Source organism: Cetorhinus maximus, chromosome 10, assembly GCF_964194155.1.
Source record: "Cetorhinus maximus chromosome 10, sCetMax3.hap1.1, whole genome shotgun sequence".
In the NCBI taxonomy this organism is placed as follows: Eukaryota; Metazoa; Chordata; class Chondrichthyes; order Lamniformes; family Cetorhinidae; genus Cetorhinus; species Cetorhinus maximus.
In genome coordinates this window covers 61,728,510-62,016,867 of record NC_135888.1, presented here as the reverse complement: position 1 = coordinate 62,016,867, position 288,358 = coordinate 61,728,510, and the positions used below count along the sequence as shown (strand labels likewise).

Sequence of the window (288,358 nt, the reverse complement as noted above, 5' to 3'; positions counted from 1 at the left end):
TGTTTCCACAGCTTTAAGGTCCTCAGGAAGAATGGGTTAGACCAGCAGGAGACCAAACAGTGTGTCATAATCTCACTACACTGAAGTCATGCCATCTTGAGATAATGATGGGAGCTCTTCTCCTTGAGCCAGGGATTTCCTGGGAACTGCGCTCACTCCGCCAACATAGCTTTGCTGGAAATTTCCAGCTGTGACTTTAAACTATGCAACAATTGTTTTCCAACTAACTGGCTTGCTAGTCAACTTTAGAGGGCATTAATTGTGCTGAGATTGTTCTGAGATTTTTCTTGCATTATTTTACAGATGATTTCTACTACTTAGCTGGTCACTTTCTGGGCTGACACTCTAGTGCATTACTGGTGGGAGTGCTACAGTGCCAAGCAGGGACCTAGGAGCGAGTGTAATAAAATGTGCTGAATGGATGGATGACCAACACTAGTTGGGCATTACTGTGAGTGAGACGCTTGATGTTGCATTAAGATGATGGCAAGTGTCAGTTGTGGATGAACAGATGGGGATCTGAGGAAGTGTATAGACAGGTCTGGGTGCACCTGGATGTGAGGAGTAATGCGCAGGAGTGAGCTTGACAAAGCAGAGAGTGGGGTGATGCATAACAGGATGTAGGTGAATGTGCCAGTATATTCAGCTTTCCTGCCCTGAATAGGCCATTAAACTGCTTTCAGCACTGAATCAGGAGCTTAGCATTACACCTCTGCTGCTGACTGCCTGAGTGATCTCCAGCCTCACTTTGTGTTTGCAATGGCAGGTTTCTTCCGCCTATTGGTGGTTGGGGGTATCTCCCTGCAGGCCCTTACAGACCACAGTACCAGATCCAGGGAGATATCAGTTCATTTGACAAGTTTGGGCTTCATTTGGATAGTTACTTCTTTAGTCCCCTGCCCCCACCCACATCCACAATCCATCAACTGTGATCTCTGCAGTGTCCCTTTAAATGTGCACTTGAAATTGATTCATATGGGTCGTTATCAAGCCTGCTCAAGCTAATTGATCAGGACCCTGTGGAAGTCCTGTGCTGTAATCGCCTGAGAAGTTCAAACATCAGATGGCCTGAAACCTGCTACCTGGGAATGCCTCTGACCCTGAGCTCAGGGTGGAGACTTGGGTCAGATAAGCGGGACTTAGCTGCATACTTACCCTGGAAATGTTAGATGGTTTAATACCTGGTCTAACTCAGTGATTAGCCAGCTTAACTAAACTGAGCACCACAACCAACCCCTTAATCACTCCTCCAAGCTGATCTGACTAACCCCCGACAACCCGGCTGTCCCCCTCCCACCCCCCCAAATACCTGACCACCTTCTGTGACCTGACCCAAGACCACCCAACTGGTCTCCTCCCGATCACCCTGACTAACCCCTCCCAACCATCCGATAATTCCCCGAGCCTGCTACTACACAGGCCAACAAACTAACCCTCTACAGGCACACATGCAGACGGAGGGCCCAAACACATACAAATACAGATTTCAAGTGAGGAAAGACAGGTTGATCAAATCAGAGTCCATAAGTAAAAGGAGTAGTTAGTGTACAGTTAGTGTCTCAGTGTCTCAGTTGGTCAGACGCTCTGCACTCTGGTTCTGGTGTTTCAAATTAAAGTGTGGCCAATTAACCTGATTGTTGCTCTGAGACAGTGTTGTTGAGCAGAATTTCTGTTTTAAAATGTTTCTGTTTGCTGTAGGTACGCCTCTGGTTGGTCCGCAAACAGGGTTCAAAGTTTGCTAGGAAGGGTGGAGAGAGAGCTCCACAGCTACAGCTGCTTGTCCTCAGTTCATCAGCATCTCAGCTGAATCGCTGCAAACATGTCTTTTTTAACATAAGAAAGAGATTTGATAGTCATGTGATTTGATCTCTCCAATGTCGGAGGGGGGATTCCAAATAAGGTTGTTGTTCATGTATTCCAAATGGTAGATTGATTAGCTCATGTCCACAAAGTTACCTTAGCAATTGTCCCTTGGCCTAAGTGATTAGATTTAATGTCCCATCTCCAACAGTTGAATGTGAGGGTTGAGCGCTCGGAAACAAAGCCAGCGTGGAGCCAACCCACTCCACACCAGCCAGCCCCCCACCATAATGTGGGGTTAAATTGGGGCAGTGTGGGATTTCTGTCCCTCACTAGGCAGGATGTCCCACCCTCGAGAGCTGTCAGCCAATCCGATTAACCAGCAGCTCACTCAGTCCCGGGAGTGCCAAGAGTGCATTAGTGGGTGCTGCCAGGACTGCAACCTGTCCCAAGAAGAAGGCCCAGGGATCCCAGAGGGAGGTAAGTTCAGGGTCTTGAGCAGGGAAGGTTTGGGCAATATAGGGAGGGGCGGTGGTTGGGCGTGATGTGTTTTATAGGGTGGGCAGGTAGGAAGAAAGGGTGGGTACTATCTTGGGGGCCTGAAAGCTTCTGAGATCTCTGCGCTCCTCCGCTTCTGGCCTTTTGCACAACTTGGTTTTTATGTTGCACTGTTGACGGCCATACCTGCAGCTGTCAATACACTAAGCTCTGGAATTCCCTCTCTAAACTGCTCCAAATCTCTATCTCCCTCTCCTCCTAAAAGACACTCCTTAAAGCCTATCTTTTTAGCTAAAGTTTTGGTCACCTGTCCTATTATCTCCTAATATGGCTTGGTGCCAACTTTTATTTGATGACACTCCTGTGAATTGCCTTGGGGCATTTTGCTAGACTAAAGGCACTATATAAATGTAAGTAGTTGCTGGTGAAAACACCAGCTCAGGAATGGGCATCTGATGTCCAGTAAATGGCTGAGTTGCAGGATCTACTGAGCCATTTATTGAGCATAGGTGAGCAGGGGCAAAGGGCAGAGGGGGAGAAGCACAGATTATTGGTCTCCGGAGGGGAGAGCTCACATCTTATCTGTGCTGCAGAGAGTAGTTGTGGGCATTCAGGCACCATCCTCTAAAAGAAGACTGACAAATGGTACCAACTATTGCTTTGTGGATTGGATGGTCTCCTTCACCACCATGTTGGACAGTGTAGAGGGATCTACTTCTAACTTGTGTAGAGTTCTCATGGACAGGTTAGATGAAGATTATAACTCCCTCCACATTGCTGCAATTCCTACTACACTTGAATGATAGAAACTTACAGAAGGGAAGGGGGCCATTTGGCTCATTTTGCCTTTGTTGACTCTTAAGAAGAACCATCAAATTAGCCCCCACTTCCCCCTTTTATCCCCATAACCTTACAAATTTCTCCCTTTCGAGTACACATCCCATTCACTATTGAAACTTACTGTTGAATCTGCTTCCACACCCCTTTTAAGCAATGAATTCCAAATCACAACAACATGCTGCTTAAAAAATTCTCATCTTCCCTCTGGTTCCTTTGCCAATTACCTTAAATCTTGTGTCCTCTGGATTATGATTCTCCAGCCAGTGAAAACAGTTTCTCCCTATCAAAGCCCTTCATAATGTTAAGCACCTCTCAAATTTCCACTTAACCTTTCCTGCTGTAAGGAGAACAATTCCAACACCTCTTATCCATTCCACATAACTGAAGACCCACATCCCTTGTATGGTTCTGGGAGATTTCCTCTGTACCATCTCTAAGGATTCACCTCATGTGAAGATTTCTTTTGTTTCCTTCACCAGGTCTTTATGTCAATCATGGAAGTTGATTGGAGGGAGGGGGTAAATTAGCAACTTGTAGTGATTGACCAAATTTATTCATAACCATATAGCCAAACGAGAGAGGAAACTTGTATTCCTTTAGTCAGGACTGGATTTGACCCTAACTGCTGGAAATGGAAAGGCAAAAATTTTAACCAGCACACTTAATTCCTCCAGAACAAACCTTGGGTTCTGATTTGAGCACAGAATGGTGTTGGGAAGCCTCACCTCCGTTGTTGTGGATTGTATTGCAAATAGAACATGATTGCAGCTGAGTAATTTATTGTCCTTTTTTAAAGACTTGATTGTCGGAAGACATTTAAATTCTCTGCAAGCCCTTTGTACGATGAAAAGGGCTCATTGCAGCTGCAAGAAACATCATTGTACAGAGGCCCTCAGCTGCTTTGACTTGTGTTTTTGCACTGCTGCTGTACAGTTCTTGGCCAATTACCTTCCAAAGAACTGGCAAAGGCTCAATAGTTTATTGCTACACATAACAGTGGATGGCATGTGCCACCCAATTGATGCTGTATAGCTGCTCTTTAAGAATGGCATTGGAAGAGATAGGTTCTCAGATTTTCCCATGCCGTCATTGCTAAGGAGTCAAACCTCTGGGAGAGAAGTAGGAGTGGAAAATTCCATCGACAAATACCATTTATTGAATCTTGGTGGCAACTGAGAATGTTAAGTCCCTGCCAGAACTGGGGACATTATAAGAGTACAAGGACCATTTTCACTGGCCAGGATTTTCTGGCCCTGCCCGCCACCGGGACCACCCGGTCCTGTTGAGAGTCAATGGATTTTTGGCTGACCCACTGCATCCCATTCAGCAGGTCCTTCCACCGCAGGGCTGGAAAATCCCAGCCACTGAGTGGACATTGCCGAGTGTAGGAGCAGAAATCCTGCCTGGTGCCATCACTAAACAAACGGTATTGCATGAACTGCCCATTATAGATGCGTTGTCCTTGGATTTCCAAAATGCCTTTGATAAGGTGCCACATTAAAGGTTTCTATGCAAAACAAGAGCTCATGGTGCAGGGGTTTACATATTATCATGGAGAGAGGATTGGTTGGCTAACAGGAAGCAGAGAGTAGGGATAAATGGGTCATTTTCAGGTTGGCATGCGATAACCATTGGAGCGCCACAAGGGTCAGTGCTGGGGTCCAACTATTTACAACCCATATAAGTGACTTGGATGAAAGGACTGAATGAATGGTTGCTAAATTTGCGATATCACAATGATAGGCAGGAAAGTAAATTATGAGGAGGGCATAAAGAGTTTACAAAGGGATTTAGATAAAGTGAGTGGGCAAGAAATTGGCAGATGGAGTATAACGTGGGAAAACGTGAACTCGTCCACTTTGACAGGAAGAATAGAAAAGCAGCATATTATTTAAATAGAGAAAGATTGCAAAACTCGGCAGCCCAGGGGACCTAGGAGCCCTGGTACGTGAATCATAAAATGTTAGTATGTAGGTACAGCAAGTGATTAGGGTGGCAAAAGGAATGTTGTTATTTATTACAAGGGGAATGGAATATAAAAGTTGGGAAGTTTTGCTACAATTTTATAGGGCATTGGTGAGTCCACATTTGGAGTACTGCGTACAGTTTTGGTCTCCTTACTTGAGAAAGGATATTATTGGCATTAGAAGCAGTTTAGAGAAGGTTCACTCAACTGACTCCTGGGCTGAAGGGGTTATCTTATGAGGAAAGGTTGGACAGGTTGGGCCTGAATCCATTGGAATTTAGAAGAATGAGAGGTGACCTTACTGAAATATATAGTATCCTGATAGGGTGGTTGCTGAGAGGATGTTTCCCCTTGTGGGAGAGACTAGAACCATGGGGTAGAGTTTAAAAATAAAGGGTCTCCCATTAAAGATGGCGATGAGGGGAAATTTTTTCTCTCAAGGGTTGTTGGTCTGTAGAATTCTTTTCCCCCGAGAGCAGTGGAGGCAGGGTCATTGGATATTTTTAAGGCTGAGTTAGATCGATTCTTGATTGACATGGGAGTCAAAGGGTATAGGGGCTAGGCAGGAAAGTAGAGTCAAATCAGCCATGATCTTATCAAATGGTAGAGCAGATTGAGATTTTATTAATTATTCAAATAATCAACATGCCGTTCCTACCTGTCTGCTACTGGAAAATGTGGTTAGAATAGTTAGGTGCTTGTTTGACCGGGGCAGACTCGATGGGCCGAAGAGCCTTTTTCTGTGCTGTAGACCTCTATGACTCTATAACTCTATGAGCAGGCACGAGGGGCCGAATGGCCTACTCCTGCTCCTAATTCGCATGTATGTTTGTATACCTCCAGTTTGGCGTTCAGTTCCATTGAAGTCAACAGAATTGAATATTGAGTGAGAATTAAATGGGTGGTTAACTTAATGTAGGCATTTTGTGTTACTGGCCAAAATGCATTTTTACCCCACAGCATAGTTCGGAGCAAAAGACAACCCTGCCTAAATATACAACCACCTGTATTCCAGTTGTGGTCAACTATATTCTGGGACGTTTGTGGGATTTGCACCACATTTTTTCAAGTAAATGGAAATAAGTGGAAACCAGAGATTGTCAGGGCGTGTTGACTCAGAAAGTTGTAGATTCACATCTCATCTCAGAGATTTGAGCACATTGGGCAGAATTTTACATTCGGCGTGCAGGGGTGGGCCCGGCATGCCAGAGCGTAAAATGACGCGCGATATTTCATTTGGCGGGCACGCCACCGATAATTGAAAGGCCTATTAAGGCCATTAGCGAACTAATTAATTTCAAATTTGCACTGCCTGTCCAACTTAACGGTTGGCGGGCAGGCGAAAAGGCCAAGCGGCCTTTACGTTTTTAGGAAACCTCATCCACAAGCGGGATGAGGTTTCCTAAAGCTTTAACAAATTAAATAAAAACTTTCTGTGAAAAATGAAAACATGTCCCATCTCATGTGGCACAGTCAGACGAAGGGACATATTTCCTAAATTTTTACTGCATTTATTTATTTTTTTAAACAATTGCTTCAATCTCCCTGGGGCAGCTCCTCGCATGCGCAAACTGCATGCTAGGCCTGCGCACTAGACTCCCCCCCTGCCCGCACAGGTAACGCTCAGCGCTAACGCTCGTGTTCCATGCTGGGCAGGCCTTAATTGGCCCGCCCACATGAAATCGCAGTGTGGAGCCAATTGCGAGTGGCGTCGGCTCTGTGACCGCTCCCGCCAAGCCCGCCAAACCAATCAAAAACCCTGGCCATAATCTAGGCTGAAACTTCATTGCAGTCTTGTGGGTGTGCTGCACCATCAGATGTACTGTCTTTCAGATGAGGCATTAAACTGAGGTGGACATGGAAGATCCCACAGCACTATCTTAAAGAAGAGGAGGGGATTCTCCAAGGCACCCCAACCAATCATCATCCCTCAAACAACATTACTAATGAACAGATTATCTGCCCATTTATCTCATTATTCTTTATGGGACCTTGCTGGATGCAACTTGGCTGCTGGGTTTCCTACATTACAACAGTGGCTACACTTTGTGAAGTGCATTGCTGACTGTAAAGCAGTTTTGGACATCCAAAGTTTGTGACTGCCACTTCAGAAATACAAGTTCTTTCTTTATGTCGCACAAGGATATGTGCAGGACAGTTTGTCAGCACCCTTCCACTGTCCAAAAAAACCCCCGTGTGTTCAATACCACGTTGCCTGTGATGAGTCCTCAATTAGAATTAACAGAAAACAGGAGTGAGTAATAAAAGCCCATTAGCAAGTAAGGAAGTTGGACAGACAATTGCAGGGGGCTCCCCTAACCCATGTACTCAAAAACCCTGTTGACCTCTAGGGGATTTTTTTTTATATTTAGCATTTTCAGCTGTATTCTATTTTTAAGCTGCTTTATGTTGCCTGCGTCACATTTTTTTGAATTCATTCTTGAGATGTGAGCATCACTGGCAAGGCCAGCATTTATTGCCAATCCCTAATTGCCCTTGAATTGACTGAGTGGCTTGCTTGGCCATTCCAGAAGACAGACAACCACATTGCTGTGGACCTGGAGTCACATGTAGGCCAGACCAGGTAAAGGTGGCAGATCTCCTCTCCTGGTGGGTATTAGTGAACCAGGTTGTCTTTTTTTAATATGACAAGCCAGTTGTTTTATAATCATTATAGCATTTTATTCCTGATTTATTAATTAATTGAATTTAAATTCCTCCCAGCTTCAGTGGTGAGGTTTCAACTCGTACCACCAGAATATTAGTCCAGGCCTCTGGATTACTAGTCCAGTAACATTACCACTGTGTTACCATCCCCAGCATTTTAAGGTGCTCCCTCCCTACATATTTGCAAATAGATAAATATTGTCAGGGAAAGGCAAGCTTCTTAAGTTAAAGGAAAACTCTGGAATTGACATTTTATTCAGGAGTTTTAAACTTTTTATTTTGCCCATTCAAATAAAAACAGTCCCCTCCTAGCAGTGGAAGGACTGAAAGTTTGTGGAGCCTCAGCCCTCAGATTACATATCTTAAACCATAGGGATTTCAGGCCAACCAAAAAGTGGATGAAATTAGATTTGAAGGGTTTAATATGTTGACAAAGTGGTTAATGTAAAGAAAATAATAAGAAAGTATGACACCTCGAAACATAGAAATATTTATGGCACAGAAGGAGGCCATTTGGCCTGTTGTGTCTGTGCTGGCTGAAAAAGAAGCTATCCAGCCTAATCCCACTGTCCAGCTCTTGGTCCACAGCCTTGTAGGTTACAGTAATATAAATGAATATCTGTAATAATTATGGTTTTATTTAGTGTGTAATGTACCTTTAAGAATAGTACTTGTTCAAAAAGATTACATGATCTGTAGTAACCAATAGTAGAGTAGCACAGGCTATCTCAGCAGTCAGTGTAGGGATAGAGTTGGAGTTGAAAGCGCATGTGTAGTTGCTGCTAAGTATATTGTAAATAAACTTAATGTTTCCACCCAAGAAGTGTCTGCAGATCAACTCTATTACTAACAGTACAATTCGCGCACCCTACAACAAACTGGCGATGAGGATAAAACAGGATTGAACAGAAGAAATCAAGTTAGAAAGAAACCGGCGCTGTACCTCACCAAGTGATTGTAAGTAGCAATCTCCAATAGAATTGAAGAAGTTATCCTTTCTCAAAATGTCACAATTTTGGAAAATTGATCCTGTTGAATCAGCCACAGATGATCGGCCTCAATACATAGAACACCTCATGTTCCTTTTTCAAGTGAACGAGAGTTTGGGGATAGAGAAGAGGCAAGCAATCCTCTTGAGTAATTGTGGGAGCAAAACCTACGGCTTGATTCAAGTTTGATGGCACCCAGTGCCCCAGATTCAAAGAATTTTGATGAATTGGCGGACGTCATGAAGGCTCATTTTCAACCCCAGTCCTTAGTCATGATGCAGAGGTTCAGGTTTAATTCATTAAATAGAGCCCCGGATGGGGCAATTACATGCTATGTGGCAAATATGAGTTTGGTACAACTCTGAACGACATGCTCAGAGATCATTTAGTGTGTGGGGTGAAAGAGGACACTATTCAGAAAAGATTATTGGCTGGAGTGAATCTAGATTTTAAGAAGGCACTGGAGACAGCGCTGGCCATGGAAAGCGCAGTAAGAGATTCAAAAGCAATACAGGGTGTGCGAAATGGCACCGTCCTCTACATCGGGCGGGAAACCTCAAGCAAAAGTGGCACAAAAAAGCGAGACTCTGCTGAGAAGCGGGAAACAGCCCCCACTAGCCGAAGAATAAAGCAGGCTTGTAAACAAGAGAATTAGCCCAATGAAATTTACAATGTAGAAGAGCCTGAAAAAGTAAATCCTGACATTTACTCATTAATAAATCTAAAAGTTGAAAAGACAGAACCAATATTTGTCACAGTGAAAGTAAATGGTAGACCTGTTAAAATGCAAGTGGACATGGGAGATTCCACTACAGTAATTGGTGAACATACCTTCAGATATTTGAATAATGGTGAACATCAATTAAGGTTAGAACAAACAGCTGCCAATCTAAAAACATTTAGGGGCAAAGGCATTCAAGTGAAAGGCATAAGCAGGGTAATTGTCTATTATGGAAGCTAATCAACAGTGCTGCCCTTGATGGTGGTAGCAGGGGAAAGGCCAAGTCTCCTGGGGTGAAATTGGTTAAAGGAGATGAAGTTAGAATGGTCTGAAATTTTCCAGTTGAGAGCAAGTGGGCTACCAGAGCTACTTAGAAAGTATGCCACCGTCTTCCAGGACGAACTGAAGGAAACCCAGGGCCTGCAGGCCAAGATTTATGTGGACCCAGAAGCAACCCCTCGCTTCATGAAGGCTAGACCATTGCCATATGCCCTAAGAGAAAAAGTTGACACTGAGCTGAACAGACTAGAGAAACTGGGTGTTATACAACCTGTTCAGTTTTCAGAGTGGGCACACCCATAGTCCCCGTCCTTAAACCCAACCAAAGCGTCCGAATTAGTGGGGGCTACAAATTGACAGTTAATAATGTAACCAAGCTGGATAGGCACCCCATTCCAAAAATTGAAGACCTGTATGCCAAGCTGGCAGGAGGGACATCATACACGAAGCTTGACATGAGTCATGCTTATCAACAACTAGAATTGGATAATGCCTCCTGGGAATTTGTTACAATTAATACCCACAAAGTGTTGTATTAATTGCCTTTTGGTGTCTCCTCAGCTTGTGCCATCTTTCAGAGAATAATGGAAAGCTTACTGCAGGGACTGCCCCAGGTTGTAGTCTATTTAGATGATGCATTGGTGACAGAATTAACTGAAAAAGAGCATTTGGCAAACTTAGAGAAATCTTAAGACATTTCTTGCAAGCTGGAGTGCATCTAAGAAAGGAAGAGTGCAGATTCCAAGCGAGGGAGGGAATCTATTTGGGTCACTGGGTAGATTCACACAGCCTCCACCCAGTTGAGGAGAAACTGAGAGCCATAAGAGAGGCACCTGCGCCAAAGAATGCCTCAGAGCTCAAATCATTCCTAGAAATGATCAACTATTATGGGCGGTTCTTACCCAATTTGTCTACAGTGCTGGCCGCTCTGCATTCTCTACTCAAAAAGAACCAATGTTGGTTCTGGGAGGTGCCCCAGAATTAAGCTTTCATAAAGGTGAAACAATTGTTGCACTCGTCCAATCTATTAGTGCGTTATGACCAGATGAAAGAATTGGTGCTGACGTGTGATGCATCTCCCTATGGAATGGGAGCAGTGCTATCTCATCGGATGGATGATGGCACGGAACAGCTAATAGATATGTATCAAGGACACACACCACAGTGGAAAAGGGATAATCACAGATAGAAAAAGGCCTGTCCATCATCTTTGGTGTCAAGAAATTTTATCAGTACGTACATGGCCATCATTTTACAATGGCTTCAGACCACAAGCCACTGCTAGGATTATTTAGTGAGGACAAGGCTATACCACCCATAGCCTCAGCAAGAATACAATGATGGACCTTAATTCTGGCAGCATACGAATTGGCTTTTGTACATAGGCCTGGCAATCAAATCGCAAATGCCGATGCCCTTAGTCATTTGCCTTTACAAGAAAATGATGAGCACGTTCCATTTCCACAAGAAGTTGTGTTACTTTTAAATTTCTTAGATTCCTCACTGGTACGTGCTTGACAGATCAGCGACTGGACAAGTCGGGACCCAATCCTATCTCAAGTACGATAATAAATGTTACATGTTTGGTCACAGGAGCCCGTATTTGATTAAATGAAACCATACTTCAACAGAAGACATGAAATAACCAGCCAGGATGGCATCTTATTCTGGGCAGCATGAGTGATAGTTCCTCCAAAGGAAAGGGAGCCACTTTTAATTGAACTACACAGTGCCCATCCAGGAATTTCCCAAATGAAGACCATAGCAAGCAGCTATCTATGGTGGCCTGGGATGGATGGCAAAATAGAGAGTATGGTAAAGAATTGTGTGCAATGTCAGCAACTGCAAACATTGCCAGTGACAGCTGCATTACACCCACGGGAGTGGCCAGGTACCCTGGGTGCAGTTACACATTGACTACATTGGACCAATCCTGGGAACAATGTTTCTGCTCATTGTCGATGCCCATTCAAAATGGTTGGATGTATAAGAGGTGAAGTCACCAACGTCAGCCGCTACAATTGGGAAATTAAGTCAGAGTTTTGCCATTCATGGACTGCCAGAAGTAGTCATTTCTGATAAAGGCACTGCATTTACGGGTGCTGAGTTTCACTGGTTTATCAGCCTCAACAGTATCACTCACGTGAAAATCGCACTATATCACCCTTCCTCAAACGGACTGGCTGAAAGGGCTGTTCAAATGTTCAAGACAGACATGAGAAAGCTAACTGGGGATTCCTTGGCAACCAAGCTAGCACGCTTTCTTTTTCATTACAGGATTGCCCCTCTGTTGGATCCAGTGCCCTTGGTCCTTTTCTAAAGTTTTACACAAATACTTTCTCTCCTACATTAAATGCTCTGTCCCGACTGAGATAGCCCTGTCCAATTTTATGACTTCCCTGACTCCTTTCCACCTTCCCCCTCCAAGTTTGGCATAATTAGGCTCAGTCTCGATCGGAGATGGCACAACTCCGCACGTGTGACACCTGTCGTCCTATAATGGTGGTTCTAAAATGGAAAAGAAAACATGCTAATTTAGTCACTATAAAATCTCCAGATAATTTCTTCATATCAGATTTGAAAGTCTGAACTGTTCTCTTGGTGAGTCCGTTTGAAGAAGGGTGGTATGGCAATGTTTTGACTTGAACAACGCCTTTGAGGCTTGTAAATCGGTGAAATTCAGCACTCGTGAATACAGTTCCATTGTTCAATACGAGCACTTCAGGTAGTCCATTGACTGTGAAACTTTGTTACAGCTTGTCTATTGTAGTGGAAGATGTGGGCGACCACACTTCATATATGTCCGGCCATTTTGAACGAGTGTCTACGGTAAGTAGAAACATTGTTCCCATAAAAGATCCCATATAGCTGTACCCATGGCCTTCCTGGCCACTCCCAGGGGTGTAACGGAGTTGTAGCAGGTAATTTTTGTACTTGCTGACACTGCATACAACTTCTCACTAAATTTTCTTTTTCTCCATCCATTCCCAGCCACCACATATAGCTATGTGCTATTGCCTTCATTTTGGAAATTCCGGGATGTGCACTGTGAAGTTCAGATAACAATGGCTTTCATCATTTTGGAGGAACAATCACTCCTGGTCCCCACAACAAAATACTTTCTTGGCTGGTTATCTTGCATCTTCTCCGGAAATACAGTTTCATTTCACCAGACTCCTGTTTTTGTGACCAACCATGAAGAACTTGAGTTCTCACTTTGGATAAGACTGGGCCTCAGTTTGTCCAATCTTTCATTGGTTTAGCGCATATTGGTGATGAGTCTAGCAAGTTCAATCTAGACTCATTACTCATTGAATTGAGGAATCGGAAGGAATTGGAACATCCTTATCTTTTACCTGCAAGGGTAAACGACTGAGTGCATCTGCGTTTGCAATTTGATTTCCAGGTCTATGAATGAAAGTATACTCATACTCTGCCAGGATCAACGCCCATCTTTGTACTCTTGCTGAGGTTATAGGGGGTATAGCCTTGTCTTCACCGAATAATCCTAATAATGGCTTGTGGTCCATTATGACAGTGAAGTGACAACTATGTACATATTGATGAAACTTCCTAATACCGAAAATGATTCCAGGCCTTCTTTTTCTATTTGAGAGTAAGCTTTTTCTGCTGAATTGAGTGTTCTCGATACATATCCTACAGGTCGTTCTGATCCATCATCCATTCAATGGGAAAGCACTGTTCCCACTCCATAGGGATATGTGTCACACGTTAATATCAACTCTTTTTTGGGTCAAAATGTACTAGAAGTGTAGATGATTGTAACAGCTGTTTCACTAGCATGAAAGCTTCTTCCTGTGGTGTTTGCCAAGACCATCTCTGGTTTTTCTTGAGTAGGTAATAAAGGGGTGCCAGTTCTGTCAGCAAATTAGGCAAGAAGCGTCCATAGTAATTGATCATCCCTAAGAATGATTTCAGTTCGGATGTATTCTTTGGCGCTTCTCTAATGGCTTCCACTTTTTCTTCAACTGGATGTAGGCCTTGTGAATCTACCTTGTGACCTAGGGAAGTTACCTCTTTCACTTGGAATGTGCACTTTTCCTTTCTCATTTTCACTCCGACTTGCAAAAAACATTTCAAAACTTCTTCCAAGTTCATCAAATGTTTCCGTTCATTGAGTCCAGTCACGAGAATGTCATCCAAGTAAACCACAATTTGGGGCAGTCCCTGTAGTAAACTTACCATGGTTCTTTGGAATATGGCACAAGCAGAAGATGCACCAAATGGTAAAAGGGTGTATTGGTACAATCCCTTACACGTATTTATGATAACAAATTTCTGGGATGCCTTCTCTAATTCTAATTGCTGGTAGGCATGACTCAAATCTAACTTCGTGTAGGCCTTTCCACCTGTCAGTTTAGCATATAAATCTTCAATTTTAGGTGTGGGGTGTTTATCTAATTTTGTCACTTTATTAACTGTTAATTTATAGTCCCCACATATTTGAATGCTTTGGTCAGGTTTGAGAACAGGTACAATTGGTGCTGCCCACTCTGAAAATTGCACTGCTTGTATCACTCCTAGTTTTTCTAATTTGTCCAGTTCAGAGTCAACCTTTTCCTGCATTACATAAGCCTTGCCTTCATGAATCTTGGTGTTGCCTCTGGATCTGCATGAATTTTTGGTTGTAGGCCCTCAATTTTTCCAAGTTCTTCCTTGGAAACTGAGGGATATTTTTGTAGCAGCTGTGATAACCCATTAGTTCTCAGTTGGAAGATTTCAGTCCATTCCAATTTAATTTATTTCAGCCAGTTTCATCCGAGGAGACTAGGTCCCTCGCCTGCTACTACGATCAAGGATGATCTCACTGATTGACCTCCATAATTTACTGAGACTTTGCATACACCCTTGACTTGTTTGTTGTTAATTTGGCATCAGTTTCTTTCAAATTTAACTTACATTCTCCATGTTTCAGGTATTTAAAAGTATGGTCAGCAATCACCCTAGTGGCTGCACCAGTATTCACCTCCATTCTGAGAGGCTTCTCATTCACTCTCATGCTTAGATAGGTAGGTTCTATTCTTGCTACCTTTAAATTATACAACAAATAGATATCAACATCTATTACTTCAGACTTTTCAACACTGCTAATCTCGTTGGGTTTTTGCTTTAGTCTGAAAGTCTGCCTGATTCTGTCTTTACAATGTTTCATGAGGTGTCCAATTCGATCTTTTTAAACTGTAATTCATTACAAGGTTGTCTGCTTCCACCTCTGTTACCATTATGCCATGTTTTTGCTGCTACGTTATCTCTTTTAATTTGTCTGCTAGCGGTGGCTGCTTCCCGCTTCTGAGTAAAGTTTTGCACTTTTGTGCTCTTCTTGGCCGAGGCTCCCCACCCATCATGGAGGACGGCGCCATTTTGCACTCCTTGCATGGCTCCGGAGTGTTGCACTGCACCTTCCATTGCCAGCGCAATTTCCAATTCCTTCTGAAAATCTAGATTTGTTTTAACCAGTAATCTCTTCCGAGTCGCGTTTTCGTTTATAGTCACTGTTGTAATGTAAGCAATGGAAAAAAGCTAATTTGCACACAGTATGTTTCCACAAACAGCCATGTTATAATGACCAGATAATCTGTTCTTTTTAGTGGTGTTGATTGAGGGATAAATATTGACCAGGACAAGGGGGAAGTGATGAAATGTCCTGGTTTCAAAAGGGTATGAAATCAGGTGTATTATCCAGGGAAAAGGAACAGCAAGAATTTGGGTTGCATGCCCTTTTAGATTCCAGAGAGCAAATGTCATGAGCCAATCAGTAGAGCCAAACAGTTAATGGATTAAAAATACAGATGAATATTCAAAAGTGTTCAGAGACATATTTGGTTCAATTAAAGACCTGTACAGACACCTAAGAGCAATTGCTTGACTTTGTGTAGTTACACAATTTTGTTCTAGATGAGAAGTTATAAAAGTAAAAGGAAGAGCTTATACAAATGCAAAGAACAGTGAAGATTTGTGAACTGGGAGCTTTTTTTTTGCATGCTGGGAGAGTTATAAAGAACAGCAGAGGGATACAAATAAATTTGTTAGAACCTCAAAAACAGAATATGAGAAAAACATGCAAGGGATATTGAGGGCAATGCTTTGTTTTAATAAATATTAACCATTGGTTAATGTTGTAACTTCCTTTGTGAAAAATGCTGATAAACTGGGAACAACTTCAACCATAATAACTACAGATTTTGCAAAGGTGTTTGACAGGGTTAATCATGCAGTTGTGGCTAAGATCTTGACAAAGTTAAACATATGTGAGATTCTTGTCTAATAGATTGCTGACTTCCTCACTGACTGCACTCAGTGTGTCAGATACCATGGCTGTCGATCTGAAAGTGCTCAATTAACAGCAGGCATGCCTCAGGGCACTTGGTTAGGGCTAATTCTTTTCCTAACCCTCATTCATGATGCTCTTTCTTCTTCTGGCCTCAAATACTGGGAGTACATGGACAATATGGAAGTTAAGGAGTCTCCACCTTAGGGTGCAATCAGTGAGGTTGAGGAAACTCTTGATGTCCTCAGTGAATGGTGTGGGGAAAAGAATATGCGTTAAATGCTACTAAATGTAATGGCATGTGAGTAGACTTTCGTAGACATGAGCGCATATTGCCTGACAAAAAGTTAGACAATTACATTCTGCCCTTGAGAATCCTGGGTATGCACATTCAAACTGGCTTGAGGTGGGATGGCCAAGTGGACAGTATGCTTAAAAAACAAATAAATAGATAAAAGCAAAATGCTGCAGATGTTGGAAATCTGAAATGAATTTGAGGAAGAGTCAAACAGACTCGAAATGTTAACTCTGTTTCTCTCTCCACAGATGCTGCCATAAATAAATAGATGCTCATTCTCAGATCCCTCATCTCAGTCAGGCTTCCTGTCCATGACCTGATGTTCATTGACATTGGCTATATTGGTCCGTGGTCAAATATGCCAAGCCTGTCTGACACCCTGGCTTCACACATGTACAAACCGCCCAGATCAAAAGAGTACAGAAGTGAGCTCTGAGACTGATCGTAGGCTCAGCACCTTTCATGTCACAAAGCTTGAAACTCCACAAACAAGAAGAGTTAACATTTGTAATAAAGTCGGAAAACCCTTATGCAACCTGTCCAATTTCAGAACTGGTAGCGATTATCACACCTAGAACAATCAAGGCAACTCAGAGGTTTGACTAAATTCAACTCTCTAAGATGTAGGATGGAAAGTTATCAATTTGTAGTCCTATTCCTTATATGGCTCAGGTCCTCAATGAAATACTTAAATGATGATGTAATTTTGATATAACTTTAAGTCAACATAACCTTTCCTTTAATATCCCATCCATCATTTTCCTGTTACCTGCTGAATTTGTCTATTTTGGCGATTGCTGGATATTTGCACCTTTTTAATCTGATTACTAAGTCCTGAACTTCCCTGGGGTGGCAATCAAAGTCAGATGCTGCAGGGTCGGTAGGAGTTAGCACTGCACAGTTCTTGTGGAGATGAAGTCCCGTCTTCACATTGAGGATACCCTCCATCGTGTTGTGTGGCACTACCACCGTGCTAAATGGGATAGATTTCAAACAGACCCAGCAACTCAAGATTGGGCAACCATGAGGCACTGTGGGCTCTCAGCAGCAGCAGAATTGTACTCGAACACAATCTGTAACCTCATAGCCCAATATATCCCCCACTCTACCATTACCATCAAGCCAGGGGATCATCCCTGGTTCAAGGAAGAGCGCAGGAGGACATGCCAGGAGCAGCACCAGGCAGACCTAACAATGAGGTGTCAACCTGGTGAAGCTATAACACAGGACTACTTGCATGTCAGACAGCATAAGCAACAAGAGATAGACAGAGCTAAGCAATACCACAACCAACCGATCAGGTCTAAGCTCTGCAGTCCTGCCACATCCAGTCGTGAATGGTGATGAACAATTAAACAACTCACTGGAGGAGGAAGACTCCACAAATATCCCCATCCTCAATGATGGGGGAGCCCAGAATATCAGTGCAAAAGATAAGGTTGAAGCATTTGCTACAATCTTCAGCAGAAGTGCCGAGTGGATGATCCACCTCGGCCTCCTCCGGAGGTCCCCAGAATCACAGATGCCAGTCTTCATCCAATTCAATTCACTCCACGTGATACCAAGAAATGGCTGAAGACACTGGATATTGCAAAGGCTGTGGGCCCTGACAATATTCTAGCAATAGTACTGAAGACTTCAGTACTGTGCTCCAGAACTTGCCAAGCCGCTAGTCAAGCTGTTCCAGTACAGCTACAACACTGGTGTCCACCCGGCTATGTGGAAAATTGCCCAGGTTTGTCCTTTACACAAAAAGCAAGAAAAATCGAACACGGCCTATTACCGCCCATCAGTCTACTCTCGATCATCAGTAAAGTGATGGAAGGGGTCATCAACAATATTATCAAACAGCATTTGCTTAGCAATAAACTGCTCACTGAAGCTCAGTTTGAGTTCCGCCAGGGCCACTCAGCTTCTGAACTCATTACAGCCTTGGTTCAAATATGGACAAAAGAGCTGAATTGCAGAGGTGAGGTGAAAGTGACTGCGCTTGACATCAAGGCTGTCCTTGATTTGACTGAGTGTGGCATCAAGGAGCCCTCGCAAAACTGGAATCAATTGGGATCAGTGGGGAAACTCATCACAGGCTGGAATGATACCTAGCACAAAGGAAGATGGTTGTGTTTGTTGGAGGATAGTCATTTCAGTTCCAGGACACCACTGCAGAAGTTCCTCAGGGTAGTGTCCTAGGCCCAACCATCTTCAGCTGTTTCATCAATGACCTTCCTTCCATCATAAGGTCAGAAGTGGGGATGTTCGATGTTGGTTGCACAATGTTCAGCACCATTCATGACTTCTCAGATACTGAAGCAGTCCATGTCCAAATGCAGCAAGACATGGACAACATCCAGGCTTGGGCTGACAGGTGGCAAGTAACATTCATACCACACAAGTGTCAGGTACTGACCATTTCCATCAAGAGAGAATCTAACCATCATCCCTTGACATTCAATGGCATTATCAGTGCTGAATTCCCCACTATCAACACCTTGGGGGGGCTACCATTGACTAGTAACTGAACTGGACTAGCCATACAAATACTGTGGCTACAAGAGCAGGTCAGAGGCTAGGAATCCTGCAACGAGTAACTCACTGACTCCCCAAAGCCTGTCCACCATCTACAAGGCACAGGTCAGGAGTGTGATGAAATACTCTCCACTTGCCTGGATGATTCCAACAGCACTCAAAAAGCTTGACACCTTACCCAAGCAGCAGGGATGAGGTCATTCATCCTCTTTCTGCACTGATGGCTGACCTCTTGTGTGCAGCATTGGCACTGACCACCTCTGCCACCGCCTCCCAAGTCGGAGTGGTGAGATTGATGGGCCTCCTGACTGCACTGAGAAGTGTGCATGGTGATGTACTTTAAATATGGCACTCTGTGTGAGGAGGTGTGGTGGTCATATCACCAGCGAGATGGCGCATTTCCTGCCGCAGCATAATTAATGAGACCGGAATGGACAATACGGTGTGGGAATCTGCCATTGCAGCCGGCAGGTAAAAATGCCCCTTTTCTTGCCCGCTACCAAACTTAGTGCAACTCTGGGACGATTCTGCCAGACAGGTCCAGCCACTTTCAGAAGCCAGGAAGAAGGTAGGTTTGTAAGGTAAGTGGGTAGGATTTGGTTGGGGGGGGGTGGGGTCAGGTGGTCAGTGACAGGGGTTGGTTGGTCAGTGGAGGGGGTATCAGTCATGGGGGGGTTCGGTTGGTCACAGGGGTCGGTGGGGACAGGGTTGGTGCAAGGTTTGGTTTACTCGGGGGGTGTTGGTTGGTCATGGGGTGGAGTCGAGGGGGTTTTCGATCGGGGTTGGGGGTTATTTGGTCATAAGGTTCAGTTATGGAGTGGGGTTTGCGTGGTCAGTAGGGGGCTCAGGAATACTCCCCACATGTCTGGTTGAGTGCTCCCATACACTCAAGAAGCTTGACACTGTCCAGGACAAAGCAGCCCATTTGATTGGCACCCCATCCACCACCGATGCACAGTAGCAGCAGTGTGTACCACCTACAAGATGCACTGCAGGATTTCACCAAAGCTCATTAGACAACACTTGCCAAATCCACGACTGCTAGCATCTAGAAGGACAAGGGTAGCAGATAGATGGGAACACCACCACCTGGAAGTTCCCCTCCAAGATACTCACCATGCTGGCTTGGAAATATATCGCCGTTCCTTCACTGTCACTGGATCAAAATCCTGGAACTCCCTCCCTAACAGCACTGTGGGTGTACCTACACTACATGGACCGCAACGGTTTAAGAAGGCAGCTCACCACCACATTGTCAAGGGCAACTAGGGATGGGCAATAAATGCTGCCCCAGCTAGCATAGACCACATCCCGTGAATGATTAAAGAAAAGGTGGTCAGGGGTCTTATGGTGGGGTTGGGGAGGTGGGGGGAGTCCCATGGGTGTTCGAGGGTGTAGTAGTAGGGTCTGGTACATACAGGTTTAATGTGGGACTGAGGACAGTACCACCCACACAGTGATGTAAGAAGGCACATGACCAAGAACCAGGGTCAGTCTGGAGATGGACAGAGTTGGGTAAAGACTTTGGATAGAGTTAGCTCCATACCTGTAACCTCTACTATAAATATGTACATAGCTGTGAGTTGTTAATAAAGACTTGCTGTTAATATGCTCAAGTTTACGAAACCTACATCAAGGTGTCCGGATTCTTCATGGTGGCAACCTTAGGATCAAAACCCTCATTTTCACAAGAATGCTGAGAAACTAAGAAAGGGGACACCTTCAATGGACCCTGCCCTGAACCTAACTCCCAACTGAAGTTACAGATGCTGAGAAAACTCACCAGAGAGAAAGAAAATAAAGAAGAAGAGAAAGAAAAAGCTCCAGAGACAGAAGAGCCTGGAAGCAAACAAGAATGTTTTACTCAAGCAGGAGACTCCATCACATCCTCCTTGGAAGTCCAGCTTCCGCAAGCAGCATATTTAAATTCCTGTCCAGCTAACCCTGAGGAATGCCTTTTAAGTAATTCAGTCAGAAGCGCAGTTTGAAAGCAATCCGTCGCTAAACTCCATCCCAGACTCCGAGTCTCAAAACATGGCTCCTGTGTCTGGCAAATCAAAATCATTAATAATTAAGTTTGTCCGCTCTGGGTACATCACAACTGTCCAAGTTCAGAAGCATCAAGCCCATGGTTCTTTTCCAAGAGTCCTGACTCATAACACGATACTGCTGAACAAATTAAGTCGGCAGCCAGCTGACATATGTTGCCATTGCGGCCCCTTCTTCTTCAGACAGACACACGCCACCACCATTTTGAAAAGCCTGCCAAAAACCCGCAAGCGTGGAAAGGTCCTTTGTTCAGCAGTAACCGACGATGCCATCTTAGAAGCCTGTAATCTCTTAAAGCTATACGCAAGCTTTTTAAATTAAAATCATCAAAAATGGATTGCAATACCACACTTCCAGCTCCACTGGGATTCATCCCTGGCCCAGAGCAGTCACACAATTGGAATCTTTGGAGGAGAAGATTTTTAAGATACAGCATTGCTGCAGGCCTCAATAAAAAATCTGAGGCAGAACAAGTTAATACACTTCTTTACTTGACTGGGCCAATAGCAGACGACATCATTGCACAACATTAAGCTATTGATGAATCGGCTGCCAAATTTAATGATGTTTTGAAATCCTTCGATGTCTATTTCAACTTGAGAGCCAACAAAATATTGGAGAGAGCTAACTTTAATAAGAGAGTGCAGCTCCTTGGGGAACCTGTCAATTCCGTCATTAATGATCTCTGTGGGATTTCATTTGGATGTGAATATGGCAATTTACAGTTTGATCTCATCCAAGACAGAATCGTGGTGGTGCTGCAGACGATTCACTCTCTGACCTCCTATAAGCTGAAGATGACTTTAACCTCGACAAGGTTACCAGTTAGCTGGACTGTCTGAACTACGTGAACAACACAGGGCCATCCTAAAGGGGGAGAACACTTCATGGGGCAGAAACCAACCCTCAGTCCACCATTTTAGGTCACAAAAATGCAGGGACTACCCAAGTCAAGGGAAGCAGCCCCTGAACTGCCCAGCAGTGTGACCTTGCCAGCGCTGCGGTGCGAAGCGCCCTCACAGGAAAGATCGGTGTCCTGCAGGCACTGCCCAATGCTTTGACTGCAACTGACAGGCACACTTTGGTAAGCTTTGTAAGTCAAGACCCCAGCACCACACAGACATCCCAAAGGTCATCCACGAGGTCGAGATCAAAAACTCTGAAGACATACAACCAGGCTTCTTGGGGTCATCAGAGAATGCGGCTCTTCATTTTGGAATGCTGACATCCTCGTAAATGGTCATCTAACCAATTACAAATTAGATTCAGGTACCAGCATGATAATCCTGTCAGATGAGGAACCGTGGCCTTTGGGTTCGAAAGACAAGGCACTCCACTCCGTGCGGAGCAAGGGGAGTCTAACTCCCAGTCATCAGCATGATCCTGGAACCACTGAGGTATGGTGACAACAAATCTTTGAGCTGGTGTATGTCACCTGCAACCAGCCTTTCTGTCTTCTGAGCAGAGATGTCTGCGTAGCCCTCAATCTTATCCAGCTGGCAGAAGATGTCAAGGCTACCACAGTCGTTAGTCGGCCAGAACAGCACAGTCCTGATTCCTCAAACACTAAAGAGAAATCAGACTTTGATTTCACCTGCAATCTCTCTTCTCCTTTTGTGGAGCAGGTTTGTCCAACATCATTTCAGATCCTGAGAAGACCCCAATGGTTAGACCAACCTGCTGCATACAAGATTACTATTATGACACAGCTGATGGTAAATGTTGAGTTGATCAAATCCCAGAGGGAAACTTGAAACAACAGCCATAGCCAATTTTTTGCAATTTGTATATTTCGAGATGCGGCTTTGAATTCAGTTATAATAAGACACTGAGTCTCAAGAGGTTTATATAAAACTAAATGAAACATTTATTAATTTAAAAATTGTAAGCACATTCTTGTGTCTACAGATTACTACGATAATAACTTCTAAAAAATCCCTAATTAACCTGACTCTCAGTTACATCTCCATCAAGGCAGCAGTAAAACACATGGGTTTAAACAGGCCCCTGGCAAAGCGCACTCTAGGCAGTCACATTCAAAATGAGTTTCTTTCAGCTCTGGGTCCTTGCAGACAGCTACTTGAGGCTTACAGGCTGGAGGCTTTAGATCTTAGAACCCCTTCCCTTTTACCAACAGCCTTCTCTTCCCTTATACATATTTTCCTATTTAAATGCAAATTTTCATTGTATCGCTAGGTTTTTCAAACTTTACCTCTTCTAACAATAAAACCCTTTCACAAAACCAATTTTGTTAGTAAGCTTTGGAAAAAGTAGACACATTGTTTGGCTTCTTCTGGCTAGGTTTAATAATTCACCCATTCTTTTGAATAGTTACTTTAAAAATGCAAATTGCCCCATTTTCACTTCATCTGGTGATGACCCTAAGTTTACATAATTACCATTTCAAACCTACTTCTCTTCTATGCATCAAAGCCTCTGGGTCAGCTGGCTTTAATCCAATTAAGGCACACACGGAGACACAGACACCACACGAACTCTATTTTAAAATAATTTCCAATAACATTATAGATATTATATCTTCTTGACATCATCATTTCACCTCCGGTGGAAGTGGTACCAGAGAAGGATCAATATTCTGATAAGCCTCTACCTTCAACTAAGATGATGATACAGTCAGTAGACACACAACCATTGTGCACACATGGCAACTTCCAGCCAGTGTGCCAAAACCACAAGGGATGCTGGAACCTGGTAGCAGTTGTGTACCATCAACAACAAAACGTAGAGGTGAGCATGCTATTCAATCTTCTCCTTGCCACAGGAATGCCCTTCCTCAGACTCAGAGAGCTTCCAGACAGCCTAAATGGAAAAGAAAGAAGAAAAAGCATCGCCAAGTAGATGAATACCATTTTCACCCACCCTGCAAGAAATGATCGAGTATAATAACCATACATTGTCAAGCCAGTCAAACCAACAGGGCATGGTTTAACATCAAGCAATGGAAGAAACAGATGAAACCAGACCCAAATGCCGGCCCAACCTTCAAGCCAACAACAAGAACAGGAAACACCCGAGCCTACCAGTCTCCCAACAGAACGGTGAATGAGATGTGGTAGGGTTATACGACCTCCAGACTGCCTGAACCTCTAAAGCCAAGGACTTCAAGAGGGAACATAGGGTAGTGAGAATGTTGTTAACGTTGTTAATGTTAATATTTTAATAACCTTAGAATAGTATTAAGGACCGGGATTTTCCGGCCCCGTCACAGGCAGGACCCTCTGCAAAGCGAGGCGGCGTCTCAGCCAGAAGTCCATCAACTTGCGGCGGGACCAGAAGATCCTGGCCATGGGCGGGTGTGGAAAATCCAATAAAGTTAATGCACAAGACTTATAACAATGTAATACTTGGAAGTAAACTAAAGTAACTCTATTTCCATGGGATAAAGACTCAGCAAAGTGTAGTACTCGGGTCTAATACATAAAGGGTTAATGTGGGACTGAGTAAAGTACCAACCACACAGTGATGTAAGAAGACACATGACCCAGAGCCAGGGTCAGTTTAGAGATGGGCAGAGATGGGTAAAAACCTATACTAGAATCAACTCCATACCTGTACCTTCTACTGTAAATATAGACATAGTTATGAGTTGTTAATAAAGACTTGCTGTTAATATACTCAAGGCTACAAAGCCTACTTCATGGTGTCCGAAGCAGGATTCTTCGGGGGAGGTGGGGTGGGGTCAGTACTATATTTACACAGGAGTTAGGAGTGGTTTTAATTCTTCTAACTTTTCCTGGGTAACTATTCTGGTAAGCCAGTCAGAACCATCTGAAGTTTGCGGTTTATTTTATACTTTCGGATGGTTCCAATTGCAGGGCAATTGCCAAATGGGACAATTTCAAACTTGCTGAGCAATTGCCATGCAATCCTTATCTAGGGGCTTCTGGGAGGGGCTCCCCAGTGCATCTTTGGGGTACCCCCCAGTTACACCCCGGATCTTGGAAGTTACCGGCTTATATATGGACTATTTTGGTGTAAGCTGCACTGCAATTTCAGCGTTCAGGCTGTGAACCTGCTACTTGAATAAAACACTATTATAGTCATCCAGTGTATAGCATGACCAAAATGTGCACTGCAAATATCTCATTAAATGTGGCTCCCAAATTCAATGTTCCATTAGCATCGGTCAACTTAAGCTTAGTTATTGTTTATTTGATGTCTGTTAGATCTTTGGAGCACTGTTGTATAACTATTGTTATGATCCCAGCTGAGGTTACCCCTGGACAAGCCTGATCCCAGAGTGGAACCCAGCTTGATAGATCCTGACCTTTAATTTGTTTGTTTAGATATGTGGAGGGGTTACTGAACAGAGTTACTGGAGTCAGCGAATGAACTTTTAACAAAAGCATAAAACAGTTATTAAACAAGAAAAGATGAACTATATTACAATACTTCTTCACCTGCAACAATACCTTTGCAGATACACATATATATATATATTTGTAAGGATAACACAAGTTGCAGAAGCTATCTTATACTCTAATGTACACTAAGTACAGTCCATGTAAACCAACTAGCAACCTGTGGTCAGACATGGGCGCAATCGGTAGGCCCGAGAACGGCTGGGAAAAGGCCTGCTGCCCGCGAACGACCCCCGAATGCAATTTCACGCTGGCGGGCCAATTAACGGCCAGCCAGTGTGAAGCACGCGCTGATATGATTAGCACTGCCTGGATTGAGGGGGTGGGGGTAGGGAGTGGGAGGAGGGCGAGCGCTGAAGACAGCGTGGGCGTGGGGGAGAGCTCACAGAAAGCTCCCTGAAGACAGAGAGCTGTCTCGGGGAGCTGAAGACTTCAAAAGTATCAAATAAAGATTTTTAAATCCGGTAAAAATGTCCACGCAACACAAGCAGTCACTTGAGCATAGACATTATAAAAATTCCGTGCATAGATTTTTAAATATTTAATCATGGAAACCTCATCCTGCCCTTGGATGGGGTTTCCTGAAAAATGCAAAGGCTGCCTGGCCGATTTGCCCACATGCCAACCATAATGTTGGGCATGTAGCGAAAAATCCCAGTTAATTGCCGTCAATGGGCTTAATAGCCCTCTTAACTGTCTGCGGGCATGCTTCCAGGATTAGTGTGTGCCCGCCGACTGAAATATCATGTGAGTGCGCGATGACGTCGGACGCTCACCCGATGTCATCGCACACTACCTTACGCTCCAGTGTGTCAGGCGCGTGCCCGCAAGCCGAGCGAAAAAGTCTGCCCCAAATGACAGGTGCAGCCTCAACCAGATGCTATAAATCTCTCATCAACATCCCCCCAGACACTTGTCACACCGTACCAACCAGCCTTACTGAACTCAGTCTTTCACATGAGGGTTTCCAATCTCCACTCTCAAAGAACTCACTTTGGAATCTTCTCCAAAACTGATGCTTTCTCCCAGATACCTTCTACAAGGGTTCACCTCCAGGGTTTCGAATTCTCCTTCCAATGTTCCTCTTCCCTGGGTCACCACATGTATTCAAGCTGTCTTCCACACACACTCTCACCAACTCAGCCGTCAACAGTACACCACTGCTTCACATGCCCATAGCAAAGAGTTACAGACCTTCAGTTGTCTCTTCGGACATTCTGACTTTTCAAACCTTTATCTCTTTAAGCTTGAAGCTTTAAACTTGAAGCTTGGAGCCTTTCTCTTACCCCTTCCTCTTAACTTCACCTAACAGGACCTTTTTCCATGTTCCTGTCCTTCCTTTGACTAGGAGGTCTGCTTAGGACTTTCTCCTGTTCCACTCCCCTGGATATGGGGCCTTTCCTTTAGCTTGGGACTGGCCATCTGTCCCCTTTGATTTAGTCTCTCCAGGCAGATACTTTCAAAACCAACTGAACTCAGTTTCCAAATCATACTGCTGTTTCTAATTTCTCCTGTGTGATAGGGCCTGCCTCTCTCGACCCCAGTTTCTCTACCATTGTTTATTTAACTTACCTGCAACAGTTGTAAAACTCTCATTAGAAATGCAGGTACCTTTTAAAGTGAAACTAAAGCTCCATTTGACCTTTTCTTAACACATGCATACAGAAATACAAATCAAGCTTAAACTTTAAAGCTAAACTCATTCCTAACACCCACAAATACAAAGATAACTTGCCTAAACTATCTCTATTTCCTAACATTATTGGGAAACAAGGATCAGGCTAGTGCTTTTCCCTCTAGAAGAGAGATGTTGTAAAAGTGACCTGATAGAGGTCTTTACAATTTTGAAAGTGTTTGATTGTCTAGACATAGGGAAGATAGGCTAAATGTTCACTTTGGGGAGAGAGAAAAACAAGAGCTGGGACTGGTTCTGGATCCTGAATCCACGTATGGTGGAGAAGAGAAGTCATTGACCATAACATTTGACTGGTATGCTCTCTTAATCCACATGGAGACAAGTTCCCTGTCCAATTTAGGGTGGTGGATGGCTCTCAAAGCTGGAGGGCCAATCAGAGGCCTCCCAACTTTGGAGGAGCAACCAGCTGCAGTGCAACATTTTTAGTTATGAGGATACTCTCAGCCACATTTTAACAACTTTAAGTAAAAGATACAAAAAGCAGCCAAGCTACCACTGTAGAAAATGGGGTGGGGTGGTGATGGGGGTTTTGGGGGAGCCCTTCTAAGGCTAACCTTTGGCTGCACCCTCAACAAGCCAGGAAGGGAAAGCATGTAGGCCTTCCTGAAGCACTGGCACATCGGCCTGCCATTGGGTGCCACCTAGAGGCAGTTGATCTGCCTCTCCCACATTGCATGGGGAAACTGGAGGCCAGCTGGAAAACCCCAGTCAACCTTTCTTAATCCCTGCTTAACAAGGCTCCAAGTGAGCCTAATTGCCTGTCTGCCTCATAGCCGAGGCTGGGATTGGGGCTGGTAAGGCAGCTGGCCTCCATTCCCGACATCAGAGGTGCCCAAAAATTCAGCTCATTCTCATGACTATTATCTTTGTTTTGCCAATGGAGATACACACAGGCTGTTTAAGTGCTCTGCTTTATCATTAGAACATCCACATACTGTACTTACAGCAGAATCCAACTCTAAGGGCCATGAAGATAAAATAGTCACTAATAAACCTAATAAGGAATCCAGGAACATTTTTTCAGAAAGGGTTTATGAAAGGGAATATGGAATGTACACCACACGGAGCAGGTGAGGTGAATAGCACGGATACATTTAACAAGAAGCTAGATCAGTACATGAGGGAGAAAGGAATAGAAATAAATGCTAGTAGGGTGAGATGAATTGTGAGGAAGTTAGTGCGGAACATAAACACCACCTGTTTGGTTAAAGGGCCTGTTTCTGTGCTGTAAATTCTATGCAATGCAATTTTATGACGTGTGGCGTGGTGTTAACTATTAATAAGTGGTTTAAAATTCAAATCAACACAAAACAAAAAGAGCGTCATTCTTGTTTCCAAGAAGTAGGTGGGAGGAAGGCCATGTATTTTGAGAATTCACTTGTGGCAGGGTAACAGCTCCCTCTATCTTTACTGTAACATTCTCATTACTATTGCCTTTGTTTCATCAATGGAGATTCACACTTTTTAAGTGCTCTGTTTTATGGTCAGCAACATCCACATACTGTACATTCCTCTCTCTCCCATGTTGAGGCAAACAGTTAAAATGGAGGTTTCAGAAACCAAATTAAACTGGTTCAATATCAACATTAAAATAACAGAGAAAAGAATTTCAGGCGGTATGGTAATGTCACACAAAACCATGGCTTGAATTTTACGGATGGCAGGGCCTTGCTTCCTGCCACCCGAAGAGTCACCAGGTAACACATCCCCACCAACGCTGAGTGCCCCGCAGCTATTTCATGCTCGAATGTGCGTTAATTGACTTCAGGCAGGACTTCCGCCCCTTACTCGGGAGGAAGTCACGCCTAGGAGAGCTGCTGGCCAATCTGACTGGCCGGCAGCTCTCCAGCCCCTGTGGCAACAAGATCTGCAGTGGACAGAAGAGCAAGTGCATGAGGATGCCTGAGACTAAGTCTGGGAACCGCAGGCCCAGGTAAGTTGGGGAGGGTAGGGAAGGCCTGGGGTGAGGGGTGGTCCGAAGAAGGGATCGGCGTCTTGGGAGAGAGGCTGAGTGGGAGGAGAAAGTGCCGGAGGCAGCAAGGTTCGAAGGCCACCATTCTTAATGGGGAAGGGGCTGCCCAACTTCAGAAGGGGGCGCTGATGGAGGCGCTGCCATCCACTCTTCCCACCCGGAATCTAAGTCTGTTGTTTTTCGGGCTTCCGCTACTTTAAGTTTCCCACCAGCCTTAAAATTGAGGCTGAGCAGGAAATGGCCCTTAATTGGTCAATTATTGGCCACGTAAGTGCTTCAACTGGGGCAAGGGTGGTATTCCCATCTGAGGCCTTGCCTGTTCCAGCATAAAATTGGGCAATAACCCAGAGGGAATTCTGTCCCTTCAATTTCATGCTGCTCCCCGCAATCCCCCGCCCCCCCATCACTGCCCGCCTTGACCCCTGCCTAAAAACCCACCCGTGGGTGAATATAACATTCTGGCCCATTTCTTTCACTCGAATTAATCAGATAACTTTAGAAGTCTCAGTTCCTTTGATGTTAATTGTCCTTTCTTCACACTGATACAATTTCCAAATTCCCGCCCTCTTTCACCCCATCCCTAACATTCCAGTATTCCATCAGTATCAGTCTAGATTTTTGCATTCAAGCCCTGGGGTAGAACTTAAACCCAGGACCTTATGACTTAGAGATGAGAGTGCTACCAACTGACCCATGGCTGACAGTCAACCAGCTTAGATGCTGACACTAAGAGCAGTGTTGTCCAATAGGATTTTGGCACTTGCCAAACTTGTGGTGACCAGGTCACCACATTCCCCATGTGATACACAATACTAATGAAGCAACTGTGCAATCTACTGAAAATAGGTTTGAGGTTTTAAACTGTCATCACTCAAGGCCAATACATTCACTTCCAGAGCCAGGAGAATAGATTCAAAAAGGTTTTACATTCTAACTGTTCCACAAAGCAAGCTTGCTGTTTGCACTCTCAAAGGGTGGTGACAACCTGTTAACTGAAGTGTTTGGTTTTTGACAGTATGTCTCGGTTTATTTCAAGAAAACAAATTTCTTCAAGAATAAACTAAATTGTCTCTATTTTATCAGAATTGATACATTAGGTGACCCGGGAAGGGAAAAGAATCAACAAATCTCTACATGTAGGCTTCTGTGCTCTGGTTCTTGCCTTGTTTATGCCCTGTAGCCAGCCATTTCCAAGCACAGAGACCAGGTATTTAATAGATCTTTGGCTCATGGCCAACCTCTGCAATCTCTCCTTTTTACACCAATAGTACCCTATTCCTTTCAATCCTTTGTTTCAACGAATCTATTAAAATGAAAATTGAATACATTTGGGTGTTGATGCACTGCCCCAGCTTGTCAAAATTATATATTTCATCCCTCACTGGCAGCCATGCAGTGTTGTCCATCAGCTATACACCTCAACTGTTTTGCAGATGCCATTTCTGCAGTTTTCAAGCTCTTGTGGAGTATCCGCCTTTTGGATACTAAAGCCCAGTTTCTCCCCAATATTTTCTACCTCCAGTTTGAAGATAATTTTTAACAATGCACAGGAAATTCCTAGGGAAACAGCACTTCATAGAGTCAGGCAGGTAGTAAAGATGGACCTGTGACAGGAATGAGAAAACAAATGAATAGTCTAAAAGGGGTGGTAAAAATAGAATGGACAGAGATCTGGTAGCAATGGAAGCTAAGCAGCCTGAGAAACTGCCTGAGCCAACTAATATGAAATACCTACAAAAGGAAGGGTGAAGTAAAAACAGCAATGGTGATGTTAAAAAAAGAAAGAAAACTGATGGGTAGAATGCGCTTATAAATCAAAATTAAAGACATAAAATGGTCTCTTGCTCTGTGATTTAGAATGAGTGGCATCGCAAAATGAGCAAAATGCTTTCCTGTACCATGGTGCATTTACTGTAGGACACCTTGACCGACAGGAAATGTTAGAAAGGTTTCAACAAGAGGCACGGTGGCTAGGAATGTGAGTCCAAGTAGATTATTATTATTCAAACTGTTCAATGTGTGTACATCACAACCCGGGTGCGACTGAACTTGGCCAGCAGCTGGCCCTTGCACAGATCACAAATAGATTATATTGAGTCTTTTCTCCACTCCCCTGGAGGAAATTAGTGAGTATTGGTGACAGATTGCAAAATGGGCAAAAGCACTTCCAACCTCCAAAGCGACGACACAAGCTGCAGCTAAGATATGAGTGAACCATGCATTTACCAGTTGGGGGCTCCTAAACTCCATTCGTTCAGTCCAAGGAAATTATGTCACTGTTACCCAGGAAGTAAAACAAGATTCTATGCCTCCCATAATCCTAGTTCATTGGACATAGTGGAGAGAATGAATCAAATGTTAATAGCCGTGCCAAAGGAACTGATTGGGTTTATTAAACGTTTCCACTCATCTTCCCCTGAATGTGCAGGAGGGAGTGACTCAGAGAGCCCTGAGGGAATTTTTGGTTCATATATTCTATAGCACATTCACTTGAGGCAATGAGCAGGAGACTGAGACAGAAGCAGGACCTAACATCACTGTTGGCCTGCAACGGAATCTTGCAAATATACCACATAAGTAAATATACCATAATGTGAGTTGTTAGTTGCCAATTCGACGACAATACTGCACTTACATTTCTGGTTGGCAATTCCTTACAGGGAGAGGATGGACATATTTGGCAAACAAGGGGTGGAATCTTGTTGAGGCGTTGGGAGTCTTGCCTACTGACTGGAGAGTTGGTGAGAGAGCTGTGCTGTTTCTTTTCAGGGAGGCCCGCCAAACTACATATTGATCAGGCAGCGGCGAGGCCACCAGCAGGTCTTCCCCTGGAATCAAGACCCTAGTGGTGGAAGTCTTGCCTATAGGGGAGGTGATTGCAACAGGAAAATGCCTATCGGAGTCCTAGGATCGGTGAGCGACCCAGGCCACAGGTAAGTAACAGAGGGGCTGATGGACGCCACAGGGAGATGGATGCAGGGGGGCTGGCAGCAAAAGCAGAGGGGTGGCTGTCAGCTGGCCTCTGGAGGTAACAAGCTGTCTGCAAGGTCTTAGGTGTCGTGCATGCCACATGGTGACAGGCCCACAATAGGATAAGGCCTTAAGTGGTCATTAATTGGCCACTGAGGGGCCTCAATAGGCGACGGGGCAGGAAGGTTGACCATGGGCCTTCGCACTCAGAATGTAATTCTGGTGGAGGTGGGAAGGCGGAGGGGTTCCAGTACGTCACTATCCTGCCCTTTCTGCTCTCAAGTTCACCACCAGCAAGAGTCAAAGATTCTGCCCAAGGTTACAGGTTTCACCATCTTGGAATTCGGAAAGAAATGGCAGCCTTGTGGTCAATGACTATGAAGGCCTCAGCTTGGCCATTATGCCAGTAGACTTTTGCTGTTCTGATTTTAAGTTTTAATGACTCTAAGGCAGATTTCAGAAAGGAGATTATATTTGCTAGAACATGTACACGTTGCACCTTGCTGTTCCAGTAGGAATGTAGCAACAGGAGTAGGCCACTTAACATTTCAAGCCTGATCCACCATTCAATGAGCTCAAGGCTGATCTGTGAATTAACTCCAAATACCCCCAACCTTTGCGCTAAATCCCTTAATACCTTTGGATAGCAAAATCTCAGAATCTACAATTTATCGAGCATCAATTGCCATTTGATTTAAAGAAAGGCTTCAAGAAGAATTGACCGTGAGTGGTAAGTGCAAGTGAGCCAGCATTTGAAAGTCCTATGAGGCTCCTCTGTTTGATAATGGGTCAGGTTAGAAAAATGCAGCTGCAGCAAGTTTAGGAGACACCATGTCCTTTACTGTTGACGTTACTGACCAGAGCTGGAGCACCCATGGAGCCTGAAGGCAGTGTAAGCTTCAGTGAACAGTCACCATGGTTGAGGAATCTATACAGTAACAGGAAACACTCCTGGCAAAAAACTGGAATTCAGAGCACTTTCCCTGAAGCAAATAATATATTCACTGATCATTAGATCCTGACTTCCATCATCTTTCTAGAATCATAAAATGGTTACAACACAAAAGCAGGCCATTCAGCTCGCCATGTCCATGCAAGATATCTGTAACAGCAACTTGACTAGTCCCACTCCCTGCTTTATCCCTTTAGCCCAGCATTTTTTTATCTTTAGATAATTATCCAATTCCCTTTTGAAAGGCACGATTGATTCTGTCTCCACCACACTCTCAGGCAGTGCATTCTAGATCCTATCCACGTGCTGTGTAAATTAAATTTTTCCTTATGAAGCCTCTGGTTCTTTGCCGATCACTGTAAATCAGCATCCTCGGGTTCTCGATCCTTCTGTTGATGGGAAAATCTTCTCCCTTTCGACTCTGTCCAGACACCCTCATGATTTTGAACACCTCTATCAAATCTCCTCTCAGTCTTCTCTCCCATAAAGAGAACAGGCCCAGCTTCTCCAATTTAACCTCATAACTGAAGTCTTTCAACCCAGGAACCATTCGCATGAATCCTTCCTGAACGCTCTTGAATGCCTTCATGGACTTCTGAAAGTAACATGCCCAGAATTGGATACAGCAGTCCAGGTGGTGTTGAATCGGTCTTTTATAAAGGTTCACCATAACTTCCTTGCTGTTGTATACTTTTATACATCAGTGACAGTCTACAGTACAGGGCTTAGGCCTTCACCTAGGCTTGTCACAATTTTTGAAAAACTTCATTCTTGGGATGTGCTTAATCACTGGCAAAGCCCTTATTTCTTACACATCCCGAGTTGTCTTTGTGAAGATGGTTGTGCTGAGCTTCCTTCTTGATTGCTGCAGTTCAAATGGTAAAGTTACTTCCACAGTGCTATTGGAGTTCCAGGAGTTTAGTTCAATGATAAGGAAGGAACAGCAATACTGTTCCAAGTCAGGATAGCATATGACTTAGGGGGGGAGCTTGGAGGTGATAATGTACCTATGCAGCTGCTGCTCTTGTCCTTCCAGGTGGCAAAGGTTTATCAGATGCTGTCAAAAAATCTTCAGTGACTTTGCCTCAGTACATCTTGTAGATGGTGCACATTGGAGCTAGAATTCACTGGCGGTTGAGGGACTGAGTGTTTAAGGCGGTGTAGGGGCTGCCAATCAAGTATCCCTCTTTGTTCTGGGTGGAGCCAAACTTCTTGGGTATTGTTGCAGCTGCAGGCATGTGGGCAGTATATCATCAGACTTCTACTTTGTGCCTTGTAGATGGTGGATAGGCATTGGGAAATCAGGATGTGAGATACAGAATACCCAGCCTCTGACCTGCTCTATTCGTCACTGCATTGATGTGACCGCAATCACAAAACACTGCAAGTCTCATGTCTCACTTGATGACAATAAATGCAACTTAATTTCAAAGTACTGAACTGCTAAAGGTATTTGATGTCCCATTGCCATTTTTTCTCAGTATGTTACATTTTCCCTTGTTTCATTGCTTCTGGAAGGATGTTTGATGTAAGCATTCCAGACACGCAGAGTATGATCCCAGGATGCAGTGACATACTGAAAAACAAAGCATACCAGTGTTTAAAAATGAATAGGAAGGGAGATTTAATAGAAGTGTTGAAAATTACAAAGGGTTTTGATAGAGTAAAGAGGGAGAAATTGTTTCCAGTGGTGGATGGGTTAGTAACCAGATGTCACAGATTTAAGATAATTGGTAAATGAACCAAAGGAGAGATGAAGAAATTCTTTATTTTAAGCACAACCTGAGTTTATGATCTGGAATGTGCAGCTTTAAAAGGTGTTGACCTTCTAAAAGAGCTACCAAATTAATCCCACTCATTGCTCGTTTTCTATAAAGCTGCCATTTTCTTTTTCCCTTTCAACTATATATTCTGTTCCCCTTGGAAAGTTCCTATCGAATCTGCTTTCACCACCTCTTCAGGCAGTCCATTCTAGATCATAACAAAACTCACTGAGGAAAAAAAATTCTCCATATCTTCTCCTTGGCTTTCTTTTGCCAAAGATCTTAAATGTGTATCCTATGGTTACTGGCCATCCTGCCACTGGAAAATTGTTGCTCCCTATCTACTCTTTTAAATAACCCCTCCTAATTTTGAACACCTCTATCAAATTTCCCCTTAACCTTCTTGGTTCTCAGAAGACCAATCCCAACTTCTCTATTCTCATCACATAACTGAGTTCCCTCAGAACGTTTGATGAAACGGTGTAGAGGGATCTTTAATTCAGTATCTAACCGGTGCCACATGTGCCCTTGGAGTGATTGATGGAAGGGGTGTTGATAGGATAATGAAGTGGAATCTTTATTCTGTATCTAACCTGTGCTGTATCCGCCCTGGGATTGTTTGATGAGACAGTGCAGAGGGATCTTTAATTCAGTATCCAACCAGTGCTGTATATGTTCCTGGGAGTATTTGATGCGACCAGGGATGCTTGAAGTGGAAAAGTGCTCCACCTAACACTGGCACCCTTGTTGCTGAGCAGAAAATACACACAGAAAAGTCATTGAAGAGGAAAATATTGGTTTTTAAGGCTGACTTACCTGTGTTCTCTCAGGAATGTGGATGATGGAACGGATTGAATCAGTGTGCCCAATATTTCTCTGCACTTGTACAAATGATTCGGGATCGTAAACTCTGAGGAAATATTTATCAAAGAGAATTAAACAGAAAAGGAATTGTAAGTTCATCAAAAGGACTGCCTTCAGAGAGTTTGGTTCAAACTCAGTGATCTAGAAGAAAGATTTTTAACCTGAGCCCTTATGTTCACACATGACCTCAGATGAAGGCATGGCAACCAATGATGGACCACTGAAAATCAGGGATGTGCATATTTGGAGGAGCACAGATTTTGTAGGGGATAACAGAGATAGGGAGGGGCAAGGCCATGGAGGGATTTGAAAACAAGGGTGAGAATTCTAAAATTGAGACGCCCCTGGACCAGGAGCCAATGTAGGTCAGCAAGCTCAGGAGTGATGGGTGAACTGGATTCTTGATAACATAACAGCTAGCTTGTGTGCCTCTGGAAATTAGCCATTTGCGAACTGAATTTAACTTTCCAGTAATATCGTCATACAAAGTGAAGCAGAAACACTTCAACCTGATGCAGAAAAAAACCCTAAAAAATGTTAAAGGGCAGAAAACTACAGACTGGAAGAGGGGAGTGAGCTATTTCCAGAAAGGTGCCCCATGTGCCATAAGTGAAAAATTTGTCACTTAATTTTAGCAAACATTTAGCATAATTATTATATTTTATAATCACGTCAACATTTTTGCTAAAATGAACTGAGGAAAATTTGGCCATCCATTCCAAATCCCTGTTGAAAATCTGCAATCTGCCTTTTCATACTCTGCCACTTTTCTATAAGGTGATGATTCATTCTAGGGTACACTTGTACTGAAGCAGAGCTAAAAAACAGAAAGCATTCACAATACACCATGCACAATCTCAGGATGTTACAAGTCTCTTTGCAAAGCTGGTCTGGAGTGAAATGCAGTGGTTTTTGTTGAGGTTCATCCGAAGCAGCTCTATAACGCAGATTGCTCGATGTGCTGTTCCCAGGGATGCACACCGTGATAACCATCAACTGCTGCGGACCTTCAACTCTGTAAAAGACACTCTTTGGCCTGTCCGAAACTTGCTGGTCTTCCAGCGCAAAGAGCTGTGGATGACCCAATGTTGCAGACTGGCACATTGCAAGGTTCAGGGCTATGTGCTGAGGGATAACCTAAAGGTTGGGACAGCTGCTGCAAATACTCAATGGGGAAAGGCCACAGTCTAAGGCCTTCCCACCATAGTACACCGAGGGGCTGGAAACCATCTAAAACCCCTCAGGCTGTATGTTTGACATGAAATTAATATTGTAATTATATCCTGCAATTGTAAGTGTAGTGAGACCCCTCGGAGTGCCACATACTGTATCGAAAGAAACTGATCTGCTTTGCAATTTATGTCATTTCAATTTTGAACTGTTATGTAAGATGCTTCTTAAAGTTTTATGAATGAAGTGTATTTTTGGAAAAAAATGGTGCCCCAAAGCACCTTACAGTCAATGAGGTAATTTTGAAGTGCAGCCATTGTTGTAATGTTGGAAATGCAACAGCAAAATGCACAACAAGCTCCCACAAACAGCAATGTGGGGATGACCAGACAATCGGTTTATTATTTTGTAATGTCGATTGAGGGAGAAATATTGGCCAGGACACCAGGGATAACTCCCCTGGTCCTCTTCAAAATAGTGCCATGGAATTTTTATGTCCATTTTTCAGAGCAGACAGAGCCTCAGTTTAAAGTCACATACAAAAGCTGGAAAGAAAGGCCTGAATTTATGTAGCGTCTTTCACAAACTCAGGACACCCCAAAGCACTTTATAGCCAATGAAGATTTTTTTTTGAAGTACGCTGTTGTAATGTGGAAAACATGGCAGCAAATTTCTCACAGAAAGGTCACACAAAGAGCAATGAGATAAGGATCAGTTGGCCTGTTTTAACAATATTTATTGAGGGATAAATAGTGACCAGGACACCAAGGAGAACTCCCCAGTTCTTCAACATTGTACCATGGGATCTTTTACACCGCCTGAAAGAGCAGACAGGATCTCAGCTTAACATCTCATCTGAAAGCCAACATCTCCAACAGTGCAGCACTCAGCGTCAGCCTAGATTTTTGTGCATAAGTCTCTGAGGTGGGAGATTAGCACACTGCCTACTCTCTGGTATCTTGCCCAACTGGTCATTCATCCTTTATGAGCCCAGATAGTCATGGTGATCGAGCACATCACAGCTGTGCCCGTTCCACCTTCACTGACTTTCACAGTCTCCAAAGACTTCCAGTGTATGACCCCCATCACCAGCCCAGGCCAAAGGTTGAGTCTGATTCTTTACGTTGGGTCTATGAATGTACTGATTAAACCCCTTGAGAGATCATGACTATTTATTTCTAATCACAAGTCTCTGAAACAGGTAGTAAGTATAATGTGTGAATACATGAAACAGTTGAATTGAAACAACATGAGAACATATCCTGGAATAGTTGTTAATAATTGTGTGAATTCAACAAAGTCTTACCTCATGATCTCCTGAATCCCAGCTATAATGCAACCATTGACCCGATCAATGCAGAGACAATTAACTGCTCCGTGTGTGACCAGGTTCTGCTCACATTGTGTTCCATCTTCACTCTGTTAGAAACAAACGGTTACGTAACTGTTGAGAAACATTTACCTGACTTGGTGTCCTTTAGCTAACCCAGTTTTGAATACTTATCATTTCACAGGTAGCCCAGAGTGAGTTGACGTAGAGGTACTCCATGTATTGCCCACATCTGTTCATGTTGAGGTGTCAGCCCTGACTCAGTGGTAACATACTCACTCCTAAGTCAGAAAAATAGAAAGTTTGAGACTCATTCTAGAGTCTTGTGCCTATAATCCAGCCTGGCTCTCCAGTGCAGTACTGAGGGAATGCTACACTGTTGGTTGTGTCATCTTTTGGATGAAATGGTAAACTGAGCCCCTGTCAGGTGGAGGAAAAGGATATCATGGCAAGATTTGAAGAAAAGCAGGAGAGTTCTAGTTATGTTTTAACCAGTGTTGATTCCTCAACCAGCATCATTATAACAGATTATCTGTTGTTTCTTACCTTTGCTATTCATGGGACTTTGCCGTGTGCAAACTGCCTGCTGCATTTCCCTCCATTATAACTGTAACTGCGCTACTTAATTGACTGTGAAGCTCTTTGGGACATCCTGAGGTCATGAAAGGTGCTATGTAAATGTAAGCTCTTTCTTTAATTCCTATCAGACCGGCTCCTGAACTCATTACTGAGTGCAGCTTTGCACACAGTGTTCCCCGTGAGGCACTTACCCATATCCGGATACTCCCATCCTCTGATCCACTGAGCCACTTATTCAAGAGGGAATGCCACAAGATGGCAGTGATGTCGGCCTCATGACCCTGCAACACGCCAATGAGCTTCATCTCACTTGCAACGGGGCTGAAGTGGCGAATGTAGACCATCCCGTCACTCGAGGAATAGGCAAATTCATTCCTAACCAACGACAATGGATCATAGGTGAACGCTCTTTCCAACAACCAGCATGCATTTTATTCATCGCAATCAATTGAAGCAATAATCGATGACAAACAGGAGCAGATCAGGTTAGTTTGCTTTGTGATTTAGCCTTTGGTATAAATTATTTGGTGAAAGTGGACATTCACTGCAATCTGGTTCCCTTAACCTATCAAACTATTGGTTACGCTACTGAACTTGAAACTCAAGAACTGTTAACTTTATTTTTCACGATGGTTTTTGTTATCATTACTCCATTCTCCGGATCTTGGCAAGGCTGACTTCTATCTCCCATCCCTAGTTTCCTGTGAGATGATGATGTTGGTGGGCTTTCTTCTTGAACAAGGCAGAACATGTGTTGAAATGTTCCACAACTGTTACTCCTTGGCAACGGTTTGACACAAGGCTGCATTTATTTGTGTCACAACACAAGGGGGAGCATTTCCTGCACATGCACAGCCTGATTTATACACTAGGATCGGAGTTTTAAGTTTGGGTGTAGTTGGGCCAAAAAGGCAATGTAGGTCCGTGAGCACATGGCTGATGGTTAAACAGGATTTTGGACAACCTAGTTTATGGGCAGCAGGGGTCTGGATAAATTGAATTTTGTTGAAGGTGGATGGTGGGCAGCCAGCTTGGAGTGTTGTCAATTTTGGAAGCAAAAGCATAGATGATGGTTTCTGCAGAAGATAGGTGGAGGCAATGGCAGAAAAAGGTGATAAAATGGAGGTAGAAATAAGCATTCTTGCTGATGGGGAGGATAAGGGGTCAGAAACTCAGCTCAGGCTCAAAGTTTGGGAATTGTTTGGTTTAGTGCTATCACAGTGGCTCAGGAACAGGGTTTATGATAGGGACAGATGACAAGGCTTCGGTCTTCACAATATTTAGTGGAAGGAAATTTCTGCTCTTTCAATGCTGGGTGCCAGACAGTGTGACAAATCAAACACAGTGGAGGGTTGAGAGAATTATCTTTGAATCTTTGGGAATTAAAGATTAATTTGCTGTATACAAGTGAGAAAAATCATGGAAGCATAAAAATTTGTTTTTAATTTTCTTTGAATACTTTTGCTTATTACTAATAAAAGTGTTGCAGATGGGAAAATGGCTGTCAGAATCATCCAATTGGATAATGGAGTTATTTTCCACGAGCTATAAGTAGGCGGAACTCTCTGTGCGTCGATCTTGGACCTGGGTGGAGGGGGTGGGATCTGACAAAATACATCTAACCAGGATTGGCAGCTCTAGGTTTAAGGCTCATTATTGGGATATGGTAAAGATATGTCAATGAAGTGACTGATCTGGCATACAGGGGCAGAACAAAAATAATACATAGTGAACATCAGGGTAGATTTTTCAACTGTTCTGTCCGAATATGAGACTGCTTGCAATAAATCTTATGAGCTTTTGAGACAGGCATTAGCCTGTTTATTTGAGGCCTGTCATATGAACCATGTTAGCTGTTAATCATTTGTTTGCTAATAATACAGCCTTTAATTTGGAGTCCATAGCAACCAGGTCAACATTTCCTCCTATGTGCATGGTGGAAAATGGTGAAATAATGGACAGGCTTTCTTGGCTCCTGTTTCAAGTTGATTTGATTTTTGTCCTCTAAGATGTCTCAATTTCTGGTTTTTATTTTCCTGGATAAATTGAATTTATTTCATTTCCCTCTGTCATTGGATCTGTCCCCTTCATGTCTCTGTCGAATACACACTCACTCTTTGTTTCACTTTGGGAATGAGTGGGGTGGAACAGTGGACTGAATGAGTACAGAGATTTGGGATGGGGAAGGGACTGAATCAGTACAGGGGGAGGGGGGAAGGGAGGGGAGGAGAGGGGGAGGGGTAGGGGAGCGGAGAGGGGGAGGGGAGGGAAGAGGGGGAGGGGAGGGGGGAGGGGGAGGGGAGAGGGCAGGGGAGAGGTGAGGTGAGGAGGGAAGGGGAGGTGAGCATGGGGACAGGAGGGGAGGGGAGAGGACAGGAGGGGAGGGGAGAGGGGGAGGGGGACGGGAGGGGTGGGGGAGGGGGAGCAGAAGGAGGAGGGGGAGCAGGAAGGGGAGGGGGGGAACAGGAGGGGGAGGGGGAGCAGGAGGGGAGAGGGAGATGGGGAGGGGAGGAGAGGGGGAGAGATTAGGGGAGCAGAGGGGAGGGGAGAGGAGAGGAGAAAAGGGAGGGGAATGGGGCTGAATGAGTACAGGGAGAGGGGGAGGGGAGAGTATGGGGCTGAATCAGTACAGGGAGTGGGGTTTGGGGCTGAATAAGTACAGGGAGTGGGGGGCGGGATTGGGTAAAATGAGTACAGGGAGAGGCGCAGTGGATGGGGCTAAATGAGTACAGGGGGTGGGGGTGGGGTGGGGGTGGGGGTGGGCGAGGGGATGCGGATGTGGGTGGGGGTGGAGGTGGGGGAGGGGATGGGGCTGAATGAGGACAGGAAGAGGGGGAGGGGAAGGGGCTGAATGAGTACAGGGAGAGGGGGAGGGAAGGGGATGAGGCCGAATGAGCACAGGGAGAGTGGGAGGGGATAGGGCTGAATGAGTGGGGAGAGTGAGGTAGGGGGTGGGGCTGAATGATCAGAGGGATCGGGTGCTGACTAAGTACAGGGAGAGGGGTAGGGGATGGGGTTGATGGAGGACAGAGTGGGGGATGGGGATGCAGCTAATGAGCAGGCAGGGGTGATGGGGCTGAATGAATACATAGAGATGGGGAGGGGATGGGGCTGAATGAGCAGAGAGAGGGCGAGGGGATGGGGCTGGGTAAGTAGACAGAGGGCGAGGGGATGCAGCTGAATGAGTAGAGAGAGGAAGAGGAGATGGGGCTGGATGAGCACTGGGAGAGGGGTTGGGGCTGAATGAGTGCAGTGAGTGGGGAAATGGATGGGGCTGAATGATTGCGGAGAGTGGGGGAGGGGTGGGGCAGAATGAGTAGAAAGAGGGGGAAGGGAGGGGAGGGGATGGGGCTGAATCAGTGCAGGGAGTGGGGTTTGGGGCTGGGGGGAGGGGGTCAGGGAGGGGATAGGGCGGAATGAGCATGGGGAGTTGTGGAGGGGATGGGACTGAATGACAGCAGGAAGAGGGGGAGTGGATGGGGCTGAATGAGTACAGGGGCTGGGGGAAGGGAATGGAGGGGACTGAGGGAGTGGACTGGGGTGGGGGACTGGGGAAGGGGACTCGGGGTGGGGAGCAGACTGGCGGAACAGAGGGGAGGTGTCTGGGGGAGGGGATGGGGCTGAATAAGCACAGGGAGTGGGGTGGGGATGGTGCTGAATGAGTCCGGGGACTGTGGGAGGGGATGGGGCTGAATGAGTACAGGGAGTGGGGGAGGGGATGGGTCTGATGGGGAGGGGGAGGGGGGGGAGGGGAGGAGGGGGAGAGAGAGGAGTGGAGGAGGGGAGGGGAGAGGAAGGGAGGAGGGAAGGATGGAGGAGTGGGAGGGGGCAGGAAGGGAGGAGGGGAGGCGGAGGGGAAGGGGGGAGGGGGAGGGGAGAGGAGGGGAGGGGGAGGGGAGGGAAGGGGGAGGGGAGGGGTTGGGGAGGGGAGGGGAGGAGGGAGGGAAGGGGAAGGGGGAGGAGGGGGAGGGGAGGGGCCTGGGGACGATGGGGGAGGGGGAGGGGTAGGGTAAAGGGAGAGTGGGATGGGAGGGAAAGGGGAAGAGGAAGATGCCGAATCAGCAGAGGCAGAGGGTGAGGGGAATGGAGCTGAATGAGTACAGGGAGGTGGGGAGGCTATTGGGGTGAAAGAGGACAGGGAGTGAAGGAGGGAATGGGGTTGAATGAGAACAGAGTGGGGGAGTGGATGCAGCTAATGAGCAGGCTAGGGGGAATGGGACTGAATGAGAGGGAATGGAGGGAGGGATGCGTCTGAATGAGTACAGGTCGAGAGGGAGAGGATGGGGCTGAATGAGGACAGAGAGTGGGGGAAGGGATGGGAGGCAAATGGTGCTGAATGAGTTCGAGGGAATGGGACCGAATGAGCCCAGGAAGGGGAGGGGATGGGGCTGGATGAGTACAGGGAGTGGGGGAGGGGATGGTGCTGAATGAGTTGGGGGGCATGGGGCTGAATGAGTTCAAGGAGAGTGGGGGAGGGGATGGGGCTGAATGAGCACAGGGAGACCGGGGGAGGGGAAGGGGCTGAATGAGTACAGGGAGAGTGGGGGAGGGGAGGGGATGGGGCTGAATGAGCACAGGGAGAGGGAGAGGGGGAGGGGGAAGGGGCTGAATGAGCACAGGGAGACCGGGGGAGGGGAGGGGATGGGGCTGAATGAGCACAGGGAGACCAGGGGAGGGGAGGGGATGGGCTGAATTAGCACAGGGAGAGGGGGAGGGGAAGGGGCTGAATGAGCACAGGGAGAGTGGGGGAGGGGATGGGGCCGAATGAGCACAGGGAGAGTGGGAGAGGGGATGGGGCTGAATGAGCACAGGGAGACCGGGGGAGGGGAGGGGATGGGGCTGAATGAGCACAGGGAGACCAGGGGAGGGGAGGGGATGGGGCTGAATGAGCACAGGGAGACCGGGGGAGGGGAGGGGATGGGGCTGAATGAGTGGGAGAGTGAGGTAGGGGGTGGGGCTGAATGATCAGAGGGTGCTGACTAAGTACAGGGAGAGGGATAGGGGATGGGGTTGATGGAGGACAGAGTGGGGAGTGGGGATGGGGGTGAATGAGCACAGGGAGTGGGGGAGGGGATGGGTCTGATGGGGAGGGGGGGAGGGGGGGAGGGGGAGGGGGAGGAGGAGTGAGGGGTGGAGGGGAGGAGGGGTTGAGGGGATGGGAGGAGGGGGAGGGGAGAGGAAGGGGAGGGGAGGGGAGGTGAAGGGGAGGTGAAGGGGAAGGGGGATGGGGAGGGGAGGGGGAGCTGGAGGGGGAGGGGAGGGGAAGGGGAGGGGTGGGTGAGGGAGAGGGGAGGGGAGGGGGAGATGGGAGGGGGAGGGGGAGGGGGTAGGTGGGTAGGGGATGCAGCTAATGAGCAGGCAGGGGTGATGGGGCTGAATGAATACATAGAGATGGGGAGGGGATGGGGCTGAATGAGCAGAGAGAGGGCGAGGGGATGGGGCTGGGTAAGTAGAGAGAGGGCGAGGGGATGCGGCTGAATGAGTAGAGAGAGGAGGAGGAGATGGGGCTAGATGAGCACAGGGAGAGTGGGTGGGGCTGAATGAGTGCAGTGAGTGGGTGAGGGGATGGGGGTGAATGAGCACAGAGAGTGGGGAAATGGATGGGGCTGAATGATTGCGGAGAGTGGGGGAGGGGTGGGGCAGAATGAGTAGAAAGAGGGGGAAGGGAGGGGAGGGGATGGGGCTGAATCAGTGCAGGGAGTGGGGTTTGGAGCTGAGGGGTGGGGGTCAGGGAGGGGATAGGGCGGAATGAGCACGGGGAGTTGTGGAGGGGTGGGACTGAATGACAACAGGAAGAGGGGGAGTGGATGGGGCTGAATGAGTACAGGGGCTGGGGGAAGGGAATGGAGGGGACTGAGGGAGGGGACTGGGGTGGGGGACTGGGGGAGGGGATGGGGCTGAATAAGCACAGGGAGTGGGGTGGGGATGGTGCTGAATGAGTCCTGGGACTGTGGGAGGGGATGGGGCTGAATGAGTACAGGGAGTGGGGGAGGGGATGGGTCTGATGGGGAGTGGGGGGGAGAGGAGGAGGGGGAGAGGGAGGAGTGGAGGAGGAGAGGGGAGAGGAAGGGAGGAGGGGAGGAAGGAAGGATGGAGGAGTGGGGGGGGAGGAAGGGAGGAGGGGAGGCGGAGGGGATGGGGGGAAGGGGGAGGGGAGGGAAGGGGGAGGAGAGGGGATGGGGAGGGGAGGGGAGGGGGGAGGGAAGGGGAAGGGGGTGGAGGGGGAGGGGCTGGGCCTGGGGAGGATGGGGGTGGGGGAGGGGAGGGGAAGGGTAAAGGGAGAGTGAGATGGGAGGGAAAGGGGAAGAGGAAGAGGCTGAATCAGCAGAGGAAGAGTGGGAGGGGAATGGAGCTGAATGAGTACAGGGAGGTGGGGAGGTGATTGGGGTGAAAGAGGACAGGGAGTGAGGGAGGGAATGGGGTTGAATGAGAACAGAGTGGGGGAGTGGATGCAGCTAATGAGCAGGCTAGGGGGAATGGGACTGAATGAGAGGGAATGGAGGGAGGGATGCGTCTGAATGAGTACAGGTCGAGAGGGAGAGGATGGGGTTGAATGAGGACAGGGAGTGGGGGAGGGGATGGGGGGCCAATGGTGCTGAATGAGTTCGAGGGGATGGGACTGAATGAGTCCAGGGAGGGGAGGGGATGGGGCTGGATGAGTACAGGGAGTGGGGGAGGGGATGGTGCTGAATGAGCTGGGGGGCATGGGGCTGAATGAGTACTGGGAGAGTGAGGGAGGGGTGGGGATGGGGCTGAATGAGTTCAAGGAGAGTGGGGGAGGGGACGGGGCTGAATGAGCACAGGGAGAGGGGGAGGGGAAGGGGCTGAATGAGTACAGGGAGAGTGGGGGAGGGGAAGGGGCTGAATGAGTACAGGGAGAGTGGGGGAGGGGATGGGGCTGAATGAGCACAGGGAGACCGGGTGAGGGGAGGGGATGGGGCTGAATGAGCACAGGGAGAGTGGGAGGGGATAGGGCTGAATGAGTGGGGAGAGTGAGGTAGGGGGTGGGGCTGAATGATCAGAGGATGCTGACTAAGTACAGGGAGAGGGGTAGGGGATGGGGTTGATGGAGGACACAGTGGGGGATGGGGATGCAGCTAATGAGCAGGCAGGGGTGATGGGGCTGAATGAATACATAGAGATGGGGTGGGGATGGGGCTGAATGAGTAGAGAGAGGGGGAGGAGATGGAGCTGGATGAGCACAGGGAGAGGGGATGGGGCTGAATGAGTGCAGTGAGTGGGGGAGGGGATGGGGGTGAATGAGCACAGAGAGTGGGGAAATGGATGGGGCTGAATGATTGCGGAGAGTGGGGGAGGGGTGGGGCAGAATGAGTAGAAAGAGGGGGAGGGGAGTGGAGGGGAGGGGATGGGGCTGAATCAGTGCAGGGAGTGGGGTTTGGGGCTGAGGGGAGGGGGTCAGGGAGGGGAATGAGCACGGGGAGTTGTGGAGGGGATGGGGCTGAATGACGACAGGGTCTGGGGGAAGGGAAGGGAGGGGACTGAGGGAGGGGACTGGGGTGGCGGACTGGGGGAGGGGACTCGGGGAGGGGAGCAGACTGGCGGAACGGAGCGGAAGGGTCTGGGGGAGGGGATGGGGCTGAATAAGTCCGGGGACATTGGGAGGGGATGGAGCTGAATGAGTACAGAGAGTGGGGGTGGAGATGGGTCTGATAGGGAGGGGGAGTGGGAGGAGGTGGAGGAGGGGAGGGGGAGGAGGGGAGGAGGGAAGGATGGAGGAGGGGGAGGGGGGAGGGGAGGAAGGGGAGGGGTAGGGGAGGAGAGGGGGAGGGGAGGAGAGGGGGAGAGGAGGGGGGATGGGAGGGTGAGGGGAGGGGAGGGGATGGGGAGGGGAGGGGAGGGTGGAGGCGGGGGAAGGGGAGTGTGGGAGGGGAGGGGAAGGGGAAGAGGAAGAGGCTGAATCAGCAGAGGAAGAGGGGGAGGGGAATGGAGCTGAATGAGTACAGGGAGGTGGGGAGGTGATTGGGGTGAAAGAGGACAGGGAGTGAGGGAGGGAATGGGGTTGAATGAGAACAGAGTGGGGGAGTGGATGCAGCTAATGAGCAGGCTAGGGGGAATGGGACTGAATGAGAGGGAATGGAGGGAGGGATGCGTCTGAATGAGTACAGGTCGAGAGGGAGAGGATGGGGTTGAATGAGGACAGGGAGTGGGGGAGGGGATGGGGCGGAATGAGTACAGGGAGTGGGGGAGGGGATGGGGCTGAATGAGTACAGGGAGTGGGGGAGGGGATGGGGCAGAATGAGTACAGGGAGTGGGGGAGGGGATGGGACGGAATGAGTACAGGGAGTGGGGGAGGGGATGGGGCAGAATGAGTACAGGGAGTAGGGGAGGGGATGGCGCTGAATGAGTAAAGGGGGAGTGGATGGCGCTGAATGAGTACAGGGAGTGAGGGCTGTGCTGAGGCAGGGGTTGGAATCAGTGCAGGGGGAGGGGGATGGGGCTGAATTAGTAAATGGAGATGGAGGGGGATGGGGCTGAATGAGTACAGAGAGAAGGGGAGGGAATGAGGCTGAATCATTACAGGGACTGGCGGAGGGGTTGCAGTGAAAGAGTATAGGGAATAGGGGAAGGGATGAGGCTGAATGTGCACGGGGAGGGGGGATGGGGCTGAATGTGTACAGGGAGTTGGGGGTATGCTGGGGCTGAATGAGCGCAGGAGGTAAGGGTGGGGATGGGACTGAATGAGTACAGAGAGTGGGCGAGGGGATGAAGCATAATGAGTACAGGGAAGGGGCGGACGGATGCGGCTGAATCAGTACAGAGGGAGGATTTGGGGCTGAATGTGTACAGGGAGCAGGGGTGGGAATGGGGCTGAATTAGCACAGAGTTGGGGGAGGGGATTGGTTGGAATGAGTACAGAGAACGTAGGAGGGGAAGGGCTGTAATTAGTACAGGGAGAGTGGGAAGGGATGGGGCTGAATGAGTAGAGGGAGTGGGGGAGGGGATGGGTTGCATGAATACAGGGAGTGGGGGAGGGAATGGGGCAGATGAGTATGAGGAATGGGGGAGGGGATGGGGTGGATTTAGGACAGGGAGTGTGGAGCGGTTGGGCTGAATGAGTACAGAGAGTGGGGGGGGGGGCAATGGGGCAGAAAGGGTACAGGGACGGGGAGGGGATGGGCTGAATGAGCATAGGGGAGGGGATGGGGCTGAATGAGTACAGAATGTTGAGGGGATAGGGCTGAATGAGTACAGGGAGAGGGGAAGGGGGCGTGGATGAGGCTGTATGAGCACAGGGGTGGGGGGGGTGGAACTGAATGTGTACAGGGAGAGGAGGGAGGGGATGGGGCTGAATGAGCACAGAGAGTGGGGAAGGCGATGGGGCGGAAAGAGTACAGGGAGAGGGGGAGGGGCTGGGGTGGAAGGAATGGGGGAGGGGATGGGCCAGAATTAGGACAGGGAGTGTGGAGAGATGGCGGAAGGGTGAGGGGCCAAATGAATACAGTGAATGCCCTGAAGAGCTGTAATATGCAAAGTGAAAGCTCTACAAAAAACAGGAACTTGGAGAATTTTCCACATATATTTCATAAGCCTTTGCCTTCAGGGAAATGTAGAATCTTGCGCGGTTAACTTCCATGTGCTTGTGACATGTTCCTGTGTGCCTGAACAGATAACAACATCAATTAATAATGGACAGAGGGATTTCATGTACACTGTGTCTGGATATCAAGGGACAGATTATTTCAGAGTAGTCAAGAATTTTTTGCTAACCACAACTCACCGCTTTGGGCTATAGGCAAGATCTAAGATGGCGCCATCACAGGCCAGTTCTTGTACATCGCTCCTCTCACTTGGTGCAGTGTTAGAGAATGTGTTATGCAACACACCTGCTTGCAGATCCCATACACAAAGTCTCCTGTCCCAGCCCCCAGAGATCTGACAAACATCAAACAGGGGAAACAAAGACAGTAAACAGTGACATACCCTCTCATTTTTTTACTGGATTGGCAATTTATTTAAGTATGTGTGCCATTTAAAATTTTTTTTGCACGGCTGTGAATGGTTGTGATATTACTTTAAGAGAGAATATGCTAATATGTGAGTAGCCAGGATGTATACCATGTGACCAGCAGACATTGTTCAGAGGAACTTTCAGTTTAGCTAGCAGCAAACGGTGTGAAGGAGTTGCAGCTGTACTTTCCTATTAACAATAGCTGTTGGATCTTTATAGTAAATCCGTCTACAGAGCAATCCTGTACTACACCTTCAAGTAAACTGAACCCACATTTAGTTTACCAGTTCCTATGTGAGATTGGGACGTTTGTATTGAACAAACACAGAAATACAACCGGCATGGGAACTTTTGGGATGCTGTGCATTTGCATAGCTTAGAGGGAACATTGGTAAACAGTCACACCTACAACAAGGCAAACTTTTCATACAGGATTCTGTGACAACATTTCCCAGGGTAAAGAAAACACCCTCTACACTACACAATCAATAATTACACCCCCCACCCCCACCCCCGCCAACCCAGGTAGGAACAGCATTGATTTGACAGAGAGTAAACGCCACTTCACAGCATCCCATCATACACTCCCAGGACAAGTACAGCACAGAATAGATTAAGAGTAAAGCTCCCTCTACACTATGCTTTACTGTTGCGTAAAGCAAAATAAATTCACAAGGTTAAGCTAGCTATTTGAAGGCTATTGATTAAACACAGACATGGAATCTTTAATTTACATTAATCACAGACAATAGGGGAGTCCATGGGCTGGATTATATGTGGGCTCCCCGCACCTCAATGTTGGGGGCGAGCGCACCTCTGCTTGGCCAGCTCGCCCCGCTTTAATTTTTTTGGGCGTTGGCCCTTTAATTAGTATGAGACGGGACTTTTGTCCGTCTCCAGGAGGAGGTCCCACATAGAGCTGCTGGCCAATCAGAGGCCAGCGGCTCTGGGTCACGCCAGGAATGGTGGCCACTGCCGGTATTGCAGGAAGCCTGCAGGGTATAGCAAACATGAATACCCCAAATTCAGTCTGGGATCTCTCCGAGGCTGGGTTGGCAGGTCCTGGTGAAGGGGGTGGGGGGAGGGTGGAAATGGGGAGGCCAAACTGTGGGGGGGTGGCCTGCTATCGGCACTAGGAAGGAGGTACTGCCATCCCCACCACCTTTCATGGACGAGCAGCCTGCAGAGTTAAACTGCCGGACTACATGTTGGGCACAGACTTCTCCCGCTGCCCATTAAATTGGAGCGGCGGCAGGATGAAGCCTTTACTTGGACATTAATTGCCCACTCAACAGTTTCAATTAGGCTAAAAACAAAAAGCTAAAAGCTACTGCGGATGCTGGAAATCCAAAACAAAATAAAAACAGAATTACCTGGAAAAACTCAGCAAGTCTGGCAGCATCGGCGGAGAAGAAATCAGTCAACGTTTCGAGCCCTCATGACCCTTCAGCAGAACTGAAGCATAGTTTCAACAAGGGAGAAATATAAATTGGTTTAAGGTGGGTGGGGGGGAAGAGACACATTGAGGGTGTGGTGTGAGCAGATAATCAAAAGATGTCAGAGACAAAAGGGTCAAAGAGGTGTTGAAGGTGGTGGTCTTTGTCTGAGAAAAGTGCTAATTAAGAATGCAAGACAGGATATTCAAAGTACAGCTCTAGTGGGGGTGGGGTGGAAAGACTAAAGGTTTTAGTTTTAGATTTAAAAATAATGGAAATAGGTGGGGAAAGAAGAATCTATATAAATTGTTGAAAAAAAAGGCGGGTGGGGGGGGGGAAAGAAACGGGGTGGGGATGGGGGGAGGGGGGTTTAAGATCTAAAGTTGTTGAATTCAATATTCAGCCCAGAAGGCTGTAAAGTGCCTAGTCGGAAGATGAGGTGCTGTTCCTCCAGTTTGCGTTGGGCTTCACTGGAACAATACAGCAGGCCAAGGACAGACATGTGGGCAAGAGAACAGGGTGGAGTGTTAAAATGGCAAGCGACAGGGAGGTTTGGACCCCTCCCTCTGGATTCTTACCTTCTCTTGATCTTTTCATTGAGAACTGTCGGCGTGACATTAGCCGTCTCAATTTCTCTGCTCCTCTCACCCATTCTAATCTGTCTCTCTCTGAACTTACTGCACTCCGTTCTCTCAGGTCCAACCCCAACATTGTCATCAAACCCGCTGACAAGGGTGGTACTGTTGTTGTCTGGCGCATTGACCTCTACCTCGCGGAGGCTGAGCGTCAACTCGCAGACGTTTCCTCCTACCTCTCCCTGGACCATGACCCCACCACAGAACATCAAGCCATTGTTTCCAGGACTGTCACTGACCTCATCTCCTCTGGAGATCTTCCTCCCACAGCTTCCAACTTGATAGTCGCCCAACCTCGGACGGCCCGCTTCTACCTCCTACCCAAAATCCACAAACAGAACTGTCCTGGCAGACCGATCGTGTCAGCCTGTTCCTGCCCCACGGAACTCATTTCTCGTTATCTTGACTCCCTTCTCTCTCCCCTTGTCCAGTCCCTTCCCACCTACATCCGTGATTCCTCTGACACCTTACGTCACATCAACAATTTCCAGTTCCCTGGCCCCAACCGCTTCCTCTTCACCATGGATGTCCAATCCCTCTACACCTCCATCCCCCACCAGGATGGTCTGAGGGCCCTTAGCTTCTTCCTTGAACAGAGGCCCCAACAATCCCCATCCACCACTACTCTCCTCCGTTTGGCTGAACTTGTTCTCACACTGAACAATTTCTCCTTTAACTCCTCTCACTTCCTCCAAATAAAAGGTGTGGCTATGGGTACCCGCATGGGCCCCAGCTATGCCTGTCTCTTTATGGGGTATGTGGAACATTCCTTGTTCCAGTCCTACTCCGGCCCCCTCCCACAACTCTTTCTCCGGTACATCGATGATTACTTCGGTGCTGCTTCATGCTCTCGTCGGGACCTGGAAAAATTTATTAATTTTGCTTCCAATCTCCACCCCTCCATCATCTTCACATGGTCCATCTCTGACACTTCTCTTCCCTTCCTTGACCTCTCTGTCTCAATTTCTGATGATAGACTGTCCACCAATATCCATTACAAGCCTACCGACTCCCACAGCTACCTCGACTACAGCTCCTCATACCCCGCTTCCTGTAAAGACTCCATCCCATTCTCTCAGTTCCTTCGCCTCCGTCGCATCTGTTCTGATGACGCTACCTTCAAAAACAGCTCCTCTGACATGTCCTCCTTCTTCCTTAACCGAGGTTTTCCATCCACGGTCGTTGACAGGGCCCTCAACCGTGTCCGGCCCATATCCCGCGCATCCTCCCTCACGCCTTCTCCTCCTTCCCAGAAACATGATAGGGTCCCCCTTGTCCTCACTTATCACCCCACCAGCCTCCGCATTCAAAGGATCATCCTCCGCCATTTCCGCCAACTCCAGCATGATGCCACCACCAAACACATCTTCCCTTCACCCCCCTTGACGGCATTCCGTAGGGATCGTTCCCTCCTGGACACCCTGGTCCACTCCTCCATCACCCCCTACTCCTCAACCCCCACTTATGGCACCTCCCCATGCCCACGCAGAAGATGCAACACCTGCCCCTTCACTTCCTCTCTCCTCACCGTCCAAGGGCCCAAACACTCCTTTCAAGTGAAGGAGCATTTCACTTGCATTTCCCCTAACTTAGTCTACTGCATTCGTTGCTCCCAATGCGGTCTCCTCTACATTGGAGAGACCAAACGCAAACTGGGCGACCGTTTTGCGGAACACCTGCGGTCTGTCCGCAAGAAAGACCCAAACCTCCCTGTCGCTTGCCATTTTAACACTCCACCCTGTTCTCTTGCCCACATGTCTGTCCTTGGCTTGCTGCATTGTTCCAGTGAAGCCCAACGCAAACTGGAGGAACAGCACCTCATCTTCCGACTAGGCACTTTACAGCCTTCTGGGCTGAATATTGAATTCAACAACTTTAGATCTTAAACCCCCCTCCCCCCATCCCCACCCCGTTTCTTTCCCCCCCCCCACCCGCCTTTTTTTTCAACAATTTATATAGATTCTTCTTTCCCCACCTATTTCCATTATTTTTAAATCTAAAACTAAAACCTTTAGTCTTTCCACCCCACCCCCACTAGAGCTGTACTTTGAATATCCTGTCTTGCATTCTTAATTAGCACTTTTCTCAGACAAAGACCACCACCTTCAACACCTCTTTGACCCTTTTGTCTCTGACATCTTTTGATTATCTGCTCACACCACACCCTCAATGTGTCTCTTCCCCCCCACCCACCTTAAACCAATTTATATTTCTCCCTTGTTGAAACTATGCTTCAGTTCTGCTGAAGGGTCATGAGGGCTCGAAACGTTGACTGATTTCTTCTCCGCCGATGCTGCCAGACTTGCTGAGTTTTTCCAGGTAATTCTGTTTCAATTAGGCCATGGGTGGGTGGCCAATCTGATGCCTCCCCTGCTGCCTGTAGAATTGTGGCGAGGTGAGGGATGGCATGGCACCCTAATTTATGGGTCCACCAGCCTGCCTTTCCTCCTGTGGTTGGCCCATAAAATTCAGCCTCTCATCTCATTTTAGGTGCTCCCTGTAAACATTCAAAACTTGGAATGTCTCTTCCCATGGAGAGTTCCATGACACTTGTGGCATAAGGGCGTGTGAAACAGCATCATCTTGACTGGCCAGACCAGCTGGCCAACCATTGGACAATCACTGGGTCATTAACCAATCCCACATTTTCTGTGCACAAGGAAACAGAAGTGTGCTAAATAAATCAGTTAATGTGCTTCAATAAAAGCTGCAAAATCAATCGGTGATTAAAAAGAGATAGCTACGAAGGAAGATATTGCCAGCCTCAGATAGAGAGATTCTTTTGTTTAAGTCAAGCAAGATGGTTTACTCTTGTAGGGAAGTGTAATGTGTTCATTAGTTCGGCTTTATTTTACAAAGGCAAATTGTACTGATGAATTGTGAGACCACTCATAAATGTTGCTCTGTAGGTTAACTTGCTGCGTAATAAAGCAGCTAAATGACTTAGAACTAAACTAGGCCGGGATTTTCCAGCCCAGCCTGCAACTGGGATCTTCCGGACCTGCCGGGAGTCTATGGACTTTTGGCTGGCCTGCCAGATCCTCCACTCCACAGTGGGGCTGGAACAATCTTAGCCTATCCAAACTTTCCTCATAACTAAAATTCTCCAGTTCAGGCAACATCCTCTTAAATCTCCTTTATTTTATTCATTCATGGGGTGTGGGCTTCGCTGGCTAGGTCAGCGTTTATTGCCCATCTCTAGTTGCCCTGGAGAAGGTGGCGGTGAGCTGCCTTCTTGAACCACTGCAGTTCATGTGGTGTAGGTACACCCACAGTGCTGTCAGGGAGGGAGTTACAGGATTTTGACCCAGTGACATTGAAGGAACAGCGATATATTTCCAAGTCAGGATAATGAGTGACTTGGAGGGGAACTTTCAGGTGGGGGTGTTCCCATGTATCTGCTGCCCTTGTCCTTCTCGATGGTAGTGGTCATGTGTTTGGAAGGTGCTGTCCTCTCTAATCATGGCAGCCTTCCATCTCATAAGACAATGGTTTGCGCTGTGGTGGTCACCTATCAGGAGCCCCACATTGGCATGGCAGTCTCTGTTGCATTTGCTGCAGAGGAATACTGCGCTGCGAAGTTGCACAATTCGCTGGTCTCTGTTTTTCTGGGCGTCTTCTCTGCCAGCCAAGGTTTTTGTTTCTGCTTGCCTCTTCCAGACAGCCAGCCTTCAGAAGTCACGGCCGCCAGGGACTGTCTCCCAGTTGTCAGTGTCAATGTTTGCCACCTTCATATCTTGTTTGCAAGTGTTCTTTTCATGGAAGTATGATCGCCTAGGAGGAGGTTGGGACCCAGTGGCCAATTCATTGTGCAGAAAATCTTTGGCAATACAACCGCCATCCATCTGACGAACATGGATGAGCTAGTGCCCAATCACATCTTTCCAAAAGTGAAGTGAGTACTGAGTGCAGCACTCCAGCTGTGCCCTAACTAATGTTTGATATAAATCTAGCATTACCTCCCTGCTCTTATATTCTATTCCTCACCATATAAAGGTAAGCATTCCGAATGCCTTCTGGACTACCTTATCTGCATGTCCAGTGATGTTCAGTGATCTATGGACAGGCATTCCATGGTGCCTCTGTTCCTCTGCACTTCTCAATGTCCTACCATTTATTGTGTATTCCCTTGCCTTTTTAACCTTTCCCTAAAGCATTATTTTGTTACTACACCTGTCATCCTGAGATTGGCAATTTTTATGCCAAATGCTATATTAAGAGGAAGTTTTGTGCTATAGGTCCATGGGTTACTATTACTTCAACTCACTACCCTTTAGACCCTCACATACAGCAGGCAGGGAACATCTCAATCTCATCAAAGTGAGCTTGGTTATGAACCCAAGGGTTCAGTATTTAACCCACTACACCGCCCAGTCCATCCTTTTGGGGTTTCTGAGGAGCTGAATCACTGGCCGGGATTTTCCGACCCCACCATGGCTGACCCGCTGTGAGGGATGCGGCGGGCCAGCCAAATGTCCGTTGACTTTCAGTGGGACTGGAAGATTCTGGCAGTGGGCGGAGCAAGAAAATCCTGGCCTATAGTTTGTTTTCGGTCTGTTTCGCAAACGTTCCTTTGATTTTGTCAGTGGAATCGGTTTATGTTGGAGAGACTGCAAGGAGTTAACTCACCAGGTAGTCAGTGCTGTAGCCCTGACCTCTCCCAACCACAGCAACTCCTCCCACAGGCTGGACATGGTGTGACAACACCTTCTTACAGACAAACCCTACAGTAGGAAAAGACTGCAGTTAGTGTGGGAGTATGGGAGCGTGTGTAGAGGATTGTGCATCTGTATGTGCAAGCATCAGATAAAGGCTGAGGAGGATCAAACCCAGATGCCTCTAAAAACCAAATTGTTTGTGCAGAACATAACTCTGAGGGGGTGACCCATCACCCTGGGTTCCCTTTTCTGATTCCTAATGAGTAATCTCTGCTGGAATTAGGGTTGCCAACCCTCCAGGATTGGCCTGGAGTCTCCAGGAATTGAAGATTAATCACTGCTATGTGCAACCCTGGAGAAAAATAAATCACAGGAACATTGAAGAAGATAGTTTTCTTTTCATTTTCCTTGAACATTTCTCTTTACCAGGTATAAAAATATTGAAAATGGGGGAAAAGGTTTTTTGGCTGACAATCAAGCATTCAATTGGGTAATGAGTCTTTCTGCTTTCCAGTGTAGGAAGGCAGTATGTCAAAAGAATGGATGTGTTGGCTGACTAATGACTGGAGTGTAGGGGTAAGTCATGTGATAAAACCTCCAGGAATAATCACAGCTGGCAACCCTAGCTGGAATCTCAAGAGGACAGTGGTCCACAATTGTGAAGCACTCTGTGATCAAATTGCCTGCCAAAAGAATTAAAGTCTATGACTTTTAACCTTGAGAGATTCAGCTCTTTCAAGGGAGGACAGTAAGAAGTAACATGGCAATGGTGGTGAGGCACTGAGGACTGTATATTCTCCATTTTTTCTGCAGCTCAGACTGAGAAGTTTGCTCTACTTCAGGTATCATCTTATATTCAATCATATGAAAAACCCCAAATGATAAAATGATACTGATAAGAGATCAGCAGGTTAATAAAATGCTTTCTCCAAGTCCACCTACTGTACTTCATCCAGGGCCTGATTTTAGCTCTGTGTAAAGGAGTGGGTGAAAATCGGGCCCCAAATGGTCTCTGTCCTGTGCACAATTAGCACAGCAGTTGATTAGCCTCTTATGGATGCTTAATAAAATTAATAATTCGTGACATTACCTCAGCAGCACCTCCTGCTGGTTAATCATTGACAGTAGTTGTGGAAGAATACCGATTGCCTGCTCTCTTTAAAGCAGGGAGTGGCGTCTGAGGAAAAGAGACTAGGAAGAAGAAAACTCAACAGTAAATGAAGGCTTCCTTGGCGAGTCATTGCACAACAATATGGGGAAAATGGCCTTGGCTCTTACGACCAAAACACAGCAACAACAACCCACACTTAAATGGGGCCTCAAATGTCATTAAACACCCCAAAGGCCTCACAGGAGCATTATAAAACAAAATTTGACACCGAGCCACATAAAGAAATATTAAGGTAGGTGGCTGAAAGCTTGATCAATCAGACAGGTTTTAAGGAGCATACTAAAGGAACAGAAAGTGAGGCTGAGAGGCTTAGGGAGGGAATCCCTATATGCCATAGGCAAGCAGATGGAACCAAATAAATTGTAGATGAAACCAAATTTGGGGGGGTATTGTTAATTATGAGGAAGATTGTTGTAAAATACAACAAACATTGATAATGGGAAAATGAATTTCACTATAGCTAAGTGTAAGATGGTACATTTTGGTAGCAGAATAAGTGTTCAAATGGGGTAGGGGAGCAAAAGCATCTCGGGATACGGATACACAAATCACTAAAAGGAGCATTAGTGGTTAATAAGGCCATAAAAAAACAAAGGTTCGTTTTTAGAGGGGCTTAATTGCAAAGCAGATAAGTTACAGCAACCTTGAAAAGGACCTTGGTTAGAAAATGCTTGGAGTATTGTGATTTCCAGTCCCCATATTATGAAAAGATATAGAGGCACTGATTAAGATGCAAAAAAATGATTTACAAGGAAGTTATAAAAAGCTAAGAGGTTATATCTATCAGGAAAAATTGAACCCAAGATATTCTTTTCATTAGAAGGCTAAGAGGTGACCTATTAGAGGTCTTTAAGTTTATGTAAGGAGTCGATAAGGTACGTATGGAGAAGATGTTTCCATGTGTGGGGAAGACCACTGCTAGGGTCCATCAATATACAATAGTTGCCGATAAATCTATTAAGGTATTTAGGAGAAAATTCTCCTCCCAGAGAGTGGGTACAATAAGAACTTGCTACCACAAGTAGTAGTGAAGTTGAACGACATTGATGCATTTAAGAGGAAATTACGTCAAGACATGAGGTCGAAAAGGGCAGAAGTATACGTTGATAGGGTGTGACAGGAAGGCTTGTGTGGAGCATTACCACTTGCATAGACTTGTTGGGGCAAATGGCTGTTTCTGTGTTTTATATTCTGTATAGTAATGTGCCAATGATTTTAAATTCTCAGCTTTACCCAATAAGGACTTCCTTAATATGTCCTCTATCATCCAATTGTAGGAACTTCACTAATGCAATGGAATCAGCTAACTCAGCCCATAGCAGGGATTGAACCTGGAACCTTTCTATTCTACACAGCTCAGTTACTCAGTAGGTGAACTGGCTCTGTCATCAGCTAGAGCTGAAATCAATGCCTGTGATCAGCTGGCCTGAACCAACTCTGAGTAGTGGGTTGTTGGCTTGCCAACAGGTGGCATGATACTTCTGACCTGGCCAGACTCTCAATCGTTTCCCTTACCTGAAACTCGATCATTTACCGAACCATTCTCCTCTTCAGTTGTTGTGTACTGTCTGTTCATAGTCTGCTCCAACAAGACTTCAAATCTCTAGAGAAAAAAAGGCCAGAAAGAAATCCTTCTTCCAGTTGAATGAGGTGAATTTGTGACTCAAACTCTAGATAAGCGTAATCAACTTTGGCCACCTTTAATCTCTTGCAACGCCAACCCCACAGTTGAAGTGTGGAGCCGCCTGAGGAATGTTGCACCATTTCTCTGACAGGGGTTTCTTCCACTAGGAATCTGGGATTGGTATGGTTACCCTTACATTTTGTGGTAAGACAGAATAGGGATATTTTACCCTTGCTCCCCTCCCATGCTCTGGGACGAATACCCTGTTCCTGAATGGTGAATTCAAGGATGGTGCTGCAGGAGGAGGCAGCACGCAGTAGAAGCTGCAACTGTGAGTCAGGGGTTAGACTCAGGATCAGGGTCCTCAGAGTGGGGATCGGGGGAGGTCAGGGAGTAATGGAGGAATTTGATGTCCAGATCAGGGGCTTGGGTGTTGGGGAGTGGTTGGGGCTTCAGAATTGGAATTAGATGTGGGTTGGAGGCTTCAGGGTGCCTGGGGAATGCCAGCAAAAAGGATGATGTTTATGGGAAGTAATTAGCTTCTTTTTGTGTCTACAGCGTTTAAAGATGGTTTCCCTGAGTGTGCAGTGTTGGTGTTGGCTGTCTCAGAGTAAACTAAAATTGCAGCAAGGATCTGAAGCACATGTGAAAGCTCTTGTGTCCATATAAGATGGTCCTAATATTTGCTGCAGACTTGGGCATGGAACTTATTTTGTTTATTCTTAACCAATATGGTGCATACGGTGCACAAGCTTCCTGACCGCCATGTTGGATCCTGAGAAGGCCGTATCGCACCTGAAAAATGGTTGCTCTGCCCCCCAATTTAAGATTTATTCTTTGTTGGACACCAGAGCCTCCATATTAATCTTGGGCAAGAGGTGAGTGTTGGGACAGACTGGGTGAGTGACAGGCTTGCTCTGACTCGTTCACATGAGGATCTGGCCTGTTTGAGGTCCTTGGCCTCCTTCAAATGGTCCAGACCGGACTCCCTGCTGTCCTGGCCAATAATTACCCCTCAATCTACATCACTAAAACAAAAATCAGGTCATTATCGCTGATTGTGGAACTTGCTGAGCACAAAGCAGTTTCTCTGCTTTCCTATATTCTAACGCTTCAAAAAAAGTACTTAATTGGCTGTAGGTGCTGCGACACATCCTGAGGTTGTGAAAGGGGCTTGACAGGTGTTTCCTCTCTCTCTCTCTCTCGTCCCTCCGCAATGTTAGCACCAGCTGGTTAATGGGCCTCCTGCTCTTATTGCCCAGCATCCCTTCTCTTCTAATCCTCATTTCTGCTTGAAGGACATTCACCAAAGCATCAGTAAACCTGTGACCTTATACCTCAAAGCTGTTCCATCCTTGCTCATTGCTGCACTGTTTGCTCCCTGATAGAAAACATGAGCCCCTATTAATCAATGGCAGCATTTTAAGTGCTGAAGCACTGACAATTCCCTCCTTTCAACTTGTAGGAAGTCAAAAGGCAGTGTTTCTACTGCAATGAACATCCCAATTACTTAATTAGACCTGCTTTAGGAAGTTTGAGCGTGATGTGACAGGGTCAGGCAGTCGTACTCCAACACTAACCCACCAAGCAGAATAAAACCCGAACACCCAAAACTCCTAATTGGTCAGTGAAATTTTCATGATAGGAAAATGAAAATCAGAACTCAAGTCATAATAATACCAACTGCCTGCTTTTGATCTTTTAAAATGTAGCAGCCTATCTCTGCATGCTCCCTCACCCTCGTCTTATCTTGCTCTTGGGTTGTCTTTGAAGGCATCATCTTGAGGATACTAGAAAGCGAATCATCAAAGCCCCAGAGGTAAATATTTCCATCATCAGCAGCAAGCACCAACAAATCCAGTTCTTCCACAAACACAGACCTGCAATCCATAAATTCTCAGTGAGATGCCAGGCCACAATAAGCATTCACAAAGACACACAGACCATGAGGCAGCCTGTGACACTGCTCTCTTAATATGGCTGCATTTTGATTTTGACCTCATTCTGCCCCCCTTGTGTTCTAACTCACAAAAGAGACTATTTGGAAGAATCGGCTTTGCTCAGTTGGTTTTACTCTTGTTTCACAGACTCTGCATTTCTCAAATTCTGGCCTCCTGTGCACCCGCTACCGCCTTTGCTGCATTATTGATGGTCATACCCTCAGCTACCCAGGTCCTAAGCTCTAGAATTTCCTCTCTAAGCCTCTCCTCATCATTTAAAGTGTTTCTTGAAACCAACCCTCATTGAGCAAATTTTTGATCACTTGTCCTAAAATCTCTATGCGGTTCAGTGCCAATTTTTGTCTGATTACACTCCTGTGAAGGGCCTTGGGATGTTTTAATGTCAAAGGTGCTGCATAAATGAAATTGCCATGGTTCTTCAGTTAGACATTTGCCTCATTATGTACCTGGAAAAATAGTCTAGTTTGACTCCTTAGTGCAGCACTGGGGGAGTACTGCTCTTTTAGAAGTCCCGTGTTTCAAGAACAGGCATTAAATTGAGTCCTATTTCCTTGTTCAGACGAATGCAAAAGATCCCATGGCAGCTCTTCCTGGTATTCCGGTGTCATGACCCACAGTCCAAAATTAACTGGTCAATCATCACATTTGTAGTTTATGGGATCTTGCTTTGTGAAAATTGGCTGTGCAAATTTGTCCCCACTATAACACTTCAAAAATGTAAATAATCTTGGAACGTACTGAGAACAGAAGAAGTGCCATGTCAATTGTTTTCTTTCTAAGCACATCTTTCTTAGTTTTATTTTAAACAACTTGAGGGTTATACCGTCTGCTCATCTATTCTGTATTTTTGAGCTCTGGAGCTCTGTGAAGAAATTACTCCCCAGATTCTGATTTGTAGGTCAGACAAGGAAGTGACGATACGCATGTCTAGAGTTCCCACCAATTCCCCTGTCTCGCATTTGGACATAACACAAAAGTGTTTGTTTTCCAAATGAAGAGCTTGCATTTATATTGAATCTTTCACGATCCCTGGACATCTCAAGCACTTCAAAGCCAATGAAGTCCCTTTGAAAGGTAGTCACTGTTGTAACATGAGAAATGCGGCAGCCAAATTTCCACACAGCAAGATCCCAAAAACAGTAATGAAACACATAACCAAAATATCTGTTTTAGTGATGTTGGTTGATGGATACATATTGACCAGGATATAAGGGAGAAGATCCACTGCTATTTTAAATAGTATGATGGGATCTTTTACATTTAAATGGGCAGATGGGGACTCAGTTTAACACCTCATCCAATCTATGGCACCTCCAAAAGTGTAGCACTCCTTGAATGTTGCACTGAAGTGTCAGTCTACATACATAAGTCTTGGACTGAGTCTTGAACCCACAAACTTCTGACTCAAAGGCAAGAGTACTACCAACTGAGACCAAGATGACCCTTTGGAAGAGTACAGAACCCGTTTACCTGGTAAAACTAGGTGGTTGGCTGGTTTTATTGGATGCTGTGACTCCAGATGATTCCTTTTCCCCACTTTGGGCAACATCTACGAGATGATGGGCTGAATAGGCTTTTCGGCGACTGGCATTCCACGCCACTTTGATGGTGCTGTACTTGTCCATTCCTTTGGACTCTGTTTCAAACATATTGAACACTTCATGGCTGAAGGGGTGTGGGGTGGGAAGTGGAAACAAAACACCACAGCAGTTGGTTAGTCATGAAAATGCGGGTCGTATTAATGATTAACGGAATAGTGAAGAAGAATTTCAGAGTTAACCTGTAGGGTACAAGCTCAGAAAAAAAGACTCCTTCAATAAGCCATGTAAGGAACTGCTTAACATCAGGAGGCCTGGAGAATCAGTGGTCTGGTGCCAAAGGCTAGTTCTAATTAAGTACATACCTACAATTCCTAACAAAGAGTTCAGAGTGACATTGTGCCAGATTATAATGGCCCAGTAATAATTGGTCTGTGTTCTCACTCAAACTCAATCCAACAATTAGTGTTGGAAATGTGGGAATCGGGGACAGGATCATAGGAATCATGAAGTGAGAAAAGACAAAGGTTCACGCAGTTCGTATGATAATTGCATGATACAATGATAATTGAATTGCTGACTAACTATGGCAATCAATCTCTATCATTTATCTACAACAGACCTAGATATGAAGTGAGGAAAATCCCAATGGGGGAGAGCTTTGGGAACCATAGGCCCAAAGTCACCTGTTTCTCCCAAATATGCTTTGTTCAAATTACTCATAGAATATAACATTCTGGGATACAGTTTGAGAGAAATCAATGTAACTTGAATCTCAGTTGTGATGTCCTCCTCCATCATCAGGTGGCCTCACTGTCTAGACTTTCAGTTGAATGATGCCAGTTGGGTAATGTGTTTGAGGGAGTACCCCAGCAAACACCTTCAGAAGGGATAATTGGCAGAGTAAAAAGAACGTTTCAGCATGAACTCTGACCTGTACAGGAAGTAAGATGACTGTTGCCTTTCCCATTTTAGAATCGTCCCGTCACTGTGTCCACTGAAAAGGAGTATCGGCTCCTTCTGGGCTGAGGAGGAAAGGACACATGGTCTGATTAGGACAATCATTTTATTAATTTGAATTGACTTAACAGAGCAGCTCTTTTCTCAGTGGGTAAAAGTCCCACCCTGTGTGGTACTGAGCCAGTATCCCTAGAAATGCAGAGTGTGTTGGCTTCCACTGGCATTGAGGGTGTTACAACAGGAAAGAAGGAGAACAAAAATAACAACTTTTTTTTATATAGCGCATTTAAGGTAATAAAAAAATCCCAAGGCACTTTGCACGAGCATTGTAAAGTAAAATACCACATTGAGTCTTATAGGCCAGGATTTTGCCCTCGTTGGGTGGGCTCAGCGGGGGCGAGTGGGAGCGGTCGGGGAGCTGACTGCCACCCACGATTAAGGCCCGTCCAGCGTGAAACGCGTGCTGCAGCACCCAGCACTCAGCACTGCCTGTGTGGGAGGAGGGCGAGCATGAACATTCGTGCATGCACGCAGGTGCGCACAGGAAAATCTCCCTGAGGCACAGGGCTGCCTCAGGGAGATGAAGATTTTTGAAAATAAATAAGAAAGATTTTTAAAATGTTAAAAAAAAGTCCTCTCATCTGTCACATGAGCAGGAACATGTTATGAATGAAATTTAAACATTTTTATTTAATTTTTATTTGCTGTTGGAAACCTCATCCTGCCTGTGGATGAGGGTTTCCTAAAAAATCCAAAGGCCGCTTGGCTTTTTCGCCTGCCTGCCAACTGTAAATTTGGGCAGGCAGTGAAAAATTGAACTTAATTATTACTTTAATGGCCTTAATAGGCCTTTAAATTGTCGGCGTTGCTGACTCCCAAGCATGCCTGCCGACTGAAATATCGCGCGTGTATGATGACATCAGGACGCTCGCCCAACGTCATCACACGTCATTTTACGCTCGTTCAGGTTTGGCGTGTGCCCGCCCACCAAGTGGAAAATTCTGCCCATAAGGAACAGGTAGGTCAGGAGAAGTTTTGTCAAAGCTTGCTTTAAGAAGCATCTTAAAGGAGAAAAATTAGGTAGACAGGTGGAGAGGTATTGGGAGGGTATCCCAGACCTTGGGGCCTAGACAACTGAAGGCACTAATAGCTGAGTGACTAAAAATGGGAATGTACAAGGGGCCAGAGTTAGATGAACACATATCTTGTAGGGTTAAGAGGCTGGAGGAAATTACAGAGATAGGGAAGGGTGAGGCCATGGAAGGATTTGAAAACAAGAATAAGGATTTTAAAACAAAGACATTGATTGGCGATAAGCCAACGTAGGTCAGTGAGAACAGAGGTGAGGGGAACAGACTTGGTGCAAGTTAAGACATGCGCTGTAGTATTTTGGTTGATCTCAAGTTTACAGAGGGTAGAATGTGGGACACCAGCCAGGAGGATGAGCAACATTTAATTATTATTGCAACTTTCACTGTGGTGTATTGAAAACTGAACAGTGTATTTGGTCCACATAAGACTACCATACACATATACCAGCAGAGGGACTGTAGAAGGAGAATAAAATAATCAATGTTTTGCTGAATTTTACTGTCTCTTCCTAAAGAAAACCTCACAATGGCGATGAGAATGGTGAGAAATAGGAAACATTACTTTCAGATATGAAACTTCTGGAAGGTTTTTGTCTACTCTCTGCAGATAGCATTTTAATTTGGAGATTTAGGAGGGGACGCATTGATCCTATAGCCTGTTGTCAGACACACAAGAGGCACTCCAGCTTGGGATTAGCAAGAGAAAAGGCTGCACAGTGTACACACACACACTGATCTTGCCAAAGAAAACAAAAATAATCTCGGATTTTAACAGAGACGTTTCTCCCTGAAAGGAATGCGATTCCAGATCCTTGATCATGCACCCTTGACCACGAGCAACCACTACACTGCTGATCAAGATGGTGTTGCCTATGCCCAATCGATCACATTTTGTCATGTACTCAGGGCCAACAGCTGTATTCCATATTGGAACAAGTAGCTGCAACATTTTGAAGGTGCAATGGTAGACTTTCTAATTGCAGATGACAAAAATAAAAAGGCCTTACTTCTCCACTATGGAGGGGAAGAATTGGAAGATACTTTTAAGACATTTACACCTGATCAAAATGCCAATGGATCAGCCAAAAATGCACTAACAATCTATTTGACACCCAATAAAAATACAGTAAATGAAGCAAGTGAATGGTGCTAAACACTTCTCTAAACTTAACCTCAATGCCGGCTACCATCAAAATGAGCTTGCAGAAGAATCAAAGGCATTTCACGGTATTCTCCACTAACATTGGACTTCTTCAATATAACAGGCTCAACTTTGGAGTCAATTCAGTAATGGTGGTATTGGAGCAGATGGTTCAGTCTGTGGTGCAACGACTTGAAGGCCTGCTGAATATCAGTCATGGTATTCTCATCTATGGTCACACTGAAAGTGAACTCGAGACACACCTACATGCACACCTGCAGCATCTTAGAGAATGTAACCTCACCTCAAACAAAGCAAAGTACCTGTCTAATGAAAACAGAATTGAACTTGTCAGTCATGTGTTCAGTGGTGAAGGAGCATTACCTGATCCACGCAAAGTTGAAACCACTACAAACCCTACGGATCCTACAAATGTGCAGGAAGTCCAGAGTTTGTGAGGACTCATCATGTACTCCAATAACTTCCTTCCTGATCTCATTATGTCATTTATCCACCCCTTCCCCCCTACACCACACGATCTGAAAAAAAGAGTGGGAGTACGCTAAGCCACACAAGGAGTTTGTACACCAGGTCAAAGCAAGTTGCACAAATGCCTTTTTGACCCCGAGAAAACTACCCAGCTAGTCATGGTTGCAAGCCCAGTTGGCTTAGGTACAGTTCTCATGCAGAAAGAAAAAGCTGGTAACCCATCAATTGTTGTGATGGCAAGCAGATGACCAAAGCCTGTAGATCAACATTACACGCAGAGAGAGGGAGAAACACTCTCAATCACATGGGTTATCTTACACTTTCATCTCTACTTGCATGGAAGTGAGTTTGAAGTAATAACTGACTATAAAGCAGTGGTCAGCTAATCTACAAAGCAAATGAATAGAGCATTGGACACTCAAGCTACAAGAGCAGGAGTTCCATGTTGAGCACCAGCAAGACAAGCTCAACTGTGCAGACTATCTTAATTGGCATCTGTTGCCGACAGTCAGTCCTACTAGTTGTGAGGAAAACATTGCTGAACAATATCTTAAATGTAGGCCTAAATGCAGTACCAAAGTCATTAAAACTAGCGGACATCAAAACGGCAACAAAATAAGAGGAGGTGTTGCAACTCTATGGGGTGGATTTTCCTCTTGTCGGCTGGGCGCGGTGGGCAGGCCCAGGAGTGGCCATGCAATGGTCCGCTGCCTGGAATCGGGCCCCGATCGTGATTTCATGCTGGCACAGAGCTGCCTCAGAGAGCCCAAGATTTATAACATTAAAGATAAAGTTATCAAAAAAAAAGGAAAACATGTCCCCTCATGTGACTCTGTCACATGAGCAGGGACATGTTGAAAATGAGTTCTAAAACTTTTATTTTATTTTCAGTTAATATCAGAAACCTCATCCTGCCCATGGGTGGGGTTTCCTCAAAAATCCAAAGGATGCTTGGCCTTTTCACCCGTCCGCCAACCATAAGGTTGGACGGGCAGGGAAAAGCTCTATTTAATTAGTTGATTAATGGGCTTAACAGCCTCTTAATTGTAGGCGAGTGTGTTGCCGACCGAAACATTGCGTGAGTGCGCAATGATGCCGGGACGTTTGCCCGACATCATCGTGCGCTATTTCACGCTCGTGCATATTGGGTGTGTGCCCACACGCTGAGCTGAAAATCTAGCCCCATATGACGGCTATGAAATCACGAAACTGGGAAGGTGTGATCGAGAGAGCATCTGCAAACAAAATCACTCACGCACTACAAGGTTTTCACAATGTTTAAAATGAGCTCAATATTACAACCACAGCTGATCTCATGTTATGCAGCAACATCATTATCATTCTGCACTGATTGGGAGCATGTGTTGTTGATATTGTACATGAAGGTCACCAGGGAATTGTCACAACCAAACAACTCCTTTGGGAAAAAGCATGGTTCCCAGGAATTGATCGTACTAAATCAATCAGTGTTTGCCATGTCAAGCAACCATAATGTTAGATCTTCGTGATCCTCCCAAGATGTCTGAACCACCTCCAAATCCATGAATTGATTTTGAAGATTTGCCCGCTGGTGAACACATGCTTGTTTCACTGATGGCTTTGGCTGATTCCCAGTCATGGTTATGTCAACTCTGATGAAAACATCATCCCGAAGCTTCACCTGCTGATTGCTTTGTTCGAAGCCCCTCAAACGGTGAGAAGTGACAATGGACCCCTACTCAACAGCAATGGGTTTAGTAAATTCACAAACTACCTGGGCTTCACTCATCAAATAATCACAGCCTATTGTCCAAGAGATAATGGAGAAGTCAGGAGATTTATGTGTACTTTGAAAAATGTGATACGTACAGCTACAGCTGAGAGTAAGTCACAGAAACAGCTGTGTCACCTTCTTCAGAATTACAGAGTGACTCCTCACTCAGCTACTGGTAGGCCTTCAGCTACACTCATCTTTGCACGTCCTATGCATACACATCTTTCTGGACTACCTCACGGAATTAATTATCAACATATATGCGAATACAATAGAGAACAGAAGGATCAAATGAAAGTAAATGCAGAGCTAAACCACTAAAGCCAGGAGATACTGTGCGTGTGAATGGTCATGTTGGAAAGCAAACACCCTCTATGACATGCAGCCATTTGTTGTGACCAGCACTAAAGAATCAATGATCACCGCTAGGCACGGTTCACAAATCAGCACATGAAATGCATTATTCTTCAAAGCACTGAAAACACCATTCACAAGCATTGAATCTGATTCTGACATCAACATCTCAGATGCAGAACGAGTTGACTGTGACTACACCTGATGTCAGGCAATACCCTACTCCCCATGAGAGAAAATGTCCGTTAAGTGATTATGTTCCAAAGTCAACTATTTTCAGTTAGTGAACAAATCTTTCATCTCACTGTACATGACTGAGTGCATTTTGTTGTAAGTATATCTAATTAAAATTCATATGTTTTAAAATATAACTTTTAGTTTTAGGAGTTAAAAGTTTTAACTGTAGATAACTGGGGGCATCTGATTGAGAAACAGTAAAGGCAAATTAAACAAGCTTGGAGTTAAGTACACTTAAAAGGTAGCCTGTGTTTATCTCACAAGGTCAGAGTCGATAGGGAAAAAAACTTGAACAATGGGTGACCCATCTCCGGCATCTTAATGGAACAGGGAGTCTGGAGAGAGGACAATTACATCCATTAGAAATATAAATTATTAAATGGGTTACAGAATGCAACTAGAAGAATCACATTGTGCAGGGAAATGTTTGTTTTCATGGCAGGCTTCCACAAAGACAACTTTAAGGCAATCATGTGTGTCTACACCCAGAGAGATCAATCTTTATATAAAAGCAAAAAACTGTGGATGCTGGAAATCCAAAAAAAAAAAATAAAAATACCTGGAAATACTCAGCAGGTCTGACAGCATCTGCGGAGAGTAATACAGTTAACGTTTCGAGTCCGAATGACTCTTCAACAGATCAATCTTTAGGTGGCTCCTGGGAGATCAGCATTTGTCTCTCCAGCCTTGGGTGATAACATCTGTGTCATTCACCAGGACTCTATAATGAGGTCCAATCATCCATAGCCATCCTCAAGGGACACTCTGCTGACATTTTGAACACTTTCTTGAAATTTGGATTGGTCTGGAAGTTTTCAAATCAGAATCTTACAGCTCAGGGGGCCTTTTGGCCCATCCTGTTCATGCTGGCTCTTAGAAAGAGCTATCCAATTAGTCCCACTCCAATGCTCTTTCTCTGTAGACCTGTAATTTTTTTCCTGCCCAATTATATGTCAAATACCTTTTTAGCAGTTACTATTAGAAACGGAAAGATTTACAGCTTCACTTGCACTTCCCCCAATTTAGTCTACTGCATTCGCTGCTCCCAAAGCAGTCTCCTCTACATTGGAGAGACCAAACGCAGACTGGGTGGCTGCTTTGTGGAACACCTTCGGTCTGTCCGCAAGCATGACCCAGACCTCCCTGTCGCTTGCCTTTTCAACACACCACCCTGCTCTCATGCCCACATGTCCGTCCTTGGCCTGCTGCAATGTTCCAGTGAAGCTCTACGCAAACTGAAGGAACAGCACCTCATGTTCCAATTAGGCACTTTACAGCTTCCTGGACTTAATATTGAGTTCAACAACTTCAGAACATGAACTCTCTCCTCCATCCCCACCCCCTTCCCGATCCCCCCTTTTCCAATAATTTATAATTTTTAAAATATATATTTTCCCAACTATTTCTATTATTTTAAAATTTATTTCCATCCGTTGTTTTATCTCCACCTTTTAGCATATTTTGATCCCTTCCCCCACCCCACCCCCACTAGGGCTATCTGTCACTTGCTCGTCCTGCTTTCTACCCTTAATGTCACCATAAGCACATTCCTTAGCTAATATCACCACCGTCAACACCCCTTTGTCCTTTTGTCTATGACATCTTTGGCAATCTCTTCTTTGCCTCCTCCTATCACTGGCCCTCTATCCAGCTATACCTGTCCCATCCCCCTCAACCTGCTTATATTTCACCTCATTTCTATTTTCCTTAGTTCTGATGAAGAGTCATGCGGACTCGAAATGTTAACTATCTTCCTCTCATGCTGTCAGACCTGCTGAGTTTTTCCAGCTATTTTTGTTTTTGTTTCGGATTTCCAGCATCCACAGTATTTTGCTTTTATCTTAAGATTTACAGCCTATCTTGTTCATGCCAGAAAATTAAATCTTCACCCACTATACCTTCAGAAATCACATTCCAGGTGATGATAACTCTCTATGTAAAAAACAATTCTCCTCATCTCTCTCCATAGCGTTTTTGCAATGATCTTAAATCTGTGTTACTGACCCTCCCACCAGTGGAAACAGTTTCTCCTTGTTTACTCTATCAAAACCCATCATAATTTTGAATGGCTCTATTCAATCTCACCATAAACTTTTCTGCTCTAAAGAGAACAGTTACAATCTCCAGTCACTTCACAAAACTGAAATTCTTCATCACTAAATCGTAAATCTCTTCTGCACAATCCAATTAAGGCCTTGACAACCTTGCTGATGTATGACATTGTGCAGAATTGGGCAGAGTGAGGCCTAATCATTGATATATGAATATTTAGCATATGCTTTTGTATTCTACGCCTTTATTTATGAAACCAAGGATCCCCTACTGCTCTGCACTACAGTCTGACTATGGCCTCAAGGATCATAGTGCTATGTAATCTGTTCAATAACTATACCTTACAGAGCAGCCTGATCATGGAGGCCCTGGAAGAGGAAAGTTCTGAAAGACAACGGTCTGAATTTTTCAGGTGGCGGGCGGGCTTGGCAGGAGAGGGCGGGGGCAGTCCCGGAGCCTATCACCGCCCACGATCAGCTCCGTGTAGCCATTTTACATGGGCGGGCCAATTAAGGCCCGCCCAGCTTAATACGCTAGCCATAGTGCTCAGCGCTATCTGTGCGGGCGGGGGTGGGGGGGTGGAGGAAGGAGAGTCGGGGCCAGCGCATGTGTGTGAAAGAGCACTTCAATCTCCCTGAGGCACGGAGTTGGATGGACAGGCAGCTTTAACAATTCCATTAATGACTTCCTCGATGGCCTTAATAGGCCGTTTACATATCAGTGGGTGCGCAGCCGACTCTGCTGCACGCCTGCCAAACAAAACATCGCAACACAGTGCGATGACATCGGAACACATGCCTGATGTCATCGCGCGTCATTTTACGCGTTGGCGTGTTGGGCCCGCCCCTGCACACTGAAGGAAAAATCCTGCTGAATGGGTTTGAAGTTTGAAGTAAAACACTTTGCTGGCTGCAAGAGACACTTGTGCCCATTTGGTATGCGAGTCTTATCTCAAGTATTATATTCAGGCATTTATCCATCTGCATTCCACCCCCGCCCCCCCAACCCCCATTCCCACTTAAAAAGGGATGTCATCTAAGGTGTATCAATTCCTACAGCTCCTATACATGCCATCTTATCACAGTCACTTGCAAAACCTTGCCAAAAAAACAAGCGATATTTTGGATGTAAAATGTCGGCTAGGTAGAGAGGCAAATATTGTGTGATGTTGAGCAGGTTCAAAATGGATCCTGCACAATACACTTCCCTTATATTAATGGTCATGCTATTCTCTCTGCCCAATTTTCTTCCCTGCCCTCCACCTAGAGGCACTTTATGTCCAGGTGGTTGTGACAATAATCCATCCCTTAATGTCTGGTGCCTGATAACAGGGCACTTTTATAAAGGAGAGAATGGTTTAGGAAAACACCTTTAAAGTCCAGCAAGTTTGTTTGCATGTTACATACCAGCCTTTTTAACATATCTCTTAACCCCTTCCCTCACTGAGAATACATCCTATTGCAGGGACAGTGCTTTTTACAACCATAGGATGTCCTAAAGGACTTCACTGACATAGAGAAAGTTTTGGAAGTGTAGTTTGTGTTGGCATGTATACAAGGCGGCAGCTAATTTGTGTATAGCCCAGCCCCACAAACAACAATGAAGCAATGACTAGATTAGTTTTTTCCTTTGGTTCAGAGATCAATATATTGCAATGGATTATTTTAGATCCATCTGAGAGGGCAAACAGGGCCTCGATTTAATGTCTCATCTGATAGGCGGTATCTCTGACAGTGCAGCATTCGCTCAGCGCCAGCCAGCCAAGGTTATTTGCTCAAGGCTATGGAATGGGCTTAAACCCACAAACTTCAACCTCAGAGAGAATTACCATTGAGCCAAGGTTGAATTTTTCTCTCAAATTCTTTGATACTGTTCAACACCCTGGAAACTGATGCTTCATTTCCATCCCCCTCTGGAAACCCTTTTACTAAACATGGACTTTCAGTGTGAAACTTGTCAGTGAACAGAATGCGTTAGCTTCGCTGGTACTGACAGTGAACTGGAACAATCCTCTGCTCTTGACGTGCTGTACTCACTGTAAGTCAGGCACTCCACGGGCTGTCTGCTTCGTAACAGTGTGACACAGCCCATCTTGTTATACTTCCACACCGTCACGTCTCTATGCTGCCTGCTGGAACCTGCCATGGAAAGATGTGCAAAGGTTAGAAAGCCATTTTCCAGTTTCCTCCATACTCCTCTCCCCTTCAGGGTGTTGACTCATCCTGGAGTACAGTTCCACAGGAGGGGAAGGGAGCAGATAGGCATCCCACCGGTACCTCACTGAAGCAGTGATTCTTCATAAGTGTTGACCAGACAGTTAGTTCCACAGATTAATGAATCAGGGGCCAGTGCCAGATCCTGTCCTCCCCTGATAGTCATATAAGCCCACTATCTGGCAATGGCCTCCCTCAAAGACTGGGAGCTGGACCTGCTTCATTTTTCTCCTCCCAAATCCTGATGCACTGAGGCCAAGTGGAGTGAATCTGGGGCCTTTGTGATCCATACCGGTAAATAATGCATAGATAAAGAATAACCCAACTAAGACAGTAGAATGGGAAGGCAATTATTTATTAATCACACATTTTTTAATGAAGATAACCTTTAGTTTCTGGAGTAGCTTGTTAGTGTGATAGCTTGAGTCAGTGGTAGCAACACTTATACCTCTGGGGTCTAATTTTGAGTTTCACTGCAGAACTTGAGCACACAATCCAGGGTGACACTGAGGTGAGGTATCAAGGGAGTGCTTCATTGTTGGAGCCGCTGTCCTTCAGATGAAGCGTTAAACTGAGGCCCTGTCTGCCCTGTCAGCTGGATGTAAAAGATTTCATGGCACTACTTTGAAGCAGAGCATTGGAGTTTTCCCTGGTCTCTTGGTCACCATTTATCCCCTGACAAACATCAATAAAACACATTATCAGCTCACTCATTTCATTGCTGTTTGTGGGATGCTGCTGTGTGCATATCGGCTGCCATGTTTATCGACTTTACTTCAAGTATAATTCACTGGCCATGAGCCACTTTGGGACATCCCTACGATGGGAAAGGCACCATATAAATGCATGATCTTTCTTTTTTCTTAAAAGTGAGAGATATTAGTGCAGGGAAACAGAACATATTTCAGATCAGTAATATGGGGGAATTTTCCCATTGCCTGGCATTTCATTTTCATGCCCTGTTCCTGCTGCCTACCATGTTAACTGCTCACTCTGGCTTGGTGGCTATGAAAGAAAGCCAAACACAAGCCAGAGCCTCATAAATTTAGGCAGAGCAGGGTCTCAATATGCCCATGGCACCCCAGCTTCCTTTTAACTTGGGTCGGAGTGGAGGCCCATTGCAGATTTCCTGCCAGTTGATATCAGGTCAGGATTTGTTGGCAGGATGATGAAGTCCCAAAAATCTCCATGGAAATTTGTCCCTTGTGAGACCCGGAGGAGCAAAAGTGGCCTCACTGACCACATTTAGTGCAGCCTACAAGGCCCCAGGACTCTCCCCTCCCCCATTTCCTCCAGCGAGATTTTCCCAAAAGTCCTTCATTGTGATTTGTCTCCTTGTCCACAGAGCCTTGCATTGGTGTTGACCTGTAGCCTTTCGGCACTGGAACTTTCACTACTGCCCGCCAGCTCGTTGCCACTTTCCTGCCAGTTTTAGGCGGGCAGATGAGGCCCAAGTATTAAAATCCACTGTGGGGCTGAAATCTGGTCCTGTGAGTGTGTTTACTTTTCACCTGACTCCAGCCTGAAACTTGCTGGGAGTTAAGCCAGCCCTTAGTGTCAGCACCAAGTACCGCAGGCAGAGAGAGGTAGAGATTTCACCCAAATATAACTAATGTTCTAACACTACAAAAGATTCTTCTGAGAATCAGTCCCCCTGAAAATATTCAAGAAGACAGCTCTTACCCTTTTCAGAACAACAAGAAAATGCTTATTGAGCTTAAAGCGTATCTGGCAAAATCATTGGAGGAAGTTTGATGATGTATACTCCTTACCTATCACATGATTGGTCTCTGGGATACAAACTAGTTGGTGCAACGGTTGTCCAGTCTCGTGTGTTTGGAAAGTTTCGACAGATTCGGAAACCTGGAAAAGAAATATGGGATAATAATCAGGGATCAAGCTATACAAGGAACAGGCATTTTTGAACAATATGATTCTCTATCCTCATCTGTCCTGAGTACTGGCTAATTGTTTTTTTACCTTCCTTTTCTTTCTCTGGTCCTTTTTTGTCACAGTTCTCAAAGTGATCTTGTTGCCTGATGCAGGTTGTGATCCTTTGTGACATTCATTGACATATGACAAACTTATTTCATTCAAGATACCCATTGAATTGATCTTCAAACTCTCTGCTCAGCGAATCCAGTATTAATCCAGAGTTAATGGCATCTCAACTGTGTTTAATTGTATGCTGGAGGAGGGCATTGCCTGGGGTTTAACTTGAGCATATGTAGAGAGACATTAACTGAAACTGTGATGTGGTTGACTTAGGAGGTGTTAGCTTGTTATGTTTCACTGTGTAAATAAATGTAATACCGAGTAAAGGTTGACTCTAGTATCTTCCTTCAGGAGGTGGTCGCGGCCAGACGGGTCCATTCGTTCCAGGATAGACTTCCTGTTTGTGTCCCGTGCATTCACAGTCAGATCCACCGACGTCAAGCCGGTGTTCTTCTCTGACCACTGCCTCCTACTGGCGGACTGCCACTTGGAGGAAGACCTGAGGGTGGGCAGGGGGGCATGGAAGCTAAATGTGCAACTGCTGACCCCAGAGAACATTGAGGAGCTCAAGAGGGATTACAAAGGTTGGAGAACCGTGAAACCCCTCTTTGAGTCCCTGACACACTGGTGGGAAGTGATCAAGGGAAGCATCAAGAGGTTTTTCATCCTCAAAGGCACCCAGAAAGCTAGAAAGGAACAGAGGGAAATGTCCCGACTCCAGGAAAAGATGCAGAATCTGCTCCGGCTGCAGTCGATGGGGGTCGATGTCAAGGAGGAGCTCCAAGAGGTGAAGGGCCAGCAAGCCTCGCACTTTGCCTCGGAGGCCTCCAAGATCATCTTCCGTTCCAGAGTCCGCTCCGTGGAGCAGGATGAGACGTGCTCACGTTTCTTCTTCCAAAAGGTACACAGAGAGCGCTCTGTGATCAGCAGCCTGAAGGAAGAAGACGGCTCAGTAAAGTCATCACGGTCCGACATTCTGAGGATCAGCAAATCCTTTTATGCCGGACTGTATGACGTGAAGCCCACGGACAGCACGGCCTCCCAGTCCTTCCTGTCCTCTATCACGGAGGTCCTAGACCACAGTACGCGGGAGAGCCTAGACAAACCGCTAACTCCTGACGAACTGACTAAGGCCCTCGAGTCCTTCGAGAAGAGTAAAACCCCCGGAAGTGACGGCCTGCCGGCGGAGTTGTATTCGGCTCTGTGGGACTTGATCGTCCCAGACCTGCTAGAAGTGTACGAGAGTATGCTCCTGGCCGGCAGCATGTCAGAATCCATGAGGAAAGGCATCATCACCCTCATCTACAAGCACAAGGGGGAAAGGGAGGAAATTAGAAATTGGCGACCCATTTCACTGTTGAATATGGACTATAAGATTCTGTCCAAGGTCATCGCCAACCGGGTCAAATCCGCTCTGGAATTGGTGATTCACCCTGACCAGACCTGCTCTGTGCCAGGCAGGAAGATCTCTGACAGCCTGGCGCTGCTCAGGGATACGATTGCCTATGTACAGGACAGGGGTGTGGATACCTGCCTCATCAGCTTGGATCAGGAGAAGGCCTTTGACAGAATATCGCACACCTACATGGGGGATGTGCTCTCCAAAATGGGCTTTGGGGAGGGAATTCGAAATTGGATCCAACTGCTCTACACTAACATCAGTAGCGCAGTCTCAATCAATGGGTGGGAAACAGATAGCTTTCCGATTAAATCTGGAGTCAGGCAGGGCTGCCCTCTCTCGCCTGTCCTTTTTGTGTGCTGCATAGAACCCTTTGCCGAGTCCATCAGGAAGGATCCGGGCATAAGAGGAGTGACGATCCCAGGCAGTGGAGGCACTCAGGTAAAAGCCTCCCTGTACATGGACGACGTCGCCGTCTTCTGCTCGGATCCGCTGTCGGTGCGCAGACTGATGCACGTCTGCGACCAGTTCGAACTGGCCTCGGGAGCCAAGGTAAATCGTGGGAAGAGCGAGGCCATGTTCTTTGGGAACTGGGCTGACCGATCCTTTGTCCCCTTCACTGTCAGGGCTGACGGCCTGAAGGTGCTGGGGATATGGTTCGGAGGGACCGGGGCATGCGTTAGAAACTGGAAGGAGCGAGTGGCTATGGTGAAAAGGAAACTGGGCATGTGGGAGCGACGCTCCCTCTCCATTGCGGGTAAGAACCTGGTCATCAGGTGTGAGGTACTCTCGCTGTTGCTGTACGTGGCGCAGGTCTGGCCCATTCCACACTCCTGCGCGATGGCGATCACTCGAGCCATCTTCCGCTTTATCTGGAGGTCGAAAATGGATCGTGTCTGCAGGGACGCGATGTACAAGCCTCTAGATAAAGGGGGAAAAAACGTGCCCAACATCGCCCTCATACTGATGGCCACCTTTGTGTGTGGCTGCATCAAGCGGTGCGTAGACCCTCAGTACGCAAACACCAAGTGTCACTACGTGCTGAGGTTCTACCTGTCCCCGGTGTTGCGAAGGATGGGTCTGGCCACGCTGCCGCGGAACGCTCCAAGTAGTTGGACCGTGCCGTACCACCTGTCCCTGGTGGAAAAATTTATGCAGAAAAACACCTTTGACCACAAGTCCATCAGGCAGTGGTCAGCACGTAACGTCCTAGAGGCCCTGAGGGATAAGGAGAGGGTGGACCCTGTGGGATGGTTCCCCGAGCAGACTGTCAAAGTCATTTGGCAGAATGCCTCATCGCCAGAACTTTCCAACAAGCACCAAGACGTAGCTTGGCTGGTGGTGAGAAAGGCCCTCCCCGTCAGATCCTTCCTACACGCCAGGAGTCTCACCCCCTCTGCACGATGCCCTCGAGGTGGCTGTGGTGGGGAAGAGACCGTTGTTCACCTCCTTGTGGATTGTGCCTTTGCAAAGAAAGTCTGGAGAGAGATGCAGTGGTTGCTGTCGAGGTTCATCCCGAGCAGTTCTGTGACACAGGACTCTGTGCTCTACGGGCTGTTCCCAGGGACACACACCGAGACAAACATCAACTGCAGCTGGAGGATCATCAACTCGGTGAAAGAGGCGCTTTGGTCTGCCCGAAACTTGTTGGTCTTCCAGCACAAAGAGTTGTCCCCGACCGATTGTTGCGGACTGGCACAATCCAAAGTCCAGGACTACGTGCTGAGGGACGCACTAAAGCTTGGGGCAGCTGCCGCAAAGGCGCAATGGGGAAGGGTCGCTGTCTAAGACCTTTCTACCACAGCGCACCGAGAGACTGGGAACTGTTTAGAGCCCCTCGGGCTGTACAGATCAAAATGAAAGGCTGTAAATGACTGTAATATTGTTTGTACTGATGCACCTGGTGATACATTTTGTAAAAGTTTAACCTGGATTGTACCCTTGTAATGTTGTTTTTGAAATGGTTTTGAATGTGATTGAAGATTTTTTATGAATAAAGTATATTTTTACAAAAAAAAAAAAAAAATCTTCCTTCAGGAGGCTGTTCTTTGGGAACTGGGCTGACCGATCCTTTGTCCCCTTCACTGTCAGGGCTGACGGCCTGAAGGTGCTGGGGATATGGTTCGGAGGGACCGGGGCATGCGTTAGAAACTGGAAGGAGCGAGTGGCTATGGTGAAAAGGAAACTGGGCATGTGGGAGCGACGCTCCCTCTCCATTGCGGGTAAGAACCTGGTCATCAGGTGTGAGGTACTCTCGCTGTTGCTGTACGTGGCACAGGTCTGGCCCATTCCAGACTCCTGCGCGACGGCGATCACTCGAGCCATCTTCCGCTTTATCTGGAGGTCGAAAATGGATCGTGTCCGCAGGGACGCGATGTACAAGCCTCTAGATAAAGGGGGAAAAAACGTGCCCAACATCGCCCTCATACTGATGGCCACCTTTGTGTGCGGCTGCATCAAGCGGTGCGTAGACCCTCAGTACGCAAACACCAAGTGTCACTACGTGCTGAGGTTCTACCTGTCCCCGGTGTTGCGAAGGATGGGTCTGGCCACGCTGCCGCGGAACGCTCCAAGTAGTTGGACCGTGCCGTACCACCTGTCCCTGGTGGAAAAATCTATGCAGAAAAACACCTTTGACCACAAGTCCATCAGGCAGTGGTCAGCACGTAACGTCCTAGAGGCCCTGAGGGAAAAGGAGAGGGTGGACCCTGTGGGATGGTTCCCCGAGCAGACTGTCAAAGTCATTTGGCAGAATGCCTCATCGCCAGAACTTTCCAACAAGCACCAAGACGTAGCTTGGCTGGTGGTGAGAAAGGCCTTCCCCGTCAGATCCTTCCTACACGCCAGGAGGCTCACCCCCTCTGCACGTTGCCCTCGAGGTGGCTGTGGTGGGGAAGAGACCGTTGTTCACCTCCTTGTGGATTGTGCCTTTGCAAAGAAAGTCTGGAGAGAGATGCAGTGGTTGCTGTCGAGGTTCATCCCGAGCAGTTCTGTGACACAGGACTCTGTGCTCTACGGGCTGTTCCCAGGGACACACACCGAGACAAACATCGACTGCAGCTGGAGGATCATCAACTCGGTGAAAGACGCGCTTTGGTCTGCCCGAAACTTGTTGGTCTTCCAGCACAAAGAGTTGTCCCCGACCGATTGTTGCGGACTGGCACAATCCAAAGTCCAGGACTACGTGCTGAGGGACGCACTAAAGCTTGGGGCAGCTGCCGCAAAGGCGCAATGGGGAAGGGTCGCTGTCTAAGACCTTTCTACCACAGCGCACCGAGAGACTGGGAACTGTTTAGAGCCCCTCGGGCTGTACAGATCAAAATGAAAGGCTGTAAATGATTGTAATATTGTTTGTACTGATGCACCTGGTGATACATTTTGTAAAAGTTTAACCTGGATTGTACCCTTGTAATGTTGTTTTTGAAATGGTTTGGAATGTGATTGAAGATATTTTATGAATAAAGTATATTTTTACAAAAAAAAAATCTTCCTTCAGGAGGCAGCACTTTTCTCTGCCGTTGCAACGGGAAAGTGTGGTGATGGTGCATGTGTACAACCCCTTCGTCCCTGTCGCCGACGTGGTCACCTTCCTCACCAGGTACTTCGATAAGGTGGGGAGCGGCACCGAGATTCGAGACGACTTAGGGATCTGGACAGGCAAACGCCTGTTTAAGGTCACGCTAAAGACCGATGGTAAGGGAGCCATTTTCCACCCTCCTTCCAGTTTCGCTATCGGGGGAAACCGTGGCTACCTGGTCTACGCTGGGCAACCCAAGCATTGTCGCTCATGCGGCAAGGCTGGTCATGTGGCGGCCAACTGCAGCGCCTCCCTCTGCAAGATCTGCAAACAGGAAGGGCACCAGACAAAAGACTGCAAACAGGCCAAGTGCTGCAACCTGTGTGGCGAGGCAGGTCACCTCTACAGGACCTGCCCCAAACGCTGCCGTACTTACGCACAGGCAGCCAAAGCCGACCAGGGGGAAGCAGAAGAAATGTTTCGTGTCACTCCAACCACCAAGGCCCCCAGGGAGCTCAACGGGACAAAGGAGGACACAGAGAGAGACAAGGTGGAGAAAGAGATCGAGGCAACAGAGAGCCAATCAGCAGCACTACCCCCTGTACCTCCCAGTCCTCAGGACAGCGAATCAATGGAGGAGGAGGCAGCAGTGGAAAAGCAGCAGGGGGAGTGGCGGACGGTGAAGAACAAGAAAAGTAAGAGGGAGCGAAGAAGAAGCAAAGGCGTTTCCCAGAGAAGCGGCAAGAGGCGTCTCCCATCCGACACGGATGACAAGGGCAGCAGCTCTTCGGATGATGAAGTGCCAGGGTGGCACCGACAGAAGAGGCGGCAAAGCTCCAGGGCGTTGGAGGACGAGACACCTGAGCTCCAGAAAATTGGAGACAACAAGGAGACCAGCGCACCCCAACTTTGCCTGCAACCTGAGGAGGCCAGTGCACCACAGCCCCTGGAATCTGGGAGCAGTGAGGCAATCATCGCACCCCAGCTCCAGGAAGCCGGGAACAGCAACACCCCAGAGGGGGTGAGTTTTGGAGAAGCTTCTCCAGCAAAGGTCATCTCAAAACCCACTCTCTACGTGAACCTCCAGATGCCACCGGAGCAGAACACGGCCAAGGAGATCTACCTCAGCCCATCCAAAGTGAAGGAATTTGAGCTCACTACGGGTATGAAGGAGCAGACTAAAGGTCTGGGACTCTCAGAGACAGTGGGTTTGGTAGGAGAATAAATGCTTTAAAATGGGTTTAAAGATTGTATCCATAAATGTGCGTAGCATTAAATCTACTACGCGATGTGTTGCGACCTTGGACTACCTAGCCAAGGTCAAAGCTGACCTGTTGTTTCTGCAGGAGTGTGCGATACCGCACCTCAGCTCCTACAGGCAATGGTCACGATGGTGGTCCCATGGGCCATCGATCTGGTCGGGCGGAAACGACTCTCGTTCCTCCGGCCTGGGTATTCTGCTGCGGGGAGGCAACTTCACCGTCTCCGAGGTCAAGGAGGTGGTGGGCGGGCGACTCCTCGTAGCAGACGTAATGTACAAGAACGCTCCACTCCGGTTAATTAACGTGTATGGCCCGGCACAAGGGACTGAGCGGCTGGAGGTTTTTCAGCAGCTCCCACTGCTGCTGGCGACCTCCAGGCCGGTCATTCTGGGCGGGGACTTCAACTGCATCATCGATGCGGCTGGACGATCCGGCAGGGCCGGCAGCAGATTGGACACTACGTCCAGATCCCTGATGGAAACAGTTAAGGATGCCAAGCTGCACGACGTCTTCAGCAACCCTGCAGACGGAGCGCAGCGTAGATACACCTGGTCGCGGCCAGACGGGTCCATTCGTTCCAGGATAGACTTCCTGTTTGTGTCCCGTGCATTCACAGTCAGATCCACCGAGGTCAAGCCGGTGTTCTTCTCTGACCACTGCCTCCTACTGGCGGACTGCCACTTGGAGAAGGCACTGAGGGTGGGCAGGGGGGCATGGAAGCTAAATGTGCAACTGCTGACCCCAGAGAACATTGAGGAGCTCAAGAGGGATTACAAAGGTTGGAGAACCGTGAAACCCCTCTTTGAGTCCCTGACACACTGGTGGGAAGCGATCAAGGGAAGCATCAAGAGGTTTTTCATCCTCAAAGGCACCCAGAAAGCTAGAAAGGAACAGAGGGAAATGTCCCGACTCCAGAAAAAGATGCAGAATCTGCTCCGGCTGCAGTCGATGGGGGTCAATGTCAAGGAGGAGCTCCAAGAGGTGAAGGGCCAGCAAGCCTCGCACTTTGCCTCGGAGGCCTCCAAGATCATCTTCCGTTCCAGAGTCCGCTCCGTGGAGCAGGATGAGACGTGCTCACGTTTCTTCTTCCAAAAGGTACACAGAGAGCGCTCTGTGATCAGCAGCCTGAAGGAAGAAGACGGCTCAGTAAAGTCATCACGGTCCGACATTCTGAGGATCAGCAAATCCTTTTATGCCGGATTGTATGACGTGAAGCCCACGGACAGCACGGCCTCCCAGTCCTTCCTGTCCTCTATCACGGAGGTCTTAGACCACAGTACGCGGGAGAGCCTGGACAAACCGCTAACTCCTGATGAACTGACTAAGGCCCTCGAGTCCTTCGAGAAGAGTAAAACCCCCGGAAGCGACGGCTTGCCGGCGGAGTTGTATTCGGCTCTGTGGGACTTGATCGGCCCAGACCTGCTAGGAGTGTACGAGAGTATGCTCCTGGCCGGTAGTATGTCAGAATCCATGAGGAAAGGCATCATCACCCTCATCTACAAGCACAAGGGGGAAAGGGAGGAAATTAGAAATTGGCGACCCATTTCACTGTTGAATGTGGACTATAAGATTCTGTCCAAGGTCATCGCCAACCGGGTCAAATCCGCTCTGGAATTGGTGATTCACCCTGACCAGACCTGCTCTGTGCCAGGCAGGAAGATCTCTGACAGCCTGGCGCTGCTCAGGGATACGATTGCCTATGTACAGGACAGGGGTGTGGATACCTGCCTCATCAGCTTGGATCAGGAGAAGGCCTTTGACAGAATATCGCACACCTACATGGGGGATGTGCTCTCCAAAATGGGGTTTGGGGAGGGAATTCGAAATTGGATCCAACTGCTCTACACTAACATCAGTAGCGCAGTCTCAATCAATGGGTGGGAAACAGATAGCTTTCCGATTAAATCTGGAGTCAGGCAGGGCTGTCCTCTCTCGCCTGTCCTTTTCGTGTGTTGCATAGAACCCTTTGCCGAGTCCATCAGGAAGGATCCGGGCATAAGAGGAGTGACGATCCCAGGCAGTGGAGGCACTCAGGTAAAAGCCTCCCTGTACATGGACGACGTCGCCGTCTTCTGCTCGGATCCGCTGTCGGTGCGCAGACTGATGCACATCTGCGACCAGTTCGAACTGGCCTCGGGAGCCAAGGTAAATCGTGGGAAGAGCGAGGCCATGTTCTTTGGGAACTGGGCTGACCGATCCTTTGTCCCCTTCACTGTCAGGGCTGACGGCCTGAAGGTGCTGGGGATATGGTTCGGAGGGACCGGGGCATGCGTTAGAAACTGGAAGGAGCGAGTGGCTATGGTGAAAAGGAAACTGGGCATGTGGGAGCGACGCTCCCTCTCCATTGCGGGTAAGAACCTGGTCATCAGGTGTGAGGTACTCTCGCTGTTGCTGTACGTGGCGCAGGTCTGGCCCATTCCAGACTCCTGCGCGACGGCGATCACTCGAACCATCTTCCGCTTTATCTGGAGGTCGAAAATGGATCGTGTCCGCAGGGACGCGATGTACAAGCCTCTAGATAAAGGGGGAAAAAACGTGCCCAACGTCGCCCTCATACTGATGGCCACCTTTGTGTGTGGCTGCATCAAGCGGTGCGTAGACCCTTAGTACGCAAACACCAAGTGTCACTACGTGCTGAGGTTCTACCTGTCCCCGGTGTTGCGAAGGATGGGTCTGGCCACGCTGCCGCGGAACGCTCCAAGTAGTTGGACCGTGCCGTACCACCTGTCCCTGGTGGAAAAATTTATGCAGAAAAACACCTTTGACCACAAGTCCATCAGGCAGTGGTCAGCACGTAACGTCCTAGAGGCCCTGAGGGAAAAGGAGAGGGTGGACCCTGTGGGATGGTTCCCCGAGCAGACTGTCAAAGTCATTTGGCAGAATGCCTCATCGCCAGAACTTTCCAACAAGCACCAAGACGTAGCTTGGCTGGTGGTGAGAAAGGCCCTCCCCGTCAGATCCTTCCTACACGCCAGGAGGCTCACCCCCTCTGCACGTTGCCCTCGAGGTGGCTGTGGTGGGGAAGAGACCGTTGTTCACCTCCTTGTGGATTGTGCCTTTGCAAAGAAGGTCTGGAGAGAGATGCAGTGGTTGCTGTCGAGGTTCATCCCGAGCAGTTCTGTGACACAGGACTCTGTGCTCTACGGGCTGTTCCCAGGGACACACACCGAGACAAACATCAACTGCAGCTGGAGGATCATCAACTCGGTGAAAGACGTGCTTTGGTCTGCCCGAAACTTGTTGGTCTTCCAGCGCAAAGAGTTGTCCCCGACCGATTGTTGTGGACTGGCACAATCCAAAGTCCAGGACTACGTGCTGAGGGACGCACTAAAGCTTGGGGCAGCTGCCGCAAAGGCGCAATGGGGAAGGGTCGCTGTCTAAGACCTTTCTGCCACAGCGCACCGAGAGACTGGGAACTGTTTAGAGCCCCTCGGGCTGTACAGCTCACAATGAAAGGCTGTAAATGATTGTAATATTGTTTGTACTGATGCACCTGGTGATACATTTTGTAAAAGTTTAACCTGGATTGTACCCTTGTAATGGTGTTTTTGAAACGGTTTGGAATGTGATTGAAGATATTTTATGAATAAAGTATATTTTTGCAAAAAAAAATCTTCCTTCACCAACTGGCTTTCTGTATTATAACACCCAAATCATATTGTTCAAATATGCTATTCTTGATCTGGGAGAGTTTGATAGAGGGAGCTTCACTTTGAATTTAGTGTATGATGTACCTGCCCTGGGAGGGCTTGTTGGGGTAGTGTAGAAGGATCTTCAGTTTGTAACTACCTGTTCTGTACCTGCTTTGTAAGTGTTTGATGGGACTGTGTCGAGGGAGCTTAATTCTGTATGTAATCCATTTGGAGGGAGATAAGAAAAGAAGATGTGAAGTTATCTAGAATAATGGGATGGTGCCTGTGTTGGCTCCTTGGCAGAGCTTTCTAACTAATCCCACTCTCACTCTTTCTCCATAGCCTTGCAAATGTTCTCCCTTTACGTATTTATCAAAATCACTTTTCAAAATTACAATTGAATCTGCTTTGATCTGTCACCCTTTCAGACAGTAGATTCCTGACCACAACAACTTGCTGTTGAAAAAAGTTTTGTTGTATCACCTCTGGTTCATTTGCCAATCACACGTGCCCTCTGCTCACTGCTTCATCAGTCATTGGAATGATTTACCCTATCAAAACCATTCAGGATTTTGGACACATCTATCAGAATTTCTCTTAATCTTCTCTGGTTTAAGGAGAACAACACCAACTCTTTCAGTCTCTCATTGTGACTAAAGTCCTTCATCCCTGGTACCATTCCAGGAAATCTCTTCTGCACCCTTTCAAAGGCCTTGACATCCTTCCTAAAATGTGGTGCTCAGAATTGAACACAATGTTCCTGCTGAGGTCTAACATGTGTTTTATAAATGTTTAGCATAATTGCCTTGACTCTGTATGCTATGCCTCTATTAGTGAAGTCAAGGATCCCATATGCTTTTTTAAACATCCTTCTCAACACGTTCTGCCATCTTTGAAGAGTTGTGTTCATAAACAGCCTGCTGCACCAACAGAATCACAGAGTTGTTACGGTGTAGAAGGAGGCCATTCGGCCCACTGTGCCTGCACCGGCTCTCTGAGCATTTTAATTTAGTGCCAACCTCCTGCCTTTTGCCCGTACCCCTGTACATTGTTTCTATTTAAATAATTATCTAACACCGTCTTGAATGCCTCAATTGAACCCGCCTCCACTACAATTCCAGACAGTGCATTCCAAACCCTAACTACTCGCTATGTGAAAAAGATTTTTCCTCATCTCGCATTTGCTTCCTTCGCAAAATACTTTCAAACTGTGCCCTCTGGTTCCGATCCATTTATAAGTGGGAACAGTTTCTCCCCATCTACTCTGTCCCGGCCCTTCAATATTTTGAAAACTTCTATCAAGTCTCCTCTTAGCCTTCTCTCCAAGGAAAGCAGATCCAACTTCTCCAATCTTTCCTCATAACTGAAGTTTGATATCCCTGGAACCATTCTCGTAAATCTCTTCTACACTCTCTCCAATGCGTTCACATCCTTCCTATAGTATGGCACCCAGGGCTGTACACAATACTCCAGCTGAGGTCTAACCAGTGTCTTATATAAGTTCATCATAACCTCCCTTCTCTTGTACTCTAAGACCCCATTAATGAAGCCTAGAATACTGTATGCTTTAGTAACAGCTCTCTCTCTACCTGTCCTGCCACCTTTAATGACTTATGTACATATACACGCAGGTCTCTCTGTTCCTGCACACCCTTTAGAATAGTATCCTTTATTTTATACTGTGTCTCCATGTTCTTTGTACCAAAGTGTATCACCTCACACTTCTCTGCATTGAACTTCATCTGCCACCTATCTGCCCACTCCACCAATATGTCAATGTTCTTTTGAAGTTCTACACTGTCCTCCTCACAGTTTCAATTCTCCCAAGTTTTGTGTCATCCACAAACTTTGAAATTGTCCCCTGCACGCCAAGATCTAGATCATTTACATATATCAGGAAAAGCAAGGGTCCCAATACCAACCACCGGGGAACTCCACAGCAAACTTTCTTCCAGCCCGAAAAATAACCATTAACCATTACTCCCTGTTTCCTATCCCTCAACCAATTTTGTATCCATGTTGTTACTGCCCCTTTTATTCCATGATGTATAACTTTCCTCATAAGTCTATTGTGTGGCACTGTATCGAACGCCTTTTGGATGTCCATATATACCACATGAATGGCCTTGCCCTCATCAACCATCTCTGTTACCTCTTGAAAAATATCTAGCAAATTAGTTAAACACAATTTTCCTTTAACAAATCCATGTTAACTCTTCCGAATCAATCCACATTTTTCTATGTGACTATTAATTCTATCCTGAATAATTTTTTCTAGAAGTTTCCCCACCACCGAAGTTAAACTGATTGGTCTATAATTGCAAGGCAGATCTTTACAACCTTTTTTGAACAAGGGCATAATGTTTGCAATTCTCCAGTCCCCGGCACCTCCCCCGAATCCAGGGAACATTGAAAGATTATTGCCAGTACCTCTGCAATTTCCACTCTCACTTCCTTCAAAATTCTTGGATGTGTCTCATTCGGTCCCAGTGCCTTATCAACTTTAAGTACCGACAGTTTATCCAATACAACCTGCTTATCAATTTTAAACCCTTCTAGTGACTGAGTTTCCTCCTCTGTCACCATGGCCTGGGCAGCATCTGCCTCATAGTTTAAGACAGATGTAAAGTATTCATTTAACACCTCAGCCATGCCTCTTGCCTCTATGTGTAAATCCCCTTTTTGGTCCCTAGTCGGCATTACTCCTCCTTTTACCAGCCTTTTACTATTGATGTGCTTATAGAATACTTTGAGATTTCCTTTTATGTTAGCTACCAGTCTTTTTTCATAATCCCTCATTGCTACTTGCATTTGCTTCTTTACATCCCTTCTGAACCTTCTGTATTCAGCTTGGTTCTCAATTGTATTTGCGACTTGACACCTGTCGTAAGCACGCTTTTTCTTCTTTAACTTAATTTCTATCTCCTTTGTCATTAAAATTGTATCATTTAGTTGCCTCTCATCATTCTTCCTACCAAAAAGTATCACTTTGCGTTTCTCTATGTTAAACCTCGTCTCCCATGTGTGCCCATTTCACCAGTCTGTCTATGTCCTCCAGATCAACCATGATGTTACTGAATGACGGAGCAGGCTCGAGGGGCCAAGTGGCCTACTCCTGCTCCTAATTCGTATGTTCACATGTAAGTCTGTTACTACTCTTCACATTGTTTACTACTTTTTGTGTCATCTGCAAACTTTGAAATTATGCCTTGTAAACCAAAGACCAGATAATCAATATATATCAAAAAGAACAGTGGCCCTAACACCAACCCCGTGGGGAACACCACTGCATACTCTCCTCCAGACTGAGAAACAGCCGTTTATCATTGTTCTCTGTTTTCCATCCCTTAGGAAGTTTTGTATCCATACTTACACTATTCCTTTAATCTTATGGGCTTCAAGTCTATTATGCGGTATGGTTTGTCAAATACTTTTTGAAAGTCCATATACACGTTGACTGCACTAAACTCATCAGCCCTCTCTAGGGTCCCCCTTGTCCTCACTTATCACCCCACCAGCCTCCGCATTCAAAGGATCATCCTCTGCCATTTCCGCCAACTCCAGCATGATGCCACCACCAAACACATCTTCCCTTCAACCCCCTGGCGGCATTCCGCAGGGGTTGTTCCCTCCGGGACACCCTGGTCCACTCCTCCATCACCCCCTACTCCTCAACCCCCTCCCACGGCACCTTCCCATGTAACCGCAGAAGGTGCAACACCTGCCCCTTTACTTCCCCCCTCCTCACCGTCCAAGGGCCCAAACACTCCTTTCAAGTGAAGCAGCATTTCACTTGCACTTCCCTCAATTTAGTCTACTGCATTTGCAGCTCCCAATGCGGTTTCCTCTACATTGGAGAGACCAAACGCAGACTGGGTGACCGCTTTGCGGAACACCTTCAGTCTGTCTGCAAGCATGACCCAGACCTCCCTGTCGCTTGCCGTTTCAACACTCCACCTTGCTCTCATGCCCACATGTCCGTCCTTGGCCTGCTGCATTGTTCCAGTGAAGCTCAGCGCAAACTGGAGGAACAGCACCTCATCTTCCGACTAGGCACTTTATAGCCTTCTGGACTGAATAATGAGTTCAACAACTTTAGATCATGAACTCTCCCCTCCATCCCCACCCTCTTTCTGATCCCCCTTTTTCCAATAATTTATATATATTTTTCTTTTCCCAGCTATTTCCATTATTTTTATATGTATTTCCATCCATTGTTTTATCTCTACCTTTTAGCTTATTTCGATCCATTCCCCCCACCCCGCCCCCACTAGGGCTATCTGTACCTTGCTTGTCCTGCTTTCTACCCTTAATGTCCCCATTAGCACATTTCTTAGCTAATATCACCACCGTCAACACCTCTTTGCCCTTTTGTCTATGACATCTTTTGGCTATCTCCACCTCTCACTGGCCATCTATCCAGCTCTACCTGTCCAACCCCACCTTAAACCAGTTTATATTTCACTCTTTTCTATTTTTCCTTAGTTCTGTTGAAGAGTCGTACGGACTCGAAACGTTAACTGTATTCCTCTCCGCAGATGCTGTCAGACCTACTGAGTTTTTCCAGGTATTTTTGTTTTTGTTTCAGCCCTCTCTATTATTTCCTTATATACCATCTATGCCATCTCTCAGCGTCAAAAAGCACTTTGCGATGAAGCGCAAACAACATTGTTATCAGTCATTTTTGCGCACAGTCAGATGCCACGAAGAGCCGATAATATGTTTTAGATATGGGTTGAGGGATGATCATTGACCAAGAGGCTGGGGAGAATTCCTCTGTCCTTTGAATAATGACATGAGATCTTTTATGTCTACTTGAAGAGGAAGATGGGGCCTTGGTTTAATCTTTCATTTAGCGGACAGTGTCTCTGACAGTACGCCGTTCCCTCAAGGGTATCTGCCTAAATGATTTTTCCAAATCCTGGAGCAGAATCATTTGATCCACTGGTGAGGATGCTATCAAATCAGTCAATGAAAGGTGGGTTGTGAGACTTAAGGGCACGATATTTTACTTACTAGGCTACATGACAGGTAGAGGAAACTGTACCTGATATCTAAGATCTCAGAAGGGAGCAAATGTGCTAAATTCAATGTCTACCACCAGGTGGCAGGCGAGAGAAGCTTGAAAAAAATCCCAGCTTTCCCTTTCTAATTAGCCTCTTCCCCAAGGTTCCCAATGGCACCACAACTGTGATCATGGATTTATTGGAGTTAGGAAATCACAAGGAGTAAAGGAGAAACCTCCAATCCTGTGGGTGCTTGACCAGAGCACCGCCTCCTTTATCCTTTCTCTTCTTGGTGTTGTGTCCAATTTGGAGCAGCACGCTTTAGGATGGATAATAATCTTTGGATAGGCTGCAGAGTGGATTTATTGAAAGTAAAACTGTCAGAAGGGTGAGGGACTCCAGTTATGCACAAAGACCACGACTGTTCTCCTTAGAGGAATGTTCTTTGTTGACTTCAATGGCAAAAAGAAATTGGGCAGCATATAAAGACAGGAGGCTGATTCACTATCAACTGTTCTGCACTACCTTCTAAGCTGGAAGCTGGATTTCATTTCTGCATTTTCTAGCCTATTTAAAATTACAAGAGCAGGTCAGAGGCTAGGAATCCTGTGGTGAATAACTCACCTTCTGACCCTCAAAGCCTGGCAACCATCTACAAGGGATAGGTCAGGAGTGTGATGGAATACTCCCCACTTGCCTGGATGGAATGCAGCTCCTATAACACTCAAGAATCTCAACACCATCCAGAGCAAAGCATCCTGCTTGATCAGCAGCCTATCCTCACATTCAACATTCAATCCCTCTGCCACCGACGCACAGTGGCAGCAGTCTGCACAATCTACAAGACGCAATGTAGCAACTTGCCAAAGCTCCTTCAACAGCACTTTCCAAAGCTGTGACCTCTACCACCTAGAAGGACAAGGGCAACAGATGCATGGGAACACCATGGCAAGTTCCCCCTCCAAAACACACACCATCCTGACTTGGAAATATATCGCTGTTCCTTCACTGTCACTGGATCAAAATTCTGGAACTCCATCCCTAACAGCACTGTGGGTGTACCTACACCACATGGACTGCAGTGGTTCAAGAAGGCAGCTCACCATCACCTTCTCAAGGGCAATTAGGGATGGGCAACAATAGCTGGCCTAGCCAGTGACACCCATATCCCATGAAAAAAAAGAGTAGCCCACACATTCAAGCGTTATAATCGCTTTACCTCAAAGTTGCTAATAATTGTCACAGGAGAGCTGTGAACAGTGGAAGACTTCCCTTACAGACCCAATAGATAAGGGCACTGCTTAGGATGGTACTAAGCCATAAGGCTAGTGGACTCCAGGTTGTGCCATTAGGCTGGCTGTGGGGCAATTGGGCTCAAACTTCAACCTCCCTGGGCTTATTACTAGCCTCCTTGAAATGTAGGGTTTCAAATCTGGCTGCATGTATTCTTGGAGATTTCATGAATCTCCTGTCCCTGCTCAAATCCCACACTCCTGCAATTGGTGACTCGTCCTCTAGGCACCCCTCAGCTAACTGTTCCCATACCAATTGGAAAGCGACTCATTATCTGATTGACTGATTCTTGACTATCAGTGGAACAGCCTCCTCAACGCCACATTTCTGATCTTATTATAACTAATGAACTAAAGAGTTCACCGAAAATGAAAAATCTGATTTTTTTTTAATGTTCCCTATGGCTTTTCTCCCTAATTGTCCCCATGAGGTTAATCTTAAATTCTTGGTTAATCCTGGAGGGCTGACAGCCCCATTGAAATGTCATTTCAACTGCGTGGATTTTGGTTCAAATTCCATTCCAGATCTAGGCTGCCTCTACTGAGGGAATACAACACTGTTGGAGGTGTCGCCTTTTGGATGAGAGGTTAAACTGAGTCCCAGACTTCCTGTAAAAGATCCCGTGGCATTATTCCAAAGAGGAGCATGGGAAGTTCTCCCTTGTGTCTGAGTCAATATTTATCCACATCACTGAAAACAGATTGTGGGTTCTGTGGCCTTGCTCTGTCCAAATTGCCTGCTGCGGTTTACTACATAAAACTACGTCAAATTGACTATCAGACTTTTTCGGATGCTGTAAGAATATGGCAAAGTGCTATAGTAATGCAAGCTTTTTCTTTCTTCCTGAATGTGGATATTAGAGGAAGGACATATGAGGCTTGGCTGTGATGCTGCCACAGTTGAATAGCCTAGGGCCATTGAGAGAAAATTGGATGGTTCCTGATAATCCAGCAAGAGTCTGCTCCTATAGTGAAGGAGGCGGAATGGGGGATAGAAGGTAAATAAAATCAACAATGGTAGTTCCATTAGTAGGAAATTCTCAGCAAGTCGCTGAATTCTTTCAAATGGGGGGAGGGATGGATGCACTCACAATTTCTCCAGAGCTTGGATCAAAGATAGACGGAGACAGAACGCCACTGCAGATCCAGACAGAGTTCACACAGGGCACAAAGCAGAGGCTACTTATAAACCTGGCAAAGTAAGGGAGCTTCATTATCAGCTGTCCATCCTGTGACCAGACCTTCACACTTTTATCGAAGGAACCAGTCATCAGCCTGTATTGGGTTGAGAGTGAGAGCTTGTTAAAGTTGAATGCAAATGTCTATGTGGACAAACATGACAACATTGTAACGTCAGTCAATATAACATCATCTTTTTTAGCATATTCATAATCGGATGGAAATTCTCGCCTCAATCTGTCTCCTTCTTCCTCCAGCTGTTTAAATCATTCTTGGGAAATGGGTGCTGCTGACAAGGCAGGTGTTAATTGCCCGTTCCTAGTTGCCCCAAAGAAGGTGCTGGTAAGCCTTCTTAAAACTGCTGCAGTCCATGGGGTGAAGCAACTCCCATAGCTAGGGAACCCCAGGATTTTGACCCAGGGATAATGAAGTATTAAAAAGGGTTTGTTTGAGAGAGGAACTCATCCTCAGTCGATCATTGTCAGAGTCAAGTAAGTGTTGCCCACACTTCTTGATTCATTGTGTTTGATGGTAATTCCTTTACAGGATATCTTTTCCCCCCTGTACAAGCTAAGTATTGGGTATTGAACACTGATATTATGGCCTTCACCAAGATGTTAGGTGGCGCACATTGGCTTATTAATGAATGTGTGCTTCTTGCCCACCATATTGGAGGTCTAGTATGCAGTTTAGTGCCAGAAAAGCAGGCACTGCACGGCCAAGTTTCCAGGTCCAAGTGTTTTGTTTTGTAAGGCATCCCTAACAAAAACATTCAGAATCAGGAGGCACCCTCCGCCATGCTGGTCAGTGAGGCTTCGCCGCAGCCCTTACCTCGTGCTCTCGTATTCTCGGACCACCATCAGGTTTGTGATTCCCGCATCATGAGCACTGGGGTTGCAGTAGACCACCTGCAGGGTTTTGCTATTCGGATAAGAGCTGGTGTTATAGATGATGAGCTTCTTGTCATACCTGGTCAAACATGAGGGGTGGAAATGTTCATCAGTCCATGGGTGAAAATGGACATTTTATTTGAGATGATTGCCCCAGTCTTAGTGTCTCTTTCACCTTCCCCCAGTTTCTTTTTTAGCCCAATAGGGAGGGGTGGTGGAGCATAGGAACACGAGGAGGCCATTCAATCCCTCTATCCCATTCTGCTATTCAATCAGATGAGATGATCTGCACTTCACCTCCATTTACTTGTCTTTTCTCCAAATCACTCAATATCCTCACCGAACAAAAATCCATTATTATCTCAGTGTTGAAAGCTTCAACTGAAACCCAGCATCCATAGTCTTTTGGGGAGAGTGACGGATTTCCACCAGCCTTTGTGTGAAGAAATGCTTCTTCATATCAATCCTGAATGACCAAGCTGTAACTGTAAGAATATGCTTCATTGTTCCTGGCTCCCCATCACAGGAGTTCAGTTCTCTGCACTGAATCCTTTTAACATTCTCAACACTTCAAACAGATCACCCCTGGTGAAAAGATGGGATTCAAATTCTTTTTTAAATTCTTTCTTTTGACTGTGTACCCTGTATGGATGTTTAACACGTTATCTATTAACTTCCTTCATCTACTATTTGAACATCATTCACCCTAAGCAGTCCCATTTCACTCCGATTATCTCAATATATCTTTACACTTAAGCCTGCGCTATTAGTTCTGTAGTGTTTGTGGAGTAATGGGTTAATGGTTATGTTAATGAGACCATGATGATATTAATGATGTGATGGTGACATCAGGGGTCAGGTGACCAAGAAGCTCCAAGAGATCTAGGCACAGAATGGTTTGTGCGCCTGAAACCATGTACTTATGATGCCTTGTAAATTGTGTAAATAAATAGTTTTAGAAAAACTGTGTTCCCTACCTTGAGTCACTTGTAGACTAAGTTAAACCTCTCTGAAACATGGTGGCAGCACTGGAGGCCACAGTTTAAGAAACTGAGACCACAGATCAGCAACCCATGAGTGAAGAGCTGGAACAGATTGACCTCACAGCACCGAAAATCAAAAGCGGAAAGCATTGCGGTGAGGGGGCAGTGAGACACACACAATGTCAACAGCTACTGGGCAGCCAATACCACTCCCACAGCCTTTCCAACAGATCGAGAATCCACAGCAAGGACAAGGACGGGAGCTCAGGAAGAGACAGTTCAAAAAGTACCGTACGGCTTTGGGTTTACATGGGGAAATCCAGAAACACCAGGTCTGCACATTTTTATATGTGGGGACGGGGGCACAGCTGATGAGGTCCTGGGGTGGCAAGGCATCAAAGAGACCTCGACATCATACTACAAAGTTAGGGAGCCTTCTATTAGTACTTCAAAACAAGAGCTCATTCTCCATTGCTTCGTGGTCGGCAGGCTCAACAACACACTGACGAGTCTTTCGCAATCCAAAGATGATTCGACTTTACAGCTGCCGGCAGACTTGCGACAGCAGACTCGAGGTGCAACTTGGGGCAACGTCGAGGCTTGGGAACAGTCGATCCAGTATGCAGGCCCAAAGCTGGGAGCCTCACCCAATGAAAAGCATCCGGAGAAGCCTGCCAAAACTGTCAAGGGGGGAGGAGAACCCTTCCACCTATTTTAAAACGTTTTAGATGCGGCGCTAAAACACAGCACCGTCACAGAACATGCCCAGCAGGGGGAGCTAAATGCTTTCCCTGTGGCATGATGAGCATTTTAAGCGATTCTGCAGATTTAAAGCACAGTTGAAAGGAAGAAAAGGAGAGCCAGCTTTACCATTATCTGAAATACAGCCAGTGGAAAATAGGGACAGTCAGGGTGAAGAATTCCTGGGGAAGTAAAAGACCTCAATAAGCAGTTCTGGTCTATAGAGCTGGATATCAGAGGTTATCAAACAGAATGTAAGCAGAACACAAGGACTGCAGTCAAGGTCTTATCAGACAAACAGCACTGGCTTAATAATGTGGATACCCAGCCGTCAAAAATAAAGCCACAGGGGTCAGGAGGCACAGGCTTTGAAGAGAAAGGCCAGATCTCTACGACCCTTAAATATAAAGGCAAAGAAATTAATGAAGCTCTTTATATTCCGCAGGATCAGAACTTTCTCTACTCAGCAGAGCAGCATGTTGAGGCTTCGGTCTTGTACAAAGGATCGAGAGTAGGCCTAAGACTAGTATTTTAAACTTAAATAAGGGCAATTATGAGGGCATGAAAGCAGTGCTAGCTAAAGTGAACTGGCAAATGAGATTAAGGGATGGGTCAATAGCGATGCACTGGCAGACATTTAAGGTGATGTTACAGAATACACAGGATAGATACATTCCAACGAGAAAGAAAACTTCCAAGGAGCGGACCCACCATGTGCGGTTAACTGAAAAAGTTAAAAATAGTATCAAACTTAAAGAAAAAGCATATAAATACACAAAGATGGGTTGCAGGTCAGAAGATTGGACAGAATATAAAAAAACAGCAAAGAATGACTAAAAGATTAGTAAGGAGGGATAAAATTAGAATATAATAAAGAGCTAGCTAGTAATATAAAGACGGATAGTAAGAATTTCTGTAGATATTTTAAAAGGAAAAGAGTTAACAAAATTAACACTGGTCCTATAGAAAGTGAGTCTGGGGAATTAATAATGGAAAATAAGATGGCAGATGAATTGAGCACATATTGTGCATTGTTCTTCACTATAGTGGATACAAGTTACATCCCAGAAATAGCTGTAAATCAGGAACTGGAAGAGAGGGGGGGAATGCAAGAAAATTACAATCACCAGGAAAGTGGTACTGAGCAAATTGTTGGGGCTGCGGGCTGACAAATCTCTGGGTCCGGATGGGCTTCATCCTAAGGTCTTAAAAGAAGTGGCTAGTGAGGTAGTTGATGCATTGCTTTTAACTTTCCGAAATTCCCTAGATTCGGGAAGGTTCCATTAGATTGGAAAATAGCGAATGTAACACCTTTTTTAAAAGAGGGAGGGGGATAGAAAGCAGGAAACTACAGGCCAGTTAGCCTAACATCTGTCATAGGTAAAATGTTAGGAGCTAGTATTAAAGACAGCATAGCAGGGCACTTAGATAGATTCAAGGTAATCAAGCAGAGTCAACATAGTTTAGTGAAAGGGAAATCATGTTTAACCAATTTATTGGAGTTCTTTGAAGGAGTCACATGTGCTATGGATAAAGGGAAACTGGTGAATGTACTGTACTTAGATTTCCAGAAGGCATTTGATGAGGTGCCACACCAAAGGTTATTGCGGAAAATAAAAGCTCATGGTGTAAGGGATAACATATTATGGATAGAAGATTGGCTGGCTAACAGGAAACAGAGAGTAGGCATTAATGGGTCATTTCCTGATGGCAAAATGTAACAAGTGGTGTGCCACAGGGATCAGTGCTGAGACCTCAACTTTTTACAATTTATATACATGACTTGAATGAAGGGACCAAAGGTATGGTTGCTGAGTTTGCTGATGACATAAAGATAGGTAGAAAAGTAAGTTGCGAAGAGGACATAAGGAGACTGCAAAAAGATATAGATAGGTTAAGTGAGTGGGCAAAGATCTGGCAAATGGAGTATAATGTGGGAAAATGTGAAATTGCCCATCTTGGCAGGAAGAATAAAAAAGAAGCATATTATCAAAATGGTGAGAGATTGCAGAGTTCTGAGGTGCAGAAGGATTTAGGTGTCCTGGAGCATCAACTGCCAAAGGCTGGTATGTAGGTGCAGCAAGTGATTAGGAAAGATTGTTTATTGTGAGGGGAAGCAAATACAGAAGTAGGGGGGGGTTATACTTCAGTTATGCAGGGCATTGGCGAGACCACATCTTGAGTACTGTGTACAATATTGGTCTCCTTATTTAAGGAAGGATGTAAATGCGTTGGAAGCAGTTCAGAGAAGGTTTACTAGACTAATACCAGGAATAGGCGGGTTCTCTTATGAGGAAAGGTTCGACAAGTTAGGCTTGTATCCACTGGAATTTGGAAGGGTAAGAGGCGACTTGATTGAAACATATAAGATCCTGAGGGGTCTTGACCAGGGTGGATGTGAAGAGGATGTTTCCTCTTGTGGGAGAATCTAGAATTAGGGGCCATTGTTTAAAAATAAGGAGTCGCTCATTTAAGGCAGAGATGAGGAGAAATTTTTTCTCTCAGAGGGTTGTGAGTTTTTGGAACTCCCTTCCTCAAAAGGCAGTGGAAGCGGGGTGTTTGAATATTTTTAAGGCAGTGATAGATAGATTCTTGCTCAGCAAGGGGATGAAAGGTTAACAGGGGTAGGTGGGAACATAGAGCTGACGTTACAATCAGATCAGCCATGATCTTATTGAATGGCGGAGGAGGCGCGAGGGGCTGAGAGGCCGACTTCTGTTCCTCATTCTTTTGTTTGTATGTAAATAGTTTTGTAAATAGTTTAATAAAAGAATTTAACAGTTTTGAGATTATACTTGTGGGGGAGATATGGAGTAATGAATCAATGGTTATGTTAATGAGACCATGATGATATTAATGATGTAACGGTGACATCAGGGGCAAATAACCAAGAAACTCCTAGAGAGCTAGGCACAGAATAGTCTGTGTCCCTGAAACCATGTACTTACTATGATGCCTCGTAAAGAGTGTAAATAAATAACATTAGCAAAACTATCATGCCTATCTCAAGTCTCTTGTAGGCTAAGTCAACCATTCTGAAACAGTGTTATGGATAAACTTGCTCTTCCTGTACACACTTGTGCTTCTGGACAGTTTGCATCCTTCCTGAGGAATGCTCCGTGAAATTATGTACTCTACATGAATTTATAACCTAAACAGCGTTTTGGCTTAAATTAAGAGTTCCTTTTGTCATTTAATATTTGAACAAAGCTTAACTTCAAACCATAATGTGAACATAAAAACAATGACCGATTAAAGAAGACCCTCTCATTCATTCAGCTTGTCCCAAACAATACACACTCCCCCTCCTAGACAAAACCATATGATCTTCCTGGAGAGGATAAAAACCAGATAAAAATCCAGACCAACTGGGAGGAAAATCTGGGTAGTTCTTCACCGTCCACAAAGACGATGGATACTAGTCTAGGAGATCACTCTGGCCCTGATTATTCTATGCAGTGCTTCCCTTTGTAAGAGGTGATATGTGCCTCTAGCAAGAAACAGGTCCTGCTGTTGCTTGATGGAATTCAGTGGGCAAGATCTTACCTGTGTCGGGCGGGCTGGGCGGGATCGGGCGGGGGTAGGCGCGAAGCCGATCGCCGCCCGCGATCGACTGTGCGCTGCCATTTTATGTGGGTGGGCTAATTAAGGCTCAGCGCTACCTGTGCAGGTGGGGGGAGGAGGGAGAGCCCTCCTCGAAAGAGTGCAGGAGCTGCCTCAGGGAGATTAAGTTGATAGTACAAATTTTTAATAAATGATCTGAAAAATTATTTAAACATGTCCCCTCATGTGACACTGTCACATGAGCTGGGACATGTTTGTGCATTTCGCAAATTTTATTTAATTAAACCTTCAGGAAACCTCATCCTGCCCTGAGATGAGGTTTCCTGAAAAACACGAAGGCCGCTTGGGCTCTTTGCCTGCCCGCCAACCTTAAGGTTGGACAGGCAGCGCAGTTAATTAGATAAATTACTTTCTTAATTGCCTTAAAAGGACGCTGACGGCAATATTCTGGCCAGTGAATCAGTGTCTACTGCATGTCCTAGTTGTCCAATATTCAAAGAAAATTACCATCTCTGGACACGTAACCTAGATCTGGACTTGTACAACTTAAATTTGTGACTCCCCGGTCCTTCTTAACTTATTTATTTGGACAAACTGCCAGCTCAAACAACAAACAATTCCCTTCATCATTTTATAAACCTCAAACAAATCTCCCCTAAGTCTATGCTTCTCCAAAGTACAGAGTTCCAGCCCTTGTAGCATATCTTGATAAACAAGATATTTCAAACTGGAGATTAATCCAGTTGCACTCCTTTGGACCCTTTCCAAAGCCTCAAAACCTGAGCAAAGGCTGTTTGCTTTGTCTTAAAGTCAATTGGCCAATAAATACGTCTCAACACCTTAGCTCCAGCTATTTATTCATAAGTAATGCTGTGAATTCACTGGATGAAGTGTGTGTTGAATCAGTGTGAAACCATTTTATGCTAGAGGGGAGCAGCAATGTCATGGCAACACTGTTTCCACCGGCTAACAATATTCCAGCAATAGTACTGAAGACTTGTGCTCCAGAACTTGCCGTGCCCCTAGCCAAGCTGTTCCAGTACAGCTACAACACTGGCATTTGCCCAGCTATGTGGAAAATTGCCCAAGTATGACCTAAACACAAAAAGCAGGACAAATCCAACCCGATCAATTACCACTCCATCAGTCTACTTTCGATCATCGGTAAAGTGATGGAAGGGGTCATCAATACTGCTATCTAGTGTCACTTCTTAGCAATAACCTGCTGACTGACGCTTGGTTTGGGCTCCGCCAGGGCCACTCAGCTCCTGACCTCATTACAGTCTTGGTTCAAACATGGACAAAAGAGCTGAACTCCTGAGGTGAGGCGAGAGTGACTGCCCTTGACATCAAGGCAGCATTTGACTGAGTGTGGCATCAAGGAGCTCCAGCAAAACTGGAGTCAATGGAAATCAGGGGGAAAACTCTCCGCTGGTTGGAGTCATACCTAGCACAAAGGAAGATGGTTGTAGTTGTTGGAGGTCAGTCATCTCAGTTCCAGGACATCACTACAGGAGTTGAAGTGTCAGTCACGAGGGGACATAAGTTCAAGGTGAGGGGCAGGGGGTTTAGGGGGGATGTGAGGAAAAACTTTTTTACCCAGAGGGTAGTGACGGTCTGGATTGCGCTGCCTGGGAGGGTGGTGGAGGCGGGTTGCCTCACATCCTTTAAAAAGTGCCTGGATGAACACTTGGCACGTCATAACATTCAAGGCTATGGGCCAAGTGCTGGTAAATGGGATTAGGTAGGTAGGTCAGGTGTTTCTCAAGTGCCGATGGAGACTCGATGGGCCGTAGGGCCTCTTCTGCACTGTGTGATTCTGTGAGTTCCTCAGGGTAGTGTCCTAGGCCCAACCATCTTCAGCCTCTTCGTCAATGACCTTCCTTCCATCCTAAGGTCAGAAGTGGGGATGTTCACTGATGATTGCACAATGTTCAACACCATTCACGACTTCTCAGATACTGATGCAGTCCATGTCCAAATGCAGCAAGACCTGGGCAGTATCCAGACTTGGGCTGACAAGTGGTAAGTAACATTCGTCCCAGACAAATGCCAGGCAATGACCGTCTCAAACAAGGGAGAATCTAACCATCGCCCTTGACATCCAATGGCATTACCATCACTGAATCCCCCACTTTTAACATCCTGAGGGTTACCATTGACCAGAAACTGGTCAGAGGCTAGGAATCATGTGACGAGTAACTCACTTCCTGACTCCCCAAAGCCTGTCCATCATCTACAAGGCACAAATCAGGAATGTGATAGAATACTCCCCACTTACCTGGATGAGTGCAGCTCCCACAACACTCAAGAAGCTTGACATCATCTAGGACAAAGCAGCCTGCTTTGGCACCCCATCCACAAACATTCACTCCCTCCACCACCCACACACTGGCAGCAGTGGGTACCATCTACAAGCTGCATTGCAGGAACTCACCAAGTCTCCTTAGGCAGCACCTTCCAAACCCACAACCACTACCATCTAGAAGGACAAGGGCAGCAGACAGATGGGAACACTACCACCTGGAAGTTCCCCTCCAAGCCACACGCCTTCCTGACTTGGAAATTATCGCCATTCCTTCACTGTCGCTGGGTCAAAATCCTGGTACTCCCTTCCTAACAGCACTGTGGGTGTACCTACATCACATGGACTGCAGCGGTTCAAGAAGGCAGCTCACCACCACCTTCTCAAGGGCAATTAGAGATGGGGAATAAATGCTGGCCTAGCCAGCAACGCCCACATCCCATAAGTGAATAGAAGAAACAAGCTCACCTCTCCTGACTTGCATACATACTTGCATCCCAGAGTTCCCCACTTAACATCATCTTGGCAGCATCATGACTACAAGGATTGCAGCATTTCATGGTATAGGTCACCACCACGACTACCACCACTTTTTCAGGCGATGGTGAGGACAGGAAATCTTGGTCTTGTCAACGATTCCACTCCTGTCAATGCTTCGAGATTACTACATTAAATGCAAGTTGTTGTTGTCATTGAACACCCTTGAGGAGCCCTTGGTGCTTGTCCAGCTATGCTTAAGGTTTCTGAGTTTGGTAAGTGGCAATCCTCATTGTGAGGTGAGACAGCGTACTTTATACCAGATCTTTATTCAGACTCTGCTTTATACCAGGCGGTTTCTGTACATTTAGGCAGAGCAGGACTTAAAGCCTCTTCAATATAATGATGATATCATCACACAAAAGACTAATTCCCTTTACATCTCCTTGTTGCATGGGTACTTACCCAGCAGAGTATATCCGTGTGTCAAGGCAGACTACAGCCGACACAATGTCCTGATGCCTGTGATCAGCGAAGCTCTTGCCCAAATCTAACACGTGACCAGAATCCTTCTTGTCATCCAAAGCAAAGACCCTGAGCTGCTTTTTGAATCCGCAGATGAGCTGGTGCCTCCGGTGATTGATTGCCATGCAAAATATGGAAGTGTTCAACTGGAAGCAAAGGACAAAATGAACAGAGGCAGGCAGTGCATCTTAAAACTATCCATTCATTTACTGTTTGTGGGAACCGACTTTGCAAACACTGCTTTTTCCTACTAGCAATAGCGACTGCACTCCCAAAGCAATTCATTAGCTCTAGCGTCCTGGCAATATGAAAGGCGCTATAAAATATTGCAAGTTCTCTCTTTCTTTCTTAAATCAGTATATCTATTCACCAATGAAATTATTTATTACTAGGCATGCAGATGTCAGAGTAACTCTGTGGTGGCAACAATCAATATCCTGGGGGTTACCATTGACCAGAAACTGAACTGGACTAGCCATATAAATAGTGTGGCTATAAGGGCAGGTCAGAGGCTGGGAATCCTGCGATGAGTAACTCACTTCCTGACTCCCCAAAGCCTGTACATCATCTACAAGGCAGTAGTCAGGAATGTGTTGGAATGCTCTCCATTTGCCTGGATGACTGCAGCTCCCACAACACTCAAGAAGCTTGAAACCATCCAAGACAAAGCAGCCTGCTTGATTGGCACCCCATCCACAAACATTCACTCCCTCCACCACTGACGAACAGTGACAGCAGTATGTACCATTTACAAGATGCAATGCAGGAACTCACCAAGGCTCCTTCAACAGTACTTTCCAAACCCATGACTGCTACCATCTAGAAAGACAAGGGCAGCAGACACATGGGAACACCTGGAAGTTCCCCTCCAAGCCAATCACCAACCTAACTTGGAAATATATTGTAATTTCTTCACTGTCACTGAGTCAAAATCCTGGAACTTTCTCTCTAACAGCACTGTGGGTGTACCTACAGCACATGGATTGCAGTGGTTCAAGAAGGCAGCTCACCACCACCTTCTCAAGGGCAATTAGGGATGGGCAATAAATGCTGGCCTAGCCAGCGATGCCCACATCCCGTGAATGAATAAAAAAAACCCTCGCATCTAAGGCAGATGATTGTGGGTATAAGCCTGAGACTTGAGCATGTAATCCAGGCTGAAACACTGAGGGATCGTTCCACTGTTGGAGATGCCATCTGTCAGAAGTAATGTTAAACTGAGGCCCTCTCTACCCCCTCAGATGGGCATAAAAGATCCCATGGCAGTATTTGAAACTACACAGGAGAGTTTCCCCTGGTGTCCTGGCAACTTTTTAATCCCTCAACCAGTTTCACTAAAACAGATTATTTGGACATTATCACAGTGCTGCTCAGGGGAGCTTCTTCTGCTGGAGTTCTGTGCCCAAAGTCACGTCTGGCCCACAGTGCCATGATCTCCACCATGGGTAGGACAAGGCGCCAGATCCCAAATCCACCCCAGCTGGAACGGGAATCATACCCAATGCAATCCACACCAGCCATCCAGCCCATTGGCCCTCAAAGGAGTCCAAGTTGCTGTGGCAACATACATTTTTGCATGAATGTTGTAGTCTGGAGCTATGAATAGTGATGGTAGAGGCTCCAATTTGTTTCCATCACATAGCTGACCAGGTATCTCTGCCACTCTTACCACTGCCATTGATGTATGGCAAGGACTTACAAGTTGATACTCAACCTGTTTGGCCACACTGTGAACATGCATTCCTTGGCCATCAAGTCTTGGTGTGGGACTTAGAAACAGAGCTTCTGGCCCAGAGGAAGGGACGCTACCCACTGTACGACAAGACCCCCTTAGGGGAGCTTACTGTGTGCAATTTGATTGCTGCATCTCCTAAATTAAAACAGTGACTACACTTCATAAGCTCCCCCCTTATTCTTAACTATAGCGGTCTCTGGAATTTTAACTTTTCATCACTGTTCATTTGTGTCAACTTCTTGGCAATTCAGAATAAACATCATAACAACAGCATTGAAAAGATCCAAGGATGAAAATGGAAATCCGGGGATACAGCTCTTACCATAATCCGGTCAAATACAGTGGCGCCGACAGTCCACACCACAATAGTCCCATCATTCGATGCTGAGAAAAGCAGCTTGGGTTCAGCCCAGTATAGGAACTGAGTGATCATACCAGTGTGCTCAAAGACTGAAAAGCTCAGCTGTCCAGTTTCCAAATCCCACCATTTAATAACACCGTCTGAACAAAGGCAAGAGAGAAAGTGCTCATTGAAACAAAATTGCATAATTATTACATGCCATATTCAGTGTTCCTTTCCCAGGCTTTTTCCTAGGAACAGGAGTAGGCCGTTCAGCCCCTCGAGCCTGTTCCGTCATTCAAGCAGGTAATGGTTAGACTATACACCAAATCCATTTGCCCAATGTTGCACTATACCCTTTGATCCACTTCCCTTACAAAAACCTATCAACCTCAGTCTTGAAAGATCCAATTGATATCCAGCATCCACAAACTTTTAGGAAAGGGAGTTTCAGATTTCTATTACCCTTGATGTGGAAAAGTGCTTCCTGATCTTGCTCCTGAGTGGGTTAACTCTAATTTTTAATATTTTGGTCAATAGAAATAAAAATCGGAGTGATGTAAATCAGGCTGCCAACTTTCTATCATCTTTATACATGATCAAACAAGATCCACCCAATTGAGCCCACTGTTGATACAGATCCTGGGAAGAGCAATATGCAAAGGTTGAAGTAGATGAAGGTAATTGGGGTAGGACGTCCAGGGACTAGACAAGGACTGCTCTCATCCAGGAGTGCCATTGCGCTGGATGTCAATATTACATCAGATGTTGGTGGCAGTACTCTCCCCATCATTCCCATATCAGTCTCCCAGTGCTACTGTCAGAAGGCATTGTGTAGCAGACGCACATGATAAATGGATCCCAATGGATTGTTTAGGATGTTGTTCTATTTTTGTTCCTCTTTTCAATAATAATTATCTCCCGCTAACCATTTTGCTTCCTATCCCCGGATTGTTTTTTTTTTACTTGTATTAGTTTACTTTGTGCATTTGAAATAAACATCACTTAGAAAAAAAGTTACCTTGAATATATTTTCATCAATTTGAGACATCACTGCCTTGTGCCCCAGAAATTTGAACAGGGGTTTGAAATATTTCTCTTTTATATTATTTTAATCTCTTGAACGGACTTTGAATGTATTAAAAATATTTACCAAAACTGGCAGTAAATAAACTGGGATATTATTCTGCATTACAACTTAATTAAATTATAAAAAATTCTTCAGAATATACCAGTCACTGCAAGCACACAGAATTTTTGATGTTTCCATATATACATAGATTTAATTTGTATGGGATAGGGCAACTTAATAACTTTAGATGCCTTTAATTAGTTCACTCTGCCCAAAGCAGGAGGGAGTAAACGCTGGGAAAAGAAACAGTTACTACATGATAGTCTTTCCGCAAACACTGTGACTAAAGTCCTGTGCTGTAAGGAATCCACAGTCAATTGACTTTTTTTAATTGAGATGAGAGGAGATAGCATTGTTTACATTCATACCTCAATAAGTTGCTTATCTCACTCACTGACAGTCCATTGCATAATCTTTTTTAAAAAGTCCTCATGCTCTGCCCATCACAGCTTTTTGTACAGCTGTTGCTATTTTTGGGGTTGGGGGGGATGGTGTGAGGAGGGGTGGAGGGGAGCTAGTGGGTGGCATGTAAGGGGAACTTTATGATTCTCTTTCTGTCAGATTTCTACCCCTAACATTCTCCATTTTAGATCTTCATTGACTGCACTTTGCCCTTTGTGACTAGCAGAAACCACGGTTTCTTTGATAGGTCATGTTATTTCCATTCCCCTATCCTGTAGCCAATGAATCCTTCAGGGTGCTCAGTCACATCAGAATTTCTTCGTGTGTGCAGAGATAGAGGAAGAGTAGCCTTCCTGAGTGCTGTGTGCGGGTGCTAAATATGTTGGTGCCAAATTCCTCCCAAGTGCTATTTTAGGACAGGTGTGAACCAGGATTGGCTGGTTTAAGTATTCCCACCAAATCTATCCCTAACATGGACAAGACAATCAACCATTCGCTGGGATAAAGCCCAGTCTAATCCCATCCTCATCGCTCCTATACACATGTGCATTCTCTGAAATGTATCATAGAAACATAGAAAATAGAAGCAGGAGTAGGTCATTCTGCCCTGCGAGACTGTGACCCCTTGTTCTAGACCCCCCCAGCCTGAGGAAACATCATCCCTGCAACCAGTCTGTCCGCCCCTGTCAGAATTTTATATGTTTCAATGAGATCTCCTCTCATTCTTCTAAACTCCAGTGAAGCAGGCCTAGTTGACCCAATCTCTCCTCGTACCACAATCCTGCCATCCCGGCAATCAGTCTGGTGAACATTTGCTGCACTCCCTCTGAAGTAATTGTAGTTTTGATAAACATAGGACTGTAGCTTTAAGAATAATCCTGTGTTGTAAAATCACATGACCTGTGTAAACCAATGAGTTAGCAGCGCGGGGAACTTCTGGACGAGTTCGGGTTAGTTGCAAACGTGTTGCTGCTGCTGCCTTGTAAATACAATTTAATGCTTCCACTAAGAAAAGTTGCCTGGAAAATCAACTCTATAACACCCTCTCTGGCAAGTATATCCTTTCTTAGGTAAGGAGACAAAAACTGCACACAATACTCCAGGGGTGGTCTCATCAAGGCCCTGTATAGCCGCAGTAAGGCATCCTTGCTCCTGTACTCAAGTCCTCTCGCAATGAAGGCCAACATACCATTTGTATCAGCAACAGATTTCCCCAGCTTTACCTGAGGCCAACTGTCATACCTATCAGCAAACTGGCTGAGATTAATAAGAAATTCAGGCCAAAAGCAGATTAAGATAACTTCAAACTTAAGATGTGGGCGACAGCCCTACAGAATAGGCCCAGATAAAGGAAGTTCTTCAGTCTATTTGATCCCACCTTCCCAGAATGCCTCATCCATTTCTACTTTAGCCTCCACCTGTAAAGCGGGCAGACACTCAGTTTAATACCTCATCTGAAAGACCAACATCTCCGACTATGCTGCAGTGCTTCAGTTCTGTGACAGAGTGCCAGCTAAATGGCAAACTTTAGTTCTGGTGTTTGAGTTTCAGCCCACAATCTCCTATCCGGCTGAGGGAGGTTGACACTCTACTCGCCTTTCTTTTCTCTTTCTTTAATCCCATTTCCACATGGAATATTCCCTTTGATTGCTTGGCTAACCTAGGAATGTGGTGTAGCAAGGACACTACCAGGGTTCTTTGTTCTTCTCTGTGCTTTACTAAGTGACAAAATATATGAGAAATGGCGGATAGACAGCAAACAGCAGGAGAGAGAATACCCAGAAGGGAAAAAAAACAGCTCGGACCAGTATTCCTAATTCCCAGTTTTTACTGTTTTTTCATTTTCGGTAAGCAGCGGGTGAGATTAATTCCCAGCTCAATTCAAAAAAGACTTGTAATTTACTGTAAGTGGCCATATAATGTGGAATAATTGGGAATTAAAAAAATCTTAATTGTCGCCTTGACCCAGTGGATAGCACTCTTGCCACTGATTCAGAGGGTCATGGGTTCCAGCTTGAAGCTCCAGTGCAGCAGGGAGTACTGTACTCTTGGAGGTGCTGAATTCTGGATAAGATGTTAGGCCACATTTACTTGTTCAGGTTGCTGTAAGAGAGAACATGGCAGTATTCAAACAGCATGGTTGTTATCCTGGCTAATATGTCTCAAACAAAGTCATTAAAATGGATCAGCTGGTCTTTGGAACTTTGCTGTGTTCGAGCTGATTGTCAAATTTGCCTATATTACAGTAGTGACACTTCAGAGTAGCCTGAGATTGTGAACGACGCTAAATAAATGCAAGCGCTTTCTTGCCTTTACAGTAATTTGTGAGAGGAGTGATTTGAAATATTGTGACTACATCAGTAACCTGCTTCGCACTCTTACCCTCAAAGCCGGTCAGGAATTCTCTTCGAGCCAAGTGATATCCCAGAGCACTCACTGAACGTTTGTGGCAGTCTGGAACTGTCAGCTGCTTCCGCATGGACATCATGGATCAGATCTACAAAGGAACGCACAATGAGCAATCGAGAGGCAGGTGATCGGTGTGGTTTGGTTTCTAGAACAACTGCATCTTCTGCCTCAGTTTATCCTCACACAAGGCATTGCAGAGAAATCTTTTTGAAGTTACTTCATCTGTTTAGCCAAGTTCAAACACACACACACACCACACACACAGTGTACTCTGTGGAACTCATCTCACCATTCCTGCGGGCCAGACAGTGGGAAAAGTGACAGCCCCGCTTCCGCAGGGCACAGGCATAGCTGCACAGTTTAAAAACTTCCTGCTCTGCAGCCATGGAAACAAGGCACCAAGTCAGGTGATTCAAAGTCAACAACATGGGACTAACGCCAGGTTTTAATTCCTGCACTTCAACTGCATCCAGCCTTGAAGAGAACTGAGAAAGGAAAGTTTCCTTTGTAAAATATACTTTGAAATGGAGATTAATGCAACACATTCATCACAAAACATAAAATCATTTTTCAGGCTATAAACAAAAAAGCTGAGGAATCCATGTTTCGAATGAGTTATAGAATTAAAATTTTCCCTCACCACATGCAAAATGAGATATTAAAATCCAAGTTCCTCATAACTAAAAGAAAACTAAAAGAAAAATAGGTAGAAAAATATAATTTACCACATAGCCCACAGACAGAAAGGGAAAGTTCCTTGGCTCAGAACTGAACAGATTATAATCAGAATCACATTCATCCAATGGATGGTTGCAGATTCTTTTTTGATCCTATTTTCAACCTTGGTCTTCAAATCTCAAACCTTTAATTTCTCAAAGCAGATTTTTCGGTGAAGTTTGCAACTCCATCTCCACCTACCTTCTCCACCGCCTTCTACCCCACCCTGCACACCCCAACCCCAAGAAACCTATTCCCTTGAGCGCAACTTTGCGAGTTTATGGAGTTATTTCAGCAGTGTTCCTGCTAGGTTTGAAACATTGAAGTAAATATTATGAAGGAACACTGCAAAACCCACCGACCTTGGCAATCTGTACAGTAATGGAACATTTTGAAAGGGATCAAGTCTAAGACTGGTGGGAAAAAGAATGATTTACAAACAATCAGGGTGATTTGCCATGACTCAGGTTGAAGAACAATGAAAAGTAAATAATAATTTTGGTCAAAAAGTGTCAGGTACTGTGAGCATTTTCTGTTCTTGCACATTGGCCGGGATTTTCCGTGCCTATCGGCGTCGGGCGTGCTTGGTGGCGTGAGCGGACAGTATGGCGCCATGAGTTTCACGACAACGTGAAACCAGTTCGCAATCGTTCGCTCAGCCCACTGATGGTGGGCCACGTTTCTGGCCATCGGATGTCGGGAGCCTCATTATAATACATCTACACATCATTATTAGGCCAGCCCACTGGAATCGATCCCCCCCCCCACCCACTTGCTGGATCATCAGCCCACATTGGTGGGAAAGCAAGCCGACCTGTTCCACAACAGCACACAAGCGACGTGCTCCTACTGAGCTGCACTTTGCTCGGGACTTTGAGGTTTGTTTGCCTACTTTGCTTCAGTCAGCACTTGCAGTCATCAACGTCAGTCTTCACAGCACCACATCACTTTTAGGGGGGCTCATGCAGGTCTCTGCCTACCAGATCAGCCATATGTGGATGGCTTTTCAATGGCTGCAGGACTAGGGCTTGCTTGGCGAAGAGGGAGAAGTGGCCTCAGGCAAGGGAAGAGGCTGCAGGGCGAGAGCTGTACTGAGGAAGGAGAGTATCATCAGGGTGTGTGTGGGGGTGTATGTTGATCTGTGCAAGTGGCCTTAGGATGGTGAGGGCTGAGGAGGCAGTCTCCAGAGGAGATGAGGCCAAATGGACCTGTGAGTGGATGCATGAGAGACAGTGAGCAATGATGTCCCTTGAGCTGGCAGTGTGTGAGATGCCAGTGAATGTGTGATGGGCTTGAGCGTGTGAGTTTAGAGTGATAAGATGGTTGCCTTACCCTGGCAGCACGGATCCTCTATCTGAATTGAATGGCCAACCTCTTCTGTGCAGCATAAGCACTGATCACCACTGCCACCACTTCTGAAGCCTGGTTGGTCACACCACTGCCCATCCTGCAACCAGAACAGGGTTGAAGGACATCGCGACGGGCCTCCAAGGCGTCCAAAAGGCATTCCAGTGATGCGTCACTAAACCTGGGGGCTGCAGTCTTTTTGCCTTTCGTGGATATCTCCTTTGCAGTAGTCCTGGACAGGAAGCACTGAGATGTGTGTGCACACGTCTGGACTTTAACTATGGCGCCCAGCGTGATGAAGCGGTGAGGTGATGGCATGGCGGGCAAATGAGAGCCCACCTGCCATGGAAATAACATGTTTCCCGGGAATGCATAACTAATGTGGCGGGTTTGGGAACGATACGGCGTGAAAAGTCACCATTGCAGTCGGCGGGTTTACCCGTCCGCTATCGGACTTAGTGCAAATCTGGCACAATTCCACCCATTAGCTTTTGTCAAAACATTCTTTAATCTCTCCATTTTGCTTCGAATAACTTAATCTAATTTTGTTTTCCAGCAAGATACTGGAATCCCTGTAAGCATGGGAGTATTGCAGGATGAAGAGCTGTATTGAGAACCAAGGAAGGTAGAGGACTTTGACCAAATAGGGAAGAAAAAGGAAAAAAAATTCTTAACGATCACCGGACGTCCCAAAGTACTTCTTTGAAATGTAGTCAATGTTGTCATGTAAAAAACACAGCAGCCAAATTGCACACAGCAAACTCCCACCATGTGATATAGCTACAGTGTTTCAAAACCGGAAACTTTGGGACCGATAAAGGCAAAATACTGCAGATGCTGGAAATCTGAAACAAAAACAAAAAATGCTGGAAAAACTCAGCAGGCCTGGCAGCATCTGTGGAGAGAAAGACAGAGTTAACTTTTCGAGTCCATATGACTCTTCTTCAGAGCTAAAGGGAAGTAGAAATGTGGTGAAATATATACTGTTCAAGGGGAGGTGGAACAGGCGAAGCTGGTTAGAAGGCCAGCAATAGGTGGAGGCAGAGGAGAGATTGCAAAAGATGTCACAAACAAAAGGTCAAAGGAGATGCTAATGGTGATTTTAAGAGTAGAAAGCAGAATGTGATAATGGCAGGACCAGGGTAAGCACTCTGGTGAGAACAAAATGAGCAAGTGACAGATGGCCCTAGTGGGGGTGGGGTAGAGGGATGGATCATGTGAAAGTGATGGAGGGGTGGAAAACAGTACCGATTGAAGCTCTCATCTGGACCTGGAAAAATTTATCAATTTTGCTTCCAATTTCCACCCCTCCATCACCTTCACATGGTCCATCTCTGACACATCCCTTCCCTTCCTTGACCTCTCTGTCTCAATTTCAGGTTATAGACTGTCCACCAATATTCACTACAAGCCTACTAACGCCCACAGCTACCTCGACTACAGCTCCTCACACCCTGCTTCCTGTAAGGACTCCATCCCATTCTCTCAGTTCCTTCACCTCCGTCGCATCTGTTTCGATGATGCCGCTTTCCAAAACAGTGCTTCTAATATGTCTTCCTTCTTCCTTAACCAAGGTTTCCCACCCACGATAGTTGACAGGGCCCTCAACCGTGTCTGGCCCATCTCCTGTGTCCTCTTCCCTCACACCTTCCTCTCCCTCCCAGAACCATGATAGGTTCTCCCTTGTCCTCACTTTTCACCCCACCAGCCTCCGCATTCAAAGGATCATCCTCCACCATTTCTGCCAACTCCAGCATGATGCCACCACCAAACACAACTTCCCTTCACCCTCCCCCCCGTTGGCATTCCATAGGGACAATTCCATCCGGGACACCCTAGTCCACTCCTCCATCACCCCCAACACCTCAACTCCCTCCCACAGCATCTTCCCATGAAATCGCAGGAGGTGCAAAACCTGCCCCTTTACTTCTCCCCCCCCACACCTTCCAAAAACTCCTTTCAGGTGAAGCAGCGCTTCACTTGCACTTCCCTCAATTTAGTCTACTGTTTTCGCTGCTCCCAATGCGGTCTCCTCCATATTGGAGAGACCAAACACAGGCTGGGTGACCGCTTTGCGGAACACCTTCGGTCTGTTCGCAAGCATGACTTCCTGCCACTTGCCAGTTCAACACACCACCCTGCTTTCATGCCCACATGTCCATGCTTGGCCTGCTGCAATGTTCCAGTAAAGCCAACACAAACTGGAGGAACAGCACCTCATCTTCCAACTAGGCACTTAAAGCCTTCCGGACTTAACATTGAGTTCAACAACTTCAGACCATGAACTCCATCCTCACCCCTCTTTTTTGACCCCCTTTTTTTCAATATTCATTTTTATTTTTAAATTTTTATTTATTTATTTTTTCCACATTATTATTTTAAAAAATTTATTTCCATTTTCATTCATTGATTTATCCCCAGCTTTTAGCCTATTTTCGACCTTTTTTCCCACCACTGTCCCCTCCCCCTACCCCATCGCCACAAGGGCCATCTGTCACTTGCTCATGTTGTTCTTTCCAGAGTGCTTACCCTTGTCCTGCCATTAACACATTCTGCTTTCTACTCTTAATATCACCATTAGCATCTCCTTTAGCCAGTACCACCACCATTAACAGCCCTTTGACCTTTTGTTTATGACATCTTTTGCAATCTCTCCTTTGCCTCCGCGTATCATTGGCCTTCTATCCAGCTTCACCTGTTCCACCCCCTCTTAAACAGTATACATTTCACCACATTTCTACTTCCCTTTAGCTCTGAAGAAGAGTCATATGGACTCAAAATGTTAACTCTGTCTTTCTCTCCACTGATGCTGTCAGACCTGCTGAGTTTTTCCAACCTTGGGACCGAGTTTGTGCTGGATTTCTGGTATTGCCAGATTTCAGGTCTTGCAGCTTGGCCCATGGGCAGTTCAGGAGATGTCAAGGGTCGCTCGGAGTGTTGGAATAGATTGGCGCACAAGCGGTGAAGGCGATAACTTGTCAGGTGCCAACACCTCACCAATGCAGCACCTAGCCGAATTGTCTAGCTAAATTAGTTTTTTTTAAAATTTTACTCAATAAAAATTGATGCATTCTAAAAATGCCCAGTTTTCAGACAACTCTGGATTTTGGATAGTCAGATTTGAGAGAATATACCTGTAATGACCATATTATTTCTTTTTATTTGTGATGTTGATTGAAGGATAAATATTGATCAGGATACCAGGCATAATTCCCCTGCAATTCTTCAAAATAGCGCCGTGGGATCTTTTACTTCTGCCCGAGCAGGCAAATGGGGCCCCAGTTTAACATCTCATCCAAAAGAAGGCACCTCCAAGAGTGCAGCACTCCCTCAGCACTGCACTGGAGTGTCAGTGTAGATTTATCTGCTCAAGCCCTGGAGCAGGACTCGAACCCAGGACCTTGAGAATCAGAGGTAAGAGTGCTACAGTTAACACTTAAATGAAAGAAGTCCATCAAGTGAAGCAGAGTTGAAAGTGTCATCTGCCTACATGAGGGCTAGTCTTTCTTGCGACTCTGGGGCAGTCCCGGACTCCCTATTGCTGCCAATTCCTCGCCAAGCATAACATTCATACCATGGATATAGCACTCACGCAGTGTGGGTTGGACTTTGCGCAGTCCCAAATGGCTGTTAAGGCGCAAGATTACTCTGTCTCCTGCACCTTGTGATTTGGGAAGGGGGTGCGGGGGAGATGCTGGCATAGTAGTAATGTCACAGGTCTAGTAATCCAGAGACCCAGGCTAATGGCCTGGGGAAACAAAAACAGAAAATGCTGGAAAAACTCAACAGGTCTAACAGCATCTGTGGAGAGAAAAAAAAGAGTTAAAGTTTCAAGTTCATATGACTTTTCTTCAGAGCTAAAGAGAAGAAAAATGTGATGAAATTTACACTGTTTAGGTGGGGGGGTGGGGGGTGGGTGGTGGAACAGGTGAAGCTGGATAGAAGGCCAGTGATAGGTGGAGGCAAAAGAGACATTGAAAAAGATGTCATGGACAAAAGGACAAAGGGGTGTTAATGATAGTGATACTGACTGAAGGAGGTGCTGATGGTGGCATTAAGGTCAGTGAGTGGAATGTGGTAATAACAGGACAAGGGTAAGCACTCTGGAAAGAAAAACATGAACAAGTGATAGATGGCCCTAGTGGGGGTGGGGTGGGGGGAGGGAATGTTAGTGGGGGAGAAAAATCGAAAATAGGAAAAAAGGTAGGGATAAAACAAGGAATAAAAATGAAAATAAATAAAAATAAAAATAAATGGATAAAAAAATTGAAAAAAATTAAAATTAAAAAATGGGGATGAATATTGAAAAGGAAGGATAAAATAGTCAGTGAGGATGGAGGAGAGAGTTCATGGTCTGAAATTGTTGAGCTCAATATTCAGTCCGGAAGGCTGTAATGTGCCTAGTTGGAAGATGAGGTGCTGTTCCTCCAGTTTGCGTTGGCTTTACTGGAACATTGCAGCAGGCCAAGGACAGACATGTGGGCATGAGAGCAGGATGGGGTGTTAAAATGGCAAGCAAGAGAAAGGTCTGGGTCATGCTTACGGACAGACCGAAGGTGTTCCGCAAAGCGGTCACCCAGTCTGCGTTTGGTCTCTCCAATGTAGAGGAGACCGCACTGGGAGCAGCATCCGCAGCGTTTTGCTTTTATCTTATTATAATGGTCTGGGGACATTGGTTCAAATCTCACAACAGCAGCTGGGAAGGAAATCTGCCGTCCTTATCTAGTCAGGCCTACATGTGACTCTTGACCCACAGCAATGTGGCTGACTCTTCAGAGAGCAGTTAAAAGGTCAGTTCAAGGGCAATTAGGGATGGATAACAAATGTTGGCCTTGTCAGCAACGCCCACATCCCATGAAAGAAAAAAAATTCAGACTGTGCATTTATATCATATAAAAAATAATCCTGGGCTTGGCTGAATGATGTCACTCTTGCTTCTAAATCAGAAAGCTGTGAGCTTAAGACCCACTTAAATGACATGGAGCATTTAATCTAGGCTGACACTCATGTGCAATACTGAGGGAGTGCTGTAGTGTCAGAGGAGCTGACTGTCAGATAAGTTGACTTCATTGTTTTTCCCTTTACCTTTCTTTCCCTCTCTCTTTTAATTCCTATCCTCTTTTTCTTTATTTCCTTCCCTTTCTCCCTCTTTCTTCAGCTCTTTCTTTCTTTCTTGCTCTCTTTTCTTTTCTCTCTTTTTCTGTTTTTTTCCCTGTCTCTCTTTCTCACTTTCATTCTTTCTACCTTTCACCTGCTGGATTTAGGAATGTACATGGTTCTGCTTGGAGTGTTTAATGGAAGTAGTTTTGGTTGGGAACTGTACTAATTGTTTAGGTAAAATGGTATGCACCTGACCCTGTGTGCAGTAATAGGAAAAGAGGTTTATCAGCACAGTTTGTTTGCTCTGTGTGCTCTCTTCAGTACACACACCTCTTCCAATAACGTCACTGCCTTGTTTGTCCTGTGCTGTAAATGGCGATGCAGCTAATGCCGCAGTCTCCCCATCCCTCACCGCTGTCTTTCAGCATCTGTGAGACCTTCCATCGGCTCTGTCTCAGGGAAGATGCTCTTTGAGTCAACAGAAAATGCAATGCAGGTAATTGATAAAAGAATCAAATATGTGCTCTCTAGGTAGAGAATGTTACTGCTGTCATGTAAACCTGATACCTTTGAGCATATGAGCAGTTTTTGTTGTCAGCTTAGCTTAGCTGGTAGCAATTCACCGAGCTCTCAGTTAGGAGGTTGTGGAGTCAAGTCCCACTCCAGTGACTTGAGTACACAATCTAGTCTGATACTCAAGTGGAGTACTAAGGTAGTTTGATATCGTTGAATGTTCTGACTTACAGAGGAGACGTTAAACTGAGGCTTTGTCTTCTTTTTTTTTATTCTTTCATGTGGGCATCGCTGGCTAGACCAGCATTTATTTTCCATCCCTAATGGCCCTTGAGAAGGTGGTGGTGATCTGCCTTCTTGAACGCCACAGTCCATGTGGTGTAGGTACATCCACAGTGCTGTTAGGAAGGAAGTTCCAGGATTTTGATCCAGCGATACTGAAGGAACGGCGATATATTTCCAGATCAGGTTGAATCTTCTTCCTTTGTCCTTCTCGGTGGTGGTGGTAGAGGTAGTGGGTTTGGAAGGTGCTGTCTAAGGAGCCTCGGTGAGTTGCTACAGTGCAGCTTGTAGATGGTACACGTGCTGCCAATGTGTGTTGGTGGTGGAGGGAGTGAATGTTGAAGGTGGTGGATGGGGTGCCGATCAAACAGACTGCTTTGTCCTGGATGGTGTTGAGATTCCTGAGTGTTGTTCCAGCTGCACTTGTCCATGCAAGTGGAAAGTATTCCACCACACTCCTGACTTGTGCCTTATAGATGGTGGACAGGCTTTGGGGAGTCAGGAGATGAATTACTTGCCACAGGATTCCCAGCCTTTGACCTGCTTTTGTAGCCACAGTATTTATATGGCTGCTGCAGTTCAGTTTCTGGTTAATGGTAACCCCTCCGAGGATGTTGAGAGTGGTGGTAATGCCATTGAACATCAAGGGGAGATGGTTGGATTGTCTCTTATTGGAGATGGTCATCGCACCACACAAGTGCCAGGCAAATGTAATTGCCACTTGTCAGCACAAGCCTGGATATTGTCCAGGTCTTGCTGCATTTGGACATGGACTGCTTCAGTATCTGTGGAGTCACGAATGGTGCTGAACGTTGTGCAATCATCAGCGAACATCCCCACTTCTGACCTTATGATGGAAGGAAGGTCATTGATGAAGCAGCTGAAGATGGTTGGGCCTAGGACACTACCCTGAGGAACTCCTGCGGTGATGTCCTGGAACTGAGATGATTGACCTCCAACAACCACAACCATCTTCCTTTGTTCCAGGTATGACTCCAACCAGCAGAGAGCTCCCCCCAGCCCTAGATTCCCATCGACTCCAGTTTTGCTAGGGCTCCTTGATGCCACACTCAGTCAAATGTTGCCTTGATGTCAAGGGCAGTCACTCTCACCTCTGCAATTCAGCTCTTATGTTCATGTTTGGACCAAGGCTGTGATGAGGTCAGGAGCTGAGTGACCCCGGCGGAACCTGCTCTAGCGGTTAGATGGATTTAAAAGATCCCATGGCACTATTCTGAAGAACAGCAGGGAAATTATCCCAGTGTCCCAGAAATATTTATCCCCCAATCAATATCACTAAAACAGATTATCTGGCCTTTATCATATTGCTTTTGTTTTGGGAGCTTGTGGTGCACAAATTGACTGCTACATTTCCTACTTTACAACATTAACTACAATTCACGAGACTTCCTGAAGGGCATGAAAAGCAATATAGAAATACAATTCTTTTCTTACCTCCTGACAGTTAAATTCAGAGATTTGTTTGGCTAGTACCGCTTTGGTTGAATTTTATTTATTGGGTCTTTTTATCACTTTATTTGTTCAGCTGTTTAAAAAACTGTTTTGTGGTCATTTACACATCCACCACATCAGGCAGTGAACCTGCAAAGTGCACCTTATGCCCACTCAATTTTCATAATGAATAACTGATGGAGTCTATACTAGGTGGGTTACCCTCTCAGCCTGACGACTGCCCTGTCGTGAAGGTGTAAATTATTCTGCATTACCTGAGCTCCCTTGCTGGGCTCTAACAGTCAAAACAGTGCCCAGTGTGGAACTGGGTTCAGCAGACGATGGGGTACACTTTTGACCCATAGCTCTGGAAAAGACATGGCTGCCATTTTGAGATGTGGCACCATTAACATTGGGTTAAGGTGTATGCAAGGCACCAAATAGGCAGATTAAAATGAGGCCTCCCAATATATGATCACCCTGTCCACCTGTGAGGTCAACATGGATTTGGGCCAGGGTGTTTGTCCTAGTTGTGATGCTTGAGAGCCTCAGGGAGGCAGTGGTCCAGATTATTTTTGATGAGCCTCAGGGATGCAGTCATGTTCCCTTTACGAGGCCTTTATGGCTCCGTTGCCTTTGGAACGGGTCAGTTCTGAACTAGAATGACAAAGCAGGACCCCAGATTTCCATATTAAAAGGGGCCTAGCGTCTGAGACAGGCAGGTACTTTGAGCCCCTTTCAAAATGTCACTGGCCTCTTCTCCTTTGTCAATGGGGTGGGGAGGGTACTAACTCCATTTCAAGGTGTTTACTGTTCCACCAGTACCAGGTGATGAAGGGAAAATTGACTTCATCAATGTATCCGGCTACATTCCCAATCTTTGCTGAGTTAGCTCAACTGAACTGGGGAGCCACAATTGGCTTCAATCAGTGCCCTCTAGCTCAGGGAAGCTAGAAATTAGCCCAGATGAGTGTTTTAATAGAAGGTTTTCACTTGCGCAATGGATGCTGGGCTAAATTGTCCTTCAGAATTGCCCTGGCTGGAAAGCAAAAGGGACCAGCTGAAAAATCCAAGAGTTGTAGAAGCTGTAAAGAGAAACACAAAAGACAGGGAGGAATAACTCTTTCCTTATCAGCTGCTTTTATGTAATGTAAGCCGTATTTTCACTTCCTCTTCACGTTGCTCCCTTAAGACCCTCCTTAAAACCTACTGCTTTGACCATGGTTTTAGTCATACCTCCTAATACCTCTTCGTTTGTTGGCAATTTCCATTTATCATGCTCCTTTACAAAGCTCGTAAGAGAGAAAAAAAGTGCTTGATTTCTCACATGGATCATTTCCATCAGACTATGGAATGGTAATGGCATAAAAGGGAGAAATTTCCTCTAACTAAATATTGAGAATGCCAAAGCCACTGCCTTCAGTCCCTGTTACAAACTCCGTTTCATAGCTACCAATTCCATCCCTCCCCCTGAAAACGTTCTAAGGTCGAAGCAGACCATTCACAAACTTGCTATCACACTTAACTACATTTCTCCACCATCACTGAGATCGCCTATTTCCATCTTTGTTACATTGCCCAAGAGCGACCATGCCTCAACTCATCTGCTGCCGAAAGCCTTATGTTATTAATCTTTGTTACCCCTGGGCTTGGCTATTCTGGTTGTTCACGTTCTACTCTCCACAACCTTGAGGTCATCCAAAACTGTGCTGCCCATGTCATCTTACTCACACCAAATCCCATTCACCCATCACACTTGTACTCGCTGACCTACACTGGTTCCCAGTTAAGCAAGGTTTTAAAATTCCCATGCTTGTTAATCCTTCTAATTCCTTCCATATCTCCACAATCTCCTCCAGCTCCAATACCATCTAAGATATCTGTGCTCCTCGAGTTCTAGCCCCCTGAGCATCCCCAGATTTAATTGCCCGACCAGTCAGGTGCCAAAACCCTAAACTCTGAAATTTCCTCTCTAAACTGTTCCTACTGCTGTATAGAGGCTGGGATACCTGGTATCTGGTGGGATGGAGGCTGAAAGAGCCAGGATCTTGTGAAATAGGAGCCAGGAGAGCTGGAAATCAGTACAAGCAAGCCAAGAACAGTTTAATATCATAAAGAGTCGAGTATGATTAAGGAAAGAAGTGTATTTTTCTAAACAGTGGAAAATCTTTGTTACCTAATTTATGCTGTCATTTGTATACATGGCTTTAAATAAATATAGTACAATTTCTTCTAGAAATGGTTCCCTAGTTACACAGATAATGATAGGACTCAAATTAATAGTACCCTCGTTTGACGTGGAGTTTAGATGCTTGTCATAGAAACTAAACCATGTAAATATCAAATGACCTAATTGGTCTGGTTGTTAACTATACAGCATGCTTGTTGTAATTCATGTTCCTATCACAGTGAAAAACATTGCAGACTCTTTTGATAAGTCATCCAGTCTATTTAAACATGATATCATCCCTTAGCTTGCTTGCTGCACAAAGAATCATGAATATGACACATGGCCTGTTCACCCAGAGTAGGATTATCCAGTGTAAACAGCAATCTAAATAGGAACTTCCAACATCAATGTTTATAAGTAGCCCACGTCATTCACTGACTCTGTTCCTTAAATAAAAGTGACAATGCTGAGTGCGTAGGCTCAGGCTGGGGTAAGGTTTGGTGGGCACAGACAGCCCACACCCCGAATTGCCTGAGTGTCCAATCTCTATGTTAGCTTTACAATCGGGGCTGGCAGCTGTGAGTGGGCCTCAGAGTTTTGGGACAGTCCATGGCTGCCCTTTCATTGACTCGCCCTGCACCACAACTGCAGATACTGCTGGCCAATTCTATTAGCTTGCAGACCTTTCAATGGTGTCTTGTCCATCAGGGGCACCTCTCCCCTCGCCTAGTTGCTTATTCACACAAGGCCATTGGCTCTTTCTGGAGATAACCGGGTCACTTTACCACTGCCCCACACTCAGTTTTGACCAGTCACTGGTGACACCGTCTGAGAATTTTTGCAGTAATAGGTTTGAATTCCTGACCTAACTGAAAGGAGTTTGATGTGAAGAATCTTGCACATGGTGATGATTTTCTCTTATGCCAATCCCAGACTGGCCAACAATTAAGATTATTTGCAGTGAATGCAGCGCGTGGTTTGGCCAAGCTAAAGCAACAAGAAGAGTTCCAAGCCCCAGTTTTATTGAAACACCGATGGCAAAAACATTTGATAATGCCTTTAATGTAACAAAACACCCCGAGAAATTTCATCCGAGCCACATGAGGAGATATTAGGACAGGTGATAAAAATCTTGGTCAAAGAGGCAGGTTTTAAGAAACATCTTAAAGGAAGAGAGAGAGAGAGATAGAGGTGGAGGGGCAGAAGGGTTTAGGAGCCAATTCCAAAGCTTAAGGCCCAAGCAGCTGAAGGCGTGACCGCAAATGGAGGAGGAAAGGAAATTGGGAATGTGCAAGGGGCGAAAATCAGAGCCGTACAGACACCTCAGGGGTTTGTAGGGTTAGGGAAAGTTACAGAACTTAGGAAGGATGAAGCCTTGGATGGATTTAAATGCAAAGACGTGAATTTCCAAACCCTCGCTCCCAGCCACCCTCATCCTAATTATTCACTCCCAGCTACCCTCCCCTCAAACCCTCGCTCCCAGCCACATTCCCCTCAAACCCTCGCTCCCAGTCACCCTCCCCTCAAACCCTCGCTCCCAGCCACATTCCCCTCAAATCCTCGCTCCCAGCTACCCTCTGCTCAAACCCTCGCTCCCAGCCACTCTCCCCTCAAACCCTCGCTCCCAGCCACATTCCCCTCAAACCCTCGCTCCCAGTCACCTTCCCCTCAAACCCTCGCTCCCAGCCACCCTCCCCTCAAACCCTCACTCCCAGCCACCCTCCCCTCAAACCCTCACTCCCAGCCACTCTCCCCTCAAACCCTCGCTCCCAGCCACTCTCCCCTCAAACCCTCGCTCCCAGCCACCCTCCCCTCAAACCCTCGCTCCCAGCCACCCTCCCCTCAAACCCTCACTCCCAGCCACTCTCCCCTCAAACACTCGCTCCCAGCCACTCTCCCCTCAAACCCTCGCTCCCAGCCACTCTCCCCTCAAACCCTCGCTCCCAGCCACTCTCCCCTCAAACCCTCGCTCCCAGCCACTCTCCCCTCAAACCCTCGCTCCCAGCCACCCTCATCCTAATTATTCACTCACAGCAACTCTCCCCTCAAGCCCTCACACACACTCTCTCTCCCCTCAAACCCTCACTCCCAGCCACTCTCTCCTCAAACCCTCACTCACACTCTCCCCTTAAACATTCACTCACTGTCACTCTCCACTCTAACCCTCACTCACAGTTACTTTCCCTTCATCCACTCAGTCACTCTTCCCTTAGACATTCACTTGCTGTCACTCTCTTAAACCCTCACTCAAAGTAATTTTCCGCTCAAAGTCCCAAACACTGTCAGTCTTCTGTTAACCATTCACTCCCAGTCACTCTCCCCTCAAAGCCCCATTCCTTGTTACTTGCCCCTCAAACCTCCAATTACAGTTACTCACCTCCCTATACCTGCCCCCCGCCCCCCAATCCAGAAAGCACATTTTTCGCTCTCCCAACTTAATCCATGGAGGCCATTTCACTCCATCTTTCCTCTTGGGACTTCATCCTATACGCGTGCCACTCCTACGCAAACCCCCCACTTGCTGTTTGTGGAATCTGTGATCTATTGTATTTTTGAATTAGAAATGGCACTGTGAATAGACTGAGAAAAAAGACTTGCATTTATATAGTGCCTTTCATGTCCGCAGGATGTACCAAAATGCTTTACAATTAATTAAGTACTTTTGAAGTGTGGTCATTGTTGGAATGCAGGCATGGCACGGCCAATCTGCGCACAGCAAGCTTCCACAAACAGCAAATAATTCTGTTATTGCTGTCTTTAGTCTGATATGCTGTAGTCTTAGTCCTGGACTTACAGATAAGGCTGGATGCAATACTGTTAGCAAACATACTTGATCTTTTATTTAACACTGTGCTAACTATTTACAATGTACTCTCCTACATGATGCTCTACATAGAGCTCTCTCTCCCAATGTTCTGTTTTGAGTGAAAAAATGTTTCCTGATTTCACCCTTGAATGTCCTAGATATAATTATAATATTTTTCCCCCTTGTTCTTGATTCTCCAACCAAAGGAAATAATTTCTATGTATCTCTGCTACCAAATCCCTTTCTCATTTTAAATACCTCGATCAGGTCACCCCTCAAACCTTCTAAACTCAAGGAATTACAGGTCAAATTTATGCACCCTGCAAACCAGCTCCACCCCTCGGCCCAGCTCCCTGCTCCAACCCTCGGCCCAGCTCCCTGCTCCAACCCTCAGGCCTGCACCTAGCTCCACCCCTCGGTCCTGCTCCCTGCTCCAACCCTCGGCCCGGCTCCCTGCTCCAACCCTCGGCCCTGCTCCCTGCTCCAACCCTCGGCCCTGCTCCCTGCTCCAACCCTCGGCCCAGCTCCCTGCTCCAACCCTCAGGCCTGCACCTAGCTCCAACCCTCAGGGCTGCTCCTTGCTCTGCCCATCAGGCCTGCTCCCAGCTCTACCCTCCATGCCTGCTTTATGCTCCAATCCTCAGCTGGATCTGAAGAAGAGTCATACTGGACTTGAAATGTTTTCTCTGTTTCTCCCTCCTTTGAAGCCACCAGACATGCTGAGCTTTTCAAAACTTTCTGGTTTTATTTCAGATCTGCAACATTTTGCCAGTATTTTGCTTTTATTTTAGAGGTTTCCTCAGTGTTATGGGTGATTTTTATCCATTGATTAGCATCACTAAAAAAGAATATCTGGTCATTATTATTGTGGCATGCAGGGTTAATGTTAAATATGAAAATATATAGCTTACATCATCAGCGATGTATAGTGGAAAATCTGGAATCGTTTCCGGACTGTATGTGCTTTAGGTCGATGGACATTTTCAAGACCGAGAGATAGATTTTTGTTGGGTAAGGATATTAAGTGATACAACTTGCTGTTGGGTATGTCTAAGGTGCATAAATATAATTGTGGTCATGATCTAACTGAATCTTGACAGAGTATTGGGGGCTTGAATATCCTGCTCCTGTTCCTATGAATTTCATCTGCAAATATTGACAAGCAGACACTTGCCTTAAAATGCTGAGTTTTTGCATGAATTTTAAATAGTTGTCACTTATCAAGAGAATAGTCCTGGAGGAATGATGGCCTGGAATGTGAAGCCAAAATAATCAAGACCTTTTGTGCTGGCTTTTCTTCCTTTCTCCCACTATGGACAACAGGGGTCAAATTTGTGCCACCGTAGCTCCAATCAGGAAACTTCCAGTTTGAGCTGCCAAGATCATTGATTTCCCAAGGTTAAATCATCATCGTACATGAGGAGCCGTTCCCTAATTCATGGTATTGAAGTCTTTTCAATTAATTGGTCACAAATTAGGACTTTGGTTAGGGTACCAGATTTACATGCAGAAGCTAATTGCTGCAACAGTGCCATCTATTGTTCAATGGCCACACTATTTCCCTGGCATCTCTCAGAATGTACACCATTCGATCATCACACTATTCTTTGGCCTGAAGTGTTTTTCATTTTTCAAAAGCACTTTCCGCCTTATCAAATGTAGATATGTTTTCTGACAGCTGCTTGAATATTTGTTGGCCTTCTGCTCTGAGACAATGTACAAGCATTGCCTTCCTGCAGGTTGCTGCTACATCCAAACCAAAATCCATTGATCCCACAGCATGGGTGGGTCTCTGTAGTGATTGTAGGTATAACCTTTCCTACTGCCTTTAAGGGTCATGTGATTGGACTGCCGAATGAGCCCTAAGCGCGGGTAACCTTAGGGGCGGAGCTTTCTAGTCATAGACCTTGTTCAAGCATGTAGCTTCTAAACAAACTCTGTAATAATGTTCTCTGTTTCAAGTAAGAAATGTGTCCGGTACATCAAGTTAATTACTTTTGGCGATGAGGATAAATAGCCCCGACGCTACACTTCACCTTGTGAATGTGAGTACATCAGTTCTTAAGAAAAGAAAGAAAAGTATACTCACCAGTCATGCCGCTCTTCGGCAGAATCAATCCTAATTACTCGTCCATGGAAGACTGGAGCCAGTAGATAGAGCGCCTAGGCTTTTATTTTGTAGCAAATGAAATAACAGCGGAGGGGAAGCAACAATTCTTTTAAATGTCTGCGGGAACAAGACATATAACCTCACCTGCAGTCTGACAGCCTTGAATGTGCCCAGTTCTAAATCTTTTAACAAGCTGGTAGACCTCATGAAGATGCGTTTTCAGCTGAAGTCATCAGTAAATATGCAGAGATTTAAGTTTAACTCCAGAGTAAGGGTCCTGAGTGAGTCCATCACAACTTATATAGTGAAGTTGAAGCAGTTAACTGAGCACTGCAACTTCAGTCCGATTTTCAGAATGGGCAGCATCCATAGCCCATGCAACTTCGTGTTGAATTTCTTAGACTCTTCACCTGTGTGAAGCAAATTAGGAGTTGGACAAACTGGGATCCAATTTTTTGAAAAGTGTGAGACCAGGTATTGCAAGGATGGTCGAATTCACCAATGTCTGAAGAGATATGACCATTCCATACCCGTAAAATAGAGTTAAATTTTCAAGATGGAATCTTGCTGTGGGGATCAAGAGTCATCGTCCCTTCGCAAGGAAGAGAACCACACTTGACAGAGGTTCACAGCACGCATCCAGGCATTTTGAAGATGAAGATGCTTGCATGAAGATATGTCTGGTGGCCAGGTATAGACAGTGACATTGAAAGCACGGTCAACCAATGTCTTCAGTGTCATCAACAATAGAAGTTGCCTGTTTTAGCTCCACTGTATGTGGTCGACCCTGGGCTAGACTACATATAGACTATGTAGGTCCATTTTTAGGTACCATTTTTTTAGTGATCATCAATGCGCATTCTAAATGGATGGGTGTGTATGAAGTGAGATCACCTACATCATGTGTAACTATTGAAAAACTGCACCAATGTTTTAGTATACATGGCCTATCGGAAGTTATTGATTTAGATAATGGTAATGTCTTCACTAGTACAGAATTTCAGAGATTCATGAGTTTAAATGTAATTAAACATATTAAAACCGCACCATATCATCCCTCAAACGGGTTAGTAGAGAGAGCAGTGCAAACTTTCAAATCAGGAATGAAAAAGTTACCCAAAGGTACTTTAGAAACTCAACTTTCACGTTTTCACTCAATTACCATACGACTCCTCACGCAACTGCAGGCTCAACACCATCTGAATTACTGATGAAACGCCGCCTTCACACAAGGTTAAGTCCGGTGTTTCCAAACTTAGATGGGAAGGTAGAGAAGAATCAGAGTAATCAAAACTTGAATCATGATATTCATAGCAAAGCTCGAATATTTACTGTGGGAGATACAGTTTTTGTGCGGAATTTTGGAAATGGTCCTAGTCGGGTTCCTGGTATAATTGTCTCTGAAACTGGTCTCTTGTCATTCCAAGTGGAAGTGGAAGACTGCATTGTTCAAAAATATGTGGATCATCTAAGGAGTAGAGAGACATTCCAACAACCAGCTGTTCACCTGTAATTGATGTCTAACCTTTAATCCCTGTGGTGACAGGTTGACCTAGAATAGACATACCTTATGTCGTTGTTGAATTACCTAATTCTGAACTGCCACTGTCTAAGGATGTCCCTGTTGCTGCAGTTCCTGATCATGTCGATCCAGTAGGAGAATCACAAGTGGTAGAGCTACACCGCTCTAACCGAATTAGGAAGCCACCTCAGAGACTTAATCTTTAATTACAAGACCTGTGTATATGTGTACATGTTGTGGATTAAAATATTATTTGTAAAAAAGAAATATTAAAAAAAGGCTAAGGGGGGAGGAAGTGTAGTGATTGTAGGTATAACCTTTCCTACTGTCTTTAGGGTCACTTGATTGTACTGATGAATGAACCCTAAGCGCCTGTAATCTTAGGGATGGAGCTTTCAAGTCATGGACCTGATTCAAACATGTAGCTTCTAAATGAGCTCTGTAATAAAGTTACTTGTTTCAGATAAGAAACCTGTCTGGTACATCAAGTTCATTACAATCTCCCAGCGAAGAAAGGAAAAGTGTAAGAGTCAGTAGATTTAAACTTTTCTTCATCATCCTTGTTGCCACTTTATTGTATATATCATATGCCTCAGAGCAATGCAGAGATGACATTAGTTTCTATGTGTGTAACAGCTTTTATTAATAATGCTTTAAATTGTTGACTCCATGCTTCATCTATGGCATCCAGTTCTTCCTAAGTCTTTGTTTACCTTTCTCTGAGTCCACACCCAGGCTTAATCAATCAATTATAACAGACACACATACAGCACATAGAACAATTGAAGACTACAACTGCACTCATACCAGTACTTATTCACACATAACATGAGTCAGCTGTATTTCATTGATAGCATTCTCACCTCCAAGTCAGAAGGTTGTAGGTTCATAGTCTCACTCCAGAGACTTGAGTACATAATCTAGGCTGAATCCCAATGCAGTACTGAAGGAGTGCTGCACTGTCTTGGTTATCTGAGAAGCTAAACTGAAGAATGTGCCGAAGTTCTCCCGGTTGCCTTTGCCAATCTGGTTGTTATCTCTTTGTGGGATCTTGCTGTGTGCACAGTTTGGCTGCCGCATTTCCCATGCTTCATTGGCTTTAAAGCATTTTGGAATTCCCCTGAGGTTGTGAACTGCGCTACATAAATGCAAGTTTTTATTTATTTTACTGCTTCACCTCAGTCTTGCCTTTAGCTGCCTACTCACTAAAACTGCCTCCCTAAAATTTTCAGACTTTCCACTTATAGCTCCACCTTTAAAAACCTTCTCAACCCATCTTTTCAACCAATCTTTTGGTCACCTAACGCTTCCACTTGTTCCTTTTGGTTAATGTTTCCCCTTTTAGAACTGCCTTGGTGTACACTAAATTTACGATAAGGGTGCAAATTGTTGCCAGTTGCCAGCAATCTCGTGGGTCACGCACATAAATGCAGAGATAATTACTCAGCCTATACACCAGATGGCTCTGTTTGTGGGGTTAATCCATTTGGAACTGCTTAGCTAATTTGTTCACAATGATCAAATTGACGGATGTTTGTGGTCAGTAACTTTCTATATAGTTAGAGTCTGTAACATGCATGCCCAAGTCAGAATAAAGCTCCCTCAATTGATTGCATCAAACACTCCCAGATCAGAGTAAAGCTCCTTCTACAAAAAATAAAGAAATAGCACCTTTTATGACTGTGTGGTGTCCCAAAGTGCTTCACAGTCAATGAAATACCTTTGTAGTGCAGTCAATTTTGCAATATATCCTCAGAAAGATTCCTCAAACAAGAATGAGATAAATGACTACATAATTATATATTCCAAAATCAGTTAAAGTGCAGTTAGATACAGAGTAGAACTCCCACTTCACTTCCCCACTAATGTGCCTCAGTCCCAATCTCAAAATCTCAATCTCTGGACCAGAATGACCATATCCTATGCCTGCCACTCTGCAGCCTTGCTGAGTGCCAACTGGTGCCAAATTGGGAAGAGCTTTGTGTTGTGGGGCCATGGCTGCTAGGAATTGAATTGAGGCTTTGCAAATTCATTTCGCAAATGACTCCCAGACTGTGCTGGGTTAGCTGATGTCAGATTGGGTGACAGTTAGGGTTGCTACAATGGACATCAGTGCCCCTGAGCTCAGGAGGTGAATTTAAAACAAAGTAACTGTTATGTCCCTTATTATTATCCAGTCAGCTCTGGTGGGAGGTTCATGTGAGTGGAGGTAAGAAGTGACCGGGTTTATCTTGTGAACATACAAAATTGACAGGCAGAAAAAGACTAGCTGATCCATCAAACCTGTCTCACACTCATGATGGCTAGAGCATCGCCACTAGAGACTTCCCAACCACCCACTCCTGCAGCCATGGCATTCACTGGAAGAGACACTTAACAAAAAATAACTCACTACCAAAAAGGGAAACAAATATTCTGGAAATTTCCTCTTCAACTCCTTCGGTCAATTGAAACCAGTCCAGGAAATCACATGGACCAATTGTTATCTCTAAAGTCACTTAAGACACTTACAGAGAACTGTGCAGCTCAGGAATCTTCCAAAGAGATTTGGCGAACATCTCCAGTGGCCCTCATGCTGGAGGAAGCCTGGAAGAAGCAACGTTTATGGTGGCAAGTTGGAGGTGAGTGAACATTAAGCTCCATAATAGAAAATTAAATAGATTTCAGCTCTGCCTGTATCCTTTTGACAGGTAACCCTCTCAGGAGCAACCATTAGCGTTCTGATGACACACGGAGCGGGTCTGGGGTTATGGGCAGGTTTAATCTCCTTCACTTGTGTTGCCTCAGTGGACATTGATCTGTGCGCATTTGGACCACCCTCCATGTCTTATAATGAGAAAGTTTCCCAAGGGAGCTTCTTTGATGGGAAATTGTAAGCTTGCAGCCGCTCATTCATAAAGGAAGCGTTCATTACACTTCCAGGAGTGAAATTCCGGCAAGAAATTGAGTTGATATGGCCCGATGAGGCCAGGGAGTTAAAATTCTCCACGCCTCATGTCGCCAAGTTGAGAGAGCTCTTGGTATTCATCTTTAAGTGGGGTCCACCAAGAGCTCTGTACGGGCTGTAACATAGCTTCCACCTCTCTGTATTCCTTCTTGAGTAAAGGCTAACATCACATTAGCCGTTTCAATTAAAATTAGTACCTGACCATTAGCTTTTAGTGACTTCTATAAATTGATCCCTAAATCTCTCTGCTCCTCCACAGTTCCTTGGTTCTCACCATTTAGAAAGTAGTGGGCAACAACCAGATTATGCAGGTCAGTGCCAATCACAATTCTTTGCTCATTAAGACAATACGATTTATTTTATTTGAAGGTGTGGGCAGATTTAAAAGAGATTCTCTGTGACCTACATCCCTACATAGTAATACTGAAATATTGTCAGGAGTTTTTGACTATTCTTCCAGAAAAAGGATTTGGAAAAGGCATTACTTTTAATGTTGTCTGAGCATCCTTGTGGATTTAAAATTAAGATGTTGAGGTGAAAGGCGATTAATATGTTAAATATAAATTGTTGCTTGATAACATAGAACTTGAGTATTGCTGAAAAAAAGAGACATGCTGTTGAAACTTTTCATTTTTCACTCATCAGGACAGATGCAAGAATGCCAAATTTCCAATGGAGCAACGATTTATACTGCATGAGAAAAGGGTGCTCATTGGTTGGCAAGAGGAGAAGCTTCGACAGCGTGTCTCTTTTCTCATCAATAATCATAAACTGTTCTCTTTCCTGCCCATCCCCCCCACCAGAGCCCCCCGTCACTCCCAACACTAAACAATTGTTAGCTTGTCTGAGTTCTGAAAAATAAGTTCCTCACACCCCTTCTATGTGAAAGTCCTTTGATCCGCACCTGGCTGTGAAAATAAATTTAAGATAGAGCTAGGATATAGCATGGGGAAGCATTTTTGAAATAGAATTCTGTCAGGCAGTCAAAGGCTCAGAAAAAAAGACAGGAGATTGCAATGACTGGAGATACTGCCATGTGCTGTAAAATGAAATGTAGATGATTTATTCTGTTTAAGTTAAATAAGATAAATTATTGATGTGATTAAACATGGTTTGTTCATTATTTTATATTGTTCTGCAAAGACAATTACTGATCAAAATAAAGTGAATCTAAACATATGGAAGGTAAGAGGTTTAACAATTAACGGGCACATGGTCAATGTAATGTCCTTGACTCGTCTTCAAGCTGCTCAGGGGCTTGGTAAGGACATTTTCATAGTTTTTTTCATCACTGGTCCTGAATTTTTGTATGCATGTTTTGCCTCTCTCAGTAAATTACATGGTTGTGGGAGAGAAGATTGGGTTTAGTTGTGATGCTCCAGCCATTATGAATGTGGGCAGGCTTGATGGCATAACTAGTTTCTTCCTGCCCAACATTTTAATGTTTCTACATTAACTTGGTGTGAAGCAGCCTAATAACTTGCATTGAGCCATCTTCTCAAAGACAATTTGGGATGGGCAATAAATGCTGGCCTAACCAGTGTTGCTTACATCCCATGAACGAATTTTAAAAAAAGGGCCTTCATCTATCACGTGTTCATTCCAGTTGCCTTCAGAGAAACTAAGGAAATACGTGGGCAAAAGGCACAGATACCTGGTCCAAACCACAAGCTGGTATTATTATTACCCCACTGGCTCCGACTCTAGTACAAGTGTAGGCAGCATGGGCCAACTCTGACAAGAGCTAACAAGTGCCCGGGTCCTGATGGACTTCATTCGAGGGTCTTAAAAGAAGTGGCTAGTGAGATAGTTGATGTATTGATTTTAATTTTCTGAAAATCTCTAGATTCGGAGAAGGTCCCATTAGATTGGAAGATAGCAAATGTAACTCAATTATTCAAAAAGGGAGGGAGACAGAAAGCAGGAAACTACGGGCCAGTTAGCTTAACATCTGTCATAAGGCAAATGTTAGAAGCTATTATTAAAGAAGCTATAGCAGGGCATTTGGATAAGTTCAAGGTCATCAGGCAGAGTCAACATGGTTTTGTGAAAGGGAAATCATGTTTAACTAACTTATTGGAATTCTTTGAAGAAGTAACATGTGCTGTGGGTAAAGGGGAACTGGTGGATGTACTGTGCTTAGATTTCCAGAAGGCATTTGATAAAGTGCCACATCAAAGGTCATGGTGGAAAATTGTAGGGGGGGTGACATATTGGCATGGATAGAAGGTTGGCTAGCTAACAGGAAGCAGAGAGAAGGCATACATGGGTCGTTTTCAGGTTGGCAGGATGTAACGAGTGGTGTGTCACAGAGATCAGTGCTGAGACCTCAACTTTTCACAATTTATAAAATGACTTGGATGGAGGGATTGAAGGGGTGGTTGCCAAATTTGTTGATGACACAAAGATAGGTAGGAAAGTAAATTGTGAAGAGGACATAAGGAGGCTACAAAGGGATATAGATAGGTTAAGTGAGTGGGCAAAGATCTGGCAAATGGAGTATAATGTGGGCAAATGTGAAACTGTCCATTTTAGCAGGAAGAATAAAAGAGAAACATATTATCTAAATGATGGGAGATTGCAGAGCTCTGAGGTGCAGAAGGATCTGGGTGTCTTAGTGCATGAATCGCAAAAGGCTAGTATGCAGGTACAACAAGTAATTAGCAAGGCTAATAGAATGTTATCATTCATTGGGAGGAGAACTGAATACAAAAGTAAGGAGGTTAAGCTTCAGTTATACAGGGCACTAGTGAGAATACATCTAGAATACTGTGTACATATTAGTCACCTTATTTAAGGAAGGATGTAAGTGCATTGGGAGCAGTTCAGAGAAGGTTTACCAGACTGATACCTAGAACAGGCGGGTTGTCTTATGAGGAAAGGTTGGACAGGCTGGGCTTGTATCCACTCGGGTTTAGAAGAGTAAGAGCTGACTTGATTGGAACATATAAGATCCTGAGGGGTTTTGACAGGGTGGATGTGGAGAGGATGTTTCCTCTTGTGGGAGAATCTAGAACTAGGGGTCACTGTTTAAAAATAAGGGGTCACCCATTTAAAACAGCAATGAGGAGAAATTTTCTCTCTCAGAGGGTTGTGAGTCTTTGGAACTCTCTTCCTGAAAAGGCGGTGGAAGCAGGGTCTTTGAATATTTTTAAGACAGGGGTGGTTAGATTCTTGGTAAGCAAGGGGGTGAAAGGCTATCAGGGGTAGGTGGGATGCAGATCTAAGGTTACTATCAGATCAGCCATGATCTTATTAAATGGTGGAGCAGGCTGAATGGCCTACTCCTGCTCCTTGTTTGTACGTTCGTAACTCTCAGAATGGTAGACACTCAGATCACCGATGTCTATGGCAGTTCTAGATTGTGGAATCAGTTCTGTGGTTCCCTTTTTCTTGGTGAAAGGCTGGGCAGGGACTTGCCCCCAGTGGTCAGTGCCTAATCAGAGTTGGTTTGGAGCCATTTGATGCCTGGTCTTTGCTGAGTTAGCTGATCTTGGCCAACGTATTATTTATACATGTGATGATTGCTTTCAGTATCCCATGGTGTGGGGATTTGAAAACCTCTCCAGGGTCCCAGTCCTGTTTGTTACTCTGCAGGAATGGCTGTAAGTGCGATCAAACAGACAGAGGCAGGGTCACACTCACTTGTCATGCATTTCATTGCAAAACAGCCTGATGGTCTCAGCTCACAATTCACACGAGGTACCAGAGAACTAACTAGCTCCAATGCACATCACCGTAGGCCCAACTTGTTCAGAAACTGCAGTCCATTGCCCTTGTCAACTGGAAGAAACTGAGGGCGAGATTTTACCAAATCAGCATAAGTCTATCGTCACGGTGTATTTTGAGACACTGATCTGCTCAGCTGGGACATGGGATTTTTCCCATAATATTGCCAGGAGCAGGCAATTAAGAACCAGAATGTGGGGTGAGTGTGTGTGTGTGGGGGAGGGTGGGGCATAGTGGTTGCAGGTGTGGGGTGGCCATTAGGGACGACGAGCAGGCCCAGTTAGACAGCTGGCAGCTCTGCAATCTCGGCACTGCCCTCGAGGGCGGTAGCCGCTGCTGAGGCAGCAAGGAGAACATGAGGGTGCCTCAAAATGGAGGCACCCTCACAAGGGCCAGACCAGAAACTGAACTGGACTAGCCATATAAATACTGTGGCAACAAGGGCAGGTCAGAGGCTAGGAATCATGCAGAGAGTAACTCACCTCCTGACTTCCCAAAGCCTGTCCACCATCTACAAGGCACAAGTCAGGAGTGTGATGGAATACTCCCTACTTACCTGGATGAGTGCAACTCTCACAACACCGAAGAAGCTTGACACCGTCCAGGATAAAGCAGCCCGCTTGATTGGCACCCCATCCACCACCTTCAACATTCACTCCCTCCACCATCAACGTACAGTGACAGCAGCGTATACCATCTACAAGATGCACTGCAGCATCTCACCAAAGCTCTATTGACAGCACCTTCCAAACCTGTGACCTCTACCACCTTAAAGGACAAAGGCAGCCAAGGCAAGGGAACACCACCACATGCAATTTCCCCTCCAAGCCGCAAACCATCCCATCTTGGAACTGTAGCAATGTTCCTTCACTGTTTCTGGGTCAAAATCATGGAACTCCCTCCCTAACAGCACTGTGGGTGTACCTACATCACACGGGCTGCAGCGGTTCAAGAAGGCAGCTCACCACCACCTTCTCAAGGGTAATTAGGGATGGACAATAAATGCTGGCATAGCCAGCGACACCCATATCCAGGTGAATGAATGAATTTAAAAAAGGGTGAGCAATATTTCATTTTAAATGAGCCAAGCAGTCAGGCCTACAAGAATAGAGGTGAAAGCCCTTCAGCAGCAGTGTTGGGGGCAACTGACCGACCTTCACTGCTGGCCATCCCCTATGCGGGACAAAGCGCCTTTGGTCCAGTGTTCCCTACCCCCACTGGGAAGCTGCTGAGCATACGCTTCCACACAGCTGGCAGCCTCCCTACTGGGCAGGGGTCCCATCCACCGCCGCCATAACGCAGGTGGCCTGGGCAAATTGCCCTTAATTGGGTCTTTAAGTATTCAAATTGTCTGTCTACCTCGGATCAACAAGAAGCTGAGCTGCCGCTGTTCCCAGCACTGGGAAACTCCCTGGTGCGTTCGTCCTGGCAATGTCTCAACCAATCAGAGTCAACTTGCCAATCAATCAGCACTGCTTTTCTCGTGCAGTATAAATTGTTGTTCCCTTTGAAATTTGGCATTCTTGCATCTGTCCTGGTGAGTGCAAGACGAAAAGTTTTGACAGCATGTCTCTTTACAGCAATATTTGCAAATCTCTCTGGCGACAGAACTGTGTCAAGGAGCCAGTCCGACACAGCTCTTCAGCTCCATTCCTGCCACCTGGGGGCCATTAAAACTCTGCCGACGGTCAAACTGAATCAGAACTGCAGCGTCAGTTGACGATAAGGGAAGGGATTTAACTGTTTCCAGACTTAGATTGTGTGAAAGGAGAACATAACTGAACAACCCAAGAACATGTGTTGCATCACTGTTGAGTGATCCTGCCTCCCCTGGGCTACACTAGTTTTTCATCATGCAGGAGGCTGGAATATAAAACTACCCACAAGAACTGTTCAGATGCTGAGTAATTTGAGTTGAACATCTAAACAGCACAATTAAGGTCAGGTTCAATTGAATAATGGCAAAGTTTGTTATTGAGAATATCAGCAGGATGTGACTTCACCACAGACGATTGTGGGCAACAGACATAGTTTATGCATTTATTAATTCTGCTACAAAGAGTGTTGTAGCAATGAAGACTGTCAATTAAACTAATAAAAGAGGTACCACCCTTCAGTTGTTTATATATTAGAAAACTTCAAACCATTGCTAACTTTGACGTTTTTTTTGTGAATCTTAAAGGGAGGGATGTCAGCACTGAGGAAGCTCCCTCAAGTTCAAGCACACATTCTCAGCATTAAGGTTCCCAGGGCAGGTACATTGTAGGTTTAGTAAAGAGTAAAAATCCATCTACGCTGTCCCCATCAAACACTCCCAGGGCAGGTACAGTGTGGGTTAAGTTAGCGAAAGGTTCCCTCAACATTGTTCAATCAAGCCATCCATGAGCCTTCCCACCCCAGACTTAAATGGGGCAGATACAGGAAGGCAGTGGGATCCCCACCTGGCACCCTGCCACTTGATTAAGAGCACCCCCGCCTCGAAACTCGCATCAGGGATGGCATTAAATTCTGCCCATTGTTTAAGGTGTAGTTACATCTTCCAATCACAGAGCTGTCACAACTCACTTGAACCCACAATGATGTCAATTGCCTCCTTAATAGGAGCAGGTGGGGTCCAGGGCCTTCTCTCTCCCCATCCCTCGTAAAAATGGTTGAGGGGGGAAACAGAGGGATAATGTACCTCCTGGGCATATCATTTGGTGGCCATTTTTTTCTGGTTTCACCTCTTTTTGGTCCCGATCAGCTTTGTGAAAATCCAGCCCTTGGTGTCTCTTTTCTGGAAGCAAGGGTACATGCCACCACCCACCCCCCTTACCTAGTCTAGTGTATACGTGACTCCAGTCCCACACTGCATTCTTAATATGGGTGCGGCAATAAATGTGACCCAGCTAGCAACACCCACATCCAGAAAACATATTTTTTAAATTCTCATCATTCTTTTAGATGTGAAAATGGTAATTAGCAATAGTCCACAAAGGGCCAGAAGCTTCTCACTCCATTAGAGAGAGAGAATTGGTTACAAATTGCTTGAGAGGCACTACTCCACCAGGATGGGGTGAGGCAAGGAGGCAGGCCTCCATGAGCTAACACAGCTGGCACAGGGCTCAAACCCATGGCATTGCTAATATTCTACACCATACTCTAGCTATCAGAGCTAACTGACCCCCAATGGCTGTGATAAAGAGCTTGAGAATGAGCTGCTGCCCACCCTGGGGGTGCACATATTACACAGGTTATGGTAAAGTTGAAGTAGACCTCAAAACTGTGCAGCTCCTTTCCTCTTTCGGTTTTCTTTCTCTCCTACAACTCACCGACTTTCTGAAAAAGACAACCACATTTGGCATCAGCAAACCACTACTTCTATGTCTTCTCCCCTACAGTCTTGTTGTCCTGCATGACCTTGGTCCTTCTCCTGGTCCATGCAAAGATGGGAAAGCATTGAGTTATTTTGAAGTGCGCTGGTCTGACAAACTTTGCAATGGATCATAAGAACACTGAAATGTAGAAACAGGAGTTGGCCATTTAGTCCTTTGACCCTGTTCTGTCAGTCAATGGCTGATCTCTGATCTAACTTCATATACCTGCCTTTGTCTCATGTCGGTACTGTACCCTGGTCCTTGACTCTACTCGGCTGTCATTGACTGTAATGGCTATGTGCTTATATTGCCTTCAAAGTGTCTGTCTGGCAGGTCTCCTGATCCCCTGCGGATAGAGGACTGTGGTAATCTGAGGTGCAATACACCTTTAAGAGAATGTGAACAGATTGACCACATGACTGTATTACCCAATTGCTGTGTAGCGTGGGCTACGATGTTAATCAGTAGTTTAGAAAGGGTCTGGTTGGAGAAGCACACACAAGTTAGTGCTCTGTTACTTGTGTTAATAAACAGCATGTGCTTCAGCTTACATTGGTCTCTGCATCTGCAGTATCTTGTTTACCAACTCACTCACCAGAAGATAGGCGTGCAACCATGTTCACTGGACAAAGTGACCCAACAGAAGGAACATAACAACTGGTGATGAGGAAAAACACAGCCAGTCGATGACTCCAAAGAAAGTCGCGGAAATTCAACAGAAGTAAATCAGCCGTACCTTGCAAGGCGATTGTAAGTACAGCCTTCATCATAGCTGTCAGAGTTATCTCCCTCCATTTTGCCACAGTTTGGCCATATCGAACTGTTTGATCAGTCCACCGATGACTGATCACATTATATAGAACGCCCCACGTTCTTCTTTTTGGCCAATGACATATCAGGGGGGGAGAAGAGGAGAGCAATCCTCTGACCGGCATGTGGCAGTAAAACATACGGCCTAATTTGTAGTCTAACGACACCAAACGTCCCAGATTCCAAGAGCTTTGATGAGTTGGTGAATCTTGTGAAAAGCCACCCTCGGTAACAACACAGCATTTTAAATTCAATTCGAGGTGTCGCGCCCCTAGACAGACAGTAGCTTGCTATGTAGTAGCCTTAAAACAACTGACAGAGCACTGTGAGTTTGGGATGTTGATTAATGACATGCTAAGAGACTGATTAGTATGTGGGATTAATGAAGGCGCCATTCAGAAAAGGTTGTTGTCAGAAATGAATTTAGACTACAAGGCACTGGTGTTGGTGTTCGCAATGGAGAGCGCAGTCAGTGATTCAGAAGCAATCAAAGGAGCACAAAATGATGCCATTCTTCATGTCAGGAACGAAGCACTGGCTAGAAATGGCGCAAAGCGCAGGGCTCCAAGGAAAGGCAGGAAACAACCACCATTAACAGACCAGCAAAAAGCAATGGTTTAACAGAGGAAACCCACAATAATAATGGCAGAAATGAAGCCAGAAAGCCTGCAAATGAATGACAATTTAAAAGAATTGAGTGTTTCTAATGCCATCATAATGGGCACAATATGGAATAATATAAAAGACAGATTGAGACAAAATTTTAAACAAAAAGGTAGAAATCGTGAAATCCACATAATGGAGGAACCGGAAGAAACAGAGTCAGACATTTACTCACTACACAACTTGAAAATGGGTAAAACAGAGCCAATCTATATGACAGTGGAAGTCAATGGAAAACCCATCTGAATGGAGGTGGATACAGGGGCATCCATGACAGTTATAGAGGAACACACGTTCAAATATCTGAACGAAGGAGATCGCTCATTAAATCTGGAAAATTCGGATGCTAAATTAAAGATGTATACTGGTGAAGACAAACGAGTAAGAGGTATATGTAAGGTTCCAGTACAGTATGGAAGCCAGTCTGTTAATTTACCCCTGATAGTGGCAGCAGGGGGGGTCCAACTCTACTAGCTCGGAAATGGCTTAAGGAAATAAAGTTGGAGTGGACTGAGATTTTTCAACTCAGAATGAAAGATCTGCAAGAATTATTACAGTAATATGCCTCTGCATTCAGGGAAGAGGTTAGGAAGATTCAGGGGCTGCAAGCTAAGATCCATGTGGATCCTGGAGCAACCCCCAGATATTTGAAAGCATTGCCAGTCCCCTATGCATCGCGAGAAAAGATGGATATTGAGTTAGACAGGCTGGAAAGGTTGGAAGTCTTACAACCTGTACAATTTTCCAAATGGGCAGCACCCATAGTTCCAGTACTAAAGCCTTACCAGAGTGTGTGAATAATCGGGGACCACAAGTTGACCATAAACAAAGTGGCCAGACTTGACAGGCATCCCATACCGACAATTGTTGAATTGTACTCCAAGCTTGCAGGGGGAACCACATATACGAAGCTCGACATGAGCCACGCTTACCAGCAAGTTGAGCAAGAAAAAGCCTCTTGAGATTTTGTGACTATCAACACACATAGGGGGTTATACCAGTATACCAGGTTACCCTTCAGAGTCTCATTGGCTTGTGACATTTTCCAACGGACAATGGAAAATTTACCTCAAGGTCTGCCCCATGTGGTGGTTTATCTCGATGATGTCCTAGTAATAGGACTAACTGATGAAGAACAACTGGCTAACTTGGAAAGGTATTGACACATTTCTCACAAGCCAGAGTATGTTTGAAAAGAGAAAAATGTACTTTCCAAGCAAAAGAAGTGATTTACCTGGGTGATAGGGCTGGCTCGCAGGGCCTTCACCTAGTAGAAGACAAGGTGAGAGCTATTCGTGAGGTGCCAGCACTGAAAAACACCATTAGACTCAAGGCTTTCTTGGGAATGGTTAACTATTACAGCTGTTTCTCCTAAATTTGTCAACAGCACTGGCTCCATTATACTGGTTACTCAAGAGAAACCACAGGCGGACTTGGCAACAATAGGCTCCACAACAACAGACTTTCACGACAGTAAAACATTTGCCGCATTCATTGGCCCTGTTAGTACATTTCGACCCAAAGAAAGAATTCATTTTAACCTGCGATGCATTTCCTTACGGAGTAGGCGCAGTACTCTGCCCTCGGGTGGCAGATGGCTCTGAACGGCCCATTGGCTACATCTCAAGAACGCTCTGTGACAGAACAAAGATACTCACAAATAGAGAAAGAAGGCTTATCCATTGTATTTGGCGTTAAGAAGTTCCATCAATACATCCATGTTCGCCATTTCACCATCGTATCCAACCACAAGCCACTACTAGGCTTGTTTGGGGAAGATAAGGCAATACCCCCAAATTGCCTCTGCACGCATCCAAAGGTGGGCATTGGTTCCAGCTGCTTATGAATATACTTTTGTCCACCAGCTAGGAAGCCAGATTGTAAATGCCAATGCGCTGAGCCGATTACCCCTAAAGACAGCAATGTGAACATCCCAATTCCTCAGAAACTTGTCTTGCTATTAAACTTTCTGGATTCGTCACCAGTACAAATAAAAGAGTGGACAGACCGCAATCCAGTTTTGTCTCATGTAAGGGAACAAGTCTTGCAGGGATGATCTAACGACCCAAAGTCTGACGAAATGAAGCCCTATTTTAATAGGAGATATGAGCTCACCTGCCAGGTTGGCATCTTGATGTGGGAAGTGAGGGTCATTGTGCCTCTGAGAGGAAGACAGCCATTATTGACCGAATTGCATGGTGCTCATCCCGGCATCTCTAGAATAAAAATGTTGGCATGCAGCTGCTTATGGTGGCCAGAGATGGACACTAAAATCGAACATATGGTCAAGAGCTGCATACAGTGACAACAGGTATAGAAATTTCCCCCTTCTGCTCTATTGCATCCCTGGGAATGGCCAGAAAGGCCATAGGTCCGCCTCCACGTTGACTACATGGGGCCTTCTTTGGGCACAATGTTCCTCTTGATTATCAATGCTCATTCCAAATGGATGGATGTATACGAGGTGAGATCACCCACACCTGCCGCCACCATAGACAGATTGCATCAGAGTTTTGCGATACACAGTTTACCAGAGATAATAGTGTCTAATAATGGAACGGCATTCACCAGCGGGGAATCTAGAGATTTACAAGTCTCAATGATATAACATATGTCAAGACCTCGCCATACCACCCTGCATCCAATGGGTTGGCCGAGAGGGCAGTCCAGACCTTCAAAGCCAGAATGAAAAAACTGGATAGAGACTCTACAGCAACTAGATTATCACGTTTCCCACTCAGCTATAGGACTACGCCACACACGACCACCGGTATTGCCCTCACAGAGATGTCTCAGGACACTTTTGAGTCTCATCAGGCCGAATTTAAGGGGGAGAGTAGAGAGAAGTCAGGAGGTCCAAAAAAATGGACATGATTACCACAGTCATGAAAGAAACTTCGCTGTAGGAGAAGCAGTTTTTGCAAAGAACTTTGAAGATGGGCCCAAATGGCCATCAGATGAAGTCAGTGCAGTGACAGGACCCCTTTCCTATCACATATCGGTTGAAAATCAGGTAATTAGGAGACACATCGATCACCTCAGGAAAGGGAAACAGATCTACAAGAAAAGATATGCCAAGCATTCTGTTGGCGTCTACACCACATGTGGAAGGAACTCTTGCTTTGGAAGTACCTGTAGGATCCATTGAGCCTGAGAGAGTTGAAGAGGCAAACTTACGGGTTCCTACTGGGGAGCCTAGTGGACAGATAACTCCTGAGAGGGAGGCCTCAGATAAACCATCCGAAGTCGTAGAACTACGACGTTCGACACGTTTGAAGAAGTCTCCAGAGAGACTGAATTTGTAAATAGTTTATTTATGTAAATAGTTAATATATTGTAAAGGTTGTAAATTGTACTTTCAGACAAAGGGGGAGAGATGTGGTAATCTGAGATGTCACACACCTTTAGGAGAATGTCAGAAGATTGACCATGTGACTCTAAGGCCCAATTGCTGCATAGCACAGGCTACAATGTTAAGGGTCATTTAGAGTAGGGTCTGTTTGGAGAAGCACACATCATGTTAGTGCTCTGTTATCTGTGTAAATAAACAGTGTGTGCTTCATCTTATATTGGTCTCTGCATCTGCAGTATGTTGTTTACCAACTCAGTCACCAGTAGATAGGTGTGCAACCGTGTTTGCGAGCAAAACAACCCAACAGAAGGAACATAACAAGGACCTCTATCTTCCTATCAACCTCTTGCACCATGTCCATCAATGCTATGTTGGAGAAGCTTAAAGCACACATTCTGCGCTGTTGCTCCGCTATTCAGTGTTCTTCCTGCTTACTTGCCACACCTGCTGCAGTCAGAATGCACTGCCCCTTTTGAGAGGTGCAGGCTTAAACGTGCCAGTTTCACAAGCTTGTATCCTCTGCTGAATCTTGCAGCCACTCAGCTTACTTCATGCTGGCTGCACCCTACAATCATGGTAATGAGCAGGCAGCACAAAGTTTGTGGGCTAACTGCGCATCACCATCCTTGTTTTTGGAGATTATCTCTTCCCCCACTCTCCTTAGAATAACGCAATGGGATCTTTACTATCTATGGGAATGAGCAGATAGCGCCTTCGCTTAATATCTCATGTGAATGAGGTGACCTGGTCAAGTCTTAGGACAAAACTTGAAACCCAAAGCTTCCTGTTCAGGTAGATGCGTTACCCACTAAGCCACAGCTAACAACATTCTTTGCGTTGCTGGATCTCCTTAATATATGAAAGTAGGCTCTCCTCCTGACTGCTTAACATTAAAACTAACTGACATGTTTAATCACATTTTAATCGCCTTTCCCTCCCTCTGCAATTCACAGCCTACAGTACAACTCAGGCATTACTACTGTGTTGGACACTCTACAGTCACCGGTCTCAGATTGGCAGCTCAGTTCAACACTCCCACGCCAGTCATCCCATTCTAAGCCCTTGATTTTTAACTCCTCCTGTCTGATGAAAACCTGATGGCGATAGGGGGTTTAAAAATGAGGCCAGTCACTTACCCCGCATCATTCCATTTTGAGCAGGGGAACAGGGCACCAACAGGAATGCAGCATAAATACGCAGATCAGGTCCAATGTTGTCATCTGGATCTGGCTGCAATATAAATCATACGCCCATGTGGTGGAGGGATGATGACTTCCCCATCAGGTCAGATCTGCTGGAAGATTCATGTCAGGTAAATGTGAAAGACACTGTTTTAGGTTTCCTTGTGGGCCAAGGTGCTTGGGCCTCCCTTTTCATGAGCTATCCCTAAATCAGAGCCAAACCCAACCATTTCTCTGATTGCCTCCAGATTCCCAGCACCATCTTCAACTGGCTGCCTGGGAGCATTGCTACATTTGTCAAGCTGGGACCTCTTGCAGCAACATTCCCGCTCCCATCCACCGGCCAGGGAGCGGATTTGGCTATGTTTGGCCAGGAATCAGAGAAAATGTATTCAGATAAGGCCTAGTCATAAAGACACCTTGGCCTTCGTCTTCAGATTCCCCTGGGTTTGCTGCTCACTCTGGTGATCATGTGCTCTATCTGACCCCCATGCACCCACTGGTTTCATTAAAATGAGAGCCAAACATTCCATGAGAAGTTTTGTAAACATTTTAGTCAGGTAGAATATCACAGCTGTTGATGCATTGCAAGCATCCATCCCCTTTTAGCATGAAGTGAAGTAAGGGTGGCTCATTGGGTTGAGATCACTACTTCCTCCTGTGGTCTGTTGCTATGACAGTCCTTCCTGAGGAAGAGCGACAGCAGTAATCTGGGTACAAAAGAATCGTTAAAGAACAATACCGGTCGTAGTTCTGCCCCTCTCTTTCAATCGAGCCCGTTGAAACTATCCAATATTCTACATGAAAGGCATGGCAGGAATAACAACACTTGCCCTCAATGGAAAGTTGGTGAGTAGTTTTCGACATGTTAGGTGGCTTGCAGTGTATGTGTTTTTGAAGTTAGTTCATTTGTTGAATTATATGTTCTCTCATGAACACATTTCACAGAATGGGTATGCCTCTCACTGACCTTTATACACGTTTAGCTTAAATCAACTTGGGCGTTAACTTTCTTATGTTAATACAGACAATGTTGGTATGATTTGCAATAGTGGTGACAAAGTCACATAAATGAAAATGCATCTGTGTTTACTGAAAAGGTCTGGATAACTGAACAGTTTCATTTTTGGGAAAAGTGTTTGGCAAGGATAGATTTACCTAACCTTCGAAACATGATCACCACAGATCTCAAGAGTAGGGGTTGCACTGCAATTTTCATAATGGACTGATAACACATTTTTATATAATTCTTCTTCACAATACTTCAGCAAAGCATTAACATCACACAGCACAACTCAAACGTACATGAGTACAACATTCCTTCTACTTGCAAATTTAAGGAGAAAAATTGCCGAGAACACTACATGTTCTATCCCATCGACCAATCTGTTGTCTGTTATCACTGAAATCGTCCTACAACTGTTATAAAAACACAAGGTAAATGTTTGTACCTCAGGCTGATACTCTTATTGATAACATACTTGCCTACTCAGGGCATTTCACCTTTGCATGACATCTCTATAATGGTTGACTGGGTCTTGAGCCTTGGTGCAGGAGCTGGAGTCTTCAGGTCTACTTTCTGCTACATGTGAGCTGTTGTGTCATACTCTTATTACAAAATTACAATGGGAAGCTCTTTTGCAATATTGCTCACTGATGTGCAGTAGAACCTGATTTAAATTATAGGGCATATGCTGGAAAAGACAGAGACAGCATGAAAGTATTAGTGCAAAATGCAATAACGACAGTGTATCTGTCAGACATAGCTGCCCTAAGATCTCTACCAGTTTTGTTTTTGCACCTTTATTCCTCATGAATAGGTGATTTCCACTGTTAAAAGTTTTACTTTGCTCCTGTGTATTTGCCAGGGGACTAAAGTTTTCTACTGGCACTGAGGCATGAAATGTAGCATGACTAATACTCATCCAGAGGTGGGGCATCGAGAGTTTGTAGTGGCATCAAGAAGGCTGTCAGCCGCTTGTGCGGCTCCTTAACCCTTTAAACAGGATGCGGTTGGAGCTTCTGAATGAAAAGTCTCAGAGCATGTTTGCTGCTAGTGAAATAATTCGATAACTAAGAAGGTGCTTGCATATTCCCCCACCAGAGGAAATAGTTTCTCTGTACTCGATATGATCAGCCCACAACCTTCTAGAGCCAAGGGAAAACAAACCAAATTTAGGCAACTTGCTCTTGTAATTTGTGAGAATGTTCCTAGGGCAGTTGCAGTAGTGGAGAGAGACTTGAGGAGTTAGAGCTGAGAATTTTAAGGGGTGACCTGAAAGTGATATTCAGAATTGCAGTTAAGTTCAAAGCTCTAGTACATGTTGATAAATTCTCTTACATCCTGGAAAGAAAACAAGGGGCAGAATTTTACGTTCCATGGGCAGGATCGGCTGCCTGCCCGCTGCTGAGCTGGTGGGGCCCACCCGCCCATCAAGGGCAAAATTCTGCCCCTTGTGTTGAATTGATTAGCCCAGAGCAACATCACTTAGATACGCAATGCCAGTTCTCTCAGGATTTACATTCACTGCCAATAGCGGGAAAATCACATTAACACCAACGCACCCGCTATAAGCAACAGGGACTGTAATCACAGCTTTTTGTCAAGGATCAATTTTGCTGTTATTCCTCCATCTCTTGGTGAAGTCAAGGCAGTTGCTCGGATGGGTGTGTTGTCCCTGTTTTTGGAAATGCAATAGTATCACATGGCATCAGGTAGAGTTACCTTGCTTTTAGAGGTGAACAATGCCAATTTTCTGACTGCAGTGGCTTCTTATGCTTCAAATGGGTTGGGTTCAAGACACCCAAAGACCACCAATGCACCTCGGGGTCTGTCAAACTTCATCCTGATCTGGAGTAATTCCACGTCTCTGGAGACTCACAACTGGTTTCAGGGTTTGGCAGCAACAAGACTCAATTCTGGACTTCTTAGGGCCAGATTTTAACCCTGTGTAGGTGAATGGGTTTTGAGTGAATTGAAATGGGGCACTCTTGGTTTATGAAATTCACATAGTACATAACCTATTCTTTGCTGAAGCTTGACCAACATGGCTAAAAACTTATCCATGTACTCGCATGCTTCCCATGGTAAATCAAACAACACACAGTTTGGTAAGAGCAGGAGTGCTATTCCATGTGACAAATAATGAACTAATATGGTTAAACACCACAAAACCTAATTGTCATTGCGTAAATAGAATTTCAGACAAATCGCTTTAATTGTTTGGTATGGGATCTGAGTGAGGTCAACCAGAGATTAATTGCCCTTCAAATTGCAAGAACCTTGGCTAAAATATGTGCTCTTCATCCCGTTTTATTTTTGTTTATTCATTCTCAGAATGTGGGCATTACTGGCAAGACCAAGATTGGTTGACCATCTCTAGCTGTCCTGAGAAAGTTAGGTTGAACCTTCTCCATAGATCCCTGGTAGCAGGTTTTGATGCACCAAAACTTGCTGAACCACTTTAGAGGACAGCCTGCCCTATACAGTATATGTGATTCCAGTCCCACACCAACTCAGTTGGTGGAAATGAAATGGCTGTATTTCCTCATTCAACTTGATGTTGTTGTAAATTCCAGTGAGGTAATCATTTTCTGCTTGGGCTGAGGTGCCTACACATTGTCATCAAAAACAGGAATAATTAAACTTGAAATAAACCCCAGGATGACGCTACTTTTCTCATTTTGTGTTAAGCGTGGGAAATGACCATCCATATTCATTATATAGAGGGGAGTCCCAAATGTTAAAAAATTCCATCACAACAAATTAATGCGCAAGAGCCTGTACCTCTCAGTCATTGTTATCTGTGTGGTTGAGTGGGAGCATCTGACCTTTTAGTATTGGCTTCTACTCTTTGTCGATGCTCAAAGCTTTGGGAAATTTCTACACTTCTGACTGATTGAGGTTTTAACTTCTAGCTACTGTTATGACACGTTGCCCATATCACAAAGTGGAAACAAATTTCTGATTTTGTTTCTATACATGTGTTTATGTCTGTATGCATATTTATTTCTGTTTGTGTGTGTCTGAATACATGTCCACCTGTGCACATTTATGTGTCTGTGCGTGTATGTGTGTGTGTACATGCCTGTGATCGTCTCCGTAGGCATGTTGTATCTGTGCATATATATTTGCATCTTTATGTGCTCTTCTGTTTTTGTAACTGTGTGGCTGAATGGGTGTGTCTGTGTGAGTCTGTGTCTATGCATGTGTGTGTTTATTGTGTTGTTGCTGCCTCTGTGCTTGCCTGTGTCTGTGTGCAAGTCTGTGCCTTTGTGCATATGTGGGGTGGATGGTTATCAGCAATGTGTTTGGAGTAGATGCAGTATAACAACCTCAGAAGTAACCTGATCAGCTTCATTGTGAAAAAGAGAAACATTCTAATGACTGCGTATGATAACTTGCTATCAAATAAAACATTTTCTGAATATACTTTGAGAACACTCCCTGTGGTGATAAGTGCTGTACGTTGCAGGGCTATGGGCTGGGTGCAGGAAGGTGGGATTAGAAAGGGCACCTGGGTGTCCTCGGGTTGGCATGAACAAGATGGGCCGAATGTCCCCCTTCTGTGCTGTAACTTTTCTATGGTTCTATGGTACTGTGAGGACAGATACAAAAAAGTCTCTGCCATTTCTTTGTTTCCCATTTTTAATTCCCCAGTCTTATTCTCTAAATCATCAATACTTACTTCAGCTACTCTCTTCCTTTTTTATATACTTGTAGAAGTTCTTACTGTCTGTTTTTATATTTTTTGCTAGCATACACTCCTAATCTATTTCCTTGTTATTTTTCAAATCATCCTTTGCTGGTTACTAAATTTTCCCAATCTTCTGGCCTTCCATTAATGTTTGGAGTATTATAACCCTTTTCATTAAATTTGATACCACCCTTAACTTTCTTAGATAGCCACAGATGTTTCATCCCTCACGTAGAGTCTTTCTTTCTCAAAGGTGTCTATCCTTGTTGAGAATTGTGACTTATCTTCTTAACTGTCTGCTACTGCTTCTCAAACATCTTACTTGTGAATCTATTCTCCCAGGGCACTTCAGTTAACTTTGTCTTCATACCTTTGTTATTGCCTTCATTTAATTTTAAGACAGTAGTTTCAGATCCAAGTTTCTCACCTTCAAACAGAATTTGAAATGCCATCATGTTATGATCACTGTTCCCTAGAGGATCCTTGACTATTATATGATTAATTAATCCTGTCTCATTACACATTACCAGATCTAAAATGCCCTGTTCCCTGTTGGTTCCACCAATGTACTGTTCTAAGAAACTAACCCAAATACACTCTAAAATACATCTTTGCAAATTTGATTTTTTCCAATCTGTATGAAGGTGTAAGTCACTCAATTATTGTAGTAACCTTTCTTACAAGCCCCTATAATTTCTGGATTTATACGTTGTCCTACAATGTATCTACTATTAAGGAGTCTATGGACTATTTCCATCAGTAACTTCTTTTCCAGGCTATTCCTTGTCTCCACCCAAACTGATTTTACATCTTGATCTTCCCTGCCAGATTATTTCTCACTATTGTACACTGATCTCGTCTTTTATTGATTAAGCTACAACCCCGTCTTTTTTTCCTTTCTGCCAATCCTTCCAAAATATCAAGTACCCTGGAATTTTCAGCTGGTCGCCTTGCAACCACATCCCTGTAATGGCTATCAGATCAAACCTAGTCTTTTCTATTTGCAACATAAATTCATCTATCCTGTTATGAATGCTACATGCATTCAGATCAACAGCTTTTAATGCTGACTGTTGCCATTTTTCCTTACTCAGACCTGATATGCCAATTCACAATTATGTTTGTATGATCTGTCCCTTTCTGTCACATTCTGGTTATGATTATTCATATCACTGCCCTGCACTTTTGACTTGCCCTTTCTCTTTAACTTTCTAAATTTCTCCTCACCTGCGCAGCTCCCACCTCCCATGCTATTTTGCTTAAAATCCTATCTATAGCTCTAGTTATTCATTTTGCCAGAACACTGGTCCCTGCATGCTTCAAGTGAAGCCCATCCCAAAGGAACAGCCCGCTCTTTCCTCAGTTCTGGTGCGAGTGCCCCATGAATTGAAACCCATTACCCCCACAACAATCTTTGAGCCACACATTCATAGGATTACACTGGATATACAGCATTCTGCTCAACCAGTCCATGCCGTTGTTAATGTTCCACTTGAGCCTCATCCCATCTTTCCTCATCTAAATCTCTCATTAACCATCTATTCCCTTCTCCCTCAAATGCTCGTCTAGCTTCCCCTGAAATACATTTATACTATTTGCTTACCCACTCCCTGTGGCAATGAATTCCGCATTCTCACCACACTTTACGTAAAGAAATTTCTTCTGAATTCCCAATTGGATTTCTTGGTCACTACCTTATATTGATGGCCTCTAGTTATACCCTTCCCACAAGAGGAAACATTCTACCTGTTACTCTGTCGAAACCTTCCATAATTTTAAAGACCTCTATCAGGTCACCCGCAGTCTTCTTTTTTCAAGGGCAAAGAGACATAACCTATCAATCCTTTCCAGATATGTATATAACCATGCATTTCTGGTATCATCACTGCAAATCTTCTTTGCACACTCTGTAGTGCCTCAAGATTCTTTTTTGTAATAAAGTGACCAGAACTGCATATGGTGCTCCAAATGCGATGCAAGCACTGTTCCATACAGGTTTAGCATAACTTCCCTACTTTACAATTCCGTCCATTTAGAAATAAAGTCTAGTGCTTGTTTTTTTTTAATGGTCTTGCTAACCCTGGTGATTGGTGTATTTGTACTCCACGATCCCCGTGTTTCTCTATCCCACCTATAATTGCACCTTCCAGGTAATAAGTGACCTTGCTATTCTTCCTACTAAAATGTACTACCTCACATTTATCTGTGTTAAACTCAATTTGCCAATTATTTGTTCATTCTACATGTTTATTAATATCCTCCTGTAATTTGTTGCAGTTCTCCTCAGTACTGACTATCCTGCCCCCTGCACTTAGGCATCATCCCCAAATTTAGAAATTGTGTTTTAATTTCAAAGTCCAAATCGTTAATGTAAATTGTGCACAGCAGTAGTCCCAGCACTGATCCTTGTGGAACACCACTTCAATGACCCTTTACTCACACTTCTGCTTTCTTTCTTGCAGCCAACTAGCAATCCATTCTGCCAATTGTTTCTTGATAATTTAATTTCATAGTTCCTCTTTGTCTTCCTAATTGATTTCTTAATTCTCTCTTAAATTGTTTGTATTCCCCCTGATCCTGCGCTGCTCAGCTATACTTTATATGCCTCTTTCCTAACCCGCAATTGTTGCCTTTTGTTTATATTCATCCATGGAGTCTCGCTGTCCTTTAGTTTCATTCCTTAGAGCAGAATATATTTCTTTCCTGCACTCCGTTGAACAGCGTTTTAAATTTTTTAACACTGTTGTCCATTTTATTTTCCCAAGTTTTATTCTCAGCCCCTGAAAATCAGCGTTACTCCAGTCTATTAACTCAGTTTTCATCATATACATGAGCTCTATTGTCATCTTAAAGCATGTAATAGTAGGGTCACTAGATGTTCCCCTAATTTTACTTAGCTGCTCTGGTTCAATCTTCCCTTGTTGGGCATTTTAGATATTGGGTTGCAACAGAGTCTTGTTCACATTGTACGAACCCTATTCCCTTATTTTCTTAACTACCTCATCTGTCCAATTAATATCAGGGTAGTTGAAATCCCCTATGATTATTATTCTATGTTTTTTACTCAATTCCCAAATTTACTTGCATATCTCCCCCTCCACCACCCTTCCACCATTAGGTGGCCTGTAAATGGCATCAATTAGTGTGATTGATATTTTATTATTTTTTATTTCTATTATTCCGGTCAGAAATATCATCCTGTTTACTTTATAAATTATCACTTTTTAAAAAATGGACAAACAGCTAGGCTGGAAGATTCTAAGCTGTTCCAATGGACAAAGGCTACCTTATCCTGGAATGTTACTTGTATGAACATTCTAGCCAAGCCAACACAAAGGATTTGTAGACGATAAGTCTACAAGCCAACCATGGACAGAGGTAGAACTATTTGTGATTCTTAATTTCCAATGTTGTGTTAATGGCCCCGCTGTTAACTGCTCCAAAAGGCACAATCGGTTTCAACCAGGCTGAATAGCTCAACCCAAAATCACTTGTCACATGACCGAGGCTTGAGCTGTTTGAATTTCTTTAATTATACAGCTCTTGAATTTTATCTTCAGTCTCTGACCTCAGAAGAGAAGCAGAATTCCAGGCAAGCAGTCTGTTTGTCTACCAACAGGTAGCAGCAGAAAGAACTCTGTCCAGATGAAGTGCTGGCCCTCACCTACACTGTGTACTACTGGAACTTCCGTATCTGTGCCTATAAGACTCAGTCACCTCTATATGCCTTCTCCCATCATGGAAGTCCTCGCTTCTGGAAAGTCAGATCACGCTGCAACAGTTTCAGCCACTAATCTCTGAAGGAATACGCCACAGGACTTATGGTTCTGGACTCTGGACTCACATGAAACCATAACTCTTATTTTTATTGTGGTTTTGCCCTGTCCCCCTTTCTTTCCCTTATCCCTCTTGTATTGTATGAATGCAAAAGGGGCGAATGTTGCAAAACCCCTGCCCCACATTTTGTGTGTCTGTATAAAGTAAACTAACCCTCTTATTTTACCTTATCTCAAGTGTGCTGTGGGGTTATTAAAAGAGGATTGGATAACTCCAAAACTGAAGGATTGGGGAACATACACTACCACTTATAAAGGAGGAAATCATAAATCAAAAACACCTTTCTGTTTATGGACAGGTCGTGAAAGGAGAATACTGGGCTGTTCTAAATTTATCCCTTTTCGGTGTAACACTATCTATAAGGATTCTATTTTGCCTTGCTAATAGCTGCATTCCCTTTTTTCTACTGCCATTATCTTATTCCTTTTAAATATAGTGCTCCACATCCCTTTTTCGCCCTCTATATGTTCTAAAGATGTTATACCCTGCAATGTTTAATTCCCAGTCCTGATTTTTCTGTACCATGTCACAGTAATTCCTGCTATGTCTGGATCCTCCAAATGCATGATTGCTTTAAACTCTGCTGTTTATTACAGATACTGTGTCAATTGCTGTGCAGACATTTTAGCTTATTTTTTTATGGGATTTCCTCTCGCTTTTTGTTTAAACCATATTTTTGGACTCCTGCTCTATAACTCCAATAATTCTCTTGTCATCAATGTCCTCCCATACTTTATTCTTTCCAATGTTCTCCTTCCCTGCTTAGTTCTCATTTAGGCTGTTTATGTTTCTTGTAGATATCCCCCCACAACAATTACTAGTTTATGGCCTTTGCCACATCCCTATTTATCCTTTCCACTAGGACACGAGTCCCATCTCTGTTCAGGTGTACCCCATCCCATCGCTACAGCTCCTTCCTGTTCTGGAACTGGTGCCAGTGTCCAAGGAAGTAAACACTGCTCTTTCCTATTCCAGCCTTTTATCCATGAGTTAATTCTCCTGCTCTGTCTGCTCCTATGACAATTTGCATTTGGCTCAGACAATAATAGAGTTTATATCAGCAGGTCTGGCAGCATCGGCGGAGAAGAGCACAGTTGACGTTTCGAGTCCTCATGACCCTTCAACAGAACAAAGTAAAAATAGGAAAGTGGTGAAATATAAGCTGGTTTAAGGGGGGCGGTGGGGGGGGGTGGTTTGTTAGGACAAGCAGTCAGTAATAGGTGGAGATAACCAAAAGATGTCACAGACAAAAGAACAAAGAGGTGTTGAAGATGGTGATATTATCTAAAGGAATGCGCTAATTAAGAGTAGAGAGCAGGACAGGCAAGGTACAGATAGCTCTGGTGGGGGTGGGGTGAAATAATACTAAAAGGGCATAAAAGGTAGAGATAAACAATGGATGGAAATACATTTAAAAATAACAGAAATAGATGGGAAAAGAAAAATCTATATAAATTATTGGAAAAAACAAAAAGGAGGGGGAAGAAACTAAAAGGGGGTGGGGATGGAGGAGAGAATTCAAGATCTAAAATTGTTGAACTCAATATTCAGTCCAGAAGGCTGTAAAGTGCCTAGTTGGAAGATGAGGTGCTGTTCCTCCAGTTTGCGTTGAGCTTCACTGGAACAATGCAGCAAGCCAAGGACAGACATGTGGGCATGAGAGCAGGGTGGAGTGTTGAAATGGCAAGCGACAGGGAGGTCTGGGTAATGCTTGCAGACAGACCGAAGGTGTTCTGCAAAATGGTCACCCAGTCTGCATTTGGTCTCAAGTGGCTGTCCCCTGGAGGGGTTGCCCTTCTTGTGTCATGGCTTGGCACCTGTGGCATTTAAAAAAGAAAACTTTCTCTCTCTCCACTTTCAGATCAGCAGCTCCCACCTCAGCCTGTGGGTCTGCTGATCACTGAGTGCTGGAGGGCCTCCCGTTGGCCCTCCAGTCTAAGAAGTCCACCCGCCATCACTGTTTGGACAATGAGCCCGCTCCCTTCAATTGGCTTGAGTATTGTACATTGCATTGGATGTGTCTAAAACACCAGCTCCTGGCCCCTCATTAAAATTTCAGTCCCATTGTATGATTAGACGATTCTACATGAACAGAAGTGTTCAAAGACAACAACATTTTTTTAAAGTTTGATTTTTTTCTTCTGGATTTCTTGCAGCAGTGTCCTGGGGATTAATCCTTAATTCCTAGTAACTCTAGGAAAAACCTGAAGGGATAGCAATGAGGGATAACTATTAGATAGGACACCTTTGCAGTAGTGGCCGTGGGACCTTTCACATCCACCTGAGAGGCCTTGCTTTGCCATCTCATACAAAGCAGGCTCACGTCTTAAACAGAGATGTGCCTGGGCTACCCAAGTGAAGATCTCCATGGACTACTGATGGGTGAATTGATGGCAAGAAGGAGGCAGTAAACGTTTTGCTATCATTTCCAAGGTGCCAAATCTTCATTACCACTTGGCTGAAATCAGGACTTTTGTCCCTAAACCCAGTGATGACTGTAGTAAAATCTTAAACTGGCACTGTGCCAGCATGTTGAAGGGCAGCTGCATTTCCTTTGTCATCAGCCCTTTGTAGAAAGAGTGAGTGAAGGTTTGGATTTCCCTTCCCACTCCTGCAGGGAAGTCCCCTGATTAAAATATAAATAAAAATAATTTTGACTCAAGTTGGAGGTGCTTTGTGGTTTAACATAACGCCTGACTTTATTTCCATTAAAGTCAGTGGAGAATAACATCAGGTGGGGTGTAGAACAATAGTTTCCTACAGCATGGTTCAGGCTAAATGACCTCCTCCGGACTCAAAGCATCCAGCCCATAATACAATGAAATCTCTATTAAACCAGCTAGCTGCTCATGCATCTCAGTCCTGTCCAAAAGCTCGTATAATAGTGTAATGATTCTCTAAGCAGCTGTCAGCTTTGTGTTATAGCTACATAATCTAGGCAATTAGGAAATAAATTGCCTCCTCAGAACATCCTAAAGCACTTATAAAGTGAATTCCATATTTACTAGACCAATGCACAAGACAACTTGTGTACAGCAAGGTCTCCCAAGTAATAATGGGATAAATGAGCTGTCAATCCATTTTTGGGGATGTTGGCCGAGAGAAAGAGGAATGATGGCTAACACATCAGGATAGCTTGGAGTGGCTTCTGAGGAATGATACCAGGGATGAGAGATTAGAAAAACTGGGATTGTTCTCCTTGTAGCAGAGAAGGTGAAGGGGAAATCTAATAGAGGTGTTAAAAATTATGAAAGATTTTGATAGAATAAATAAGGAGAAACTGTTTTCACTGGCAGCAATGTCAGTAACCAAAGCAAACAGATTTAAACTAATTGGTTAAAGAAAAGGAGAGATGGGAAGATTTTTCCACTCAGTGACCTGGATTTCAAGGATAATGAAAGCACATTCATTGGTAAATTTCAAAAATGAATTAGATATAGTGGGTATTGTATTTCTATGTTTGCTTAATACAAATTTACCAATCTTGCACAGGACCAGTAAACTAAATGTCGGTTCATTTTATGTGAGGATGTCGTATGGGATTGTTCAGCAGACAGATTTACAACTACTGTTAACAGAAAAGTACAGCTGCAACTCCTTTACAGCACATGCTATTGGCTAAACTGAAAGTTCTTTTGAATATGTCTGCTGATCACACAGTTTACATCCTGGCTACTTGCTCATGGGCAGGATCTTCCCCCTGTCAGGGGGGTTGTGCGGGATGGGCATGAGCAGGCAGGTTCCTAATCGGCGCCCCCAGTTAGGGGTGCACCGCCATTTTAAGTGGGCGGGCCAATTAAGGCCCACCCAGCATGACGTCCGCCAGGAAGTGCTATGTGCTCCTTGTGCGGGCGGTGGGGGTGATTCCCTGAGCTGAGAGTGCGTTCTTTCATGCATGCGCGCGAAAGAGAGCATAGATCTCCCTGAGGCAAAGTGCTGCCTCAGGGAGATCGGCTCAGGTTTGAAATATTGAATAAAGGTGAGAGAAAAATTTACTGACATGTCCCCTCATGTGCCACTGTCACATGAGGTGGGACATGTCAATTTCTTTTATTTAGACATTTCATGCAAATGTTAATACCCTCATGAAACGTCATTCCGCCCGTGGATGAGGTTTCATGTTTTTTCAGAAGCCCAGCTGGGCTCCTGGCCTGCCCACCATCCTCAAGGTTGGACAGGTAGATCCATTGATTACTTCAATTACTTTATTAATGGCCTTAAGTGGCCGTTGACAGGTCGGCGGGCGCACAGCTCTGCACCCACTTACCTGAGAATGTAAATGATGTGGGGTGACGTCGGGACGCCCATGAGCATATGAAGATGCAGCCCATGAGCATATTCTGTCTGAAAGAGATATCACCAGAGGGTTTAGTAGCACACTAGTAAAGTTACTGAATTAGTAATTCAGAGGTCCAGGCTAATGTTCCGAAAACATTTAAATCCCATCACGGCAGCTGGGGGAATTTAAATTCAATTAATAAACCTGGAAAAAAATGCTAATCCCATCAAATTGATCATGAAACTACAGGATTGTCAAGAAAACCCATCTTGTTCACTAATGTCCTTCAGGGAAACCATCCTTACCTGACCTGACCTACATGTGACTCCAGGTCCACACACTGTGGCTCACTCTTAACTGCCCTCTGAAATAGTGTGACATGACACTCAGTTGTGTCAAATTGCTTCAGAATTAGCACTGCGGTGGAAAAGAAGGTGGCTCACCACCGCCTTCTAATGGGTAATAAATGTTGGCGTTGCCAGCAAAGCTCATATCCCAAGAATGATTGCCACCCTGGCAGAAGAACTATGCTGGTGTCTCAGTCAAAATTTATCCTCCAACCAACACTATGAGAACAGATCACCTAGTTGTTATCACATTGCTGTTTGCAGGACCTTTATGTATGCAAATTGGCTGCTGCATTTCTTACATCGCAAAAATAAATATACTGGTACTTCATTGACTGCTATAAGGGTTGTTTCTTTCTTTAACTGTCACAGAGATATATGAAAAAAATATGTTGTCTCTTAGTGCCATTAAGTACACAGGTTAAATGTTTGCACTCAGTAGCTTCACACCTGAGTTTACATAACTCCGGTATGAACTTTTGAAATGAAAGATTATACAACGGGTTGCCAAAGGATGAAGGAATTCCATTCAAGTGCATTAGTTATGGGTATACAGAGTGCCATTTTAAGCCAGCATCTAGAACTGGTAGAGCAATATTTAATCCACTCAGAGAAGGAGAAAGCATTATATGGTAGCCTTCTGACAGTAGTTTGACCGATATTGTTTCAATGCATCAACAGGTGAATAGACACATGGGAACCTTGATTTTTAGCTTAGAGTGTACAATACTTACAAAAACAGAAGTAATGTTGAACCGACATCAGGTATAGTTTAGGGTGCAGTTAGGATATTGTTATAATGCATTTGGAATATAATGAAAGCATCAATGGCAAGGCCAGTGTTTATTGCTTATTTCGAGTTGCCCTGGGAGTATGGTGATGGCTTGTCTTCTTGAACCGCTGTAGTCCACATGTTGACAGTGCTCCCACAGTACTGTTAGGTTGTGTGTTTCCAGGATTTTGATCCAGCGATGATTAAGGAATGAGGATATGTGCCCAGGTTGGATGGTGTGTGTCTTGGAGGTGATTGCGTTCACATGAAGCAGCTGCCATTGTTTTGAAATGCTGGAGGCCCCAGCTTTGCAATATTGCCTCTAGTTCTGGCTGTCTTACTTTAGGAAGGATGTTAAAGCCATGCAGGGGGTACAAGAGAGATTCACTGAGCTGGATTTTACCAGCCCTTTGGAGAAGGGATAGGAGGTGGGAGGGCATTAGGAGGGGAACCTGAACTCTTCCCGCCACCATAACATATTACCAACGGCAAAAAGCTCAACAGTGAGCCATGCACTGGACGGATGATTCTGGAAATCGAGTGCCCAATTAAAGGCCACCTTCCCCCACCCCTGCCACGTGGGGAGGCTGCCTAATAAACTTTGGTGGTTTCTAGTGGGTTCCTGTTAGGGAGTGCTCCTTTATCACTGCTCAATGGCCCAAGAAGGGCCCTCCTAGCAACAACGATTGCCCCCACAGCTATGGCACGCTGATGGAAGGCGACCACGCCCCCCCACCTCCAGTCCCTGAGTCCTGCATGTCCGGCCTCAGCATGTTTAAAAATAAAATTTAGCTTTGTTTCAAGGCACACTCTCATCACTGCCCTTCAGCCTGCAGTGTCAGCAGAGGTCACCTCTATAGGTGGCGCTGCCGAGGCTGCCTGTTCCCCCTGATTAGGCCAGCAGCTCTGGGAGGCAGGCTGCCACCCTCTTAATTGGCCACTGCCAGTTAAATGCTGCCCCTGGGGCTTGCTGCCCATCGGTGCGGGGTTCTGTCCCAGTGGCGGGACTTCTTATCTGCTCAAAAGATGCAGCCTATTAATTACCTCCCACGGATGAGAGGCTTTAGATATGGGGAAAGACTAGAAGAACTGGAGTTTTCTTCATTATAGCAGAGAAAAGGAGCTCAGATAGAGATATGAAAAAAATAGGAGCATTTTGATAATGTAAGCTGAAAAACCCATCGATGAGCCAATAGCTAGAGGGTGTAAATTTGGGATTAATATTCAGAAAAATGCAATATTTTTCATTTGTTTTTCACAGATTCAGAGTCAATCATACATAGCACAAAACTGGGTGGGAGGGTGAGCCAGATCACACAAAGCTGGGTGGGAGGGTGAGCCAGATCACACAAAGCTGTATGGAAGGGTGAGCTGTGAGGAGGATGCAGAGATGCTTCAGTGTTATTTGGACAAGCTGAGTGAGTGGGTAAATGCATGGCAGATGCAGTATAATGTGGATAAACGTGAGGTTAACCATTTTGGTAGCAAAAACAGGAAGGCAGATTATTATCTGAATGGCTATAAATTGAGAGAGGGGAATGTGCAACGAGACCTGGGTGTCCTTGTACACCAGTCACTGAAGGTAAGCATGCAGGTGCAGCAGGCGGTAAAGAAGGCAAATGGTATGCTGGCCTTCATAGCCAGCGGATTTGCGTACAGGAATAGGGATGTCTTGCTGCAATTGTACAGGGCCTTGGTGAGACCACACCTGGAATATTGTGTGCAGTTTTGGTCTTCTTATCTGAGGAAGGATGTTCTTGCTATAGAGGGAGTGCAGCGAAGGTTTACCAGACTGATTCCTGGGATGGTGGGACTGACATATGAGGAAAGATTGAGTCGATTAGGATTATATTCGCTAGAGTTCAGAAGAATGAGGGGGGATCTCATAGAAACCTATAAAATTCTAACAGGACTAGACAGGGTAGGTGCAGGAAGGAAGTTCCTGATGGTGGGGAGTCCAGAACCAGGGGTCACAGTCTGAGGATATGGAGTAGACCATTTAGGACTGAGATGAGGAGAAATTTCTTCACCCAGAGAGTGGTGAGCCTGTGGAATTCATTACCACAGAAAGTAGTTGAGACCAAAACATTGTATGTTTTCAAGAAGGAATTAGATATAGCTCTTAGGACGAAAGGGATCAAAAGGTATGGGGAGAAAGCGGGAGCAGGCTATTGAGTTGGATGATCAGCCATGATCATAATGAATGGAGGAGCAGGCTCGAAGGGCCGAATGGCCTACTCCTGCTCCTAGTTTCTATGTTTCTAGAAACTTACTTTTTCAGATTGTGCCATGGAATCATTGAGGTCCACCTGAGAGAGAAGAATGTGAATCCAAAAGATGGCACAACTGATAGTGCAAAACTCCCTCTGTACAGTACTGAAATGTCAGCCTAAAGTTCATCACTGGAATGGCTTTTGAACCGATGATTGTCTGACTCAGTGGCTTAAGTGCTACCACAGAGCCAAGGTTCATACTTTAAGAAGCTTCCAGGAAATTTTAATAAACTTGGAATGTAGGTCTGGTTTCTTGTAAGAAACAGTAAACTTTATTTACAGATCTTCTGATAAAGCTATATGCTTGTACCGAGACCAAGGCTAGAAAGCTCAGCCCCTAAGATTACCCGTGCTCAGGGCTGTTTCATCTGTGCAGTCACATGATCCACAAAACAGAATGAAAAGTTTGACTTACAATTACTACATTCCTCCCGCTTTAATTTTGTTTTACCCTCTTATTTATAAAAACATCTTAACTCATATGATATACAAATATGTGTAGTTCATGCAATTATAGACTTAGGCCAGAATTTTACATTTGGCATGCAGGCTCGGTGGGAGTGGGAGGGGGCGGTCAGGGAGCCGACTGCCGCCCGCGATTGGCTCCTCACCACGATTTCATGCGGGCGGGCCAATTAAGACCCACCCTGCATGCATCACGAGCGGTAGCGCTGAGTGCTGCCTGTGCAGGCAGGGGGAGGAGGGAGAGTCGGGTCTAGTGTGCAGTTCACGTAAAAGAGCACTTCAATCTCCCTGAGCGATGAAACTGCCTCAGGGAGGTTGAAGTGCTTTTTAAAAAAATTAATAATGACATTAAAAATGTAATGAAACATGTCCCCTCATGTGACTGTGTCACATGAGATGGGACATGTTTTTAATGGCAAAAGGAAGTTTTCATTTAATTTGTATGAGATTTATGAAACCTCATCCCGCTCGTGGATGAGGTTTCCTAAAAAAATGTAAAGGCCTCTTAGCCTTTTCGCCTGCCTGCCAACCGGAAGGTTGGACGGGGAGCGTAAAATCCAAGTTAGTTAGGTCCTTAATGGCCTTAATAGGCCTTTCAATTATCAATGGAAGCGCAGCCGTCTCCGGCACGCACCCACCGAATAAAATATTGTGACGGTGCACAGTGACGTCAAGATGCACGCCCGATGTCATCACACGTCATATTACGTTCCGGCGTGTTGGGCGCACGCCTGCATGCCAAATGTAAGATTCTGGCCTTAGTTTTTAAAGTGGTTTTCGAATTTGGGTAGAGCGACGCAACTCTATGACTTGAGATTCTTCCATTGGATCGACGTGACCAGGAACTGCAGCATCAGGGACATCCTCAGGCAATGGCAGTTCAGAATTATTTACTTCAACAGAGACATCAGGTATGTCTATTCTTAGCCGATCTGACACCTCAGGGATCAAAGGTTTGACTTTGATTTCAGGTGGATTAACTGGTTGCTGGAGGGTTTCTCAACTTCTGAGATGATCCATGTGTTTCCTAACAATCCTGTTTTCCACTTCTACTTGATAAGATAAAGGTTCTGTTTCAGAGACGATTGTACCAGGGCCTATCTCGGTCCAGTTGCAAATTTTTGCACAAGAACTGTCTCTCCCACAGTAAATTCTCGATCTTTACTGTGATCATCATGATTCACTTTCTGACTACCCGAGTTTCTCTCCATCTTCCCCCTCTAAATTAGGGAATACTAGACTCAATCTTGTACGAAGTCGGCGCTTTATTAACAATTCAACCAGTGGTCATGTGAGGAGTTGTGCGATAGCTGTAAAGAAATTTTGAAATTCATGTTTCCAACTTTCCCTCTGATAGTTTCTTTGTGCCTGTTTTAAGGATTTGTATTGCTTTCTCTGCTAACTCATTGGATGAGGGGTGATACAGTGCTGTTCTGACGTGTTTAACTTCATTTAGGTTCATGAGTCTCTAGGATTCTGTACTAGTGAAGACAGTACCATTATCCGAATCAATAACTTCCAGTAGGCCGTGTATACTAAAACATTGGCACAGCTTTTCAATAGTTGCGCACGATGTAGGTGATCTCACTTCACACACACCCATCCATTTGGGATGTGCAATGATGATCACTAAAAACATGGTACCAAAAAATGGACCTACATAGTCTATATGTAGTCTAACACAGGGTCAACCAGGCCACTCCCACAGATGCAGTGGAGCTGAAACGGGCAACTTCTGCTGTTGCTGATGCTGGAGACAGTGTTTAACCATTTTTTCTATATCACTGTCTATATCAGGCCACCAGATATAAGATTGTGTGAGCATCTTCATTTTCAAAATACCAGGATGTGCACTACGAAGTTCTGTCAACAGTGGTTCTCTTCTTTGCAAAGGATGATGACGTTTGCTCCCCATAGCAAGACACTATCTTGACAACTTAACTCTGCTTTACAGGCATAGAATGGCTTCAGCTCTTCACAGACTTTTGCATTCAACCATCCTTGCAATACCTGCTCTCAGGCTCTTGATAAAATTGGATCCCATTTTGTCCAATTCTTTATCTGCTTCGCACAGATTGGTGAGGAGTTCAGGAAATTCAACTCAAGTACAACCTCTTGAGGTACTGGAGCATGTATAATGCTATCTGGCAAAGGGAGATGGCTGAGTGCATCCGCATTTCCCATTTGCATACCCGGATGGTGCATAAAGGTGTACTCATATGCTGACAAAATTAAAGTCCATCTTTGAATTCTAGCAGAGGCTATCGGTGGAATTGCTTTACCTTCACTAAATAAACCCAAAGTGGCTTGTGATCTCGCACTTTGGTGAAGTGTCAACATGCAAATATTGATGGAACTTCTTTACCCCAAATATGGCTGATAAGCCCTCTTTTTCAATTTGTGAGTAACCTTTCTTGGCTGTAAAGAGGGTTCTGGATACAAATCCTATCCATCCTCCATTATGTGTGACAATACTGCTCCCACTCCAAAGGGAGATGCATCACAAGTGAGTATTAATTCCTTAGACGGGTCATAGTGCATTAGCAGACAGAGTGAGTGTAAAAGCTCTTGTTCAGGCTTCCTCTTGCTGTGCCTTCCAGGACCATCTGTGGTTCTTCTTCAATAATAAGTGTAAAGGGGCCAACACTGTAATTAGATTAGGCAAGAAGTGACCGTAATAGTTTACCATACCCAAAAAAGACTTGAGCTACGTGACGTTAGTAGGACAGGGCACTTCCTTGATTGCCCTGACTTTCTCTTCTACTGGATGCAACCCTTGGGCATACACTGAATTACACAAATACGTGACTTCAGTTGCTTGGAAAATACACTTCTCTTTTTTTAAATGCATGCCAGCCTCCAAAAATCTCTTCAGAACCTCTTCTAGGTTGGCCAAATGTTCAGCTTTCGTTGATCCTGTGATCAGGATGCATCCAGGTACACTACTACTCGGGGAAGTCCTTGTAGTAAGCTTTCCATGGTTCTTGGGAAAATTGCACAGACAGAGGACACACTGAAGGGTGGGCGTGTGTATTGGTACAGGCCCCTGTGCGTGTTTATGGTAACATACCCTCTCGATGTGTCATCCAACTCTAGCTGGTATGCATGGCTCATGTCCAGTTTAGTGTAGGGTCTTCCTCCTGTAAGTTTAGCGTACAGATCTTCAATCCTCAGGATTGGATATTTATCTAGTTTAGCAGCCTTGTTCACAGTTAATTTATAATCTCCGCAAATGCGAATGGTTTGATTTGGTTTCATCACAGGGACTATGGGTGCTGCCCATTCTGAAAATTGGGCTGGCTGGATTATTCCTAACTCCTCCAGATGACACAATTCCACACCCACCTTCTCCTTTAGGGCATAAGGCACAGGTCTTGCCTTAAAAAACCAGGGTGTTGCTTCAGAATCCATGCATATTTTAGCTTGCAGTCTTTTATTTTTCCCAACTCATCTCGGAATACCCTGTCATAGTTTCTTAACAACTGAGGAATTCCTGTTGTTCTGACTTGAAAAATTTCTGACCAGTTGAGTTTAATTTCTTTCAACCAATCACGGCCCAGAAGGCTCTGACCTTCACCTGTTACAACAATCACTGGCAACGGGGCTGTCTGTTGCCTGTAGGATACAGGTACAGAGGCAATGCCTTTCACCTGTTTTGCCTCTCCAGTGTACGTTTTTAGCTGAGCCGTGGCTTGCTCCAAACTCAATGGCTGGGCACCTTCTCTCAGGTGTTTAAAGATGTGTTCTCCCAACACTGTGGTCGATGCTCCTGTGTCAACCTCCATGACTAGAGGCTTCCCATTTACTTGAAGGGTGATGGTGATTGGTTCAGTTTTCCTGGCCTTAAGATTGTATACAGGATAGGATTGGATATCAGTATCAGCAGCTTCTGGTTCATCTATATTGTGCACTTCATTCAACTTGGTCTGCTATCTGATTGGTTGTCTTGATTTTGCCCTGCATTGTTTTACAACATGCCCTTTTTTGTGACAGTAGTGGCATTCTGCCTCTTTAAATCTGTAGGCTTCTGGTAAACGATTCCCCCACAACGGTAACACTTTAACTTCCAGATAACTGGTGAGCTGCTTCCAGTATTTCTGGTCTTCGTGCCACACCCAGCGGCAGGTTCCCACCCTAGCTGCAAAACGGTGCCATGTTGCACACTCTGCAAAGCCTGCGAGTCCCTCTCAGCGCTCTCCATGGCGTGTTTCAGGTTAATATTAACTTCTGCAAGTAAATGGTTCTGAATGGCGTCATCGTGTACGCCACAAAACAAACGATCTCTCAACACATTGTTTAAAGTATCACGGAAGTCTCAGTGCTCTGTTAACTGTTTTAACTTCACGACGTACGTCGCGATCGACTCACTGGGGGCCCTTACTCTAGAGTTGAACTTGAATCTTTGCATAATCACCGATGGTTTAGACTGGAAATGTGCCTTCACAAGGTCGACTAGCTCGGTGAAGGATCTGGAATTTGGCGCATTCGGAGCTGTCAAACTACAGATTAGGCTATACGTTTTGCTCCTGCAGACATTTAGGAGAATTGCCTTCTGTTTCTCCTCTGCCATTATTTCGTTCACCACAAAGTAGAAATCTAGGCGTTCTATGTACTGACTCCAGTCTTCGATGGATGAGTTATACATGCTGAAGAGTGGCATGACTGGTGAGTATACTTTATTTTCTTCCCTTTTAAGATTTGAAATGCTCACATTCAAGAGGCGAGGTGCAGCGTTGGAACTATTTATCCTCATCACCAATTGTAACAAACTTGGTTTGCAGGGCATTGTTTTTTGTAGAAACAGTAAACTTTATTTACAGAGCTCCTGATGAAGCTACATGCTCGTACTGAGACCAAGGTGGAAAGCTCCGCCCCTAAGATTACCCAAGCTTAGGGCTGATTCGTCTGTACAGTCACATGATCCTCATAACAGTATGAAAGGTTTTACTTACAATTACAGAAATAAAGACATACAGCAGGGTTTCGGGCAGAAACAACATGGAAATCAGTAGTGTGGAGATTGAAGGCAGTGAAATTGGCAATGGCAGATTTGTGGGAGACGAGGGCCCATTCAATGTTGCTCAGTAGGCCAAGGTTACAGACCAGTATATATGTAGGTCAAGGTGGTTAAGAAAATTAAGTCAATAAATACTGAAGAGGAAGCAGAACAAGTAGCCGTTATCAGAGTGTTCAGTAGTTGGCAGATTTTACCAGCTCCCCTCATTAAGCTTTGCATCAGGAGTGTTCAAAAGCATGAAGGGACTGCACAGAGTAGATAGGGAGAAACTGTTCCCATTAGCTGAAGGGTTAAGAACCAGAGGAGACCGATTTAAGGTTAATGGCAAAAGAGCCAAGGGCGACATGAGGAATAAAAACAGGAAATGCTAGAAATACTCAGGTCTGGCAGCATCAGTGAAGAGAGAAACTGGTTTGACGTTTCAGCTCGATGACGTTACATCAGGACTGTGAACAATTAGAAATGTAATAAGAGTTTGAACAGGGGGTGGGTGGGAAACAGGGGTGTGTGAAAGGGTGGAAGACAGGAGAGACTGAATGACAGAAGAGTTAGGCCTGAATTTTTAGGTCGGTGGGCGCATGCGATCAGCGGGCCCAGGAGCGGTTGGGAAACATACCATGAAACACGCGCTGCAAAGCTCAGCGGCGGGAAGAGACTGGGCGATGACATCATCAGGCACGGGTGAGCGCTGCGAGAGAGCTCCCTGAAGACGGACAGCTGCCTCAGGGAGCTGCAGACCTGCAAATGATAAATAAAGGTGTTAAAAAGCTGCAAAAAAATGTCTATGCATCACAATCAAGCACCTGAAAGCATACCTCATAAAAATGCTGTACCCAGATATTTATTTTTATTTTATTTCCTAACAGAGATTGCATCCCGCCTTTGGAAGAATGAGGGGGGATCTCATAGAAACCTATAAAATTCGAACAGGACTAGACAGGGTAGATGCAGGAAGGATGTACCCGATGGTGGTGGGAGTCCAGAACCAGGGGTCACAGTCTGAGGATATGGGGTAGACCATTTAGGACTGAGATGAGGAGAAATTTCTTCACCCAGAGAGTGGTGAGCCTGTGGAATTCATTACCACAGAAAGTATTTGAGACCAAAACATTGTATGTTTTCAAGAAGGAGGTAGATATAGCTCTTGGAGCGAAAGGGATCAAAGGATATGGGGAGAAAGCGGGAGCAGGCTATTGATTTGGATGATCAGCCATGATCATGATGAATGGCGGAGCAGGCTCAAAGGGCTGAATGGCCTACTCCTGCTCCTATTTTCCATGTTTCTATGGATGAGGTTTGATGAAAAATGTAAAGGCTGATTCGCCCATCCGCCAAATGTAAGGTTGGATCGGCCACGAAAATTAGAGACAAAAATGCACCGTTAATGGGCTTAATTGCCCTCTTAATTGTCGGCGGGCGCACTTCCAACTTTTGCGCACGCCTGCCGAGCAAAATATCGCGCGAGTGTGCAAAGACGTCGGGACGCTCGCCCGACATCCTCTCGCGCGATTTTACACCCGATCAGGTTGGGCGAGCGCCCGCCTTTGGGACATAAAATTCTGCCCAGTGTCCTCCAGGACCAAAGGGAATGGCGATGAGGCAAGGAAAGGAACAAAGAAACAAAAGATGTGCCTAGAGCAGGTGTGCTGCTGTCTGAAAGAAAAAAATAAGAAGAAAACTGAAACTTGCAAAGAAAAGTGGGGGTGGGTGCGATGGAGGGGCCGATAAGATGGCCTGAAATTGTTCAACTCACTGTTGGCTCTGGAAGGCTTTGAAGTGCCCAATTGAATGGAGAACAATACCTCATCTTTCGATGAGGCACTTTACAGGCTTTTGGACTCCACATTGAGTTCAGCAATTTCAGACCATAATCTCTGCCCCCTGCTCTCACCCCATTATTCCCCTTTTCTTTTCAAGTTCCAGTTTTTCTCTTATTTTTTTTCTCTCAGACACCTGCTCTAGGCACATCTTTTGTTTCTTTGTTTCTTTCCTTGCCCCATTTCCATTCCTTTTGGTCCTGGGAGGCTAACTCTTCTGTCATTCAATCTCTCCTGTCTTATCACAGGCCTTCCTTTTGTCCTTGCCCCACCCACCCCCCTTGCTCAAATCCAATTCCATCTCTAACTTTCCCCAGTTCTGAGGAAAGCCCTGAAACACTAGCTCTGTTTTTCTCTCATTGCAGATTGTGCCTGAGTGTTTCCAGCTCTTTCTGTTTTTATTTCGGAATTCCGGCACCCGCAGTTTTCTGCTTTTCGGATCAGTGACGTAAGGAATAACATTTTCATGCAGTGAGTGGTTAAGGATCCGGAGTGCTCTGCCTGAGAGTGTGGTGGAGGCAGATTCGATCGTGGCTTTCAAAAAAAGAATTGGACAATTATCTGAAGAGAAAAAAAATTGCACAGCCACAGGGATATGGCAGGGGAGCGAGATTAGCTGCATTGTGCTTCCAAGGAGCCATCATGAACATGAAGGGCTGAATGGCTTCCTTTTGCGCTGTAACCATGCTATGATTCTAGGAGACCAACTGGAGTCAACACTTTGGGTCAGGAAACCAGCAGCAGGCAGAGGATCTGTCAGGGCTACAATGTGAGTCAGGACGCTGATTTTTACATGGGGGGTTGGTAGCCTTGACCTTTGATGTACAAGTTGGGGGAGAACCCACTCCCACATTGCCAGCTTACGCAGCAGCCATTTTAGGGACATTGGGCCATTAATTTCCTTGAGGTGGGTCTTTGCCCCCATTTGGGAGGGTGCACCAACTCCGAAAGCTGCCAGCAGCTCTCTTGTCTTAGCAGCATCAGTGCTGAGGAAGTAGAGCCCGCAGCTACAGGGAATGTAGGCAGACCCCTGACGAAGAGGACCCATGGAGCTGGATTTACAGGTAAGCCCAAGGTCTCCCCAGGACCACGCTAGCAGACCCCGCCAAAGGGCTGAGGAGCCAGGATCAACAGACGTGGAGGTGGAGGGGAAAGGTGGGGCGGTAGGAGGAATACCTTGCGGGGAGGCATCTGATGGCCACAGGGTGCCCGAACAGGAGCCAATCCCTCCTGGCTTGGCCATGGTGCTGCCAGGTTTTACTGGGTGGCCTCAACACTTGGCACAGCCTTCCCCCAGGGAAAAACCCCAGCAGAGGAGGGAGGACCCCCTTAATTCACCATTAATTGGCCACTTGAGGGCCCCAATTGGTCCACAGGGTCCATTGGCTGCAGGTAAAATACCCGCAGGTGTGGGTATGGGAGGGTAGGTGACACACACGGAGCTGCTGCCATGGTGCCCAATTTTTTGCCCCTGCCAGTCAGCCTGTCCCGGGGGAGTGTAAAATTCCAGCTAGGGCTTCAGGCGTTGGGTAAGGAGACCAGCGAAAGTTATAACTTCAGACGAGTGGACTAACAGGTCTACCCACTGCCCTGACTAAACTCAGAGGGAGAAGTCAGATCTCACTATGGGACATGACACATTGCCTGTCAATGAAAATATAGGGCCAGATTTTAACTCTGTGTAAGTGATGAGTTTTAAGTGAGTTAAAATTGAGCCCTATATAATATGAGCTTTCTTATCTTAGTCAGCAGCAGGGCCCATAGATTCTGCAAGCTAACTACTGCTAGGCTTACCAACCCTCCAGGATTGCCCTGGTGTCTCAAGGAATTGAAGATCAATCTCCAGGACACAGATCTGTGCAAATCTGGAGAAAAATCATTGGGACATTGAAAAAGATTGTTTTTTTTGTCATTTTCTTTGAACATTTCTCTTTACCAAATATAAAAATATTGAAAATGGGGGGAAGAAAGGCTGTTTGGCTGACATTCAAGCATCATCCAATTGGGTAATAAGCCTTTTTGCTTTCCAATTGGCGTAGGAAGGCAGTATGACTCGAGGATGGATGTGTTAGCCGACTAATGGCTGGAGGGTGGGGGCAAGTTATGTGATGAAACCTCCAGGAATACACTGAATCACAGTTGGCACTAACTACTGCTTCTTGGCAATAATGTAAAACGTGCAGATATTTACCCATTTATACATCTTTCCCAACTGAATGGAGGTCAAAATCAGAAGAGGTGTGATGGATGTTTGATCTGATGTTGCTCATTTTATATTATTGTTCAAATTCAAACTTACTGCCTGTTACGCTCAGAGCTTTAAAATACACAGCAGCGACAAGTTCCTGTTCTCCTAACAGAACCTAACAAACAAATAGATTAGGAAATATGTAACATCAGATATCAGCTTCATTTAATTTCCATTCTCTCTGTTTTGCTCTTTAATCTCTCCTGCCCTTGTGCTTCCCTTTTGTTCTTCCTGTCCCTCTCCCTCCTTCCACTGGCTCAAAAACTCTTACATTTCTATTGTCCTTCAGTTTTGATGAAAGGTCATTTCTACCTGAAAAGTTAACTCTCCACAGACGTTACCTGACCTGCTGATTACAGGTTTTTTTTTAATGTTTTTATTTCAGATTTCCAGCATCTGCAGAATTTTGCCTTTGCATTCTCTGTTTTGTGTCCTTATTGTCCCCTCCCCTCTCAAAAACAGTGAGATGAGTGGGTGTACTTTGACAGGCTATAAAGCACCCTGTGTCCCACTGTGCTGGCCAGTCATCAGGTTGTAAGCTGGGACAGTGAATGTCAGCAAGAGAGGCTGAGCCTTATTTCCTCTTGGCATCCAGACAAGTAACATTCCAGCAGCAGCCAGTCCATAAGAAACATAAGAACATTAGGAGCATTTGCAACAGGAATCGGCCATTCAGTCCATCTGGGCTATTCCGCAATTCAAATTAGATCATGGCTGACCTGGATCTCAACTCCATTCCATTGCCTTTGTCATTGCTATCTTTAGTTAACAAAAATCAATTTATCTCAGACTCAAAAGCTATTTTGGGGAGAGTTTTATGATGAACCCACACTGTTCTCAACGTTGGCATCTCATTTGATAGAAATAAGCTTCACATCTCATCTTCCCTCCATTATGATGGCTGCCAACTTAGACCTTTGTATTCCTGCAGGGCTTTCAGCCCATCTGTGGCTAAATCCCTCATCCATGATTTTCCTCCCTCCAAATTCAGCTCTTTCAATGCTCTTCTGTCCAAATCCTAACTCAAACCAAGTCTCGCACACCTATCGCTCTTTCCCTTGTTGAACTACATTGGCTGCTGGTCCAATGTAATTTTAATTTTAAAATACTTATCTTCATATTCACCCCCACCCCCTCCCCCACCATGCCACATGCTCCCCATCTTTGTAACCACCTTCAACCTACAACTCTCCAAGAATCCTGTTTTCCACCAATTCTTGCCTCTTGCCCCCATTTCCTTCAACCCACCATTGGCAACCTCACCTTTGACACCGAGGCCCTAAGCTCTGCAACTTGTTCTTACAAATTAACTTTTAAAGACCTGCTATTCTTTGAATCTGCGCTGCATCCCTAATATGTCCATCCTGAAATGCAGTGGCCAATACTGAACTCAGTGGGCAGAATTTTTCTGTCCGCATGTGGGGGCGGGACCCGCACGCCGATGTGTAAAATGACGCGAGGTGATGTCGGGCACGTGTCCCGACGTCACTGCGCGCCATTGCGATATTTCGGTGGGCAGGCACGCGACAATGTCCGTTGTTCAACCACCATTAATTAACGGGCCACTTAAGGCCCTTGAGTCTCCAATTGACCTGAATTTTAAGGTGCCCATGCGATCTTTGGCTCATCGCACGGGCGCAATGGGCAGGCGGGTATTAGAAATTTGCATGAAGCTCATCCACAGGCGGGAGAAGAGGGCTCAATGTGTTCGCGAATCCAGACATTTAAAGTTACTGCTCAGAAGTTAGTGAAACTTGCCTGTGTGAGGTGGAAAAGTTGCAAATGCATAGCAGCTGCTTGGAGTGGACTCATAATCTTCAGGTCAGCACTTTTCAGTGAGGATTTGTTTTGAGGCCTGTAGGTTTCAGGAAGCCTCCCTGAGCCTGGGAATGGGAGTTGTGCTCTCCACTGGAGGCACCCCATCTGAGGAGGAAGGGAGAGCTAGAAGGGGGAGAAGGCCAGGAGTGCACATTCAGCCTCCAGGGGAGCCACCTTTGGGAGGAGAGGTACAGGCACAAGGGGTGCAGGGTCAAGAGTTAGCCCAAGGCGGAAGGGGCCGCAGAAGATGCCACTATCCTGCTGCCAGGGTATACAGGCGGTGAAGCAGCTACCTCAATATGCCTGAGGCGCAGTGCCGAAGGAGGCTCTGTCTGTCAAGGGAGACAGTCAACAGTATTAGTCGGATGATTAGGCTAGAGATCTCAGTTACCTGTATGGGTGGACACCCCATGCCAGTAGCTCTAAAGATCACAGCTGCCATCAACTTCTATGCCTCTGGCTCTTTCCAGGGCTCGGTGGGTGATCTTTGCGATGTCTCGCAATCAGCTGTGCACACTTGTATCAAGCAGGTTACAGGCGCTCGGTTCAGGCGTGCATTGACCTTCATCCACTACCGCTGGGATGAGGCCAGCCAGAGATAGTGAGCCAGAGGCTTCGTGGCCATTGCTGGCTTCCCCCACCTCCAGGGTGCAATTGACTGCATGCATGTGGCCATCAAGACGCCAGCAGGTGAGCCCGGTGCCTTCGTCAACAGGAAGGGCTTCTACTCCATGAACGTGCAGATAGTGTGTGATCACAGGATGCAGATTTTACAAGTCTGTGCAAGGTACCCAGGCAGCTCCCACGACACCTACATCCTCAGGCACTCCCAGGTGCCGGGCTCTTCAGTGCTCCAGCTCGGCTGGATGGATGGCTGCTGGGTGACAAGGGCTATCCCCTCAGAAGGTGGCTTATGATGCCTCTCTGCCATCCAAGAACAGAAGCTGAGCAGCGGAATAATAAAAGTCTCGCCTCCACAAGGGCTGTGGTGGAGAGAGCCATCGGTCTTCTCAAAATGCGCTTCAGATGCCTGGACTGTTCCAGGGGCACACTCCAGCACCCCCCAGATCGAGTGTCGCTGATAGTGGTTACAAGCTGCGCTCTGCACAATCTTGCGCTGCAAAGGGGGGACGCTCTAGACGAAGAAGATTTAGACGCAGTGGCTGCGGCTGCACAAGATGAGCCCAGCAGTGAGTCCGAGGATGAGAACGCACAGGGAAATGATAAGGGGACACACACTGACCCAGGCATACTCCGGGGAGGCAGGGACACCCGGGATGCTCTAATCCAAGGAACCTTTAGCTAGCACAGCACAGATGGATCTCCAACACAAGCCTGGCCTGTAGCCTCCATCCTGGAGATCTTAGTGCAAAATTTGTTTGGATAGGAGCATTGAAGATGGGCCCAGTCAATAAATGTAAATGACACACAAATCACTCATCAAATCTCAGGAATCCATGCATCTGCCCAAGAAAAGAGGCACCCCTAGCCATTTTAGACGACATCAATTTAATGCTGTAACAAATGTCTTTTGACATAACCGAAATAAAATAGTGTTGCACTTCACACACAATCAGAAGGAACTCATAGGAGAACCTGGTGATGAACCTGGATGTGCCCAAGGCGCCTTCACTTTATGTTTGTGGGTGCTACATCTTTGTGGTGCCCCATTGCTGGCAGTAGCATCTGAGACAGCCTGCTCTCTCTGATGTCCTGGTGGCTTCGATAACCTTGGCGGATGTCCTCTGGCCCGTGGAGCCTGCACTGGCCCTGCCTGGGAGGGAACTGCCAGCTCCGCAGCTGGCATCTCCCCAGTCATCGCAGCCTCATTGGGTGCCATGGTCACTGGCAGAGGGGCGGAGGAGCTGCCCGCCTCCTCTGGAGCACACTGAGAGGCGCCAGCAGAGATGTCAGGCAGCTGCTCCACCAACGTGAGGTCTGTTCGGCCCTCCCTGCTCACCGTAGATTGATGGGCACCAAGGTGGGATACCTGGTGCCCAAACTACCGCCCACATGGGCACTGACCACATGAAGCCAATGCCCCTGTGAGGGATTGCAGGTTCGAGCGCAACCTCAGGAGCCCCTGATCCTGTCCCTGGAGCTGCCTCTCCATGAGACTTGCCACTCTCTCCATGGAAGAAGCTTGGCGCTCAGCCATGAGGCTCAATACATCGGCTACAGTCCACGTAGACTCCTCCACCACTGACACCAAGCCAAGCACAGCCTCATGTATCTCCACCAGATGGTCCTGCACACCCGGCCGCATCTCATCAGTTGGCTGTATCGCTGACGACTCCAGAGGCTCATCATCAGCGACGGACTGAACATGTGCCTGGGGCCCTGCAGTCCTCCGACTGCTGGCGCCATCGGCATTCTCTGTCTCTGCCAGCTGCTCCAGAGACTGTGAAGTGCCCTCACCGCTGTGCCTCGGGTCACTATCCGAAGATATGATACCCATCGAGTTGCCAGTATCTGCGCTGGTGCCTGCCTGGCAGAGATGGTGTGACGCTTCTAAAGGTGCAACTTCATGCCCCTCAGCTGGCAGAGGGGGCCCCTGCTGCTCTGGGTCCCGGCCCTGTGCCACTGATGCTGAAAGGAAGAGTAAGGAAGTTCGATCAGTTAACGTGCAGAAAATGTCAATGTACATGCCTGTCCCCCGGATCATCATGCGCTCATCATTCCAAACGCACTGGGCAAACCATGTTGGTTACGTCACTCACTCAACAATCAGCACTGTCATGGCTGTTGGGAGACTACTGGTGACATGAGTGCTGGCCACACACACCTGCCCATGGAACCCCAGCCTCTCTGGCTCCAGTGGACCTGGGCGTGTGCCACCTCTCCAGGTCGAGGGCCTCCTGCTCAAAATGGCTAAGCAGCAAAATCTGCCGTGGCCCACCGCCAGTCCTCAGCCACTCGGCGTAGTTATGAGAATTCTCCTGGAAATGAAAAAATTGCATTGATAAGTGATACTTGGACCATCAATCTCCTCATGGTCGGCCCACCCCAAGCCCAGCTGCCCATTGCAGGGCTGCAGTGCATCCCTCCCCCACTGGTGGCTGGCACTCACACAAATATGCCTGGTGTGTCCTTCCCCACCACCCGCCCTTGGCCACATGCTGCCTTCATCACAGTTGGGAGCACACAGTTGTACCTGCCATTGCAAGGAGGCACAATGACGTGGATCGCAGTGGGCAGCAGATCCATCTGTGCCACAGTACCTTGAATATACCCTCCCACCATGTCATCACCCTGACTTCCACATGTCCTGGAGTTCGAGCACTGTGCCTGGGTGCAGATCCTCCAGGTTGCCCCCACCACAGTCATGTGGGTGTCAGTCCACCACATGCTGCGGGTGCAGAACCCATCTCATCACCACCCTCTCAGACTGATGAACGCATAGGGAATATCTGCTGGGACACCCAGCTAAGGACTCATGCCATCAATAACTCATTGCACTCAGGCCACTCAGACATGGGTGGGGCACCAGCAGGGGAGAAGCTTACATGATGGGTGAAGTGAACGATGCCAACATGCTACTCACCCTGGAAAAACTCAGCAGGTCTGGCAGCATCGGCGGAGAAGAAATCAGTTAACGTTTCGAGCCTTCATGGCCCTTGGGCCATGAAGGCTCGAAATGTTAACTGATTTCTTCTCCGCCGATGCTGCCAGACCTGCTGAGTTTTTCCAGGTAATTCTGTTTTTGTTTTGGATTTCCAGCATCCGCAGTAGCTTTTAGCTTTTTGTTTTTATGCTACTCACCCTTCCTGTGCGCAGCAGGTTGTTGAAGTGCTTGCAGCACTGGATCCATGTGCGCCACACCACGTCGTGGGAGCTCACAACCTCCGCTACCTCCTCACACGCACACTTGGTCAAGTGGGGTGCCTGCCTCCTCCCGTCCTTGGGGACGAGCACCTCCCGCCATGCTGCCACCTCCTCAAGGAGGGCAGAAGGGCACGCGTCTGAAAACCCTCCTGCCTGGCTAGCCTCAATGTGCCTTGGTCCCGACCCCTGGCCATGTACAGCAGCCTTGGAGCGGCTGCAGCTTGCCCTTTAAACAGGCCGCCAGGTTGCCATTGGACCTGGCGGCGATTGCCCTCCCTTCCCCATGAGTCGGCAAACACACTGGGCAGGCCTTAATTGGCTCGCCTGCGCAAAATGGTGGCATGGTCCACGACAGCCCGCGCCCGCTCCCACACGGCCCGCCCAACATGGGGAAAATTCTCCCTAGTACTCCAGATGGGGTCTGAGCAAGGTTGTAATTAACTGAAGCATATCCTCCTCCCCTTTGAATTCCAGCCCCCGGGAAGACAGGAATCCCGGCTCAGTTTAGTCCTTTCCCTCCCTGCCCTAGGGTCATTGTTACAACATGAAAACAGGCCATTTGGCCCATCAGTCCATGTTGGTTGGCATTTACCCTCCTCATGAGCAAATAATCCTCATTACATTTACACATACATATCCCTTCACCTCCTTTATCCATCAATTCAATTTAATTTAATTCAATTCAATTTAATTCCTGAATGTTCACCTTGTTTCTGCTTCAACCACTAAATCCTAGAAGTGACTTCCACAGTATCACCACTCTCTAAGCAAAGTGGTTTCTTCTGCTTTCTATTCTACATCTATTTAATGTTAGATCTAGGGTTTCTCATTTTTGACCATCAACCACTGAGAGCAGTTCACTTCCATCAACCCTATCTCATCCCATCATAACATTGAACATTTTTTCATATCGCCCCATACTCCTGGGAAATTGATCTATGACCCCCATTGCTCATGGGCTTTTCAAATCAGTAGCAAATTCTTATACTTGCGCCACTAGAAAACTTCTTGATTCTCAGCTTGACGGTTCAAGCAATGGCAGCCGGAGTGACACTTCATTGTTGCGGCTTTTAGACTAATGAACAGTGCTTCTCGAGGAATCGATCCACAAGTGCCAGTGGCTGCTTGGTATGTTACTTATGCTTCTTCATGAGAATGCCTGTATACCAAGAACAGCTCTTTCGCCATGGCCACGGGAAGCAATTAATACATAGTTTAGAGTTCTGCCCTTGAAAAGCCTCCTGCACTTATTCACCTTTCTGTTCACTTGGTCATTAGCTGGCCGCTGATTGCACTCAAACCTATATCCACTTTATCAGACTTTTTTCTCTAACTTGAGTTTCTCTCGTGTTGCCTTCTGCCTCCTCTCCATTTACTTCAGAACATATCTACCTTGATCTTACACATAGCCATGCCTGTGCAGTTGAATTCCCCATTCATTAATGCGTGTTGCTTGCTGCTCTGGACCCGTGCCCTTCACTTTTATTTCCCCTTCTCTCTCCCCTTTTTTCTTCTTTTCACTTTATCCCTCCTTGGCCCCTCTCTTGTATCATCATGCTCCTTTCTGCTTCTCCGCTCTTGGAACTTCTGCCCTCACAAATCCTAATCCTTCAGCACTCCTTGGGCTTTCCTGTCTCCTCCTGTTGTCTCATGCTTGACTCCTTCTTAAATAATGCCACAGCTCCCCTCTTGCATCCTCCGTAAGGCCCCTCAAGGCACTCATCGCTGTTGCTTTACGAGGAGCAACCCCAAATGCCCCATCCTACTCTTTACCCAATCTTCCAGTCTAGCCTGCCTATTGAGGGATAATCTTGACAACCTCCTTCTCATCCTTCCCTGCACTGACTCATTGGTCTCTGCCTGTAGATCCCGCCCCTCTCTGAATCTTCCTTCAGAATATCTGAACACTTGTGAACAAGGCCCTTGCCACCCATGAGCTTATTATGGATGAAAACAACAAAATCATTCTTTTGACAGAAGTGTGGCTGATGGGTGATAAGTGGCAATGTAACCCTTATCTGTAAATCACAACTAGGTTTGTCTCTCTAATCCTCTGGCACACTCTCCTCCTTTGGCCATCTCATCCCTCATGCTTCTCATTTTAAAGCTCTTTTTCTCTATCACCGACCCAAGTATCATGTCAGGTTTCTTAATGGGGTATCTTCTTCCCTCAACCTCTTCTCTAAGTGACTTCTCACTGAGTTCATTACCCTCTAAAGATTTTCCTTGCAAATTGCCATCCATCCCTCACCTTTTACTCTCAAGCTCTTGAATATGTTGTTGTCTCCTAAATCTGTACCCAACTACCCTGTATTTCCAGGTTTGATTTCCTCCAATCATCTTTCTGTCTCTGCCACAGTGTTAAAACCGCTCTTATTAAAGTCACACATGGCATCCTAAGTGACTATGACCATGGTAAACCATCCCTCCTCATTCTTCACCCATCTGTGGCCTTCGATATGAATGACCACACCATCCTCCCCCAATATCTCTCCATTGTCTTCCAAGGACTGCACTCACTTGGTTCAATTCTTACCTGTCGAATCATAGCCAGGGACTCACCTTAAATGGCTTCTCTTCCTGCTCCAACTCCGTTACAACTGGTGGCCCCCAAGAATCTATCTTTGACCCCTCCTATTTCTCATCTACATGCTGCCCTGGGTGACATCATCATGAAACTGATCAGTTTCCGCTGGTAAGCTGACGACCCCAGCTTTACCTCACACCACTTGACCCCTCTACTGTCACTGATATGTTGCGCTGCTTGTCCAACTTACGGTTTTGGATGGGCAGAAATTTTCTCCAAATAAATGTTGGGGAGGCCAAAGCCATTGTCTTCAGTCATGCCTGCTACAAACTCCGTTCCCTAGCTACCAGCTCCATCCCTCTCCCTGGCAATTGTCTGAAGCTGAGCCAGGCCATTTGCAACCTTGGTCTTGTGTTTGACCCCAGGTGAACTTCTGACCACATATCCTCCCTGTCACCAAGATTCCCACTTTCACTGCCATAGCATCGCCAGACGCTAACCTTGTCTCAGCTCACTTGCTGCTAAAACCCTCATCCATCCTTTTGTTACATCTCAACTTGGCTATTTCAATGATGTCTTGATCAGCTTCCCATTGCCTTCCACACGTAATCTTGTGTTCGCTCAAAGCTCTGTTACCTGTATCATAATTCACTCCAAATCTTGTTCACCTATCACCCCTTTGCTTGCTGACCCACGTTGGCTCCCAGTCTGGCAGTGCCTCAGTTTTAAAATTCCTCCCCTTTGGTTTCAAATCCTTCTACGACCAGGATCCTCCCTATCTCTGTAAACTCCTCCAGCCTTGATACCCTCCAAGATCTCTGCACTTCCCCAATGCGCAGTTTTAATCACTCCACCATTACTGCCTGTGCTTTCTGTTGCCTTAGTGCTAAAGCTCTGGAATTTCCACCCTAAAACCTAGTGTCTCTCCACCTATCTCCTTCTTTAAGAAGCTCCTTAAAATCTACCCCTTTGATCAGCTTTTGGCCGTTGCCCTATAATACTTCCTTATGTGACTAGGTGTCAAATTTCAATTGACCACACTCTTGTGAATTGCCTTGTGACATTTTGCTGTATTAATGGCATTATGTAAATATAAGTTGTTATTGTAACATTCTAACACCAAAACTTCAACTTTTCAAACCTTTCTTTGAACTTGAATTTTCTCATTCCAGCCAGCATCCTGCTGAATCTGCGTTGTACCTTTCTCTAGAAGCCTCAATGTCTTTTCTATCATGTTCAAATCTTACTGAGATTTGAAACAGTCTGATTTTGTTCACTGCTGCTGCATATTGCATAGAATTAGAACTTACAGCGCAGAATCAGGCCATTTGGCTCATCTGGTCTATGTCAGTGATTATGCTCCATGCGAGCCTCCTCTCACCCCTCTTCATCTAACCCTATCAGCATAATCTGCCATTCCTTTCTTGGTAATACGTTAATCTTAAATATCACAGAATCACAGAATTGTTACGGTGCAGAAGGAGGCTATGTGGCTCATCGTGTCTGCACTGGCTCTCCGAATGAACATTATGACTCAGTGCAATTCTCCTCCATTTTCCCCGTAACCCTGCACATTGTCTCTATTTAAATAATCATCTAATGCCCTCTTGAATGCCTAGATTGAACCTACCTCCCCCACACTTCCAGGCAGTGCATTCCAGACCTGAACCACTCGCTGTGTGAAAAAGTTTTTTCTCACATCACGTTTGCTTCTTTTGCAAATCATTTTAAATCTGTGCCCTCTCGTTTTCGATCCTTTTACAAATGGGAACTGTTTCTCCCTATCTACTCCATCCAGCCCTCTCATGATTTTGAACACCTCTATCAAATCTCCTCTTAGCCTTCTCCTCTCCAAGGGGAGCAGTCCCAACCTCTCCATTCTACTTTCAAAACTGAAGTGTCTCATCCCTGGAACCATTCTTGTAAACCTCTTCTACTCTCTCTCCAATGCGTTCATACCTTTTCTAAAATGTGGCCCCCAGAATTGTACACAATACTCCAGCTGAGGTCTAACTGGTTCCCTAAACAAGTTCAGCATAACCTCTAAGATACAAGCAAAATACTGTGGATGCTGGGAATCTGAAACAAAAATAAAAATAGCTGGAAAAACTCAGCAGGTCTGACAGCATCTGCAGAGAGGAATACAGTTAACCTTTCGAGTCCATATGACTCTTCATCAGAACTGAGGAAAAACAGAAATGAGGTGAAATATAAGCTGGTTGAGGGGGGTGGGACAGGTAGAGCTGGATAGAGGGCTCCATTCCATTCTCTCAGTTCCTTCGCCTCCATCTCATCTGTTCCGATGATGCCACTTTCCAAAACAGTTCCTCTGACTTGTCTTCCTTCTTCCTTAACCGAGGTTTTCCACCCACGGTGGTTGACAGGGCCCTCAACCGTGTCCGGCCCATCTCCCAAGCATCCGCCCTCACAACTTCCTCTCCCTCCCAGAACCATGATAGGGTCCCCCTTGTCCTCATTTATCATCCTACCAGCCTCCGCATTCAAAGGATCATCCTCCGCCATTTCCGCCAACTCCAGCATGATGCCACCACTAAACACATCTTCCCTTCACCCCCCCCGGTGGCATTCCGCAGGGATCGTTCCCTCCAGGACACCCTGGTCTACTCCTCCATCTCCCTACACCTCAACCCCTTCCCACGGCACCTTCCCATGCAACCGCAGAAGGTGCAACACCTGCCCCTTTACTTCCCCTCTCCTCCCCATCCAAGGGCCCAAATACTCCTTTCAAGTGAAGCAACATTTCACTTGCACTTCCCTCAATTTAGTCTACTGCATTCGTTGCTCCCAATGCGGTTTCCTCTACATTGGAGAGTCCAAACGCAGACTGGGTGACCGCTTTGCAGAACACCTTCGGTCTGTCCGCAAGCATGACCCAGACCTCCCTGTCGCTTGCCATTTCAACACACCACCCTGCTCTCATGCCCACATGTCCGTCCTTGGCCTGCTGCAATGTTCCAGTGAAGCTCAATGCAAACTGGAGGAACAGCAGCTCATCTTCCGACTAGGCACTTTACAGCCTTCCGGACTTAATATTGAGTTCAACAACTTCAGATCATGAACTCTCTCCTCCATCCCCACCCCCTTTCCAAACCCCCTTTTTCTAATTATTTATATTCTTTAATTATATTTTTCTTTTCCCACCTATTTCCATTATTTTTAAATGTATTTCCATCCATTGTTTCATCTCCACCCTTTAGCCCATTTCGATCCCTTCCCTCCCACCGCACCCCCACTAGGGCTGTCACTTGCTCGTCCTGCTTTCTATCCTTAACGACCCCATTAGCACATTTCCTTAGCTAATATCACCACCGTCAATACCTCTTTGACCTTTTGTCTATGACATCTTTGGCAATCTCTTCTTTGCCTCCACCTATCACTGGCCCCCTATCCAGCTCTACTTGTCCCAACCCCCTCTACCAGCTTATATTTCACCCCATTTCTATTTAAGTGTTAACTGTATTCCTCTCCACAGATGCTGTCAGACCTGCTGAATTTTTCCAGTTATTTTTATTTTTGTTTCAGCATAACCTCCTTGCTCTTGTACTCTATGCCCCTATTAATAAAGCCCAGTATACTGTATACTTTATTAACTGCACTCTCCACCTGTCCTGCCACCTTCAATGATGCACATATACACCCAGGTCCTCTGCTCCTGCACACCCTTTAGAGTTGTATCCCTTATTTTATATTGTTTCTCCATGTTCTTCCTACAAAATGCATCACCTCACACTTCTCTGCATTTAACTTCATCTGCCACCTATCTGCCCTCTCCACCAACTTGTCTATGTCTTTTTTAAGTTCTACATTGTTCTCCTCACAGTTTATAATGCTTCCAAGTTTTTGTATCATCTGCAAAATTTGAAATTGGCCCCTGCACACCAAGATCTAGATCATTAACATATGTCAGGAAAAGCAAGGGTCCCATTACCGACCCCTGGAGAATTCCATTACAAACCTTCCTCCAGCCCGAAAAATATCCATTAACCATTATTCACTGTTTCCTATTACTCAGCCAATTTTGTATCCATGTTGCTACTGTCCTTTTTATTCCATGAACTATAACTTTTCTCACAAGTTTGTTGTGCGGTATTGTATCAAATCTTTGCTATTTGCCTCAACTACTCCTGCAATTGCAAGTCCCATATTCTCACATCTCTCCAGGTAAAGAAGTTTCTCCTTAATTCTCCATTGAATTTACTGGTCACTATTTTATGTTTATGGCCATCAGGGAAACACATGTCCACCCTATCAAATCCTTTTATAAGTTTAAGAGACCTCTATCAGGTTACTCCTCAGTCTTCTCCTTTCTGGAGAAAAGAGCCCAATTCTGTTTAACCTTTTCTGATAGATATATACCTGTACCGATATATATTGTAAAATAAAATGCAGAATTCCATTCGCAATTTTTTTCAGTCTTTTCAAGCTGAGGCTACCTATAAAGTCCGTGAAACTGTACCTCCAAATTCTCCTGCTTTCTACAGCATTAACCTTACTTTGACTCAATGTATCATTACTGCTGTATGTTTTTTTTTCGTCATCAAAACGCATTGCCTCATACTTAGTAACATTGAATTCTATTTGCAGCTTTTTCACCCATTCTTCCATCTACACAGTATCCTTTTGGAGATTCCTTTGGTCTTTCAAAGAATTCCCTATATCTCATATTTTGGTGTCATCTGCAAATTTCAGCACCGCTCTCTCTAGGCATGTATCCAAATCATTGACAGCCACAGTGTACGGAAGTGGCAGCAGCACTAAAACCTGTGGACACCACCACACTTCCAATCGCTTAGCCTTTGGTTCCTGCACTCTGTTTTCTCTCTTATGGCGGATTTTTTACTCAGTTTGCTGTTCTCCCACTAATTTCATATAATTTTAATCGCCTCCACTAATCCCCTGTGTGTTACCTTGTCAAAGGCTTTTCTGATCAAATCCATGTATACTGCATATGTTCCATTTCCCCCATCTACTTTGTCTGTTACTTTCTCAAAGAATTCTACTGCTTATCAAGTACTGCTATCCTCAGTGAGGTTATTGGAGACCAGAGATCAAATATTAAACCTTCCTTCTGCACCTGAATACTCGAACCCTCAGGGACCAGCAACTTATTTTAAAAAGTACAGATAGCAAAGCCAAGCATGACAAAACATCAGCTTGCATTTATATAATGCCTTTAACGTGGCAAAGAGTGGTAGACAATGTTAAAGACGTAGAGGCATGTGGCTATTTCAGTATAAGAGAAGGAAAGAGAGAAAAGACCATGAATGAAAGTCACCATAGCCCTAGAGGACCATAGGCTGCGCTCTCATTAGAGAGAGAGAGACAACCAGCAGTAAGTTTAAAATGAGGGATACCACACCTCAGGCAAGGGCTTTATGGATGACCTCAGCTAGTACAGGAATTGAACCCACACTGTTGGTATTATTCTATATCACAAACCAGCCATCCAGCCAACTGAGCTACAGACTCATTGACACTGATACTGATATCAGCTATATTTCTATGACATGTGACAGAAACAATTAGCCTCTGGTGAAGGGAGTTAGTGCTGATATTTATAACTGGTGTCTAAGGATGGCATCAGAGTTGTGAGTGATGGTGTTGGTATTTCCAAGTACTCACGCAGTAATGAATTTGGTAAAAGTAAAGCTGTGTTTTAGTTTGCCTCACCACTGTGAATGAAATCTCTCATCTCTTTCTATGTTCTTTTCTAGGCAATGGCCATTTCAGACGGAGGTTAGTATACTTGGATGGAGACAAGCAATGGACAACACTTGTGGTAGGATTGAGAAACTTGGGTGTCAGATCAATGGGGGTTAAGGGAGAAAGCTTGTTAGAAACAGGTCTAACCACATATCCATCACTCCTTGTATCTGCCTTGGCCTCTTGATACTCTTACCCAACAGCAATCTATGGATCTCAGCCTTGAAAATTTAAATTGGCCCACAGCAATCATAGTCTTTCAGGGGTTGAGCTGTAGATTTCCTTAAATGTGAAAATATGCTTCCTTGCTTTCAGTCCTAAATGGCCTAACCCTAAATTTAAAATGGTGCTTTAGCCTTGCTCTCAATTCTCTCCACTAAATAAATAATTTCTCTGCAAACAGAGACTTGAAATGTCACTATGTTTGTATTTCTTAGCACCGTACTGGGACCCTGATAGATGTTGCGTAAGGTGCACTTCATTTAATGTAATACTCTATGTTAGATGTTGGTACATGATAACTGCAGTGCTGGAATAACCAGTAGATGGAGCTTGGTTCCCATGGGTCCCACTCCAGGGGCTTCTGTACTTAATCCAGGCTGACGCTCCAGAGCAGCATTGAGCAAGTATAGTCACTTTTGTAATGCAGGAAATGTGGTGGCAAATTTGCACACAGTAAGATTCCCCCAAACAAAAATGAGATGATGGCTACATAATCTGCTTTAGCAATGTTGGTTGTGGGACAAATATTGACAGGCAACAGGGAGAGCTCCCTCACTCTTCTTCAATTAGTATCTTGGAATGTTTTGCATCCACCTGAGAGGACAGATGTGGCCTTGGTTTAATATTTCATCAGGAAGATGGCACCTCAGACAGCACAGCACTCCCTCAGTACTGCACTGGAGTGTCACCCTGGCTTTTGTGCCAAGTCTTTGGAGCAGGACTTGGACTTCTGAGTCAGAAGTGAGTGTGACACCACGGAACCATGGCTGACACATCGGCGTCACTTTTTGCCACAACCATCTGGGCATCACGTTAAGCATTGCCTGGATGAAGCACAGGATGGAAAGTTGGGCATGAGGAGAATTGCGGACCCCTTTACAGAATCATCTTAATGAGAGAGCGAGAGAGAAAGGAAGAAAAAAAGAGATGGGGACCAGAAGAAGAAAGACACGGTTCTCAGGACAGTGAGAGACTCAATGAGAGAAAAAAAACCCGGAAACCATGGAGTTGAAATTCCCTGGGCAGTAGCTCAAAATGAGCATTAATGAATTGGCTTCCCCTTATGGGTCAGCGTGTAAGCAGGATGCTGATGCTTTTTGCCTGTTACCACTCAAGACAAATCTCACTCGCTGAGAGGGTGATGTTACAGGATGGAAAGATCCAGAACTCACCAGATTTCCCTCCCGTCATTTTCCATGGAATAGAAATCAGGTGGGTTGTGTTCCCTGCATATTTTTCTCTGTGTGCTCCGCCCAGGCTCTGCCTGATGCACGAGTGGGGGATGGTCAATATCTGTCCCTCACAGTTAGTTTATCACGGGGCTTAAATAAAATTTACATCAAAGAACGAATGTGTCAACTGCAGTCATTTCCTTTCAGCTTTCTCTGCGACGTACTTAATTCAAGTACAATGTGAGTGACGTAGAGAGTGAACACAGTGGGGGAGGACAGGGCCGGAGAGAGGCAATTGTGCCTCAGGTTGTTATGTAGCCAACCCAGTGCAAATGTACCAACCCTGGTCGTAGGCTGATGCTGTTTGTGTGAAAAACAACAAATTTCATGTTATGATGGGGGATGGGCAGAATTGTCCTCAGCACCACTGGGTTAGTGAGGGGAGAAAGAAGCCAGGGTTACCATTCCTGATCATTAATCCAGTGACCCAACTGCTGGGAGGCACGGATGCCAGCTTCGGGCAGGATTGCAGTCAAATGTGAGGCTCACCAAAGTGGAAAAGCCCATTGGGCAGGCGCCATGGAGGCTGGCACATAATGAGCCGAACCTGGAGCTATTATAAGGTGTGTGTGAGACTGGAGAACAGAGAAGATGGAAAAATGAGAGTAGAGAATGTTAATTCAAGATGGAATTGCTTATTTTACTAATGTAAAGTTAATGATGCAGAAGGAAAGCTGTCCTTGGTGCTAAGTAGTTTTATTACAGCAATGTTAGAAGTTAACTTTTGCACAGGAGTATGTGAATTAAATAAAAGTATTATATATACAAGCATATATATAGCGTATATATATATATATATATATCCTTTAAATGGACAGCCCTTGAAGTCCAGAATCCCCTGAACCCACAAGCAATTAAATCACAATGCATATATTGAGGTTTTGGAATCTTTGACATAGCCTTGTTAGGGATAAGTGTACCCAAGGCCTCAATAGTTCTGACTAAGAGTCACTTGGTGCTTTGAGGTGGGGCGTGTGATAGAGAAGATGGCTGCCTGTCATTTGGCCTATTTACTAGAGGAGGACAGGCTATTTGAAATCAGGATATATACACAACTGAAATGGGCTCAGGATCAAATTGTCACGACCCACATTCAGCACCAGGTAAACAGGGTTTCGAGACATCGCGGAATCAAGAGTTTTGGCCTTCCTGGTCCACAATGAAACTGGTGGAACCTAATTGTCTGCACTGTGCCCAATTCTATTTTCCAATGCTCTGAATGATAAACAGCACCTGAAGTACAGATCAGGACACAAAGCTTCAGCTTTGACCTCTCTCTCTCTCCTGTCTTGCACAAGCTTCTGGACTTTTCCTTCTCCCTGATCCCCTCCTGCCTCGTGATGGAAGGAGCCACCGCCCCACCTTCCCACAGCCCAGTCCCTCAGGATAGCCATGACAGGCAAGTGAGCGACAGCTCAGCTTTGCATTTGGATCTGAGTGGGGGAGGGAAGAGGGCATAGAACCTTCCTCAAAAACAGCAAGGGAAAGTGAAGCAATTCCTTCTGTTATTCAATCCTCCCAGTGACCTGGCAAACAGCCCACCTCGAATCCAAACCACTCAAGTCAGGATCAAATAAATGGTTGCCCTAGCTGGCAATACGATTATATAATTCTTTATGTAACTGACAGAACACATTAATTATAGGGAGTGATTACATCTCCTACTTTTCAAAATATTTATTCTTGGGATGTGGTAAGGCTGGCATTGTATTGCACATCACTAGTCGCTTATGATATAACTTAGGCCACTTCAGATGGTCAGTTGAGAGTCAACCATATTGATGTAGGATGTTGGAAATGCATATGGGCCAAATTGGGTAAGGACAGCTGGTTTCCTTCCCTAAAGGACATTAATTAACTAGTGGATTTTTACAAGTCACTTTTACTGATATCAGCTTTTTTTTTCCAGTTTGTTGTCTTAAAGCGCAGAATTCAAATTTTTTAACTATCACAGAGGAATTTGAGCTCACATTCTGCTAGCCTGGTAACATAACAACCACGCAGCCCCATGTGACTAGAGGCTGCTGAAACTACAGCAAGACTGAGTGACTGCATTTGTCTAAAATTTAGGTGGTGATTCAAGGTTTTTGTGGGTTTGGCTTAGACATGGGTTTGAGAGGAAGTAGATAAGGCAGTTGCTACACAACGTTCACAGGACCACTTCCTAGATTCAATTTCCAAAAAGAAACAAGCATTTTGAGTTGAGCTAGTGGGCCTCAGCACCCTGGCCTATGGCAGCATCATCTAACAGAAATCATAGGCTAGCCACAGGTGTTGCTTATGGCAACACTGTTTTAGCCACATGCACAAATTTGAGTTAAAAACTCCTTGCACAATAAGGTGAATATATCTCACATGTGTATGCTTATTTACCAAAATTTACCATCATTTAGTAAACAAGAAGTAAACACTCACTTCAATCAAAAAAAACAATTGCAGACTTTCATCTTTCCCAACAATTGCACGAACAGGTTAAAGTTCACCTCCACCTGCCATGTGAATATGAGTATTGAGGTCACAGGCCCAATAACGGTGTCAGTTGTTCATTTGTAATTTGCTAATGAAACGTGTGGTTAGCTACAGCTGGATTCCCAATTAACCACATGTGGCTAATGTATTGGACGAGGATGCTCTTGGGAGAAGATCAATCGGGATTCCTAATGAGAGGAAGGCAGTGGGTGATATTGCTGGGGGAGGGGTTGGGAGGTTGTGGATACATTCGGTCAGTGATAATTGCTAATTCATACGTACAGTTGCAAATATTTTGCAAGCTTGCACAAGAGACAACAAAAATGTGTCAGCTTCAGGGTCCAAGTGAACAGTACTCAGAGAGAGGAAAAACGGCGAGCATTTACAGAGTGTTATGTCACAAAAGCAGCTCAATACAATGAAATAATTTGAAGTGACTGTTGTTAGCTAACCATTTTGCACACAGCAAGATCTCACATGAAGCACTGGCATTAATAATGAGTTAATCTACTCGTGGAGGTGACGTTTGAGGGAGGAATGCTGATTGGGACACCAGGAGAACTCCCTACTCTCATTCTGAGGCATGTTCTGAGGCATTCCTTTGATGGGCAGATTTGGTCTCCAGCTTTTGTTCTCAATCAAGGCAGCACCTGTGACACTGCAGTGCTCCCTCACTACTCCCTACGGCTCACTACTGGGAAAGTCAGTCTGGATTGTGTGCTCACAGCTCAGGGGTGAAATTTTATGGCGCTGTTGCGGTTGGGTGGGGCCATGAAATGCAGTGAGCCATTCAAAAGTCCATTGACTTCGGAGGGACTGTAAAATCCCACTGCCAGGAGTGGGGCTTGAACTTAGAACCAGAAGAGGAATGAAAGAATCTTTGAGAAGGGGTACCAATTGGAAGGCCGTGAGCAAGGTAGTGAGGTCTATCCCTTGAATTCTTCATTCGAACTAAATTGGGGAAAGACTGTGCAGATGAAACATGCCCCACATAACAGGAATAAATCTATTTAGCAATCAGGAGCAGCTTTATTATTTTCTTATTATCAGAAAATTGCTAAACATCTAAAACACAATCTTACACAATGGGTCTTCGCTTCTTCCTGCCCTTCAACTTGGGTGAGGACACTTTACCTAAATCTGCCCTGGTGGGAGCAAGGTGGGTTCTGATTGGATGTCCCATTTTAAACCTGACAAATGAGTGTTTGATCTAAACATTTCTCCCCTGCTTCTGCTGGGTGGGGTAGATTAAAATAGGCTTCCAGCAGGGTGGCACTACTCACATAACTAAGTCGTGGGCAAGTGGATTTAGTACCAGTGTGATAGTTATAAATGAAATGAATCAGGATCGTTATAAATGAGGTGAATCTGGAATTATTAACTTTTTTTGTTTGGGGTCACAGGTTCTGAGGGTTTTAGATCTTTAAGGAATCTTGACAAGTACAAATTTTTAAAAAAAATATTCGTTTATGGTACCCCGCGTCATTTTACACCTTGGTGAGCGGGCCCTGCCCCCCCCTCTCCGAGCCAAAGACTCTGCCCCATTTGTTGCTCATCTCTAATTACCCTTGAGAAGGTGGTGGTGAGCTGCTATCTTGAACCGCTGCAGTCCATGTGGTGTAGGTACATCCACAGTGATGTTAAGAAGAGAATTCCAGGATTTTGACCCAGTGACAGTGAAGGAATGGGGATATATTTCCAAGGCAGGATGATGAGTGGCTTGGAGGGAAACCTCCAGATGGTGGTGTTCCCATGTATCTGCTGCCCTTGTCCTTCTAGATGGGTTTGGAAGGTGCTGCCTAAGGAGCCTTGGTGAGTCCTTGCAGTGCATCTTCTGGATGGTCCATCAGTCTTGGAGGGAGTGAATGTTTGTGGATGTGGTGCCAATCAAGTGGCCGCTTTGTTCTGGATGGTGTTGAGCTTCTTGAATGTTGTGGGAGCTGCACTCATCCAGGCAAGTGGAGACTATTCCATCACACTCCTGACTTGTGCCTTGTAGATGGTGGACAGGCTTTGGGGAGTGGGGAGGTGAGTTGCTCGCCGCAGGATTCCTAGCATCTGACCTGCTTTTGTAGCCACAGTATTTATATGATTAGTCCAGTTCAGTTTCTGGCCATTGATAACCCCCAGGATGTTGATAGTGGGGGATTCAGCGATGGTAATACCATTGAATGTCAAGGGTGATGGTTAGATTCTCTCTTGTTGGAGATGGTCATAGACTGGCACTTGTGTGGTGCGAATGTTACTTGCCACTTGTCAGCCCAAATCTGGATATTATTCAGGTCTTGCTGCATTTGGATATTGACTGCTTCAGTATCTGAGGAGTCGTGAGTGGTGTTGAACATTGTGCAAATCATCAGCGAACATCCCCACTTCTGACCTTATGATGGAAGGAAGGTCATTGATGAAGCAGCTGAAGATGGTTGGGCCTAGGGCACTACCCTGAGGAATTCCTGCAGCGATGTCCTGGAGCTGGGATGATTGACCTCCAACAACCATAACCATCTTCCTTTGTGCTAGGTATCACTCCAACCAACAGAGAGTTTTCCCCCTGATTCCCATTGACTCCAGTTTTGCTAGGGCTCCTTGATGCCACATTCGGTCAAATGCTGCCTTGATGTCAAAGGCAGTCACTCTCACCTCACCTCTGGACTTCAGCTCTTTTGCCCATATTTGAACCAAGGCTGTAATGAGGTCAGTAGCTGAATGACCCTGGCAGAACCCAAACTGGGCATCAGTGAGCAGGTTATTGCCAAGCAATGCTACTTGATAGCACTGTTGATGACCCCTTCCATCTGATAATCTACTGATGATCGAGAGTAGACAGATAATTGGCCGGGTTGGATTTGTCCTGCCTTTTGTGTACAGGATATACTTGGGTAATTTTCCACATTGTCGGGTAGATGCCAGTGTTGTAGCTGTACTGGAACAGCTTGGCTAGGGGCGCGGCATGTTCTGGAGCACAGGGCACATTGTCAGGGCCCATAGCCTTTGCAGTATCCAATGCCTTCAGCCCTTTCTTAATGTCATGTGGAGTGAATCAAATTGGCTGAAGACTGGCATGTGTGATGCTGTGGACCTTTGGATGAGGTCGAGATGGCTTGCCCACTTGGCACTTCTAGCTGAAGTTTGCTGTTGTTGAGAGCCCCGAAAAGTCACAGCAGCTTGCAAAGTCACCTGACATTTAGAACTGTAATTCACACAGAATATACAGGTTATAGAATGGGAGTTGTTGTCAAAGAAGATGCAAGATGTAACGGCAGTTGGGAGACTTAAAAAGGAGAAACTTCAGAGATAAGGGATATGGCGAAAGGATGAAAAACATAGAGGAAATTTACCAGAATGGTATCAGGGATGAGAGACTTCAGTTTTCGGAAGAGATCGGAGAAACTGGGATTATTCTCCTTAGAGAATTTTAGTGGTAGATTTGATGGAGGTACAAAAATTATGACTGATTTTGATAGAGCAAATAAGGAGAAGCTGTTTTGCGCTGGCAGACAGGTCAGTAACCAGGGGACACACATTTAAGATGAAAGACAGTGGAGGAAAATGAGGAAGTTCTTGCTTTAGCATATGGTCTAGAATGGACTCTTTGGCCAAAACCTTGTGCCTTCCCCCGTGGCAAGTTTAATCGGGTGGGAGGGTGGCAGTTGGGGTCCCCACCACCGTTCCACCTCTGCCCCGATTAAGGCCCTTGGATGGCCTCACTGCCTTAATGCCAATTAAGGCCCTTAAGAGAGCTATTAATCCCAGTTAAGAGCCTCATCCTGCTACCAGTGATGGGTGAGGATGCTCGCCATCCAGGGAGCACGACAAGCAAACCCTGACATGTTTGCTTACAGTCTCCGGGGAGTGGGGTACCTCATTCAAATGTGCTTAGTGCCTGGTCAAGCGATCTGGAAATGGAGGTTGGGGGGGAGATGCTGAGTGCCACCCCGTAGTCCTTGCTGCCGAGCCCCCTCCCCCCATTCCACTGCGACCTCCTTCCATCCATCGCTCACCTGTGCCTGGGTCGCTCCTCGATCCAATGCCTCAGGTACATGTAGTACTGGTAGCAGCCACCGCCTCCCCGGTGGTGCTATTGAGTACAGGTCCCGGGGAAAGGCCTGCCACTGGCCTGTTAAGGAGCTCAAGATGAGGCAGCCTTCTTGAAAAGAGGCAATGCGGGGGTCCCGTCGGCTCTCCAGCTGGCAGCCAAGACCCTCGTCGCCTCCACAAGATTCTGCCACATGAACGAGAAACAGATTCAATAGGAAATTTGATTCACTTCCTCCTTCAGGTACCGTGCCCTAAGAGGGAATTGGTGACCATAGAATTCCATTGGATTGGTCCATAATTGTGCTTGGCAAGGTACTGCAGCAGTTTGCCATTGCCTTCTGCAGTATGGCTGACCAGGAAATTCTCCCACTCTTACCACCTTCCATCTGGCATATTGGAAGGATTTACAGGCTGATAATCAACCAGTTTGGCCAGGTTATGAACACACCTTCCATGGCCATCAAGTTCTGAAGTGGGACATGAACCTGGAGCTTCTGACCCAGGTGTAAAACTGCTACCACTGCGCCACGAGACTTCCCAGGAAATTTGATATATACTTGAAAAGAAAAAAGTGCAAAGCTATGGAGAAGCGGAGTCTGATGAAAGAGCCCTTTCGAAGAGTTAGTATCGGCAAGATGGGCCTCTGTCTGTGGTGTATAATTCAAGGTGCACTGGTTTTATGTCTTGGGTAAATGAGTTCGTTGGCCAGCCACACTCTAACTGCACACCTTCCTATGTTCTTATCAATTGCTATTTGCAACCAACAGTGGGGAGAGAATGTAAGAATAAACAGCGATGGTTTATTGAGACACAGGGCAGAGCACCACATCATATGTGCTCACTCATAAACCTCCAGAACTAGACTTACACTTCCCAGTTGCCTGCACTGTACAGTGATTCACCAGTACTGTCACATGATCAGTACATTTGCATCCTCTTAAAGGAACAGGGTACCTCACTTTAGCACATCCCTCCTTCTTTACTTAAAAGTACAGCTAACAACTTAAAACATATTAACTATTATACAATAACTATTTACATGTCAAGTCTCTCAGGAGGCTTTCTCAGACATGTTGAGTGTCTCAGTTCAACAACCTTGGCTGATTTTTCCGAGGCCTCCTTTTCAGAGGGCAGTTGTCCACCGGGTTCCCCAGTGGAAATTGGCAGGTTTGTCTCCCTGACCGCACCCCCCCGGGTCCCAGAGGCCCCATTGGTGCTTCCAAATCATGTGACCTGTTCTCTACATGTGGCACAAACTGAAGCATAGATGAAGACTGCTTTTCTTCTTGTGGGACTGATGTTCTTTTGCGGAGATGATCCGCATGTCATCTAATTATTTGGCTGGTTACAGATACATTATAGGAGAGGGGTCCAGTTACTGCACTCACCTCGCCTAACAGCCAATTGGGCCCATCTCCAAAATTCTTCACGAGGGCTGCATCTCCCACCGTGAAAGTTCTTTTGCGACCATGTCCATCGTGCCTGGTCTTCTGGGCCTCTTGGTTTTTCTCCACCCTCCCCTCTAAATTCAGCCAGATAAGGGTCAGGCATGTGCGGAGACATCTCTTCATTAGTAGTTCTGCAGGGGCAATGCCGGTCGTTGTGTGTGGCGTGGTCCGGTATGCGAACAAGAACCGGGACAATCTTGTGCCGATGAAATCCTCTTCCATCTTTTTCATCCCAGATTTAAAGGTTTGGACTGCCCGTTCAGCCATGCCGTTCGATGCTGGGTGATAGGGTGAGGTTTTGATATGGGTAATGCCGTTAAGGGTCGTGAACCTGTGGAACTCCCCACTGTTAAAAGTGGTCCTGTTGTTAGACACGAGGACCTCCGGCAGCCCATGCACTATGAAGCTCTGCTGCAAACAGTCTATGGTGGCAGCCAACATGGGCAACTGGACTTTGTAGATGTCCATCCATTTGGAGTGGGAGTCAATCAGTAAAACGAACATTGTGCCCAAGAAGGGCCCCACGTAATATGGCCGCCCCGGTCATTCCCAGGGTTGCAATAGTGCTAAGGGGGAAGTTTTTGTACCTGCTGGCATTGAAGACAACTTTTGACCAGGGTTTCTATATCCATGTCCGTGCCTGACCACTACAAATAGCTGCGTGTGAGCATCTTCATTCTGCTAATGCTTGGGTGGGTGCTGTGTAGCTCAGCTAATAAGGGCCCTTGCCCCCTCAGGGGCACGATAACCCTTGCTCCCCAGAGTAATATGCCATCCTGGCAGGAGAGTTCATATTTGCGATCAGAATAGGGCTTCATCTCCTCGGATTTAGATCCACCTGACCAACCATTCAAGACATGCTCCCAGACGTTAGACAATAGTTGGTCCCGGCTTGTCCACTCATGAATTTGTTAGTTTGAACAGGGGAGGAATCCAGAAAATTTAACACTAAGACCAGTTCCTGGGGAATAGGAGCCTCCCCGTTATTAGCTGTCAGGGGAAGGCGGCTTAGTGCACCGGCATGTGTGATTTGAGTTCCCAAATGGTGAACAGAAGTGTATTTGTAGGCGGCTAATATTAGTGCCCATCTCTGGATGTGAGCTGATGCGATAGGTGGTAGCGCTTTATCTTCTCCAAATAATCGCAGTAGGGGCTTGTGGTCGGTTATAATATGGAAATGGTGACCACGAAGAAATTGATTAAACTTCCGGATGCCGAACAGAATGGACAATCCCTCCTTTCAATCTGGGAATATCATCGCTCTGCGACACTGAGTGTGCGAGATGTATAACCAATGGGTCATTCGGAGCCATCTGCCATCCGATGTGAAAGCACAGCCCCTATTCCATAAGGGGACACATCACATGTCAAAATTTATTCCTTCTTGGGGTCAAAGTGGACCAACAAGGCTGACGATCTTAACAATCATTGCACTTTCAGGAAGGCATCCTGTTGCGGGACTTGCCAACTCCATTTCTGGTTCTTCTTAAGCAGGCTGTACATTGGGGCCAGCACAATCGAGAGGTTTGGGAGGAATCGGCCGTACTGGTTTCCCAGGCCTAAGAAGGCCTTAAGCTCTGTGGTATTTCTCGGGCCAGGTGCCTCGTGAATAGCCTGGATTTTTTCTTCCACAGGATGCAGGCCCTGAGCATCAACCTTGTGGCCCAAGTAAGCTACCTCCTTAGCTTGGAACAGTCACTTCTCTCGTTTTAAACATTTCCCCATCTGTGCAAAGTGTTTCAGCGCCTCTTCTAAATTTGCTAAGTGCTCATCGTCGGTCAGTCCCGTGACCAATATGTCATCCAAGTAAGTGATTACATGGGGCAATACTTGGAGCAGGTTTTCCATCGTTCTTTGGAAACTAGCACACGCCGAGGAGACCCCAAAGGGTAGACGTGTGTATTGATACAATCCTGGCGTATTAATGGTGATGAATTCCCTAGAGTCCTTTTCTAACTCTGCCTCCCGGTAGGCATGGCTCATGTCTAATTTCGAATATATGGTGCGCCCTGCCAACTTCGAATATAATTCCTCAATCTTGTGTATCGGGAGTCTATCAAGTTTGGCCATCTTACTGACAGTTAGCTTATGCTCACTGCAGAAACGCACGCTTTGATTCGGTTTCAGTACAGGTACGACAGGTGCCGCCCACTCTGAAAATTGCACCGGTTGTAGGATGCCCAATTTTTCCAGTCCATCCAGTTCTCTTGTCCTGTACAGCATAAGGGACTGGTCTGGCTCTTATAAATCTGGAGGTTGCATTTGGGTCTACATGGATCCTGGCCTGTAACCCTTGAATCCTTCCTAACTCGCTGTTGAAAATGGAAGCATACTTTCGCAACAATTCTTGATGCTTTTCGTTGTAATTTGAAAAATGTTGGCCCATTTCAATTTAATCTGTTAGAGCCAGTTGCGGCCTATTAAGCTGGGGCCCTCTCCAGCTACCACTAACAAGGGCAGCCTTTCAGATTGATCTCCATAGTCACCGAGACTTGACATAATCCTTTCAGTCTTATTTCTTCACCCATGTATGTCCTCAGCTTTGTGTCTGAAGCTTCTGATTTCAAAGGATGGGTTCCTTTACTCAGTTATCGAAATGTATGCTCTCCAAAGACGGACATCGACGCTCCCGTATCAACTTCCATCTTAATGTGTTGTCCGTTAACTGTAATGACTATTTGGATTGGCTCTGTTCTACCCGCTTTGAGGTTATATAATGAATGGATGTCTGATTCTATTTCTTCTGGCTCTTCCATGAGGCATATTTCATGATTTTTCCTTCGGCCTTTATAGTGTTGTTTTAGCCTTTCTCTACGGTGCAGCCTATGTGGCCATAGCGGTGGCAGAAGAAGAATTCAGCTTGTTTGAGTTGTCGTTCACTCACTGGAGGCCTGGATGTATTTCTCTCATTCATTTTGTGGGTTTTCACTGCAGTACCGTTGTTTTTAAATGGTCTGGAGCTAGATAGCGTTTCCTGCCTTCCAATGGAGTCTGAAGTTTTTGCACCTTTAGTTGCCAGATTGTCCCGCTGAACCAGATGGATGGCGCCATTTTGTGTTTATTTTATAACTTTGGAATTTCTAACAGTACTCTCCATCGCGGTAACTAATTCTAATGCCTTATTGAAGTCTAGACTGGGTTCGGCTAGCAAACGCCTTTGGATAGTATCATCTCCAATCCCCCATATCAGCCAGTCTCTCAACATATCACCAATGGACGTTCCGAATTCGCAATGCTCAGTTAATGCCTTTAAAACAGCCACATAGTCAGCTATTGTCTCCTCTGGAAACCTGTTACTTGAATTGAACTTGAAGCGCTGCATAGTAACTGAGGGCTTTGGTCTCAGGTGGCTCTGTATAATTTTTATTAACTCATTGAAAGTCTTCGAGTCTGAGGCGCTGGATGACGTGAGGCTGTGGATCAGCCCGTACGTTTTGCTCCCGCATGAGGACAAAAGAATCGCTGCCTTCTTCTCCTCCCCCGCGATGTCGTTAGCGGTAAAAAAGAACACTAGGCGGTCGACATACTGAGACCAGTCATCTGCAATGGGGTCAAATGGATCGACACGCCCGAACTGCAAGGGGACTGTACATTCGATAGGCTTTCCAGGTAATGACGAATTTAGGTGTGTGGCTCACTGCGGAGTTGCCCTCTCGCTGGGGCCTCTTATAATTTTCTGCCCATAGCCATTTTTCATGTATTTACCAGTTTAAATGTATTGCTGCTTTAAGAGCAGTCACCATTTTTTTTAACTCTGTCTCTGCAGCTGTCAGCTTTTCTCTGCTGGTATTTACGCTCTTTTCGAGTTTTGTTGGGATCCCGGCGAACGCGATTCTGCAAGGCTTTTTAAAAATTTAAAACTGCAGCACTGTTTTCTGCTCCGATTGCTGGTTGTTGCCTATCTTACAAGTTAAGTATAGATGCTCTTTCCAATGCTTTGCTCACCCGTCTTGAAATTTCTTTTCTTTTGTTCTTTATCCTCGTCGCCACTTTTATGTTTTGGGTAAATGAGTTCATTGGCCAACAGAACGCTAACTGCACACCTACTTATGTTCTCTTCAATTGCTGCTTGCAATCAATAACAGGGAGAGACTGATGTAAGAATAAACAGTGAGGGTTTATTGAGACATAGGGCAGAGCACCACATCATACGTGCTCACTCAGAAACCTCCAGAACTAGACTTTTAGTTCCCAGTTGCCCGTGCTGTACAGTGATTCATCAGCGCTGTCACATGATCAGTACACTTGCATTCTCTTAAAGGGACAGGGTACCTCACTTGACCACACTTGGCTTACAAAATGGCTGATCCAGCTCAATAGGCTGGATTTGCTACCCTTGTTCCTATGGCCTTTTTTATTATTTGCTCTCTCATGGGAAGTGGGAATTGTTGGCAAGGCCCGCATTTGTTGCTCATCCCCAATTGCCCTTGAACTCATTTCGGACTAAACCATATCACTGTAGGTCTGAAGTCACATGTAGGGCTGACCAGGTAAGGACAGCTGATTTCCTTCCCTAAACGACATTAGTGAACCAGATGGGTTTTTACGACAAGCAATGATAATTTCATGGTCACCATTACTGAGACTAGCTTTATGTTCCAGGCTTTATTAATTGAATTTAAATTACACCAGTTGATATAGTAGGATGTAATCCCATGTTCCCAGAGCATTAGCCTGGGCCTCTGGATTACTCGCCCAGTGTAGGGTTGCCAACTGTGATTAAATGCATTCCTGGAGGTTTCATCACATGACTTGCCCCCACGCTCCAGCCATTAATTGGCCAACACATCCATCCTTGTGACACACTGCCTTCCTACCCTAATTGGAAAACAGAAAGACACATTATCAAATTGGATAATGCTTGACTGTCAGTCAAACAGCCCTTTGTCCCCATTTTCAATATTTTTATGCTTAGTAAAGAGAAATGTTCAAATTTTTTTTAAAAAAGCTACCTTTTTTAATGTCCCTATGATTTTCCTCCAGGAATGCACACACCAGTGCCCTGTAGAGTGATCTTCAATTCTTGGAGACTGCAGGCCAATCCTGGAGGATTGGCAACCCTAGTCCAGTGACATTACTGCTGCTCCACCGTCTCCCAGGCTGTTTCTAATAGCAGCCTCTCTTTCGCAGTTTGGGTCTTCTGCCTTCCAGATCGAACAAGATCGGATTTATTTTGAACGTTTCAGGCAGCTTCCTGGTCATGTCCCTGCCTGTGCCGTGGAACCCTTGCACATGAGGCCAAAATGAGATCAGCCATGATCGTATTGAATGGCGGGGCAGGTTCAAGGGGCTGAATTGCCTACTCCTGCTCCTAGTTCTTATGTTCTTATGTTCTTATGGTGGTCTATAACAGCTGCTACAGGCCCAGCACTCTGCAGCAGCAGAGCTGGGGCCAGCAGCTGTTATGCAGCGCCAAAAGAGAGCACTCTTGTCCCAATAATCTCTGACTCATGGTGGGAAGGATTAAATCAGTAATCCTACAACCTTTGAATTTTTCCAGAGCTTCTCTTTCACTACCCTATTTGACACATTACTCAATTCGTACAAGCAACTATGTCCAAGACTGCGCACCAGTTCCATGCTGCCAAGTTAGAGCCACCAACAACAACAAATTACATTTACATAGCATCGCTAAGATAGTGGCCAGAGATCTAGAAGGGTTGTAGGACTGGAGGTGGTTACAGAGCTAGGGAGAGGCGAGAGGGGATGTAGGGACTTAAAAATGAGGATAAGAATTTTAAAAAGGAGGTGTGATTGCTGGGAATTAACGTAGGTCAATGAGCACAGGGATAATGTGTGAGTAGAATTTGGTGTGAATTAAGATGTGGGCCTCAGTATTTTGAATGAACTCAAGTTTACGGTCAAAGGGAGCACAGGGCAGCCAACCAATGTGGCAGTGTTAGCTACCCACACTCTGTTTAACAGCTACTTCCCAATGGGAATTCAGGAGCGTACTCATGTTCCATATGCAGCCTCATCGATGATCCGTGCAAACTAGGAATGGCCTGATTGGACTCTGTTTCACCAACAGGCAGTGACTTATAATAGAAAGGCACTGTGAGATTGTGTTATTGAGATTGTGTTAATGCTGAGGAAAGAGTTAATGAAAAGTGAGACTAACTGAGCATAAAGTGTTTGGGACCTAGAGTGTCACTTCCTGTGAATTAAGTGGGGAAAAGGAAGAAGGAGTGATTGGGGATTTTGAAAAGTCCTCAGTGATCATGTTGGCGTGTGCTGAGATTAACATGTTTAATTTAAAGCGTTTAGGTTTTTTTTAAAGGCCGATACAGTTTCAGAAACTCTGGTAAGTGCTATTTTATGTGTGGTTACTGTAGTATGGGGACAACTGATGGGTCAAGGAATCATTTCTTTTTAACTCTCAAGCTCGACGGGAAGTCATGCTTTGAGAGAGACAAGTTCTTGTGAAGGCTGGTCACTGGTGTCAGATTAGTTGGCTGGTGGGTGGGTGGGCTTCCTGTCCATCAAGCTTGGCTTACAGTTGACCTCTGTGAATTTGGTCACAATTGGCAAATGGGTATTCCTACCTGCACTTGGAAGCTCACCAGGAGTAGGTTGGAAATGCCTGCTACAAAAGGATTGAACAACGCCATTCTTAAAGGGTCAGCTGACTGAGGGTCATTGATGTAATCTTCAGAAATAGATTCCGCCTTATGATAGCCAGGTATTGTCTGGTGGAGTCCTTTTTTTTGCTGTTTTAGCAAGAGAACCATCTGAAAATCAGGGGCAGATTGACGGCTTGCGTCCTGGATTATGGTGCCTGCTGTTTGCCACAGTTATTGAGTGAGCTTGGTTATGCATACTTCACCTGTCAAATAGGTCACTAGAAGTCACTGCATCAGAAATATTTTATCCAGATAAATGATAAAACCTGTTTTGACATGATGTGATGCATGGTTCCATGAGTGATAGAGCCACTACAGTGCCAAAGGAGGCCATTCAGCGCATCGAGTTCATGCTGGCTCTCTGTAGAGCAATCCAGTTAGTCCCATTCCCGCACCTCCCCATCCTCGTATTCCTGCAAGTTTATTTCCCTCAAGTGCCCTTCCAATTTAATTTTGAAATCATTGATCGTCTCCGCTTTCATCACCCTCGCATTTCCACACTCAGTGTAAAAAAGCTCTACCTCACATCCCCCCTGTATCTCTTGTCCAAAACCTTGGGATCCCTAGCCCTTGTCCTATCAGCTAATGGGAACAGCTTCTCTTTGCCTACCTTATCTAAACCTGTCATAATCTTGTACACCTCTGTCAAGTCTCTCCTCAATCTTCACTGTTACAATCGGAGAAGATTATATATCCTGGGCGCGATGCAGGCAGTGAGTGCAGATCCCCAAGATACTAGGGCCTGACTGTATCTGATTGAATACCAGGTATAACCTTGCCCAGTACTGTTCGTTGAAAATAACTTTCTAAATGGCCTTCCTTATCTGTATATTTTGGCCTTAAGTGGAAATCATATTGGAAAATACTAGCGCTGGTGTTCCAAGGGAGCTCAGCACTTTGCTTCCTGTCAAAAGATCAACAATAATTTGCATCCATATAGCATCTTTAACAGTACAAAGGATGCCAAGGTTCTTCTCAGGAGCATAATTGGGCAGAATTTGATACCAAACCACACAAAGAGATATTAGAAAAGGTTACTGAAAGCTTAGACAAATAATTAGGTTTAAAGGAGCATCTTAAAGATAAGAAAGAAGCAAAGAGATGAAGAGTTTAGGAAGAGAATTCCAGAACTTAAGGCCCAGATGGCTGAATGCACGGTTGCCAATGGCGGAGTGAAGAAAGTAGGGGATGCACAAGAGGGCAGAGCTGGAGGAATGCAGAGCTCACTGTGGGTTGAAAAGCTGGAGGAGGTCACAACAATATGAGGGGTTCAACATGAGGATGAGAATTTTAAATTCAATGTGTTGCCAGGACAAAAGCCAATCTAGGTCAGCGAGCACAAGTGTGATGTGTGCTGACAAATCCAAGCCTGACAGTCAAGGAAGCCAGTTTGCTGGCTGGGTTTAGTTGTGTAGTTTGCCTCTCTGCCTCAAGGAACTTGGGAATTGTCCTTCACACTGAAGCTTCACAGGATGATTCTTGAGCTATCAGGTGCTATCAACTCACACAGGTTCCATAGGTAATTCCTAACTGGATTCTTAAAAGAAGGAAAGATATTTCATTTCTACAACATCTTATTTTATCTTTTAGAAAAGTGTAAAAGCAATTAATTGGTTGACTTACTTTATGTGGAACGACTGGTGCAATGCCACACACGAAGATCCTGCAAATAGCTCACAAAATGTAATTGACAAATTAATCTCCTTTCAGCAATGATGGCCATGAGATGGTCATTGCCCAGTGCACTCTGCTCTTCTTCAAATTGTGCTTTGGTGATGTTTACATGCCCCTGAAATGGGAGACATGTCTATGGTTTAATGACAGATTCAAAAGGTACTCGCTCGGCATTGCACTGAATAAGTTTCAGCCCAAAGCATTTGTTATATGAGAATAGATGTAAGATTAAATGTTGGTGATTTAGGACAGAGATCAAAATAAACCTCTTTTTATGCACACAGAGGGTCACAAATGCACTGCCAGATTAAGTGATTGAAGCAAAGACATGTCAACACTTAAGAATAGGTGTTTGATGGGCAGGGGAGTAAAGAAGATTGAAAACATGGGATTAGGATGGTTGTTCACGTGAAGGATAAACCCCAACATGGACTGATTAGGCTGAAAAGCCTTGTTTCATGTCGTAATTTCTATGTAATTCAATGTAAGAGAGAAACTAATCCATAGTTTATTGGTTGAAACTATAAGTAGTTTGTGTCTTTTGATAGTGTCTTGTGCTCACTCTGAAACATAACTACCCATTAATATCCCCTGCCTTTTCTGAATATGGATTTTACTCCTTACAGAAGGCCAGGACTCTTTAATTCATATGCCAATTGTAACAACCCACCGAGGTGATGAAAGGCCTGATTTCTTCCCAATTGCTGCTGTGCTATGGAACAAGTTCCTGTTCTCAAATGCCTCAGCGTACTCCTGATCAGAAACATCAAAGCAGGAATTTCAGCAAAAGCCCAAAATGGGAGGTGGGGGAGGGGGTTGCAGGGGTGCGGGGGGGAGGTGGGGGGTTGGGGAGGGCGGGTGGGTGGTGAGGGTGGGGGGTAGTGATAGGGGTGGTACAGACCAAAAACATGAAGAGAAACTTGAAGTAACATGTATCAGTTTTTATCCTAGGTATCTCATAGTGAGCCATGTATAATAGTGACAGACAGTAACTCAAGCTGAGGACTGAGGATAAGAAACTGGAGCAAGTTGCCACTGTTTTTTGTTTGAGTCTTGTACTCACTGAAGTGACACATGTTAGAGCTGGGGAATAGAACACTTTCTAGTTTTGGAGGGAGCGAGTCTCAGCATCAAACACTCCCAAATAAGAAAGACAGAAAGAAGGAACTTGCAATTATATATTCACAGCCTCAGGACATCCTAACACGCTTTATAAACAATTAAACACTTTCGAAGTGTGGTTACTCTTGTAATGCAGGAAACACAGAAACCAATTTGTGCACAGAGGGTTTAAGAGACAGCAATGAGATAAATGACCAAATGAATTATTTTTGATAACGACTAATGGATAAATGTAGGCCTGCTTACCTAGGAGAACTCTCCTGCTCTTCCTTGACTAGTTCTGTGGGTCTTTTACTGGGAAGACTGGGAAGACGAGATCTCGATTTAATATCTCATCTGACTCAGTGGAGAGTGTGTATTTTTTTAATTTGTTCATGGGATGTGGGTATCGCTGGCGAGGGCAGCATTTTTTGCCCATCCCTAATTACCTTAATTACCTTACCTTACCCTAATTGCCCTTGAGAAGGTTGTGGTGAACCGCCTTCTTGAACTGCTGCAGTCCATGTGGTGTAGGTACACCCACAGTACTGTTAGGGAGGGAGTTCCAGGATTTTGACCTAGTGACAGTGAAGGAACGGCAATATATTTCCAAGTCAGGATGGTGAGTGACTAGGAGGGAGGCTTCCAGGTGGTCGTGTTCCTATGTGTCTGCTGCCCTTGTCCTTCTAGATGGTAGAGGTCATGGGTTTGGAAGGTGCTGCCTAAGGACCCTCAGTGAATTGCTGCAGTGCATCATGTAGATGGTACACACTGTTGTTACTATATGTCGGTGGTGGAGAGAGTGAATGTTTGTGGATGGGATGCCCATCAAGCTCCTTGAGTGTTGTGTGAGCTGCACTCATCCAGGCAAGTGGAGAGTATTCCATCACACTCCTGACTTGTGCCTTGTAAATGGTGGACAGGCTTTGGGGAATCAAGTGATGATTTAGGCACGGCAAAATTCCCAGCCTCTAACCCGCTTCTGTAGCCACAGTATTTATATAGCTAGTCCAGTTCAGTTTCTGGAGATTCTTCAGTTTCTGCTCTACCACAGAAGCAAGTCTAACAACTTGTCCCAAGTCAAACATAGCTCGTTGTAATCTGCCCAAACTCCCAGCCCAGGACTGCTGCATGAAAGACATGGCCCTGAAAGGCAAAAAGACTGCAGCCCAACAGGTTTAGTGACGCGTTTCTCGAGCACTTTTTGGATGCTGTGGAGGCCTGCCGCGATGTCCTTGACCCCTGCTTTGGCCGCAGGATGGGCAGCAAAGTCACCAACCCGGCTTGGAAGGCGGTGGCAGCGGTGGTCAGCGCCAACACCCTGCAAAAGCGGACTGCCACCCAGTGCCGCAAGACGATGAATGTTCTCCTCCATTCCACCAGGGTAAGTCACTCTTCTCATCACTCTCAACTCACACACTCACAAACCAATCACACATCTACAGGGCTCTCACTCACTGCCAGTTCTAGAGACATCACCATTCACTCTCTCGCTCACACCGTCATTGTGCTCATCCCGTCCATGGGACCACTCACCACCCACACAGGGCAGGCATACTTATCATCTGGCCTGGCAGGAGTTCTGCCTACACTCTCCCCATCTCTATACAAGCAGTACAAGCTGGCACACAGCAAGAGAGAGAGGTCGCAGACCAGTGGAGGAATGCCTGAAATCAAGGACCTCACAGCTTTGAAAACAGAGCCACCCAGCTAGCTGGCGAGGATCTGGACTGGTCCTGTGCTGACAGTGAGGTCGGCGCTGCTCTACCAAATGAGGGTCCAGCAGTGCAACAACTATCAGACAACCATGCCGTGAGTGATGTGTCCTGTTTCACGGGCCACTGCAAAGCACTAATTATCTCTCCTTGCTGTCTCAGGCACATCTGGGAAACAGCCAACGGAGTCCACGACCCAGGGCCTCCAACAAAGCCCCGAAGATACCTCGGAAGAAGTATCTGAAGGGACCATCATTGAAGACCCATCACAGTGCTCCACAATCTCCACCAGTGTAGACACACACACCTCGATGGGACCTAGTTATAGAGTAGCCTTGGGGGTCGCATTCTGGTGAGCGCATCGCACTGTCTGATCCACAGCAGGCGGCCTCCGAGGTCCCCGGGACTCGGAGGGCTGCTGGAGACCATAATGTTGCTGAGTCCGAGTCAGATGACGAGCCTCTGGACTCAGTCATGTCACAGTTGCTGGAGCTGCAAAGGCAAGCTCAGGAACATCAGGAAGGGATGTCCGCTGCACTCCTCAGATTGCAAGGCACGATGGAGGAGTCCATCTGCCTTCAGGCTGAGATGATAGTGCTGGCATACCAACGCACTGAGGTCAACACTGGTAGGATGGCGGCTGCCGTGGAGACCTTGGTCCAGGACAACGCTCCTGCATTGCTGCATTGGCTTAACACCATCGCTGACGCCATAGTTGGCCTCCAACAGTGTCAATGCAAGAAGGGTGCGGGATAGCTCGATCTCACTCCAGCTTCGCCTTCTCCTCATGGAGTCAGCCAGGGGCCCTCGGGCACCCATAGGAAGGAGGATCAGCAGGTGTCCCCACCCTGGGCCATTCATCCTGGAGACTCTGGGAGTGTCCGGCCCATCCAAAACCCCTCTTCCTGTGACCCCAGCAGCTCCAGCTCCGCAGGCAGAGGAGGGTGTCACTGCCACCCAGCAGGACCCCGAAAAGGGCCAGGGCCCTCCAGGTCTCGGCCCTGCAGAGGACGCCCACCGAGGTCATCACAAACAGGACATAGCAGTCAGCAGGCTGCCTCAACCTCCGCTGTGGATGTCGGGGGAGCATCAAGAAGTAGCGGCAGGGTTAAGAAAGTTAAGAAGATGTAGTTGCACAGCCTGGGCACAGGTGTACGTAATGTTCACTATTGTAAATAAACTCTCAAGAATGTCTCCCTGCCTATAGCTCCTTGTTATGATGAGCAGTGTTCGTGTCACTCAGATGTGAAACCTTGGTTCCTGCACAAGATAAAGGCAGGTGTCTCAGTCCAGGGCCTCTTCCCTGTGCTTTGTGCAGCCTTCAGACCAAAATGATGATCCGGCTTCACACTCACTGGACACATTACTGATACCTGCACCTCGATGGTGCTTGTCATTACTGCCAGAATGTAGTGGGCAGGCATCACAGAGTTCCGTCATTCTCTCTGTGTGCTCTCAGCACCTTTAAAGTAGGGCTGCCCCCATCTCTTCAGCATCATGTGACCAGTGATGCTGTGCTTCTGAAGGGCTCAAGTGCTGAAGGCTGATAAAGGATCAATGCATTTAAAGTTTCATGGCTGCGTCTCTATGATATGACCCTGATCACAGAGCGCAAGCGAGCTTCCCTCAGCCAGACAGGAGTCAGACGTTCTCAGAGGCTATGTGAAGATCTGTGAAGTGTCCTCACTGCATGTCGTCATCATCCTCCTGCAATCGAGCGACTATTAGGGCCTCCACTGTGTCTCCATGACAGGGACATTATCACAGAGGGTATGTGCACCTCCATCAGCCAGACTGCAGTTGTGAGGAATCTCCTCACTGCATGTCATCATCATCCTCCACAAATCTAGCGGCTATGAGGGCCTCCCGATCACGCCTGTCTTGTCTGGCCTCTGCGATAGTCTCATTGCCATCATCCTCGCCTTCGAGGGTCTTCACCCTTATCCCCATTGACATCCTCCTCAATGGAGGAGACCTCCAGCTCCTCCATCTCCCCCTCAGCCAGGTCCTCTCCCTGTTGCAGCACCAGGTTGTAAAGGGTGCAGCAGACGATGACGATGCGTGACACCCTCTGTGGACTGTATTGCAGGATTCCACCAGACCGGCCCAGGCACCGGAACCTCATTTTCAGCATCCAGATGGTTTGCTCTACCAAGTTGCGAGTTGCTGCATGAGCCTCATTGTACCTTCGCTCTGCTGCAGTCTGAGGCCACCGCACGGGTGTCATCAGCCATGGCCTCTGTGTGTAGCCCTTGTCCCTGAGGAGCCAAAACTGCAGCTTCTGTGGACCCTGGAAGATTTCAGGGATCTGTGACCGACTGAGAATGTAGGAGTCATGGACACACCCTGGGAACCATGCACAGACCTGTAGGATGCACTTCTGGTGGTTGCACACCAGCTGCACATTCAGCAAATGGAATCCCTTGCGGTTGACATAGTTGACCACTTGTTGCCATGGAGACCTGAGCACCACGTGAGTGCAGTCGATGGCACCCTGCACCTGTGGGAAACCCGAGATCTGGGCAAATCCAATCGCTCTTGTACCCTGGCTCTCCTGGTCCTGGGCAAAATGCACAAAGTTGTGTGCCCTCAAGAAGATGGCATCCGTGACCTCATGGATACATTTGTGGGTGGAGGCTTGTGATATCCCACAGGGGTCACCTGTGGAGCCCTGAAAGGAGTCACTGACATAAAAATGGAGCGCTACAATCACTTTCACGGCCAGTGGCAGTAGATGCCCTCCATGTCTCTGTGACGCCAAATCCTGCAGCAGGTGGCAGATGTGACCAATCAGTTCCCTAGACATGCACAGTCTTCGGCGACACTGGTTCTCAGTCATCTGCAGGAATGAAAGGCGGTGTCTATAGACCCTGGGCCTAGCAAGGCGCCGACCAGCGACTTTCAGAACTTTCTCACCCTCATCCCCATTGACATCCTCCTCATTGGAGGAGACATGCAGCTCCTCCATCTCCTCCTCAGCCAGCTCCTCTCCCTATTGCAGCGCCAGGTTGTAAAGTGGCTCTTCGGCGGCGTGTGCTGGAGCCCCAGCTGCCCCTTCTTCCTGAGGAAGCTAATCCTCCCTCTGCCCAGCCAGGTGCCTCCATCGCTCTCGTCTCCGTCGTCTCCACTCTCCGTTAACCATGAGGCATACAGCTAGGTCACCAGGCTCCATGCTCCTGATGTACTCCTCCTGCAGGGTGAAAGAGAGAGACACATGGGTTAGCATGAGTGTTGTAAAAACCTCTCTTGGTTAAGTCAGAAGTCCCCTCTTAACGCATCCCAGAGAGTGCTGGCCACCACTTGGATGGACAGTGTTTAGTGTGCTTCTTGGCTGCCTGAAACCCCATCCACCTCTGCCCCACTCCACCTGACCAATTGGCGGCAGCTTAGCCCACTGGACTACGTGCTGCACTCTCAGCTCAGGCACAGGCATTCAATTCCTAACCTGCACTGCAAGGCTGCGCTGTTAGCTTGAATCATGGGGAGACTGGTCCAAACCGGGATGATGACATTGCAAGGGGCTGTGAGAGCCTCCACCAGTGACTGCCCCATGACCAGATTTAGCAAGGAGATTGCACTATGTGACCAGTCGTCCAACTGTTCTGCGGTCCATTAAAACACTTATTAGTTTGCAGTCTGTGCCTGAGGTGTGAAAAGTTTTGGGGCATTTGGTGGCACTGTCATGTCTCTGCATTGCTTGAGTGGGCAGATAAGCTAGAGGCCCCACTCCAATCAAATCAATGTGGCTGTACCTGAACTGTCTCAGCTGCGGAGGAATGGTCATTTTATACAAGGCTTCCCTGAAGTGTGATTGCTTCCCCCCACCCACACCCACAAGCCAGCATGCGTTTGTGCACTACCATCAACCGCATGGCAGCCCTTGCCACCTCCCCACCACAACTCGCCTCAGCCATAGGGCAGCCCTTGCCCCAGCATCGCAGTGTCAGCCAGCCGGGAAAAGTCGACTTGCCCGTGCCCTCGCCTGAATGCACGGCGCCTCAGCTTTGAGGTCCAACAGGTGACCCTCGCAAGTGCTGTGCAATAATACTGCATGATTACTGGCGTGATTGCACGCCAATGTGCTCGGATGATCCAGTGGGGGGGGGGATGATTCTGGCGAGCTGGGCTAATAATTATATGCAGATATATTGCGATTAAGTTCCCAACGTCCATTGGCGGGAAACACAGCCTACCATTGACGGACAGAGCAGACGATTGCAAGCTGGTTTCACAATGGCGTCAAACTGATTTTTGGCCATCTCGCCATATTGTTCGCTCATGCTGCCAAACACACCCGATTCCAGCGAGCACGGAAAATTCCGCCCAGTGTGATACTTTTTCCATTGCCAGCACCAAACAACTTTGGGCACCTGAATGAGATTTTTTTATGCACTTACTGATACAGAAGTCAGGAGTGACGCAGGTCTGTTTTATGCCAATTGGTGCCAAATTAAAGCAGTTTTGTCCGCTAGGTCCAGGCCCACTAGGGACTGGATGGAGACAGAGGAGAAAATCTCCTTCAAATGTAATTGTTAAATGAGCTGATGTAGGGGATAGTGAGGCTGCTGCACAGCCCTTCATTAGTACGAGGGCCTGGCTACAGATTCATGGTATGTATGCTCTTGTTCTGATCTCAACAGATTCCTCTCTGTTTCTGTGGGGTCTATGATGCAATGCTCAGTGCCCATATGGAGGGCCAGTGTGTGTGCCATCATCATAAAGCAGCCTTCAAGCCTTAGGCCTATACTTCATTCACCAAATATACATAATGTGTCTTGAAGTGTCTCTGGTGCTCAGGACCAGTGAAGCCCCTATGTGCCGTGTTTATTAAGGCTGCGGTTTTCATTTAAATTGTGATCTTTTCACCGTGATGCAGACATTCGGGCTTATTTACATCCCTCGTTTATCGACGTCATTTGTGGGCCTTAAATAAACATTTTAGTTTAATTCCAAAATGGCAGGATACTTTGTACTATTCCCCTGCATGTTTGCACTTCCAAGGTCAGTCTTTAAGTAAGATCATTACGCCCCAAGGGTTTCTACAATTTGAAAAAGAATAAAAACGATCACGAATTTAACATCTGACAGCAGCCCTTTAATAGCATTTAAATGAACTAAACCCTGCCCTATTGGAGAGGCCGGTACAATGTGAGCAGGTGCATGCAGTTCCTGGGGACACAAAAACTGGCAGAACTGTACAGACTTCTCACTATATCCAAACCTGCCTCCTCAACCCCCGCTCCCCCCCATACACCAACACGCAACTGCCCTCCAACCCACTCACTTGGCTAGCTAAACTCAACGAAACCTTAGTTATTCAGATGGAGGTATGAGTTATAATAGCAAAGAAAGTTGGCATTGAATTGCAAGGCATGTGCAGCCCGCTCCTGATCCATGCAAGTGCAGAAATTCCCAAAGACTGTCGGGATTTGGGATTCCCAACCTTCCACTTGACGAGAAGGTAAGTCTGGATTTCTTAACAACACTACTACACAACCATTGATATTCTGCCCACTATCTTAAAGACAAGGTGCATACAATATAAGCAGAACAGAGCAAGAGAGGGACAAGGATCTCCTGAGCCCTACGGAGGGAATGGTGTCCACTGCAATAGGGCCTGCAGCATCCAATGTCACTGAGAACATTGAGGATGATGGCATATTCCTGCCTTATGACCCTTCTCAATTCCAAGCTCATCCTCATCCTGCTCACTGACCTATTGAGCAAGCTGCTCATGGTGTGACTATGGACCTCCTGCTTCCCACCGCAGCCCACTTCCCTGACACCAACCGTACCCTCCTGAGTTCCTGCTTTCGGACACCCAGGAACCACAGCCTGTCCAGCCACAAGAGCCCCAGGGGAGGAAAAGGAGCAACAGCACAGGAGTAATAAAAACGCCCCACCACTTGATCTGACACTCGCAGCCACCAGCTTAGATACTGGCATCCAACTTGGAGGCCATAGAGAGTTGGGATCAGCATGTGGTGAGTCACACATGGGCTGCAACCAGACCAGAGGATCCAGATGAAGACGAAGTGGTGAACAGCAGAGTACACACACACACACACACACACACACACGTCAAGGAGCATGAAGGAGTCTGGTTCCAGTTTAGTAGAGGGGATTATGCAGAGCTTCCCTTCTCCGCAGCTGCCGTCAGTCTCCTTGTCCTGCTGCAGGCAAGGGGCACGGTCATTAACATACCTTGCAGTTTTTGTGCGTATAGAGCACTTATCCTCTGCCCTCCCTCTGAGGATATGGCAACATTCTCTCACAAATAGAGACCAAAACACCTCCAAAAACTCTCGGGACACTGGTGCTTCTGAACGCTTGTCAATAGAAAAGGTTCCAAAAATTTATCTTAGCTGCAGTCAGTGTGACTAGCCCTTAAAAGAACTCTACTACAGTGCCCACCTTGCTGCTTCATGCTTATTTTTTTCATTATTGATCAACACAGGCGTTTCCTGCTCCTGTATTGTCCAATTTTGGAATCTTGGCATTACATCAGTCAGATGGGCTGTGTGAGCTCAGGATAGTGCCAAATCAAGTGTTGCAGCGCATCCAGAGGATGCATTGTGTACACTCTTATCCCTGAAGGACACCATACAGACCACACAAGTAGTGACCTGCAGCTTGAGACCTAGATGCTGAAGGTTTTTCACACTTGTAAGATCTCAGAATGCCTACCCTTACACAGAGCCTTTGCTCCTGTATACATATTTTCCCCTTTGAATGAAAATTCCCATTGTTTCACTATGTCTTTGGACTTTATCTTCCTGATAATAAAAACCTCTCATAGCACTAAGTTTTACCAGTAATCTGTGGGAAGAATAAACACACTGTTTCTAAACTTCGCCTGGCTAGGTGAAACATTCCACCCCTCCTTTGAAAACAATCTAGCCTGGTTTATTTAAAAATGAAAATGTTCCCTTACACTTCACATTCTGAAACTTCCCCAAGTTTACCTAATTAACATTTCAAACCTAACTTCTCTTCTTACATCAAAGCACCCAGGCTAGCTACCTCTAATTCAATTAAGCCTCACACACACACACACACACACACACACACATAAACACATCCCACTATTACTCTATTTTATAATAAATTCCAATAACATTATGGAAATTATTATATCTTTCTGACACCCCTCATATTAGATCCTTCAATTCAGGAAATCTGTCTGCTTCTAGCTGCCTTGACCCATCCCTTTGTTAGGTTTTACTATACAGTAGCCTTGGAATAAACATGTCGAGACCATGTTTGCTGATAGCCAACTGAAATTTTCATGACTGGGATCCACATTGTTGTTGGGTAAAGGTACAGAGCAAAGGCCGATAAATAAGTTAATATCCAGATCACCTATGATCTAATTGAATCACCGGGGCTTGAGGGTATGGATGGTTCTTACCTTCTTAAACCTTTGAGATACTTTATCCAACATATAGCTGTATGAATTCAGTGCCATTTCCATTTATTGTGTTGATGTTTATTTTGTCCAGCTTAGCGCTTTGATATCCAAAGAAAATAACATGACCCAATCTCCACAGAGTTGAACATCACTGAGGTTGATGGCTGTGGAAGTGACCAGAGCCTAAACAACAATGCCAGTCTTCCCAATGTTCAGAGCAGTGCATGTTACACTGAGAGATCAGTCGGCAGCTGGGCAGTGTCCTTTGAACGGCTTCTGCAAGACCCCGTTGGTGTGAAGTATTTCACAGTAAGTATTCACCACGCTTCACCATTCAGCACCAAAGGTGCTTTCACCACGAATAGCCACAACTCGAGGATCTTCCTGGAATGTGAAGAAAATCCCAACTTCTTTTCTTCATGATCAACTATCATCTTAAACCCTTCTCCCTGTTCTCCCTCTCCGACCAATGTGTCACTAAGACTGAGACCATCCTTTCACCTCCCTCTGCTGTCTCCCCTCTTTCCCCTTTCCCAGTAATCACCCCTTCTTACAGTCTCTCTATGGTCTAATCTGTCTCTCTCCTTTTGTCTCTCTATCTCTCTCTGTCAGGCTTCTTTCCCGAAAGCCTGCATGCTGTCTCTGGCAGGGCCTACAGCCCCTTTCTCTGACCTCTGGCCACTTACAGCCCAATATTGGTGACTGTGTTTTCAGTGCCTAATCCCCATGTTCTAGAATCCCCTCTCTAAACCTTTCCTCCACTTTGTCACTCTGCCACCCTCTCCTTTTTTCAGACCATCCTCAAAACCCATTGTTGTGGTCAACCCTCTTAATCTCTCCATCTGTGGCTCATTACCTATTTTGCTTGATTGATTGTGAAGCACTTTTGGATGTCCTGAAGTTGAGAAAAGCGCTATGTAAGTGCAAATCTTTATTTTCTTTTTTTAATTTTTAGGTGATGCGCAGGTGGGATATTGTCCAATGCTAGAGGTGCTCAATAACCACAGGTGGTTGGTGATGATAAGGGAGGACAGTGGTGTAATTCTGGAGACTTTGTTACTGGTGTTTTTATTTGATGCATTCTCAGAATGTGGGTACCCCTGCCAAGGCCAGCATTTATTGTCCTGGCAAGATTGTGGTGGATCTTATTTTTTTTTTTTTTTTTTGTAAAAATATACTTTATTCATAAAAAATCTTCAATCACATTCAAAACCATTTCAAAAACAACATTACAAGGGTGCAATCCGGGTTAAACTTTTACAAAATGTATCACCAGGTGCATCAGTACAAACAATATTACAATCATTTACAGCCTTTCATTTTGATCTGTACAGCCCGAGGGGCTCTAAACAGTTCCCAGTCTCTCGGTGCGCTGTGGTAGAAAGGTCTTAGACAGCGACCCTTCCCCATTGCGCCTTTGCGGCAGCTGCCCCAAGCTTTAGTGCGTCCCTCAGCACGTAGTCCTGGACTTTGGATTGTGCCAGTCCGCAACAATCGGTCGGGGACAACTCTTTGTGCTGGAAGACCAACAAGTTTCGGGCAGACCAAAGCGCGTCTTTCACCGAGTTGATGATCCTCCAGCTGCAGTCGATGTTTGTCTCGGTGTGTGTCCCTGGGAACAGCCCGTAGAGCACAGAGTCCTGTGTCACAGAACTGCTCGGGATGAACCTCGACAGCAACCACTGCATCTCTCTCCAGACTTTCTTTGCAAAGGCACAATCCACGAGGAGGTGAACAACGGTCTCTTCCCCACCACAGCCACCTCGAGGGCAACGTGCAGAGGGGGTGAGACTCCTGGCGTGTAGGAAGGATCTGACGGGGAGGGCCTTTCTCACCACCAGCCAAGCTACGTCTTGGTGCTTGTTGGAAAGTTCTGGCGATGAGGCATTCTGCCAAATGACTTTGACAGTCTGCTCGGGGAACCATCCCACAGGGTCCACCCTCTCCTTTTCCCTCAGGGCCTCTAGGACGTTACGTGCTGACCACTGCCTGATGGACTTGTGGTCAAAGGTGTTTTTCTGCATAAATTTTTCCACCAGGGACAGGTGGTACGGCACGGTCCAACTACTTGGAGCGTTCCGCGGCAGCGTGGCCAGACCCATCCTTCGCAACACCGGGGACAGGTAGAACCTCAGCACGTAGTGACACTTGGTGTTTGCGTACTGAGGGTCTACGCACCGCTTGATGCAGCCACACACAAAGGTGGCCATCAGTATGAGGGCGATGTTGGGCACGTTTTTTCCCCCTTTATCTAGAGGCTTGTACATCGCGTCCCTGCGGACACGATCCATTTTCGACCTCCAGATAAAGCGGAAGATGGCTCGAGTGATCGCCATCGCGCAGGAGTGTGGAATGGGCCAGACCTGCGCCACGTACAGCAACAGCGAGAGTACCTCACACCTGATGACCAGGTTCTTACCCGCAATGGAGAGGGAGCGTCGCTCCCACATGCCCAGTTTCCTTTTCACCATAGCCACTCGCTCCTTCCAGTTTCTAACGCATGCCCCGGTCCCTCCGAACCATATCCCCAGCACCCTCAGGCCGTCAGCCCTGACAGTGAAGGGGACAAAGGATCGGTCAGCCCAGTTCCCAAAGAACATGGCCTCGCTCTTCCCACGATTTACCTTGGCTCCCGAGGCCAGTTCGAACTGGTCGCAGACGTGCATCAGTCTGCGCACCGACAGCGGATCCGAGCAGAAGACGGCGACGTCGTCCATGTACAGGGAGGCTTTTACCTGAGTGCCTCCACTGCCTGGGATCGTCACTCCTCTTATGCCCGGATCCTTCCTGATGGACTCGGCAAAGGGTTCTATGCAGCACACGAAAAGGACAGGCGAGAGAGGACAGCCCTGCCTGACTCCAGATTTAATCGGAAAGCTATCTGTTTCCCACCCATTGATTGAGACTGCGCTACTGATGTTAGTGTAGAGCAGTTGGATCCAATTTCGAATTCCCTCCCCAAAGCCCATTTTGGAGAGCACATCCCCCATGTAGGTGTGCGATATTCTGTCAAAGGCCTTCTCCTGATCCAAGCTGATGAGGCAGGTATCCACACCCCTGTCCTGTACATAGGCAATCGTATCCCTGAGCAGCGCCAGGCTGTCAGAGATCTTCCTGCCTGGCACAGAGCAGGTCTGGTCAGGGTGAATCACCAATTCCAGAGCGGATTTGACCCAGTTGGCGATGACCTTGGACAGAATCTTATAGTCCACATTCAACAGTGAAATGGGTCGCCAATTTCTAATTTCCTCCCTTTCCCCCTTGTGCTTGTAGATGAGGGTGATGATGCCTTTCCTCATGGATTCTGACATGCTGCCGGCCAGGAGCATACTCTCGTACACTTCTAGCAGGTCTGGGCCGATCAAGTCCCACAGAGCCGAATACAACTCCGCCGGCAGGCCGTCGCTTCCGGGGGTTTTACTCTTCTCGAAGGACTCGAGGGCCTTAGTCAGTTCGTCAGGAGTTAGCGGTTTGTCTAGGCTCTCCCGCGTACTGTGGTCTAAGACCTCCGTGATAGAGGACAGGAAGGACTGGGAGGCCGTGCTGTCCGTGGGCTTCACGTCATACAGTCCGGCATAAAAGGATTTGCTGATCCTCAGAATGTCGGACCGTGATGACTTTACTGAGCCGTCTTCTTCCTTCAGGCTGCTGATCACAGAGCGCTCTCTGTGTACCTTTTGGAAGAAGAAACGTGAGCACGTCTCATCCTGCTCCACGGAGCGGACTCTGGAACGGAAGGTGATCTTGGAGGCCTCCGAGGCAAAGTGCGAGGCTTGCTGGCCCTTCACCTCTTGGAGCTCCTCCTTGACATCGACCCCCATCGACTGCAGCCGGAGCAGATTCTGCATCTTTTCCTGGAGTCGGGACATTTCCCTCTGTTCCTTTCTAGCTTTCTGGGTGCCTTTGCGGATGAAAAACCTCTTGATGCTTCCCTTGATCACTTCCCACCAGTGTGTCAGGGACTCAAAGAGGGGTTTCACGGTTCTCCAACCTTTGTAATCCCTCTTGAGCTCCTCAATGTTCTCTGGGGTCAGCAGTTGCACATTTAGCTTCCATGCCCCCCTGCCCACCCTCAGGTCTTCCTCCAAGTGGCAGTCCGCCAGTAGGAGGCAGTGGTCAGAGAAGAACACCGGCTTGACGTCGGTGGATCTGACTGTGAATGCACGGGACACAAACAGGAAGTCTATCCTGGAACGAATGGACCCGTCTGGCCGCGACCAGGTGTATCTACGCTGCGCTCCGTCTGCAGGGTTGCTGAAGACGTCGTGCAGCTTGGCATCCTTAACTGTTTCCATCAGGGATCTGGACGTAGCGTCCAATCTGCTTCCGGCCCTGCCGGATCGTCCAGCCGCATCGATGATGCAGTTGAAGTCCCCGCCCAGAATGACCGGCCTGGAGGTCGCCAGCAGCAGTGGGAGCTGCTGAAAAACCTCCAGCCGCTCAGCCCCTTGTGCCGGGCCATACACATTAATTAACCGGAGTGGAGCGTTCTTGTACATTACGTCTGCTACGAGGAGTCGCCCGCCCACCACCTCCTTGACCTCGGAGACGGTGAAGTTGCCTCCCCGCAGCAGAATACCCAGGCCGGAGGAACGAGAGTCGTTTCCGCCCGACCAGATCGATGGCCCGTGGGACCACCATCGTGACCATTGCCTGTAGGAGCTGAGGTGCGGTATCGCACACTCCTGCAGAAACAACAGGTCAGCTTTGACCTTGGCTAGGTAGTCCAAGGTCGCAACACATCGCGTAGTAGATTTAATGCTACGCACATTTATGGATACAATCTTTAAACCCATTTTAAAGCATTTATTCTCCTACCAAACCCACTGTCTCTGAGAGTCCCAGACCTTTAGTCTGCTCCTTCATACCCGTAGTGAGCTCAAATTCCTTCACTTTGGATGGGCTGAGGTAGATCTCCTTGGCCGTGTTCTGCTCCAGTGGCATCTGGAGGTTCACGTAGAGAGCGGGTTTTGAGATGACCTTTGCTGGAGAAGCTTCTCCAAAACTCACCCCCTCTGGGGTGTTGCTGTTCCCGGCTTCCTGGAGCTGGGGTGCGATGATTGCCTCACTGCTCCCAGATTCCAGGGGCTGTGGTGCACTGGCCTCCTCAGGTTGCAGGCAAAGTTGGGGTGCGCTGGTCTCCTTGTTGTCTCCAATTTTCTGGAGCTCGGGTGTCTCGTCCTCCAACGCCCTGGAGCTTTGCCGCCTCTTCTGTCGGTGCCGCTCTGGCACTTCATCATCCGAAGAGCTGCTGCCCTTGTCATCCGTGTCGGATGGGAGACGCCTCTTGCCGCTTCTCTGGGAAACGCCCTTGCTTCTTCTTCGCTCCCTCTTACTTTTCTTGTTCTTCACCGTCCGCCACTCCCCCTGCTGCTTTTCCACTGCTGCCTCCTCCTCCATTGATTCGCTGTCCTGAGGACTGGGAGGTTCAGGGGGTAGTGCTGTTGATTGGCTCTCTGCTGCCTCAATCTCTTTCTCCACCTTGTCTCTCTCTGTGTCCTCCTTTGTCCCGTTGAGCTCCCTGGGGGCCTTGGTGGTTGGAGTGACACGGAACCTTTCTTCTGCTTCCCCCTGGTCGGCTTTGGCTGCCTGTGCGTAAGTACGGCAGCGTTTGGGGCAGGTCCTGTAGAGGTGACTTGCCTCGCCACACAGGTTGCAGCACTTGGCCTGTTTGCAGTCTTTTGTCTGGTGCCCTTCCTGTTTGCAGATCTTGCAGAGGGAGGCGCTGCAGTTGGCCACCACATGACCAGCCTTGCCGCATGAGCGACAATGCTTGGGTTGCCCAGCGTAGACCAGGTAGCCCCGGTTTCCCCCGATAGCGAAACTGGAGGGAGGGTGGAAAATGGCTCCCTTACCATCGGTCTTTAGCGTGACCTTAAACAGGCGTTTGCCTGTCCAGATCCCCAAGTCGTCTCGAATCTCGGTGCCGCTCTCCACCTTATCGAAGTACCTGGTGAGGAAGGTGACCACGTCGGCGACAGGGACGAAGGGGTTGTACACATGCACCATCACCTCACGTTCCCGTTGCAACGGCAGAGAAAAGTGCGGCTCCGCCGTCAGGATCTTCATCTCCGGCAGGTCTCTCTTCTCCTCGAACACCCTCAGGAGCCGGACGCAGTCTGCCACTCGCTTGAACGTCACGTCAAAATAACCACCTTTGCGGGAGTCGTGCAAGGTGAAGATCTCCGTAGCTTGGAAGCCGCACGCCTTCAACAGGATCCTCCTGGTGAAGAAGCCCCGATCCATAGGTGATCCTCCTTCGTCGCTGTGGTTCACCGTGACTCGGACGGTGATAGGTAACCCACGGTATGGATTCAGATTGTGATTGGTTATCGCCCTTCCATCCCGACCTTGCCTTGGCAGGACCATGGTGTCGCCCCTGCAACACTTGATCTTAGCCAAAAGGCCGAGAAGCGATGGTGGATCTTATTCTTGGAGTGCAGGCAGTAGCTTTGTTTCAGTCGAGCAGCACGCTCGGCCATGTCAGAGAGCAGTTATCTATCAACCACATCGATGTGGAGCTGACCAGACAGAGTGAAGACTGCAGGTTTCCTTCCCTAAAGTGCATCAATGAACCATTTAAGCATCATGATCACTTTTCTCGATTCCCCAACTTTTTAATTACCAGATCCCAAAATTCAAATTCTCAAACTGCTGTGGTGGAATTTGAACTCATATTACCTTGATTACGGGCGGGATTTTTCAGCCCCGACACTGACGGGCATTGTGGGAAAATTTGGCGAGCCGGACTTTTAATGGTTGTTCAAATTGTCCCATCCTGCCCACGATAATGCCCGCCAGTGTCGGGGCCGGGAAATCTTGCCCTATAAGTCTAGTAACGTAACAGCCAAAGTACCTGTACCACAATGTATGCTGGGCTAATTTACATAGGATCAGAAATACTCCGAGGTATTTTGCTGAATATTGTGAAATTTTCAAAAGTATTTCAAGAGTTAACCATAGCGTTCACAGAAATTGATCTAGGAAGAGCAGTATTGGCATTTGGCTGTGACTGTTCCATTGTCAACTCTACTGAAGTCTCTTGGTTTTAGCATTCTTGATAGTTGACACCAGAACTGAGAGGATATACTAATAAGGAAAGGATGATTGAGTTACAGTTTTTGCTATAGATAAGAGAAGGCTGCAAAGGGGGAGATGGAGGGGGCGGGGCGCGCTGGTGGTTTTGGCATGGCGTTGAGGTTACCCCACCTTCTGTGGAATTTTAACAGAACATTGTGAGTGGTATCAGCGGCCGACCAATTCCCCACCCAGAGATTGGCCTGATTGACAGGTTTGGCTGGCAGTCAAACAGAGGGATTCTGGTAAAGATGTCACAGGACCAGGCACATCAAGCCCTGACCCAGAGAGGGGAGGGGTGATGTGGTTTGATCCTTGTGTGGGGTTAGGATTGTCGATTCAGGTGGAAAGGGTTTGTTTGATCCCAGAAGATGGGATGGTTATGGATTGGAGGCATGTGAAATCGAAGGCCTGAGGGAGAGATTAAAGGCCTCAAGGGGAGGTGGTCAGAGGCCTCAGGGAAAGATAATAGGCCTTTTGAGGGAGGCTGGAAGCCTTGGGGTGGAGTGAGGACAGAGGCCTCAGCAGAGCAAGTTTACAAGCCTGTCGGAGATTAATCACACCGAGGCATCATTTAGTAATTAGAAACCCCATTTATTACTTGTGCACAAGGGAGACAGCACAATGAGAGCTATTGTACAGTCTCGTCGCAGAATACATGCAGACTTGTTAAAAGCATTTATACAGCCAATCAGTAAATTTTGCACAAACCTATTTGTTTATTTGTATAAGTTAACTGACGAATCCATGTTCCAGTAAATTTCCATTTCCCTCAAAACAGATGTTTGGTTACGCAGTTGCTTATCACAACCCTGATTACATTCGGCCTGAGAAAGAACAAAATGGAATGTCTCAGGGCTCATCCTACAACTGTGGTCAGGCAAGATGGTATTGTTTCTCAAGGTTGCAGTATTTTTCTCTTAGGCCTAGGCATACAATTCAACTTCTCCATTAACCCTTCCAGCACCAAATGGGTTCCCTGCAGCTGCCTAGGCCACCACACTTCCCCCCTTTTGTCCTAAAAGGACAATCCACCGCCCTTAGCCAAGCTCTTTGTATCCTAGTTGCCGGGCTTCATCCTCAGTGGGGTCCTGATTCCTGAGGAGAGGGAGAGAATAGATAGCTGGCTTGCCACCAGGACTCTGGAGGTTCTCTAGTCAGCAGACAGAGCGGATGCAACAGAGGACAAGCTGGATAACTACATACAGGACAATGAGTAGGGCAAGGCCTATGACAAGGTATTTGAGGAGGGTTTTAAAAAGGCTCCCAAACCACCTGCCGATGTTAGGGAGCCACCCCCACCAGTCTAAGGATTTTTCCTGGGCAACTGCATGGAGGAGGCGCACCTGGTCCTGAATGAAATGTACATCAGTCTCAATCCTCTGGTCCTTGTTATCGTAGAAACAACAAGTTTCATTAATAGCCGCACAGACTCCCCCCTGTGCTGCTAGCAGGAAGTCCAGGGCCATACGGTTCTGGAGGACAACCTTGGAAAGGGACTTAGCTTCCAACTGCAGACTCTGAATGGCATCAACAGTCTTATTCTCAATAAGTTCCATAGTAGCGGAAATATTAATAATGGCCTTTTCCAGCTCTGAGACCCCTAGACCTGGAATGTGGGCCCGGACAAACTTGTGGAATCCGGTGTTACGGGTAACAAGCGGGTTCCAGGTCGATCATTTATGACACCTCACAGGCCCTAGATAGTTGTGGAGAGAGTGGATGGCAAGGCGCTTGACCCCAAAGGCCTCAGGGACAATATAGCTAATGGTGCAGGTGCCTGCCCAATCAACAGGGAGGGTTTTGTACACCATGTTTCCACAAAGCCAAAATGAGCCATTGCGGACAAGGGTAGGGTACCAATAAGTGGAATTTTGGCAAAAGTTAAGCTACTTCCAGACGAAAGAAAAATTCGTCTGAGCATACCAGCGGATGCGGCAGGTCTGACTGAGCTGCAACGTTTGCAGGGCCAACAAGTCAGGGCAACCAGACTGATTTTTGTAATTGAAAGGCCCAGATTCTTCAGTGTAGCAGCCACTAGAGGTCCAAGTGGAGGTGGAATTATCTGAGGTGAGATTGTATGATCGTTGGCAATCACACCCATTCACGTTAAAATATGTGAGATTAGCCTCAGATCTCGGGACCTGCGAAAGACATACCGTCTCATTGGCCTTGCACTCCCAAAAGGTGGTCATAGGACCAGACTGGTTGTGGAACTGAAATTGACCCTCCTGGTAGTCATAATCAGCAAGGTAGGCACAAGAACCCAATGGCAATTTACCCACCCGAGTACTACCCTTGGTATAATTTCTCCTGACGTATAGCCAGGCCGGCCCCTTAATGACCACAAAGGTGGGCTCCCATCTCCAAATGGGCGTTCGATGAATGAGGGCCCCTGTATTACCTAGGGACCATGTGGAATCTGAGGGGAAAGCCAAAAAATGCATCTCTGAGGAGAGGTTAATGGGAAAATGAGTACAAATCCAACATTTAGTTCAATTGACTTGCGAGGCAATGGCCTGCATTCGTTGAACCGCAGAATTGGTAGTCCATGCCCCCGCAAGGACCACGCAGGACAGGATCCAAATCAGAGTCCACATTCTGACGGCTCAGTCGAAGTTCCTGTTCAAGCACTTCCGTCCGAGGTCAGCTTCCGCTTGACGTGCGAGGCGTGGATCCACAAAGGTCGTCCTTCAGCCTTCACGGCCGTATGGGTGGAAAGGTCCCTCCCATTGAGGTTCTAAACAGTTCTTTCTCCTGAAGGTCTTAACCAGGACTAGGTCTCCGGGCTGGTATTGATGGTAATCTTCAATGGTGGGCTTTTTCTGAGCTTCTACTACCTGTGCATGCAAGCTTTGGAGAGAATTAGTAAGCACTATACAGTATGTAATCATTCCCTCATCCACAGCATGGATGTCCATTTCCCTAGCAGACAAAGGTGGGGCCACTGGGAGGCGCATGGGACGTCCCATTACAACGTCATGAGGGGAAAGGGATGTGGTACGGTTAGGCTGAGAGTGCATAGTCATGAGCGCCAAGGGTAGAGCTTCAGGCCATTTCAAACCGGTTTCTTCACATAATTTAGCTAGTTTGTTTTTGAATACCATTTTGTCTTTCCATCGCTCCAGTAGACTGAGGGTGGTATGGGCAGGAAAGGTGATGTTTGCATTGTAAGGCCTTCAACAGTTCCTTTATCACTTTAGCGATAAAATGAGGTCCATTATCACTTGATAAAATCTCTGGTATCCCAAACCTGGGTATATATTCACGCAACAACAATTTTGCAACAATAACAGCTTCATTCCGTCGGGTGGGATACGCCTCCACCCATCGCGAGAACAAACATACTATAACTAAAACATAATTATACCCCATACATTTAGGCATTTGTATAAAGTCCATTTGTAAATGTACAAATGGGCCCCATGGCTGGGGTCCCGTACCAGCAGTCACTGTGAGCATCTTGCCTGGGTTATGACGTTGACAAAGCAGACATTGTGAAGCTATTTTAGCTGCCATGGTGAAAAACCCAGGCACAAACCACATCTGCTGTGCCATTCTGTTCATCCCCCCTTTGCCCGCATGGGTAAATTAATGTAACATGTGGGCAATCCAGGGCAGGAGTGAAGCAGGGGCAACTGCACGGCCATCAGAAGAAATCCAGAAGCCGTCAGAGCGTTGTGCGCACGATGCTTGAGTCCAACTGTGTTGTTCACGGTAGATGCCTGGACTGCAAGTGAATAAGATCAGTTAGACTAGCTACAGGAGAAGGAGTTGCAGCCTGATAACAAAGGGGAACCACAGACCCAGTGAGTCCGGCAGGTGGAACCTCCAAGAAACTGTTGGAGATTAATCACACCGAGGCATAATTTCGTACGTAGAACCCCATTTATTAATTGTGCACAAGGGAGACAGCACAATGAGAGCTACTGTACCGTCTCGTAGCAGAATACACGCAGACTTGTTAAAAGCATTTATACAGCCAATCAGTAAATTTTGCACAAACCTATCCGTTTATTTGCATAAGTTAACTGAACAATCCATGTTCCAGTAAATTTCCATTTCCCTCACAACAGATGTTTGGTTACGCAGTTGCTTATCACAACCCTGATTACATTCGGCCTGAGAAAGAACAAAATGGAATGTCTCAGGGCTCATCCTACAACTGTGGTCAGACAAGATGGTATTGTTTCTCAAGGTTGGAGTATTTTTCTCTTAGGCCTAGGCATACAATTCAACTTCTCCATTAACCCTTCCAGCACCAAATGGGTTCCCTGTAGTTGCCTAGGCCACCACAGGCCTGGAGGGAACTTGGAAGTGTGAGGTCTCAAGTACTGTGAGGGAGGATGTCCAATGACATATTATGCAGGTAATCAGGAAAGGCACTCATCCCCTGGACCAAGCTGTCCATTGCCTCTCTTTCGCTGGTAGGTTTCTCAAGGCTCAGGAAGCCCGGCTGGTCAGAGTTCAATTTGAAATGGTGTATATGAGGCACATGTTTAAATTTTAAACCTGTCACCTGGGAATGGGTTGTGTCCCCCCACAAGCCCCAGCCCACCCCTCCGCTATTGAAACTGGAAATGGGTGGGCTGAAGTCTGGATTCAGATTTTTAACAGTTTAAGCTCCCACCTGACCCACACCCATTTGTTTTTTGGGGTTGGAATCCCAGTGCCCCATTAATAGGTTTGTTATAAATTGAGGGTAAATTCAACAAATTGATCCATATCTGCACTTGCCTGGAAGGAAGTGAAATTAGTTGTTGGTGAGTCATTGCCATATGACAGTGCTAAAGGTATTTTTTCTGTGGTGTAAAGTAATTTGTGTATTTGTGGAAACAAGTTCAATACTGGGAATGGTGACATTTTGTAGAAGTTCTCATCTTAATCAGAAATTCCCAGAACACATTTAACAGGCAGCCAAGTAAATAGTGTGCCAAATTGGACCAAGATTTTGTCGAGTGACATGTGATGGAGGCCTGGGAGTGATAGCCAATAGATTTTGTCTCATTCTTTGGGGAAATGTCTTGACTCCACATGGTGGAATAGCATCATTGCTGGTCGGGCACAGTGTAAGGGAATAAACCTGCTTCACTTCTCATTTCTGCAAAGCATAGAATATTCACTGCTAGTAGAAAGTAGAACTATGAATCTGGGTCACTCCTGGTCTCTTCACAGCGTAGGACTGTGAAGCGCTCCTTAAAACTCACCTCTTTGACACTTTATTTTGATTATGCCTCTGTGAAGCACCATAGGATGTTTTTCCATAGTAAAGGCGCTATATGAATGCAAGCTATAATGGTGGCTATCGTACCGGCAGTCGTGTTTCTGGAGAGAAATGTTCAAAGGGATATGGTAGCTATGTAACGTTGATCTCTGAAAGTGAAATAGGTTAGTTTGACCCAGCGCACTTTTCCCATGGTAACTGCAACTGTCTCCGCTTTCCTTAGGAGTTTTTAAAGAAGGAATTCAGTGCGGAAAACATATTATTTTGGCAAGCCTGTGAACGCTTTCAGCAGATCCCAGCAGATGACTTGGACCAAGTAAGTGTTGGCTAATTCTATTTCCTACATTTGCATTTTGTATGTCTTCAACTTTCTTCTTTCTTCCAGAAGGCACCAGCTGAGGTAGGGACGTCTATCTGCTGGCTGTCCTCATGTTGTCTCCCCTAAAGAACACCGATCATGCCCAAGTGTGGACAATGAGGCCCCTGATTTCCTGTTTGATGCAATGACAAGGGATCCTTGACAAAGTGGGACTTTAATCTGCCCCTTGCCTACATTCATGACCTCTGACCCCAGCCCTGGAATTGGGGGTCATTTAAATATTTTGAGTGGGCACTGAAGCTATTTACAGCAATTCCCAGTTCTGGTTAGGATGGGAGAATAGGAACGTAGGAAATGATAGATAACAAAAGGTCAGTGCACCTCCTACCCTGGTAGTCGATCTGATATAAGGGGAGATGATGGTATAGTAGTAAGGTCACTGGACTCGTAATCAGGTCCAAATACCAACACAACAGCTGGTGAAATTTAAGTTCAATTGATAAATTCAACTAATTAATTTTAAACAAACCTGGAATGAAAACTAGTCTCAGTAATAGTGACCATGAAACCCTCATTGATTTATGTAAAAAGCCACCGGGCTCACCAATGCCTTTTACGGAAGGAAGTCTGCTGTCCTGTTTCTTCTGACATTTCTTCCTTCTTTCTTAACCGAGGTTTTCCACCCACGGTGGTTGACAGGGCCCTCAACCATGTCCAGCCCATCTCCCGTGCATCCGCCCTCACACCTTCCTCTCCCTCCCAGAACCATGATAGTGTCCCCCTTGTCCTCATTTATCACTCCACCAGTCTCCGCATTCAAAGGATCATCCTCTGCCATTTCCGCCAACTCCAGCATGATGCCACCACCAAACACATCTTCCCTTCACCCCCCCGGCAGCATTCTGCAGGGATCATTCCCTCCGGGACACCCTGGTCCACTCCTCCATCACCCCCTACACCTCAACCCCCTCCCACGGCACCTTCCCATGCAACTGCAGAAGGTGCAACACCTGCCCCTTTACTTCCCCCCTCCTCACCGTCCAAGGGCCCAAACACTCCTTTCAAGTGAAGCAGCATTTCACTTGCACTTCCCTCAATTTAGTCTACTGCATTTGTTGCTCCCAATGTGGTCTCCTCTACATTGGAGAGACCAAATGCAGACTGGGTGACCACTTTGCAGAACACCTGCGGTCTGTCCACAAGCATGACCCAGACCTCCCTGTCACTTGCCATTTCAACACTCCACCCTGCTCTCATGCCCACATGTCCATCCTTGGCCTGCTGCAATGTTCCAGTGAAGCTCAACGCAAACTGGAGGAACAGCACCTCACCTTCCGATTAGGCACTTTACAGCCTTCCGGACTTAACATTGAGTTCAACAACTTCAGGTCATGAACTCTCTCCTCCATCCCCACCCCCTTTTCCGATGCCCGTTTTTTCTAATAATTTATATATTTTTTAATATATTTTTATTTTCCCACCTATTTCTATTATATTTTTAAATTTATTTCCGTCCATTGTTTTATCTCCACCTTTTAGCCTATTTCGATCCCTTCCCCCACCCCACCCCTGAACAATTGGGCAGGATTTAATGCAGCCCATCATGGTGGAAAACATGGCGGCCAGGCCCACATAATCGCAGGAGAGGGCTTGCCTCAGTCTCCCAGCGGCGGCAAAACCTCCCTGGTTAAGTCGGAGTGGGGAAGGAGCTGGTGGGGGATTCTCGGCCACCACCAGTGGGATATCAATTAGACTCATTAATGAGGCAACTAACACCCATTATTCCTGAGCCCAATGCAATTTAGTATTGGCTCAGGGATTAACTGGGAGCTGCAGAGCTTTCCCGCACCTTCTGAAAGCTGCCCAGCAAACCTTATTGGGTTTGCCAGAGGCTTCCTGGGGTGGGGGGTTTTGTTCCTCGTAGTCAGGAGCTGTGACTGATGAAGAGAACCAGCCAGCGGGAAGGTGGGGGGGAGTGCTGAAAGCCACCCCTCTACCCTTACCTCTGACACCCCCTGTCCGCCATCCCATGACCTCTGTACTGCCATCACCCGCCTATGGTATGGAGTCCCTTGGCAATCTTGGGTCTCTGGTGAGTGCAGTGCTGGCAGCTGCCACTGCTCCTGGTGGTCCTGGTGGCTGAGAAGCTGTCAGCCTCTGATTGGCTGGCAGCTGTTGGCAGGCAGGACTTTCACCGCCGGGGAACTTAATTGCAGGGTAGGCCTGACTGTGACCACATTAGTGCCTGGATGGCACTTGATTCTCTCAGACCTTCCCCACGGAAGTAACGGGGAGTGCCCTGCTGTCCTCTAACCGGCAGGTGAGACCCCCCACCCCCCCGTCAGTCCAACAAAATCTCGGCCATTGTCTCTGCAGTTTAGTCTTGATTTCCATAGATTGATTTGCCAGTTACAGATGGCTGTTTCTGTAACATAGTCAATCGCTTGTTAATGAATTGCACTGCAAAATCTAGCCTTTCAAATTTTATAAATTCAAAGACCTCTGGCAATGCTGGAAAGCAACTACGCTGAGGGGAAAACAACACAATACATCGAATCCCTAATATTTATGTCATCATAATGTCTGGGCAGATGTATTATGTGACTTGCTCCAAATTTGGCATAAATCGTGAGAGGGAGGGAATGGAAAAATCCATTGTCACAGGCTCCACCCCCAACTGTACCCTGGCCTGGATACGGGTGCTGTTTGATCACCTCAGGAGAGCAAATTTATGGTTGGCTTTGGGAGTCACAGTGAATCTTGATTCTTTCCTCTCCAACCACCCACCCATGAGCAGCCTCGGGTTTGAGAGCAGGAAACCTGTCTGTTTCTCCATCTACTGGCTTGCCTCCAAGAGTGGAGTTGAGACCACAATCAGGTCAGCCATGATCTTATTGCATGGTGGAGCAGGCTCGAGGGGCCGAATGGCTCCTAATCTGTGTGTTCGTATGTGAGATGCTGAAGACAGCTGCCGCGTCAATATTGTGCCTTTCAGCAACAAAGGATGTCCCGAAGTGCTTCACAATTACTCTACTTTTGAAATGTAGTCATTATTGTAAAGTAGGAAACCTGGCAACCAAAACAAGATACCACAACTACAATGTGATGAATAACCAGATCATATGTTCTCTTCACTGATGTTGGTTGAGGGGAAATATTGTCCAGGACACCAGGGAGGACACTGTTGCTACCAAAGCAAAACACCGCAGACGCTAAAAATCTGAAAAATAAAAGGAGAATGTCTGAAATATTCATAATGTGAAGCTGCATCTCTGGAGAGAGAGAAACAGAATTAACGTTTCAGGTTGATGACCTTTCATCAGAACTTGGAAACTTCCAAGTGCAGCGGGTTTTATACCAGGCAGGGAAAGGAGGGAAGGGGTGGTGTTGGGGGTATGTTGTTGGTGGTGTGATGGAGTGGTGGCAGTGGGCAGCAGGAGTAAGAACAAAAGGGTATGTCTGTGATAGGGCAGAAGGAGAGATAAAATGACAAAAGGATGGTGCAGGCAAAAGGAGATGGTCGTGGAACAAGTAAAAAAACAAAAGATGTGATTAAAGGAGGTGTAAATGGGAAAAGCAGAATCATTACCAATAGGTGCTATCTAAAAACAAGAGAAAACACAAAACACATCAAAACAAAGGGAGCAGAGGCTATGATCAGAAATTATTGAACTCAACATTGAGTTTGAAAGGTTGTAAAGTGCAGAATCAAAAGATGAGGTACCATTCCTTGAGTTTCCATTGAGCTTCATTGCGACGGTGTAGGAGACCAAGGACAGAGATGTCAGGGTGGGAATGTGTGGAAAATTAAAATGACAAGTGGACGGAAGCTCATGGTCACGCTTGTGGACTGAATGGATGTGTTCCACAAAGTGGCCACCCAATCTCCCTAACGTAGAGCAGACTGCACTGTGAACAGCGAAATACACTAACTTGAAAGAAATACGACTAAATCACTGTTTCACCTGGAAGGAGTGCTTGGGGCTGCGGACAGTGAGAAGGATGGAGGAATAAGGGCAAGGACTGCATCTCCTATGCTTGCGTGGGAAGGTGCCATGAGAAGGGGACAGGGTGTTGGAGTGGGAATGTCCCTTTGGAATGCTAAATAGGGAGAGGAGGTGAATGTGTGTTTGGTGGTGGCATCATGCTGGAGGTGGCAGAAATGGCAGAGAATGACCTGTTGAATGTGAAGGCTGGTGGGGTGGAGGGTGAGGACAAGGGAAACTATAATGGTTCTGTGGGAGCTGGAAAAAGGGATGAGAGCAGAGGTGTGAGAAATGGAGCAGACGTGGTTGAGAGCCCTGTCAACTATGGTGGAGGACGGAAGGAGGAATCCTCAGTTGAAGATAAAAGGGCATATTGGTAACATTGGTATGAAAGCTTGCAATGTCAGAACAGATATGATGGAGTTTAAGAAACTGGAAGAATGGAATAGTGTCCTTCCAGGAAGCAGAGTGTGAGGAAGTGTAGTTGTGGTAACTGTGAGAGTAGCTGGGCTTATTGAAGCTATCTCATTATTGTTTATTAATAGTATATTTTTATATATCTCCTTATTTCTCAGGTATAACTCCCAGCATTACATGAATGGCGTTGTTTTGACCTCTTTCTCTTTGTTCTTGTGTTAAGCTGTCAAAGATTGCTAGTGAGATCTACAGCACGTACCTGTCCAGCAACTCCCTCAGCCCCATCAACATCGACGGGCAGGCACAACTGGAGGAGGATGTTCTCAATGACCCCACGTCGGATATGTTCAAAGCACAACAGCTTCAGGTAGTCTCTTCCAGGCTTTGTCTCATTCTACCACATGATCAAGTGTCAAACTTTCAGGAGGTTAAGTCAACTCTGGTATTAGTCTGCAGTCTTAGAGCCAATACTTTTAGGAAGAGTTTGTGTGTGAAACCTTTACTGGGCTTCATACTTCCTGGTTGGGGCATGCCCATTGTGCACAGAACCCATTTCAGCCTGAAAATCAGCAGAGGAATCTTTCTGCCGCAAAGTTTTAAGAACCTAAAGATTGCAGGAGCAATATTGGATAATTTCATTTTACTTATACCGAACCAATCTTTGACCATGTCTGCTCTTGCAGGTAAACAGCCACCATCTATCCCATCAGACTAGATGTCAGCCATAGCTCAGTGGCAGCATCCCCACCTCAGAGTCAGACATTCATGGATTCAACCCCCGCTCCAGAGACTTAAGTACATCATTTCGGCTGAGTATACAGTGCAATACAAGGGAATGCTGTATTGTAGGAGGTGACATCTTTTCAAGGGATGTTGAACCAAGGCGCTGTCTCGTCTTTACTGTGGATGTAAAAGACCCTATTGCATTGTTTTGCAGAGGAGCAGGAGGTTTAACCCCAGTGTCCTGCCCAATATTTTATCCTCAACCAACATCTTTAAAACAGATTATCTGGCTATTTATCACACTGCTATTTGTGGGAGCTTGCTGTATGCAAATTGGCTGCCAGGATTCCTACATCACAACAGTGACTGCACTTCAGAAGTACTTCACTGGTTCTGAAAAATTGCAGCAAAGTGCAGAATAGATAAATGCAGGACATTGCACAATTCCAGCAGATGATTTTCCATCGCTGGACAGAAAATTATAGGCTGAGGGCTCCACCAAAGTAGAAAATCTCTGCAGTTAATTAGGTTTTTCTTCTCACATTGGAACTCAGTTTAAGAATCATAGAATCATGCAGCACCGAGTGGGGGCATTTGGCCTGTTATACCTGTGCAAAAGATCTAACTTATTAGCCCCATTTCACTGACCTTTCCCCAAAGACATGCAAATTTTTCTTGACTAAGTATTCATCCAATTTCATTTGAAAATTTTAATTAAATCTGCTTCCACTACCCTTTCACATTCTAGATCATCACAATTTGTTGCATTTTTTTTCCTCATAGCATTTCTGTTTCTTTTGCTAACTACCTTAAATCTGCTTCATCCGGTTAGTGATGTTTCTCCTTATTTACTCTATCAAAATCGTATGATTTTGAACACCTCTATCAAATCTCTTCTTCACCTTCTCTGCTCTAAGGAGAACAAAAGATTCCTTCTATCTCTCCTCTGCACCCATCCCCCCCTAAAGCTTTGTCATCCTTCATAAAGTGCAGTGCCCAGAATTGAACACAATATTCCAACTGAGGCCGAACTAGTGTTTAGTAATGCTTCAGCATAACTCTCATGCTTTTGTACTTTATGCCTTGCTACAAAAATGAGTCATTTTTACACACACATATATATATATATATATATATCAAAAAGGGCAGTGGTCTTAATACTGACCGCTGGGGAACAACATTTGAAAACGGCCATTCACCACTACACTTTGCTTTCTGTCCCTTAGCTAAATATGTATCCAAGCTGCCACTGTACTTTTAGCCCCATGCAATTTATTTTTGCTTGCAAGTCTATTGTGTGGGGGCACTTTGTCAAAAGCATTCTGAAAATCCATCTACATAACATCAGTTGTATTTTTTTAAAACCTCCTGAATTTGACATACTCACCTTGGTTCTTTAGTTTATTATGAACCTTACCTTTGTTGTAAGTTCCTTTTTCTGCTTTACTGCAACTTCTAAATCTTTAATCATCCAGGAAACTTCAGTTTGGATGTCCTACTTTTCCCCTTTATGGAAATCTGCCACTTCTGTGCCTGAACTATCGCCTCTCTAAAGGGCTCTCTTTGTTCAGTTACAGTTTTATGTAAGCATTTTTGTTTCAAATCCATCTGAGCCAGATCCCTTTTTAGCTCATTGAAATTAACTCTCCACCTGTTAAGTAGTTTTAGGTCTGATGTTTTTTTTTCATTCATTCATGGGTTGTGATTGTCACTGGCGAGGCCAGCATTTATTGCCCATCCCTAATTGCCCTTGAGAGTGTGGTGGTGATCTGCCTTCTTGAACTTCTGCAGCCCATAAGTTGTAGGTATATGCATAGTGCAGCCAGGGAGGGAGTTCCATGTCCTTTACATGAGTTATTCTAAACTTGACAATATTATGATCACTGTTCCTCAAATTTTCTTCCATTGAAACATGGTCCACTTCATTCTTCAGAGACCCAGAACTGCTTCCTTCCTCGTTCTTTCCTCAGAAAGTTTTCTTTTACACGTTTCAGGAATTCCTCCCCCTTCTTGCCCTTTACACTGTCTGTATTAGGATAACTGAAATCCCCCATTATCACTAAAGTTCTTCCATCTTTCTGTTATTTGCCTGCAAATTTGCTCCTCCATCTCCTTCCCAATATTTGGTAGCCTAAGGCATACACCTAGTAGCATAATAGCTCCTCTATTATTCTTTAATTCTTTAATTAGATTTTGGATTTACAACACTACATTATATTTCCCTCTTTACAGATCTTTAATCTGATGAAGTTTGACAGCTATACACGTTTTGTGAAATCCCCACTTTACCGGCAGTGTGTGTTGGCAGAGGTCGAGGGTCAACCACTGCCTGGTAGTAACTCACAGGGGAGCTTTCTGACCTTGGAATACAGACCTGCCAAGGAGAGTGTGAGCCCCTGTGACTCCAAGAAGGTAAGGTCCAATCCCTAACAGGGGATGATGGAGAATCTGACACAACCTTTAACTTACAGCTCCTTGGGTACTTCTAGTAAATTAACTTGCAGCACTGAAAACCACATCATCCTCCTTGGTGCTCCTTTTAATTTTATGCAGCATACCAATGGTAGTATGTTCACTTTAACAGGTTAAATTCCACTCTGCTCTATTTGGATGTACCTAAACCTTGGCTCTTGCCAATCTATGACCTAGCATTGCAGTGGGCAGGGTGTGTTACAACAGAGATAGTGGGCATTCCATATCAGGCCAGTGGAATTTTCTTATGTGGATAAAGTCTTGGAGAAGTCTCTTAAGCACTGAATGGGCCTGATTTTGCTGGAAAGCCTGCCCTGTTAGTTAGACTTGTTCGCACATGCTTAGGTTTTACAAATTTTTGTTGGAAGTGTGAGCTGATGGCAAGAACAACAGGACAGTTCTGATCATTGTGAACAACAGGACAAACAGTGTGTCACCTTTATAAATGAAAATTGGAGATTGAGAAATAAAGAAAGGAGGGTAAATTAAAATGGGTGAATTTAATGTCAAATCATGTACAGAAAAGAAATACAGAGAGGGAAAGATTGGATTTAAGCAAGAAAACAAAAAAAGAGGCAGAAAAGAAAAGTGAGAAAAAAACTAAAAATTCAAAATTTGAATTTTAAAATCTCCAACCTGAAGGAATGTGAGTCCACACTTATACATTTTTCTTTCTAGACGGGAAATTGATTGGCAGCCAACAACAATTACTGGGTTGTTAAAAGAGTATTTACACTTTTAGTTTCTGGACTTAACTTTCTGTGGTGAGTTTAATGGGAATTTACCTGTAAATCCAGCAACTTCCCAAAGCACATCACTGATGCCATTTTGAAAGGTGTAAATTGTCCAGCAGTTTGTGACGCTTCGCATTCCACATCTGTGCTGTGATTGGGTGAATTTCAGGAAGCTAAGCATGGATACCATAGCTTATTTCTTTACAGGGCTTTTTGGCAGGTGCTCCATCAGGCAGCCGATTGAACTGTTTTGTTGAACCTTTCATCATTTTATTCTCTGGTGGACAAGTGTTTTCTCTTCTTCACTATGAGTTGCTGGCTGATTTGCGCATTAATAATGGTGTGTATCATTCATAGCCCTTTATTTATTCAACTAAATTTGCCCCATGTCTTTTTCGTATGGCACACATTTGATTGAGCCCAGATGAGACAGATTAGGCATTGAAACACTTTCACTTCCTGTGAGCAGGCGATAATCATGATGATGTATCTTTTACTGTCCTGTAGCAGAAGAAGAAGCTGAAGTCAGGAAAGTCTTTCAGCGGTATTCCACTGGACAGCTATGTTAGAAAAGGAGGAAACCTGGAAAAACAGATCCGGAGGAGTAAAAGTAAACCGCATCGGAAGAACGAGAAAAGAGATTCCTTAGGAGGTTAGTCATGAAAACTACTTAATAAGTGGATTATAGTGTGGTGTAGTATGATGTAATGGGTTGTAATACAATGTAAGAGGTAACAGTTGTCTGTAATAGGGTAAATGTGATATAATGGATCACAATGCAATTCAATGGAGTACAATGAGTTATAATGAATTGCAATGCAGTTCATGATATGCTACAGGATACAAAGGGATTTTCTCATTCGTTAACAGATCTTGTTGTTTTAAAGTAAATATGATGACCTCTCACATCTAGCATGTTAGAGGACAATTTACTTCTGATTTCTAAGTATATATTTTTCCTAATTTTCTACCTCTTCATTCTCTCCTGAACATGGTAGCCTAAACTAGGGTACAGTTCCACAGGCACCAACTACCCTTGATATCCCACTAATATTGTCAGGCTAATCAACCATATAGGGCATAGCATCGCATCCTTATTCTGCATCACCTGTCATTGAACTGAGCTATTCTAGCAATATTGCAATAACAGTTGATTTTTATGTTGTGTACGGTGGATTATCTTCACTGTCAGCTCTGTTGCTGCCTTGGAATGGACTCCATAACAAACAAATTACATCCTATCCACTACCTTAAATATCCACCCCCTCGACCTGCTGTGTGCACTATCTCACTCAGGTTTCTTTGACAGCACCTTCCAAACCCGCAACCTTCACCACTGAAAGGACTAGGGGATGGGAATACCATCAACTCCAAGTTCCTGTCCAAGTCACATACAACTCAGATTTGAAAATAAACTGCCGTTCCTTCATCGTTGCTGGGTCAAACTCCTGGAAATCGCTACCTAACAGAAGCGTGGGAGTACCTTCATCACATGGACAGCAGTGGTTCAGGAAGGTGACTTGCCATCAGCTTCTCGAGGGAGCTAGGAATGAGCAATAAATGTCAGCCTTCTGATGCCAAAATCATGAGATGATTGCTTTTAAAAAGGTCAAAGCTTTCGTATAGCCATTAACCTCTCTGTCAGGAAGTCAGCTTGAAGTTTCAACTGGCTATGCTTGCCCACCTCAACACTCCTAGTGGAGTAACAGCACTCATAGACCGCACAAGTTGGAGATATTGCAACAGAACAATCACCCGTTACCAAACCACTTTGAACACAGCTCCCTGTTACAGTTAAACAGAAAATGCTGGAACTACTCAGCAGGCCAGGCAGCATCTGCGGAGAGAAAAACAGATAATGTTTCAATTTCTCTCCCCAGATGCTACCTGACCTGCTGAATATTTCCAACATTTTTTGCCTTCATTTCAGATTTGCAGCATCTGCAGTATTTTGCTTTTGTGTTATATTGTCCTCCATTACATTTAACGGAGAGGACTTTCCCAGCTTTTATGTGTATCGTTTTTTTGCCAGTTGTTTTCAAATTCTAAACACCAAAAATACTTATTATGACAATCAAGGTTTTTTTAATCAAAAACAGAATTACCTGGAAAAACTCAGCAGGTCTGGCAGCATCGGTGGAGAAGAAATCAGTTAACGTTTCGAGCCTTCACGGCCCTTCGGCAGAACCGAAGCTTTTTGTTTTTATCTCAAGGTTTTTTTAATGCCTTTCCCCACCTCCCAATCTGTTTGGTGTCAGTGATTGCTCAGCTGGTGACGCCCTCACCCCTGAGTCAGATAGGTTGTGGGTTTTAGCTCCACTCTTGAGAACTGAACACACAATGCAGACTGACAGCCCAGTCCAATGCAGAGGAAGTGCTGCGCTATCTGAGGTCCAATCTTTCAGATGAACTATTAAATCGAGGCCCCGTCAATCCTCTTGGGTGAACCTAAAAATCTATTTGAAGAAGATCAAGGAAAGTTTTCCTGATGTCCTGGACCAATATATATTCCTGAACCAGCAGCAATTAACCTGATCAGCAACCTTTTATGGGGTGTGTCTGGCATGCTCTTTAAGTGTGGAGAGGACCATTGTCCAGACTGATCTTGTCCCCATCCATCCCCACAAGAGAGAGTCACTGGGAATAATTTGGTAGCCTACCAATCAGCTATCTTAGTTGAGATTATCTAGTTTGTTGTGGACCAAGGATGGATCCATCTTGGTGGTCTATGCAACTTAATACCAAATAGAAGGTGGCTTCACCCACTCACCCATCAGGGAAACTAATTGATGCTTTTTATAACTTGATCTAGGGCATTTGAAACATTTTACCATGTGATTAACAATTCCCTCTCTCTCTTTTTAGTGGACTTTGCAGAAAGTAATGGCCTCTCCCTTTCTCGCCGTGAGTCCCAGGGGTCTGTGTATTCAACAGCCAGCTTGGAACTAGGTTTCCTCAGCTCTCTGCAAGCTAGAACTGAGGTAAGATAAAGGGGGGAAAAAAATGAAATCTGTGTTTCAGGTTACCCAAATCTACGGCAGACGTTGTGGTGGGGGATTGCACTTTGGGTGTGATCGGCAATCTGGGCCAGTTGAACCTAAAACATCATACAGCCAAGGAAGAACAGAACAGCCTTAGTTACATGAGGTGCTGAACCTCGCTTCCAACTTGTTGCATGCCACCCTGACTCAGCAAACCCCCTGGCCTCTCAGCATGTCAATGGCTGAGACTCAGCAGCAGTTGCCCTAAAAAATGCATGTTTGGGATTTGGCCTCCAGCTACTTAAGTGAGTCTGTCCATAGGAATTCTTCAAATGAAATTGGTTTCAAATGGACCAGCCTTGAGGACAGATTATCTACTTATCTGCCTATCAGGCAGTGCATTCCGCAACCTAACCATTCGGCATGTAAAAATATTTTTCTTCATGGTTCCTCTGGGTCTTTGATCAATCAACTTCAATCTCTTAAATGGAGCTTTAGAGAGCTGAAACACTTCAGGTTACATCTCCAGCCTCTGTTGGGGTAGCTAATCTCAGCTGGGGCAATGCCATAGAGCTACGGCTCAATGTTTCAGGGAATACTCAGCCATGTTCCTCTTGATCAGCATACAGTTACAGCAATGGCCTTAGCTGTAGTGCTTGCCAGAAATGAATAACGTGTCCATGCTCATTGTCCAGACTTGTATGTGAAGAATGGACAGTTGGAAAAGTTGTCCATGAATGGACTAGGCTCTCTTAAATGCTCTCTTAACTGGGTCATCCTATACAGCAAGGAATAGGGCATCAGAATTACATTTTGACCCTCCCCCCACCCCACCCGATTTTTTCCTTTAATTTGAATTTTTCTGGGGAGGCCTTTTCTCACACAAAACAAGGAGCCAGTACTTTTTTTATTCATTCATGGGACGTGAGTGTCACTGGTTAAGCCAGCCTTTATTTCCCATTCACAATTGCCCTTGAGAAGGTGGTGGTGAGCTGCCTTCTTGAACCACTGCAGTCTATGTGATGTAGGTACACCCACAGTGCTGTTAGGGAGGGAGTTGCAGGGTTTTGACCCAGCGACAGTGAAGCAACGGCGATATATTTCCAAGTCAGGATGGTGAGTGACTTGGTGGGGAACTTCTAGGTGGTGGTGTTCCCATGTGCCTGCTGCCCTTGTCCTTCTAGATGGTAGCGGTCATGGGTTTTGGAGGTTGATGGATAGTGGAGGCAAAACTTTTGAATCAATTAGACCCTGTTGGATGATGTTGTGGGAAGACTGCATGAAACAAGATGGGTTGAATGGTTTCCTTTATCTATATCTATCTTGAGATCTTACTGCTTTATGGGAAAGTAAATAGTGGTAATGTTAGACAGTAGATTGCATTCAGTAGCTGATAGGTGAATCTGGTTTGTGACAGTGGTTTTTGCAGTTCCAATTTAAAGCTAGCTGAGGTACCAGAACATCCTGCGTGAGTTATTCCCTCATCTTGATGGTAGCTGTCTGTCACACAGCTGATGAAGAACCTCTGAGACTTTGGACATCAGCCGTTAGAAGGCATTGCCTTGAGGCAGGGTGTGAGAACGCATGCTCATGTATTATGGCAGCTCATAACTGAGCCTGTCACAGATTCATTCATCTGATACCTGAACCATGTCTTCAGTCCACTATGACAGTGTTAACAATTAACCAGCAAGTTTGGCTTCCTGTTGAAACCTGGAGGAGGTAGACCTGTCATTGGGAGCTGGAATTTTTAAAAGATTCTTTCCCAGATAACCCTATGGGTCAATGCCCCAATGGACAGGATGTCCCTTAATGAACAAGATACTCGAAGCACCTCTGTTAAGCTGCATTGTCAGGCTAGTCCTTGGACCTAATAGAATATCCCTAGTACCTGGCTCTGCCACCTGTGCCTAGGCTTTCTGGACTTGGGTAAGTGGAATGTGCCATTTCAGGGAGAAAGTGTGCAATACCCAGTGGTCAAATAGAAACAACAGCAACAACAACTTGCATTTGTAAAGCACTTTTAACAAGCATCCATAGGCATTTCATAGGAGTACAATCTGACACCGAGCCTCAAAAGAAGATATTAGGAAGGGTAACTAAAATCTTGGACAGAGGTAGACTTTAATGACGGTATTAAAGAAGGATGGAGAAGTGGACAAATTCACAGAGGCAATTGTAAAGTTTAGGGCCTAGCCGACTAAGGGCATGGCCATACCTGGTGGAGCAAAGCCAGTGGGAACTGCATAATAGTTCAGGATTAGAGGGCCTGTAGGGCTTGAGGTGGTTTTAGCGATAGAGAGGGGGCCCTACAAGACTACTGTGGACTTTCCATTTGCAGTGAAGGGTTTCCAAGCATGGATGATTAGAAAGAAAACTACACTGAGATATATTATGATGGCGTTTTAGCATATTCCGTTGCTCTTGGTTGCAGATTGAGAGACCGAGCCCAGAGATAGAAAAAGAAAAGAAAGTGAAATACTGCTGCGTTTACCTCCCTGACAAAACGGCCTCTTTAGCAATGGTTCGGCCTGGCTTGACCATCCGAGACTTACTGACTGGCGTCTGTGAAAGACATGGGATTCATTTGGCTGCCACAAGTGTCTATCTGGCTGGAAGTGAGAAGGTAAGTTGGCGTTTAACACTTCATGATTTACAGGCCGTTTGATTTTGAGGTAGCTTTCCTTGCTGTCCTCATGGGTAAGTTACTCTGTGGTTTAGGCTTCATATACAGCAGAAGGCCCTGGCTCAGTTCATTAAAACAGCAGTAGGCCATGTAGCCACTCGAGCCTGTTCCATAATTCTATAGATTATGGCTGATCTATACCTCAACTCCCCTTCCCCGCCCTTTCTACAAATCCTCAAGTTAAAATTCTCATCCTCTAACCCCACAACCTTCCAAGATATCTGCACCCCTCCAATGCTGATCTCTTCAGTCTCCCAATTTTAATTGCTCCAGCACTGATGGCCTTGCCTTCACCTGCCTAGGCCTTAAGCTCCCTCCCTAACCCTTTCCACCTCTCTCTGCTCATTTAAGATGTTCCTTAAAACCCATCTCTTTAACAGCCTCAACATCTCTAACGAAGATTTTGGTCATCCACCCTGATCTCTCCTTAAATGGCTCAAATTTGCTCTCCTGTGGAAAAATTTGGCTATTTTAATACATTAAAGGTGCTATATAAAGACAAGTTGTTGTTTTTGTCCTGCATTAAGAAACACACATGTAGACTTTCCCAGGAATGAGGAGCAATTGCCTTTCCAGGCCATTTTTGGTACATTAACTTGAAGGTAGTGCAAGGGTGAGGCAGTGGCATAATGGTATTGTTGCTGGGTTGGTAATCCAGAGACCCAGGGTAATGTTCTAGGGACCTGGGGTTCAAGTCCCACCATGGCAAATATTGGAATTTGAATCCAATAAAAATCTGGAATTAAAAAACTAATGATGACCATGAAACCATTGCTGCTAGTTATAAAAACACTATCTGGTTCACTAATACCCTTACAGGCCTACATGTTGACTCTTAACTAGAGCAAGCTATTCAGTTGTATAATAGCATATTAATAAGGAATGAAATTGGGCAGACCACCTGGCATCACCATGATAATGGCAAACTCAGCTCCATTGATTCTGCAAAGTCCTCCTTACCAACCCACAACCACTACCATCTAGAAAGACAGGGGCAACAGACATATGGGAACATCACCACCTGGAAATTATATCTTCATTGTCACTGGGCCAAAATCCTGGATCTCCCTCCCTAACTGCACTGTGGGTGTACCTACACCACATGGTTCAAGAAGGGATAGACAATAAATGCTGGCCTAGCCAGTGATGCCCACTTCCTGTGAATGAATGAAGTTTGTATCTGTTTTTCATACTAAAAACAAAGCCTTCATGTGCAGAATAAATTAAATCACCCTCTATTGAAAATAATGTATAAACGTATCTATATTTTTATATTAATGATACTAACAGCAGGTTGTGACACAGCCTGAATTATTTGAGTCTACTCCCATTTGTACAGTTTTTACATTCAATCAGTAACTTTTCTAACATACCTAACATATTTAGCTAAAGTTTAGAAATCATAACATTTAACAGTTTAATCAGAGAGTGTTTAGAATCTGGAACTCACTAGTTGAGGTGAACAGCAAAGATACATTTAAGGGGAAGTTAGGTAATTGTTGGATCCTGGTCACCAGTTTGTTGGATCCTTGTTGTAAGGGGTGGTCCATTTGGTACTAATGATACAGTTGAATAGCAGACACTTCATAGGTAGAAACTCTGTTTATTTACAAAGGTACTCAGCAGCAACTAAACATGTGCTTACACTTCAAACTCTATCTCTACACTCTGCTAACTGCTGATAACAGAGATGGACACGCTATTAAGTACTAAGGTCATGTGATCTTCCATTATAATATTCTTCTTAAAGGTATATTACACATCAGATTATCTTCCATTATAATATTCTTCTTAAAGGTATGTTACACATCAGATTACAGTAAGTACATGTGGGAGAAAGGAAGTGAAGGTTATACTGTAAGGGTTGAATGGGGTAAAATGGGAGGCTTGTGAAGCATAAAAACTGGCATAGAGCAGTTGAGTTGAATGGTGTGTTTCAGTGCTGTAAATTCTATGTAAATCCAGGTGTTAACCTGATCAGACAGACCCTGCACTTTGTATTGGTTTAACACAATGCTTTCACTTCATAGTGAAGTGAATATTCTGCATCAGTGAAGGGAGAAGTTATAATCTTAGTTTGCACTACTGCAGGAAGTAAAAGCAGTTTTGTAATTTTTTTAAAAAGTGATTTAGTGAAGTCAAGAGTATTTTATCACCACATGGCATTTTTTTTTGTTTAACCAAGTTTCACATGGCTTCACTCCATCGATACCTGTTTTCAGGCCCAGCTCTGTCACAAGGGTTTCATGTGCTACAAAGGCGTGTACTACTGAGAAACCTAGCAATAGGAACAACCAAAGATCATTCAGCCCCTCAAGACTATTCCATCATGATCTTGAACTCCAGATAAAAATCTGTCAATCTCTGTTTTGGTAGTTTCAATTAACCACTGGTTTCCACAGCCTTTAGGCAGAGAGAATTCCAGAATTCTGCTATCCATTGGGTGAAAAAATCCTCCCTGATTTCATTCCTTAATGACCCATCTCTAATATTAAGATAAAAGCAAAAAACTGTGGTTACTGGAAATGTGAAATAAAAATGGAAAATACTGGAAAAACGCAGCAGGTCTGGCAGCATCTGTGAAGAGAAAAACAGAGTTAACGTTTCACACCTGTTTGACTCTTCTTCAGAGCTCTGAAATGGACTTGAAATGTTAACTCTGCTTCTCTCTCCACGGATGCTGCCAGACCTGCTGAGTTTTTCCAGCATTTTCTGTCTTTATTTCTTATATTAAGATTATGGGCCAGATTTTTTGCCATGGAGGTGGAAAGCTGGAGTCGGGAAATCTCCCAACCCGGCAGACCCGCCTCCATGGAAATGACCACTGCACGCACCATCATTGCTCCAGGTGGGCAAGGCATGATCGAGCTGGGTCTTTTGCCTCTAGGGGCAATTCAGAGGCAGCCATAGAGATGGACGAGTGCCGAGGAGGGCTGGTTAGAAGGCCTTCCTCTCTTCTCTGAGACTTTGATCCAGTCTTATAAAAGGCTGTTAGGGCCTCCAGCCCTCACCTCTCACTCTCACCCACCCCCCCATGCCACCTCATTATGCCCTCACACCCCATGCCACCTCCATGCCACCTCATACCCCTATGGCATCTCCATCCCACATAACTCCATGCCACTTCCCTGCCACCTCATTCCTCAGCACCACCTCCATAGCCATTCACCTAGTATCCACTATGGGCTGACCTCAGGAACTATGTGGAGATGAAAAAAAAACTTCTAACAACCTAAGGGAGCTTTCACTCATACACGCTTACAGATACAGAAATAAACTATTCAGGAGACCTATTCAAATATTATAAATCCCTTCAAAAGGCTGATCTGTTATAAAAATAAACAGACTCCCATTCAGTAACCACATGAAAGACATCTAATCCTTTAATATCCCCTTAAAACTGTCAATCAAACTATGAACTCAGAACTCCCACTGAGATAAGTAAATTTGGAGCTTTTGAAACGCAGCTGAGAATTCACAATGGGCTCAGCTATAATTACAGCTCTTGATAATGAAGTCAATTGAAACTGCAGGAACAGATAGTAATGATTTTTCTAAGCTACACCAGATGGCCTCTCCGGCAGCAGGTGTTTTTTTACTCTAACTGGCAGCTGCAGCCTTTTTTTTATTTTTAAAGGGCTTAGGATTTAAATAACTTCAGATCATGAAACTTAAACAGATCTAACCTGCCCTTCAAGAGGCATTTCTTCCATAAATTCATGACCCCAACACTGCAGGTTAAGGCTCTTGGAATAGCGAAAATGGGGTCTGTTTGAACTCAGCACTAATTTCAAATGGTCCTGCTGAGTTTGGGTTTCCCACCTGTGTGATTTTCACCACCCCCACCCCACCCCTCCGCGCCCCCCTCCCCCCCCCCCCCCCCCACACCCTTCCCCCACTGGCAAAAATGACTCAGTGAAAGTCTGGCCCTGTGTTTCCTCTTCCATGATTCCCCCCACCAGAGGAAGTAGTTATACCGGTCTAGGAATTGGGAATTGAAAAATGGGTGCTTTGTGGACACCTGTGGCCTCACAATGGATGGCAGGAAATGTGCGCACTTCCAGCCAGAGATACGTCACCTGCCATACTGGCTAAGGAAAAACAAGCGATGCTCTCCTGGCTCCAAATAAAAGGACTCTCTCAATCGGTATCTCCTCTGGCCCTCCTTACCTATTCCCCCGCCACTTTCCCACCAACCTGAGGCCCCTGAACTCCACTGCCAACCCACCTGAGGCCTATGATTCCCCCTCATGGTTACACTCCTTTTATGGCCTTCTTGTTACCCCGCCATGAGCCATCACTTACTTGAGTGCTACAGCTGCGCAAGCAATGACCAATCTTCATTCGCTCTTCTCTCGAGGGTTCCTCTGTAAGAGGTTCACACTTCCGTTTCCCCTTAATTTAAATCTTGATTTTAGGATTTTATAAAGGATAAAAATTACACAGACATGGAGTTCGGCTCAGTCACAAACATTTAATTATTAAAAAGCTAACACCCTGATACAAAGAACTCTAAACTAGTGTAATTGACATTACACAGCACTTAATTGGTTAGTCCAATTTAAATCCCTCCACAATTTAACTTCAGCTTTCACTTAAACACACAAAATCACCACGACTTATTAGGAAGCCTCTACTTAAAAAAAAACAGGCAAAACCTCACGTTTCTGCTCAAAACTTCCTCAGTTCAAACCCAAATCTGTCCCAGGATTTGCCTGTTACACTTAAGTTATTTTAAGACCTCAGCCCCAGCACTCCTTGGATTTGGCTGATAATTTACAATCTTCCTACACAGTTGGTCCTTTCCGGTGTGAACTGTGGGTCTGTAAACCAGGTTAACTGCTCCTGACCCTCCTTCTTGACTGCAGTCCACAATACCTAAGACCAATCTCACTATGATTTAGCTGAAACCACATACAATCCCCTGGTCTGTCCTGTGTTGATTGTAGGCCCCGAGTCAAGGTGACCAGCCCTGACCCTTCTTCCAACTGCAGCCCCAAACCCTTTGACCTTGTCATTTTTATGATGATTTTTATTGGAATATCATAAACACACTTCCTGAGGCCATCCTGCTGGATGGTCAGTGCTGAGCACCTTTCAATCCCTTTAGTCTGTTACATACCCTGGTCCAGACAGACTCCCTCAGTGCTGATGTTATTTCCACCACTGAAAACAATGGACTCCACCCAGGTGAGATACCCTGTTTCCAAATGTGATGTGCATGTCAACGTTTTTCCTCCTTCCTTGATGGGAGTGAACGTTGCTGCATAATGGCCATCGTCTAGGGCTGTTATGCCAATGGAATTCCCATTTTCTTAACTGGGCTATGTGATGGCAGCCGTCCTGTACCATTGTATATGATTCAGTCCTTTAACTACACCAGACAGAAGCAGTTACCTTGCACCATTGTTGTGATAATGCTCCCCTTTCCAGTCTCTTCATTGTGTCTTGTTGTTGTCATGTTGGAATGTTTGAAATTAACCCCTTACAGTACAGCCTGCCTCTGTGTGCTTTGTGTTGAGGTTCGGCTTTTATTTACAGCGCTTGTGTCCGTGGTTTTTGGGGTTTTTCATATTTCATAAAGTCCAGTTGGAGAGGATTCCGATCCTACATCTCCCACCATAATGAGGTCCAAGGCCCAAGATCTGGGGCTCTTTGGACCTCCCCCTTTTAGTGTGGAGTATTTACACCATGCTGGGGGATCGGGGGCGGAGGTGGGAGGGGGCGTGGGGTGGGTGGGAAGAGCGCCCAGAAATTCATGATTTCTAGGCCTCTGTTTCTATGCTATTGAATCCTTTATCATTTTAACTACCTTTGTCAGCTTACTCCACCAACATTTGGGCCCACATGAAAAGTTTATTTCCCTAGATCACTCTGCCTCTCTACTGACCATTCCTCCTTTAAGACACTCCTTAAAACTCTCTTTGATCAAGCATTTGGCCATTTGACCTAATACCTCCTTATGTGGCTTGGTGCCATATATTGTTTTATAATACTTCTGTGCAGTGCCTAAGGACCTTTACTTATGTTAATGGTATTATATAAGTAATAGTTGTTGTTACTGATCTGCCCATATCTCCAGTTGCCATGCTAACAGAGTTCAGTGTTCCGATTTAGAATGCATCCATTAATATCTAATGAAGAACCACCTTTCCTAAATCTCCAGTTCTACAGAATTTAAATAGCCCAACACAGCGAATGAGAAATATAAGTGCAAGATGGATTTGCCAGGGCTTCATGGGCCTGATTACAAGGACTTGATGGGAGAGCCACAGGTTGGGTAACACCCTGCTCCAGGCACCAGATGCTGCAGGGAAGAAGAGCAGATATGGAAGAAATTTAAATGCCCCTGTTTAAGGATCCAAAGTTTGCCACCGATCTTCTGCTCTTGGCCCTTGTATGTCTAGACAGTGCATGTTGGAAAGCCATTCCAGATAGCTGGCCCCACCCTGTCTTTTATTCTCAGCTGCAGTTGAGCCACTGAATAGCAATAATGAGTGAAAACCCCAGCATTTGCCCCTCCCCTATCTTTCTTAGCCTAGGAGCACTGGACAGATATCACTGCCACGTCACTAACTGTCATCTCCTGTGAGACCAGTTAACTCAGTCAAGAGCAGGGTTTGATCCAAGAGTCTTCCTGGTCTGTATGTCTCACCTATCCCCACTGGACAAACCAACTGAGACAATGGGGGAGTCCCAAACATTAGCACTTCTGACTTGCAAAAGTATATTGCAAGATCTAAACATTTTGTTATATTGCCCCCTCTCTTGGGAAGGTGTAAATAAAGTTATTTCAATATTAGTCTTAATCAGTGCTATAAAGAGAATATCAATTTTTCCAATATTACTGTGGGATACTGTGAAGCAGGCTTGTCAGGGCTGTGTGTAGGTTGTATGTGTGTGTGACTAATTTAATTAAACTGAAGACAGTCAGACTGCAAGGTTTCAATCATCAAAGGGATGTTGTAAAAGCAGGCATTTTGAAGTGGAAATGGACAAGCTAAGATGAGATCCCAGTAGATATAACCTGAATAGGAAGTTGCGTTAGAAGGTAAATGAGGAGTAAATTTTTGGCTCTTGAATTTCAAAGAGACATAACAGGAAGCTTTACAACTGGGCAAAGATCATAAATAAACAAAGGAAAGTTATTAAGTTTACTTTTCCCAAAGGTGCTGACCATAATGACAACATGAAAGATTTTTAGATTCTGGGAAAGGTAAATTTCAAAAGAAGGTTAAGATCAATGGGTTTAAAAGATAAAAGGGAAGAAATTATATTTAAGAAATGATTGAATGCTGTATGGGGGTGGCCATCTGAGACCTTGAAGTGTGTACTGTGAAGTAGCAGCTTCTAGCCACCCCAGAGAAGTGCTTGCTTGTTCCAGAAAGCAAGGGTTTGTTGCAAGCCTTGGATTTCCCTTGTCGAGCAAGAGGGAGAGGGAAGCTTGTGAAATACCTTCCTTATAGCAATTGTGGGTGCCTTGCAGTAATACTACTGGATGTTTTATAGCTTAAGAATCTATAAGGATGGTTGCCTGTGAAAGGGTATTCATTTGTGAGCCCAGCTAAGTAGAAATCTTTGCGGAAATGTTATAAGACTAAATTTAAATGTGTAACTGTAATCTTGTGTGTTTAAGTTTTCTTTTATTAATAAATGTTTTAAATTAATATTTAAAATCTCCAAATGTGGTCGTGGGATCTTTACTTCTGACTTCAGTACACATACCTTCTCATAATAAATACAAATTGCAAATTGCTGTGATAGCTTGGCCAAGTTTCCCTTTGGGAGTTGGTCAGCCTGACAAATGCCACCTGCCATATAATAACAGTGCAAAACACAACACAAAACATGTTGTTTACAGCCTGATTTTACTTTAAATTTCAGAAGCCCCTCGCACTGGATCAGGATAGTATGATCTTATGTGATCAGGAGCTTCGTCTGGAGAAGAAAATATTGTTTGAGTAAGTGTTACTTAAGACCAGTTGAATAGTATCAGACAATGCTAGTGATAAAAAACAAAAACAGAATTACCTGGAAAAACTCAGCAGGTCTGGCAGCATCGGCGGAGAAGGAAGGAGTTGACGTTTCGAGGCCTCATGACCCTTCAACAAAACTGAGCAATATTGCTCAGTTCTGTTGAAGGGTCATGAGGACTCGAAACGTCAACTCCTTTCTTCTCCGCCGATGCTGCCAGAACTGCTGAGTTTTTCCAGGTAATTCTGTTTTTGTTTTGGATTTCCAGCATCCGCAAAAGTTTTTTGTTTTTATTAATGCTAGTGATAAAACTGGCCAGTAGAAAGACCGGAGAGATTTGGCAGTGGGGGGTGGTGGAAGTTGGACTTGGTAACGCCTGTTTGTTGGATACCAAATGTATCCTTCAGGTCCTAGAATGGTGCCTGTGGCAAGGCCAGTCACAATTTTGATGCAACACATGCCAGGCGAGTGTGTTAGTGTGTGTGCACTTAACCTCTGCTGTAAACCTACAGAGCAGGCAGATTTGTCACCAGTGTGCCATTTTGGAGTTCAATGCTCCAGTCAGTAGTTTCTCTTAACCTCGCACAACTAAACATGAGGCTTAGGCTAATGTCCTGGGGATAAGGGTTCAAATTCCACCATGGCAACTGATGGAATTTAAATTTAATCGAAAAAAAATTTCGGAATATAAAGCTAGTCTCAGTAATGGTGACTATGAAACAATCATCAATTGTCATAAAAACTCATCTGGTGCACCGATGTCTTTTGGGGAAGGAAATTGCCATCCTTACCTGGTCTGGCTGACCATGTGACCCCAGATCCACAACAACGTGGTTGACTCTTAAATGCCCCTCTGAAATGGCCTAGCAAGGCACTCAGTTCAAGGGCAATTTGGGATGAGTAACAAATGCTGTTGTTGCCAGTGACACCCACCGTACTAATTAAAGGGATCATCAACGACTGGCAGGTTATTTGCTGGTTGATTCCTTCTGGCTGTTTCTACAATTCTGCATCTATTTAATGCCTTCCCTTGTTGTTTCAAGTTTCAAAAATTTACAGGCAGTAATGTGGCAGGTGCTGAAAGACTTTTTGCTGACTTCAAGGCTTCTGCATAAGCCAGTTGCTCCCAGGTCTGGGTGCAAGAGGCGGCCTTCCTTTTGAGATCAGTCATGTCTGGGAGAATGAAGAGAGGCCATGCAGAGCAGGACAAGCTGCTAGAAGAAGGAGGAAGAGGAGGAATAAGGAAGAGGAGGTGGTGGAAGAGGAAAGGAGGCCACAGCTTATATAGTCCCTTTCTGACTGGGCTGTCTGTGAAGAAATAATTCAAGTGGGATGCCAGTAACCTCAACCCGAATTCCCTGTTCACCAAGAGTCCCATATTCCTTAGTTTCCCTCTGTCACTGACCATCACACTGCTCTCTTCGCCCCAACGCGTTACTAAAAACCAACACAAAATATGCATTCCATTCCAAATTTATAAATTAAATCATGCCATATGTCATACCAAATGAAACTAATTAACCTTCTACGTTATCTTAATGCTTGTCTTCCCTGTACCTTTGCCTGTCCTGATGTTCCTATGAGGTGCTACTTCATTGTGGCTGCAATATGGCTGGTTTGAGGCTGCTGACTTGCAGTGAAGGAGACTGTAGATGGCCTTGCAGGATGCCTTGGAACAGCTCTGCGCAAAGAAGCCCTGGCTTCAGACAGCACCACCCTGGCATTAGGGTGGCAGCAGCCCGGCTAGCTAGCTGACAGACAAATTAAGCAAGGACACTGGCAGAGTGGCAAATATGGGATTACAAATACTGCTATCCCGAGAGGAGATAGAAGGTTCGTGCTCCATGAAACTACCGCTGCTCCTCGCGGATAGGACCTCTGCAATCCTAATAAGCTATTGCAGGACAGACTGTAAAACCGCCATCAGACCTAAAAACCCCTTTACACACTATAACCTAGAGCCATGATGGCAGCAGTCTGAGCTTTCGTGACAGCAGTCTGAACATCCACTGTAACACTCAGACTTTTAGTGGAAGCTGCTGGTACTGAAATGAAGCAGCAACATCTGCCATCAGAAGCCCCATCATGGTTGAGTCTACAAGTGTGTTGACCGAGTTGACCACCAGTACATTGCTGGAAAGGATGGGCTGCAACATCTGCACAAAGCGCTTTGCCAAGCTGGTGCCAGACTCCTCTGCATTCTAAAGATTGACATTGAATACAGGCTTTTTGGCAGATTTCATAATGCAGTTTTGGTATGTACATTCATCAGCCTTTCCCTGTAGCCTGGCACATCACTGCCCTCGTCTGAGTCCTTTGCAGTGGAACCCATGTGCGACCTCAGTCTCCGGCAATCCGGCACTTGCATTATTTTTGCTCCTTGAAAAGTTCTGCCCTGCCCTTCCTCCTTCCAAAGTCCTCTCGATTCATGAACCATTCCTTTAGGTTGGGAAATTGGGTGTGTCACTCTGCTGCAAACCTCTTGGGAAGAAACAGTAGTATTCAGCAAGATGCATTCAGAGTCAGAACTGCACGTACTGTTAAAATATGGATTCCTTTATTTTCTGAGACATACTGGCATGTCATGAAGAAAATAATGACTTGAATTTATATGTCACCTTTCACCAGCACTGGATACCTCAAAGCACTTTACAGCTAATGAAGTACTTTTTGAAGTGTCATCACTGTTGGAATGTAGGAAATACAGCTGCTAATTTGCACCTAGCAGCAATGTGGTAACCATTGTTTTTTATGGTGTTGATTGAGGGGTGAACATTGGCCAGGACATCAGGGATGGCTCCCCTACTCTTCATTGAATAATGGGCTCTTCTACATCCACCTAAGAGGATAGCTGGTGCCTTAGGTTAATCTCTTGCCTGAAAGGGAGAGGTAGCCTCCAACAGTGGAGTGTGGAAGTAGTGTGTTGTGCTTAAGACCAAGAGCAGGACTTGAACCCACAATCTTCAGACTCAGAAGCAAGAGAGCTACCAACTGAGCCAGAACTAACATGCATGTTGTCTTGAGGTGCCACGGTAGTGCCTCTTCCCTGATGTGTATTCCCTTCGAACCCTTCCTAATAGGGAAGTTAGGATTGGTGAATTTGATCTCCAGTTTGTTTCCTAAGCTGTGGTGAAAGTGAAGTAATTTTAAACCATGACTTCAGGGGGAATTTGCTGGGTGTTAACTTTCAGTCATTCACTATCTTTCACTTTCATTCCCTTTCAGGTTGGAACTCATTCCAGTAAATCGGCAACTTTGGGTCATGGCTAAACCTGCTAAAACCGTGTCTGAGGCTTTGCAGCCATTTCTGATCAAATATAACTTGAGTGCCAAGGAAATGGAAGCTAAAATTGTATGTATTAATACAGTAACCTGACAGAATTTCACTTCTATAGAGCCTTTCACAAGCCCTCAGGACATCCAAAAGCACTCCACTGCTCATAAATTATTTTTGAAGTGTGGTCATTGTTGTAATGAAGTAAACGTGGCAGCCAATTTGCACACAGCAAGATCCCACAAACAGCAATGAGGTAAAGGTTAAATAATCAATTTTAGGTGTTGATTGAAAGAGAAATACTGGGGAACTTCCTTTCTTTGAATGGTGTCAGGCATTCTCTTACTTCCAATTGATAGGACAGATAGAGTCTTGGCTTAACATCCCATCCAAAAGATGCACCTGACAGTGCAGCATTCCCTCAGTATGGCTCTTGAGTGCCCACCTTGGGCAGGATTTGTAGGCCGGCAGGCAGGCGCGTTCGGCAGGCCTGGGATTGGCCGGGGAACGGACTGCCGACCGCGATCGGCCCCTGTCCGCGATTTCAGGCTGGCTGGCCAATTAACGGCCAGCCAGCGTGAAGCGCGCACTGAAATGGGGGTGGGAGGAGGGCAGGCACTGATGTAAACTCGGCCATGATTGAAAGCTCTCTGAAGGAAGAGAGCTGCCTTGGGGAGCTGAAGACTTCAAAACAATTAAATAAAGATTTTAAAATCACGAAAGAAAGTCCAAGCATCACAATCAGTTACCTGATTTGCACTTTGCAGATTGCCATCCTACAGCACCACTTGGATGTTGACCAATAATCAGTGCAGGAGCTGAAATTGGTGTTTTAGTTGTGCCATGCAAGGCTGACAGGATTTCCAATGATAAATGAAAAACAGCTACATTTGAGACCACTTTCTATGCAGCAACTCACTGCCAGCTTGCAAACTCCACCTTGCAGACTAGCTCCACTATTCTGGACCTGACTGGTTGCTTATCTGAAAATCAAAATATTTAATGGTATGAGAATTTGAACAATGGCAGACATGAAAAGACCATTTCCACCCATCCTGAGTCACTAGTGATCTGCTGAAGGTCAGATCCCCTGCTCATTACTCCACACCTTAAGGTTTTGCATTTTCCTCTTTCCAGTTTCAATTTCAGTGAGCAGTACAACTAGTGAAAAGAATACATGAGATGGTTTCCTATTGCCTTCCTCACGTTTACACTTAAGGAAAGACAAGTCTAAGGAAAGACAAGTTCCCCTCCAAGCCACTCACCGTCCTGACTTGGAAATATATCGCTGTTCCTTCACTGTCGCTAGATCAAAATCCTGGAACTCCCTCCCTAACAGCACTGTGGGTGTACCTACACCACATGGACTGCAGCGATTTAAGAAGGCAGCTCACCATCACCTTCTCAAGGGCAACTAGGGATGGGCAATAAATGCTGGCCCAGCCAGTGAAGCCCACTTCCCATGAATGAATTTTAAAAAAGTCTTCTTCCTGAAGGATTCCACTGCCCCCAGCCCTGGCCCCTGCCCCCTTTGCAAGCAGCATTGTCCCTTCAGGTTCTGGCTCTATCCTCATCACCACCAAAAATTTGCTCGTTGGCCATTGCTCCTAACCCTGAGCATGGAACCCTTAGCTGGGCTTGGGTCAATGTGCTAAAGGACAGGGTGACCAACACCTGAGGTCCCAAATAAGCTCGCTATCCTGCTATATCTTCACAATACATGTTCCCTACCCCACCCGTAACCATGCGATCCGCTGGGAGATGTGAAAATCCAGGTTAAAAAACACAGGTCAATTTGAAAAAAATATCTGTCAAGTTCCTCTTCTAAAAGCCCCATACCCAACACCTAGATGATCAAAATTAGTTCTGGAGATCAGTCTGGTGCTGATAATTCTATGCAGACCCTAACTCTGTAAGAGGTGATTCCTGACCTAGTCTGTAACGGATCCAGCTCTTGCATAACATACTAAATGAAAGCCTCAAAATGTTCACAGTCAAACTGCAACATTATTTCAGGCCCCCTAAAGAAAGCTGGTTGTGAACTGGTCCTGCCGCACACTCTGGTGGAGTAGCTTTAACCAAGAGCAATTGGAATGGTCTAGTGAATTATTTTTCTTTAATCTATGTTAAATAGAGTGGAGTGTCCGAGCCTCTGAAACTGGATGCCACAGTGTCCTGCCTGGAGAATCAGCGAGTGATCCTGGACAAGAAACCTGAGCAGGGTGTGTATTTTTCAGTTTTTCTTATTCTTTCATGGAATGTGGGCATTGCTGGCTAGGCTAGCCTTTATTGCCCATCCCTAATTGCCCTTGAGAAGGTGGTGGGGAGCCACTGCCTTGAAGCACTGCAGACCATCTATTGTAGGTACACCCACAGTGCTGTTTGGGAGGGAGTTCTGGGATTTTGATCCAGCAACAGAAAGAACAGCGATATATTTCCAAATCAGGATGGTGTGTGATTTGCAGGGGAACTTCCAGGTGGTGGTGTTCCCATCTATCTGCTGCCCTTGTCCTTCCAGGTGGTAGTGGTTGTGGGTTTGAAAGATGCTGTTAAAAGAGCCTTGGTGATTTGCTGCAGTGCATGTTGTAGATGGTACACACTGCTGCTGCTGTGCGTTGGTGGTGGAGGGAGTAAATGTTTAGTAGTAGATGGGGTGCAAATCAAGCAGGCTGCTTTGCCCTGGATGTTGTTAAGCTTCTTAAGTTAGGAACACAGGAGCAGGAGCAGGTCATTTGGCCCCTCAAGCCTGTTCCACCATTCAGTTAGATCATGGTTGATCTTCTACTACAATGTTATTTTCCTGCACTATCCCTGTATCCCTTGATATCTTTAATAGCCAGAAATCTATCAATTTCTTTCTGGAATATACTCAATGACTGAGCCTCCACAGTCCACTGGAATAAAGAATTTCAAAGATTCACCACTCTCTGAGTGAAGAAATTCCTCCTCATCTACCTCTTATTTTGAGACTGTGCTAGACACCCCAGCCAGGGTAACACCCTTACTCCACCAACCCTGCTGAGCCCTATAAGCATGTTGTACACTTCAATGAGATCACCTCTCATTCTTCTAAACTTTAGGGAATACAGGCCCAGTCTCCATAATCTCTCTGCAAAGCACAATCCGCCATCCCAGGAATCAGCCTGGTGAACCTTCCATTGCACTTGGTCTATGGCAAGTATATTCTTCCTTAAATAAGGAAACCAAAATGGTACACAATACTCCAGGTGTGATCTCACCAAGGCTCTATACTACTGCAGCAAGACTTCTTTATTCCTGTACTCAAACCCTCTTGCAATAAAAGCAAACATATCATTTGCCTTCTTAATTGTTTGTTGAACTTGCATGTTTGCTGTCAGTCATTTATGAACAAGGACATCCAGGTCCCTTTGGATGTCAACAGTTCCCAGTCTCTTACCATTTGAGAAACACTCTTCATTTCTGTTTTTCCTACAAAGTGGATAACTTCACATTTTTCCATGTTATATGCCATCTGCCAAAGTTTTCTCCTCTCCCCTCTCAAAGGCGCAGACTCTTGCTTTGAGTTTCACTTTTCAGGCCCAGGAACCTCTTCAGTGCACCCCCTTTAATATTCAAGCATCAACATTGAAGATAGAGGCGGAGCGAGCAGAGCTGGTGAAGGCTACACAGCTGGAGCCTGTTCACCCCTCACCCGAAATGGCTGACATATGAAGACTTTCAAGCGGGAGTAAGTTTGCCAACACTGGTCAGACACATTCCTGGAGATCTCATCACGTGACCTCCCACCTCCGACACTCCACTCCCTGCAGTCCCAGCATTGGTCAGCTGAGATGTCTAGACTTGCAGCGTACCACTTTCCCACACCAATTCCAGAAAGCAAGTCTTTATTATCCAATTGGATGATTTGTGACTGTCTCTTCTCCCCATGTTCATTCTTTTATAAGTAGTAGACAAAAGTGCTCCAAGAAAGTTAAAAACTTTTCTAAATACTCCAATGGTTTTTCTCCTACATTGTTTGTAGCTGTGTCTTGAAGAACTGTTTTTAGTTGCCCGAGAGTCCAGGATAGTCCTGGAAGGTTGGCAACCTTAAGTGGGAGTGACAAGACAGCCAATCGGATTAGGAGCATGTAATATCCAAATTGTTGATAATGTTGTTTTAAGAATATTATGGGATCCTGCCTTCCTTTGTATTTGTTACATTGGTAATTAACATTTTTTATTGAAGGGCATAATCAGAAAAAGCAGCATAAAGCTATTTGCAGTTAGGTAATTAGTTCATTTATTTATTCATTAGAATTGCCTGTGCCTAGTTAGACAATGCATTGCCTTCATTGATACTTATCCAGGGAACCTAGTTTAGCTCCACTTGGTATATCATCTTGCTTTACATTCAGCAGAAGTACAAAACAGAAAATCCTGGAAATACTCAGCAGGCTGGCACCATCTGAGAAGAGAGAAAAAAATTAGTTCCGATGAAGGGTCATCGATCTGAAACGTTAGCTATGTTTCTCTCTCCAGAGATGCTGCCAGACCTGGTGAGTACCTGCGGCATTTTCTGTTTCTGTTTAACGTTTCCAGCATCCGGAGTATTTAACTTTTATATTGCACCTAGCAGATCCTTGTCCTTCATTGTTGAGTCTAAAATTTCCTCCTTGATTGTAATCAGAAAGTTAAATCGAGAAATAGGCCTCATTTTGCCGATGTTAGGTTACACACAAGTATCAGCCTCAATCTCACCAGAATATGCCTGAGTAAACTCACATTTTGGATTATGGCCAGTTTTATTGGTGGAGGGTTGATGGATGGATGTGAAAGATCAATAAGATTTGACCATATTATACATATATGTAACTCACTTATTCCCAAAACACCACAATCTTTTTGTCAATGTGATTTGTGTGCCCATTGAGCACAAACGCAAAGAAAATCCAGGCCTTGATGTTGATATTTTTCAATCGGTAATAAGCTCTTCATAATGAAGATATTTTCACATAGTCAGGTGGTTAGTCTGAGTCAGGAGCCTCTGCCGAGAGGACGGTGCCCTGCCTTTAATCTGGCTCCTACCTTTCCAAGAGTCCCAATCTGTAGCTATACTGCAGACAGTGTAGCTCTTAGGGTCATGGGAATTTGTGAGCCTTCCCACTATGTGAAGGGGCAGTCTCTCAGGAAGGTACTTGTAATAAGTGAAAGATCCAACCTCTATATCAGATAGTATCACACTGTTGCTTTATTGATACATCCCTCACAAAGATATATGTATATCTCAATGTGCTTTACAGCCAATGAAGTACTTTTGTAGTGTGGTCACTGTTGTATTATAGGAAATGTGACAGCCAATTTATGCATAGCAAGCTCCCACAAACAGAAACGTTATAATGACCAGATGACCTGTTTTAGTGATAGTGGCTGGGAGATAAATGTTGACCAGTACAATGGGGAGAATGCCCAGCTTTTCTTTGAATAGTGCCATGGGATCTTTGTATGTCCAGCTGAGAGGGCAGACAGGGCCTTGGCTTATTGTTTCATTCAAAAGACACAGGGTATATGTACACAAGGATATATGTATACGAGGGTTATACATAGAAAGCAGAAAACCCTTGTTAATTTCTCCCTCCTCTATTTCTGAGCCCAGGGGTACTGAGATCAATTATCACAATAAAACAATTCCCCAGCTGAAGTTAGATCAGTGTAGCTAAGGGTTGGAGCCTGAGACTTTTCTGGTCTATAGTGATGCTACCAGATTGAGCAGTGCATTTACTAATTGAGGAGTAGAGGCCATTGTGCTTTACATTCTAAGAAACAATCCCCATCTTTCTGTGACTCAAATAGCAGGCTGGTGAGAATTGCTCTCTGCTCCTTATTGTGTGTGAGTCACCAGATACCAGCTCCAAATGTTAAACAATCAATTGTAAATACAGCCCCCACAGAGCTGACCTTTCACTGGCCAAATCCAATCACATAGAAATTCTCAGTAGCAGTACTAGGTTGTTACATTCAGCTGTTTAATTCTTTTGTTACAGCCAACTGCTTCCCAGAGCCTTTATCCATTTGGGAATCAAAGAATTTTAGTCTAAGATGTCTGATATGAAATACGGATTCATCTTGGGCATGACCAACTCATAAACTCCAAATTGAGGACTAATCTTATGTTGACTCTCACTGCAAACCGTGCCTTTATTTTTTGCAATGATTGACATAGTTGCACGGTGGGTTATAAGTACACGCCACTGTGACCTTAGAAAGAGTTGCTTCCATTTCTTTGTTTTCTCAGATAGTGTGTGCTGATAAAGATGGGTGGCTGTGCCAGAGACAATGAGAGTGCTTGAGGTCTGTGGGCTGATATTTGGGGAGGACGGGGTTCCCTATTGGTATGTGATAAGTCTTATAGTCCACAATCTCCTTTTTCCACTGCACTCCCAGGCTACGGGAGCCTTCTTCACTTTGCCAAAATTTCTAACCTTCTGTTACCCCCTTTTATTCTACAAGAAACCATTCACAACTCCTCTGGACCCACCTTGTGTTTCTTGTCCCATTGTCACCACCTTTTGTCCTGCATTATGATCCCTTTTGTCATTTAATCACTCCTTCCCTCACCTCCACTGGTTCTCAAGCCTTTTCCTGTGCTGACCGCTTCGGAGGGGCTAAAGACCCCATGGACCACCTACCAGTCGTACCCTACCCGCTTTTGTTTGTCACTGCAAAAATAGTATCAGAATTAATGGAAAATAATGGAAACTATAAATATTTCACTGATTTTTTGCTACTAAACGTAGTAAGTTTATATGCATTTATTTTTGTACTAAATATCATAATTATGTTATTAGTTCACACCAGAGACAAAAGTATAGACATGGTAATCATGTGCAGTTTTGGTCTCCTTATTTAAGGAAGGATGTAAATGCATTGGAGACTGTTCAGAGGAGGTTTACTAGATTGATACCTGGAATGAGTGGGTTGTCTTATGAGGAAAGGTTGGACAGACTGGGCTTGTTTCCACTGGAGTTTAGAAGAGTAAGGGGTGACTTGATTGAAGTATATAAGATCCTGAACGGTATTGACAAGGTGGATGTGGAAAGGATGTTTCCTCTTGTGGGCGAGTCCAGAACTAGGGGGCATTGTTTTAAAATTAGGGGTCACCCTTATAGGACAGAGATTAGGGGAATTTTTTCCTCTTAGAGGGCTGTGGGACTTTGGAATTCTCTGCCTCAGGAGACAGTGGAAGTGGGGTCATTGAATAACTTTAAGGCAGAGGTAGATAGATTCTTGTGAGGCAGGGGGATCAAAGTTTATTGCGGGTGGATGGGAATGTAGAACTTGAAACACAGACAGATCGGCCATGATCTTATTGAACGGCGGAGCAGGCTCGAGTGGCCGAATGGCCTAGTTCTGCTCCTATTTCATCAGTTCGTATGTTTGTAAACGTAGGGCAGAATTTTTTCCTTGGCGGGAAGAGAGAGATAAATTCTGAAAATTGCTCCAAATTAAGCAGTGACAATAGGGCAAGGGGACAAAATTAAAAAAAGTTCAGTCGAAATTTAGGACTGATACTTCACACAAAGGGATGTCAACACATGGGTTAGACTCAACCTGGAGGTGAAAACCCTGGAAGCATTTGGGGATTAATTGAATGTTGCAGTGGGAAAGTATTACTGATGTTCTGGCTGCAGGAAATAGGATATGTTGAAAGGCTCATCTCGTCCATAAAGATCTAGTAAATCTAAAGGCAGCGTGACTAAGAAACAACCAACATCTTGCTGAGCGCTTTCTAACCATCAGTTTTGTTTTCATTGTTCACAGGTGGACAAGAGGAGAAGAAGAGTTCTAGCCAATTGTCCACATGCCTTGTGAGTGGAGCAGAATCTTCCATCCTCAAATGAGCGCTGTTAAAGGCACCTTTACATTAGAAGAGAGAGCCCTGCCCCGAATACCCCATTTCAGTTTGAAAGGCAGTTGCAGACCACAACAACTTGCCTTTATGTAGCACCTTTAACATGTTGAAACATCCTGTAACATTGCACCAGAGGGTTATTAAACAAAATTTGGCACCCTGTCACATAAATAAATATTAGCACAGGGGACTAACAGCTTGGTCAATCAGGTGGGCTTTAAGGAATTTTAAGGAATTTTTTTTCACCCAGAGGATTGAGGGGACCTGGAACTCACTGCCTGAAAGGGTAGTAGAGGCAGAAACCCTCAACTCATTTAACAGGTGCCTGGATATGCACCTCAAGTGCCGTAATCTGCAGGGCTATGGACCAAATGCTGGAAAGTGGGATCCGGCTGCGTGGCTCATTTCTTGGCCAGCGCAGTCACGATGGGCCAAGTGGCCACTTTCTATGTTGCAAACTTTCTATGATTTGATACTATGAATGTCTTAAAGGAGGAGGGGGAGCTAGAGAGGTGCAGAAGTTTAAAGAGAGAATTCCACGGCTTAGGGCTTAAACATCTGAAGCTAGAGCTGCCAATGATGGAGTGAGGAAAGTAAAGGATGTGCAAGAGAGCAGAATTGCAGGAGTGCCAATATCTTGGAGGGTTGTGGGGCTGGAGGAGGTTACAGAAATAGGTGAGGCCATGGATGGATTTGAAAACAAGCATGAGACTTTTAAAATTGGGGCGTTGCCAGACACAGTAAGATTAGCGAGCAACCCGGTTGGTAGGTGAATGGGATTTGGTGTGAGTTAGGATATGGGCAGCCGAGCTTTGGATGAGCTTACGTTTACAGACAATGGGAGCATGGCATGAGGAATTGGTGTTGAAGAATCATCACCAATCCATACCCTGAGCACCACTCTCCACTTGGAGTGCAGGAGCGCTGGATGTACGCCCAAAGTCATGTTGGAGCTGAAGCAGTAGTTTGCAAGGGCAGAGGGATAAAGTACAAGATATCAAAGGTGCACTGATTTCTCCAAATATCTTATCAACAGATGCAGCAGGCGTCTTCCACAGAGATAAAGGAAGCCTTGGAGAGCCCCTCCAACTCATCACGGACTTCTAAGAAAAACAGAGTTAAAGGAAAATCTGAAGCGAGGAAGCAGCTGTACCGCAAGACTTACGATGTAGAAGGTAAAGCAAAGAAAAGTTAGTTAGTTGCTTGTGAGTAAGAATAGTTGCCAAATCCCTACACCCTAAGGAACAGGAGTGGAAAAGGGAGGAACAGAGTGGGTTAGGAAAGTGGAGGGATAGAGCAGTTTCTGCTGCATGGAGGATTGTTGGTATTGTAGCTGCCGTTATTGACCAAATGTCAAGAGGATTGATGAGTCAGCTGATCAATGGTGGGAGCGTGGCGGTGGGGAGAGGTCATGTGATGTAATCTCTTGGAATACGATCCAACCAGCCTTGGCAACCCAAGGCCAAAGGACGTCGGGGGGAGCATAGAGGGATGGACAACAGCTAGTGGTGGAGCAGAGGGATAGAGAGAGGGGCAAGGGGAGGGTTCTTTGGGAGTTGCTGTCAGATTGGTTGGCACAAACACTGTTTCATGTGGAGTTGAGCTGCACTGGCCAAAAGCTCCGATGTTCAATCCCAGAGTGCAGTCAGCAAACCTTATATGTGGCATTAGTGGAGGTGTTCCTATTAGACTCTGTAGCCCCTTGACTGATGAGGGGAAGAAGCTCTGGCCATTGTCTCTTGACTCTCGCCTTCAGGAAGGGAGGGAATCAAAGGGGGAGATAGTCACTTGTACACCGGAGTTATGATTTGTCCTTCCTCTTGCAGCGCTGTTTGAGATGTTGTCAAAAGCACAGAACTGCCGTGCTAATGATCAGCGAGGCCTTCTGAAGAAGGAAGACTTGGTGCTTCCAGACTTTCTGCAGCTTCCCGAAGAACTGGCCGGCATTAGTCTTAAGCCGGCCAAGTCGGAAGCTGGGAGCAAGAAAGGCACCAGAAATCAAACCTGTCCGGAGAAAGGTGCGACTGAGAGTGAAAAGATCCCAGGAGTTCTGAATAAGGAACCAATCCCGAATATCTCCACTTCAGAGGGCAAACAGCAAGAAGATTCGACAGAGCGGAAGAGTCTGTGCCCCCACACGGCTTTTTAATGATGGCAAGATGGTGTAGTTGTGGCCAGCAGACCGGGAGGGCCAACTTAGAGCAGCTGCTCCAGCTCTTCCTGTTTCCCCATGATGGGAACAGGGGGCTGAGCTCAACAGGGCAGGATTTCCCAATCCCCGGTGAGTCCTAGTGCGTTGACACTGCCAATTCCTTCAGCGCCATGACTGTTGACGACAATCCAGTGACGATGGAACTCTATTTCCTCTTAGCTGGGCCAAATGGCCTCTTTCTGTGCTGTATGAGGCTATGAATTCCTGGCTCAAGGCACTTTACAGAATCCAAGCTGTGAAAGAAATTGGGGATCTCGGGATCGCAATGTCGGAATAGGCCACCACTTATGAGGGACCCTCCTTTTCATGATTTATCTCCGTTTTAATATCCCGCTAATGCTGCTGAGTGCAATGAACCAGTGTAACTCAAAAAGGGCCCTGCTTGGAATTTACTTCAAAGCCGTTTGCATTCAGAGAAATGTGCTCTTGATCAGGAAGGCAGACTTAAACTGTCAGACACCTGGGTCAAAGATGTGACTGACTGATCCTAATTTGAACCATTTCCTGGATCTTTCCAAAATGAATTCAGCACTTCAGCTGGCACATTTATTCAATCTCTAACTTGTTTACATATATCTGTTGTTCTTATTATTGTTAGTCTTTGTATATTGTTTGTTCTTGATGCAACTAAAGAATGTGGATCTCAGGAAAATGCAGTGAATGTCCACTTCCAAGCCAGGGTACGTACACAAGCTGTGGTACACAATGTCAATTGATCAGGCATTGACTACAACAAATGATTTGGGCATGTAGTAATGTTATGTGACAACCGGCCGCTTCATACCCTTGTGATGTGGAAAACACATGTGGAGTCCATATACCAGTGAGAGAGTTTCTGTGTGAATCTGATCCAGTGGCTACAAAATAATGCCCCTAACCCTCACAGGAACACTAGCTTGTTGTTCCAGCCTGTGAGTATAAGCAGGCTTCATGGGCCCCTGATGCAAAGAGATAGTTCCACATTCACAAGACAAAGGCAGCTTCATTTACAAATCACAATCAGATGGACAATATTTAGTGAATGGATGGCTATCAGTCAAGAAAGCACAGTGGCTGTCAAACCTGAGATATAACCTGTGTGGGTGCTCAATCTCATTGTCTGTACAGTCTCATGAGAATATTTTCAAGAGGGATGTGTCAACATTGTGTGGCTGGTTTAGGGGCTATCCATGTCAGCTCTGCTTTGGTACAAATTACTAAGCCTCGCTCAAAGCACACAGCTATATGCATATCAGGAAGGCCACAAATTAGTCCATTCCAACTGGCCCACAATGCAGCAGCTCTCTACATCTACGGAACCACACAAGGCTGAAGAAAGAAACTGTCAAGGCTCCCAATACTGTGGGATTATTCTTCCCAAATCAAAATTTTTGGTGAAAATGTGGCATGAGCGTTAAATGTAGAAACATTTGGTTAAACACGTACTGAGGGGTGGCCAAAGCTGTAGATGCATCTGTTTCTCTATCTGTGTGTGTGTGTGTGTTTGTGGTTGTCTGTGAATTGACTGTGAGTGTGTGCCTATGAGTGTGTGAGCATTGTTGTGAGTGAGTGTGTGTGTGTGTGTGGTTGTCTGTGAATTGACTGTGAGTGTGTGCCTGCGAGTGTGTGTGTGTGTGGTTGCCTGTGTGTCTGTTGTTTGTGAGTGTGTGTTGCTTTGTTTGTTTATGTCTCTGAATGTGTAAGTTTGTGTGCTTGTGTGGCTGTGAGTATATCTGCAAGTCTGAATTGGCTGTGAGTGTGTGTGTGCGTGGTTGTCTGTGAATTAGCTGTAAGTGTGAGTGTGGTTGTTAGTGTGTGCGTGTGTGTGGTTGTCTGTGAATTGACTGAGTGTGGTTGTCTGTGAATTGATTGTGACTGCGCATGTGTGGTTGACTGTGAATGTGTTTATATGGTTTGTGAATGTATGTGTGTGTGTGTGGCTGTCTGTGAATTGACTTAGTGTGTGTGACTGTGAGTGTGTGTGTGTGGTTGTGAGTCTGTGTGTATGTGGTTGTCTGTGAATTGACTGTGCGTGTTTAACTGTGAGTGTGTGTGTGGTTGTGAGTGTGTATGTGTGATTGTCTGTGAATTGGCTATGAGTGTGTGCCTGTGAGAGTGTGTCCATGGTTGTGTGTGTGTGTGTTGGCCAACATTTTTATGTTTGAGGGACATGAGGTTTTCTTTTGTCTGTCAAGGCTGGCACTTATTGCTCATCCCGAGCTTCCCTGAGAAAGTGGTGACAGACCTTCAAATACTGGGAGTGATTTCATATAACTCAGTAGCTTAGACCTCTTCAGTGCAAAGTTATCGGCGAGGGCCTGGAGTCACATTTGACCAAACTGGACGGCAGGTTTCCTTCCCTAAAAGCCAGTTGTGTTTTTATGACAATCCGGTAGTTTCAGAGTCATTGATGCCAGCTTTTTTTTCCAGATTTTTTGAGAGTTTTATTTTGTATCCTTGCCCCAAACCTATTTCATGTTAACATGAGACTTTGTTTCAGTGATACACAGTATAACTGGAACACAAGATATACTCAGTGAGGATAAGAAGATAAGGGGAAGCAAAGTTACAACAGCTAGACCCAAATAAAGCCAACTCTTCTTTCAACCCTAAAGATGTCTTTTGTGGATCTACTTTGCCAGGACCTTTATCAGTAGCACTGACTTCCATCTATTTATTCCCTTGGTCATAAACTATTTTATTTTAAGGTCTGAGGAAGGGCTGCTCAAGTGATGTAACTTCCCAAACAGTAACTGTTGACATGTGTGGCCTGGTGTTTTATTGTATATATTGTTCAATGATTGTAATTCTAAACAATAGTATGGTTAAAATTTTTCTTGCAAAAAGTATTAAAGCTGAATTACACATCGTTTTAATATCACTGTTAATCTGTGTGCCCAGCTTATTGCCCCCTTTTTAGAATATTTTTCAGTACTATAGTCTCACAACCTTTTTGCTAGACTTAGAAAAGAGAAGAAACTTTCTGTGTACATCTCTCTTTCTCAGTCCCACATTCTCACTGTTTCTCTGCCAGTCTCTGTTGCTTTCCCTCCCTCCCTCTCTCTCTATCCATATTTTGCTATGCCTTTCCGTCAGTATTTTTTTGTCTCAATATTGATCTGTCTTGGTCTCCCTCTATTTCCCTCTCTATCTGAATCTCTGTTTTTCTCCCTCTCTCTCTTTCCTTCTCTAAGTGTCTCTCCCTCTCTACGCGTATTTGTCGTTCTCTCTATCTACATGTTGCTGTTTCTGACTCTCTATCCATCTTTTTCTTTATCTTTATTTCCCTCTCTCACTCTGTATTTTTATCCCTTTGTCTTTCTATATCTTTCGTCTCTAATTCTTTCACTTTCCATCTTTTTCTCTCTCACTGTCTTTTTTGAGTATCAATGAAGAAAAGAGACATGCTGTTGAAGCTTTTTATCTTGCACTCATCAGGACATCCGCAAGAACACCAAATGTGAAGGGAACAACAATTTATACTTCATGAGGTGAAAAGCTTCAATATGTCTCTTTTTTCAGCAATACTCAAGTTCTGTACTACCAAACAACTAATTGTCTTTTTTCTTATTTTTCACTTTCTCCATTTGTCTTGCTCCATCTTAATCTGTCTATCTCTGCCTCTCTCCAGTATGTCTATCTCTCTTTATCGTACTTTCCTTGTCTATCGCTGTCTCTCTCTCTCCTTCTATCTGTATCTCCTTTTTTCTATCTCACTCTCTCTCCCTCTTTCTACCTGTATCTCCTTGTTCTTCTGCCTCTCTCTTTTACTATCTCTCTGTATCTCACTGTCTCTGTCTCTTTCCGTCTCTCTCTCTCACTCTCTCTCTCTCTCTGTCTATCTTTATTTCTTTGTCTCGTCTCTCTTAAATTAGAACATTGCACATGCCACTCTGCTATTTTTTTTTATTCATTCATGTGATGTGGGCTTCGCTGGCTGGGCCAGCATTTACTGCCCACCCCTAGTTGCCCTTGAGAAGGTGGTGGTGAGCTGCCTTCTTGAACTGCTGCAGTCCATGTGGTATAGGTACATCCACATTGCTGTTAGGAAGGTAGTTCCAGGATTTTGACCCAGCGACAGTGAAGGAACGGTAAGTAAAGGAAAGGTAAGAGAGGGAAATGAGGAAATTATAAATTAGTTAACCTAAGATTTGCTGTCAGGAAATTACTAGAAAGATAGAGTAATTATTAATTGATTAGAGAGAGCCAGCATGGATTTGTAAAGGGTAGATCATGTCTGATTGAATTTTTTGAAGAGATCAACCAAAGTAATTGACAGAGAAATGTCTGTGGATATTATTTATATGGACCTCCAGAAAGCATTCAATAAAATCCTTCATAAGTGATCGTTAGCTGAATACAAATTATTGACCTGGTTCGGAAATTGGGAGACAGAGTAAGAATAATGAGTAAAATCTGAGACCAATGGAACGCTGCTGAGCAAAAGCAGGAAGAGACAGTTGGAATTTCTTGGGCATGTAATAAGAAATCATAATTTAGAAAGTCTGATGCTGATTGGAAAGATGGATGATAAAAGAGATCGAGATAGACAAAGAACAATATTTTTAAAGAGTCTTGCGAACTGATTGAATGTACCACCAACAAAGATGATCCACCCACCTCCAGAGCAAGACTAACGTGGAGGTCCAAGATCGCCAACAACCTTTCAGGGCATGGTACTTGAAGAGAGAAGAGACTCTAATTGATGTGACTACTGGTATCTCACAGGGACCTCAATTATTCGCCATATTTATTAAAACTTAGATGATGGAAAAAAAGGCCACTTCTCCAAATTTTCTGCTGAGACAAAGATAGGTAGCATTGTAAGCAGTGTAAGATGGAAGCATAACATTACAGAGATATTAATGGTGTAGGTGAATGATCAAAAATGTGGCACATTGATTGTAATGTAGGCAAATGTGAGCTCATCCACTTTGGACTTAAAAAAGTTGGATCAGAGTACCTCCTAAATGGTGAAAAGCTCGAAACAGTGGAGGTTCAAGAGACTTGGGAGTCCATTTACAGAGGTTGTTCAAATATAGATTGGTACAGGAAATAATCAGCAATGTAAATGGAATGCTGACCTTTATATCCAGGGGAATAGAATATAAGGGAGTAGAAGATATGTACAACAGAACCCTGGTTAGGCCACACCAGGAGTACTGAGCACCACTCTTTAGGGAGGATACTTTGGCCTTGGAGGGAGTGCAGCGCAGATTTACCAGAATGATACCTGGACTCAAAGGGCATCATTTTCCCCCCTTCGGGGGTGTTTGTGTGGGAGCAGGCGCAGGTAGGCGGGTTCCCGATCAGCGTCCTCAGTCGGGGGCGCGCCACCACTTTACGTGGGCAGGCCAATTAAGGCCCGCCCAGCGTGACGTCCGCCCAGAAGTGCTCTGCGCTTCCTGTGCAGTTGGAGGGGGGGGAATTCCTTGAGCCGGGAGTGTGCTCTTTTGCGCATGCGTGTGAAAGAGCGCACAGATCTCCCTGAGGCAAAGTGCTGCCTCAGGGAGATCAGTTGAAGTTATGAAAAATTTTTAAAGGTCAGGAAAAATTTTCCTGACATGTTCCCTCATGTAACACTGTCACATGAGCTGGGACATGTCCATTACTTATATTTAAAAATATTCCGAAAATTTTAAATCCCTCATGAAGCCTCACCCCGCCCGTGGATGAGGTTTCAGGCTTTTTCTGAATGCCGCCTGGGCTCTTCGCCTGCCCGCCAACCTTAAGGTTAGACACGTAGGTCCATTAATCATTTCAATTACTTTTTTAATGGCCTTAATTGGCCCGCCGAACTGAAAATGTAAATGACACGGGGAGACATCGGAATGCACGGCCAACGTCACCCCGCGTAATTTTACACGTTGGCAAGTGGGCCCCGCCCCCACCCCCGCTCGCTGACTGGAAAAAGCTACCCCAAGGGTTGAATTATGAGGAGAGATTACACACAGTGGAGTTACATTCCCTGGAATTTACAAGGATAAGGGGTGATTTGATCAAAGTTTTCACAATAATAATAACAGCAACTACTTTCATCTATATTGTGCCATTAACGTAGTAAAGGCATTCTAAAGAAGCATTATGAAGCAACATTTGACACCAAGTCACCTAAAGATCCATTAGGGCAGATGACCAAAAACTTGGTCAAAGAAGTATGTTTTAAGGAGCGAGGTGGAGTAGCATAGTGATTTAGGAAGGGGACTCCAGAGGTTAAAATCTTCATAGCTGAAGGCACAGCCACCAATGGTGGAATTATTAAAATTAGGTCCATTCACAATTTTCCATTAACAGATTCATGCTGGGTCTCCTTTATTAGTCAATGCTTATCTGACTGCTAATTTCCTCCCGAATTATTTTGAAAAGCTTTCCCAGCCCCTAGGTTAAAATGGCTGACCTGTAATTTCCTTCTCCCTTTTTTTAACAACAGTGTAACATTCCTCCAGTCCTCTGGCACCGTTTTTGTATAGACGTTTCTTCTCTAAGGAGAATGGAAGATTGTGGCCAGCACCTCCATAATTTCCACCCTTACTCCCCTCAGCAAGCTGGGATGCATCCCAAGTGACTTGTCCACTCCAAGCACTGTCAACCTTCCGTGCACCTCCTTAATTCTTTTCTCTCACTCAGTATCCTGGCAACCTCGTTGGGTAGCAGAGCTTTCTCCTTCTTAATAAACACTGATGCAAAGAACTAATTTAGTACCTCAGCCATGCCTTCTGCTTCCACCAGTAGATTCCCATTTTGATCCCTAATCTACATCACCACTCCTCTGGCGATGCTTTTACTGCTAATGCTCTGGGGGCCCGGGGTTCGAATCCCACCACAGCCAATAGTGAAATTTGAATTCAATAAAAATCTGAAATTAAAAGTCTGATGGTGGCCACAAAAACCATTGCCAATTGTCATAAAAACCCAACTGGTTCACCAACGTCCTTTAGGGAAGGAAATCTGCTATCCTTACTTGGTCTGGCCTACATGTGACTCTAGATCCACAGCAATGTGATTGACTCTTAAATGCCCTCTGAACAAAGGCAGTTAGGGATGTGCAATAAATGCCGGCCTAGCCAATGACACCCGCATCCCATGAATGAATAATAAGAAAATACGCCCATGGAAAACTTACGCATTTCCTTTTAAATTGGGCACCAATCTATTCTCATTGTATTTCTTTATCCCTCTTATATCCTTATTCATTTCTATTCTGTGCTTTCTATATTCATCCGGATCTTCCCTTCTATTATCAAGCAAACACCTAGACTGTACCTGAACCATTAAAGGCTTCAATACATTTCTGCCTGTAAGCCTTTGAATCCAATTTAATGTTGCCAGGTCCCTGCTCAATTCCCTGAAATTAGCCCTCCTCGAGTTAAGTCGTTTTATTTTAGATTGCTCTTTGTCCTTGTCCATAACTAATCTAAATAATTTAATAATCTATAAATATCTAAATCTGTGGCTATAAGAGCAGGTAGAACCACAGAACAATAGAAAAATTACGGTGCAGAAAGAGGCTATTCAGCCCATCATTTCTGCACTGGCCAAAAAAGAGACGAAAGAAACTAGCCACTCATTTTAATCCCACTTTCCAGCACCTGGTCCATAGCCTTGCAGGTTACAGCACTTCAGATGCAGATCCAGGTATCTTATAAATGAACTGAGCTTTTCAGCCTCAACCACTGATTTAGGCAGTGAATTCCAGATGCCCACCATCCTCTGGGTGAAAAAGATTTTCCTCATGTCCCCTCTAATCTTTCTACCAATCACTTTAAATCTATGCCCCCTGGTAATTGAACCCTCAGCTAGGGGAAACAAGTCTTTCCTATCTACCCTATCTAGGCCCCTCATAATTTTGTACACCTCAATTAGGTCACCCCCTAGCCTATCCAATCTCTCCTCATAGCTACAATTTTCAAGCCCTGGCAACATTCTTGTAAATCTCCTCTGTACTCTCCCCATAGCAATTATGTCCTTCCTGTAATGTGGTGACCAGAACTATACATAAAATTCCTGCTGTGGCCTAACCAGTGTTTTATGTAGTTCCAGCATTAAATCCCTGCTTTTGTATTTAATACCTCACCCAATAAAGGAAATTCCAAATGCTTTATTGACCACCTTGACCACCTATCCTGCCACCTTCAAGGACCTGTGGACATGCACTCCAAGGTTTCTCACTTCCTCAAACCCTCTCAATAACTTCCCATTTATTGAGTATTCCCTTGCTTTGTTTGCCCTCCCCAAATGCATTACCTCGCACTATTCTGGTTTGAATTCCATTTGCCACTTCTCCGCCCACTCATCCAAACCATTGGTATAATTCTGGAGTCGACAGCTTTCCTGTTCATTATCAACTACACGGTCAATTTTTGTGTCATCAGCAGATTTCCCAATCATGCCTCCTACATTTAAGTCTAAATCATCAATATGCAACAAACAGCAAGGGTCCCAACACTGAGCCCTGTGGAACACCACTGGAAACCATTTTCCATTCGCGAAAACATCCATCGACCATTATCCTTTGTTTCCTGTCACTGAGCCAATTTTGGATCCAACCTGCCACCTCCCCCTGTATCCCATGAGATCTCACTTTCCTGACCAGTCTGTCATGTGGGACTTTGTCAAATGCCTTACTGAAATCCATGTAGACAACATCCACTGCACTACCCTCATCGATCCTCCTTGTTACTTCCTCAAAAAATTATTTTAAGTTAGTAAGACACGATCTTCCCCTAACAAAACCATGCTGACTATCCCTGATCAGTCTGTGCCTTTCTAAGTAACAGTTTACCTTGTCTTTTAGAAGTGTTTCCAATAATTTGCCCACCACTAAAGTCAGACTGACAAACCTATAATTTTCTGGCCTATCCTTCGCACCCTTTTTAAATAATAGTACAACGCTTGCAGACCTCCAATCCTCTGGCACCTCACCTGTATCTAGTGAGGATTGGAAAATGATCCTCAGAGCAACTGTTATGTCTTCCCTGGCTTCTTTCAACAGCCTAGGATACAATCCATCTGGCCCTGGTGATTTATCTACCTTCAGGCTGCCAGTCCCTCCAGTACTTCCTCTCTCATTATGCTTAATGTACCTAATATTTCACACTCCCCCTCTTTAACTAGAATGTCTGCATTATCCCTCTCCTTAGTGAAGACAGAGACAAAGTACTCATTGAGAACCCTGCCCACATCTTCAGCATCAACCCACAAGTTACTATGTACATCTCTGATAGACCCTTTTCCTTAGTTATTCTCTTGCTCTTAATGTACCAGTAAAACGTTTTAGGATTTTCTTTGATTTTATCTGCCAATATATTTTCATATCCACTCTTTTGCTTTCCTAATTTCCATTTTTACTTCACCCCTGCACTTTCTATACTCCTCTAGGCTTTCTACAATATTAAGTGACTGTCATAAGCTTTCTTTTTCTGTTTTATCTCGGTCTGTGTGTTCCTGGATAACTAGCAGGCTCTAGGGTTGGCAATACCACCATTTTTTCTTGGTGGGGACATGTAAACACTGTATCCATAGAATCTTACCTTTGAATGCCTCCCACTGATGTGACACAGTTTTTCCTTCTAATTGCTGTATCCAGTCCACTTTCACCAAAGGTCAAAAGCTAGGAATCTTGCGGCGAGTAACTTACCTCCCGACTCCCCAAAGCTTGTCCACCATCTACAAAGCACAATTCAGGAATGTGATGGAATATTCTTCACTTGCCTGGATGAGTACAGCTCTAACTATACTCAAGAAGCTTGACACCATCCAGAACAAAGCAGCCCGCTTGATTGGCATCCTATCCACAAACATTCACTCCCTCCACCACCGACGCACAGTAGCACCAGTGTGTATCATTTACAAGATGCGTAACAGGAACTCACTAAGGCTTCTTAGATAGCACCTTCCAAACCCACAACTGCAACCATTTAGAAGGACAAGGGGAGCAGATGCATGGTGGAAGTTCCCCTCCAAACCACACACCTTCACTGTTGCTGGGTCATAATCCTGGAACTCCCTCCCTAACAGCACTGTGGGTGTAACTACACCACATGGACTGCAGTGGTTCAAGAAGACAGCTCACCACCACCTTCTCAAGGGCAGTTAGGGATGGGCAATAAATGCTGGCCACAAATGAATAAAAAATAATATTATGCTAATATGATCGAGGTGCTCCCTAGGTCTGACGTTCTCTACTTCACTCATTTCATTCCCCGGGACTAAATACAGCAACGCCTCCTTCCTCAATGAGCAAGAGACACACTGATAAAGAACATTATGAGAACACTTCAAAAATTCCTCTCTTCCTCTGCCCTTAACACAATCACTGCTTTGTTCAATATTGGGGCAGTAAGAGTCTCCCATTATCATTGCGATAGAATTCTTGCATCTCTCAGTAATTTTCATGAAAATCTGCTTCTCTATTCCTTCCCACTATTTTGGGGGCAATAAAATCCACCAAGTTACACCAATTAACCTGCACCTCCAATCAAATAGATTCTGTCATTAATCCTTTGCAATATTTTCCCTAATCAAATTTGCCATTTCTCCTTTTTTTAACCTTTCCTATCTTTTCTGAATAACCAGAAATTTCTGTACCCAGAAATATTAAGCATCCAATCATTCCCCATTTTTTTGTCAGGTCTCCATTATTGCCACTACATCATATTTCCTCATGGCTATTTGTGCTTGTACTTCACTGACCTTATTAACCACACTTTGTACATTTACACATATGAACTTCAACTTAACTTTGAACTTTTTGTATTTTCTATGACCCCACCTAATTCTGTATTATTTCTAACCCTGACTCTCTCAGTCCAAAAGACCATAAGATGTAGGAGCAGAAGTAGGTCATTCAGCCCATCGAGTCTGCTCCACCATTCAAAGAGATCATAGCTGATCTGAGAATCCTCAACTCCACATTCCTGCCTTTTCCCCATAATCTTTGATTCCCTCACTGATTAAAAATCTGTCTATCTCTGCCTTCAATATGCTTAACGTCCCAGTCTCTGCAGCCCTCTGTGGTAAAGAATTTCACAGGTTCACAACCCTCAGAGAAGAAATTCCCCCTCATCTCTGTTTAAATGGGCGTCCCCTTACTCTGAGATTATGCCCTCCGGTCCTAGACTCTCCCACAAGGGTAAACAGCCTCTCAACATCGACCCTGTCAAGCCCCCTAAGAACCTTATCTGTTTCAATAAGATCATCTCTCATTCTTTTAAACTCCAATGAGTACAGGCCCAACCAACTCAACCTCTCCTCATAAGAAAATCCCTCCATACCCAGGATCAACCTAGTGAACCTTCTCTGGACTGCCTCCAATGCCAGTATATCTTTCCTTGGATAAGGGGACCAAAACTGTTCACATTATTCTAGGTGTGGTCTTACCAGTGCCTTGTAAAGTTTTAGCAAGGCTTCCCTATTTTATACTCCTTTCCCTTTGAAATAACATTCCATTTGCCCTCCCTATAACCTGCTGAACTTGTATGTTAGCTTTTTGGGATTCATGCACCCAAATCCCTCTGTGCTGTAGCCTTCTGCAGTCTTTCTCCATTTAAATAATATTCAGCTCCTCTATTCTTCCTGCCATAGTGCATAACCTCACATTTTCCCACATTATATTCCATCTGCCATGTTTTTGCCCACTCACTTAACCTGTTTATATCCCTCTGTAGACTCCTTGTGCCATCCTCAACAATTGTCTTCCCACCTATTTTTGTATCATCCGCAAATTTTGGTGATAGTACACTCACTTCCCTCATCTAAGTCATTAATATATATTGTAAATAATTGAGGCCCCGGCACTGATCCCTGTGGCACTCCACTAGTTACAGGTTGCCATCCTGAAAATGCCCCCCTTATCCCAACCTCCTGTCTTCTATTAGTTAACCAATCCTCTATCCATGCTAATATCCTACCCCCAACACCATGGGCTCTTATCTTATTAAGTAGCCTTACGTGCGGTATCTCATTGAATGCCTTTTGGAAATCCAAATATATTACATCTACCGGTTCCCTTTTATCTGTCCTGCTAGTTAGCTCCTCAAAGAATTCTAATGAATTTGTCAGGCATGGTTTCCCCTTCATGAAGCAATGCTGACTCCGCTTGATTAGATTGTGTAATTCTAAATGCTCTGCTATTACATCCTTTATAATAGACTCTAATATTTTCCCAATGTCAGATGTTAAGCTAACTGGCCTAGAGTTACCTGTTTTTTGTCTCCCTCTCTTTTTGAATAAGGGTGTTACATTGGTAGTTTTCCAATCCTCTGGGACTTTTCCAGAATCTAAGGATTCTTGGAAGATTACTACGAGTGCATCCACTGGCCAGGATTTTCCCCTTGGCGATTTGGGGGCCGGGCCTGCTTGACGAAGGGAAAATGACGCGGGATGACATTGGGAGGAATCCCCGACATCATCCCGGTCCTTTTAAATTTTTAGGAAGGCGGGTGGACAGAGAAATCAGCTGTCTGCCCGCCGACCTGTCAATGGCCAATTGAGGCCATTGACAGGCTACCTAAGATAATTAAAGACCTGCCCGTCCAAGCTTAAGGCTGGCGGGCAGGCCAGGAGCCCCAGCGAGCTCCAGATTGTTCATGAAACTTCATCCACTGGCGGGATGAAGTTTCATGTCCGTTTTTTAAAAATGTAATAAAGTTTAAGTGTTTATTATTAACATGTCCCATCTCATGTGACATTGTCACATAAGGGGGACATGTTAATAATTTTAATATTTTTATATTTTTAGACTTTACTTACCTCTCACGAATCTCCCTGAGACAGGACTTTGACTCAGGGAGCAGTGCGCTCTTTCGTGTGCATGCGTGAAAGAGTGTACTTTGACAGATGGGGGATCCCTCCACCCCCCGCACAGGAAGCGCATAACGCTTCCCATCGGGCAGGCCGCTGGGCAGGACTTAATTGGCCAGCCCACTCAAAATGGCGGCAGGCCCCGTTTCGATGGCGGGGCCAGCTGTCCGCCCACCACCGAGCCGGTGGGGCCCACACGCCATCCAAGGGCAAAATTCTGCCCACTATCTCTGTAGCTACTTCGTTTAATATTCTAGGATGCAACCCATCAGGTTCAGGGACTTATCCGCCTTTAGCCCCATTAGTTTCCCTAGTGCTTTTTCTCTAGTCCTTTGTATACTTTGCTTCAACTTTTTAATACAACATCTTGATGCCCAATTAATTGACTATTTTACACCTTCCCCCACAGTACTAGTTAACCTGCCCATAAAGATATTGGCCCCAGCCCTGTTCAGGTTTCATAGGATCTCACCTATCCAGGGATTACTATCTTTGAGCTTCTATTTTTAACTTCCTAGCAGGACCTCACCCCTCTTACTCTCTAGTTTGATGATTCAGACATAGCCCCCAACAAATGACTTATTCCTGTTCCTAATTCTTATGTTTTTATGACTTCTGGCTTTCTCCCTCTCCTTTGCGGAATGCTCTGCACCATTTCCATGATGTCCCTTTCCCTGGAAGCAGAGAACAACATACCATAACGGTCTCACATCAAAGGCAGCAGAACTGCCTGCCTGATACTCCTGCCGATATAATCCCCAATTGCTACTGACCTCCCACACTTTACTGTGCTCCACTCTGCGGTCCTTCACCCCATCGTGTCAGGCTCAGGATTGCACTCTTTCACAGTGTCAGCATCCTCATTGATATTCAATGTTGAATACATCAGTTTGAGAGTGCCAGACTCAGGAAGGATTCCCACACTGCTTGCCTCTTCCTACCCTTCCTGGTGGCTGCCTACTTCCTATTTTGAGCTCAATTAGGACATTGTGTGACCATCTTCTGGAAACTGCAATTCTGGAAACATCCAGCAATTTGTATGCCTTTCAGTGAATCCAGCTGTTCCTCAAGCTCCAAAGCCCTCAGCTTGAAATTCGAATTGCTGGAGGCACTTCCAGCAAACATGGGTCTCGGGGACATGTGAAGTATCCTGAAGGTACCACATGATGCAGTAATTGTAGACTGCAGGTCATAGCTGTCCCTTCACAATCTAATTAGAAACTTAAAATAAACTCATTAGATACAAGGTGCTTATTTACATAATTGCTTTTACCCAGGACTAAACCAGACCGTTATTTTCCTATTCGCACGTCAAAGCAAGCTAACCATTTTCCAGTTCTAATGAAAGGTCATCGACCTGAAACGTTAACTCTGTTTCTGTCTCCGCAGATGCTGCCAGACCTATTGAGTATTTCCAGCATTTTCTGTTTTTATTTCAAAAAATTTCCAGTGACTGCAGTATTTTGCTTTTGTGGTCATTTTAAAATCAAGGGCCTGAATTTCTCGCTTGGCATGTGTGCCAAGTCGGTGGGCCCGGAAGTGGATGCGAAGTTACCTTCCGCCCGCAATCGACCCCGTTCATTGGCCAGCCAGTGCTGAGAAAGCCTCAGCATTACCGAGGGGGGTGGGAAGAGGCCGGGTGCCGACAAAAGGTGAGGGTGCAGATGGGTGCCTCTAGCAAGCTCCCTGAAGGCAGACAGCTGCTGCGGAGCTGCCTCAGGGAGCTGCAGACCTGGACAGATTAAATGACAAGAAAAAAATGCACCAACTGTGTCTATGTAACACATTCAAACACCTGACAACAGAACTCAAGAAACATCAGTCCCCAGATATCTTTTTTAATTATATTTCTCCCCGGACATTTCATCCCACCCTTAAAAAGAGGTTTCATTAAAAATGGACTGCCTGCCTGCCCTTTTTGCCTGTGTGACCAGCGTGAAATCGCACGGGCAATGTAAAATCATGGACAATAGGGTTTTTAATGGCTTCAGATGACCCTTTAATTGTCAGCGAGCACAGCTCTGACTCCCGCACGTGTCTGCCCACCTCAATATTGCCTGCATGCGCGATAACATCAGAACGCCTGACGCCATTGTGTGCAACTTCACGTGCGTTGGATTCGGGCATGCACCCGCCCAATCAATCTACAATTCTGGCCAAGGTGTTGCTGGGCCGATGTAGATCAGCGAGCACAAGGGTAATGGAGAACTGGGCTTGATTCCAGCAATGGCACATCCAGCAAAGCGGGGATTAGTACATGATAACCTGATGAATCAGGCTTGCTGACGATGATCGATTGAGCATTAATCCCTCCTGCTGAGAACAGGTTAGCTCTTGCAAAGCACAGTGGTGGCAACTTATCTCTCTCAATTTTTTGTGAGACTTGACATTACCTAGATAAGATGACGCACTGGCAATGGGCTTTGTCAACAGCGAGAGCATCCATTGGACTAAGCCACCTAATTCCTCAGCAACCCCGTCCCCTCATTCATTTAACAATGAAGAGGAAACTGTTTTTTACTCAAGCAGAGGCACAGAAAGCCACAACAGGCTTCACAGAGCGACTCATTGCACAGAATGCTGAGAACAGAAAATTGGAAAGCCAGGAGCTATCATTTCTAAAAGCCTTATTAACAATTATTACTGGCACTGGTAATCCAAGGGAAAATCACCAAGGGAATTGAGATCAGACAGAGTGATGATGCCAACTTAACACTTTCACAGGGTTTGAATATATGATCGGAAGCAATTGGCAAGGCTTGGGCATCTTGGGGAGAACAGGTCGGGGAACTGCAGCCATAGTTCTTCCATTTAATTCCAAAGTCCTGAGCTTTACAAATACTGTGACCTGAAGCTCTGACTCCTGCTCAATTCCTGACCCAATTCCCTGATTCCTCCTGGTTGCCTAAACCGCAGTGACTTCTGCTGGTTTTGTAACCTCAGACCCATTCTCATGGTGCCCTGACCTAATGTCCTGATGGTTTCCTAACCCAGAGGTCTGCCTCCTGCTGGTACCCTGACCTGAAACTCCAACTGCTGCTGGTGTCCCGAGCCAAAGCTGCATCAGAGCGGCTTCAATAGTCAATTCTATCTGAAACCTGCCATCCAGACAACCACTACTTGGCCCAATAGTGCACGAACCCAGTTTGTAAAAATTCAATACAGAACACAGCATTTGAGCTGATTTCTAAAACCAAAAGCCCAAGCAAAGGAAAAGTCCTTGGGGCAAAAAAATGAGATAAGGGAAAATAGTCATGGGTCAACTGTATGGCTGCATTCTTAATTGAACTGGTGTGGTCTGTATTCCACCGATGGGTTTGGATGCTTGGTATCCATGGCAACCTACTTGCAAAAATTCCTTTCTCTTCAGCATTATGACTCAAGTACAATTATATTCATCAGCCATTATTGTCAAAACCCTACGTGAGACAAGGGTGCTTGACAATTTAATTCCTAGTTGGCTAAACCTCCTGTGTTTTATAATTGATAAGTAGAAAATGAAGCATTTTGTAGACATTGCTGCTTACATAAATTCTCAGATATTTATGATGAGTGTTCCTTCTAGACCTCAGGCAAATTAACTGTCAAGCTTCCTTCAATGATTCACAGCAATGGGCATTAATTCAATCATTTAGATCTTATAGGTTCTGTAGACCAAACTTTAAGGCCCATTTTTTTCTTCCCCCACCCCACCACCACCCCCACAGTTTCTGAGTTGGTTCATGGCAACGAAGGGTTTTTCTGGCATAGCTTTTACGTGACCCTTACTGCCCAAGTTCAAGGACTCATCAATGCCCACAATGACATCCCTCACTGTCCGAAAACACGCTAACATTTCTCAAGACTATGCATGAGTGAGAGAGTTTTAAAAAAAATATACACAATCCCAAGGGATTGGCATTATTGGCCCAGCCCTAATTGCCCTGAGATGATGTTGGCAGGATTTATTTTTTGATACCAAATGAATGACAGGCTAGGTCACGTCAGAGTGCAGATAAGAATCCACCACAGTGGTGGGGGAATGGAGTCACATAAAGGCCAGACCAGGTAAGGAAGTGGATTTCCTTCCCCGAGGCACTAATGAACCAGTTGGAGGCTTTGAACAATTGGTAACTTCACGGTCACTTTTGCTGACACTAACTTTTTACTTCCAGTCTATGAAATGGAACTCAAATTCTTAATTTGCCAGAACATATGTTTTTCCTTGACTCTCTGTGAGATATCAGGTCACAATATTCTGACTTTAATATGAGCAAGTTTCTGAAAAAGAGTTATAGAATAGGATTTGAATGTTTACATGTAAAATCAGTGTCCATTTCTAATTTTCATTTTATCCCCTCCTCCCTTGAAAATGATGACTCTCATTGCAGTGAGCTCCATGGACAATAATACCTTCAGTACCTTGCCCCAGGGTCCACTCTGCTTCATGGTGAGGGCAGGTGCAAATCATCAAAACGTGTAAAGGGGTTGGAATGGAAAGGAAATGGAGGGATCTTTCAGTTATATAGAAACTTTGTCTGACCCCCAGCTGGGATACTGCATTCAATTCCAGGCACTGCACCTCAGCAAGGAAATATGGACCTTGTAGAGGGTTGCAGTTCAGATTCAGTGGAGTTATTTTGGGGCTTAAAAGGTGGTTACATAGACTTACCTTGTATTTCCTTGTGTATAGAAGACTGATGGGTGCCTGATTGAGGTGTTTAAAATATTTATGATTCGATAGGGTGGATAGAGATAAAAGATTTCTTCTGGCAGTGCAAAATAGAACAAGGAGAAATAACTTTAAAATTGGCTTACGCAATACAGAAAGGGACTCGGTAAGCACTCACAGAAAGGACAATAGCAATCTGAATGCTGTCCCCAAGAGGCTGTGGATTCAGGCTCAATTGGAGTTTTCAAGACCTGGATTAATATGTTCTTGTTGGATGATAGAATCAAGGGATATGGAGCAAATGCAGGTAACTGCAAAGTTGAGGCGCAGATCAACCATGATCTTACTAAATGAGGAACAGACTTGAGGGGCAGAATGGCCTATTCCAGTCCCTATTTCCTAGACAGTGAGTATTTAGCAGATTGTTGATGCAGGCATCAAATACTCCCAAGGCAGGTACAGCATGAGTTAGATACAGATGAAAGCTCCCTTACCAATGTCCCATCAAACACTCCCAAGTCCAGTACAATTGAAGGTTCAATAAAGTGTAAAGCTTCTTCTACACCATTCCATCAAACACTTCCTGGGCAGCTATAGCTTGGATTGTACATAGAGTAAAGATCCATCTGCTCCACTTCAGGAATATAGCTCAGGCCCAAGCTCAAAAGAGCTGCCTCACATCTGCATCCAGCCCCCAAACCCCCCCTTTGCCCAACTTACTGCACCAGTATGGGATTTTTTACATTTACAACCCAGACATTCAGTCATCTGTCAGAACAAAATTGTCAATTAGCATCAAATTCATGCTTGATAAGTTCTGTAGGCCCTCTATATTAAAGCTACCTGAACTCATTCACATAGCACTTGCACAGAGAAAGGAGACTGATCTTGAGTTTAAAGCACCCCAAATCTGAAATAGGCCCTGAACCCAGTGAAGTTACATTTAATTGTGCCACACAGAGATAAAAGTAAAATATAATGGTACCAGGTGAACCTGCCTGTTGTGGGACCGGGCTGTATAAGCTAGAAGGTCCAAGATTTGATTTTCAGCCTGTATTGAGCCAGGGTGATGAAAGGGCGATATATTGAACTCAGCAGTTTAGGACTGAGGGGGATGAGTGGAGTCAACTGGAGTTCCTGCTCTTGATCCTTATTCCAGTGACCCCTGTGAAAGAGGGCAGGCTTCAGGCAGGAACAATAATCGGCTAGGCCATGAAGCTTTCTATGCTTGAGCAGCCCAGGAAAGGTCATTGCCTTTGGGAGAGCAAGGGAGAAAATCAGCAAAGAAAAGATAGGATAAACAAAGTTCTGGAGAATGACTCAAAGCTTGGTCAGAACCAATAAAATCTACCCTTAACATTACAAGATTCATTCAATTGTCTTCAAAGAAACGTGAAGTGACAATGCAGAGGCACTCATTCTGCTCTAATCCTCACTTACAGAGTCAGACAAGTACTGTCTGGCACAGGGAACTACCTTGAAGAGATTTAATTAAATTGTCGAAACATGGGCAAAGCAAGGGGAAAGATTTGAAGGCTGCTCATTAATTCTTAAAACATCGTGCTTTCCTGACTGAAGAAATTACATTTATAAACAATATATATGTTGATTTTTATAGAAATAGACAAAAAAATGCATGTTGGTTTTCCAGCATCATTTCAACCTGAATGGCTGCGCTGTCATTTATTTCCCCTGGTTTTTGTCTTTCTCCCCTCAAAGTGCTGACTGTTCCTGGGAAGACGTGGTCGTGCATGCTTCGAATGTGAGTCAAGATAGTGTACCTTGATGGGATTTATGACCAGGAAGGGTATCAAAGCCAAACCTGATCCTATCCATTTTCAGAAGCTACATATTGTGCGCCTTAAGCAATTTAAAATTCTTATCCATGTGTTCCAATCCCTCTTTGGTATCACCCCTTGCTCAATCTGTAAACTGCTCCAGGTCTACAACCCTCCAAGGTCTTTGAGCTCCTCCAATGCAGGCCTCTTGTATTTTGTAATATGCCTTGAAGGGATATCAGCATGACATCACTAAAAAGGAAGTGCATCATTTGATCTAGTCTTAGTGTCACTTTTGCCTTTGAGCAGAGCACTCACATACACATACACAGCTCTGCTGTTGATGGCTTCAAACTTTCTATCGATATATATCAGTCCTCATGTGCCTAGTCTCAACAGATGAACCAGAATGAGTTTATCTAATCTCTTATGAGTGATTAATGCCTTTATATCAGAATAACATTACAACATGGTGCTCAGCAGTGGTCAAACAGCCTGGCAGCAAGATTAAGCACAGGTACAGCATTGTGAACAGCTTTAGATTGTGCCGGATCAATAGCAAGTGATGGAGAATCAGACAAAATAAAAAACAACAAAAAAATTCATAAAATTTGGGCCAGAGAAGGTTGTGATTATAACAGGCAGAGCTTTGCAAAAGCACATGAAAGTGGTAACAGCAACATTCATCTGAGGTACCAAAGGAGAAGGAGGGTCAAAGGAATATTGTCAAAATGTCCACAAAATTCCCCAGTTTGAATTAGGATGCAGCTGACATACTAACTAAATTCAATTTTTAAACATTGTACACAGCTATGGTTTCTTGATTCAGGTGTGTCTGAAGCAGACAAACAATCCATAAAAATTTGCCTAGCAATTGGGAATGAAGGTCTACACAAGCTGAACATGTCATGATTAACAGAAGAAGAGCGAAAGGACTCCCAAAAGGTATGGACTACATTAGAAGACTGGTTCACAATTAGGTTAATCTTTCTCATTCATTGACTAGAGTTCATGTCATCTTGACAACAGCCGACAGATCCATAGGCTATTTTGTCAGCAGATGCAGAGAAAAAGGTATGTACTGTGATTTTTCAAATGCAGAGCTAGCAGACAGAATTATTGAGTTGGTGATCACATCCACTCCCATAGAAGCATTCCTGAAAGACCTGATAGACAAGGCCAAAGCGAATAGCATCGAAGGGCTACTCAAAGTTGGACTTAAATACAAAGTGATCCTCGCAGGTCGACAAAACTTCCAGGTCCTAATTACAACTCCAATTGTTGACGCACTCCCTAGAACATCCAAATCTAGCAAGACATGTAGAAGGTGTGGCCTTCTGCATGCACCAAGGAAACACCCAGCTTTCCATCAATTCTTCAAAGCATGTAGGAGAAAGGGCCATTGGCAGTGGCAGTGCCCTGGAATAAAGGCTGATACAGCTACGAAGAGACGTGCACTGATCCAAACAGACCATACACAATGGGTACCTTCAACCAATGAAAATGACCATCTGGTGTCCCGTCCGAAACATAGACAAACTAGAACATGACAATGATGTGCATGATGAGACAATGAGTGATGAACACAAGTTTCACACCATCAATCTCGTGAAAACATATATGTCATCAAACCATCTGAAGTGTTTGCCAAGATTCAAATTATCTGTCCTAAGAAAGTTGGCAACTATTCGTTTTTGGTTATGATTGACACAGGAGCAAGTACCAACATACTAGGTCTGCAAATTATAAAGGACATGTATCTACAGACGTGGAAGGCCATGGCAAAACCTACTGCTGTGATACCTTCAGGATATAACGGTTCAGTTATTCCATGTGCAGTCTCCATAGCCCTGAAGTGCAAGTACAATCAATCCTCCTGGGTGTCACAGATGTTCTACATCATGGTGACTAAAGGCTCAGCAATTGTAGGTCTACCGGCATGCCATGACCTCACACTAGTAACAATCCATGGAAATAGTTGGATATCTCAAGGCAGACTAACCTCAGAAACTACTTCTACTGCCTCTGTTCATGACCTAACATCAAAATATCCAGAATATTTCAACAACATTCGCAATTTCAAGTGAGCTGTAACTTTACGCTTGCAGGAGAATGCAAGTCCGTCAACCTATCTGGTACATTTTGCGCAATGCAAATGCCAGCAGCCACAAGAAGAAATGGGGAAGGCTTCTACACTACAGAAACTGTGGAAAAAAACGTAATTGAAGGATGGCCAGATTCAGTTCAACATATCCACGAACACGTGAGACCATGTTGGCCTTATCGGGGAAAGCTAGGCATCTCCCAGGGAGTCATTTTCAAAGGCGGGCAGGTCATCATACTGGAATCTTTGCAACCTGATATTCTTCAACAACTTCACCACTCAAACATGGACAAAGATCAGATGAGAAGACTCGCAAGAAAGATAGTCTACTGGTATGTATGAACAATGACATTGAAATTGTCAAGAAGTACGAGGCATGTCAAAAGCATATGCCAAGTCAGTGCAAATCACCATTGATTCCACATGAAGTTCCTACCCCTCCTTGGTCCAAAATCGCATCCGACCTCTTTCATGTTCATGGCATTGACTTCATCATCATTGTCGACTACTTTACCAAATACACCATTATTCAACAATTGCATAATACGTCAAGCACAACTGTCGTGCACACTCTAAGCGCTATCTTCAGTTTATTTGGTGTGCCTAGAGAGATCATTTCAGACAATGCTTCACAATTTATTGGTAAGCCATTTCAGGATATGTTTGAGAAGTGGAATATCAATCACACTACTTCTTATCCTCACTACCCTAGACCTAATGGCCTAGCTGAATGAATGATTCACACAGCAAAAGCCCTAATTCTCAAATGTAGACAGACTAAGTAAGATCTACACATTGCAATGCTACATCTGAAAGCAACACCTTTTAGTGCAACTATTCCATCATTGGCAGATGTCATGTTTGGCGAACTAGTGTGTACTGATTTACCTACTCTTACCCATTCTACTTTTTCAGAAACTAGACAGCAACCTTTAAAATGGTAAAAGCAGATAACCAATGTGCGAATTAAAAAAACTGGTACAGAATTGCCAATTTTACAAGCAGGACAACCAGTTCACATCCAGGATCCCACAGGTCATACGTGGCAACCAGCTGAGGTGACAAGGATTTGTTCGGAACCAAGGTCCTATGAAATAATTAAAAACAAAGATGCAACGGTGAGGCGTAACTGGGGACAAATCTGATCCATTTCAGCTCCTCAACCATCGTACAGCCCTGTTGCATCGGGGACAAGATTCCAAATACAACCAGGAACAATGTCCAAGAATACCAATCCCACAGGTCACTGTGAGCAATTAACAAAACTACCAGACAAGGTTACCATTGCAAGACCTGAGAGTACCAGCAGATTACCATTACGCTTTAAAGACTCATAGATTCATCAGTTCTATGTACTTATGTAACTGTAACTAAACATGAAAATGTATTATAAATAGTTATACTTCTTTGGAGATTTGAAAGTTTTTTTAACAAGGAAGGGGGTTGTTGTAGTATGTCCTTAAGGGATAGCAACATGACATTACCAGAATGAAAGTGTGTCATGTAATCCAGTCTTAGTTTCACCTTTGCCTTTGAGCAGAGCACACATATTCAGCACTACTGCTGATGCCTTCAAGCAGCTCTGCTGCTGATGGCTTCAAGCTTTCTACCGATATGTATCTGTTCTCATGTGCCTAGTCTCAATAAAAGAGCCAGAATGTGTTTACACAATTCCTTATGAGCGATTGGTGACTTTATATCAGTACAACAACTTGACATTGCACATCCCTAGTTTTCAACAGCCTTCCATTGGTGGCCATGCCTTTAGCTGCCTAGGGCCTAAGATCTGGAATTCCCTCCCTAAGCTCTCCACCTCCTTATCCCTTTAATATTTAAACATACCTCTTTGACAAAATGTTTGGTCACCTTTCCCAATACCTTTTCAAGTGGTATCTGTGTCAAGTTTTGTTTGATAATGCTCCTGTGAAGTGCCTTGGGATATTTGAATAAGTTAAAGTGCTATATAAATGCAAGTTGTTATCTTTAGTGATGTGGTTGCTGGATTTTTGTCAAGAGTGAGAAAACTGGGGGCATTTTTAACTTTCCTCCCCCTTCATTTTGATCCCAATTTGATATCCGTTCTGCAAGAATGTGGTTGATCTCAGTTTGGGCAGAGGTGAGATCCTCAGAATCTCCCTCAATTCCCCTTGGGCCATGGAGAGAGAAAACCTATAAATGCCTCCGCTCATTCCCACTGTCCAAGGGGTGCAGCCACAGGAGAAGGAAAGGTTGGGCTTGATAGTGATGGGTTGTCCAATACTCACCCACTGAGGTCAACTGGCTTGTGTCCAATGGGAGCTGGATTTCTCTACTCCAGGGTTAGGCAGGACTTCTGCTAGCTATTTTCTCCTCAACCCAAGAAATTGGGTCGGGAGTCATTATATAGTCACAGCATGATTCTGGGCAATCACATTGCTGCATCATTAAATGGATCACAAAGTCTGGAGAGGAATTTCTGCACAAGGGAGAAACACATGGGTACAGAATCACTAGCGGATGGGAAGGAAACAGGCTGTGAAGACAGACCCTGTCTCCAACTCTCTCCTCTCCTATTTACATGCAACAGCTGGGGAAAGGAGCAGCCAACAGGAATCCTGCCAAGGCTGGGTCTAGGGAAATTCAAGCCTGAGGTGATGAGTTGGTTGTCGGTCCATTTTAACCCTTTTCTACTGTTCTTACATGCAAGAGCAGAGGGCAATCCACCCCATACTGCCCAATATTATGCAAGGACCAATTCTGTGATCCCAACTCCCAATCGTAGGAAAATAGGAAATGGAACAGAAGTAGGCCATTCACCCACATGAGCCTGCTCTCCCATTCAACTAGATTGTGGCTGATATTCTACCTCATTGCCATTTTCTTACACTGTCCCCATACCCCTTGATATCTTTAATATCTAGAAATCTATCGATCTCTGTCTTGAACATACTCAATGACTGAGCTCCCACAGCTCTCTAGGGTAGAGAATTCCAAAGATGCACCACCCACTGAGGGAAGAAATTCCTCCTTATCTAGGTCCTAAATGGCTTAGCCCTTATTCTGAGACTCTGTCCCTTAGTTCTTTTGTTTTCATGGGATGTAGGCATCGCTGGCTAGGCCAGGATTATTGTCCACCTCTAATTACCCTGAGGTGGTGAGCCGCCTTCTTGCACCACTGCAGTACGTATAGTGTAGGTACAGCCACACTGCTGTTAGGGAGGAAGTTCCAGGATTTTGATCCCCAGCCAGGGGAAATACCCTTCCTGCATCAACACTATTGAGCCCTGTAAGAATTTTATATGCTTCAATGAGATCACCTCTCATTCTTCTAAACTCTAGAGAATACAAGGACTTAGGCTCCCCAATCCCTCCTCATAAGGCAACCCTGCCATCCCAGGAATCAGTCTAGTGAACCTTTCTTGCACTCCCTCTATGGCAAGTATATCCTTCCTTAGGTAAGGAGACCTTCTTTACTCCTGTACTCAAATCCTCTTCCAATAAGGGTCAACATTCCATTTGCCTTCCTAATTGCTTGCTCTACCTGTATGTTAGCTTTCAATAACTTTTGTTCAAGGGCATCCAGCTCCCTTTGGACACCAACACCAACACTTCCCAATCTCTCACCATTTAAGAAATACTCTGCATTTCTTTTTTTCCTACCAAAATGAATAACTTCACATTTTTCCACGTTATATTCCATCTACCATGTTCTGGCCCACTCACATAGCCTGCCTAAATCCCCTTGAACTCCCTTTGTATCTTCCTCACAACTCACACTCATACCTAATCTTGTGTCAGCAGCAAACTTGGAAATATTACATTTGGTCCCCACATCCATATCCATCCTCAGTCAGGTTGACAACTCTGGATGGAAGTATTCCTGGGAGGTTGTAACACATGACCCAAAGGCAGCAAGACCTGGACAATATCCAGGCTTGGGGTGACAAGTGGCAAATAACATTCGCATCACACAAGTGCCAGTCTATGACCATCTCCAACAAAAAAGAATCTAACCAACGTCCCTTGACATTCAATGGCATTACCATTGCTGAATCCCCAACTATCAACATCCTGGGGGTTACCATTGACCAGAAACTGGACTAGCCATATAAATACAGGTCAGAGGCTAGGAGTCCTGCAATGAGTAACTCACCTCCTGACTCCCCAAAGCCTGTCGTCCATCTAGAAGGCACAAGTCAGGAGTGTGATGGAACATGCTTCACTTGGCTGGATGAGTGCAGCTCCAACAGTACTCAAGAAGCTTGACACTATCCAGGAAAAAGCAGCCTGCTTGATTGGATCCACATCAACAAACATTCACTCCCTCTACCACTGATGCACAGTAGCAGCAGTGTGTACCATCTACGAGAAAACCAGGAATTCATCAAGGCTCCTTCGACAGCACCTTCCAACTCACGGCCTCTACCACCTAGAAGGACAAGGGCAGCAGACACATGGGAACATCACCACCTTCAAATTGTCCTCCAAACCATCCTGACTTGGAAATATATCGCCATTCCCTCACTGTTTCTGGGACAAAATCCTGGAATTCCCTTCCTAACAGCACTGTGGGTCCTACACATGGACTGCAGTGGTTCAGGATGGCAGCTCACCACCATCTTCTCAAGGGCAATTAGGGATGGACAATAAATGCTGGCCAAGCCAGCGAAGCCCACATCCCGTGAATAAATAATAGAAAAACCCCTCCTGCCATCAACTGCTCCAGCCACACAATCTTGCCATTGGTAAATCAACACGTCCACTCCTTGTGTGCACTGTCTCCCCACACCAGATGAAAAGGGATTAGAATCTTCATTACACAATTGGATAACTTTTGATTGTCAGACAAACATGTCTTTTTAAATCTCAGGTCTTTTTTATAATAACTAGAATGTTGGAAGAATATTTTTTAAATCCACAACTGTTTGCAACAGTGTCCTGATGGTTAATTTTTTTTATTCCTTGTGGCTCCAGGGGAAAGCTGGAGTTTGGGCGACCCTCGCCCTCAGTGGCACTCAATGGGGGCTCTCCACCAGTGACCTTTCTCCAAAAACCCCCCTGCTGGAAACAAAAGCCAGGGAATTGGTCTCTTACAAAAGGCCAACTTTGGTGAGGTTTTGAGAAAACCCATTGGGACCGGAGCCCGGTGTGGGTTGATGCCATTTTGAGAGAAATTGCTGGGAGTATTTCCATTTCATTTGGCATTCACTGTAGGATTTGGATCAAGCTGTTAATAGTGAGACAGAATCAGCCCTGGTGAGGCCCTCACTGTATTCTGACACAATGTAGTTCACGGCGTAGCATGTGTTTGATTTTATATTAAGCTTTCTCCAAAAATTGGAGGGTATCCCCTGCTAGTGGCTTTGAAGGTGACCTCTGTGCTCAATTTCTTGGCCTCTGGTTCTTTCCACGGATCAGCAGGCGACCTGTGTGGCAACTCTCAGTCCACAACACGTTGACACATAAAGGAGGTCACAGATGCCCTTTACAGGAAGGCCCATCATTATGGCAGGTTTGCTCTGGACGAAGATAGCCAGGCTGTGAGAATCACTGCTGTTGCTGCCATCTCAGGCTTCCCAAGAGTGCAGGGTGCAATAGGCTGCACCCACATGGCTATATGGGCTCCATGGCAGCAGGCCCTAATGTTTATCAACAAGATCTACCATTCCATCAACGTGCAACTGGTGTGTGATCACTGGAAGCATGTACTGCATGTTTGTGCACGGTTCTCTGGGAGTTGCCATGACTCCTACATCCTGAGTCACTCCCAGGTGCCTGAGATTTTCGAGGGTCTGCAGTGATGGCTTCTTGGGGATAAGAGGTACCCACTGAAACACTGGCTGATGACACTGGTGCATTGCCCTCAAAGTTATTCCAAGGAGAGGTACAAAGCTGCTCACAGCTTCACACACTCCCTTATAGAGCAGACCACAGGGCTTCTGAAGATGCGTTTCAGATGCTTGGACCGCTCAGGTGGCTCACTCCAATACACTCCCGACAGGGTTTCCCACATCATCGCAGTGTGCTGCACCCTTCACAATCTGGCTATACAGAGAGGTGACTCCCTGCCAGAGGATGATCTGGAGGAGGATGAGAGCTCATCAGAGGATGAAGGTCTGGAGGCCCAGGAACCTCAGGAGGCTGCTGAGAGTCAGTATGATATCAATATGGCCACATCTCTCCTCGCCTTCAGTGCCATCTTCTTTCAGCTCAGGGGATGTCCACCCACTTGCAGCGAGAATGAGTCCCGCATTCACACTTGCCTCATGAATCGCCAGGCCATGATCTTTGCTTTGGCCTGTGGGACCCTGTGAGGGACCTCACTCTGGGAGCTGAGAGCCCAAATAGGAATGAGATTGATGCGAGAGAAGCCTTTGCCGCTATTTAATGGTGCCAACGCTGCTGCAGCTGAGATGTGGACATGCCTAGGGATCTCCTCCTCGTGTGCAGGTCTTTTTTTCTGCCACTGCCACTGAGGAGACACACATGCCACTGGATTATCAATGCTGATCAGCTGCCCTCACTCAATGGTGTTCCTTGAGGAAGAAGAGTTAGAAATGCTTACATCACACACTTCAAATTAAGATTTAAACACATCTCCCTGACATCACACAAGGGGTGCAGATACTAGTTCAACTGAGGTTGACATCACAGGAATATGAATCTCACAGTGAGACACTATCACTGAATGGGAGGAAAGCTAAACCTCAAAATAAGAGGATTCCAAAGTACAAATCACAACGCCTTCAGTTGACAGGAACATTCACATAACCATCAAATGTATTAACAAAAGTCCAATTTCTTTAAGATAAAAAGCAAAATACTGCAAGTGCTGGAAATCTGAAACAAAAACAGAAAATGCTGGAAAAGCTCAGCAGGTCAAACAGCATCTGTGTCGAGAAAGACAGAGTTAATGTTTTGAGCCCGTTTGACTCGGCTCTGAAGAAGAGTCTTACGGACTCGAAACGTTAACCCTGTTCTTCTCTCCACAGATGCTGTTACATGGCTAGCACACCCGTGACCCAAAAGCGTCATTAACTTTTCTTAACATTCCTAACTCCACCGCTATATCTGGGTGCAGCCCCAACATCCACAGCAGAGGTGGAGACAGCCTGCTGACTGCTACGTCCTGTGTTTGTGATGACTTTGGCAGATGTCCTCTGGTGGCCCGAGGCCTGGAGGGCTGCAGCCTGAACAGGGTTACCTGCTCAGGGGCAGAAGCTCCCTCGGCGGCCTGAGAAGCTGGAGTGAATGGGGTCACAGGCAGATGGGGCTGTGAGCGGCTGCACACCCTTGGAGTATCCTCCCTGTGGGAGCCCAAGAGCCCTGCCCTGACTCCTGCAGGAGATGGTGCACCCAGAGGGAGGTCAAGGTGCCTTGACCCCATGTCGCTTACACTCCGATGATGCCCACCAGGGTGTGCGGTCATGGAGTGCGGGGCCAAGCACAAATCCAGCAAGACCTGCTGGACCAAGGTCTCAATAGTGGTGCCAGCCTTCCCATGGTGACCTCAAAGCGTTCGCATATCAGAGCCACGACATCAGACAGAACACTGACGGACTCCTCCCTTGTTTGCTTCAGTCTGCTGAGTGACTGACGAATCTGTGCCTGATGTTCCGCCGCCTGTCATTGCATCTCCAGCATAGATTTGGTGGCCACTTCCAGAAAGTCATCATCTGACTCAGACCGTGCGGGTGGCTGGTCTCCTCAGCCCTCCAAGTGCCGGAGACCTGGGCTCTCCCTGCCTCCAACTGCTGCGGGGACCTGTCTATGAGGTGTTGGTGCCTAGAAAATAGAAAAGAGAGTTTCAGTTAATGAGAATAAGCTAGATAAGACTGCACATGAGCTCACACTGAATGTCAGCATTTGATGAAGTGATGGAGCTGTGATCTGTACTGGGTTGGTGGGAGAGGCCAATATCCCCTCCCCCACAGGAGTGATCCCTCTCCTCCCCAGCCAGCTTGGCTGCAGCCTCCTCAAACTCACTGAGGGTAAGGGTGTTGGCCGTCCTTCCCCCGGTCTGATCTCTCTCACGCCTGTTGTGTGCCAGTGTGGTCTGTATGAAGAAGAAAGAAAGATATGTGATGAGAAGGGACGGAGCAGATGTTGGGTGAGATACATGCCCCCTGTGTGTGGTAAGCACTCCCCACATGGGCCAGAGGATGGAGTGTTAGCAACATGACAGATGGGATGGTGGTGATGTGAAAGTCTCAGTGAGTGAATGACAGTTGATATGTGTTCCCTGCTAATGGTTGCATGAGATCCCTGAAGAGAGTAGCTGTTTGAGTGCATGATGCCACAATAAGAGTTTGATATTGGAGGGAGTTGAAGGATGATCTCCCCTGGTGGAGCAGATGAGATCACTCTGCCTCTTCCTGCATTGGGTGGCACTTCGGGTACGGGTGCCAGCACGCTGATCTGCTCCGCGATGGTCTCCCAGGCTGGAGAGGTGAGTCTGCCGTGCTTCTTGCAGCCACCCCTGGGAAAGGCACGTGCCTTTGTGCCTGCAGCCCTCTGAACAAGGCCTGGAGGACCTGCTGGGTGAAGTGGGGGCTGCCTTCCTGTTCAGGCTCTCGGCCTTCCCCTTCTGGCTGCCAGGCATCTCTGGTGGGTTGGAGAGAGTGAGATTGTGTGTTGGACTGACCTTTGTGAACTTGTGAACGCACCAGTTGACGACGGCCGCACAAATCAACTCCCAACCCGGCCAGTGATTCGGACTGATGCATGCCTTTGCATAATTAATGAGGCTCCAAGCACAGAATTGGGAATGAGTGCCCGCCATTCCGGACAACGGGAAACCTCCCGCCACTGCTCTTAGTCTCAATTATGGAAAATTCCGCCCATAGAATCTCTCAGCACAGGCCATCTGGCCCAGCATGTCTGAGCTGGCTCCTTAAAGAGTTAGTTATCAGTTAGTTTCATTCTTCCCCATTGCCCTGCTAAGTATGTGACATATAAAATCCGCAGGGTTTGGCACAAAGACATGGGGAGAAAGGAATGAGTTCTCTGTCAGCGTTCAGCTTCGAAGGAAGTCCTGGGAATTCTGCATCTTCTCCTGTGACGCTTTTTGGCAACTTTCTGCCTTCTTATTGAGTCTCTCAATGAACCTGTCTGTTTTTAAAAAAGCCCCTCTTCCTGGTCCCATGGGAATTACTCAAGGCATACTCCAATTCCATACTCAAAACCACCCTCCCTCCCACATTAAGTGCTTTATACTGTTCTTGAAGGATGCCTATCTTCAGCTGACTTCAGTAGCATGAGGACTTCCTTCCTTCTCGGACAGATGGCCCATCCCAGGCATTACAGCAATGGCAGCTTTCCCACTTGCATGTAAAGTAGCTGATCCCAGATATTTGGACTGGGTCAGCAGCAAACTTGCTGGGCAGTGTCCTCCGGCAGCAGAAAAAAGCAGGACACTGTCACTCCCTATTGAGAATGTCCCCTGTTTATTTTATTGGAACAGCAATACATTACATCAATTATTTATGAGGCAACTTCATGTTTGTGTTCAGCCTATCCCACTGGACAGCCAGCTGCTGCTCACGCATGATTGGAATAGCTGCTGGGAGGGGCGACTTAAGCTGGCTACAGGTCTATATGATCTGGCAGTTCTCCAACCCATTGCCAAAGCGACTAGTTAGTCTTGTTCAGCAAGTGTCAAGAGTCTTTGAGGTCGATTATCACTGCCCTCACCTGCTTTTAATGTGGGGGTAAAGGTTTCAAAGTGAGATTATTAACCTTACCGCCCCATTAACAGCAGTGATGCAGCTAGCTCATAGAATCATAGAATTTTACAACATGGAAGGAGGCCCTTCAGCCCATCATGTCCACACCGGCCATCCAGCCTAATCTTTCCTTCTGGCTCTTGGTCCATAGCCATGAAGGTTACTGCATTTCAAGTTCATATCCAAGTACTTTTTAAATGTTTTGAGGGATTCTGCCTCCTTTCAGGCAGCGATTTCCACATCCTCACCACCCTTGGGGTGAAAACACGTTCCTCATATCCCCTCTAACCTTTGTATCTCTTATCTGATCTATCCCCTTTGAATCCCTCAGCCAAAGGGATTGATGCCTTCTTATCTGTTCTATCTAGATGCCTCAAAGCTTTATACATCCCATTTTAAAGGGCTGGGTATCCAAGATGTCCACTGATTCAGGCAATAAGCCATTTTAGTATGAAGTAGGGTGGCCATTTTTGAAGCTGGCTGCAAGCTGGACATTACTGAGATACAGATATTCCAGTTTACAAGGTGCCTGGAGAGGCCAGAGAATTTGGAAAAGGAGAGAGAAAAGCAGTGTTAATAAAACACACTATTACAGCCTTAGAAAGAGCAGATGCCAGGAAGGGTGAGCAGGCAGTAGAAACTGCCTGGGCCACATTGAGAATTAGATAAAGGCGTAAGGCAGAGATGCAGATCACTGATAGCAGCGATGAAGCAGCATAAACATGGAGATTAGAGAAACTTGTTGCAAAAGCACAGTGCTGATAATGGGAGATTTTCATTTTCACAAAGAAGCAAAACAGTTCAAGATCCATTTTGCCAATTCCTTAAGTAAACACGAGACAACTTTTTTGGAACAAAGTGTTCTTCAATCAACAAGAGAACAGGCCATGCTACATTCAAGGATGAACTCTGAGCCAAAATTAATTAATAATCTAACAGTAAGGAAACATCCAGTTAACCGGAAACATGATTGGATTCAATATCAGGCTCAGGAGGGAGAAGGGTACATCACAAACCAAGGTTTCAAGTTTAGGTAATGTTAACTCTGAAGGGATGAGGCAAAGATTGGCCACAGTGAACTGGTAAAA

General features: G+C 45.4%; 2 protein-coding genes across 2 annotated transcripts; one reads left to right on the top strand and one right to left on the bottom strand.

Moving 5' to 3' along the window:
* Positions 1 to 32,420: 32,420 nt before the first annotated feature.
* Positions 32,421 to 106,980, bottom strand: LOC144685329 (uncharacterized). The gene is made up of 17 exons (XM_078549738.1): positions 106,642 to 106,980; positions 102,708 to 102,886; positions 100,591 to 100,796; positions 91,997 to 92,134; positions 91,078 to 91,261; positions 73,656 to 73,746; positions 71,707 to 71,808; positions 62,528 to 62,618; positions 61,526 to 61,720; positions 59,833 to 59,974; positions 57,986 to 58,073; positions 55,271 to 55,365; positions 48,340 to 48,494; positions 38,792 to 38,975; positions 37,998 to 38,302; positions 35,474 to 35,567; positions 32,421 to 34,470 (listed from the first exon to the last, which is right to left on the bottom strand). Exons 1-15 carry the CDS (start codon positions 106,745 to 106,747, stop codon positions 38,297 to 38,299), a joined length of 1,962 nt encoding a protein of 653 aa, XP_078405864.1. The 5' UTR covers positions 106,748 to 106,980; the 3' UTR covers positions 32,421 to 34,470; positions 35,474 to 35,567; positions 37,998 to 38,296.
* A 34,458-nt stretch (positions 106,981 to 141,438) lies between these two features.
* Positions 141,439 to 259,099, top strand: LOC144685724 (regulator of G-protein signaling 14-like). Its single transcript, XM_078550546.1, has 15 exons — positions 141,439 to 141,574; positions 180,383 to 180,447; positions 208,444 to 208,613; positions 220,829 to 220,921; positions 225,551 to 225,694; positions 228,283 to 228,462; positions 229,764 to 229,908; positions 232,122 to 232,237; positions 234,672 to 234,863; positions 242,808 to 242,884; positions 246,123 to 246,249; positions 248,306 to 248,393; positions 253,951 to 253,997; positions 255,078 to 255,216; positions 255,868 to 259,099. Exons 1-15 carry the CDS (start codon positions 141,564 to 141,566, stop codon positions 256,188 to 256,190), a joined length of 1,917 nt encoding a protein of 638 aa, XP_078406672.1. The 5' UTR covers positions 141,439 to 141,563; the 3' UTR covers positions 256,191 to 259,099.
* The last annotated feature ends 29,259 nt before the right edge of the window (positions 259,100 to 288,358 follow it).

Coding starts and splice junctions, on each gene's coding strand:
- LOC144685329 (XM_078549738.1), bottom strand. CDS start 106,747: ATGATGTCCATGCGGAAGCAGCTGACAGTTCCAGACTGCCACAAACGT. Junction 73,747..91,077: donor ATCCAAGCTCTGGAGAAATT/GTGAGTGCATCC, acceptor TTTCTTTTCCAG/GTTTCCGAATCTGTCGAAAC. Junction 59,975..61,525: donor CAACCACCTAGTTTTACCAG/GTAAACGGGTTC, acceptor TATGGATTGCAG/GTCTGTGTTTGTGGAAGAAC.
- LOC144685724 (XM_078550546.1), top strand. Junction 208,614..220,828: donor TTGGTGTGAAGTATTTCACA/GTAAGTATTCAC, acceptor CGCTTTCCTTAG/GAGTTTTTAAAGAAGGAATT. Junction 229,909..232,121: donor GAAAAGAGATTCCTTAGGAG/GTTAGTCATGAA, acceptor CTCTCTTTTTAG/TGGACTTTGCAGAAAGTAAT.